The sequence below is a fragment of the Pezoporus wallicus genome, unplaced genomic scaffold, assembly GCF_028554395.1.
Source record: "Pezoporus wallicus isolate ANWC-B61680 ecotype Strahan unplaced genomic scaffold, APGP_CSIRO_Pwel_v1 contig_5787, whole genome shotgun sequence".
NCBI lineage: Eukaryota > Metazoa > Chordata > Aves > Psittaciformes > Psittacidae > Pezoporus > Pezoporus wallicus.
Window position 1 is genome coordinate 1,787,672 of NW_026637253.1, and position 288,358 is coordinate 2,076,029.

The window sequence follows — 288,358 nt, forward strand, 5'->3', positions numbered from 1 at the left end:
CAACTATTATATGCCAAGTGCAATGGCCACTAACTGAATAAGGCAGATAAAGTGTATTTAGAATTACCTATCCAAACATGTACTTTAGAAAGGCATACGTAAGTTTCACAATTAGGAGATTAAAATGTTAAGCCTAGAGAGAAATAAACCATTTTCTTGAGATCTCTGGTACCTGGTTTTGTCTTAGTTCAATCACACCAGAGAGCTGGGTCAGGTTTGAGCTTTGTTTAGAAATTTGCCTGATAATTAAATGCAAAGGCTGTTAAATATATATACCACCATTTTTCCACTGTGCAAGCATAAATTATTTCCTGTAATAAATTTCACTGTACATGTTACTAGGCTGTATATAGATCAGAAATGGATATTTATAATTAGCCTGTATTTGTCTTCACCTCTAGCTTTGTTTCCAAGGGTTGCTATGGATAACTGTTCTTCCACCTCCCATGTTCCCATTTTGCAGGTCTTGTGAGTCTCACAAGGATGGATCCTCTCTTCCATAGCATTCAATAGTTATAAAATGACCCAGTGAAGCAACCTAGGTGAGAATATGGGCAACACTGCAGTAAGTAGTACATCTTCTTGCCATTAAACCTTAACAAAAGCATACTGCAGCCTTTCTGTGCCTTCCTAGGGCAGCTGCCTCAAGCAGTGTGGGCAAACTGAAAGATATGCTAACAAGAGAAACATTTTCAGGAGTTTGCTTCTTCTCTAAACTCCTATTTCCTGGGAATGTTAAAATTTATACTAAGAATTATGCCCAATAGTTACGAATGACAAAAACATCCACTGTCATTTACAGTAAGCCAAGGTACCATATCCCATTTCCTTCAAAGGATGCTGCTCCAGGAATCCATTTATGGATTGATTTACTTCCACGCGTATCTGGGAATGGTAAGAACTGCAATGAAATACGTGCTAGAAAGTATTTCTGCCTAGCAAGCAAGACTGCTTTCAGCTCAGCACTTCATGCTTTGAGAAACTGTTTTCTCAAAGAGAGAGCGACGACCCCGCGCCGGGGCGGATGGAAAGCCGCAGATCCAGGCCGTGGCTGGAGCCGCAGTGGCAGCCTGGAGCCGCTACCCAAGCCAGAGGAAAACGAGAGAAGGGAGAGGAGCGCTGCTCCCAGCCGGAAGCCCTGGCCCGGCAGGGCTCCCAGTCCTCGTCTCTCTGCGCATCTACCCTCGTCCCCTTGTCCGCCCGCATCCCTGTGTTCTGCTGCACCCTCCTGTCCTCCCGCATCCTTCTGCACGTCTCCCCCCGTGACCCTTGTACCCCGCATCCCTGTGCACACCTCCCCTGTTCCCCCGCCCACGGACGCTCGCAGCTTCTGCTCCGTATTGCCCCACTCCGAAGACCCGCTCCGACCCCGCTCCCCGCAGCGCTGCGCGGTTCCGCCTGTCCCCCCGCGCTGCCAGCGCGGAGAAGGGCGGCACAGAGCAGTGACGTCAGAGTGGAGGTTGGGTTGGGGGGGTGTAGGGGACAGCGATGCCGTTGCTATGACGTCATCATGCTGCCGTCCCCACGCGGGACGGGCGCCAGGAGCCGCGGGTGCCACCGCCCGCCCGGAGCCGGAGCCACCCCCGGCGCGGCGCAGCGCAGCGCAGGACCGGGCGGGGCGGGGCGGGGCGGGTCCGGCGCAGAGCCGTGGCCGGGTGCGCTGGGCCCGGGCAGCCGCGGTGGCAGCAGCTCTGTCGGCGGCGTGATGCGGATGGCGGTCGGTGCGGCAGCGGGCGATGGGGCAGCGCAGAGCCCCGGCCCTGCCGCCGTGTCGCTGGGCTTGAGCGTGGCCGTGGTCTCCAGCCTGGTGAATGGCTCCACCTTCGTCCTGCAGAAGAAGGGGATCGTGCGGGCCCGAGGGAGAGGTAGGGGTCCGGCGCTGCGGTGGCGGCTCCACAGCCTCCCTCTGCACCGGAGCATCGTCCCCCGCACCTCCCCGGAGGCCGCTCCAGCCCCTGGCACCCTGCGCAGCCCCCGCGGAAGGGCCGCGGCTGCCCCTCGCTGCGGCGCGGCCGACCCGGGCGAGGAAGGGTTATGGGGGTCGGACGATGCGGGGTGAGGCGCTCCCGGGTCGCGGCGGGCCCCTGCAGCAGGGGGCACCGTCCAGGCGCTGGACCAGGGGAGCCGGCCTCAGTTGGTCACCTTAAGCGTGTTTGGCATCAGAGGTCGGTGACTGGAGCGCGGTCGGCGTGAGGGATGTGATGATAAATTACGGAGGGGGCGGCAGGTGGAGGGCGGTGAGGGTGTATTAACGTGGACAGCAGCAACAGCTTCCCGATGAATGTATGGCCAGCTGACTGGTCTTCATCACGCCGTAACACAACAGCGGGGCTCGTGTGTATGCGTGTGTGTCCATACACAGGTTTCTCTTGCGGCATTTTCAGGTACTTGTGGGACTTTTCTACCCATTTCTCTGGCTGAGCTAGTTTCTTGCTATGAGCAGCACCAGCACGGCTTGTCAGTTGTTTATTCTAGCTCTTCCACACGGACACACACATGGCAAGTTACATCAGTCATGTGGCGGTTTCTTTTTGTAGAGAAGAAAGGCACAGCAATAACACGAAATCAGTTCTTTGTTTTATTTTTCATGCAGAAATCCCATAAGTCATTACTGTTTCCCAAGACAAACATATTCAGGAACTTACTGTGCTGCCTAGACAGTATAGCCAAAATGAAGCTGTAAATTCACTGACTGTAAAGATCATCTGGTTTTTATTCTGAAATTTGAGCTTCTCCAAAGCATGTAACTTCTGAACAGCCCTTGCCAGTTGCATCTTGATGCTTTGAATATGGAAAAATGCAATGTATTTATTTGTTCTTAGTGTCATGCATTTATGTGAGGGGAGCACTCTAAACACAGGTTGCATGAGGCCTTTTAATTGTATTTATATGGTTAATAACCATTTGATTTGTAGGTGGTGTCTGTGCGTGTGAGCACATGCCCATAGGTTCTAGGAACTCTTCCTTATGAAAAATCCTTTTTAGTGACCAGGACATGCTACGTATTTTCTCTGTATATGTTTGTATGTAAATACACACAGATACGCGATTCTATGCATGTCTTTGAGGTGGTTACTGTTAGAGCAGCAGTGCATTTCCAGTGCCCACTGCATCCAGCCTGTAGAGCAAGCTTGCACCTATATTACTACCAGCTGTCAGCCTGAGCTAACAAGTTTGTCTTTCCTGCAGTGACCTTACAGTAAAGGGCCTCAGCCAAAGTACTGTTGTGGGAGCACAGTCTTTCCCTCTGAGATGTCTGTAATCTAATTTTATTGTCCACAGAGAGATCACATTTGCATCATAAATACAAATATTGTTTTGTAAGGTAAGCAATGAGAAGCCTCGAGAGAAAGGAACTGCTTTCCATCCCAGGGCAGTTGGAGGAAGTTTCCATTTTGCAGTGTAGTTGGGTCTAATCATTCCTGAAGAGCTTTCAGTACAGCACTGGGTTAAGTGAGTGATGGGCATGTGCCTGCCTGCCTTCTCAGTGCTGGTAGCTCTAAAACATCCTGTTTTGAACATATTACTGATGTTTATTTGTGTATCTTGCTGAGCAATCTGTAGTATTTCCTATGGCTGTGCTCAGTGTGGAGACGTCCAATACCCCAGGTTTCTCTCTCTTTAATGTTGTGAATTAGTGAGGTCCTGCCTCGAATCTGATGGCCAAAGGTGTAAGCCCAAGGTAGTGTCAGATGATGTCTTCTTTTTCCATTGCCTTCAGTAGGTGTTGCATAATTTACAAGGAGGCAAGGAGTCTTTTCTGTCTTCTCTATTGAATCAATGTAGTACCAATGCGATTAGTAATCCTGGCTCAGTTAGCAACAGCAGTGGGTGACAAATGTTTTGCAAAGTTACCTTACTTGAGTCAATATTTTCTATAATTTGTGCCCCCAACAATGTTTTTATTTTATATACAGTAACAAAAGTCTAAAAAATTATTACGCCCACTCTAAAGCTGGCCATCTTCATTAGTCACTTTCCATCTCATTTAAATTATATAGTGTGATTTCCAAGCGCTTAATATTTTATACATCTCCAGGGTTATGGATTCCTGTGTTTTTCTTTTGTTTTTCGGGATTTCGGAGTATTGTTCCAGCAGCTCTTGAGAGAACATCTTCACAGATAAATGCAGAGCTGAATTGCTAGAAAGAGGAGCAGAACACGAGAGCATAGCATGATGCCAGGGTGGCACCCGGCAGAGCCCAGGCTTTAGTTTCGTAAGCGGTCATTAGCCTTGATGTTCTACAGAAGCAGAACATACAAAACGCTGGGCATCGGCTCCCCTGGTGCATCCCAAGTCAGAAGCCTATAATCTGACAGTGAAAATAATCATTCTTGATCTTGGGAGGCACTCGGGGATGATCCAGAGTTTTTACTCCTCTCTTTGAAATGGGTAGTATGTCAGGAATTCAGAGGCTTCAGTCATAGCACTTTGTAATCCTCAAATGCAGGAGGATCAGTACTGCCAAACCTCTGTACCAAAGCAATTTGTCTGCTACAGTTTCTTCCATATAATTTTATTGAGATTAAATTAGTGAACTAATTGATCCAAATCATGTTTTGTTTCATAGGTTTCCTGTTCTCCTAATATCGGTTCTAATCTGTACGCTTAAATGTCATCCTCAGAAGTATCTGTTGGCATTTTGCTCTTGTATGTAACACCGTGTTTACCACCACATAGGTACTTCTAGAACTTCTGACTAATATATTGCCTTGGGAAAATCTAACTCTGACGCTTAGACCAAAGCCAAGCACACTCTCTTTATTTACTCACACTCAGTTGCGTTGAAGAATGGGGTTAAGATGAAGGTCATTAATAGCTGAGACTGTTGAAGTTATTCTGTTTTGTAGTTCCAATATTGCAAATTCATATTTTCCTAATATATCTTCCTGTACTTCCTCTTCCAGGTACTTCGTACTTAACAGATATAGTATGGTGGTCTGGCACTATTGCAAGTAAGTATTTTTAAAGGTTTAATTTTTATTGACACAAGTTACACTTAGATGGTGAAACAAGACATCAGGAAATCTGGGTTCTCATCTTGAATCTCATGCTCATTTGTCACAAAATTTCTTTCAGAAATACCCCACCTTTAGTAAACTCTCACTCTGGCTACTGTGACAGTCTTTGAGAAGGCAAAGAGCTGGGACAAACCTGAGTCAGACAGCTTTCCCCATTTCTGAACTGTTTGGTACTTGCAGCCCTTGGCAGCCACACTGCTCTGACTCTGATTTCCCCTACGGTTTGTGTCTCTTGATTGAGCTGGTCTTCTGAGTTTCTAATAAAAGTCAAAGCTGAATAAGAGAATGTCACTCTGCACAAAAGGGCTCGTTGAGCATATGTTATTTTTTAGATCAGAAAGCACTTTGCCAGCCTTGATTAATTAAAAAATAAAGTCTTTTTGATTTCTAGTTCAACAGATACAGTTTCAGTTTTGCTTTTAATCCACAAGATTAATGCGAAGCCTTGTGTGGTGCTGATATGAGATCAGTGTAATTTTACTCTTATCTTTGGAAACTCAGCTCACACTAAGTTCACTCTCTAATGTGAACCCTGAGCATAGGGAGCAGCTAGCTTTCTCATCTTGCAGTTCAGCCCTACTTCTACCCATGAGCTTAAAATCATACTCCAGTTTTAGACTCCAATCCAGCCTTTTGTGAATTATTTGGAAATGTTCTGATGCTGTTTCTGAGAAGTGTATGAGTCCAGTTGTGCCCCTGATTTTGTGGCAGCAAGGGAAATCTCTGTTTTTATTATCTTCAAGCAATGCAAAAGGAAAGGAAGCAGACTGGTATGTTGAAGGACAAAGTTCATAGCAAGTGTAGAAGCCAGCAGAGCTTCAGAGGAAAATCCTCAGCTAATTTAACCTGAGTTTAAGTAGTTCTTCCAGCTTCCTCCTCTGCCAGGATTACTACTACTGCAAATAGGAGCAATAAATCTGTGCATTAATCATAGAATCGTTAGGGCTGGAAAGGACCTTAAGATCATCACGTGCCAACCCCCCTGCCGTGGGCAGGGACACCTTATGCTAAATCATATCACCCAAGGCCTCCTCCAACCTGGCCTTGAACACCGCCAGGGATGGAGCATTCACAACCTCCCTGGGCAACCCATTCCAGTGTTTCACCACCCTCACAGGAAAGAATTTCCTTCTTATATCCAATCTAAACTTCCTCTGTTTAAGTTTCAACCCGTTACCCCTTGTCCTGTCACTACAGTCCCTAATGAAGAGTCCCTCCCCAGCATCCCTATAGGCCCCCTTCAGATACTGGAAGGTTGCTATGAGGTCTCCATGCAGCCTTCTCTTCTCCAGGCTGAACAGCCCCAACTTCCTCAGCCTGTCTTCATACAGGCGATGCTCCAGTCCCCTGATCATCTTCGTGGCCCTTCTCTGGGCTTGTTCCAACAGTTCCATGTCCTTTTTATGTTGAGGACACCAGAACTGCACACAATACTCCAAGTGAGGTCTCAGGAGAGCAGAGTAGAGGGGCAGGATCACCTCCTTCGACCTGCTGGTCATGTTCCTTTTGATGCAGCCATCACTGCTGTTTATCTTGTGAGGCTCCCATCTTGAATCTCTGAGCAGAAGGAGTTAAAAAAAGAGAGGTTTTATTACAGGAGTTTATCTTGGTGAATCAGAGAAAACGATTTCATGCTTAAAAGAGCTGACTGAATTGCATGAAGGCAAACAGCTCAAGGGAATGGTATCAGTTGGCTTTTGTCCAGTAGCCAGGTGCAGGTATTTCAAAACAAAGCCTCAGTAAGTTTACAAAGGAATCAAGGGAAGAATTGCTTAAGGATAGTATATAGGTTCAGAATTGCAACAGAGTCATGAACAGCAACAGCAAGGGCCAGGTAGACATCTCTGGGATGCAGAGAAAGGCAGTGCCCAGGGAATTAGCAATATCCCCAGTTATCTGGGTAAAATTGTAACAGCTGACATGGTTTTCTCTGGCAGGGAATTTGGAGTCTGGATGACTAACAAAACCCACATAAACTCTACCAACTTGTTTTCACAATATTTGTTCCGATGGTGACCAAGCATTTCTGTGTTGGCATGCTGACTCAGCATAACACTGCCTAGCCATTTTGGGGCCTTGGGATCCACTGGATTACTGAAGACTGCAAAGGAAAGGCTACAGATTCTGCTAGGGATTTTTTCTTATGCTATAGTCAAAAGAGTGATTGCAGCATGTGCACAGGTATTTCAGTGAGCATTAAACTAATTAATTGGCTAATTAATTAGTTTCAGTGCAGTTTTGATGGCAGTTTAGATGTGACTGACTTTTATAGTGGCTACATCTATGCTAGTGTTTTATTGCAGATGGGGAATAAATTTTCCAAGCAAATCTCCTGTTTATCTCCACAGGCTGGGCTTTATTTCATGTTGTAGAGCAGTGTTGGAGCTCCTGAACTTGACTTTAAGATGAAACTGGGCTGAACATGCCTAATGCACACCAGCTGCAAACAGATTTTCAGCCTATGGGAGCAGGCAGAAGTTAGTCTGAAATAAAGCTCCTGACATGTGTAGAGCAGACATCTGCTCCTGGTCGTCTATTCCTGTCTTCTTGCTGATGTAGATGTGTCAGTGTGCATCAAGTTTTGTGTTGCAATAGCTTCAGGAATATTGGTACTCCTTTATCAGGTTTAAAGTTTGGTGTGTCTTCAAGAACTGAAGCCATGCCTTGACTTACAGCACTGATGTATCTGGAGAGGAATTTCTATCCAGAGGGGACTGTATAGGTTGGCAGCAAAGGTCTCAACATCGGGTAGATGGTAACAGTTACTGAGAATCTTTCTTCTTTTTTTAATTGGTTTTAATTAGCCCCAGTCTGTGACGTGTAATGGTGAGAGACAGTTAGTATTAATCCATGGTGATACTGAAAACCTCTGGTAAGATCAGTTGCCTTACAATACATGCAGATTGAAGCTTTAGAGACCTCAGTGTTGGTGCTATCTGTTAAGGTTCTTCCAACAGAAAGTTAAGGCACTGGACCTCCAAAACCAAAAAGCAACTTTTTGTCAGAGTCACTTGGAAGTATATATAATCTGCAGAAACATGGTGTGCCAGCTATGCCCTGTCCTCTGTGCAAGATCTGGCCCAGTTCCTTTAGATGCCTTGAAGATAATGCCAGAGTTGCCACATATGTCTGCAGAAAACCAAGCCGGAGGCTGACAGCTGAGTTACTCTGTTCCCAAGGGCAGGAAGACCATGACTGACTCTCTGCTCTAGAAATGCTGCTCATTAACCTCTCTGGCTCAGTCCTGCCTGTAGAGACAGCCTCAGAGAATTGAATTAGTGTAATTTTGCCACACTCTGCAGTTTTGTAAGTTTGTTTGTCTCCTTTGTTTCCTGTAGGTTACACAGGTCTTCAGCACTACTGATAATGTGAGCTAATTTGGTAAATTAATTAATGCTTGCACAGTGCTTCCAAGGTGTAGAGACAGGATGATGGTAACAACATTTGATAGTCGAGGGCAATGCCAGCCTGAGCATAAAGACAGCTTGGCTTCTTGAAATATTTTTAAATGCTGTTAATGGCTCTTGCTATCAACTGGGAATTTGAGCGGTGCAATTTGTGTTGAATCTCAAGGGTCTTGCCAGTTACCACAGACCCTGTAACTATGTGAGCATCGTGTTGATCTATCATAAACTTGCCAGCACTTGCAAAACCATCCAGCTTTTCTCTTTCAGCTGAGAACTCGAACGCATGAGTTGTTTATCACAGCCGTGATGTGCAATAGTGAGGTACATCTTGGAATTTGCTTTCATTGGGAGAAAGAATATAATAAGATTGTGAGGCTGTTACTGTGACTTGTCAGGGATCTGTTCTTTTTACATTGGTCAGGAATTACTTTTGATGTTATATAGCGTTGTGAAAATGTAATATGGTCTATTGTGTATTGAAGAGCCCTTGTGCCTGTGCTTAGTATTTCATTAGTGTATTCCTTTCCTCAGTATTCTCCTTATTTCCCATCCAAAAGGTAACACTGCTGTTAGGGACTATAACCAAGTGCATTCGTGTTACATATATGCATGTTCCGAAGATGAAATCATGGGTTATATATACTTTTAGTCCTCCTTATTTAAGTAGTTGAGTGTAATATTGAGATATTTGAATGTAATGCATTGTTGTTTCTTATACTCAACTAAGAAAAGCTGCAAATGAGATTATTTACTGTGCTCTCTTGGATCTTCTTGTGTGGCAAATATAAACCCTATATTAAAAAATAATTGAAAAATACAGAAAAATTCCATCCGTTTTGTTCAAGTTCAACATTATCAGAGCTAAGCAAATCTGTAACATCTGGTTTCCAGTTAGGTCATCTTTCCCAAACAGCATTGGGTAAGTTTTCATTGCTCCTTTTTACAAAGGGATTTAAAACTTACTTCTGGTTCCGTTCACAGTGGCTCTTGGTCAAATAGGGAATTTCTTGGCTTACACCGCAGTCCCAACTGTGCTAGTGACGCCCTTGGGAGCTCTTGGTGTTCCATTTGGGTAAGAGTTTGCTTTTCTTGCTCTTAATCTGAATGCTGTTACTACTTTATGAAATGTCAGATAGACTCAGTGGTCACTGGAGGTCCACTGACATGTAAGGCTTATGACTGTTAGTGGTGTTTTATAATGTAACCTATTCCCATTTTCCTAAGCAAAGTGGTGGAGGTCAGGGGTAGAGGGAAGGCAGTGGTGAAGAAGGGTTCTTGAGTATCTTCTGCTTTAACAATCACTATGATCTGGAACAGATAAATGTGTTTTTTTTTCCCCTCCTCCCTTCACTATGTTATTCTGGACTTTTCTGCCTTTTCTCTTATTCACAGTTCCCTTACTATGTAGATCTTTCCTTTTGTCCCACATTCTTTCTCTCCCCTGCTATCCACAGCCCACATGTGTTTATTGATGTTGATTGTCATTTAATTGGATTTGGCCTCTTTCCCTAAGCAAGGGAGTCCCTTGCATACACATGCCCCCAGCTTCTTGAATGTTATGTTCATGGGGGAGGGTGGGGAACAAAAAAGGCAGTGAGTTTAAGGAGTTTAATATGCAGCTAAATGTTTTGTGAATAGCTAAACTACAGCTGTGAAACTGCTCCAGTGAAAAAGTACAATTCTTTGAAAACAAAGCTGTGTGTTGCCTCCAGATTTTTCTTTTGCCTTCTGAATTGTATATCTGACTGCACTGGTCATCTGCTTCAGAGCGTAGAAGTAGATGACCAGTGTAGTAGTAGAGTGTATTGCTTTGTACAGGCTTCATGGTTGTCTTTAGTTTTATACACTATGAAGCATGCTGATGTTGCTTTACTTGCCATCTGTTATTTTATCCTATGTCACATAATTTTGTGTATTTTGGTCAGCCACATGTCTGAGCTGAGCCCTGTGATCTTTGTAACCAAGTCACTTTTATCTCCTGACTATATAGCATCTATAAAACGGGGCTTCGTGACAGCTCACCAAATTGTTAATGAGTAGATACCAGCCTTGGGTGACAAATCTACGGTTTGCAGGTTTCTTTGGAGGGGGTCATGTGGTGGTGGTTTTTGAGGTGTTGGGGTTTTTGTGGTTTTGTTTGGGTTGTTTTTTGTTTTGGATATATTGGGATTTGGGGGAAGAGAGGAGGGAGTGTTGTTTTGGGTTTTTTTTTCCCTGAGATGTTGTTTTGGTTTTTTTTCTTCCTGAGATGAGACATCAAGGATAAGTAATACTGTAACTGGATAAATCTTTCTTAAGATAAGCCAAATTAATTTTGAGGATGTGTCAGTATTTGGTCAAAGGTCCACCAACATTTGAGACTATTTGATACTATTCCTTTAAGAGGGAAATTCATGTGGCACATACTGTTACAGCATTATTAACAGGATGTAGTCAAACTTTTAATTTTCTTCCTCTTTGTGAAAGGTCTATTTTAGCTTCTTACTTACTGAAAGAAAAACTGAACATTCTTGGCAAGCTGGGATGTTTGCTGAGCTGCGCTGGGTCTGTTGTTCTCATCATCCATTCCCCAAAGTCTGAGAGTGTAACGACTCAGGCTGAGCTTGAAGAGAAGCTTACAAATCCAGGTACTTTATTCTTTTATTAACTCATAATGGTTTTGTAAGACTGGTCAGGAGCATGCAGGAGGAAGAGATTTACCACTTCTTCCAGATAGGAAAACTGACTTGAAGAAACCATGACATGTCAGAGGCAACCCAGTACAGCTTTTGTATAGGAAAACTATGCCTTGCTGTACTTGAAACTCTTCAGATTTATTGATACATGTGTACAGAAAGGAAAATGTGGGTACTTTTGAAAGCAGAATCCCACACAGCAAGCTCAGAAAAACAGGCATTTCAACTGGTAATTTTCTAAAATTATGAAAAAGTGTATCTTGCTATTTAGAGATGAAAGGTATAATTCTAGGATCTTAAGTTGCTTTATACAAAATAAAAAATACTGATAGTCTTTTGTTCTTTAATTCTGCATGGGTTTGCTGGTTTGCTTTTTTTTTTTCTTATTAAAAGTTTATATTAGATGCCAGTTATGTGCCAAGCAGATTTCTTTGCACAATGAAGGTGTGTAGAAATAGGCCGTTGAGAAATATGCTGAAATGCCTGTTCTGTCTCACAGAGAATGTGAAGTCCCAGTAGCTGCTGGAGCACACATACTAATGCCAGACCCACTTTTATTTTTCTTGCATAAGAGCTAAACTGACAGCTATTGTTATTTCCTTTAATTGCTTTAGGTGAGAGAAACTCGAGCCTAATAACATTAGGTATCCAAAAAATTTGCAAAGAAAGAAAAGAAAACAAATACCCTGGTCTAAATTTTCCATTTCAGTCTGACCAAAATGAATTGGAAATAATTTCTTTAAAACTGTAAAGCATTAAATGATTCTCACCACTCTAATCTGTGAACTGGTGCTATAATGTAAATGATATGGCATCCTGGTTCTTCCAACTGTACCTACGCAACTTGTTCACCTTAATGGGATCCAACTCTATGGTTAAGCTCTTTGCTGCATCCACACACCATGCTTTACTGAACTGATTATGAATGAGGTGTTATCACTTCCGTATGTCGTAGAAGGCTTTAAGGAGGATAGTCTGGGTGGAAGACAGAATAAAATAAAAAAAGCTGTCTTAAATCCAGCTGAGATGTGCAACACTGTGTATTTTACTACATATTTATTTGTTTTACCTGAAGAACATGACAACATCAGTTGCAGACACCCCCAAAATCTCTAAAAGCTCAGTGATTTATTTGGATCTATATTCAATAGCGTATATCTGATTTGCCTGCTAAAATCTTTAAAACATCAAGAGGTTGTACCTCACTATTATTTTCTTTCTGTTTTCCAGTTTTCGTGGGTTATCTCTGCGTAGTGCTGCTAATGCTTCTCCTGCTGATCTTCTGGATAGCTCCAGCTCATGGACCTACTAATATCATGGTTTACATCAGTATTTGCTCTCTGTTGGGCAGTTTTACTGTTCCCAGCACAAAAGGCATTGGGCTGGCTGCTCAAGATATCTTTCACAATAACCCCTCAAGTCAAAGGGCTCTGTACCTCTGTCTGGTACTTCTGGCAGTATTAGGATGTAGCATTATCATTCAGTTCAGATACATCAATAAGGCACTGGAATGTTTTGACTCCTCTGTGTTTGGTGCCATCTACTACGTTGTGTTTACCAGCCTAGTCCTGCTGGCTTCAGCCATCCTTTTTAGGGAATGGAGTAATGTAGGAGTGGTAGATTTCTTGGGAATGGCTTGTGGATTCACCACAGTGTCTATTGGAATTGTTCTTATACAAGTCTTCAAGGAATTCAACTTCAATATTGGAGATTTAAATAAACCTAACATGAAGACAGATTAAAACATTTTTTGAGGGGAAACTGGATGGCTCAGGGAAAGATGCAGAGCCTTTCATTTCTAGGTCACTGATTCAAATGTGATTCAGGTTGGTAGCTATCCTCTGACAAATTTGGTGGCCTATGTGAAATGAATGGGAGGCCTCCATCCAGTTTCAAAGGAACAGTTGTCCATGTACCCTAGTCAACACAATAAATGACCTTAATTGGAACCATTGATTGAGTCAGCATAGAGACTGATGTATTTCCTTACTGTAAAAGGTAATGCATCAGAAAAGATCTGGTGATATTCTGACAGACCTGTGTGTGAAAGCTTGTGTTGTGGCTTCTGAGGTACTGTTTCTGTGGGCAGAGAACATCAGTTTCTAATGCACTCAATCTGACACCTTTCATGAGTGGTGTATACATTAAAATATGGGGGAAAGGGAAGAAGGGAGTACAACAACTTCTTAGTCTCAATATAGCAATGTGTCCACTGTCAAGGCTGTGGATTCTGAGACAAATGTTGGTTGAACCAGGGACTGCAGATGTGTCCTTCTTAGTGACTGTCTTCACAACTTGGTCTGCCAGGCAGCGAAAACACTCGGGAGTTTTAAATTGAATTCTTATACAGAGCAGTGGACCCTTAAAAATGTTTCACTAATTACTTATCATCTGATGGTAGTGTCCAGGTATACATTTTTCTTTGTAACTTATGTGCGTTAAGACATACCACATTCATCTGAGAGTTTTTAATTGGGAGCCAACAGAAAGACTGTGAAGGATGTGGAAATGATGCACAGATTCATTGCCTATATGGTGGCTTATTCGTAAACAGCTCAGAACTGTTTCAGTGCCTTTGTAATCCAAAACTACTGCGTAAATGTGAATGTATTTGTTTCAGATGGCCTATGCTAGTTTAATAATTCAGTTCTACTGTCTATAATATTGGACTGTATTTAAATTCTAAACACATAAAGCACCCAGAAGAAGCCACACATTTTCGGAACAATTTACCAACCTGAACTAAAACCCTCAGATGCCTTGACAGCTTCTGAAAAACCCATAGTCCTAATGGGAAGAGGTAATCTACAAGCAGACTGCTTAAAGCAATCTAGCATACCTTTATTTTAGTTAAATGACTAAATACAGGAAACGGTTTTGTGAAGCAACTAATATGCAGGGACCACAAAAAAAAAAGAAATATGAGATGAGCATGAGATTTCTCATAGCTCAAAAAAGATGCTCGGAACCTTTCTTTAATGTGGGAAAAGGGCGTTAAAGTCTGAAAAGGCATAGGCATTCTGAGAGCTGAGTTTCAGATAACCAACAGGGAAATCCAGTAATCAGATCCAGTAATTCAGACCTGTGTGAACAGTTCAGCTCTAATATTTTGACAAGTAGCACAGAGACCTTAAGCTCTGAACTGTTCAGATTAAACCATTTAGAGAATATTGATATGCCAAAGAAAATAAAAGTAGTTAATCTTCATGTTCTACTTATATTTGGTAGTTAAAACATCACAAGTCAAAAACTTGTGAGGAAAGCTTGAAAAGTAATGAATGTTGTTTTCCATTTAATTACAACAATGGATGGGTACAATGGAACTCAACATCTGTAGTTCAGAATGTTCTTGAAACAAGCAACAAAAAAAAACCCCAACACGTTTACAAGACAGTATTTGAAAAAGCCCATGACACTTTATCAAGGAATGATGAATGTAGCTTTGCAGATGGCTGATGGGAACGTGGAGGTTGATTGATGGGGAGTTGCACTGCTCACTCTCAGGATGTCTTTTTGACCTGAATTAATGTCAAAACTCAGCCTCTGTTTTATTTTAAAAGGAATGGTATAAGCTCTTCTAATGGCAGCAATAATCATGAACAGTGACTCCTAAACATCTGGTATTCCAAAGGGACTCCTCTGAGGGAGTAGGAGCCCCACTGTTACTTGGAAGCTTGTTTTATAACTCCAGATTGCAGGGGAATGACTCTGAGTTAGCAGAAACCTATGTTGTTATAGGTCAGCACTGAAGCCGGGTATCTTGGTGAAATAAAGTAGCTCTAGCAGAGAAAGGGCCAGCTTCATGGATTTTCAGACCTTGTGTGTGGTTTCTAGAAAGTTTGAGAATTGTAGATGAGGGGAACTGGGACTATGAAAGCTGGATAAAAGTAACCTCTGTCAAGTTATTGGTTGGAGAATGGTATCTTGGTTCTCAGCAGGCAGTTAGGTTTTGTCATACTGATTCCCTTTTTTTTCTGATTGAAACTGGAATTGCATATAGGTTGTGAGACCTGTAGTGACCTACTTTTTAAAACAATGTTAGCCATTTTCTGAAGCAATCAAGTTGTCTTTTCAAAATTCAGATTCAGAGTTCGTGAGTTGCCCGTTGGTTTTGTACTAGCCTTTAATCTCGGAAGACATCCGTGAAAATCTTTAGGTCAGAATGGAAATGATTGTGGTTGCATCTTAATCCTCCTTTGGCCATACTTGTTTGTCTTTTTTTGTTTTAAAATTCCTTCTTATTTATTTAGAAAGTGCCTATCCTAGTATGTTAGGTGCATATGCAAATTATTAGTAATATTGAATCCAAAATAACTTGACTGCCCTGTTTAAACCTCACCATTTTCTGCACCACACACAAGTTTACTTGATAAGCACTCACTATGCAGAGTAAGAATAAAGTAGTAGTAGCCGTGTTCTGTGGTCCTCTGACCATCCTTACAGCTGGTAAACGCCTGCATAAGTTTTTCTCCCTGGCTGCTCCTCATCTTTGATGAGCTTTCTAGAAATGTCTAGTTAACTTTGTTTAAAACAGAGATGTCAAAAGCCAGCACATAAGGTGAAAGAAATTCTTGTGGCCTTGTGCATCATTCATATCTGTAGCCTTTTACATCATGAATGCAAAAAACCGAAACCTTTGTTTTTGCTACTTTGTTCAGTTTGTAGCAGTGTTCTTTTGAGTTCTGCTGTACTGCATCTGGTTAAGTTTTAACTTAGAAATGTATTACCACTTTCCATTGTCACTGTCGGCATGATTCTTCCCTCCTCCATTCGTGCCCTCCTCATTCTGATGTCCTACCTTTTTGAGTACGGTTGATTTTCTGATTTAAAAAGAGGCACTGTTGAAGTTGAACTTTATCTGTTTCCTTCTTTTTTTTTTTTCTCTACCCTTTGACAAGTAAGTACTTTGCATAAGACAGATACGAGTTCATCATCTCAGGGAGCAAATGTGCATAGTTGTCTCCTGAGCTTTGGTGTCCCTCATGGGTCTACCCCTTTCACGTTCTCTTTGCATTACATCTGTCAATAGCTATGAGCCAGATACTTCAGTTTTGATTTCAAAGTAGAAGTGGGAGAGGCTATGCATACAAAAAGTGGACTCATCACAGTGGTGGGATGCATCTGAATTAAGATCAAATCCATATGAAAGGCGTTCCACTCTGTATGTCTGGCTTCTGTTATACCAGTCAAACATATTTACTTGGTATTCACTTGAAGATAGCTCTTTGATCATTATCCCTTCAGTGTATGGAGGATTTACATGTGTCAGTCACAGTCTTTATTAGGTGTCAAACACAAAAGTCCCTCAAATGTTCAGTAGGAGAATAGAAACCTTTTTGATACAACCAAGAAAAAAAAAAAAAGAAAAAAAAAAAACGATTTGTTACACCTTAAATACCTATGTAAAGAAGAAAAATCTCGAAACAATTTATCTGCTGTACTGACTTTCCAGGACTATGTGTCTGTAAATAGAGCCTACTTATTAGTGAGCTGCAACTAACATTAATAAGAACCTGTCATATCACAGCTTGACAAGTGAGGCTTCCTGTTAATGATCTTGGTTTATATTGAACACACGTATTTTTCTGAAGTAACTAGCACTGAATATTGAAAACACTGGATTAATTTGTTGAAACACTAGAAACTGAGGTTTAGGTTTCCTTTTCATTTAAAAAAATAGAGGGCTTGTATTTAAGAAAGATTTGCAGTTAATAAATATGGGGTGCTCAAATGGGCAGTTATTTGCATGTTGTACCCCTCTAATCTTCCTGTTTCATAAATATAAACCATCAAAAATTCTACAGATCTTCCTCAGTTGTCTTGAGATGGTGTAACTGCTAAACTTTTACTGTTAAATCAAATGTTCATCTATTACCTGTTATCTTTTCTTTACAGAGATTAGTCTTAGTAATAACTCCTTGGTGCTACTAAATATGCACTTAAGTGATGCAGAATTTTAGTGTGTACTATGTTAGGCACCAATTATGTCAACAGTTACTACTACTGGTGCCCAAGTATTTCAGACAACAGTGTTGAAATGTTACAGATTAAGAAATCCTTTTTGAAACCTGCAAATAAGTTTGGGGGTTTTATCTTTCTGTTGCTGTGTTGGGTGTTGTCCCCCCCCCCCCCCCCCCCCCCCCCCCCCTTGCCCCTGACAGTTGCTCTCCAGAGTGGAAAATATTACACAAAAGGGGTATTTTCCTTTTTAAACTGTGGAACTTTCTCTCCCTCCTGCCCCTCCTCCCATTTCTTTTTTTTTTTTTTTTTTTTCCCCCGGAATGTAAAAATAGTTCTAATGGGATATGGGGAAAAGGTGGTTGGCAACAGACATACAGTGTCAGGTTTGGTTGCTTCAATGCTATTGCAATATAGTTACTATGGATTACATAAAAATGGTTTATTTTATTAGCTTCCAAATAATGTAGATATAGATTTGTTAATGGCTTACAAGTCAAGCTTACTTTCTTTGCTTTTTAAAAAATAGTTATAGGCATGTTGTATTTGCCTTGTGTAAATTATAAAAGGCTATTTATTAAGTTTTCTGATAACTAATCTATTTATTAACCTGTACTGTTTTAAAATAAACAATTTATTTCTAGCTCAATGCTTGTTTTGTGACTCCTCTTTATCACAATGGGGGGCAGGGGGGAGATCAGTTTCCCACGCACCTAGCTGCTGTACAGCCTAACCTCAAATCATTAGCCTGAAATATTGCTATTGCCCTTTCATAAAATTGCAGCCTTGTTTTTATGTGGTGGTAGATTCTTTCATGGGTACAGATAAATTACCACATGAAGGGCTCAACTGTTGCATAGTGGTGTCTGCCAGCAAGCTGTAGTCTTAATGTCTTCAATGTACTGACATTTACTCACAGGTCAAATGAATGCTTCTCTGGAATTAACATTTGTTGGGGCCCAAGTCACTTCAAACTGTGTCCTAAGGGTTATCACATGCTCTGCTCCTGCACTGATGGACATTGGCTTCTTACTCGAGTTTTCATTTGAAGATCTACTACTCTGCAGTTGAGTGTGCATTGGGTGGCAACAGCTGTAAGGAAGTCTGTGTCACCAGTTTAACTTACTGTCACAAGAGCTTCCTGCAGAAAGAATCACTTGGAAAATTACAGTGACTGCCCATTTAATCCTTCATCTGAAATTCCTAGCTTCTCGTATCAGGTACTGGCAAATGCATGACTTTCAGGCACTGGAGGTTTTTGTTTGGTTTTTGTAATGGTGGGATTTATGATTAAGAACTGTTTCAGTCTTTGTGCTTGAGTTTTAGGGGATGCATCAGTATGGTCAAAAATTGAAAGTTATTTTTAAAGGAAATTAGCTCCTCTCCAATATAAAATGTTGTATGCAGTGGACAAGATTGGTGTGGATTCCTTATTGGGTATGGCATTGCAATTTCATTTTCAAAGGTGTTGATACAACACAACATACAAAGATAGACCAGAAAACTAGAGAGGCTTTTCTTTTCACATGCAGCATCTCTGATTTTTAAGTAAACAGGGTAAGGAATTGTACTTTGAGAACATGTTTTTAGCAGGAAAATTAAACTTTTCCCTTCTTGTGCATCTCTGGAACTAGGCCTCTAAGGAACATCATGGTAAAGGCAAGTACGTCATTTACACCACTGTTTTTATTGAAAGTCTGGGATATAACCAACCCTGATCATGTGTATCTCACCAATACAATTCATATGGGAAGAGTGTTAAAAACCAAAATCAGGTAGTGCTGAAAGAAAGAAGAAAAAAAAAAAGGTCCTATTGATTTTTCCGAGGTTTGTGCTAAAATCTTAAGTCTGAAGCAGAGTCCCTTAAGTTCCTTGTCTGTGGCAGTGCAACCATTGTACGAACAGACTCACAAACATGGCTTCTTTGTTCTGCTCAACTCTCTTTTGTGAAATGCAAGAGGGACAAGGCCACCAGAAATCCTGTTCCAGCTATCCCATTCCCTTATCAGTTTTCTGCAAGGTACAGACCTCACTGAATTCACCACCCTGGAAGGATACTTTAAAACTCTGCCAGCTGGTACCATTCTGCTCGGGGACCATGTACCTGGGAGCACCTCTGGACAGCTGCTACATGGTAGCTTTCATTACAACCCTTTCACTTGTGTGTACACAGTTGGAAATTACAAGAGTCAGTCACTATGCAGCACAAGCTAGGCTACCTGCTAACCTGGTAATGTTTCCTGAGGTTGTATGAGTGGTATTTTTGCTCTTTGTCCTTTTAAACCGCATGAGATATTTATGCATGTAGTGGATATTAAGTCCTGAAAAACCCTGTCCACAGCCTAGCAGAAGTGCCTAGAGCAGCCTATCTCTCTTGTGAAAACCATTGAGCACAAAGATGGCTTGTGCTGCTGAGTTACCCTACAAGAATGGATTGGGTTAGGTTAGGGAGGTTACCACTGTTCTGATATTTGGAATTCTTTCCAGATACTCAGCAAACATGCCTGAAATACCATGCTGTTGTAAATTACTCGGAGATATTCAAGTATTTTCTGTTACTGAGCACAACCCCTGGCTTCGAAGTAAAGATTTAATCATTCATGCTGAATTGAGAACACTTTAAAAAATTCTTGCTTTGTGTGAACAAATGACAGTGTGTTAAATGGAACTAACAGAAGAAACATGAAGAGGGTTAACAGAGAGAATGACTTAAGTCCCACAGTGAGTCTGTAATACTTAAAGGAGTCCAGCCAATATTCTCATTAATTTATTCCCTTTATTATTGTTTCAGTTTGTCTGAGAGGTGGCTTTTGGGGAAGGAGAAGACTGAGTTCACTTGCCTCAGATACTGTTACAGTTTAACTAGGGAATATGTACGTGTATATGTTTCCAACATTCGGCACGATCACAGGCACATTAACTTCTTTAGCTCCTTTAAACTGTCCTAGATATCGGTACTTAGATGCTCCTGTTTATACTGTTCAAGGTGGTACAGTTGTTCATTATTTTTTAATCCATTTGAGGAACCCTTTCACCTGCTGTTCAACTTTGTCACAGCTTTGATGTTTTGTAAAACACAGAAGAGCCAGCCTTCTAATATAATTATGTAGGTAATAACTGCATGTTGCTACATAATTATGTAGGTAATAATTGCATATTGCTTGTGGTACTTAATGGTTTTTATCTATTAAAAATACATTTTTTTACACATGCATATATATAAAAAACCCCAAACTTCACAAGTGCAAAGTTCACATCATGAACGCTAGCTAGACTAGTTTTAAACAAGGGAATGGAACGTTGCCTTAGAGAATAACACAGGCCTAAAATCATGGAGTCACAGAACGATTTGGGTTGGAAGGAACCTTAAAGATCATCTCGTTCCAACCCCCTGCCATGGACAGAGACACCATGCACTAGACCAGGTTGCTCCAAGCTCCGTTCAACCTGGCTTTGAACACTGCCAGGAATGGGACAGCCACAGCTTCTCTGGGCAACTTGCTCAGTGCCTCACCACCTGTACAGTGAAGAACTTCTTCCTTATATCTGATCTAAATCTCCCTTCTGTCAGTTTAAAGTCATTCCCCTATGTCCTGTCCATCTCCAGCATTCTCATAGACCCCCTGTAGGTACTAGAAGGCAGCATGCTAGGTCTCCCTGGAGCCTCTCTTCTCCAGGCTGAGCAAGCCCAACTTGTCTTCAAGTTGGCTTGTCAACAAGCCTCTCCTGTCTTCATAGGAGAGACTCTCCAGCTCCCAGAGCATTGTCACGGCCCTCCTCCAGACTTGCTCCAACAGGTTTGCCCATGTCCTTCTTGTGTCATGGCCCTCAGAGCTGAACACAATTGCTCTCCGTGGTGTGGAAATTTTATTTTTGTGACAGCGTGAGGCACCGTTTTTAATGAGAAGAAACACAGTGGGTAATGTGATGAGGAACAGCTTTGTTACGGGTATCCTGTGACAGAAAGCCAAGACTGCTTCTCCCATTTTATTTCCAAGTTCGGCAAAACTGTACCAGCTGCTTGTGCAGACTGCACTGTACATGCATATCCTGAGGCAAGAAGGATGAAGGAGCAGGAACTGTTGTCACTAAGGGATGTGGCAAAACAGTCTCAGCCTACTGGAGAAAGCGGAGTTGCACCTTCTGCGTGGAGCTACCACATGTATTTTGGCAGTGCTGGTTACCTAGACCTCACCTTACAAGGCAGCTGCATAAAGCCCCCTTAACTAGTTTTGTAGAAACTCAAGAGCCCTCGGAGTCTGAAGCTTGTGATGATTGTTCAAGGGCTCTTTGCTATAAACTGACGAGAAGTATTTGCCTAAGTATCAATTCTATCAGTGTGAGATTGAAGCGGGTTTGGTTGTAGAGCATGCAGCGAGAGCTTGGGGGCTGACTTATTAAGTAAGATTAATAGCCCATGCTGTTTACCCAACCCCGTAAAATGCCTTTTATTGTGTATGGTTTGTAAGTGTAAGTACTCCTTTTCTGCCGGAGTGTAAAAGCTGGGTAACGCGGGCTTTGCCTGTGGCAAGACGCGGGAACGCACTAGGCACGGCCCCAGGCGAGCGGCGTCGCTGCGCGGGTCTGCCCGCCCCCCGTTACAGGGCAGCGCAGCAGCCGAGGCTGGGCCCGGCAGAGCCCGTCCCAGGACGGCTTCCGCCCCGCCGGCCCGCGCCACCCCCGGCAGCCGCCGCTAACGGGAGAAACTGCAGGGTCCAGTCGGGCCGCTGAGGGGCGCCCCAGGGAAAGGAAAGGGAGGGGCCAGGGGAAGAAGCACATGATCCGAGCGGAGCGGGGCGGGGCGTCCGTCCCGGCCGCGGCCCTTCCGGCGGGCGCTGCCGGAACCAGGGAAGGCCGTGCCCGGGACACCGTCTGCCCTCGCCTCTCGCCGCCGCTGCCCGCCCCGCCGCCGGTCCCCCTCCCTCCCCTCATGGCGGTGGAGCGCGCGGGAACCAGCCCCTCCCACCGCCCGCTCCGGCCTCCCCCTGCCCCATCTCCTCCTCTTTGTTCGTGCGCGGCGGCGGCCGCGGTGTCCCTCTCGGTGGGGATGTGAGGGACGGCGACCGCAGGTAACCGGGAAGAAACGCGCGGATCCGCTGCGGGGAGGGCGCCCGGCTGATTGCGGCCTGGCTGAGGGGTGATGGCGGTCCCGGCCGGCCCCTCGGAGGGCGGGGAGCGGAGGGAAGGCGGTGGCTGGGAACGTTTGGGGCGTCGGGGGCGGGCGGTGCCTGCGACCCACCCGGCCGGAGTGAAGGCCCCGCCGCCGGGCCCCGGCTCAGCCCCGCCGCCCAGCGCACCGGCTGTTCCGGCAGCTGCCTGCCTTGTTGATGCCTCCTCAGGAGCGCGGGTACCCGGCTGCCTGCCTTCCCGGCCCCCTCCCCTGAGCGCGGCGTCCTGGGTGTTCGGCGCTTTGGGTGAGGAGCGAGCGGGCAGGGGCCCGCCGTGCCGCCGCCGTGTGGATGGCGGTGGCTGTGTGGCTGTCGCGGCGCTGGGCCTAGGGAGACCTTCGCCGGGCTGGTTCCTTCGTAGAGGGGTACTTGCTGAGGTTTGGGCTCAGAAGGCCATGATCAAAACCCCCAAATCTGGATGTTTGTTAGGTTCTCTTGGTGGACAGAGTCGGCAAGTTACAGTATGCCAGTCTTCCAGAGCTGCGGTACTTAATGGAGTGTGTGCATTGCTCATCAGGGAGCTAAACCAGTTTTGTCTTCGGTTTGGTTCAGGATTGAGTTTAGCTGAGGTTGAGGGTTGTGCAGCTTGGTTTCAGATCGACTTCAGCAGAATCTTAAGAGCCCTGGCAGTGCTTTGGTCTGAGGTGGGAAACAAAGTAATTTTAGTTTTGTGTTGTAGTTCAAAGCAATTTGTATTCATTTGTACACTGTGGAGATACAGGCTGGGTCTGACTCTTCAGTCTGTGATTATTTTTTTTCCTCTGATCTTTTTCAGCCAGTCAGTTTCCTCTATTTTCCAGCAACTTCTTTAAGTAACATGATTTTTAATTGAAACTTAATAAATATAAGTCATCATAGCTCTTAATGATTGCTTTTGATGTGCCTCATTGTATACAGCTAGGGTTTTTTCTCCCTGAAAGGTAACAAAGAGCATTGATAGGAAATTATTGCATAAGCTTTTTAGAATTCAGTTTCACATCAGTTCTGCTTTTGTTAAAGTTATTAATTCTCAGGATAAAATCCCAGCAAACAGAGAGGAGGTTGTAACAGATGATCAGTCATGTCAGAGGAGTAACAGTAATGTCCTGAATTTGAAACTACCCCTCTTAAATACAGAAGGTAGAACAGTGAACCTGAGCTCATGACTCATCCTACTGAGAGTGGAACCTGTGTAGTAGGTACAACAAAGTTGAAGCAAGTCCTATCATCATCTTTTGGCAGACTTCTAGGAAATCCGGTCAATATAGTATCATCTACAAAGCACTGTCTGTAGCAGGCGTTCAGTTAATGAATGGCAGTCTGGTTTAGTGAAGGTAGTTTTTAGTTGTATATGAAAATGCTTTGATTGAAGGTCATTCTTTTTGTCAAAGAGAATAATTACAAATAGCAAATACAAAGAATAAGATGTATGAACATTTTTGGTGTGACGTTTTTCTTGCTTTCTCCCAGTTTCTGGAAATGGAACATTAGTTGCTTTTGCTTTATTAATAGAAATTCAGTATAAAGGATCTTTCCCCACAGTTCAACTAAAACTTTTAAAATGGGTAACTTAACAACTGTTAACTGTTTTGCTTTCTGAATACTTGTCCTAGTGTCTCTAACGTTGTATTTTACATATGCATAGATATATATAACGTCTTTATAAATAATCTTTTATCCTGCCTATGTAATATGTAAATAATTATAAACTTGCACACTCATTTAACTTTGACAAAGCTGCAAAACTGTATCTGTATTGGAGCAGTTTTACAGTGCAAAATTGGAGGCATTCTTTCCTAAATAATGTATATAGAATCTTTGGGTACTATATGTGTGCATCTTGGCCTTTTAAAGAGGCACGTGACTATGTTTTGAACCATCAGCTCGTTTATCTTAATGCTGTGTTATATCTGTCCTTTCAACATTCTCTCTATATGTATGTTTAAAAGGTGTGCTCATGAGTGGACAAAACATAACAGAGGAAGACTTGGATTAATGAGTTAGGTATATTTTGGGGATTTCAGTAATTTTAATGAGAATATGTTTGTGCTCATACTGCCCATCAACCCAGAGTTCTGTGTATAAACATCCTCTGAGAACTCACCATACGAAAGCAAATAATTAAACCTTTATGTTAATTCTTGTAATAAAAGTGCCTTAGAACTTAAGTTACAAGATGAAACTGACTAGGATGGTATTTCAGTTCACCTTCAGCATGTACCTTCTGAAGAGTAGCTTAGATGGCAAGTTATTTTCTTTGATTAGTGATGGTAGAAGCAAAGGGATGGAATAAGTGTAATGCTTCAGGTGAGACATACCTAAGAAGGGTCAAATTTAGAATCACACTACTTTGTTATTCAAGTAAAATTCTGTCCTTTTTTTTAAGTGTATATGAGACAATATACAGTCTTGTGTGTCGTGCATGAAAATGAAATTAACTTGAAATGATGGACATAAGGGTTTTTTTTTAAGCTGAATCCTTCAAATGCCGATTAGTGTTATTTTTTAACTTATATTTTAGAAACCTGACTTCGAAATATTTAAGAAGTGAATGCCTCTTGATTTTCGAACAAAATTGGTATGTATAATGAGCCTTTGAGAAGCTCATCACTGAACGTTTGTTTTTTTGTTGTAGTGTTCCTGTTCCCTCTGGTTTTATGCCTGTGGAAAGGAAGAAAGGAACATATAATAGTTAATGTGACATACAGCAGTCAGTGTGTATTTGTTAAAAGCAACTTGGTGGTTCAGCCCTTTTTTTTTCCATGAATAGCTAGGAGGGCATTAAATAGGTGCTTTATTTCAATGATAGAAACATAAAACTTCTCATGGAGCTCTTGTAAATAAACAGAATTGGAGATAAAGTACTACAGAGCATTACAAAACATGTTTAACCTGGCTGTACCTGGAGTAACTATTACTGATGTTTTGTCAAAACAGACCTTTGTTGAAAAGTCCTTCCATGTGAGTCATGTTGGAATCTTGTGCTGTTTAACATTAGTGATCTGGCTGAAAGGACAAAGAAACAATTAATGGCATTGAGCAGAAAAGGGTTGACAGTGTTGTAAACTCAGGTGCGTATTTTCAGGAAACATTTCTGACCAAAAGTGGTGCTTTTTAGATGAGGAAATGAAAGCTGTTATGTCCAGGCAGGAATAGTTTTCTATCTATATACAGTTTAGAGAACAGTAGTTTTGTAGACAAGAATTTAGAGCTTATACTAATAGAGAAGTTGAAGAAGAGTCAACAATAGATGACTGCTGAGGAAGGGATAAGAAAACCACCTGTTTTCAGTTGTATGAGAAGTAGTATAGTCTTCCATGGTATTGCAGAAGGAACAACTCAGCTAAAATATGTGTGCAGCTTTGGGAGTTGCTCTTCATAACAAAAATTAAAAAGTGGGCTATTGGGAAAGGACCCAGGTGGCACAGCAGGAAGTGGCAAGCACCTGACTTGCACAGCAGTGCAAGTAATGTTAAGGTGCAGTACAAAGATAAAGAGATTAGTATCTTTCCAAGTCTAGGGTGGACAAACATAATGGTGTTTGGTAGTCTAAGTTCTAGATGAACATCATTAGGCATTTAGAGCTCCTAACAGCAGCAAAGCATGGCTGTGTGTTTGTGAAGTTTCCTTTGTAAGTATTTCCTAAGAGGAGCTTGGTGAATTATCTGTACTGAGGAGAAGCAGCAGTGAATGATGCTGTACATAACAAAGGGTTGAAGTAAATGGCCTGTTGAGGTCCTTTTAGCTTAATGACATTATCCTGTCACAAGAAGATCAGGTTTTAGACAAGGAAGTTTTGTGAATTCTTGCATGTAAATAATTTAGCATATGGTTATATTACTTCTAGGAGAAAAGACTGTCTACTGAACTCTTGAGGGGTGGTGGCCAAGTAGGCAAAGTTGCACCAATCCACCATGTTTACTTTACCAACTGTTGCTTCCGTACAATGTACAGCTTGTGGAAGTGATACTAATTTTCTTTGGCTGGGAAGTCCCTCATATTTACTTATGCTTTTAAATATAAAATATTTCATCTTGTGACACCACTTCTAGTGTTTCTGAATATTTAGAGAGCTTACTTGTTACAATAAATACGTAACATTTTCTGAGCACTGTGTGTGTACTGCTTTTCGGAGAAAAGAGCTTTTGAGCAAAGAGACAAAAACACATGATCTTGTGTTTTCGACCAGAGAGTCTGCATCTTGTCAGGATTCCTGACACTTCTCAGTTAACACCTTAAAAATGAGCAAACTTTTTGGCTAATCTGGACTTGCTTATGCCTGACATGGGTTTTGGTGGTTTTTTTTTTCAGAAAGCTTTTTCTCCACCTCTCCCTGTCTAATTACCTTCAAACTCGGTATACATTCCCTGTGTTGTCTGTCCCCGCAGTGTTGCGCACTAAGAGTTATGGCTCATGATACTGGAAGATACACAGGTAGTTCATAAATAGGTGGTTATTTGAGGCAGTGTAAATGTTGCAGCTCCTGTGGATAGGAAAGTTGCATCCTCTCATTACATCTCTGCAATCAGAACAGCAAACTAGTATTCCTCCATGAAACTGCTAGTCTTGGGTGGATGGAATATTCTCTGTGTTAAAATCAGCTGTGATTTTGATTAAAGAACCTTTGTAGAACCATACCAAATAGAACTAAACCACTGCCAGCTTTGTTTAACTCCTGCTTTTTTCTGGCTTCTCACCTGCTTACAACTTAGCAGTGGCACTGGCTGCTGGAGTGGAACAGTTTTGAGACATCCTGAAGGTGAAACATAACAATAGTATTTATTCCAGAAACTGCTCATTTCATGGCATTTTTGTTTTTCTAAAGGTAATTTTTCTTGATGATATTTATGACGATGCATTAGTTCTTCTTCTTGTACTAAGTCTTGTGGTTAGAATTAAACTACTGATTTCTTGAATTGTAAAACTTCCTGTGTGTGCTATTAGTTTGACTTTGCAGCTGTACATATGAATTCTACACATGCAAATTACATCTGCGTTGTATGCAAAGTGAGCCAGATCTCTTCAGAGAAAAGTTGGGTTCACCATGACGGCGTGGCACAAATGGTCAGAAAATAGAGACATCTGTACAAACCTTAGATGGAAGTATAGCAGTCCAGCCCAAGCAGAAATGGGACTAGCCATGTCTGTGAGGACGCATAAACTTAGCAAGAGGAGCTGGCAGTAATTTATGTGAAGAAGTGTTTAAGATTTGAGTTTTTACAAGATTAACAACATGGTTGACAGGGAATTAAAATCTTTTTAATGTATTTGGGATTTGGGGGAGTGCAGAGCTACCAGTTTTGGAAGTGTAGCATCCTTACAAAATTTTTAAGTCTAAATTGAGAAAATTACCTGTTAGCTCACAAGTTTCCCTCATTCTTCTGCAGTCATCTTCCTCTGATACAAAGAAAAGCAGCCTGTGCTTCTCCCTTGTCTCTGAAACGAAGGGGGTGGAAGATACAGGGTGGAACTAACTGGTGCTTTTTACCTCTGTCAGAAATGTTTTTGTGTAGATGAAGCTATGCAAGTCAGGGAGAAGAAAAAAAGTTGTTTCAGCAGTATGGTGAGTTCTCTCTTAGTAAAAAGCTACCAATAAAAATACTCCCAATAGTAATATACTGGTATATTATTCTAGTCATACAACTAGAGTAGCAACTGTTGAAAACACTGGTAGAGGAGAAAAGCTTAGCAAAAGAAGCTCTCCCCCAGGTGATGATACATACCAGTATAACATTTTACATGAGCTGGAACTAGAACTCTCATAGCTTGATGACCTGAACAGTGTGAGTTATGACTGCTAGAACAGATGGTAGAGGGAACAGTCACAAAAGTCTGTTGATGTCTTTTCCTCACATTAAAAAAAAAAAAAAAAAGCTTTTATTCTTCAGGGGACTGAAAGTCTTGCTTTGACTTCAAAACCGGAGAAATATTTGATTCAGTTAGTGAGCTGGCTTGTTCTGGTCTGTCTCCCACACTAATGTTTTGTCTTTTTGGGGTTTGTTTGATAGGTGACTTTGTATCATGCAAGAATCTACTTAAGTTTATTTTTCAGAGTTGCTAGAAAATGAAAGCAAACTCTTGCAGTTCAACTACTTTTTTTTTTTTTCCTACGAAGTAAGATACTAAAAACTACTATGCAAGGATTTGAGGGAGGAGGACTTGAGAATTTTGAACCTTGGATCTTGCAGCATTTGGAACAGTGCTATGTTGAGTGCTTATTAAATGGGACTATTTTCCTCAACTTTTTCACAGACTAGCTGGATACACGTAAGAGGATCTATCTCTACTTTTAATATTAATCTACCTGTAGTTATCTGCTAGGTTTCTTCTAGGGGTGTAGCAAATCAATCAAAGCTGGAAGCAAGGAAGTACAGGAAAAGGTGGTATTGGAAGAAAATAGATTTTGAATAAGCAGGTGCAGGAGTCAGAACTGTGAACTGGTATGAGACCGAAATCTGATTTTATCTAGTCCTGGTCTCCCAGTGGGTGGGTCCACCTCTGCCTGGGCATGAAAGAGGATGCTTGATATTGCAGTACCTTGACACCAGCATTGTACTCCCTCTTAGGGAAGTGGCTGCTGTTATCTCACTGTTGAAGTTGTGGAATTCAGATTGCAATAACCACTACATGGAAACATTTTATTCCATCCTCTCCTTTCCTTCCTTTTAAATTACAAGCTTGTTAGTGCAGCTTACATCATATGCCATGCTGCTGAATGCCTGGAAAATAATTGCTTAAGGAACCGAATGCTGGTCTTGGCACATCCGAGATTGGTGTTCCCAGGAAATACATTTTTTTTTTAATCTATAGGTTGGGTTTGTTTCCTTAGAACAGTTCCCTACACTGTCATAATTATTAGTTGTCAGGAAATCAAAGACTGAACAGAGTTTTAATTTTCCTTAATACTCTTGAAAGTTTAATCGCCTTGAATGGACTTTGAGCTTTTTTTTTTTCCCCCAGTTTAAAAATTATTTCTAGAGATACCTTAAATTCAAAATCTTGAGTGTTAAAGGGAGTCTAGAATAGCCTCATTGCAGAATGTAACAGAAGAGATGCACTGAAATAAATTTTCTTATTAAGCTGGAAATTGAGCATGTAAAATCCTGATTTCTAGTCTAAAAAATTAGTACCTTCTGGCAAGGTGGTGTTGAAGGTCTTCCCTCCCTTAGTTTGGAGTCATAGCAGGTGAGGTAAGAGTCTTTCAGCTGTAAACTCCCAATTGTTACTGTAGCTAAACTGAAAAGATGCTTCATATAAGTATGGGAAACTAAAATAAATCAACAAAGAGATGCCTTATTTCTTTCCCAGATTTCCCTGGTTGTTAGAGAGTAAGTGCATGTGCACACATCTCAAGCTTGTTTGTGTTATGGCAGTTACTGCATGACTAAACACTCACTGTAATTTACTCTTTAATGTTTTCTAGTGAGTTTGTATGGAAGAAATGCTGTGGCTGTTCTCAAGCTCTCTTACAAACTGATTTCAGTGTAAGTAACTTTGATCGGTATCATCAGTTACATGGTGTGCTGGACATAGATTCTGAGTACTTAATGAAAATAAATATAGATTCATAGATCTGGGTACTTTATGGAAATAAAAATAAATCGCACATCTTTCGGTTTTTCTTAATGTTTCTCAAAGAACTTTTATTTATTTGGGTTTCAGTTTTTATGTTCCAGATCAGAAACCCTTCCTTCTGTGTGTTGAGACTTGTTAGTCACTCTTCCATGGTTCAAGCTTACACATGCTTCAAAGATTGCCTTTTTGTGTGTTTTTTTTTTTAAGCACTCATAGCAGAGGCTATTCACAGGAGAACTAGTCAAATGAGCTGTTGAGGATTTTCCTATAGGGTATGTATTTCTATCAGGTTAATTCTGATGTGTTTATTTTGCTCAGGTTTCAGTGTTGCATCTTCGTGTGTTGAGTAAGAGAAATTCTACTGTTCCTTGATCAATGTGACAGTCTGTAGTAGTTTACGAGATGAGCCAAACTCGTGGGAAATATGACTTCTGTATTGGTCTGGTGTTGGCTATGAGTTCCAGCATTTTCATTGGAGGAAGTTTCATCCTAAAAAAGAAAGGCCTTCTCCGGTTAGCTAAGAAAGGCTCCATGAGAGCAGGTAAAATATGTGTTTAAGTTTTGCTGTTTAACAGAAGATTACTAAACTTATGATCTTGTTTTGACTTTGTTACATGTATATGAAACCTAAAACAGAGAGCTGATCTGGTTTTACCTCTGGTGTCAGACACACCTGTGTGCTAGATATTATTTAATGTGCAGGTAATGCCCTCTAGGGACACTTGTTGAAGGATTCCTTTGCCACGTCATTTACGTCTAAATTGTACTTGCAAATTGAACTTGGAAGCAGCACTTTTAACTACATCTATGCTCCTGAATGAGTGAATTTAGGAGAATGTTAGTGGCCTTTGAGTGTCAGGAGAAACAACAAAACAACAAAACTGAAAATAGCATGTAATAGTCATGTGTAACAGATAGCATCCCTCAAGGGTTCATACTGGAAGCAATATGATTATCTTCGTCAGTGACATAGAGTGGGATTGGATGCACTCTGAGCGAGTTTGTGGATAGAACCAAGCTGTGTGGTGCAGTTGATCACTGGAGGGAAGGAGTGCCATCCAGAGGGGCCTTGATAGGCTTCAGGAGTTGTCCCACACAAACATCATGAAATACAGGAAGGCCAAGAGTAAATAAAGTCTTGCAGTTGGGTTGGGGCAATCTCCAGGATCAGTACAGGCTGGGGGATGAAGAGACTGAGAATACCCCTGGGGAGAAGGACTTGGGAGTACTGGTGGATGAAAAATTTGACATGACCTGGCAATGTGCACTCACAGCCCAGAAATCCAACCATATCCTGGGCTGCATCAAAAGAATCTCCCTCTACTCTGCTCTAGTGAGACCCCACCAGTAACGGTAGTACTGTGTTTAGCTCTGGGGCCCCCAACGTAAGAAGGAAGTGGGCCTGTTGGAGGGAGTCCAGAGGAAGGCCTGAAAGAGTTGTGATTGTTCAGTCTGTAGAAGAGAAGGCCCCGGGGGGACGTTATTGTGGTCTTTCAATGCAAAAAAGGGGCTTAAAAGAAAGATGCAGGGTTGGTTGGTTTGTTTGTTTGTTGTTTTTTTTTTTACCAGGGAGGGTCTGTAGTGACAGGACAGGAGACAATGGTTTTAAACTGAAAGATGTGGTTGGGGTATGTAATTGATGCTCCCTGGTTCAGAATGGGGAAATGTGACTGTATTTCACATGTTTGTACCTGTAGTCAACCACATAAACCACACATCATTTCCCCAAGGTAGTGGTCTGGTAAGAGGCACATGGCTTTCATGATGTTAAAAGAACTGTTTCATGAGTTAAAAGAACTGTTTTCCAGGGTCATTCAGATATGGTCATCAGTGCAGTTTCTAATACAAAAGGAATAAAATAACTGGGTTTCAAAGTATTTTGTAGGAGGCACATTCCCTTCAGAAATTGAAGATACTTTATTTTCAACCCCTGTAATTATAAAGCCTAAGTATCAAAAGGGTGCCCATGGGTTTTAAGGGACTGGGCTGCAAGCATGTTATGGCTGTGTTATCGGTGATGGGGCTTACTGTTTGTTTATGCATGTTTCTAATGGAGTAACAAACATTCTTTCAATTTTAGGTCAAGGTGGTCATGCGTACCTTAAGGAGTGGCTGTGGTGGGCTGGACTTCTTTCAAGTAAATATCAAAATATAATCCATATTATATTATAATCTACTTATAATCTAAGTAAATAACTATACCACAGATGGCAGCAGTGGTTACAAAAGTGAGATGGGGATTCTACAATGTACGGTAAAGCTAACTGGTGATTTGATGGGTGCAGCTCTTATGATCTTAATACAACTTCCATAACAACAGAAGTTCCGTCATTAACACAACTGCCCTCTTTGGATAATGGAACTAGGGAGGCATTTGGTCTTCCTGTATCTCTTCGCTAGCATATGCATCCTGGTTTTTGCCTTACTAGAGAAGTGCCTACATGCACAGGATTCTTTAGAGGGAAGCATATTTTGGGATGATGTCAATTTTCTGAGCTTTTATTTTTTTTGTTGCTTTAACTCTCAATTTACCAGCTGTGTTCAAGTAACTGTGACTTAGTATATTCATTGCCCTGGATCTTGTTATTGCAGGTGTCTCCATGTAGCAGTTCATCAGTCAAGTAGGCAGGCTAGGGAGCTACAATGTAGACATCAAAATAAAACACCTTCTGATTTGGCTGAATTAATCGTAATACCTGTTGTAGTCCCCCAGCTTTCTTTTTCTTTTAAATCAATAGCAGGGGTTGAGGGGTGTGTTCTGCTAGCACTGTAGACCGAACTCCATAATGAGAGTTTTCCAGTGTTGCCTTACTGCATACTTGTGAATACAGGAACACTTGCTGTGATTCACAGATGTGTTGTGTAAGACAGGCTAACACCTTTTTTTGATTGTCATTATTATCACTCTGCAGTGGGAGCTGGCGAAGTAGCCAACTTTGCTGCCTATGCTTTCGCACCAGCTACATTAGTGACTCCTTTAGGAGCTCTCAGTGTTCTTGTAAGGTAAGAAACCCAAACAGAAAGCAGTGTATTTCAGAGAGAGAAGTAAAATATTTATTACTATGATACTGAAATGCAATGTGTTTTGTTCTTAACAATAACGAGTGCTTAAAAACAGCAGGAGTGACTACGTTCCTCCAAATGGGAAAAGACTATGCTGTAAAAAGGTTCTAGTAATGCATCTGTGCCTCAGTCTGTGAAAAGTTATCATTTGCATTTCAAATCCGTGTTGTTTACAACAGAATAGTATTTTAATTCCTAATTAAGATTTTTGTCTTTAAAAAATTATTGTTACAAGTGCTTGCATACAGAGCTTTTAGTAGGCAGCATAAAAAATGGGGTTATGGGGAGAGATGCCAAATATTGATGGGTAGTTCTGTCCATAGCAAGTAGGCTAGGATAGGATCCTAGGATAGGAAATCAACTGTGTATATTCTTAAGCTGCACGTTGTATATGCAAGTGACTTGTACAGTCAAAGCAACCTCTTAAGTTGATGAGCAAATCAATATTACTAATTTCCTGTTTGCTGGTGCATTTCATTTTCTTCTTAGTGCCATTCTGTCATCCTTCTTTTTAAATGAAAAACTTAATCTACATGGAAAAATAGGGTGTTTGCTAAGTATACTGGGTTCAACTGTGATGGTAATTCACGCTCCACAAGAAGAGGAAGTAGAAACCTTAAATGAAATGTCCCACAAACTAGGTGATCCAGGTAAGAGATGCTGGCTCGGTGTGCACGCAGCCAATTATTTCTTTATTACAGCTTCATTACTGTTGCTTTCATGTTCCAGGAAGATAGCTTAGGTCTGCTTCACGTTGTTCAAATGAAGTAGGGATTTGAATTCTGTGGCATAATTCCATAGGGAGTTTTGCATGATGCCAGGGAAGTTGCCTGGCCTTGAACAGAATGTCTTGATGTGAACCAGAGAGATGACAGTTTAAACAAATGCAGTAGCACAGTTGGATAAACACAACTTCTGTACATTTTGATTGAAGTGTGTCAGTCTCCAAGACCAAATTTGAGCTACCCTTAAAATGAAAAAAGGAGGTGCTGTGGTGTCTACTGAGAAGTGTAATCCTGGAGACTATCTCCTATGCTTACATGAAATACGTAAGATGTAAGAAAATACACATCTGTGAAATACTGTATATGCAAACATGATTCCCACGTTAAACACGAGGGAATAACCAACACAGAGATTTAAAAGCTGATCTTAAGGAATGACCTGATTAATGGAAAGCTGCCAATGAACATAGCAGGCTGCCAAAATGTGCGTCCCTACAACGCATTCATACACCAGCCTGTATCCAGTGGCATCTACTCCTTGGTGAGGCTGTGTGTAAGGCAATTCAGCAGTCTAATCCTGTTGTCATCTTGCTGATAGACTGCTAAAGGTAATAGAACATGCCTGAGTTTCAGTCTTGTTTTTGCTAGCTCACTCTAGATTGTTTTAACTTCAATGTTGGAAGAGTAATGAGAACCATCCTGAACTCTTCAGTTTAAGCTGAGCTGTTTGCATTGTTAATGAGTGTTTTCTTGGTATCTATCTCTAAGGTGCTTTTGATAGTGTACATAAATAATGATTTATTTCCCCCCCCCACCCCAGGTTTTGTGGTCTTCGCAACCGTTGTTGTCATTGTGTCTTTAATTCTAATATTTGTGGTGGGACCTCGCCATGGACAGACCAACATTCTCGTGTACATAACAATTTGCTCTGTAATTGGAGCATTATCAGTCTCCTGTGTAAAAGGTTTGGGCATCACTATAAAGGAACTCTTTGCAGGAAAACCAGTGCTGAACCATCCCCTGTCTTGGATGCTGCTGCTAAGCCTTATTGTCTGTGTGAGCACGCAGATCAACTATTTAAACAGGGCTCTGGATATATTCAACACTTCAATAGTGACTCCAATATATTATGTAATCTTTACAACATCTGTTTTAACTTGTTCTGCCATCCTTTTCAAGGAATGGCAACACATGGCGGCTGATGACATTATTGGCACCTTCAGTGGCTTCCTGACTATTATTGTGGGGATCTTTTTATTGCATGCCTTCAAAGATGTGAATTTCACCCTGGCAAATCTGCCCGTCTCTTTGCGGAAAGATGACAGAGCAGCAAATGGTACTTTGCCGAGCACGTATGACTGCTTTAATCATGATGAAGAAAGTTTGGCCTGTCTAGGTGAAATGCAGTCCACTGAGAGCCTCTCAGCCAGGAGAAATGGAAGTCTGTCAGCCTTCTGAAAATAGCTACATATTACTTAAGAAAAGAACAGTTCTGTAACTCTGGAATATTTTTTCTGCTGTGAAACATCTGAGCTTGTCTGGAAAATCATGTACTTTTTAACAGTATGTGTATGTAGACAATCGTTAATTTTAAGTTTGATTAGTTTGGATAAAGAACACTGAAGGGGGTTTTATTTGCCTTATTTTTACTTTAAAAAAAAAATACTAAAATGACCTCAGACCACAGTTGGGTTTGTTGCTTAAGTTATGTGTAAATACTTTCATTCTTCTGTTCTAAGATGTATTGCACTAATGACAGTTTTATCAAAAATAAATTGCTTTATTTCTGCATTGGTGGTAAAAAGAGTGTGGTGACCCTGGATCCTTTGTACTTGTGCCCTGACTGAATACTGACTCCTAACACACAAGAGCTGCAGTAACTACTCTTGTCCCAGTTGGAGAAGAGGAAAGGAAAAACTACAACCAAGCAAGAATAATAATTTGAAAATACTGCTTCACTCCAGCTGGATTTACATCTTACTAAAGCGCACTTTGCACCTGACCAAATCAGAAACTGGCTCCTGGCAGCAACAAGAAGGCAGGAGCTTCTGCTTTGCTTAGATGGGCGAGGCTAAGGTTGCTCCTGACAGTTTATCTCCTCCACCCCCCTGCAACAACAAAAAAAAAGCTACCCCCTCTTCTGTAAAAGAGGTCTGCTTGTCACAAGATCAGAGTCAATTGTGTTGGAATGGACTGTGGAGATCATGTAGTTCCAATGTGCCTGCCACGAGCAGAGACACCTTCCACTAGACTGGGTTGCTCTGCTCCAAGCCCCATCCACCTTGGCCTTGAACACTGCCAGGGGTGTGGGGTAGCCACAGCTTCTTTAGACAAATGCTTTTAGTGTTTCACCATCTTCATAGTGAAGAACTTACATATAATCTGAATCTCCTTTCTCTCAGCTCAAAGCCATTTGCACTTGTCCTATCACTACATGCTGTTGTAAAAAGTCCCTCTCCCGCTTTCTTGTAAGCCTAAATTAGGTACTGGAAGTCTACTAGAGGGTTGCTCCAGAGCCCTCTTCAAGCTGAACAAGCCCAACTCTTCTCTCACTGTCTGCTGTACTATGTAGCAATGGCTGCATAGAGCTGCTCTGTCACTCTGATGTAATAGATTGAACTCGAAGTGCAGTTTTGTTTGCACAGTTACTGGCTGTGACATGTAAGTTTTTAAAAAAGGTCCAAGAATTGGAGCATAATGTCCTTGCTTTAAAAAGGGGTGCGGCAGGTGGGTGGTAATTTAGGTTTGCAAAGGCAGAGAATAAAAATTGGTGATACAGTTTTTACAAGAACATTTCTACCATAGAAGTAATTTGGAACAGACCTAACAAGTTACTGCTGTAAGTTGTCAGTTTAAGTGCTTACCTTTTAAGAGTATAATTAAGATTATTACCACGGCAAAAAAACAGCTCCCACTGTGAAGCAAACTGTGCCATAGTCCCTTGGTACATGTCGTATGTTCAGGAGGGATGAAGGTGTCAAACAAAGAAAAAGGTTCTATTACATTCAGGTTGAAGAAGGGGCTTTTGAACTTTTACCTGATTTTAAGGAACATCACAGATGCTTACACAAAGCACAGTGATGGGGAAAAAGTCAAATGGCCAAGGAGTCAGTGAACTTTGGGCTGCCGCTTCTGATACCAAAGCACCAGCCTGGTCAAAGAGCAGGCTGCAATTTCATACAGTGGAGTCTGTCACTTTACATTGTAAGAGGCGCTTTGGCCTCCAGCCCCACTCTTGATAAGAAATAATTGACAATTAAAAACTGTACCTTTGGGGCACATTGCTGCATTCTTCATTTTAGTAGAACAAGAAGTTTTACCAGGTGAAGAGGGTTTAACTCCATCAAAGTCTAATAATCCTGTTGGAAAAAAAGAGTAACCTACCTTTGAAAAATGGGAAACAAACCTCTCATAGGGCTAATATCTGAATTCTCTTAATACTAACAGGAAAAAAGTAATCATAAAACTATTAGCATTCATACATACGTTAAGATGTTAAAGGCCAATTCTCTTACTGCTGAAAGTGAACTGGTAAGCATTAGAACATGCTGTACTCACATTATGATTAGTTATTTGCAACTAGTTTTTAAACAAAAAGTCTGGCTTGATTAACTATTTCTGCACCACAGTGACATGCCAAAGCCTCAGGTGTGTGAGACACCCATAAGCCAACGATGATATCAGCAAATTCAGAAAGTTGCTCATTGCCTTCGAGGCCTGAAGCATGTGGCTGACTACAAGTCTTCTAAGAACTACAAAAAATGTTTCTTGAAGACAGCTGGCTGTTAAGCATCTTGTAAAAGGAATCCTGCAACAAGCCATTGTAACAAAGCACGAGCATTTCCTACTTCTGTCTCCCCTCCACAGGGCAGCCATGTGTGCACTAACCACAGCAAAGCCCACTCCAGAACAGCAGCTCTCAAGCATCAACATCTAGGTAAACCTGTGGTAGCAGAAGCTTGCTTTCGGATTGCTTGGCAAACCCGTGTCCTCTGTTTGCTGAGGAATTTCAGTTTCTTTCTTTCCTCAAAATCCCATTCCCTGCCACTGCAGTAACTGCATGTTCCTCATCTCCCATGTACGCTGTTACAGATGTGTTTCCACGCATTACTGGACTTCAGTCTGTTGCAGTCAAACGTGAAAAGAGCTAAGCAGAAGAAAAGAGGTGCTGTAACCTAACTTTGAGCTAATAAGAATGAGAAAAATGGGTTCTCAAAGGGATGCATTCTTGGTTTAACACTCAAGGTTAGAAACAAATAACAGCTCCAGAAATCCATCTCCTGCATAAAACTTATAATTACCTGTCTCTGCCTGTTCCAGCCATCTTAACTCACATCTGCTTTGGGTTGACCCTAACAGCTGACCGAAAGGCTCCTGTGCTAGGACCCAGCAGTAAGCAAGCAGGCTTCTGGCTGAAGAGGTTGTTTTAAAAGCCAACTTTTACAGCTGAAAATTTTTACAAACAGTTTCACTGATGTGATGTTTGCATAATATAGAAAGTGTAATTAAACAAACACTTCCTATAAGTAAATCATGATTAACATCCTTAGAGCTTATGTGCTGGGATAGGTTACACCTGCTCACTGTAGCTATGATTCTTGTAAACAAGAATTACTCACCACTTGTAAATATGTGTTTTGGTACACAGGTACCTATCACCAACCAAAATATAAACTGAGTTTGAAGTCCTCCATTAAGAAAAATCAAACAGTCGCCATTCTAACCAATCCAAAGACTGCCTGTTAAAAAGATCAGAATACTATCAGTCAGTTAAATAACTGTGAAACAATCCCTTAGTTAGCCTTCATTCCCAGCATGACTGATGTTGGGGAACAGCTTTGCAAAGAGGAAAAATAATCAACTGACAACAAAAATTATTCACAAAGCACCAGCGGAGTTTGTCCGTTTTATCTTTTTAATAAAGGCTAATTAAGCAAGTAAAGCTCCAATACAAACAATTAGGAATTGATTTCTAAAGATTTTTTTCTACAGAACCCAGTTTCTTATCCTCCATAGCTATTGTTTTGATACCTTCAGGGGAAAACGATGCCAATCCAGCCTAAAATGGCCACCTCGGTACAGGAATGCAAAGAGATTGCAAAAATCTTTTAGTCACAGGTTTTTAATCAAAGTGTATAAAATTTTAGTCTAGAAAAATAAGTATGGATTGTATACAGTTACTGTGCTTGGAGACTGGAGGGGAGAGTGCACCACTCAAATGGCACAGGAGTACTGAAAAATGCAGGCAAGAGATTTCCTTAGAACTCTTGGTGTGGGTTTTGTTTGTTGCTTTTTTTCCTCAGACTTTCAGCTTAAAGAGGTGCAAAAAAGTGTCATTAGGTGGGAAATCTAGTTGCTGGCAAGGGACTGATGAATAGGTGGCTGGAAGCAGCGCACGTGTTCCACAGGTGTGCTCTCTCCATCACCGGACTTCAAATATTTGTCCAAAATAGCAATTATTTCATCATTTAGAATCTGGAACTTGCGAATTCTCTCAACCATTTTCTTCAAAGGCTGTAAGAAAACAGACACATGGGAATTAGCTTGGGAGATACAATGCCTTAGCCACAAAAGCAGCAAGTACTGTTACCTCACCTCTCAACAATGTTCTGAAAGTCTTCATTCCACTGCTAATCCAGTGAAAAATCAAGGTGTGTTTTTGGTTTTGGCAGAGCTGCTTTTTGTACAAAAAAAGGGCAATTTACAGCAGCCTTGCTGTAATCTAAATGCATGAGTTTGAGATGTAAAGCAGTAGGAAAATCCCACGTGTTCAGAATATCAGAATTCTCACCAACCAGTGATGCCCTAATCTTCTGTTCCTAAAAATCCCAGTGCCCTCATTGTCAGCATTTCATTCTAAAAAGTGATTGCTACATTCTACTGGGATCTACATTGTATCCCAGTACAAACACCTCAGATTAATTGCTGTCTTTATCACTACAGCCAACATAAAACAGACATTTTCAACTCACCACATTCTTTATAACCTCATCTTTGCCATCATGCTTTTGGACTTTCAACAGGTGGTAGCAGAAATCCAGCACATCAAAGCGACGCTGCTGTCCCAGAAGCACAATGATCATACAGCCAGCCCAATGCAAGCCATCTCCAAAGCACTGCCTGGAACAGGAAACACCATGTAAACCATGTTTCACCTACACCTTCAGAAACATATCGTAGAATCACAGAATGATTAGGATTCAAGGCCAGGTTGGACAGGGCTTTGAGCAACCAGGTCTAGTGGAAGGTGTCCCTGCCCATGGCAGTGGGATTGGAACTAGATCTTTAAGGTCCCTTCCAAGCCTAACCATTGTGGGGTTCTGTGATTCTATATAAGCTCAGTGTCCATAGTTGTATGACTACTATTGAAAGACACGTGCTAGGGCCTGTTTGCCATAAGACCATTCATTACACACTGGCAATACTTAAACAGAGGGTTATTTTCATTGAAGACACAATAATATCTGTGTTTACGGGTGCTTAGGAGCCACTCATAAGCCCCAGTGATGGCAGCACTTTCCCTTACTTCCGCACTAAGCTCTTGCAGACAGACAAACGGCTTCATTCTAGGCTCCCTAGCCAGTTCCAGGGAGGACAAGCAAAGCACTGTTGCCCACAGGTGAAGTGCTGGCAGCTGATGGTACGTACTCCACAGTGAACTCATGTGTTCCCACGGGGATGCAGTAGACGAACTGCATGGCGCTCCAGAGGCGATGGAATTCCACACACTCATCCACATGCATCACCCCATTGCTGGGCAGGGGCCCACGCCAGATGGGATCATCCAGGAAGGAGCGGATCCTCGTGAGGATAACCTCAAACATGGACAGGCCGCAGCAGAGGCGTTCTTTCGTCAGCAAGTCCCCTTCCCTTGCGATTGCTATTTGCTAAGGTGGAGAGAAAGAGAGTGCAAAATCCTGGTAAAAGCCACCTGACCACAAGACTATACTTAAAAGGCTTTGCAAGCAGACAGGATTTAAAGTGAGTAACACTAACTGCAATAATCCTGATCCTGGAGACTAGTCCCAGGGAAGTTTAAAGAATTCTTTGCCTGAGAGGAGACAGAAAGCAAAACCAAAGAGCTGAGTGCTCTGCTGTTAGTGTGCACAGTAGCTCCTGCCTGTGCTCTCCTGCTCATCATGATTGCTGCTATTACAGATGGAAAAGCTCTTAAAAGAGCACTAATAGGCTCAGACAAAATCCACAGGAGGCAATGCCAGTGAGGGCTTGTCCCATCTTGTCCTGCTGCAGTGAGAGCTCTCACCTATTACAGCAGCACCTACTGAACTGCAGCACCTATGATGACAAAAGCAGCCTGAAACTCTGTTTCTACTGTTCACATCTCAATGGCTTGTAAACTGCTACAGTTAGCAGGGAATTAATGTACCCCCCACGCCAAGAGAAAGGAAAATAGTGCTGAAGCTGCAAAGGCCATTCAAGAATGTTCTCTTTGGTGACTGTTTCCAGGAGAGCTCAACTCAAATGGCAGCTCATTTTCCAAGAGTTTCTAATCATCTGGCTGCAAGAGGAATAAACTGGTTTAAAGATACACGCACACACGCACAAGAAAACTGGTTGCTTCTGGTGGAATTTGCACCAGGACCTCCCAGGCTGGCCCTTACACAGAGCAGGGTATCAAGCAGTAACACACATACAAATAAGCATTTTTCCCAAAACTTGTCACTTCCACCCCAGTGTGAAATGTTTTAAACTTCCAAGCTTCAACAACTTCACCAAATCCATGGTTCTAAAAAATAATCCCATTGTGTGAACAAGCTGGATGTGCAGGTCGAAGTCGACATGTGAAGGGACAGGGTGTCTAGTGCTCAGAAATGTCTTGAATTGCTTTTGACGCAAATAAGAGATTACCTGGGGTGTGCCTAGTCTTTCAATGAGAGGAACCAAATGCAGTGGAGCGTATTTTGATTCCAGTCTCTTCATTTTAGCATCAAGTCTTTCACCCTCTGAAAAATAAAATAAATGGAGAATGCACTGATAAATTCCAATTAAGCAAGAAAATTCTTATTTTGATGCAGTCTTTATTCAGTGCAGAAGAAAGCTGGGTATGTTATTTTTACAGGTAATTTCAGTTCTAAAAAGCTGGTTAATCTTCAATGTGCTTTTAGAAAAATAGTTCTTTATACTTCAGAAAGTTGCATTGTATGTGCAAACAGAAGGAAGGATTAACTAAATTCAAGAAAGAATATAAGGCTCTATCATGCTGCTGCTGCTAATATATTTGACTCCCACTCATACTAATCCAACTAAATTGTCCTTATCACACATAAAATGCTTTATGACTCTAGAAGGTGGGGTACAACAAGGGTGGAATCTTGTGTATAGCAAGGCTTACAAAAAAGCACTTAGCATCCCCTTATCGCTGACAAGTAGGAAATATTCTCTGGCAAATGTGAAAATACTATTTACAATGGCCTGGTTCATTTTATGCAGAGATGCAAATAGCTATGGTGAGCCTGGAAATATTCTCAAAGATTTTTAGCTGACGGGATTTCTCCGAGTAGAACTAATCAGCTGCTGCAGTAGCGGGAAATGGAGAGGAAAGGAGACAGAGCTCACTTTCTGATGATGAAGGATGAGGAAAAGAGGTACTAAAGGAATGCAAACATTCACTACTGCATGTCCTGTTTAGTAAAAATGCATGTGAAAAGTCTACTGGAACCAGGGAGCACCTGTATTTATTTACTTACTTGCTGACAGACTTCCTATACCCTGTATGATCAAGCCATAGTCCTACAGAAGGGTGATATCACCCTGGGTATCCATCCCACTTCTCCCTGTTATAGCATTCCTCCTCTTGTAATTTGCACTGAGACTTGCTAAGAGGCAGGTATTTTTCAGCCAGGCAAACAGGCCTGAATGTGTTTCCTCTGTTGTGCAATTAACAGTGCTGTTGTGGAAGATGGCTGTGGACACTCACAGAAACCATAGTGGGCAAGAAAAGTGGAAAGCATTACCCAAGGAAGGTGTTTTCACTTAGCCAATACCTTTGACATGAACTCTGGGCAGTATATTTTGGAATGGCGCTGCGTGCAATAGGTCACACACTTCCTCTAGAGACTGGAACAAAAAAAGAAACGAGAGGCATTTAGGACCAAAGAATCCCCAAACCACACCAGATTCCCTGAATGGGCTTCCAAAACATACTGACACCACCAAAGGAACACCAGAGGGCAGCCAGCCTCCATCACCATCGTACAGAGCTGCGCCAGTCCTGGCTTTCCTCACAGGATCACTCCCAAAGACAATTCGATTTCACCTGGTTGCCCTGGATTCCCAAACAGACTCCAGCAGCTCACCTCCCACCCTCAGCTGGCAGTTTGTAAAGGACAGGGTATTTATTAAAAAGACTAAAGCAGAATGAGTAATTTTGGTGTGAAAGCAGCAGACGGCTCCTGCGCAGACTAGCTGAGAGGAGAAGGAGATGACTCACTGCTTGGTTATTTTTACCAGTGCTATTCCCACAACCTGTTATCATGGTGGGAGCATCTCCGCACCAGGCGGGCTGAGACACACACAGCAGCAGTGAACCACCTCTCACGGAAGTATTGTACATAGAGCTTTAGGCATGGGGAAAGGGAGACAGATGTCCCCTGGTTCTTGGCTGTTGTATGTATGTGCAGAGAAAATGCAGAGATGACCAGAAGCATGTGCATGACTTTGCTGAGCCCCTCTCCTCATTTTTGGAGCCAAGGTCCTGCTCATTTGTAATCCCTCAGTGCTAGTATTGCAAGAAATGTTCATAAGCTATAACCCTGGCAAGGCCAGGCTACCAGAGCTCATGTGCCTTTCCCACGTCTAAATCCTTGATATCAACACCATGGAAATGGATGTGCAAGGCAGTCAAGACCCACCCACTCCAGACCTACATTGTGCACTGGAGTAAAGTCTACTTTAATTATGATGGATGACCACAGTGGAAAAATACTTAAACACATGACAGGACATTGAGGCACCACTGAAGGCAAAAACAAGAGGAGGGGCAGCAAAAGTATCACCAAGGCGGCCTTCCCAAAGAAGGTACCTCCAGTGCTGGTGTCACTTTGGTACACCCTCAGGCAATCCTTCTAGGAGGTAGCGAGGGCCTTTACCTGCCTGTCCTTTCACCACTTACCCTCTTAGCCTGAATCCAAAGTAATCCATTTTCTCATTTAGTTTCAGCTATTCTGTAACTGACTATGGGTTTGGTGCTTCTCACCCAGCCCTCCAATTACTGTCCACCATAAGGGAGGAGTCCTCTTAACACCATGATCAGGACTCTGAGGAACAGCATGTCTCCATTACCTTATCTAACATCAACAGCTTTAGTACACCCTGAAGAAGGAGTCTTACATGAGGGTTTATTTCTGTACAACGACAGGCCCCCAGCCAGCTTGCTTAGGAAATGACGTAGCTGGTTTGCAGTCAGCAAAGATCTCCACATGATGGGCAGCCGAGCCTCAGCAGCTCTGTGTGCTTGAACTGCGTGGGCAGAGCATCCCGTATGCACAGACAGGGAAAAGACTCCCCACCCAATTCTCAAAGGCAAAACATGGGTAAAGGAAAGGAAGCCCCATCTTTCCCTCTGTAAGCACCCAAAAGCATGAAGACAAAGAAATTAAACATCTGGCCATTTTGTTTGAAGAGATAGTAATAATGTGGAAGAAGAATGGGAAAACTAGAGGTAGGAATAAAGAGCAGTTGTAGCACCATGTCCTCAGCAGCAGGCAGCTTTGCATGCTGTAAGGTAGAGTCTGGGCATATAGGAAGATACTGGGCACGTTTCACAACTTTGTACAAACTAGGACAGATTAATGTCTGGCAGAGCCACTGTCACCCATCCAAGCATCAAGAAGGATGTCCACGTTAACTTTTTGATGTTGGCAGATGACAACAGGAATAACAAGCATACAACAATGCAACTCATTGACATAAAGAGAGTAGTCACCCTGTGACTGACTGCAGGAATGCTATATGTGATCATAACTTACAATGAAGGTCTTAACATAGAAACGTAAAATAGTTATGGCTGGAAAGGACCTTAACACAATCTAGCTTCAACCCACCTGCTGTGGGGAGGGACACCTTGCACTAAACCATGTCACCCAAGGCTCCATCCAGCCTGGCCTTGAACACTGCCAGGGAGGGAGCATTCACAACTTCCCCAGGCAACCCATTCCAGTGCCTCACCACCCTCACAGTAAACAACTTCTTCCTTATATATAACCTAAATTTCCCCTGTTTAAGTTTAAACCCATTCCCCCTTGTCCTGTTGCTACAGTCCGTAATGAAGAGTCCCTCTCCAGCATCCTTGTAGGCCCCCTTCAGATACTGGAAGGCTGCTATGAGGTCTCCATGCAGCCTTCCAGGCTGAACAGCCCCAGCTTTCTCAGCCTGTCTTCATACAGGAGGGGCTCCAGTCCCCTGATCATCCTCGTGGCCCTCCTCTGGACTTGTTCCAACAGATCCATGTCCTTTTTATGTTGAGGACACCAGAACTGCACACAATGCTCCACGTGAGGTCTCACAAGAGCAGAGTAGAGGGGCAGGATCACCTCCTTCCACCTGCTGGTCACATTCCTTTTGATGCAGCCCAGGATACGGTTGGCTTTCTGAGCTGCAAGTGCACACTGAAGCAGGCTCATGTTAAGTTTCTCATCGACCAACACCCCCAAGTCCTTCTCCGCAGGGCTGCTCTGAATCTCTTCTCCGCCCAACCTGTAGCTGTGCCTGGGATTGCTCCGACTGACCTGTAGGACCTTGCACTTGGCATGGTTAAACTTCATGAGGTTGGCATCAGCCCACCTCACAAGTGTGTCAAGGTCCCTCTGGATGGCATTCCTTCCCTCCAGCGTATCAACCGAATCACACAGCTTAATGTCATTGGCAAACTTGCTGAGGATGCACTCAATCCACTGTCCATGTCAGTGACAAAGATGTTGAACAAGACCGGTCCCAACACCGATCCCTGAGGGACACCACTCATTACTGGTCTCCAGCCGGACATTGAGCCATTGACCACAACTCTTTGCGTGCAGCCATCCAGCCAATTCTTTATCTGCCGAGTGGTCCACCCATCAAATTGAGGTGTCTCCACTTTAGAGACAAGGATGTCATGTGGGACAGTGTCGAACGCTTTGCACAAGTCCAGGTAGATGATATCAACTGCTCTACCCCTGTCCATCTGTTCTGTAGCCCCATCATAGAAGGCCACCAAATTGGTCAGGCAGGATTTCCCCTTAGTGAAGCCATGATGGCTGTCACCAAGCACCTTGTTGAATTTCATGTGCCTTAGCATGCTTTCCAGGAGAATCTGCTCCAAGATCTTGCCAGGAACAGTGGTGAGACTGACTGGTCTGTAGTTCCCTGGGTCATCCACATTCCCCTTCTTGAAAATGGGGGTTATATTTCCCTTTTTCCAGCCATCGGGAACTTCACCTGACTGCCATGATTTCTCAAATATGATGGCCAGTGGCTTTGCAACTTCATTTGCCAGCTCCTTCAGGACCCGCGGGTGGATCTCATCAGGTCCCATGGACTTGTGCAGATTCAGGTTCTTAAGATGGTCGTGAACCAGATCCTCTCTTACAGTGGGCGCAAGGTCTTCATTCTCACAGTCCCTGCATCTGCCTTCCAAGACTTGGGTGGTGTGGTCAGAGCCTTTGGCAGTGAAGACCGAGGCAAAGAAGTCATTCAGAACCTCAGCCTTCTCCAAATCCAGGGTAGCCAGCTCTCCCAACAGCTTCCGGAGGGCCCACATAATCCCTAGTCTGTCTTCTGCTTGCTACATACCTATGGAAGCCCTTCCTGTTATCTTTCACATCCCTAGCCAGATTTAATTCTAACTGGGCTTAGCTTTCCTAACCTGGTCCCTAGCTTCCCGGACAACATCCCTGTATTCTTCCCAGGCCACCTGTCCTTGCTTCCACCTTTTATAAGCCTCTTTTTTCATTTGAATTTTCCTCAGCAGCTCCTTATCCACCCAAGGAGGTCTCCTGGCCCTCCTGCTGCACTTCCTTCTAGTTGGGATGCAACACTCCTGAGCTTGTAGCAGGTGATCCTTGAATATCAACCAACAGTCTTGGGCCCCCCTGCCCTCTAGGACTACATCCCATGGAACCTTAGTAAGCAGGTTCCTGAAGAGGCCAAAGTCTGCTCTTTTGAAGTCCAGGGCAGTGAGCTTGCTGCACGCTCTTCTCACTGTCCTGAGGATCTCGAACTCGACCATCTCGTGATTGCTGCATCCAAGGCTGCGCTGGAGTATCACATTTCCAACCAGGCCCTCCCACTTGGTGAGCATGAGGTCAAGCAGGGCACCTCCCCTTGTCGGCTCCTCTGTTACTTACAAGAGGAAGTTGTCTTCCACACAGTCGAGGAACCTCCTCAATTGTTTGTGCTGGGGCGTACTGTCCCATCCCTCCAACAGTTACCAGGGTGGTTAAGTCCCCTGTGAGGACAAGGGCCTGCAAGCGTGAGGCTGCTCCTGTCTATAGAACACTCACCCACAGAGTCTTCCTGATCAGGCAGTTTGTAACAGATCCCCACAGTAATGTCTCCCATCACTGTTCTCCCTTTGACCCTGATCCACAACCTCTCTGTCGATTGATCACCTTGATGGCTTTTTTTGTTACTAGCTCCCAGCTTCCTGGATTACTGCCCTCCTCCTTTTCTGTATGCGCTATGATGGACGCTCTTGACCCCTGCACAGTTCGGGCCTGGATCAAGCAGCCCAGCTCCCACTCCGCTTCCCTGACACCTTTCAGCTACTGACAGCATCCCGCAGCTCAGCCCCTGCTGCCGCAGGACCTCCACCAGGGAGCACCGAGTGCAGCCCTGCCCATTGCGCACCCTCCCCTCACCAGAGCAGTGCAGGCACTCTCTACACCCCGAGCTCTGCACTGCAGCCTCCCCTCTCATCGGCTCTGTCTGGTGCCGACGCTGCCACCTCCGGGGCAGCCAGAGCAGAGCTCCCGGACCGGGCCTCCGCCCTGAGGCGAGCGCTCCCCATCCCGCCCAACTCCCGCGCCACGCGCTGCTCCCGCGCTCCCTTGGGGGGAGGGAGGGGGGGGTCCGCCCCTGGCTCCGCCCCCTGGGAGTCTCTGCTCGCCTCAGAGGAGCTGCCGGCTCCTGGGCAAGGCCTGGCGGGGGTTTGAGGCTCCCTCGGTGGCTCTCGCCGCTTCGGGACGCAGGGTTTCCCTGCCCGCCGGGGTTGAAGACCCCTCTCTGGAGATACCCACCTCGGGAAACGACCCTCAGGTACCATACAAGAGGCAATGTCTCTCACCCAGCAGAGTCAGGCATCACTGCTGTCTCGCAGACACGAAAGCCCCTGCATTTCTCACTGTGAGAGATCAGGGAACTTTTTCTACCCATCTGCCCAGTCAGCAATACAAACTTGCAGATTTCAGTCTTGTTATTTATGATGTTAATAACAAAAATCTGAGAGTACATTTTGAGAGACAGGTTTTAAATCAGCACAGCAGGCACCTACCAGGCTCTGTTCAATGAGGAGACAAAACAGGACAGCATTTCCCACTTCCCGCAAATTCTGGAAGCAGACAGTCTTCAGTTCTGCATATTCAACGATGTCCTTCAACTGATGGTGAAAAAACTCCAAGATACCTGAAATCAAAAGACAAGCAAAAGAATTCCATCTCAGGAGCCAACATAAAATCTACTGACGATCACACAGGCATGCCTGTTACCGAGGGAAGGCAGACAAAAGATTCTAGCCATGCAGCTCAGAGTCATACGAATCAGGACTAGTTTTTTTGTCTACCTCCAAAGCACTCCAATTTTCTAAACAATTTGCCTATTCGAAGGTTGCACTGAACATGCATACATATACTGTATACATATACTGCATCAGAGCCCAACTAACCGACAGTGTGGGTTTAGAGTTCTCTCTCCATGTATCGATACATGAGATTTCTTTATCTCCAGGCATGCAGCCTAGAGGAAACTGAAAGGAGCAGTATTTAAATGCATTAAAAATCAGAGGTCACGAAGTGTTAAAGTCAGCAGTGTGCTTACTAAGTGGATAAATCATGCAAAATGGAGTGCCTGGCTTCTCACTCCTGGAAAAGGAAGCCACTATGAGACGTAGATTGCAGGAGCAGGAAGAGAGACTAGGGCTCTTGTCTGCTATTACTCCTGTGCCAGCCTCTGTACCCCAACATGCTGCACCACCCAACATGTTAAAGTTACAGCTGTTATTTACAAGGATGACAGAGCCAGGAAGGAGCAGAGCACTGAAGATACAGGGAACAGGGGTGGTGTCAGGCTATGACTCCGACAGTGCCACAAATGGCCAGAGGTGATCTGCAGCCTCACAAAACTGTTAAATACAGATATCACAATTCCAGCTCTGCTGGCAAGGGTATATAGATCCTGCTGACAAGCACAGCCGGAACACTGTTCCTGTCAAAGTTTTACCAAAAGCTGTTAAAAAACTGCTAAAATTATGATTTTCAAAACCACATAATTTACATAAACATGTCTTTTTCAAACTTCTCCCAAACAACGGTGGCATGTAACATGTTGGTGGATTTCCAGCTCCTTTACCCAGCCCCAGAAAGACTGTTCAGTCCCTTGGTAAGAGACAAGCTCAGGAAACCCTAGGCTTGGCAGCTGCTATGAAGACCTGATCTGGTTAGCACTGCAGAAATTAAAGCAATGTGCAGGTCAGGTGAGGAAGAGCAGAGAACTACAGTAGGTCAGACAGCTCTCTGGATTCCTGCAAGTTATTTTTTATCAGCATTTTTCCAGCTGGCTGCACAAGCCTGGCCCGTTTAATAAGCCACCCAAAGCCTTGACTGATGTCAGAAGAAAACACATCATGCAAAGCTTTTGAATTGCGTGCTACATAGGGCAGCTCATTTCCACTACACTGAATTAAGTCAGATGGTTAAATCTCCACCCAACAACATCTAAAGCAATTAGAGGAGACAACAAAAGAGAGCACAGATGCCCCTCCCCACCTTCCCATTTGTTCCTTGGGTGCAACTGGTGAATACTTCCCATGCAGGAGATTAGACTTCGGTATTTAGCCAGCAAGGCAACAGCTGAGAGGGGAGTGCACAAACATAAAATACAGCCTGGAGCATATAAATTCCAAGGAAATCCCTCAGATTCAGCAGAGGAACTTGAAAACTTACAGGAAAGGAGGGAACTGCGTAGCTAACCCACACATTTCTACAGAAAGCTTCACATCATTAAAATTAGTAACACAAAACAACAGTAAAGTGCATGGTGAGGGGGTGCAGGGCTGGCTCTGTTACATCTCAATGAACTGCTGGTCAATAGAAAATTTACAGTCAATGAGTGTTTCCACATGCATTCAGTGGAGAGAAATTTCAGACCTAACTTTAGTAGTTTAGCAACTCAATAAGAAAACAGAACTGACAAACCGATGAAGAAAGGTCAGGTGTAGTTAGTGCTTGCTGAGCTTGATTTATTCAAAGGAAACACATTTAAATCTAACTAAAATGCAAACAAGTCATGCCAGCACATCACCAACTCCCTACATAATGCAAAAGCTCTGGAAAACACTGTTGGCGCCCATCCAATGCTGTATTACAAAGGCCAATTGCAATTCTCAATTGCAATTGCAAGGTATTTGAGCAGCAGTGAGCGCTAGTGCTTGTCGTTTGAACACACCTGCCCACTGTGGCAATGGGATGCTGCAGTGCTAAATACTGGGACTCATATTTTAAAGATGAGGTTGAAAAGGCAGATTGATATGGCAGAAATTTTTTCACAAATATTGATGCTAGGAAAAAAAAGAAGTGAAGTGAGGGAATTGAAGCAAGCTTTACCGCAAACCTACATGTTTTACTTACACGCCCTAGTATTTCCTTTGTGTTTTTCTCTGCTAATGAAAGGGCTTCCAAGCCTAGCAGGAAAGGTCTTCTAAGGATCAAATGCTAAAAGTCAAGTCAAACACTTTCCTCATACCAAGATCTTCTGGAAACAAAAGTCCATTGTGTTATCCTTGACTTAGGTCTGTGCCATAGAGTATATCAAACTAGAGTATCTATCAGTGCTTCTGTTCTTAGTATCCATGGTGTGTACATGAAGACTGATGATGAACCAACAGAAGGGCCAGAACACTCCCCATAAGACAGAGAGGAACTGTACACTTCTCCACGCAGTCACATGGAGAGAAAGCACACTCAGAGCAAGTAGGATATTGGCAGTAAGGACAGACATGGAGATCTTTTTCCCTTTAGCTTTTATGGTGAGCGGGGAGCAACTTGGTGAGAAATAGAAGCTGAGCAGAGCAGCAAGAATTATTTTGCTACTGCAACATGGAAACAAGTATCAGTCATGACAGGGATGGAAAATGGGGGGCGGAGGGAGGTGGTGGTGGTGGTGTGGGGTGTGTCAAACTCCCTTCAAACTTGTGGATTTTATGGGGAATTTGAGAAAACAGATTGATGTCTGGAAAGATGACAAAATTTTATCCATGTTACATGGGCAGTGAAATCCTGAGAATAACCCATGCCATCTACAGCAAATATAAAGGAGCAGGATGGCACAGAGAGAAACCAGGAGCAACACAGAGGACTGTGTCCAACAGTATGAAACTCATACTGAAGGTGCAACTGAAGCCAAAGCAAGACAATAAGTCCACCCAAAAGCAGCAGGATAACCAAAGTCTAAGAGCCTTGAGGTTCATACCATAAAACTTACATACTGCCTTTTACAGCCACTCCAGGTGACTGAATTCCTCTCAGAGTCCTTAACAAAAATTCTTATTTCTTCACCCAAAGCCCCAGTCTCCATATACAAATATATAAATACACACACCCACACTTGTGCATCCATCAACAAAATTGTCACTATTTTGAAAATCTGACACCCAGTATTTAGCATGCAGTTGTTCCACTTGACCTTAGACAAACGGCTCAATTTACTGGCAAAACAGATGGAAGTCTACAGAGCAACACAGGCTATTTCTGATGAACAGAAATTACACCAAAAGCATGATCTGCTCCCCAATGGAGTCCTGTGGCAGAAATACATCTTCATGTTTTCATCAATATATGAACAATGTCATTCCTGATTGCACTTCCAAAATAACAACAATTTTTATGAAAGACTACCCATGCATACTGAAGCCCTGGAAAAAGAACAAGTGTCTTAGGAAGGTTAATTTTACTGGATGCAAACTTCTTCCTTCCCCTAATTTTATTTGTGGGTATAATCCATAAGTTAATAAATTAGTTCTATATACATAGCATTTTGCAATGCAAATGATCAAGGTTTTTTACTCCTCTGCAAGAAAGCAAATTTAATCAAACCCTTCTATTCCTGCAGATGGGATGACATTAGATGTCATAATAATCGATCCTATAATACCGGTTTCTGATTTACACAGATCTGATTTACACTGATTTACAACAGAAGCAAAGGCTGCTGATACAAGATAGACCCAGTAAAGCATAGATTAGTAAAGGATTAGTTTCCATCTTTGCTTCCAAAATCCTATCTCAACAGCACTCAAACAGCAGTGCCAAGTTTCAGCTGTGCAGTCTGTACACTAATGAATCCAGGAAGTCAGACCAAGTTAACACATGCAATGCAAAGCTGCTTGGATTTCTTCACTTTGGTCACCTTTCATTTTTCTATAAAACAACCTCAAGTCACACCTACAACTCCAATCAAGCACATTCCAAAGCTTGTAGCAATTCTGGTACCTAAAAGATCAGGACAAAAAAAAGCTATTTATTCTAGAACTGAATTGCTGACTAATAGCAAACAGAATCTTGAAGAGAATTCTTGGTCTTTTAACCCTAACAATTTTGGTTTATTTTCTGCAGAGTACCGACTTGACTACTGTCAAGTATAATCTGCTTAGCTGCAATACCAAACCTGGGTACTATAATGATCTTTAGTTTATGTTCACTTTCATACAGACCTTCAGATGCCAGCTACAAATACTTCTTTGGCTCTCCAATGGACAGGTTCCAGAAAATAGCTTTCGCGTTCTTCCCTACGAGGACTCAAGCCATCGTGCCCCCACCAAGAAATTAACTTATTCTCCTACTCATCCAAATTTGATCAAAACCCTGGGATAACAGGAAGCATTACTAGCTCTTCCTGTAAAACTATGATGATTCCCCTGCAGCTTCTAGCTACTACCACCCTCCAAGATGCTTCCCAGCCCAGGCTAGCTCCAGTTCCTATTAGGCTCTGGCCTGAAATACTGCAGAAAAAGGAGGGTGAAAGACTGTTTTTTGCCAGGTTACCATGCTGAAGCAGCTCAAATGTTCAACAGCAACACAATCAGCCCACAGAGAGATAGGAACACAGCAGCCGACAGCATGAGGCACTGGGAGGCTTCCCCAGACTGCTGTGAGAAGACATGGGATTTGAAGAGATCATGGCCTGGTGTAATAAGTGTTTTGCCCTGCACCAGCTTTTGGTGTTTTGTTTCTTTTTTTTTTTAATATATATACTTTAATTTTTTTTTTTTTTTTTAGGAAGAATCATGGGAATGCTATACTTAAGAAAAATACACAATAAGGCTACTTTCTCACCAAGTTTGTATCTTACTAATAAGCTCATTGATTTTTCTCCAAAACTTTCTTTTGGAGGCTTGATACAGCACTTGATATAGTGACAAAAGTCTAAGCTTCATCTCATAACAGAGCTGACAAACTACTTTTCTCATTCTGTCCAACACTTCTGAGTGGCAGGACATGAAATACTTATTTACCCAACGCAGGAATGTCATATTCAAATACTTGAGCAGTAGCAGAAGAAAATGTTACCTACAAGATGAAATTTCAAGTTTAAGCTCTTAGAGGCCAATATTCCTTTAAAAGGTCCCTTTAAGAATCCTATGCTTAATGTATTTTTAGACAAATATTTTTATGACTACCAGATGAGCAAGTTCCCCACTGCTTTAGACTGTTCCTATGGAAACAAACCCATTGGCAAGCAGGAGTCCTGAACAACTCTGATGCCACTGTCTGTACCCTGCTCCTTTTAGTTGGAATAAATCACCGTTTAGAAATCCACAAGTCTAGAGGACTGATTGTGTAGGGCTTAAGGAATTGCAATCAAAAGAGTCCAAACAAAGCTCTCCAAATGAAAAGTCTGAAGCGTATGAAGTAGCTAGAGGCTTACTTAGTGAGCATACTTTAATTGCTTTGCACGTGGAGATGGACTCAGGAAACTAATTCTGAATTGATAAATACATGTTACGTCAAGACAGATGAGAATCTACACATTTAGTCTGTAGATTGAAATCACAGTTTTGCTCTGTATGTGTAGGTAGTGCCAGTCCAGGAAGTGTGATTAAATGATTTGTTATGAAAGAATAGAAGCATAGCACTCAGACTTGCTACTACAACTACTAACTTCTGCAGGAAGCTTTAGGAGGCAGAGGAGAGAACAGACAACAGTTGACATGTATTAGTTTGCATTTTCTGTGGTGAACCAAGTAAACAAGGTGTAGCAAGGACTGCTAAAGAGGAGAATTTAATGTGGAAAGAAGAGGGCAGTGATTCAAATCAAGCATGTCTTGAGCCTGCCCTTCCGCAATCTGACAGTTCCTCTCAAGATGCCAGATGAGGGCTAAAATCTACAGCACGTCCCTATCGCAGAAAACATTTTCCATTGCCAGTCAGAGCTGCTCCAAGGACAGACAGCTCCATGATGAGGAGGCATCAGAGAGCAAAACACGATTCTTCAGTGATATGAGAGGGATGGACACGCCCTGAGCTTCCACATGCCCCTTCTGTCTAGTGTCTTTGAAAGGAAAGGGAGAGGTGGTAAAGGCTATCTTTGCTATTTCTAGGAAGAGACTCTGGGAAGTATCCACTGTTAGAAATAGTTAAGAACAGGAAAAATACACATCAGAACAAAACCTGTCGGGAACAGGGGCAGTGAAGGAGAAGAGGAGCAGGTGGAGTTTTGAGATATAGTCCGATTCTAGTTGCTATGATCTTCCATCATATAGCCAAGAGTTACTCTGATCTCTCGGTATAGTAGACCTCTAAACTGTGGGAGTAAACATGAGGTCAAAGCAGTTCGCGATCTCTACAAAATAGGAAAGTGGTAAAGAATTTCAAAATGTTTTAATTGATTCTGTGAAGGTCACCATTGCACAAGTGAAGTTTTGCCTTTCCTATAGGATGGATTGCCTTGTAACCTCAAAAGAAAGTTTCAGCATAAGTCCCTGGACATCTCCTGCCAAATATTTTTTCCTTAAAGGTGAGGATTTCTGGCAAGAGACTATGAGCTTCCCAGTGTCACCTGTAGCATCAAGACCCTGGTGATGCATAATCTATATTTGAGAACACCTACTGCTTTTGTGGTCAGACCTTAGGGAGTGGCTAAAAACCTCAGATAGAGTATTTTTATACTGCTAAGTACAGTGATTCATCCATTTCTATGCTCCAGGGAAAAAAACAGGAAGGAAACACTTAGTAAGTCCTTGATGTCGTTTAATATTGGTAATGAGCGTCAAGCAAGCTGTGGGAAGAGAAAAAAAAAACCAACCTCATTCCAGTTGGAGTGGCATTTAATAAACCTAAGCAACTCTGGAAAAATAAAGATATACTCAGGAGGTGGGTGGCACATGGAGGGATTAATTTGTGTTAATTAGAAGTTGTGGAGGAGGAATATTTTGAAGGGGGGAAGCAGTTTCAGAAATTCGGTGAACAATGTGATAAATACTAATTAGCCAATTATTTCTGCGTAGTGGCAAGCAGCTGTCAAAGTGATTTCTTCTTCTGCAACTGTCACACCTCCTGTTAAGTGGCTAAGATGCACCCCACACAAGCCTCAGACATGACTATTCTGGCAGGACCAGTTTGCCTCTCAGCAGTATCACTCCTTTTATGTTACATTTGATAAGGGCAAAAGAAGAGGGAACAGTGGCTTTTCCAGAGAAGCAGGGTTATCTAAATAAGACATCTAAACAGACAAGCGTGAGAGGCTAACTTGCAGAGGTAAAAGCCCAGCATGCTTATGAGAAAGACCAGAAGTAGAAATGATTGTGAACCCCACAGCTCAAGATCAATTATGTTGTGAGGCTATTGATACACAGATTGTCCTCCTCTTGCTCCAAGCGGAGAAGTCTTTTGAAGTACCTTCAAAAAGCATTCACTGATTCTTCTATGGAAAAGAACCCAAACCAAACAACAACAATAAAAAACCCCAACAAACCCAGACTGAGTTCTGGTTATCAGGAGAGAGAGAGAGGGAAAGACAGAGGTACACATGATCCAGAAGACAGTGATTAGTATCATCTTATTAAGGCTGCTATGGTAACACCAAACATGAACTAACCTGGAGAACCATACTCATGTCTTGGTAACCTACAGATCTTAGGCATCACTTCCATTAGGGTCTTGACATACTGAAGAATCGTCCCTTGTAACTAAGAGAAAACAGATGTGTGTAAACACGTCACTGTTACTGAACTAAGACACTTTGCAACAATTTGCATTCAAACTACACATGAATTGAGCAAGCTCTAAAAATCTTGCATTTAATTCTGTCAGTCATTAATTGTTTTGTCAAATGAATACAGTTGCACTTCCCTTCACATGGCATTAGCCACCTTTTGCTACAGGAAGAGCGACACAAGAGCTAAGGTTACGAAGGTAAAAAAAGAGGAAATCATGTTTTCTCTTGCAGATTGTGGCTATTATCTAAACAACTTTTAGAGTTTGGGTTAAAAAGTTGCATTTGAACCCTTTTGACAGCAATAAGAGAAAACCCCTTAGCATTAAGTGTGTCTGTAACAGCTCAAACTGACTATTCCAGACATACCAGTTAAGACACAGTCCCAGCCTACAATCAGGCTGCTGTCCTCCCATTAGACACCTATTTCACATCTGTCTCTCTACATCTGAGCATCTGAACAGGCATCATCAGGATACCTACCCCCAGGCCTTTTAACCTCCTTTATAAATGCCAAGCATTCACTGCTTCCTTTAATGAACTGAGAAAATTTACCACACACACCCCCCAACAAACCATTAAAAATATCCGTGTTTTCCTGTTTCTTTGAAGATTAAACCACATTAAACCACATCACCCCTTCAAGCAGGCTCCCTCTTTTCTAGAACATCAAAAACATTGTGGGAATTACTGTAAACAAACTGCCAAATGTGTCAAGTGTGTGAAGTAAGATTATGAATACCACAGCTATCCCCTGGTACAGCTGGATTATTTTGACAGCATGCTCCTTACAGACAACAGGGACAGGGAGGAAAAAACAATTTATCTGGCTTAAACTTTACTGCAATGCATTATGACTAGATACACAGATACTAATAATATAGTGAACCAGCAGGCTCTCAACCCTCTCGTTACAGAAAAGGCCCCTTCCAGTGGAAGATACCCAGGCTGTATGGATAACTTCTTCAACATCTGGTCTCAGCACTCTTCTAAATAGTTTTGATGCTATCCATTGCTAGGTTCAGCACAGAGATTAAACCTTCCATGTTATTACGGTGTTATCTGTCAACAATGTTATAATGAAAGCCCTGAAGTTAGGTAACATAGAAAGCACGCTCCAGCTGTTCTCAAAAAATATTGCAAAAGTGAATTTACAGTACAATCTTTTAAGTTGAAATCAACTAATTTGAAACACTCATGCTTTTCCAGAGTTTACCCAGGACTTAACAGCATCGATCTCCAAAAATTAAATCCACCTTCAATAAAGAATCCAAGGTTTTCAAAACACTGCTCCGGACACTGAGGCGCATCTTCTATTGCTCTCAAGAAATTGAGTAGTCTCAAACACAGCTTATATTGAACTTCAACAGAAGTAACATTTTAATTACTCTTACCAGAAGTCTTACTTTAACTTTGTTTTTCTTGAGACATTTCCTGTCAGAAACCGTTTTGAATAGCAGAAAATGAAAGACAATTAGCATACCAGGCTCTTGACAACTTTCAGCAACTCCTCCATCACCACAGCAATACCCTGATAACCAAGAAGCCTACAGATGACTTTAAAGTGAGGGGGACCAACAAAATTCCTGTAGTTGCTGTAGATGCTGGAATATGCCAGATTCAATGCCTGAAACAAGAGAACAGATATGATTAATGGCAATTTTGGCTCACTGCATCTCTATAATAATCTCATTTAACGAGCATTTTAAAAGCATATTAAAAATAAAATAATAACTTTGTATCTTTCTTTCTCCAGGAAGTAAAACACAAAACTTCCCTTTTGTAAGGCAGGAATGCTAACCAAAATCCCTGTATTAGCAAGAAAAATTTGTAAACACTTTTTTTTTCCACCAGGCATCTTCCACTTACCATTTATGAAGCCATGCACATTTCCTTTTTCGTGTTTTTCTGTTTACACAGGTATAAAAAGATGAGTAGTCAATGCCAATGTTGAGATCCCTGAATTTAAAGCACAGCTTCTATACCTGCTATTCCTGTATCATCCATTTAATGTACAAAACATCTTGAAAGAAGTTACTTCAATTTTCAGTTTATAATAGGTATTGTAAGTCTTTAAGGACTCAACTACAAAAAAAAAGGGCCTTCTGCAGTTATTGTTCTCTGCAGCTAATTAATAAGGATCTCTCTTTTTCAAATCCCTTAACTGTACAGAAGATCAAAGCAAATCTAAGTCTGTGATGTAATCTCGTGGAAATTCTTCCAGAGATGTATATATAGGACCAGGTGTTTTGCTATATTAATGACTGTTTCTTCAAAGTGGATCCAACCATACAGACTGATGCTGTGTGGAGATTTAGTAACTGTTTGCTGAAGACACAGATCAAACAGGAGTTAGCTAACTTAACATCCTCCATTTCTGTAAGTGGGCTGTTCTTCTAATATCCTGAAATTCAAACAGGAATCTTGTCAACCTTTCTCGCAGAAGGCCCTGTTATGTTTTCTTTTCTGCAGTTTACATTCTCTGTAATACATGCATGAAAGACAGCATAGTGTTCGACTTGCAACTCCACACACATCAGCAGTAACAGAAAAATTTCTTTCACCAGTATCCAGGAAGAACACTGACCCTCCCTTCAGTGCAGGTCCTGCCTCAATTATCTGTGCAATTCAATACCAGATACTGTAATACATGGCATTGCACAAAGAAACTACTAGGAATTCAAGTCGTGAAACCACCAAGCTCTTGGGGGATTTTAGTCTCATAAAAGGACTTACAAATAATTTTTAGAAGAGATCAGAATAGAAGATAAACATTTTTATTTATGTTGTAAATTCCTATTTAAGCACCAGTTTATATAAACACTAGTTTCCAACATGTTTTGAATGGTGGGTTCTAGACTGATATGTAGCAAATTCAAATTTGGCAACAGGCTAACACTTCTTGGCCATCTTTTGTGAATGGCTGACATGTACTTCACAAACCCTCATGTGTCAGAAATTGTTGCACTATGAAAGAAACAGATGAAAGCACAGACTCAGAAGAGACCACTTAGGTCACAAGAAGAGAGAACAATAGATCCAAACCCAACTTTCTGAATCAAGCAACTCCTGACCTCAGTGAGAAACTTTGCATGAGTTATTAAAACACTCACCCATAGAAAATTATGTAAATTTTATCAAGCTTCAACAAACACACAAAGTTATAACCAGCAATTTATTTCCACAATTTCAGAATGTTGCCAGTACCAAAATTTACTTCTGAGAGGTTTAGTTAATCCTTACATGTACCTGAACTTCTGCCTCTATCTGTGTGACAAACCAATAGAGGAAGACAGCCTAACCTACAGAAGGTGGGTTTTGGGTTTTTTTTTTCCTTATCTTGAGGGTCCTAGTGAACAAGAAGCTGACCACAAGCCAGCAGTATATCTCCAAGACAAAGGTGGCCAACAGCCAGTGGGGCTGCATGAGGCAGAGCACTGCCAATGGGAGATGATCCACCCCTAGACTCAGCATGGGTTAGATATACCTGGAGTGCTGGGTCCAGTGGTGGGCTCCCCAGTACAGGAGGGACACGGAGAGATGTATGGAAGAGTCCAGCTGTGGACCTTGAAAATAATTAAGGGATCGGAGCATCTTTCCTATGAGGAAAGGCTGAGGCAGCTGGGACTGTTCATCCTGGAGAAGAGAAGGCCCAGAAGGATCACATACACAGGTAACTAATGAGGGGACTAAAGATGATGGAGCCAACTCTGCTCAGTGATGCCCAGTGACAGGACAAGTGGGATAATGGGCACAAACATGAAATTCCACTTAAACAGCAGAAGAAAAACTTCACTATTGTGAGGGCAGTCGAACAGAAAGGCTGTCTTCAGAGACGTTTGAGACCTGACCAGACATGTCTGTGAGCAACCTGCTGCAGGTTCCCTCTGCCCTAGAGGGACCCCAAGCCTCAGCCATCTGCTAGTCCAGGAAGCTCTGTTCTAATGACCGCAGGCTTGTGTTGATTTTGCGAAGGAGGGCTGTTTCCAAATATTCAACCATCTTTTTTTGTGAAAGCAAACTAAAATAGGCACTTGGCTAGTTATTAGACTCCTAATACACGACACAGTCCTGCTATTAGATTGGAGCTGGCTAAACTCCAAACATACCCTACCGGGTGGGCAGCCTAAAGTTCTATCCCTCTAGTACAATGTGTGTGTTTCCATAGATCTCTCTGCATGCAGAAAAGGGATCTAGGGCACTGATGGGGTACAGAACTGGTAAACCCTTAAAAAAAAATACATGTAGATGAATATCCCAATACACTAAGCATTTTTATATATATATATGTATATTACTTATTATATATATTAATATATATGCTAATATATTAGTATATATATATATATACACTAATAGAATATATATTAGTATATATACACTAAGCAACTATACAATTGTCCCCAAAAGGTAAGACTTCATCTTTTACTTTTGATGTTTCCAATCATTTAGGTCTCCACAATAAATATGTATGAACTATCTGTTTCAGCTATAGTGCAAGGGGAATTTTACTTCAGTAGGCTAAAGCATTTTACTGCCATGAGGTTAAGGGGAGGGAACTCCTCTTCATGCAGCAGAAATTCATCATAGAAAAGCAATCCCTGAAAACATTATTTCAGTATTTAGAAACTCACTAATACATAACAATAAGCCAGCCAATCTAAAACTACATCTTTTGTTAATGTAACCCTCATGGGGTAGTACCTAAAATGGACCACCTGTTAAGACTGGATTAGCAGAGCTTTATAAACTGTGGCAAGGGATTTAGAAAACACCATCAGACGCCATCACCACTTTCCCCCCTGATGCACAAAAGCAGAAAAAGCTTAGGGAAGAAGCCACTAGCAAAGGGGTGGGGGTGGAGAGAGAGGGAAGGAAAGAGGGAGTTCATTATTTTGTAAGCTATGCTTGCTCCCTCCCCTACTTAAATTTAAGGAGGAAAAAAAAAAAAGGAGAGTTGCTAGCTGCTGATGTCATCAAAGTGCTAACATTAATCACTCACAGCATCACTGGTACACGCACGAGAGGGATATAACAGGGATGTTCAGGCAGTACACTGTCCAAAGGGAGGCAAGGAAGAGAGTGGAGAAAAGACATTTTTTCTCCTGTACATTCTTTGAAAAGCAAAGCAACAGCATCTTTAGACAAGATGTTCTCTTGCATGAATTTAAGTGGAAGAGACAAAGAATCCATGCCACCAGCAGCATCAGAGAAAAAAACTGAAAGCACCAAGCAATGAGAATTCAAGTCCAGAGAATCTGAGGGGAAGAATAAGCAAACTGGCAAGCAGAGATCAGGCAGGAAATAACTCATGTGAAAAGGGAGGCAGAAAACTTAGCGTTTATGTCATTTTCACAGCAGCGTCACCGTATGAAAATTCTGTTCTGAAATTTCTGTCAGGAAGTGGCGGTAAGTACTGACTTTATAATCTATAAACCATCAAATAGGTTTTCCAACCATTTACATGTCAGTAATTATGTGTCTTTAATAACTGTTGTTTCATGGCAATAGAAATGTATTGTTATTATTTAAATAAAATCCAGCCATCCTACTTGGAAAATGCCATGAGGATAAACTATTGTTTGTAGACTGTATTAGGAAGTGTTCTATAAAAAACAAATTACAATTTTAAGTAACTAGGATCTACTGGCTAAAGAGGAGACAACTGAGCAAATAAAAGCTCTGATCTTACTAATGTGTCCCATTTTAATGTCTGGAAAAACTGTTAGATGCAAAAATGTGTCTAATAAGTTTATTTGATAGCAAACTCAGTTCCTTTATATTGTTGCTGTATCAAAAAGGGTGCACTTACCACACAATTAGAACGGCAGCATTACCTAGATCAGTCATATCTAAGGTTTCACATTGTATTGAAAATAAACACATCTTTTTCTTCCCACTTCCCAGTAAACATAATCCAAACACCTCAAGCAACAATTTTCATACAGTCACAGAATTATTACAATTAATATAACTATCAATATCCCACTAAAATAATATATATATTTGCCAGCCTCCTATCTAGAATAAAATACAATAAAAGTATTAGAGAATATTTTCAGAATATATTAGGAGCAAATCTGACAAGGTGTCTTCACCAGGAGAATTTTCAATAGTCAGTTGTTATTTAATCAGGAGACTAAACATTTTAAACCTAATCATAAAAAATAATAATTTCATTTTTATGATGAAGTCATAAACAATGAAATACAGTGTTAATTACATGGGGATTTATCTTCATTGAAAAAGTAAGAAACTTTCATGGTGGAAAATACTCACATCAGTGTCACTAGAAACTGGCTATTAAACTAAGAGAAACAAACTAAATTGCTGAGGGAGGCTCTTCTTCAAAAGTTACCCACAACAACAATAAAAGCAAAAAAACCTTGCCAAACAAATGCAAACACGCACTGGCTGTTATGATATATTCCTTAATAGATGTGTTTGGAAAATTGCAGTAGGTGTTTTCTTTTTACTATTTACAGTGGTAACAAACTGAAAATCTCAAAACACTGGCAGTTTTTCTGATTTTAATTTTATCATGAGGAGTATAGTTCAGGGCAGACAGACTATGGAATTACATACAATCACTTGAACAGAAATGAGTCTCAGTCATTCTTTTAAAAATCCACTATTCATCCAAAAGATATGCTATAGTGAAAACTGTTTTTCATTAACTAAGCTTAGCTTTCTTCAAAGAGGATGACTAGCATCAAGACTAAATGTTGTAATACTGATGCTATCATATCACAGCCACTGCTCTGTCAGTGGGTACAGATGTGCTAACTCACAGGCAAAAAACCAGAGAGTATTGGTGAATAAGAAACTAATGCAAACAATACTGGAGACAAAATAATGTGATGATGTTTCCACATGTTGTTTTGTTTTCCAATTGATTGAGACTGGCAAAAATGAAGACTTATGGATGGTAGAGGAATTTATCACTCAATATCCATTCCTGCCACCCCTCTCTTGCCACTTAACATTAGAAAATTCACTGCTCACAAAAGCAAGCTTTGAGATTATGTATAACACCTAGTTAGTAAAATAAAATGCAAGATACTCAGACTAGAGAGAAAAACAACTGCTGCATTAATTTTTGAGTCATCTTAAAAAAAAAAAAAACAAACAACTGAAAAGAAGTGGTTCCCCAATTGCAAATTCTGCCAAACACACTGTGTCTCATGGAGACAAGATACAACCAGTCACCTGTACAGGCAGCAGCTCTGGTTGAATTTCTATAAGCATATGTTTATCCTTTCACTCAGGAAAGAAATGCACAGTTTTAAATACTCCAAACTTTATGAACTTCCAGTTGTCACTTTTACATAGCAGTACCAAGAGCAGTTTCCTTATAAACTCCTTTCCTCAATTACAGAGCACTACAATTACAATCCACACAGCATCCCCAGTGCTGCAGCTTCTACGTTACCTCCCTGTAAAACGAACATCTTCCCTTCCCAAAGCAAGATCGGCATCGGGAGAGAAGAAAACACCTGAGAAGCATCCTGATGGGAATAACCGTCCAAAACATCACAGGAAACACAGCAATGGTAATTTGGCCAAAAATGGCCAGCTGTGCCGACAGCTTTTACAGCATCATGTACCACCCTAACTGGAACAGCATGCTATCCAGTTACTCGAGAAAGAACTTTCAGAAGGAAGAGAGGGTGCCCACCAGCCGTTCCTCCTTTGTTGTTGAAAACCTAACTCCGCTAACAACGTACATTGTGTGCGTGACCTGCCAGTCTGCAAACCCCTCCAGTGACCAGTGCAGAGTTTTTAACACACTGGAACGAGACCCAGCATCTGCTAGCAACACCAAGAAAGAGCTGGCACTGGGCATCTGGCTCACCAGCAGCATTCTGCTCCTCATCATTGCTGCAGTCCTCCTGTATGGCTGCCTGCACCTTGTGTGCCGCAGGAGACGTGAGCACTTGCAAGGGCCGAATGGGACCTCCAAGCAAGACCACGGGAAAGTGTGGACCAAAAGCGCAGCATACGCCTTGGAGGAGCTCAGCAGGCAGAGCCAACTGATGCAGGACACTGAGGAAAAGCATCCAAGTGACATCCAGCTAGCCACAATCATAGAGAATCCTTCAGTGTGCAAGGAGCCTGCCATGCCGACTTCCAAAAGCCAGGAACAAGTGCCAATGACTGGACAGTGCTCTGCTATAAATTAGAAACCTTTTGTCAGGGAGGAGATTTTTGCTGCCTTGACATCCCAACTGCTTCAAACTCATCATGTGCATTGTCAGCGTTCATAATGGGCAGCTCCAACTGCTCACTGCAGTACTCCTGGCTGTACCTCTGGTGTCACATCTATTTCCAACAGCCTATACACAGCCAGGTACTCAGAGACAGAGGTTCAGATGCCCAAGAAGTGAGAACTTCAGCCACACTCTTATTTAAAAATGAAGCATGTAGCAAGTAATTGATTTACATTTCAAGGGTTTGGGTTTTTTTTGGCTGCTTTCGTTAGTCTAAAACTGCAAATAAATATGAGAATTAATCAAAAGTGACCAAGAGACTTTTTTGGTTTTTACTAGCATAAACAAAACTGAGTAGAAGTTTTCAGATGGCAACCCAGAGTGCTACATTATGGGTAACTGGAATGTACGATCGAAGTGCAGTGGTTTTCCAGAGTGAATTCTACTCCCACAATCCTGACTGCTTCTCAAACTACACACTACAAACTACCACACTCAGACAACGCACTTTGCTGACCATGGTGTTCTCCATAGCTCCCATGTGAATGAGGTCAGTCTCAGGACGTAAGCCAAACTCACCTGGATTTCTGTCTGAAAATTCCCTTTGGCCTAAAAACATGTGCAAGATAACAACTCTGTAAGGACACTTCCAATGAAACTAAGGTAATATTCTGGGTTATTGTATTTTGCACTCTTCTGCACCCACCACGAGCTACCTTCTGCTTCACGGGCAAGTAACTCCCTGTAGAGAAAATGGAGTTCAGAGAACCGAAGTCCTGGCCCTTCCTTCCCTCTTTCCCTTTCAGTTTTAATGATAAAAATCATTCACCAGCTACAAATTTCTGTCCAACCACTCAGTACGTTGTGTAATGAAGGTAGCAAGGAAGTAAAAACTTGCCAAAACACATTTTAATATTATAACAAGAAAATCTGATGTTCATTTCACTCTCCCTTGAGCTTCACAGCAAAGTACCAAGAAAGGCCCTTTGAACAGAAATCTGTTCACCCTCACAACATGACAAGTCTTACCTGGCTTACACGTATAAGTCACCCTGTTTTAAATCTCTTAAGTGCATTTGTGTTGCATAAAACCGTAATAAATCTTAAGTATTGCTGTATAGTATGGTATGTCTACAAAACAAAGGTACACTGTGACTGCAGCCATTATAAACTGCTATTGACATGAACATACACATAAAGTCAGCTCTTGCTGACACAGCCTGGTTGTACCAGTGAAGGCCGCAGAACTGCTGGCTGGGCAGCTGCCATCCTGTCCCACTGCACCCTGGAAGCCAAGGGGTTGTATGCTTTTGGCAGGAGAGCACCAGCCAAATATTTCATACCAAGCAGTGGGTCTTTTCAGCTACTGTATTTTGACAGTATTTCCCACAACTTGCGAAAGACATCAACTCTCATATTGCTAGGAAGACATGAGCTGGCATAAGTTTGATGTATTTTCATACCTATCCTAGTAGGAAAGAAGCAGAGACACAGAAACCCGTGCTGAATGGGGGCGAGTATTACTTTTAGAAAACACTTCAAAAGGCATCTTCATTGTGTTAAGTTAGCAACAACATGTTCTCCACAGCCTATACCCTGTTTCCTCCAGCTGACACGCTTTTCTTTGTCTTACACCTCAGTCTTAAATAAACTGTGCAGATGACAACAGTTTACTGCTGTTCCAAATGAAGGTGTTTTATGAAACAAACACTGAAGAACACTTCTGAGCATAAAGCCAACACTACAGGTTTACTGCCAAAGAGGGGCGGCAGACAGAAAAAAATGCTTTAAAACGATCTTGTAATTAAATTAACGGTTAACACTTCTCTCATCAAAGAGAGAAAAGATGATTTTAGTGTTATAGGGATGGAGCCAAGAGACACATTCTCATCTCTGCCAACATCTTGGGTCCTTGAAATCCTGTTCACTTCTCTACATTTCTCTTTGTTTAGACAGGTTTTAAGGCAGTCTAATACATATATTTACATGCATTTATATGTTATAATACTTGTATATACCATACTGAGAACAAGGAGCAGTTCAGTCTTAAAGCAACTCTGAGGCAATTCACCTAACAAATTTTGATATTTATACACAAAAACCTATATACAAAAAGACACATATATATATCTATATATCTATATATCTATATATATATCTATCTCACATTGAGAAGGCAAGGAGCTACCCTGGAAGTGCCCCAGGAATGGGATTTACTTCATCTAAATATAAGCCATTTCACCCGTGGAGTTTGCTGCGCATTTCTTAGATAAACATTTATATTATCTCACTATGGACCGTCTCACACCCACTGCAAATGGGCAATGCATAAGCAGTGTCATCTGACTTCTGCACTGGTTTTGATGAATTCATGTCATCACACACTCAAAGCTACATGATTCTTTGTCTCTTGCTCAGAAAGTTTTATTACAAATTCATTCAGGTTCATTCTGGCAACTCTGCGTTTCTGTAGTTCACTGTCCAGTTTTAACAGTGATCTAGTAAGGGGCAAGCATTCTATGTGATTACTAAACCCATAATAAGATGCAACATAGTGCAAACTGATGTTAATTTGTGCACCAGCAGTAGATAAAAATCATTATATTCACACTGAGAAGTATTTTCCAAAGGGGTCTTTGTTCACTAAAAAAATGAGTTAGCATCCACAAAATGCAGAAGATAAACAAACATGAAAATCCTTGGAAAAAGTTGTATAAGCCAGAAAGGAAGCTCTTAAATTCTGGTCTACACAGCCTCTATAAAACCAGGTACTTTATTAACATGCAAAGTTAGTTTCAAGTCCCTAGATGAGGCTCTTAGATTATTATTTTATGCATCCAGCCAATGTTACCAAATTTCAATCTGCTAACATTCATTTCATTAATCCTACACACACTTCACCTGAGTAAAGGTATTTTAATGATCATGCCCTATAAGCTTTTAAAATACTCCAACCCACTTGAAAGGCTGATGAGCTTTTGCAGGTCAGCTCCTTCCTGACAGCTCTGCTCCCAAGTCAGCCAGGAGAAGTGAGTTGTATCTGTGGGTTTCTGTTTTGCTAATTGGATGAAGATACTACTCAGAAAACTCTAGATGCAACAGAGAATGTGGACATAACTGTATATGCCAAGCATATACCACATATAGACCAGTTGCTTTGATCCTTTTAGAAATATCTGTGAATACGTGAACACTTTGAAATAAAAACTAAAAATTTCTTTAATTTCTCTCAAGCAAGCACATTGCTTCTTCAAAGCTTCTGCACGAAAGGTAGTCATTACAGTCCAATATGTGCATGTTTGAGTGTACATACGCACAAGTAACTACAGTACTTTTTTCTTAACCTAAATAAACATCATGTATTGTTAAAAAAACCCAACCAAACAACCCAAAACAACCACTCCCACCCCACCAACCCCAAACAAAAAAAAAAAAAAAAAAAAAACACACAAAAAAAACCCCAACAATACCAACCAACAAAGTCCAATGAGAAAAATAAAAAGTTATACTCCTTGGATATGTGATCAATATAAAGGACTAACCTCGATAACTTGAGTAGTTCAAGAAAACTCAAAAATACAGTAAAATTAAAAATACATATAACCGTTAAAGGACCCAAACAAGGATGTGACAAGACTGGCTATATAGTATATAGAATAATATCATACAGTTATATCACACACTAGAATGTGTAGCCTCTATCACATAAGAATTACTGTTGCTCGCTATATACAACAGAAATATCCTCCTAAAATTCCATTCAGATATCCTCAATTCCAGAACACTTTAGATTCAAAAATAAAAATATACTCTTGTAAAAATTTAAAGCTACAGAGAGACAGGAATATTTGATAGTATGGGCATATCTAGTAGGAAATTTGCTCCAGAAATGCATCTCAGAGCCCCCTCGATTGCTTCTGCTCATACAGAAAAACAATCAGATTTCTGAGTATACCTCAGAATAAAGATTACTAAACTCATTTTAATAATGTAACCTGACTGATAACTGGGTTCCCCAGGTAATCCTCTTTCATTCACCCCACTGTATCATCACTTAGATAAATTAAGTTAGCTATCTCTGCTAAATTCAGTGGGTTTTTTGCTCTTTACAGTGCATCTGGTGAAATCCTAAAATAGTAAGGAACACTGTAACTCCAATGTAAGAAAATCCCACTTCCCTATAATTTACTGTTCCCTGTTGGAGGATAATTGTAGAAAACACTGTTCACACTACCAGACAATCAGCTGTTACGTTCCACATTAAAGATGTGAATCCTTATTCACCTTCCACCATTTTAAAAGCACGAAAGTTTTACAAATGCACCAGATACATTAGGATTGAAATTTGTAACTTCTGAGCTATCTCTTCAGCTCTCGAAAACTAGCTTGCTGGGCAAATCACTTCACAGAGATTACAGAGTATAACTAGGATATGATGTGCAGAATGTAACAGTAACACAAGGACTAATTATGCTCATGTTTAAGTAGAAGCTAGATAATGAAAGTAGTCAGATGAGAAAACAACACAGTACATATATAAATTACAAAGATAATTGAGTACATAATTATATAATGCTTTTTTTTTAGTCAACAACCCTCTAATTTGATCCTTATGCTTTTATTCATCTTTCCCATACTTTTATTTTGCCACACTGATACTCAAGAAAACAATGCAAAATTAAGAGTGACATCTTGTTAAATATTCCCAAATGACTTGCTGAAGACACTGCTGCTGGTTTTTACTGCTGTTGGAAGAAGCTCAATATTTCTGACTGGATAGTAAAAATGCAGATATATGTGCTATGCCTTTAGCTGTCATTAAGATTCGGGTAATAATTCTGAAGCATAAAAAAATAAATCTGCAGTGATAAGGGAGAATAAATCTATCCGTCCAACATACAACACTGCACGCGTGAACATACCATTGGTCCTGTGAATACGGGCTAACTTTCCTCCCTTGGGTAACTGTATGAAAGCCCACGACTGTTCTCTTGGGCTAAGTACTCTCTCTCAACTTGTTACCCATATAAGCTCCTTTCCAACCTCAGCACTGGACACTGCCTTAAGGCACAGAGTACATGACAGCATGTCATGTACACTTCCATTGAAATCTTGCATAAACATTCCAGGCACTCCTAATCTACAAAGAAAGAAAGATGATACTAACAGAGGAGATGAGATGGCCAGAAGGCCAAGTTCATCACAACAACTTCGAGGTTCTTGGGTTGAAGATGCCAAAGAAATGCTACTTTTCTCTTTCCTTTTTTTTTTTTTAAATTTATTTAATAATTTAAGCAGTTTGATATCTGCTAGTTTAAGATGGTCAAAATCTATGATTCCTTCTAAGTCAGATAACATCTGAAGAAGTTTTCCATATATTTTCCCTTTTCTCCTGCCATCACATTTTCTTCACTGTAACAAGGGAGCAGCTGCACTCAAGATGGGCTCTTGCTCTCACTTCACCAGATGACTAACTAATCTTTTCTTGAAGTCTCCTTTGCCACTATAAGCCACCGTGCAATGCAAGGTGTCAGACAGCTGTGTCAGATAAGACTAACCATCAGACTAATCACTTGCACTTTGGCTGAAACATATGGTGAGCTCCACATAAAGTCTGAAAAAAGCTTGTATGTTGAAATTGAAATACTCACAATTGTATTTGAGTCCATTTTTAATAACTTTCCATAAAGTATCTTTAAACATTAGCAAACTGTAAATATAAAGGGAATTAAATCCAACCTTTGATCCATAGAGATACTGCGGCTGTGCATTAGGCTGTTTATCTCTCTGAAACTCCTGAGAAAATGGTAGCACGGTCCGAACAAATCTGTAAAAACAAAGTAAAGAATTCATTAATTATACTTGGGTTAGTAGGTGTGTGCCTAACACACCTTACCCTGTATAATATTGCTTTTATTTACATATAAAATCAAAGCCAGATCAGTAGCCTTTCAGCCCAAGCTGAAACTGGGGAAGCACATGTTCTACATTGCCCAAAACCCTAGACACAAATCATAATGCAGTTCTCCATCACTTACTGGGACCCTGTTCTTCCAACAGTGTGCAGGGTCCCAAAATATTTCTCACTTCTACTCTAGCCCAGCCCAGCCAAAAAGAGAAGCAACTAACAAGGTAGCAATAGCCTCTCTTAGAGAGTAAGGAAGTTCCTTCCAAACTTTTGCTTCCAAAATTAAGTCACTGGGAATAAAGTACACCTTCAAAGAAGAGCATGGAGTTTCTATTTAATGTTTTGGAGCTTTCCTCTCCTCCTCAACCCCTTCCCCAAGAAACTACAGCAGGAGAAAAACTTTAGGTTAATAACTTTTTAAAAATTCAGGGAGAAGGGTACAATCCTTGCAGCAAAATTAACACTTCAGAAGTTTGATCATACTTTAGCGTGAGCATGTACAAATACAAATCATGGTTAACTTTACCCTTCTATCTTAAGAGGATGACAAGAGAACGACAAAGATATGAAGCACTGCAAAAGAGAGGATCAAATAGCCTATTCCAAGCTGAGGGCCCCAGGGTCTGAAGAACGGTGCTTGGGCAGAACTCTCTGGGCAAGAGTCCTCTCAAGAACAAGCCGCGCAGGCTGACTCCCCTGATGTTGCCTGTCAACTGTGTAGTGCGCATTTTCCAGCACTGCAGTTTTAGTGCAGAAAGAAGTTAACATCTACTACAATTCCAATTCTGCTTAAATTCACTAAACAGGAAAACTATTGGCGTATGTGTTTATGGGTTGGATAGCTATTTGTGTTTTAACTAGATAAAAAAGATTTCATGGTAAGTGGTGAAAGCTGTATATACACAGGGAAGAGGAAAACCAGCTATTTAAGAAGTGTACACCAAATGTCCGTATCAGGTCAGGCTCTTCTGAGTGATACCAGAGTAAAATAAATGCATCTGGAAAAAGGTTTCAGAGAAGGAAGCTTGCAGTACATTGTAATATCATAAGATACAATTATACCTTGACCTATTTTTGTTTAAAATATATCTGAATTTAATTAGCAAATTAAATTATTAATATTTTTTCTAAGAAGAGCATGGAAATTACATTTTTAGTACATCCATTTTCTAGCTGAAAACAAAACTAGCCATGGTAATAAAAACTGTTTCATCCAAGCATGTATAAATTGCACCATGTTGCTTACAATTATTTCAACATTGTTTTATTTCTGAATAATCTGAATGATTCTTGTGAGAATCTGTAATCTTAGGACAAGGTTTTCTGTACTTTTTTAACCTGCTGAAATATAGGTATACCTACAGTTTCAGCTACTTGCTCATATATATTTTAGCCCTGACTTTCCAACAGTACTTGTCTTGCTGAAGTCTAGAAAGTGCTTGCTTTTAGAGCTTTAAGGAAAAAAAAGATAATTTATGCATATTATTTTTAATACTATATATATATAATTCAAATCCCCCGACACATATCCACAGTTACCAAGTTTTCCCCCTTCTCTCTCACTTACACAGCAAGTGAACATTTCCTCTTGAGATTACTTAAATCTGCTCTCTGCACAGATACTTCATTAATGAGTTTGAGAGATGCTGTAAACATTTGATGGAATTCAGACTAATCTGCAACATATGACAATCCCAAAGATTACTCTATTTCCCCTTCTCTCTTTCCAAATCCTTTTTTTTTTTTTCAACTGACATCAATCTTCAAACCCTAAGATAACCTCTAAAATGAAAGAGATCAAAAGAGATACCATGTCATTTGAGATAAAGCTGGGTTTCAGCGTGCAGATGTGCTGGGCAGGAGCTGATTTGTTGTCACTAAATTAAAACCCTTACAAGGAAAAGAATGTTTCAGAATACAAATGTGGGTGTATCCCATGACTTTGGAAGCTGCAAGTATAATTCATAGTCTTTCCAAAACAGTATTAGGAATATATTTGAATTACGACGTCATTAGTGGCCAGGAGCAAACGAGTCAGACTACATTTGAATTGAGAAGAAATCACAGCCTCAGAAGTTAAACACTGGAGAAATACTTCTGAGACACAGTTCCCGGGTTTCACTAGCTCCGTACAAGCACAAGTAACTCCTGTGTGTTCTCCAGTGCTCCTCTACATTATAGGGGTTCCTCCATCTCTAATGTTTCAGAGTAGAAGCAAAACAGTCTTAAAGCTTTCTTAAAGACCTGAAGCAAGCATCTGTTTTATACTTTCTTGGTTGAAAGATGTCGAGAGAAGAGGTTCTTTGGTGAAAGATGCCGAGAGAAGAAAGAGGTTAAGAAAAGGAAGTAGGAGCAAGATATACTGTCACTTCTTATCTTATGAAGGGGCTATGGCTGAGATTGAGGATATAACAGGCTAATGAGAGTGTATTGTTCTAGGAGGTATGTCTAATCCAAATATATAATTCCGACAAATATTAGAGAATTCTTCTATCAAAGCTAAGGGCTATAGAGAAATCTTTACAGTTCAGCATCATCTGCTATTCTTCAAAGTTTTTCAGTGTGTGCGATTTCTTTTTGACATCGTGCTGGCTGGCTTCCTCCTGCTCCTCCTCCAAGAAACAGAAACATCTCTTTGAAGGACTGAAGCTCTTTGAATATAAATGATAAAGCTAGGCAGACTTTCACTTTCCCTCTGATGGAAACCTGCTGGATGCAGGTTTTGGCATACTCCAAGATAATCGGTGCTTTTCATTTTTAAATCAGTGTTGATGATCTCCCAGCAATTTATCCAATTTAATCAACGCAGGTTGTAAGCAGTCAAAGTAGATTAAACAGATGAAAAGCTTGCTGGCTTACCAGAGCTTTGCAGCTGTGATTGCTAAAGGACAACATGTGCCCTGAAGTGTTTCAGGGGTCCAATAATTTTATATTAGTGTTTCTGATACCTACGCCAAGGAGTTCATGGTTAGCACTTTACAAACGAACCTAAATGATACTATGATTCTAATTACCATAATCGGCTTAAGAAAATGAGGAGAAATCTGAAAGAGACCACTTCAGTCAATGAGCCTGCTGACTGCTACTGCAGCCACCTGATCAGAAAGACAATCTCATTCATAAACTTGCTGAGCTTCATCTCAGATGTAAAAAGACATCACAATCCTCCCTCCTGGCTCATACAGAAGCATGAGAAGTATGTCCCCTTCTGCACTTCCTTGTCTAGTTAGCATGCACAATTTTAACTTCCAGCCATCTCAAATTAGTTTGTCACATCTACCAGATCTAAAGGCAGCCATAAACCTCCTCTCTTAGTGAATGCTAGATCTAACTTGCCCTTCTTGAGCAAGAGAGAGAACAGGAAGCTACAAAATGAAGTGTGAGGAAACAAGCAGAAAACAGCATAAAAGAGTAACAGATACTTGCCACTCTATTGCTATCACCTTTCCTTTTGGCAGAAAGACCTTTTTGTTTGGTGATGGTTTTTGGGGGTATTTTTTTAGGTGGGGGAAGGTGGTTGACTACAGTCACCCCTACTTTGCATTAGCCTATATGCCTAGACCATTTGGCAATTTGTAGCAGAAAGTAAGTAGCTTTCACTGCCAGGGCTGCTTTTCAGGTTTGCTCCAGGAGTGGCTGAAAGGGCTGAAAATATTTCTGAACCGTGACTCTCAGAGTATATGTAAGACAAGAAGACACAGATGTTCTCTTGTGAAAACTAGTCTCAAAAGCACTATGAGAGAGACAGAGAGCTTGCAAAGAAAGGGAGAGACGCAGGCAGACAGGAAGACTGAAAAATAAAAAGCTGGTGGTTTTGTTCATTCCATGAAAAATCTGTATCCTCAGAAGACATATGTCATACTGCATTCGAAAGAGTGCTATACATGTGAATTTTTAGCAAAGAATACAGATCTGGATAATGTATTGAGGGGAGATGCCAATGACACCAAGCTGTGTGGTGCGGCTGACATGCTGGAGGGAAGTGATGCCATCCAGAGGGACCTTGACAGGCCCTTTAGAGGTGGGTGAGTGCAAACCCAGCGAAGTTCAACAAGGCCAACTGCAAGGCTCTGCACCTGGATTGGGGCAATCCCAAGCACAAATACAGGCTGGGCAGAGAACTGTACTGAAAGCAGCCCTGAGGAGAAGGACTTGGGAGTGTTGGTTGATGAAAAGCTCAACATGACCCAGCAATGTGTGCTTGTAGCCCAGAAAGCCAACCGTATCCTGGGCTGCCTCAAAAGGAGCATGGCCAGAGGAGAGCCATGAAGATGGTCAGAGGGCTGGAGCACCTCATTTTCTTTACTAATTCTAAACTGGTCTTCTCCTCCCATAATAGCATGCATTGTGTTGAGGACTAACAGAGGAGCAAGCATGAGACAGCCTAGACATTTATTTGGATTGAGGATTTTCTATGTTTTCTTGACACAAATGATAAAAGCTTTCAGGAAACAGTAGTCAGACTTAACTCCACCTCATAGAATCATAGAATTGTTTGGGTTGGAAGGGACCTTAAGCTCATACAGTTCCAACCCCCTACCATGGACAGGGACACCTTCCACTAGACCAAATTGCTCAAAGCCTCAAGTCATGAATCTCAAAACCTAACACAGCTTTAAAAAAAGGACTGGACAAAACAAGGGGGAGAAACAAATAACCTGTAAGGGGCCAGAAATGCACTAACCATCCACTATTTTTGTTCTGTTGAATGTTCAGGAAACACCTGATCATTGCTAGAGGCCAGCGTGTCTTCTGGGAAGAAAAAAATCACCACAACTCTCTCTTGTTTTCATACTCGGCCTTTGCATGGCCGCTGCCAGTGTCAGGACACCGGACTAGGAAGTGCTTTGACCTCACCTGCAGTTCTTATGCTCACGCCATTATCCAAAAGTTTGTTCTCTCTCTTTTGTGATTGACAAGAGGTGGACGAAAAGCACCCTTGGATTTCACTGCCAATGCCCATCTGCAGACATCCCCTCACTCATCTCCCCAAACTGTTGCACCCAAGTCTGGACCCAGCTGTGCTGCTGCACAGCACTAATGAGAATGAATTTCAGAAAGCGGACAACTGCAATTACTAAATTGCTAAATCTTTTAATACCAGCATCACTTTTTAATCTCAATACATTATCAGATATAAAAAAAACACTCCTAAGTCCCAAATAACCAAACATGCAATGTGTTTCAACACTTCTGCATAAATAGCCTTGGAACCAAACCTGCAGGGTTCCTAAACACTTGAACTCTTCTACAAATATTTGAAATTATCATGTTCAAGCTTGGGAAAAGAGAGTCAAAAAGGGACTAGATACAAGTTAATCTGACCAAAACACTAACTTTAAAGGAAACATCCTTAAACCTAGGCTGTGGTCAAATTAATGAAGGACAAGAGAGAGGTATTCCATGTGTCCTGGGATCAACCAACCCTTGGGTTGTCCTCCAACCCTTCACCACCTTCTGTTTTTCATCATGCTTATTTCTCTTTCTTCCAGCCTTTCATTGTTACTTTTCTTCCTTTGGTTACATGTAGCTTTTATGCAAGATATTACCTATCAAGAGTCAGGAATTGAACTAGCAGCTCTCACAGAGCTCCTCGCTATGTACACGCAAACAGCAAGGCAGCAACCGACATAATGAATGTGCTTAAGAACTATAAAAGGGCTAGAAACTCCCTGTTCCCTTTCCCTTCTCAATGGGCACCGTAGAGCATGTACAATGCACATTAATTCCACACTGCTGTTTTTGACTGAAACCAAAGCAATTCTGTGATGAAACTGGACACATGGCATGCATACTGCCTAAGGTCAGTCTCCTTTTACGGTCTCTTTAATTAATTATCCTGAATTAATTACCAAATAAACTTGAGGATCAGCCTAACTCCATTTGTGTGTATAATTTTTAAGCAGCCAAGCAACAGTCCTACAGGATCCTGCTGGTGTGCTTTGGAGTTCTGTGCTTCCTTACCAAGCACAGTGGTCTGCAGTATGTCAGTCCTTACAGCCAGTATGAGCACAGACTGAACTGTTATAGGAGATATTGAATGTCCTTCATTAAGGTTGAACTGTAAAGGATTAGCATTTCATCAATATTTTTTTCTAATATTATATTTATATGACTCTTGGTACCTCACGCTGAATATCCCAGTGTTGATCTCCAGATATATCAAGTGCACAGCAGCTTCCTCAGAAATACATTCAACTTTCCTGTGCAAACAGATTCATGTAACAGAAGTTTCTTGGATAAAACTTAACCAGAAAAAGGACTCCGCCCCTCCCCCCCCCTTTTTTTTTTTCTATGCAGACAGAATCTTGGATCTAAAATACAACATAACCATCACAGAACATGTCAGACAGGGGAAGCTCTCCAAGAAGACAGTGAAAGATGAGAACAGGCTTCTTCCTCTTCCTACAGCTCAATATTCAGTATCACTTTACTGTCACTTCACAGTGCTTTAACCAAAACTTAACTAAAGGCTAAAAGCAACACAAATCCTAAAAACAGCACAGAAGCAGGAAGCCCAGAAATGCAAAGTCTCAAGCACTGTGCTTTCCACTCATTCAAACTTCAGATCCCACCTGCCTCTTTCTACTTCTATTACTCATTCTCCTTAAAGGCTTTAACTGTAGTTGCAGTGAGCACTGAACTCTTCCCTTCTCCAGCAGACAACACTTTCCTTCACATTAATGCAGAATCAAGAATATGAATTTATTTCCATTGTCTCACAGTTGTGGATCCTGTTTACCAAAATACCTTCCCAGTGCGCACTTTGCAGTATTTTTGGACACACTCGATTTTTCAGCATCAAAGCTAACTCATTACAATGCCACAATTTGGATGCTGTGGTTACGTTTGACTTCTTTTGTGGACAAATAACAGGCTTTCATACATTTGACACTACTCAGTAAAATGACTCATGCAGCTTTATTTCAAGTATAGCATTAGATGCAGAAAATATACTAAATGAAAGAAGATGGACTTGTTAGCATCTGCTAGGAAAGAAGTTGCAGGAGGGTGGTAGAGGAACTGCTGCAGACAAAAGGCTGCCATGCCAACCTGTTAGTGGATCCGTTGTAGCAGTAGTTTGGAAGGAAATCATAATTGAGTTCCCAAAAGACATGAAGAGTGATTCTTCCATAAGGGGCTGACACATTATGATTGGCTTCTCTGAACATGGCATCAAAGCTGTCCAAGGTCATATATCTGCTCAGAAGCTTGTGAGTCATTTTGTTTATCTCTATCAAACCATCCAGCTCCTACAAGAAAACAAGAGGAAAGAGAGTCAGCAGTGCATTTAATAAAGTGTAGAAACTCAATACAGTACGTAAATAACCTTGACTAAATAGAAGAGTAGAAATAAGTCAAAATAAAAACTGACTCTCCCCTCAGTCTGTCACTTTGATAAAAGCTGGAAAGAAGCAGTGCTCTTGGGATAATTTCATAACTATCTCCCACCAAACCCCTCTGAGACCTTAAGTGTATTCACTAAAATCGGTCCACACTGCAGGTGGGTGTCAAACACAGATCTGTGCCAACTCCAATTCCTCTGAGCAGAACCCCAACATTCAAAATAGAGTCAGACATAGGCCAAGAAGTATCTTCTGCATTGCCTACTTTACAAAACATTGCAACATCACTTCTGCAACTGGTTAACTAATTTTTATAGTACTGGTAGAAATAACACCACATTGACCGTAAATCAATCTCATGGTTTACTCTAGTGAAGAATGTACTAAGATGCAATGAAAGACCAGATCAGATATTTGCAAATGTTGTGAAGGTATCCACAAAATCACTAGCTTCAGACTACACAGCTACGTATAAGCACTGCTTTTCATAATGTTTCATGTCTTCTTGGCAAGAAACTCCTAGTACAGTTTCTGGCAGTTAAAATTTTAAATAAAATAAGTCCATCTCTGACATCAGACACTGAAAACACCTAACACATAAAAAAAAAATAAAAAAAAAGTCCAAGCACTGCTTTCAAAGACTGTTGTTCAATGACTTAGTGAAGAAATGCCCAGTGACTCTGGTTAGCTGTGCATCAAACTACTGGCCATCTTCCTGTACAGTGCTGTCATATTTAACTACTGCACGTTTCAAAGGATTTTCAAATCTGTAAATAATAGTTACTTTAAAGAGAAAGAAAAAGAACCATTATGATTGTTTTTATAGTATCCAATGTGAGGGAAAAAGATAGTTCAGTCTTTTAACTACCTTTATTGAATTTACCTAGCTTGGAAATAGCAGAAATTACTGATTAGTTAAACTCTTAGCATCAGTTTCTCACTCAGGAAACTAAACAGATTTCAGCAAAATTATTTTGCATTAGAGAAAAAGGAGGGGAAGATATAAAAGAAGCACAATGGAGGGACACTTAGCCTGCCACTTTCTAACAAAAGAAAGAGTGAGAACCTGTGACCCAAGAAACACATCACCAACAATTCCGTTCACCTAGCTCCTAAGAAAAGCCTGCACATAACAATGAAAGACTGCTTCTCAATAATCCAAGGGTTATAACACCGGGCACTGGAAAATTAAGAGTCTCAGTATTTGATTTATCTTCAGTAAAGACTGAAATTAAATCAAGGTAGCTAACTGCATGACAAAAATCTCACTCTTAAAAAACATATTACAGAAAGATGAATGCTAAACTTTCCTGCATAACTATATTTTTCATTCCAGCAGATCAGAACATGTCTAATATTTTTCTTGTTCACTGCGTATTTACTTCTCTGGAAATAATTTTTTTTTTTTAACATTTTAATCAGGAAACAAAACCAAAAAGACACCTCAATATCGCACAGATGCTCTTCTTCCACAGGCACAAGCCAGATCTTGTTCTTCCACAAAAACCCTACTTTTGTCATGCTACAAACCCAAGTTGTCTGCTTGGTACATAAACTCATTTTGATTTTACCACGCACAAGGCCGTTTTGTTTTGGCCTCCGATTTATCTATAAGCATGGACAGAAGTGGGCATTTACAAAAATTTAAATCACAAGAGTGCTCATTTTCCTTGTTTTCTCATGGCTCCTAGTATATAATAGTGTAATAATCCCCCTGTACTCAGCGCTGGTGAGGCTGCAGCTCAAATCCTGTGTTCAGTTCTGGGCCCCTCACTACAACAAAGACATTGAGGTGCTGGAGCTGGTCCAGAGAAGGGCAACAAAGCTGGTGAAGGGCCTAGAGCATAAGTCTTCTGAGGAGCTGCTGAGGGAACCGAGGTTATTTAGTCTGAAGAGAAGGGTCAGGGGGGACTTTATCACCCTGTACAACTACCTGAAAGGAGGATGGAGAGCGGAGGTGGCTGATCTCCCAAGTAACAAGCAATACAAGAGGCAATGGCCTCAAGCTGTACCAGAGGAGATTTACACTGGATACCAGGAAAAAATTTCTCCACTGAAATGGTGGTCAGGCATTGGAACAGGCTGCCCAGGGCATTGACGGAATCACTGTCCCTGGAAGGTACCGTGTAGATGAGTACCTTAGTGACATGGTTTAGTGGTGGGCTTAGCAGTGCTGGGGTAAAGGTTGGACTTGATGATCTTAAAGGTCCTTTCCAACCTGGCTGATTCTGTGATTTTATGCCTTCCTTACAGGTGATTTTACACCTCACTCCCAAGGCCCTTGGTTGCAGCAGGTTCTGGTTTTGTTTAGTTTATTTTTCTAGGCAAGGAAACAAGATTCTCATTCTCAACATAACTGGGATTTGCACAGTCCCATCCGCGGGTCCTGAAGGAGCTGGCAAATGAAGTTGCGAAGCCAGTGGCCATCATATTTGAGAAATCATGGCAGTCAGGTGAAGTTCCCGATGACTGGAAAAAGGGAAATATAACCCCCATTTTCAAAAAGAGGAATGTGGATAAGCCAGGGAACTACAGACCAGTCAGTCTCACCACTGTTCCTGGCAAGATCTTGGAGCAGATTCTCCTGGAAAGCATGCTAAGGCACATGAAAAACAACAAGGTGCTTGGTGACAGCCAGCATGGCTTCACTAAGGGGAAATCCTGCCTGACCAATTTGGTGGCCTTCTATGATGGGGCTACAGAACTGATGGACAGGGGTAGAGCAGTTGATGTCATCTACCTGGACTTGTGTAAAGCATTCGGCACTGTCCCACACGACATCCTTGTCTCTAAATTAGAGAGACATCAATTTGATAGATGCACCACTCGGTGGATAAAGAACTGGCTGGATGGCTGCACGCAAAGAGTTGTGGTCAATGGCTCAATGTCCAGCTGGAGACCAATAACGAGTGGTGTCCCTCAGGGATCGGTGTTGGGACCGGTCTTGTTCAACATCTTTGTCGCTGACACGGACAGTGGGATTGAGTGCACCCTCAACAATTTTGCCAATGACACCAAGCTGGGTAGTTCAGTTGATATGCTGGAGGGAAGGAATGCCATCCAGAGGGATCCTGACACACTTGTGAGGTGGGCTGAGGCCAACCTCATGAAGTTTAACCATGCCAAGTGCAAGGTCCTACACCTTGGTCGGAGCAATCCCAGGCACAGCTACAGGCTGGGCAGAGAAGAGATTCAGAGCAGCCCTGCGGAGAAGGACTTGGGGGTGTTGGTCGATGAGAAAATGAACATGAGCCAGCTTCAGTGTGCGCTTGCAGCCCAGAAAGCCAACCGTATCCTGGGCTGCATCAAAAGGAGCGTGACCAGCAGGTCGAAGGAGGTGATCCTGCCCCTCTACTCTGCTCTTGTGAGACCTCACGTGGAGCATTGTGTGCAGTTCTGGTGTCCTCAACATAGGAAGGACATGGATCTGTTGGAACAAGTCCAGAGAAGGGCCACGAAGATGATCAGGGGATTGGAGCACCTCCCGTATGAAGACAGGCTGAGGAAGTTGGGGCTGTTCAGCCTGGAGAAGAGAAGGCTGCATGGAGACCTCATAGCAGCCTTCCAGTATCTGAAGGAGGCCTATAGGGATGCTGGAGAGGGACTCTTCATTAGGGACCGTAGTGATAGGACAAGGGGTAACGGGTTAACACTTAAACAGGGGAAGTTTAGGTTGGATATAAGAAGGAAATTCTTTCCTGTTAGGGTGGTGAGGCACTGGAATGGGTTGCCCAGGGAGGTTGTGAATGCTCCATCCCTGGCAGTGTTCAAGGCCAGGTTGGACGAGGCCTTGGGTGATATGATTTAGCGTAAGGTGTCCTTGCCCATGGCAGGGGGGTTGGAACTAGATGATCTTAAGGTCCTTTCCAACCCAAATTGTTCTATGATTCTATGATTCTATGTATGGCAGCATACTCCAGAGAACTGCATCAAGTCAGGCCAAAGCACTGTTTGAATGGAGATGGAGATTAAGGCACGGGGAGAAAAAAAGTCATAGCACATAAGAATCAATAAAGTCCGTAATATACTACAATGGCAACAGAGAATTTTCCAGTATAATTTATGATGTAGCTGGAGGTGACTAAAAGAATGCTTTCTGCAAGACTAAGCTGTTTGCCTAGTAAGAGGTTTTGTCAATTTAGACTTAGTAAACTAGACAAGATAGCCAAATAAAAAAAGGCTAGATGCCTATCATTCTCAATGCAATAAATAAAAATTTAAAATTAAACCAAAACAAAACTAGCATATAGATCCCAAATGCAGAGTCAGTGCTCTGGCAAAACTGCAACAAAACACTCACCACAATGGAAGTCAAATCCTCACTTTCAAATCGTCCAATTGCTAATTCCATTGACCTGTACATGGCTGCTGAAATTCGCTGTGTGATCAGTCGGTTCAGGTCTATCGACCTACCAAGAAGCTAAAGAAAAATATGCTATGAAGTTCTAGACTGACAGTTAAATTATGAGACAAGCTGTACAAGGACTATGAGACTCCACAGATTAACAGACTCTCACATGGTGAACTTGCATTCCAAACACACAGAAAGAAAGCAGATGGACAAATGTTATAAATTCATGAACAAATGAGGTACTAAAATTTACATCCCAATTCTCACAAAAAAAAAAGCAAAATCACATGTTGCATTTACGTCTAAGTATTTATACCAGCATTTTATGCTTCCATGACATTATGCTGACAACATATTGAAAACTGCTGAAAGTCATTACTAGGAAGACAACGCTACCACAGATGACATTTCTATTTGGCTTGTGTTTGCTTAACTGCAACAGACATTGGCATTAAACATGATTTTTTTTTTTTTCTTAATTTACTCCTTCATATGACAAAAAAGCTGATCTCAAATGTCAGTTACACCACTTGGATGATGGAACATAAAGCGCAGAAAGAGTTTTATATACCTACATAAATCCCCTACATCAAATCAACAACAATTGGAAAATTGCCAAGCAACTCAAATACAGAGTAGGAGTTAACTCACTTGGACATGTCTCTGTTTCAACAGTGTCTCATAACGGTTGGACTGCAGCAACTGAATGGTTGCTCCCTGATTCTTGCATTCTGAACGTAACCGTTTATCCAGAAGCAGGCTATTAAGACAGGAAGAAAATGCTTAAAGTATATTAGACAGAAAAGCAAGAGCAGAAATCCATAAATAAATGTTCTCACTATTGAAATAGCTACCTGCCAGCCATTGCCTTGTAGTACGCAAATATTTGGTCTGCCAGCTTGTAGACAAATTGGTCAAAACATAGGTTTACCTTGGGGGGGAAAAAAGGTGTGTTTAGACATACCTGAAATTGAAAGAGGGTTGCTTCTCCAAGACCTCCCACTGTTTATCAAACATAATTAAGAAACGTAACACATTCAAACTTCCCGGTATAAGACAACATGACATTCATTTTTCAGCATTAATGTGATGTATTTTGCACAGGTCTACAGGTTTCCTCACAACATATCACCCAACCCGTTAACCATCTTCTGGTCTTTAGTCTCAGTTTGTTTATTATCTCCAGCTGTTCCAATTTTCTTATAACAGCCTTGTCTTTTAGCATCATTTTCACATTCAGGTACAGACCACTTTTCTCCCATAGGTAAGATTACTTTACCTCTGCTTCAATCTCATCGTAGAGGAACTGCTTCTTAAATTTAGTAAGAGCATAATGAGCACTGTCATTATAAAGATCCAAAGAATACAGAACATACCTGAATGAAAAAAAAAAAGTTAGAGTTACATGTCTACAGAAACTATGATGGTGCAGTCAGGGTAATCCAGTCAATACTGCAACCTACATGTTCATTTTCTACTTTATTATTCAAAAGTATCACAATTTCTCCTTTAAGAAAGCTTTTGTTACTTCAAGAAATTTTATAGGTAGTTTGCAGTCTGAAACTTGATTTCTAGCTTTCCATTAAAATGAAACTATGCTTCTACCACTATGCATTAAATTTGACGTCTTTGAGGAGTAAGTAAGGAGAACTCGGGGAACAACTTATTTGGCTGGTGCAATAATATTTATATGAAAGGCTTTGTATTTCAATTATTCACTTCAAAAAGAAAACTTTAAGAATCTGAAAACTGGCAAATATAAGGAAAATTTTATAAATGTTTAGAACACTTTCTCAGTGACTGCTTAGTAAAACCAATCAAAGCAGTAACATTATAAGTGGCAATAATTAAGAATAATCATTCAGTGGAGGAGCACAATTAAGTCTTACTCCATCATTGATGCCTCTTTGGTCTCCAAAATATGGTCCGTCAGAATCCAAGGCATGGACATCTCAATGGGAAACTGGATTCTTCTGCCCATGGTCAGCTCTAAGAAGAATTCCCTGAACCACAGCTGGGACAGATCACAGCATTGCTGCAGGGTTTCTTTTAGAATAAATAAGGAAGAATTACACTTCCAGAAATACATCAGGAACAATACAATTGTGATTCTGATGATGCAATGTGAAACAAAAAAAGCAGGTGTGAGTCACTAGAGCTATACATAGGCCAAATACATAAACCAAATTCAAAACGTAAAGCCCATCGCTTTTCCACAGAGTTCCGAAATCCCCATTGGCACCCATAGTGGTGCCTTGTTACACAAAATAGTGTGGAAGTGGATTAGACTACCAGTTAAACAGAAAAACTATGAACACCAGTAAAGGGGGATTTCTAGTTCACTTTCTCAGCCGGGGGCTGAGAAAGCTGTACACTGAAATTTGGGAAACAGCAGGCAAAGGAGACAAAATTGTACCAGATCCACCAGTACCACCTGTCCCTCTGGAGGACTGAATCACCCCACATGTTCCTGTTGATTAGATGGGCAGGAAATGACAGACACATGAAGGAGGGATTAAAACAAAAAGTTTCTAAGGACACTGCGAAGGGCATGGAGGTGTGCTTCTACCTCTCTAGAAAACACCCAGCACAAGCCTTCTTTTGCAGAAAGCTTGAGAACCAAAATGGGAATGAACTTTTTACTTTAAGATCTGCTGAAGACCTTTTTATAACGCTGTTCCCCGTAACATTATGATTGACATTAAGGCACTCCCCCTTCTCTGAGGGTAAAGGAGTCCAGTAGCAAAACAAAAATGAAAGACAACACAGCATGGTGATGACAAAGACTAGATACGTTCAATGTCAGTAAGTGAATTCTTTAGGACAGCATGTTTCCGATTACAATTAACTGAATAGTAAGAGTAGTGAAATGACATCAAATTTACCACAACAGAGAATTTGTTTCCTCTGTACTTAAAACAAATAACTAAAAAATGAAAAATAAAAAAAAAAACATACCACAAAACCTATTTCCTTTTTAAAATTTCAGTGTGTATAGTCTTATCTGTCCCTTGTATAGAAATACATACATAAAAAAATAGAAAAGGGAGGTAACAATATGAAATTTGACACATTATAAACATATGTATAACAGTCAAAACAAAAAGCCCACCACAATACTGAATATCAGGTCTCAGAAAAAGTTTGGACAGACCAAGGCTTTTGATAAATAAACCCAAGGTAAGTTGACTTAGGCAATCGGAAACATTTTCCAGGTCGTGTTAGAGGTGTTAGGACATGCTAAGCTGGACACCGATCATCTACATATCTTACCACTGAAATTTATCAAATGAGTGTAGAAGAAAGACTCGCGATGGAATTTTTCTATGTCCAATATGGTGGGCCCCTCAAGGCTACTTCTCAAGGTTTTCTTGGAACCACTTTTGTCAGCAATGAGGGACTCTAACATAGTTCTCACCATGTAAAGCTGTATCATTAAAGGAAACAATTATGGTGGAAAGGGGGGAAAAAAGGAAAATACACATGGTACATTAGTTGAGCAACACTGAGAATTACTGTCAGTAAGCGACTGCTCCACTTCAAATTGAAAACTGGCACTGTGTGTGTAAAAGCCTTTCAGGCAAGAGGAACAGATGCCACGCTAGCCTATGCACCAGCACAAATGCCTACCCATGGCAAGGGGACCTCCACTGACACTTAGCAGCAGACCATTTGCAGTGGAACAGTTCACATCAGCACGAAAAGTAAAAGTAATAAGTAATGTCTTACCACCAAAGTTTAAAAGAGGCGGATAGATGTAGGACTGCCTCAGAAACTTGTGTGTCACATGCAATAGCTTTTCCAATCCCAGAGACTTGAGCTGCTTCAACAGCTCAGCAGAGTTTAAGGACTCTGTCATAGTGCGAACCATGTAGAGCTAAAAACCAACAGACAGGGGCAGGCAGGGGAGAGAGAATCCGTTAATAAAAACACACGGGTAAATAAGGAAGGGGAAACAGAAACAGAGGAAACGTGTTAGTTTGTTAAAAATGAAAAGCAGCGTAGCAAGCATACAGAGGAGGACATGTAGAAAGGCTTTTTCATTCAGAATTATCACTGCAATGCGATGCTCCCTTAAGCAAAGGGAAAAGTCCCCATTCATTTCAGAGGAGGCTCACAGAGCCTTTAGCTTCTCAAATGATTTTGCAAAGATTTCTAAGTATTACAAATTCATACACAGCCATTTTAGAAGTGCATGGAACTGAGAAAAACCTATCTAAAAATCAATCAACTTCACCTCCCTTCCTCCTGTCAGCTGAGACAGACAAGTGTGCCAGCCCAAGAGCAGAAAAAGCAGACAGAACCATGTACTCTAAGCAGCCTGTTGCAGCCAGTGAACAGAGCCTTTAAACATACCAAGCACAGGAGAAGCACACTGGTAGTGATATTTTTTTTTCCCAGAGAACTGGAAATTAAATAATTTTTTCTCCAATTCCCAAAACAAAACCTTCATTAAACACATCTTACCACAATTTAAGCAACTTTTTATTACCGAAGACTATTATCCATAAATGTTCTCTTCCCCATGGATTTATAGGTATTAGAAGATTGTCTTTACAAACCACAGCTGCCTTCAATTTTTCACCTAAAGTGCTCAGTACCTCATTTTCCCAGATGAGTTATGAATACCAGACCATACATTGTCCAAACAAATCCACAAAGAAAATAAAAAAAAGAGAATTATATGGAGGTAACAAGAACGGGCATCTAGGTATGGGATTTCAATGACTACCACAGAAAACACATCTGAAATACCTCCTGTTTTACTGGCAGCAGACAATTAAATAGATTTTAGGGTGCAGTTTTATCATTTATTACTGAATAGGAAAAGGGATCTTGTCAGAAGTCAAAGAGTCTCCCATATTTTACAGGCAATATTTACATTTTAAATGTATTTTAAAACTACATTGACATCTACTGAATAATGGGATTTAACAAAAAAAAATTTACCAGCCATACCAGAGATGGAAGTCAGTCAAGAATTAATTAAAATAGTTCAAAACCATTATTTAAAAAAAAAAACAAACACAATCATTATAAGCTCAACAAGAAAATACTTCTTCACTGGAAGTCAAAGAGACTGAACATTTGGAAAAATGATGCATCAGAGAGTGACAGCAACCCAGACAGAGGATTTTGGTTAAGTGTACGTAATTTTGTAAATACAAATCTAATCAGAGTAGATTTTTAGCATTAATAATAATAATAACTTATTTTTTTAAATAGTTCAGGCCAGAGAGAAAACATTTCATGCAATAATTGTTGACAGATGTCACAACCACCAGACAGAAAAATACCTGAGTGCTGGAGGGTCCTACTGCACGCCTTGGGACTTTGATGTCAAAGCCACTTTTGGGGTCCTTCTCTCCCCTTAGAGCTGGGTCATTGAACGGTTCGTGACCCGCTTCCCAGTCACAGACTGTCTTTCTTATGGCCTGCAAAACACTGGACACAATTCACACTACTTCAGACCGATACGCATCCAAGTGCACTGCTGAGAACATTTTACTTCTTTTAAGCCCTCTTCCACAAGCATAGAAACTTTGCAACAGCATTTGGGAGCTCGGGGTAACTCAGAGCAACCACAAATGACTTTGCCAACTACTTCAAGAATGCTACGTCCAGGAAACAATTGCCCCACTCTGTTTATCAAAAAGGACAGTCCAAAGTCCTTCTCCTCTGTCAGAAGAAAGCTCATCTCTTAGACTGGTTCATCAGAGAGGAAAGTCGCTTGTCAAGAATTCACCTCTGGGCACCTTAGCAAGCACATCAAGCCATTTTGTTCTTGTTCTTCGGATTATTCCATCAAACCAAAGCAGATTATTCCATCAAACCAAAGCATATTATTAACTAAAGAGACAATCTGGCTCAAATGAAAAGCAGCAGTAGAATTCCTGTTTCCAGCAGAAATCCAGAATTCAGCTGGACTTCATGTGAACAGCTTCATACTTCTAAACTGGACTCCAGGTATTTGTCAGAAACCTAACCAGCCACATCCTGTGGCATGCTGAATGATGAAGCAAATGTCTCTTCCCAGATCTGAGCATGTGTGAGAGTAATACTTCCCTATTTCATGAACATCCCTGGGACAAAAGGACTCTCCCTGCAAACTTGATAATTCGGAGTAATTTGTTTATTTTTAGCTTATAAGGATATTTTTGTGGCAGTCAGAGCATTTAGCAATAGCCTGATTAGCCAGACTTTCACCTCTAAGAGCTCTGCAATGAAACATGAGAGTAAACAAATGGTAAGCAAGTCAAGATTAAAAGCAAACAATAAGGGACAAAAAAGTAAGGTCAGGAAATGCCACCAATCAGCGTTGGCAGATGGAGAACAGTTGGAAGAGAAGTGCAACGCTAATAAGCCAAAACCAGCAGAAGCTGAGAAAGAGGGCAGGATGCTAAGAGGGCAGAGACAAGACTATGAGGTGGAACGTAAACTTGAAACACAAGGAGAGGAAACACTGGAATCATAAGGAAGATGCACAGTAACGCTTTTATTTAAAATAATAACACTAATCTTGCTTTCAATATTATAGTATTCGTCTTTCCTTAAAATAAGCTACAAGGAAGACAAGACTTCCTTCACTAGTCCTAGCATAGCCATGTTGGCAACTATTCATTTTTTCCTTCAGACTTCAACTTCCAATACACATTCAACCAAGCTAACTTTGAATACCAGACAGACTACTAAGGGAGTACAGACTTAAAGAGGCAACATTGAACAAACATGCAGTTCTGTAACAAATTTAGTAAGACCTGGGGGAAATAATATAGGAAAAGACGAAAACAAGAATGTTACCTCTGAATGACATTTTTCTTCTTTTTAATGGCTTGTCTTAGTGGCTCTCTAAGTGTGACCTGGGCAAAGTCCTGAAGAGCTGCATAAATGGTATGGCGAATGGCATGATTGAAAACACTTTCCATCCTTCCCATCAGCACCTGAAGCCCTTTGATCATGGCTATCACCTGGAAAAAAAAAGAAAAAAGTTTATTTTTCTTATTTTGTTTGTATAATTGTTCAAAAAGACCTTTTTTTTACTTACAGAAAATGAGAAAAGAGGAATTAACAAGTTCCAAAAGATAAAGAATAATTTTCCTGTGCTCCTCCTACATACTGAATGGAGGAAAACATGGTCCTTCAGAGTCGACACAGGGCATGCTGTCTTCTTGCACTGAACATAGAAACTTAAAGAGAATGTTGTCCTTTATACAGAATTAACCTTTGGAAAAACCCTGTGAAAAAAGATTTCTCTTACCTCAACCAAAGCAAACTTCTCCTCGCTAGTATAATTGTATCTTGTTGCTCTTTCATACTCTTCCGCGTTGTCAGGACAATCTTTATTAGAATATTTGTCAGTTGGGTGTACCAGCTTCCACGAATACTGCAATTCACAGAGCAGAAGAGGGAGAAAAAAAGAGGGGGAAAGGAAAAAAGGACTGAGAAACAGCAAATGTAGCTGGACACAAATAACAAGCTTTAAGAAGTTATCTCCAGTGCATTCAAGAATATCTGAAAAATAAGAGTTGGTACTTTCCTCAAAACCTGCATGAATTCTGAAACTACCGTCCAGTGGAAATGCCAAACAATAATTTGCCTGACAAATTTTCTTGAAAGCCAGCAATCCTCTATTGGTTCAAAAAAATGCAATTCACATTCAGCAAGTAATGCACTTCAGGGTATTTTTGATTGAGCAAATGCTAGCATAGGCAAGTTTCTTCTCCACTTTAAGCAGGAGAAACAGAGGTGGCCTCCGTGCATTACAAAAAAGTCCATTCCCACAAAAGATTGCTTCCAGCTTGGCCAAATATTCACATTTAGAATGTTGTTGAAGACAACCGGAAAACCACACATTTCCACAGGTTTTTGACCTTTATGGTTTTGGGGCTTTTTAATGTTTACTAGGCTTAAACAGCTGTATCATCTGTGACAATCTCATCTGCACAGCATGCATTTCTCTTGAACACTGCCTATTCAGTCACTGCAAACACAGCTCAAAATGTTCCTGAGAAGTGTCAGACTGTTCCAATATCCATCAGGGTTCATTTAGTGAAAAATCCTAGTCACATTCAAATGTTATTTTCTCACATTTCAAGTTCAGCAAATAGTAAGGCCTGGTTGGTATCATCTTTGTGTATGTTTTAGATTACAGAGCAGTGTAAATTTGCCTACTATAATAGATTCCTATTTGCACCAATTTTACGATGGCAAAGAAAAGCATCACATCCTGTAACCTAAGTGCTACAGAGAGGACACTGGGGAAATTATTAAACAAATATTAATTTGGGGAGAGCACTGAGTTGACAGGATTAACTTGGACATCAAATGAAAGCCGAAACTTTTTATGTGAACATGATGCATGTAACAAGGTTCACAGACACCAAGTAAATGCAGAAGACAGGTAAATAAGTAGGATACTCCAGATCAGAATAAATTCTCAGGAGGAGGACAGGGAGGAGGTGAACATGAATTTACATGAAAAGTACTTAAGGGAATTCATACAAATAAAAAAGACAAAGAAGAGCTGTGATAATAGGCAAAGAAAACAACCCTGCTGTGGTTCCAGTTTGTTCTGGAACTGTGTGGATAAAAATGGAGCTAAGAATGAGAGATTTTCAACAGAATTATAATAGGAAGATTGGCACTGTGAAGGGACAGCCTGAATGCAGCAATTTGCAATGACAGGAATGAAGAGAGCAAGTCTGGGAGTTGTAGAGGACAGAAATAGATGGCAACAACCTCTCTTTAAGAAGCAGAAAAGCAGAAGATGATTTTCACCATAAAATACACTGTTGACTTAAATCAGAATAGAATAATACAGGGAAAAGCATGGCTCATCTACCAGCTTTTTAAAAGTCAATTAAAAGTACAGAAGAGAAAAAAATCTGAAGAAGAGAGAAAAATCTCTATCTGTGCCCATTGTAAACACACTGCATTCATGAAGGGAGCTTGATGCTCCCTCATACATCAGAGGCAGAGGAGGAGCAAGTCTGGCTTCCCTCACACAATATGTCATCTGTTTCAACCCTTCCTAAAACACGATTTGGTGCAGGCAAGACAAACAGCTTTTATCTAAGTTGTCTGCAGCATAAAAAGGACTCCAGCATCCTCCTCTTCAATTTCTGCCTTAAGCAGTTTCCTATACAGTCTCTTTTCTAAGTGGCACCTGTTTTTTAAATAAATTATTAAAATATAGAGAAAGAACTCTGCAGGCTCTTTATTTCCTCTCCCTCATCTCCTCTCAAATTTTCAAATGCAATATTACTCCTAGGACCTGAGAACTTCTTGGGACTTTCTCTAAGAATGTAATTTGAGCAGGAGGAAAAAGGAAGTGAATGAAGAAGGGAACTGAGGGAAGAAAACACAACATGCATTTTTCATTCCATTAAAGCAAAGCCTGTCCAACCTCATTAAGCCACCTCTTCTTCATCTTATTTTATTTCCCAGATAACATACCACTTCCATGACATGTGCACTCCACTGAGAAAGAAGCTGCAGACCTTGGAGAGAGAGATCAAAAAGCTTCCGATACTCTGCATCTGTTTTTTGAGCTTCCTGTCGACCAGACCCAGTCACCACCTAGGATATTATTAAACAACAGAAAAAAACAAACCCACATCAGAACATGCTGTATCCAGCAGCATGATTTCATGAGCATGATCCAGAGCCAAATTTCTACATAGATTTCTTTTAAGCATTAAAACAGCACCACATACCAACACCTGCATCAATATTAGCTTTTTCTTCTAGAGACTACATAGTTGAACACCATAGATTTTGGTCAAAAGATGGAAACCACTGGTATGCCTACTCACCAAAATATTGTTGCAGATGAATTCAAGATATCAATTACATATATGTTCTAGATATGCATGTTTTTAATATATATATACATATGTGTGTTTACATGGGGTTTTTTTTTGTTTGTTTGTTTGTGGTTTTTTTTACTAATCTCTTAACTTTTAGCTTCCTTTAAACTGTTAAACCACCCATTTGGAGTAAGGGCTACACAACCTATTCCAAAAGTGACATCCCAAAAGTTCTAGGGTATATATCCTAAATATATGTATATATATATATATACACACACAGAGAGAGAGAGAGAGGCAGAATAATACTGCGGTGTGCATGATATGTCATCATTATATTACATTTAAATAGTACAAATACCATTCAGAGAATGGGTATTATCCCTGCTGACAACTTTTCTTGATTCAGGTGATCATGCTTTGTCATTTACCTATCCCCAGGTTCACCTGCTCTCCAGATACTTAACAATAACTGTTAATCAGTGATGTGAAATTTGCACATATAGCTGTAAGCCCACACACCTCACTGTTGCTGTAACGAGCCAGTTCAGATATGAAACGCATATGGTCTTCTCTGATTTGGATCATCTGCTCACATATATTGTATTGGGGACTGCTGCTGGAAGATGTACATGTCCATCTGTTTCAGAAGACAAAAAACCCCACCTAAATCAGCTTTAGGCAATAAACAGTACAATTGACGCTGCAAAGAAAGATCCACAATACATGGCTTTCTCGGGTATTTTTAGTCTTTCTCCTGTTTGAGGCCTTTTCTCTCTTCAAACCTCTACCTCTGGCCCTGCACAATCCGTAAGTGATAGACCGCCCTTCTGAGTTCAAACAGTACTTTTTCCAAGTCTTAGAAAAAAAAAACAAACTTTTTTTTTCTGTTTGAGTTTGTTGTTTGGTTTGTCTGGGTTTTTTTAAAGGTTGCTGTTATGAAATAACAAACCAGCAGCCCTCTTCAGGAACACTTAGGGACAGGACCAAAAAGGACTGAAAAGCAGGGCAGAAGTATAGGGATAGGCTGTAAGATACATCTATCTACCTTTAGACTGCTTTTTGTTATTCTTGTTTAACTGTGAAAAGCCTAAAGTATGCTCCCAACTATAAAAGAGGCATTATTAAATACTTTCAACACGTTACCAAGAGGGACACAAAAGACATGCTACCAGGAATGTCAGGTTAAGTAGCCTATTTTTAGTAGCTCAGTAGGCCCACTGCTGTTCATTTTCTCTTAGCAATTACATGCAGGTTATGTGGTTTTTCTGCAGGAATTAAAATGCAAAGCGTTACATTCTAAATTCACGTAACTGCATAGAGGGAAGGTTGTGGAGGAGCATGGAAATGTTCACTAAACCAAAGCAATAACCATAAACCATGGAACCATTTACGTAACAACTGGCTGCTTTTGCCAGCCATTTTGCTGTTCAGCACACCTTGCTGAAATAAAGGAGGGAAGACAAGCTAAGTTGCTGCTCCATATACAATTTATACATGCCTATTTACCCATGCACTACTACTGCTCACCTTGCTTAGTAAAATCCTTCATTTCTTTTAAAGAAAGTTTCATATTTAAAGGAAAAAAATAAAAGGGAAATTAGTGTAAGATAAATTTCATTTCCTCCAACCTAGGTGATTAGAAATGTCACAGATACAAGAATGAGTTCAGAAGCATAGAAAGATCTTTAAATGACCTATTTCTTTCATTGTATCTATTACATGAATTACATTACTAGTGAAATAGCCACACCAAAAAGTAGACCGAGGTGAAAATCCTATTAATTATAGAGATCCGCAGACTAATTATGAAAATACACTCCAAAGATCTGACTCTTCCCAGCCCAGATGCTCCCTGCTTTGTTTCCTTCTCCCTCTTACCTGGATTTATTTTCCTCATAATGGGCACTGGTCTTAATGTATCTGGCAAGTTCAATCTGCATGTCACCAAACAGTGGGACAACCTGCAACTGCTGTACACATGGAATAAAGTGGATTAGATAAATTATTAAACATAAATCTTAGTGAAAGGGACTTTGAGCAACCTGGTCTAGTGGAAGGTGTCCCTGCCCAGGACAGGAGTGTTAGAACTAGTTGATCTTTAAGGTCCCTTCCAACTCAAACCACTCTATGATTCTAGGATTATTTACCCATATTATAGTCCAAAGTGATCTTTATTCTATTTAATTATGTTTAAAATGCAAGCAGAATTAACTTAAAAATCACATATTAAAATCACATCTCAACCAACCTTAAAGAACTTGTCTATCTTGGCTAAATTTATCCTTTTCTTTGCATCCAGCTTATAGATGTTGCTGACACTTCCATCCATCAGGTACAATCCAAAGCCCATAACCTGAAACAGAAAAGAAATCAAACCTCTCTGCAAAGGGATCTTAGAAGTAAAACCTGCTGCAGTAAGACCGCTCTTCATATCATTATAAAAAACAGTAATATTTTAAAAAAGAGGTTTTAAAACCAACCCTCCTTCAAATAGAATATATTTTCAAATACATACTTTTCTGCAGTATTCTTTTATTATATGCATGTTAGTAGTTTTTATTTTAACATTAGCCTGCTCAGTTATCTTTAAAAAGTGTTACTTGTTTGTATAAAGGTTTAGCATGCAAAAAACTCTCACTGAATCTAGAGTATGGCTATTTTTAGACAGGTGGTGTTTTTTTTGTTAATTAACATTTTATTAAAATCCTGTATGTGCAAACTGATCTGTAACAGAAGGTCAGATCTAACATCTCTGAGCAACTGCTTTTTATGGCTTTCAGTGCATCTCTGAATTATAAGCATAAGAGTTCAGAAGCATAAAAAAATCTAATTACATTTTGGTCAAGTTATTCATTAACAGATAGTTATAATTCAGTATTTACAATAGCAGGAGCTGAGCATTAGTGACTTAATGCGTTTTAAGCATGCGTTTACCAAACAAAAGGCCTAAGTATGAAAAACACATTGGGCATCCCTGCAGCAGAACACAAATGTTCTAGTGTTTGTGTATGGTTTCAGGATGCTTCTATTTGGTCCTAATTAACAGAGCTCAGAAGTTAAACATGAGGCAAATATTCAGTTCTTACTCTATACCTTTTCTTCCACTTCAAGACATACAGTTGATATCAACCACTCTTCATACTGCCCAGCACCCTCTAATTACGTGCACATATTCCAGCTAACTAAACTTACCTGCTTAGTAATCCTAGTTTTAAACTAGTAGTTCTCTGAAATATTTGGTACAAAGCCTCATGCAAGCTTGCCACACACCTAAAAATAAAGCACATCCTTTCTGCTGTCATTATACTTCCTAGAAACACAGTTCAGTACTTCAAACATTTGTGTCCTGTCCCAACCATACTTTTTCAATTTTGTACCCAAAAGAAACCTACTTTCAAGAGCATATGTTTCTCACTGGGTGTTAGATACATTTTGTTTTCGTAGTAGTCCACACACAAATTCACAATATCTGCAAGCAACTCTTCATAGCCAACAATCACCTCCAACTGCTGCTGTAAAGACTGGAAAAAACAAAGAAAAAGATATTGGTCAACTAGTGATAGCCCCTGGAGAACAACAGTTATTACCAAACTGGAAGTGTTTCATTTTAATAGTTTTGTAAAGCTTTAGGTACTTTGCAAAAAGACAATTAAAGCTTACTTGTGTTATCTTGTTGTGGTTGGCAAGAAACATGGAGAGGTTCTGGGATTCTTGAATGGACTGAGGATCTGCCATTTTCCGGAGGAACTGAGCAGCTCTTCAAAAACAGAAAACAAAACAGTGTTTCCCTTTTGCAGGACTACTTCTAAGCAAATCCATTCCCTTTGAATAGAAACACACCCATCTCCAAATCTGCCAGGGGAACTGTAAGTTGTAAGCACATCTTTAAGTGCTAGTACAACGGCATATCATTTGCTGCTCATGCAGGATTGTCAACCTCAAGTGCATCTCTCGCCTCCAAACTCCTGAACCAAGCAGAAAGAGAATGGGCAGAAGCATGCCTTCAAAGAAATAGAAAGGCACACCAAGTAATTTTAGAGGTCTCCAGACACAACATCAACTATAAAAAGGCAACTACTGGTAGATATAGAAATTAAATCTCAAGTAAGTGGAAGCAGCATAGATTGGCTAGTCATTGCCTGAATGGTTTTCTTTATGAAAGACTATGAGGAAGGTGATCCAGTAGTACTGATAGGCAGAGAAGCCATGTAAATGCATTTTCACCAGGGTTTTTTTGGAGCACAAGGAATCAGGTGAAGACTGGAACAGGCTGCGCAGAGAATTTGTGGATGCTCCACCCCTGGCAGTGCTCAGGGCCAGGTCTGACGGGGCCCTGAACAACCTGGTCTAGTGGAAGGTGTCCCTGCCTGTGGCAGGAAGGTTGGAACAAGATGATCTGTAAGATCCTTTTCAACACAAACCATTCTATGATGCTTAAGCTAGTATAGAGACTGTCTTCCCCTGATCATCATGTTTGAACAAATATACCTGATGCCATCTGACAGCTCTAGCAGAAAACTTGGCCACTGATAGACCACCCTTCTCCCCTCCCTGCTACAACCTGAGGTCACAACAACCTTGAACAGCAAAGCTGAAATGTCTTAAGAACAAGTGTAACAACTCTCAGCTACAAATGTCAAAAGTGGATGCCAAAACCAGAACAGAACAAACAGAAGAGGAGCAGCACAAGCCACCAGCAAACCAGTTTCCCCTCAAACTTAAAAAAAAAAGTTTTACTGAGCAAAGTATATTCAATACATTTAGCATACACCAAGACAGAAGTATTTGACAGCTTGGCATTAAAAGGCAGAAGAACTTTGCTGCTGGAAGAGCATAAAGAAAACAGATTTACTCATCGTCCTACCTGCAGTCAGCACATCCCCAGTTTCAAGGTAATCCGTCCCACACGAGGACCACTTTAGAAGAGAAAGCCGTCAGAAAAAGAGCAACTGCTGCCATCTCGTGGGAGGCCTGTATGCTGGCAGCAGAAACCCAGGTCCTGTTCTCCTTGCCACTTACCGTTTGTAGGCTGAATGGTCGTTCTTCACGCTGCACTTCATATTTTTCAACTCATCCAATACTGCGAACATGTTGATGAATTTGCCCAGCGTGATCAAATATGCTTCAGACACAAAGTCCTTCCTCCTCTCCGCGTGGCACAAGCGTCTCACCTCCCCACAAAATCGTTCAATTGCATTTCTCTAATTGAGGGGGGGAGAGAATATGACAGGAAGCAGGGAGAAAAAGCCATGAAATTTCCAGGAAAAAAATTTCATCACACAACAGGAGCTAGTCCAGTGAAAAGCACCACTGAGGCAGAAAAATGTTTAAAGTACGCAGGGTGTTCTGGTTTCGACTAGCAAGGCACAAGCACAAGCTTGTCATAGAATCTCAGAACAGTTTGGGTTGGAAAGGACCTAAAAGATCATCCAGTTCCAGACCCCCACCGTGGTCAGGGACACATTCCACTAGACCAGGTTGCTTAAAGTCCCATTCAATCTGGCATTGAACACTGCCAGGAATGAAGCCTACAACTTCCTTGGGCAGCCTGTTCCAGTGCCTCACCACTCACAGTAAAGAATTTCTTCCTAATATCTAACCTAAATCTCCCCTGTTTAAGTATGCAGCCCTTACCCCTTGTCCTCTGTGGGGCTGAATACTTGTTGTAAGCTCCAAGTATCAGCAGTGATTTTTGCCACAGAGCCTACCTAGCACAAAAGTCAAGCTACTTCTTTGCAGAAAGTCAAGCTACTTCTTTGCAGACTAAAGTCATGAAAGTTTAAAATCCCTTTGAAACAAGTGATTTCATGCTCTTTAGTGAGGAAGTGTGCATGCATCAAAAGGCAGATTATAGGTATGTTCCCTTAAAATAAAAAAATCCAAATTCCACAGCACACTAACATGCCAACTCTCAGTGTACATCCTGGCACGTGTTTATATGAGGGCTTATTTCCAAGCACTCATCAGGGCCATTTGAGATGGAGATTACAAGTATGAAAAAGACAGCAACCTCTAATGTAAAAAGGAATCTGTTCTGACATTAAAGCACTATTCTCCTTGAATGAAAGGAGACTGTTTGTACTCAGTAAGATCTGCCAGCTGGGGAAGATGACAGGAAATACCACATTTCATTCAGTGTCCGCTTCCTGTGGGCTCCAGAGCTTGCAGGCTCTAGATGCTCCAGTTCCCTCCGAGTAATGCCTGGAAACATTCTCAGTCCATTGAATGAAATGGCAAGCTGCCAGCACGGAGGATAAAGCAAGACAGACTGCTATTCTCCAGTGACCGTGTAGGTCAAGTGGCTGGCAGGTCACAACAACTGGGTTGGCCTGCCTCGGTTAGGAATTTCCATAGCAAAGTTGCACCTGCTGCTCTGGAGTCCAGAATAGCGGATCCCTCACTCCCCACCAAATGGTTTCTGTGCCAAGATGCTTTTATGTATACATGTGAAAAGTATTATATTTCCATTTCCTTTCTTTCTAAAGTGCCACATCTCTGTCCTCATGTGCTACATAGGGACCATATGCAATTACTTTTGGTTTTATGTGAAATGGAGATTGTCTGAAGATCTTAAGATAGGCATTAGAAATTCTGCCCTTATGTCAGACAATACAGGTTTTTTTTTCAAAGCATAATGACAGTTCAGTACTCAAGCACACATCAGGCATACAAAAAATAGGAATAGATGAAGTATACAAAACAGGAATATAAAATCACAAGCCTACTGACAAACTTTGTTTACATGCCTTTTACCTGAAAATACATAAAATTCATCAGTTTTGTGACTTCTGGCTCCAGAACTTCCACAGTTTTCTCATAAATTTCTACTCTGTTAGGCTGCTCATTGCACTTGACCTGAGGATAATTAAAAAGATCATTACACTTGGAAATGTCCCTCATAAAGCCTCAGAAACTGAGATCCTGAGGAAATGCATTATCACCCTAATAAAGACAAACTCAAGGCATAAATTTCTGGGTTTGGCCATTTTATGCTAGCCTTCTAAACTTTACGTAAAAAAAACCCACCAAAATCTGAGGGTTTTTTTAATTGCCTCATAGCAAATAATTTAGTTGTCAAACACCTGTGTATGGTTAGGACAATCTTCTTCCCACATTAAACCACTTGCTCAAAATCATGTACTAAACCAGGACCAGAACTAGAAATTAAAACAGATTACCTGACTCCCACTCTAAATCTTTAAACCACAGGATAAGCCTTCTTTGCATTTCAGTACAAAAATAATTGCATTACAAGCTCCTTATAACGCAGGCAGGTGTCAACTCACGGTTATAATTTTGTTCAGTTGTCTGATGCACCTTAACATTCTTCCCACCCCACGCTTGTACAACCATTCCCAAACACTTTATGTTGACTTGACACCTATTCACAGGGGCTTATTTTTGAATGCAGATAAAGAAAACACTAGGTAGCTCTGATATTTAGAAAATGACTACATAGAATGTCTAGAAACTTAAATGTTTAACCTGAATGTTAATTGTTACAAGCTACGCTACTTGTTAAGGCTGTTCTGAATTTAAGTGTTAAGCTTGGGAATGGTAAGGGTCCATTCTCTTGAATGAAATTTTGACCTCAAACAAAGTTGACAATCAAAGGTTTTCCATCTAGAGGGCATTACCCCAATACTACTCTTGAACCAATCAGCAGGTCTGACACAAAACCCCTGAGGTATTGCTATAGACACCCTGTCAGAAAAAAGTAAAACTAGTCCAGCTGGTCCCCGAGTGCTAAAAGACACTCTTCTATGGCAGACCCAGGTTAACAATTCAGGTGCCAAAGTAGATCACATTTCAGAGATCATTGACAAAGCTCCATCTGTGCAACTCCACACCAAGACAGGAGTTCATGTGTTGCATGACAGCTTAACCTTCATCCTTTACCTGAGGAATGGCTCTTGAGCAGCTTCTCCATGTGTATAACATGACTGCATATTCCTGACCCTCTTCTAGCATTTCATTCTGTAAGACACTCAATGTAATTAGGCATTGTAATAAAAAAGGATTAAACACACTTGTTTTCCATCATTCCAAACCCTTGTCAAGACAAACCTGTTTCTCTTATCAGTGTATCTACAAACACATATATATTGCAACTGAAAGCAACACTGTATGTAAAATATTACCATAATTTATAGGCTTAGCTTGCATATTACATGTATCAGAGCTGAGTAGCTACTGATGTCCATCTCGGCTATAATCCCATGGCCAAAAAAATTTCCATTAATTCCCAGTCATATATTTTAGCACCCAACCTAATTCTGAGAGAGTTCACATGACCATCTTCCTACCACTTAAGCCAACAGATACCTGTCAGATCACTAATCAACAACTGCAGCAATTACGCTTACCTAACGACAAAAATTACCATCTCCCCAGATCAGATTGGTTTTTTGTGTTGTTTTTTCTTCCCCAAACTAAAGAAACTGTGATCTATAAATATAAATAAAAATACTAATCTGAGGGGGCAGGGTGCTGGGGTGGTGTTTGTTTTTCTTTTTAAACTCAGGCACTGCAGGTAGAATGGTAAAGGATGAAAGAGTCAGCACATATCAAAGGATATTGAAGAGCAATATCCTTTTTTAAATGTCAAAGGAGAGGTCCAACAATATTCAAACAATCAAAACAGGTTAAGGAGTCACCAGATAATTTTAAAAGTAGACTGGTGTAAATTCACATAATTTTCAGTTGCATGTAATCAGGTGCTTAATCTGCCTATTTCACCATCTGTGAACTGGCCTCTAGGGATCACAAGACATATTAGTCCTCATTTATAAGAATGCCATGAAATGACAAATTTACTTTGTCTCCCAAAACAGCTACACCATTAGCAGAGACAGAGTTACCAGCACGAAGTCTTATCTTCCACAGTGGAACTGTTAAAAACTGCAGGATACGTTATACAAAAGCATGCCAATAAACCATTAACATACACACTCCTTAGTGAGAAAGCCAACAAAAACCCTTCAATGCTACTGAACTGGCAGAGAAGTAGTGTAAATTCTGGAGGATGGAAAGTAATTTTTCACTCAAGTTACAGCAGCTAGCTGTCAGTACAACCAACACCTCACAATACTGGAAAAATGCACAATAAAATCAGAAAACTCCTGAGCAACACTGGTTGACCAAGAAGAAAGACAACCTTAAAATTACCAAGAAGTAGATGTGTGAAAAAACAAGTGTCACACACCTTTTCATCTTACTGCCTCCTGGAAGTGCTGTAGGTAACCCGGTTTCTGGTTTTCTGCGGCCACAATTCTTACAATGAGCTGCATGAAGACTTGTTCCTTCCCTTTTATTTCAAGTAATACAAACGTATATCTGAACATCCACTTACCATACTAGAATGGACTGTAGCTTGCTCAATGTATCTTGCAATGCCAGTGACAAATGCATTTCTGTCTTCAAAATTAGTGTTAAAGTTTGGCTGCAAAGAAAGCAAGATACAGAATTAAATCTTTGGTAGGGAAAAGAATTTCTATATAGATTGCAAATACAAACACGCTCTGGGGTTTGTGTTTCCTTTTTGGGGTTTTTTTTTGAAAAGCACATATTCTTTTTCTTAACAGCAATGGGAAATGGAAAAACTCTTTTTTCTACAATGACAACATACCTGGTAAAGCAGAGATGATGGTGGGGGTTCAATACACGGTTGCTGATCTGGCAATGGTAATTCTTCCAAGAGGTCCACATTGGACAAGGCATCCTCCAGTGTTACTTGAGCAGTCATTTTGCCCCTGGTTAAAAAAAAAATACATACATATATATAGATATGTATATGCACACACATATAACATGTATATGTTTGCTACATACACAGAAAACAAATGAGTAATATGAAAAGCAAGGAGCTATTAATGTTGAGGAAATGTGAAGTTTCCCTTCAACCATAATGGGAGGGAAACAAACTGACACAGTTTTCTTATATGAGTTTTAAAAAATACTTCAAGGACTAACATCCTCCCTCCTTACTATTACAAGTTGAGAAATGTTTCTCTTCCTCCATGCTGCACACCAGAAATACATTAAAAACAGAGGAAAGGATGACCTCTAATGCTCAGTTTTCAGCCAATGTGTATTCAAAACTATGCACAGATACTACTACCAGGAGACCTGGCTGTCAAAAGGTGTCAGCAGTCTCCAGTGTTTTGTGTCCTAGGACATCCAGATCTGCTTTGGGTGCCAGAGAGGCCCCAAAACTCTGAGAGTCATGGCAATCTCCATAAACCTCCCAACTGCTGCCACTGCATGGGGTTTTGAACCAAGAAGACCAAGAAGAAGAAATTCTAGGAAGAAAGGGTCTTGGTCATCCACTTCTGTATAATGATCTACCCACCCTCCTCGGTGGAGTACAAAATTCCTCATTTTTAAGGCAATACTTCTAATCAAGCCATCTCATTTTTTATATGAGGCTTTGCAAGTTATTCTCTGCAGAGAGAATAACCATTCACCTACTGTGCATGGAGCTGCTGAGCACTGCCCTCCGCTCTAACCAGGAGGGCAGGAACACCGAACACCTGCACCCCAGAGCAGCAGGGCCCTGCCAGCCCCACATGCAGGGGGAATGAGCAGATCTCACCCCAGCTTTGCCACAAAGCTCACTGAGAGAGGGCCAGGACAGGCTGGCTATCCCAGCACTCGCTGCACTTGTAGTGGCTTGGCAGGAAAACCTCCTTACTTTCTCTTACCTAATTATGGTTTCCTGGGGGAAGCCCCACAGATACAGCAGCTTTCCTCCAAAGAAGGGCTCAGCTGACAAAAAAACAAGCAAAACCCAGAGCAAAGGGAAAGAAGCAACCAGAAGTGCTTACTTCTCTACCTTCAGAGACCAACCATGCATCCTAAGCCATTGCCCAAAGCTAACATGCCATGTACAGAGAAAGCTCGCCAGCAGCTTTAAGCAGCCACCACTGCAAAGGTCCAGGGGCCTTTTGATTCTTAAGACCCCAGCCCAATGCTTGCTTCAAGCTCAAGCATGTGAGGTTTTGTTAAAATAAACAAACAAATGTTCACATTGTGCATTTTGTGATCCCTGCCCAAAAAGGGGGAAGGACGGGACTGACAGGAGTGCTGGCTGGCAGAGCTGTGCTGGGACACTTGCCCAACACCTGCCTACGCCCAGCTCAAGCTCTGTCACAAGAACCACAGTTACTCTCAAATTAGAGACCAGTAAAACCCACAGCGTCATCCCTTCGATAAATAAACAAATGCCAAAAAACCTCCACATCTGGGCAAAAGTCCTGCGAGAAGGTCAGACTCTGAACAGTTTTACCTTAGAGGAAACAGAATAGAGTTGTCAAGAAGTCAGAGTATTTCACATAAACAATATTTGGTTTTGGTCTGAGTACCTATAGATCAAGCTTCAGCTAAAAAAAGAAAACAACACTTTACATAGGTTAGTTTAACTGAGAGGCTTTTCCTCCTCTTCACCTCTCTTATCAAAGCAGAATCAGCTGTATCAGCAGCCGCTCTGGGATGTGCCAGTGGTGGGACCATTAGGCTCATAGCCCTGCCTCCCTCTGCACCGCAGGACAGCACTACAGAGGGGCACTACAAAAAGCTTATCCATCCACGCTTCAAAAACTATAGCAACTTAGTACCTGTTTGCGCTGTTCCAGAAAGCACACCTGCACACTTCTGGCCTCAGTATTTACAATTGCACAAGAGTAATCCTCCAGCATCAGCATCCTATGTTCAGACTATTGGACTATGTGTGGATTTCTTTTTATACACTTGGAAAATAATTTAAAAATAGAAACCAAAGCATAAGCAAAACCAAAATTTCATTTCACTTACACTGCCACCTATTTAGCAGCACAAGCCTGGGAAACCCCTGTTACTTGGCCAGAGGCACAAGCTGAGCCATAAAAGGTTCCTGCTGCCCTCTGGGTTGTGAAAAGAAATACAGGAAGGTGTGTTTTTCCCAGCTCTTCAGCATAATTTCCTAAAGACAGATCAGCATTTTTCCAACCAGGAAAACATAAGCAATCGGGCACAGACTTACAAAAGCCTTCTTGTTTTAAGATCACTCGCTGACAGCTCCACTTTGTAATTTTGCCAAAGGTATCCCATGTGCCTGATGTTTCTTTGGCCAAGTTCAATGCCCCTGCTCTCCAGCTTTTTTACTCTGGTACCTAGCAAGACGTGAAAGAGGAAACAGCTCCTTCCTGCCCAGATTTGACACATTTGCAAACGTTGCAAAGCCATGATTCACACTTCCTCTCTGCCCCCCAAGAGGTGAGCACCAGAGGTTTGACAATGGCAGCGGCAGGGAGGCAGCTGGAGCTTGGGTACCCTCACACCATGTTAGCCAGGATACCACATCATAGAATCATAGAATAGTTAGGGTTGAAAAGGACCTTAAGATCATCTAGTTCCAACCTGCCTGCCATGAGCAGGAACACTTCACACTAAACCATGTCACCCAAGGCTCTGCCCAACCTGGCCTTGAACACCGCCATGGATGAAGCATTTACAACTTCCCTGGGAAACCCATTCCAGTGCCTCACCAACCTAACAGCTCAGTTAGATGCTGTATTAATTTTACTGATTCTGGTCTACATTATTATTTTTAATTTACTACATCACACAGCCAGGTGACACCACCACACAGTTCATGCTCCATCCCTGCCTGATGTGCAACCCCTGGGGCCAGGACTAGAAATACTTCCTTGAAGTTTATTCTTTTTCTTCAATTCTGATTGGGATGAGCACTGGGAGGGCCTGACTTGGTCAGAAGAGTTGACCTGTGCTGTGGAGAAGCTCACTGAGCTACCTCCATCGCATTCTGTCCACATGAAAAAACAAACCAAAAAAGGCACCAAATCTTAAAGCTCCCCTCAGCATTGTTTACATTTTGATTTCAATCAGAGCTGGATTATTATTGAAATCTATTCAGGCAAAAGATTTACCAATCTTTTTTAAATGTCATGGCTCTGTACTGCTGTTCCCAGCCACGCAAGCCCTGCTCACAACAAATACCCCACTTTAGTATTTAAAAGGAGATGACTCTCAGTCCTAGCAAGCACATCATTTCCATATCTCCATCCTTACAGAACAATGTCAAACTCTTTGTAAAAGATCTATGCTCTTAATTCCAAGCATGTCAGAAAACACGCAGCATGCACTTCTATGCCCCTTGAGGCTTCAGACTACTTGAAAAAAATATCACCAGGAGCAATTATGGGGAAAAGTCTTTTAGACAAAAGAAACAGAGAAAAAAAGGCCAAAATGAAAAAAAAAAGACTAAATAAATGAATAAGCAAACAAGCAAGGTAAGGACTGAGAAAGCAGAGAGTAGAGAAAAGAGCAAAAGTTCATTAACTTCAGAATCAGTGTGAGAGGACTGCAGTATTCAGCTCTCAAGCTCAAAGGTAAAAAAAAAAAAAAAATCCCCAAATTCTAGGGAGTTAAGTAGTTATGGAAAAAACTTCAAGCTTTTCAGATTTCTTCCAGTGACAGGATTAAGCAGGTCAGATTATTTACTGAAGAGAAGATCAAAAGAGAACTCAGGAAGTCAGTCTATAAATAGCTAAAACAGGAAAATGATGCTTGATGAGAGGAGATAATCCTTATACATATTGAGCAGTGGTGCACACAACCCAACAGATGTAACTTGTAGCAAGCAACCAAGTTAAATAAAAACGAGTAAAGCAACTTAAATAACTTTAGGCTTCTTGAGACCTTGTTGTAAATGCTGAAATTGCCACACAGTTCCTCTTTAGCCTCTGCCACAAAAATTTGGCCAAGACTTGCCCAGAAACAGCCTCTAATGACCTTAAGAATCTATCCAGCTAAGCTTCAAAAAGACATTGATTCCCAACATTAAAAATTCAACCTCAGATAACTAGGTTTGATGATATCTACTTACAGATGAAAAATAAAGCCTTTCACCACAAAAATTATCAGATGAAATTCTATGGTTGTGTTGACAAGATCAGGAGATGCTGAGGATGGTATCATGTTATCACAAAATATTAAAAAAAACAGCAAAACAACCAAAACCAAAAGGTATATTGAATATCCTGAAAATACACAGGGAAAGAATGGGAAGTAACTCCTCTGAGAGGTACAAGAACATAGGCTGTTCAAACTACTTGCAAATTGGCATTATCCCTGAACTAAGACTGTCAAGTAACAATTCCTACAGAACACAGATAAACAGCACAATTCAGTCTTTTGGAAGAAAACAAAAACAAAAAAAAAGAAAGCAAAAGTAGATAGTATCAAGCTACAGCAAAAACAACTTTTCTCCAGAAGACACTGATTTAGACTACTACCCAGCAAGCAGACATACACTTTATAGCAATTGCTGCTCTCCTTTTTGGAAAAAAGGAGTAACAATGTTAAATGTCCCTCAGATAAACTAAAATAATTAAAATCTAAATCCTATAGCTGATAGACACTTTTTCCTCTGCATCACTCAAAGATTTGACACTTAAGCACTCTCAGCTTGAAATCCGTAAGGATTTATCCTCACACAACCATTAAAGAGGTAATCCAGCAGTCTTCCTCCTTGGAACATGGAGTGTTGCAGCAGGTAATCATCTGGACACAGTGACAATTTCATAGAATCATAGAATGGTTTAGGCTGGAAGGAACCTTAAAGATTATCTAGTGCCAACCACCATTTCCAGGTGGGTTTTTTGCTCTCAGCTCCTTACAGCACACTTACTGCTGCATACTGGCAAGATCAGGCAATGGACACAACCAGGTCTATTGCTACCAATGCTCATCCGACAGAATCAGTCGTTAGGGTTGGAAGGCACCTCTGGAGATCATTTGGTCCAACCCCCCTGGCCAAGGCAGGGCCACCTGCAGCAGGTTACACAGGAATGCATCCAGGAAGGTTATGAATGTCTCCAGAGGGAGACTCCATGAACCCCTTGGGCAGCCTGCTCCACTGCTCTGCCACCCTCAACATAAAGAAGTTCTGCCTCATGTTGAGGTGAAACTTCTTGTGCTTTAGTTTAGGGCCACTGCTTCTCCTCATTGCTTTGTTGGGCATCACTGAAGGGAGTCTGGCACCATTCTTCTGGCACCCACCCTTGAGATGTTTACATGCATTAATGAGATCCCCTCACAGTCTTCTCTACACAGGCCCAGCTCCTGCAACCTCTTCTCGTAAGAGAGATGCTCCAGACCCCTGACATCCTTATGGCCTTCCACTGGACCCTCTCATCAGATGTTCATGGACAGCAATTACCTTTTACCATTAATGGCCAACAAAAACAAAACAAACAAAAAACAAACATGAAAGAGACAATGATGTAAACAAATGCACTTTCTTCAGCTTAACTTCAGCTTAATTACCAGAACGTCCCCCACAGCCTGAGAATAAAACAAGCGTCTTTGTTCAGCTAAGTTTAGTTGGGTCCTCAAGCTACCCTGGCACAAAGCACTGCAGCCAGCTAGCAGTGGTAAATTAAAAAGCAATGGATGAAATAACTTCTCCACTCATTCCTTCCACTTTCCAGGTGGACTCTGAAAATGAGTGCTGAAAAATTAAGCACATCTCATCTACTCCTGGACGAGCTGCTTAGACTGTCCCCATGGTAGCAACAGCAAAGCAAGCCTCTCCTGAGGCTCTATCCTCTTCAAAGCAGCCCACCTGCCACTGTTTTCTCTTTTGACAGACCCTCTTCCCTCACTGCTCCAAATATACACACCACCATCTCTGGCACACTTAGCCTGGCAGGCAGGAAGAGCTGAATGGGAAAAAGTTGAGCCATGCTGAATCTCAGGATGAGAAGAGTCAAAGAAGCAGCAGCTTTGACTAACCTCCCGCTGTGATTAGTGGAAAAGTAACAGGGCACACAGGGAAACACAAAACTGCAAGTGCTTTTCAGGGAACAAAGCATAAAACCAAGTCCCCATTCAGAGGTAGAGGGTTGAGCATTGAAATGATCATAAACTCTTCAGAAAGTCACAGAACAATTTGGGTTGGAAAGGACCTTAAAGCTCATCCAGTTCCAACCCCCTGCCATGGGCAGGGACACCTTCCACTAGACCAGGTTGCTCCATGCCCCATCCAGCCTGGCCTTAAACACTGCCAGGGATGGGGCAGCCACAGGTTCTCACCTATGCCAGTGCCTCACCACCCTCACAGGGAAGAACTTCTTCCCTATATCTCATCTAAGTCTATCCTCTTTTCATTTAAAGCCACAGGGACTTACTTACTTCACCATTCTTAAACACCAGTATCTTAAATACACATCTCAAAAAAAAAACCAAAATTAAGAAATTCTCCAAAGTTTATGTTTTCAGTCATTTAACCAAGAAAACTTCAGGTTTAAAAGGAGCATAAATCCATTCAAAATGCAGATAGTTACACTTCAAACAGCCTGAAACAGTTGAGCTAAAACATATCCTATGGCCACTGTAACTGCAGGGCAAGTTCCCACTGCTCAAGAGGAGATGAGAGGGTGGGGCCCTCCAGTCACAAAAGGCTTCATCAACAGTTCTGGGCTGCAGCTGCCAGCCAGGGCCTGCACACTTTGAGCTGGGATCAGCAAAGCTTGACCGGCTCAAGCATGGTTTCCCTCTTTTGCCGCTGTTGAAGTTACCACAGCATGTTCAGCAATGTGCTAGTGCAATTGCATAAGTGCAAGAAGAAATGCTGCAGCACATCCCACCTCCTGCTCCACAGAATGGGCCATGGTTGCACCCAGTACAATGTAAACTCTTCAAACTAGCATAGATCCAACCAATAAGCCACATGCAAATATCAGCATGAGAATACAGACCAAGAAAGAAGAGGCGTTGGCAGATGTTCAGGGAATTGGTTTTGGTAAGGCCGTGCTCTATGTAACCCAAAAAAAATCTCAAACACTGAAATTTGTAAATAGAAAAAATTATTTCATACCCCAAAAAATTGCAGAACAATCATGCCAAAAAGTGAGACAATGAAGGTGGAGTTTAAACAACCAACAAAAATTGCTGGATTACAGAAACCTTAGAATATTTTATGACTTTGCAGCTGAGAACGCTGTTTCATTTGGCTGAAAACAAGTGTTGGGAAGGGATGCTCCCTGCCTTCTTGCAGTCCACTGAACACACATTTTGCTTTTAATTAGATGCATGTGATCTCCAAGTGCTTGTACATGTTCCCAAGCTCAAAATAAGACGAAGAGGAAGTATGTCTGTACTTTAAACAGCACTTTCTTTGACGCTGACTCTCTTCTTTCCTAAGTCTGCAAAAGCATCTTTGAGTCTTGAATTAAGAGAAAATCTCAAGCCTGGCATGGATACTGAAGACTACAACTGCCATGAAACCCATTAATTGAAATATATATCCACATGAGTTGTTTTGTCTTTTAAAAACAGGCATAGATAGATAGATAGATAAGACAGATAAAGTAAAGCTTGCCCTACTTTACAGAACACAATACCATGATGAAAAGCAGGAAAATTCCATGCACAACATTTAAAGAGGGAAAGCAAAGGCTTATCCGGGACAAAGGCATTATGCAGTTCATGCACAGGACAGAAATTAAGACAAATTTAAGAAGGTGATTGAATAGCCTGCTCAACTGAGGTCTATGGGACCAATCTCAGTGAACTCCATGGGAAGTAATGACAACATTCCCACAGGAACAGTCTTGGTCTGCACAGCAGCAGCAGTTTTATCCCTATAGCAACACAACATTTTCAGGTTTCTTCTGTTCCATTGCATCATTCTTCTATGTTACTGGCCTGCAGAAAATCAATTAAATCATTTTCCTATGAAGAAAATTTGATTCAATATTCTGTGAAATGCTCCTACTCATGAAGTAAGGAAGTTTGTCTCTTAAACCATGAAACAAAACGCCCTTGTGAAGAGAAAAGCTAACAAAAGGAACACATTTTCTCTTCCAAGATCAGCACAATGATTACTTATCATATTCACTTTTCTTTCAAACCTCCAAGATATATCTCTCAAAAATTCCCTTTTAGTTCTATTTTAATTAAATATCAAAAGCCTCAGCTGTTCAACTGCATACCTAGCAATGCAGACTAGCAGAAAACATTTAACAGGCTGATAACTGAAGTGTTTTAGAGAACAGCAACGCAGTAGATCTCCTCGTTTGAATGCTCTTTTTCTGTTCTCTGGACGGCACAATCCCCCTTTTTGCCAAGGGGATCAGAGCAAGATGTTCCTTTCGGGACTGAAGCTCCTCTGCGTTCCTAAGCAACAGATTTGCATAAGCTGAAGGAGCACAGAAAAATGCTTTTCACATCATTTACTGGCCTGCCTGATTAAAGTAAAAGGCAGAAGAAAGCAAACAGCAGCTGATGGTCCTTTGTGCAACAGATCTGACACATTGTTAAGCCTGCAAAAATACATCTGCGATTGGAAGAAAAAAAAAGGCTCAATAAGCGCAAAAGAGAAAACAAAAATTCAGGCTCTGAATTATCCTGTGCCAGCACCATAGCAAGTCCCAGGAGAATGGCCACATGATGGAAACAGCTGATTTAGTATTAGACTCCTATGGAGCCATGTGGTTCACATCATTAACTGCTTTGCTCTGCCACTGGAGAGGTACATGGTGGGAAGCAAGCTTCCAAGAGCAGACACAGATTTGGGGAAAGGTAAGGCTAAAGCACAGAAAATCTTTTTTTTTTTTTTTTTGGGGGGGGTGGGGGTTATTATTATTTTTTTATTTTTTTAGAAAATCTCAGCTTTCCAAACTAAAAGCTCTTTGTGTCAAGTCAGAGTGAATTTTTCACATGACAAGCAATCTCAATCTCTTTACACAAGCAAAATCTGTGCTACCCACCTACACTTCCAGTACTTAAAAGGGACCTACAAGAAACCTGGAAGAAGGACTTTCTACAAGGTCATGCAGTAACAGGACAAGAGGCAATGGCTTTAAACTGACAGAGGCCAGATTTACATTAGATATAACAAAGAAATTCTTTACTGTGAGGGTGGTGAGACACTGGCACAGGTTGCCCAGAGAAGCTGTAGCCGCCCCATCCCTGGCAGTGTTCAAGGCCGGGTTGGATGGCTTAGAGCAACCTGGTCTAGTGCATGGTGTTCCTACCCATGGCAGGGGTGTTAGAACTAGATGATCTTTAAGGTCTCTTCCAACATAAAGCATTCTGTAATTCTGTGTATCTTTGACTGTGCAAACAAGCTTCAAGTGCTCAGATACACCAGTCTTATCACCTCAAAAAACAAACTCTACAGTATCAGATACAGCAGTAAGCAACTACCAATGCAACCTAAAAGCCAGGCTTTCCTGACTCAGCACTGTTCCTCTCTCCCCACCACAAAATAATCAGGCTCAGGAGGACACCATGGCTAACAATGCTGTCATGTAGCTGAAACAGCTCACTGACACACTGACCACCAGCACTCATGACAATCGGTCATGCTCATCAAGTAACTATGGGTGTTCCCTTCCAGTGTCCTGGATGCATTCAAGCACATTTCCAATGACAGGAAGACCTAACACTATACTATCATCACAAGTTACGAAAGGGGACGCTCGGGCTCCTCAGATGAAGCCTACACAGAGACTAGTGAGCTACAGCAGGACAGAACCACCTTCCTTGATGGCTGCCACCAGGTGCAAGTCTACTAACTGCTACCTTTTAAAGTATCAGTAAGAGAACTCTCCCACAACTGCAGAACGCTGTGTAACCCTAGCACTCCCGTATTTTAGTGCAAGGCTGAGCTCACTCTATTCTTGCTGGCAAGTTAGCACAAGAGTGGCTTTATCTTTTCCTGCCTGCCAGCAGCAGCCCATGGATGAGCACATACTAAATCTATAGCAGCAGCAGCTAACAGTGAATGGAATGATGCAGCAAGTAATGACCACATATTTCAATAGGCAGCCTGGTTAGTACTATGCATCTCCAGTATCATTCCAAATCTTGAAGTTTTAGAGGAGATGCAAGTTCCTGATGATAAAACATAAGATCAAATGGTATCCCGACGCAGAAATCTCACATGGATTGCAATGTACACACTTCAAAAAAATGGGAAAAAAATTCTGCTCATCCCCACTTGTTTTATTAGAGAATCCACTACGATGACATGGGAAAAGCCTAACCCTGTAAAGTTTGCTCCAAAGGCATCCCATGTATGTGAACAAGGAGGAAGGGCCTGTCTCTGCAGCATGCACCCCGCTCTGCAATGGCAGTTGTGCTACAGGAACTCACAGAGGGGTTTTGCTTGGTTTGTTATATCTGCGTACCTAAGCCTGAAGCCCAAGATATAAGTCACCAACACAAAATATTGGGGCTAGATGGCTGAGGAGGTTTGTGTTAATTTACTAATTAATTCTTTACAGAGCTGAGTTAGTTCTGAGTCAACATGGACACAAATGTATTAATCCTAAACTTCTGTACATACTAAAAACCCTTCTGCAATATCTGGCTTCTCTTCAGGCTGGAATGAAGTTAAAGATTGAACTGTTGTCTCATTCTAGGTTTGGTGTGCTGAGATCTATTTTGCTACACTTACTTGCCTCATCCCTTTAATACTCCCTGATACTACATCTTTGAGTTGCACCAACTGCAACTAACATTTTGTTTGTCCTTCAGTTTTCAGTTCTTTCTTCTTATTGCTTCTTGACTAACTCCCTCCCTTTCTCTTTTTCACACTCTTTTCCTTTCATACAGTTCACTCCTCCCCTCCCCTGTTTAATCTTCTTGTTTCCCTGCTTTGGTCATTTTGCTGTTCTGCTGCTATTACCTCCTACAGCTGTCCTCAATATGCATTTCTTCTATACCTCTGTTTCTAAGTCTTCCTGCTGCTGCATGGTTGTGTAAGGAAGCAATGCTGCATGGCACTGCTTTGGGCAAGACCACATCTTGGCATGGAAGCTAAGCACTGAAGCACAGGAATTCTGGCATGTTCAGCAGTTGTGAAAAGCGCTCTCATTTCTTAGCAAAGATAAGATTCCCAGTGTAAGAATTCTGTAAAGGATGACAAAAACAGCAAGAGCAATAACTACCCCAGAAAGGAGGAAGCATATGCCCATGGAGTTAGCCTGGCATTACTCAGATACAGCACCTTTCATCCTGCAGAAAGGATACTGTCACAGACTGCTCATGCCTATTCAACATGGGTTTGGTCAATTGTCCTTTGCATTTGGTGTGGAGGGACTGCTAGCACCTTAAGCAAAATGGGCATACCTGTGTGCATATGCTGAAAGAAGTGGTTGGTAATGGGCTCAGCACCAGTCTTTCATGACAGGTAATGGAGATGAGACACAAAGATTAAAAGACAAGAGTCTGGAAACTTTAGATATAAATCCAAGCAACAACACAGCCACTCAGACAAACTGTTTATTAAAGCATCAGAGTTCTTGAACGGTACTTTCATTTCACAGAACTAGTAGAAGGTGTCCCTATCCATGGCAGAGTGGCTGGAACAAGATGATCCTTAATGTCCCTTATAACCCAAACCACTCTGTGATTCTGTGAAACTAAGAAATTAAGAATAAAACCTTATTTTCTCAGGGGAGGGGAGGACAGCACTCTTTTCCGGAACCCACTTCCAGGCATGGTTTCGTCAGGGTCGGACTGAGGAAAACCACTTCTCTGTGGAACACACCTAGCAGAGCCCCTGCCTGCACAGAGGCCATCAGCCACAGCACCACTGGGGGCAGCCCCCTCAGTCTCCTTTGGCAGAGCCTCTGCATTATCCATCCCACTATGTCTAAAGCATACATAGCCAGATAATATGACAGGCATTAATTTTATCCAGCAGGTTTATTCAGTGCAAACCCACAGCTAAAGCTCCGACTTCAGCACTGATTCTAACTTTAAAAAGTGAACAAATACTTCAATAAAAATTACTATAATAGAGGCCGTCTGCTGTCATTCTCACCGCTTCCCTCTACCTGTAAGTACTTAGGAAGTCAACAATGCAACACTGCTTTCATTTAAGCAAAAAAAATTACACTGCTTTACCTGAAAAAGAAGTTGGAAGATATTTTAGGCAAATTTGTACTATTCATGCTTAAAAGTATTTATTTCATATCTGAAGCAAAAGAATAATGTAAAATTCTGCCAAATTACAGTGGGGGGGGGGGGGGGGAGGGAACAAAAACAAAACAAAAACCCAAGAAAAAACCAAACAGGCTTCTAGCGCTATTAAAAAGAAAAAAAAAATAATAAATAAATAAAGAAGTACCCTATGTGCTTTTCAGGGAAGAGGAGGAGAATCAGACAAGAAGCAAGTTATAATAGTTCCTTTAAAAAAATAAGGAAATATTACAGGACAGGGTGAAGGAGAAAATGGAAATACGCAAATAGCTTTTAGTTTCTCAAGCTTTCTTCCCCCTCTAAGAGAGCTCATCATCTGTAACTAACGTTTTACACTTTCATTTTTATACAAAACATGAAAATATGCAGTTTCAGTGAAAATTCGTCAAAAGCTTTACTTCCCATATCACCAGATCAGCATCCACATCTATCTTGAGCAATATGTCATGACGGTACACCTAAATTTTACATTCAGAATGCATAATTCAGTGTATTCTCATTGATTTAATATGCCAGTGAACCCACTTGAAATAATTAGAGCTACACTGAAAGAAGACTATAAATCAAGTTCACATCTACAGTATTTTTCTTTTCTGCGAACAGGCTGTCCATGTCCCTATCAGAAGTGTTTTAAAGTGGCATACAGCACTACCATATTTTTAGCTAAACCCTAGAAACAAGCTGCTTGTATACCTACACTGCATAAAGGAGGCATTTCCAAAAGCTCCTCATACCATTTACATAGCTGGAATCACTACTTAGCACATCTACTCTCAAGACTCATGTCCTAACATAAAACCACAGCACTGGTTTTGAAATCCAAGTACATATTTCTAAAACCAAAAGCATCATTTAACTTTTTTCTTTTACTTAACACTGTATTGATTCATAAGATCATTGCTGAGGCTCAACCCTGCAGTCTACAGTCTCCCTTAAGTGTAAATCTATGTGCTGCCTGAATTCTCGAGATGCCTTTCAGTGGAGGGTGGGCAGGAGGAATGCCATTTTTTGCTCCAAAGTAGCAATTCTTCACTTTAAAAATCGGCTCGGTCATTCTAGTACCACCTGACCAATATTCCTGAAAAACCTCCCTGCAGAAACCAGCCCTCTGAGAGGGCTGCCAAGAGACGCCCCATTAAACTGAGAAAATCTCCCACTGTCTGGCCTGAGCATGGAGAAATCATGCAATCGTTTTCCATGAGTAACATGTCTGTAAGCCAGGAGTGCTTTGAATGGAACAGCAACAGAAGATAAGATGTGGGGAAGGGATATGGCAGCAGGGCACAAGTGCTGCTCCTAGCTATCCCTGGGAACAGGGACCACTGTCTCCCACATGGGAAGGCTTGAAGAGCTGGGATCCCTTCGAGCACCCCCAGCCAGATCTGCTCTCAACTCTGCTGCCACAACCTTATATCACCTCTTCCACAATGGGCTCTCTCTAGAAATACTACATATCTGTAAATTCACTTGCGGTCCTGCTGACAGTCAGCCTGCGGGGAGGGGGAGCTCTGCTGAGGTGGCAAATGCCCGACAGTTATTTGTGCTTATTACCTTTACCACAGCCCTACTTTTTATGGCTAGAAGTCCAAGACTGCCACTTTTCCCAGAAAAACGCTGCACTGTCTGAAGACAGGATTTTCTCTACACATTTAGGAATGCACATATATTTACAGACATAAGAGACAGAGAGCCAACAGTACACACTGACACAGAGGAACATCTTTTAAGTCCTATGAAGAAAATAAGCTTCAGATTTTTTCACTGGTATGTTTGAGAGATAAGGAGATCCCAGAAGATGAGTTACAACAGTTTTGGTGCTAAGAGACAGACAGACTATCTGCTATTTTGCACCCTCCTATAGCAAGTCTCATCAATGCATTATACATTAATTTTACCACTAGAAAGGCAAGTGGTATGGATTAATGGAATCAATACACACTCTCAGTTACCAGTACTACACAGCATAGCATATCCCTGAGCACTACACACCTCAGTACCTATGGGCAGATGTAAAGAATCCAAGGGCAAAGTAAGGAAGAAGCCTAGACTGATGTCTGTGGTTTAAAACATAGGTACCATTACTAAGTTCTCAGTAAGTTTTTGTCAGTATACAGTCATATTTCACAATGTTGAAATGTCCTTCTTTCATGTTAACTGTGTCAGATCTGCTCACACGCACCACCAAAAAGGACAAGCATAGGTGGTTTTCATTTGTTATGTATTCAAGTAACAATGTAGACAGAAATACCAAAATGCCCTGCAAGAATAAGACCTGTCAGAGGCCACTTGTAACAAAGTATATTTTCTAAATATCAATAGTTTCCAAATCTGTTATAGCTACTACTCCCTCTGTGTGTGTGATCTGACTGAGAGCATGTCCAAATGGCAGCTCAGGACCATTTAATCATACTGCCATGTGCATGAGTGGATGGATGCATCCACTTCACTGGGGCTGTGTCAAGCTCCTGCAGCATCCCTAGGTAAACAAACAATTCGGAACAAGAATAATTGCTTTTTAAGTTGGGGCTTGCCATAGTAACTACAGCCATCTGAAAACATATAAGCAATAAAAATACAGAAACTGCTTCAGAAGAAGCAAAACCAGTCATACAACTGACTTCAGACTGACTATGGTGTAACACGCTGCCCGACGTAAAAATTTACTTTACTTGTTGGTACAGCAAAGGAACCGCATGAAGAACTTGCCCTGAGAACACAGAGAAACGACTGTAAAATGAAACAGTCTTGATGCACACATAAATACCTGCTAAAATTCACTGTATTCTGTATAGCATTGTAAGCTATTCCAGCAGCTTTCAGACCAACGGAAGAATAAAACCAAAGCCAGGAAAAAGGAGCTTTGTGGGTCTTTTTTTGTTTCATCTTTTTGTTCTAACTTCCCAGCTCAAATCCAACTACCCTGAAGCTTCCACATCAGCCTGAATATCTTGGAAATCTCTGAGAAACAAAACAAGAAGTAACAATCAGATGATTCTAAAAGAGGTATGACAAGATTGCGAAACCTACCCTCAGGAACAAGCCACGTCCCACAGAAGAGTAAATAAAGCACTAACTAAAACTTGAGGAGTATATCAGACAGACATACTCATTTATAACTTCTAACATAAAACACACAGCTGGAACAGCTGTCTGTTAATTATTTAATTACACCATAAAACCTCTGTAATGGCTCAAGGGAATTTGTGGGTTGATCCTACTTCAGGAAAACTGAAAAAAAAACCAAGAATTTTGTCCGTGTATGCTCTGGGCATTACAGGTACACCACTAAAGGATTAGCAGCTTTTTAAGTCACATATTCAGAAGCTCAGAACTGAAAAGTCTGGACTGATTGTGAAACACTCCCTCTCTTATAAGGCAAATTTTTTATTATTTTAAAAGGACTCATGAAATCAGCTCCACTTAGGTTTAAATATAGTGATATCTACTAAGTGAGAAGTTTTTAATTAACACATTTCAAACACCACTTCACTGTCCTCATCAAGACTCTCAACAGGAACTGACCAAACCCAAGGTCTGTGAACAAAACACACAGTCTTACTCATCTTCAGCAGGGCAGTTTGGGGAAGGGAAGTGGGTTGCTCTCCTAAGATTCTGAGAGGTTTATTCCCAAAATAAATACATCAGGTGTTTCAATCTGAAACCCACAAAGTACAACTGAGATATTCCATTAAAAAACAAACAAAAAAAGCACAAACCACCAGACAAAAAAACCCAAACCCCAAGCAAACCAAGCTGCTGCAGAGAACAGACTACTGACTACATTTCTTAGAGGACAAGCCAAGCAAGTTTTGACAATACCAAAACTAAGCCTTTCCTGCTGCACTCTGCTGCTGTACAGGCTGCTTCCAAATTCCTCCTCCGTCCTGGCAGCTACAAAGTCAACTGGCTGCCTACACTAGCCAGACTTCACAGACCAGTTGTCTGGGAATGCTTAAAGAGCCTTTTACATTATTAGATCAGAAGAAACTCTGTGTTTACAAACGCAAGAGTTTTTAAAAGGTTTAAGTAGGGCTTAAATAAAGCCAAGAGCTAGAACTCTGAAAGACTAGCAACGCATTTTCTGGCACATAGCTCAGAGATCTTCAGTCTGAGCATAAAACAGTTTGTATAAATACAATTAATATAAACGTAATGCAGAGATCACACAACTGCACTACAACTTTATTAGAAGTTCAACTTTGAAAAACACGCTAACCAGCAACACTGCATGTGTACGTGTTCAGCAAGTTTATTATAAAAGTTATGGTAAATACGTAACTGCAATGCAATAAGGACCTGAGTCACTCATTAGCCTAAGCTTTCAATTTCCCCCAGTTTACTGAAAAGCGTGGTATGACCTTCTAATTAAGAAGTTCCTCCAGACAGCTTTCCTCCCCCTCCAACACGCACTCTCCAGCCACCACTTCAGGCAGACTGGCTACACCCCACAAAGACAACTTCCTCCGCACCGCCTCCCTGGCACAACCAACTATTTACATGTCTAAATGCTACTCAAACTTGTCATCCAACGGCGCAGGAACAAAAACCAAGGCAATGAGAGCCTACTGAAAGGCAGGGTTACTGTTGAACCACAGGAATACTCACAGCGATTAAGTGCATGTTTACCTTCACCTCCTTGCTAGTCAGAGACAGGTAGGAGACGGACGGGATATCGCCGCCCATCTGGAGAGTTTTGCGCTTACACTGGCACTCTCCCTACCGCATTAGTTAGTTTAACTGGGTAACCACTCAGCTTCCTCAAGAGGAAGTTACTTTATGTAACTATGTATCCTTAGACACTAGATCATCTCATTCATCTAAAGGACGGCATGGACTTGCATAAGGCTTCTTACTTTCATTTTTTTCCCGTCTAATCCACTCCGGGACAGCCTAGGAAGCAGAACTTCAACCACCCCTGGCTACCGACACAAGAGCTGCGCACGACAGAGAACAAGTCAGACCCCACACCCATTAAAAACACACTAAAACTGGCTTTTACCTACCTACCCCTGAGGCGTCACCCACTGCTGGGGCCCGCCTGAAGGAACAGCCATTTGCCTGTTGCCCACCCCCCGGCCCTTCCCTCCGCCAGCCACACCAGCGCCTCCGAAGCGAGGCCCGGCTCCGCCTGAGCGCTGGGGACCAGCGCCAGCAGCAGAGCGAAGGGGATAAATAAAACCCAAAGTAGTGCACGGGGATCGCGGTCACCAGCGAGAGGAGCGCGGGACTGCTCAGCACCTCGCATAAAGCGCCTACAAACGGGGGGGGAACTCGCACCCGAGCGGCCCCGACCAGCGGGCAGGCCGCTCCCGGCCCGGGTTAGCGCTGCTCACCCGCTCGCCGCCGGCTTCTGGGAACGGCGCTATCCGGCGGCGCGACGGGCCCGTCCGCCCGCCCGGGGGCTCCGGTCCGCCCGGCCGCCACCGAGAGTCGCGCTGGCCCCGGCGGCTCCGCTCCTGGGCCGCGCCTGGCGGGGAGTTTCCTGTCTGAGTCACTTCAACCGGGAGCTGCGCAGGGAAACACCCTTCCTGCCGCTCCAGCTCCGCCTCATCCCAAACCTGCCGCCCCTTCCCACCCCGCCGGGCTCCGGCTCCTCCTTCTCCTCCTTCTTCCGCGGGGCGCCGGGAGCAGCCTCTGGGTTTCCAAGGGAAGCGACCTTTCCTGCGCTGTACGCACAGAGGAAGCTGTAAGTAAGAAGACGAATCTATGCATCAGGCGGCCGTGCCCCGTCGCACTGTTATTCAAACCAGAGGGCGGCCTGGCACCACGGCGAGGGCCCCGCAGGAAAGCCAGCGGCACGGGGCCACCGTCTGCTTTTCACCTCAGTGTTTTCCACTTGACAGTTCTGGCAGAATGGCGAGGGGGAGAACTCGGAAGGAGGACCCAGCCTTAAGGAATGAAGAGTATCCAGTAGGAAACCCTTTTAAATGTCCCCTAGAGGGTGCTCATGCCTGTCTTCTTTATAACGAAATGCCACTGTTCATTGAAACTAAAAGTAGAAGCAACGCAAGAATGGCTATTTTCCATTGCCTGTTGCCAACCTCCTACCGTTTTTTTTGATAAAACACAACAAATACATATACAGTTGCTCATTTTAAACTTTGCTTACCTTTTCCACGTAATAGCTTCCCGTTTCAAGCTGCTTTTCACAGAATGGATTAGGCTGGAAGGGACCCTAAAGATCATTCAGTTCCAACTCCCTTTCACTAGACCAGGTTGCTCAAAGCCCAGTCCAACCTAGCCTTGAACACTGCCAGGGATGGGGCAATCACAATTTCTCTGGGCAACCTGTGCCTGTGCCTCACCACCCTCACGTGAAGGATTTCTTTCTTCCTTATATCTAATCTAAATCTCCCCTCTTTCAGTTTAAAGCCATTTCCCCTTACCCTACTGCACCACAAAATGAAATTGACAGCCTTTTTTTCACTAAAGTTTGTCAAGGTTGTTCCTTCCATCCACGATGTCAGTGGCAGACAGAATCCACAAACCTACTACACATAGGGGTGAGGGGCAGTTGAGAGCATGAGAACTTCTTCCAAACCGCTTTTCCTCAAAGCCTATTTGCTTGTATTGGACTGCTTTAAGTACCATCCAAAACTGCATTTACTCTTGAAAATCTTCTCTAAGCATCAGCAAATTACACAGTACTGCTATAGCAAGCAACTTCAGGTCTCCGTCTTTAACAACTGTTAGTGGAACACTGCTACGAATGATTTTTGTGCTGAGGAGTAGTCCTTTAATTCGTATGTTGTTTGGTTTGTTGGTTTTTTCTCCAAACAAGTTTCCAGTGTATTAGGTTTCCTTAAATAGCATCTACCAGAAAGTCTTTGGAAAGCAGGGATAATTTGCTAAACCCCCTAATTCTCTTTATTTCAGGTACTCTCTAATCCAATTATTCCACCCATTCCATATCACCAAGGACTCCCGCAGCTTGCAAAGAAGTTCTGTGTCATTGCAAAATGTTACTGTTACCATTTCACCATATCATAGACACATCTTCGCAGTCCTATTTTCCCCAGTGCCACAATACAGCGATTTTTAGGATGTGGCTACTTATCCTTCTCTGTATACATTCATAAGCATTTTGAGTGCACAGACAAAATGAACAAATTTCACCCTTCACAGCTCCTTACACATTTATCACCAAACCCAGCTCAGCCAAAACTATAAAACATAAAAGCTGGATGCTTTGGTTTCTAAAGTAAAACGACAACTGATATTTTCCAGTGCAATCCTCCCTAAGCCCTTTTCCACAAACCATGCCATCTGAGCAATAGCTGCTGATCCTAAGGACAGGCCCTGCAATGCTCCTTCCGAAGGAACCTTTTGTGCAGGTGAAGGAGCTACTTCCCCAGGGCTGGAGCAATATGCTCTTCATCAGCATTCCTGCACTCAAGGTTATAGCTACCCATAAGGTCAGATAAAAAATACTGATGATGATGTGCAGTTAGTCAAGGTTTGTGTTGCTTTTCTATTACTTGATACTAGAATTGGAGGACAACCACATTTTACCATCTGGATGTCTATGTTCTCATGTAACATGGCGCTTATCAGAACCATTTTAAAAGCGCCCCCTTCACATCACTCCAGCTGCCTGATTTAATTCCTGCAGTGCCTTCACGGCTCCCTGCTCTTCCCACTTTTGCGTAATTTAAGCACTGCAATGACAGTGCTTGATTAAAGGTGTTCAGGGGGTGTCCATGACCTGCTTCACTCCATACTGTATCCATCCTTCTTAGTTACTCCAGCCACACTGAAAGCAGGCCTTCTGGGCCTAGCTAAAATATACATGTATTCCTAATTGAGCTGTTAAACGATCTCCCATCACTAACTGGAAGTTAGATGTGTTTTTTATGAGGCCAAGGGCTACATTTGGGATTTCAAATAGCCCTTTCTTGGGTGGTATTTATTTAAACCTGGTATTTAACCCATGCCTGTCAACAACCTTTAGCGAGATCCAGAACACTAAGGTATCATGCTCCTAGCAATTTATGTACCCTACACCTAAAGCAGACGAACATCAGATAGTATGGCAGTAAAAAACTAAATGGAATTGTCTGAAGGCTAGATAAAGCCTTTGTTCAAGGCACCATGCTAGCCACAGACATCCACATGACAATTTCCTGAAGTACACCTATTTTCATTTTACTTCTTATATTTCCTTGGACTTTATAGTATTTATCCAAAGTCAGGAGCCCACAGGAATCCACATAAGAATTTCATTCCACAGCAGCCTGAGAGCTTCACCAGGAATCTTGTGGTGCTGCCTCAAGGTGTCTGCTATGTATAAGAAGCTGATGTACTCTGATTTTGCAACCACAGTCTACCCACCAACTCCCTGACAGACATGAACAAGCCTTAAATCCCTTGATTCTATTATAAAGCACATTCATTTTGCTCATGCAGGACACTAGAGCATGTACATTAGGCAATTCATCCCATCCACTCTCTACCCCAGCCCTGGTCTCTATCACTGGTAACTCTGTAAGCTATCCAGTCCCTAAGACCTGTGATCCTTCCCAGCAATAAACACACAGGGCAGCACAAGCCACTGTACAACACAATCAATACAAACTATATCAGTAAGGAAGAATTTTTCTGCAAGTGTGCAAGAGTATAGGAAAAAAGCTGGAAAATTGTAAATCTCTACGGTTAGTAAGATAAAAAGCACATCAGAGGGAATTTATTTTTATATATGTTTTTAATCAGCCTCCTGCAATTTAGAGATGCTATCTTTAATCCATGCTACCATGGAAACCACACAATCAAGAACTGGTTGCTAAACTTTTGGGCATCAATAGCTTGATACAACCAGAGGTCCTCAAGGACCTAGTGGATAATTAGGCGTTATTAAAACTAAACAGCAAAGAAAGCCCTAGAGAATTTACTAAGTCTGTGGTAAAATGTGGTCTAGAAGCCAGAGAAAAGAAAAGGAGAAGGAAGAACAGCACTGAGCCAGATAGATAAGGGCTTCTATGCGGCAACTTTTATGAGAGAGTGCACCCAGAAATTAAAGATAAACAAAAGTGGGAATGAAGTACAGAGGAAACTGTGACAGCATCCAGTAATGCAGTGTGCTCTTCTCCAAAGAATTTTATACCCCTTCAGAAACTTAGACAGTTCAGTTTCCACAAGCTTTACTGGGTATTTTAATATGCTTTTCCTTAGCTAGACTTGACAACTTATAACAGAACTATGACAAAACCCCCTTAAATCTATACACGCATGCAGTAAGTTAGGCCTCATTCTTCTAACATCTTTGCAATTGCTTACTTGAAATTCCAGAAGTGCAAGTGAAGCATACTCAAATGCTAGGTCTCCTCTGTCAAAGAGGGAGAGTGTCCAAAACTTAAAATTCAAATTAATTCAGAGATAACTGATAAAAATTTGGAAACAGGGTCAAAAAACATCCAGAAGGAATGGACCCAGGACAAAATCCAAGTAACAACATTGCTGTAAAAAAAAAAAATTAAATCAATAAGAAAACATTACAAGAAAATTTGAGTAAATAAATAGCTAAAATACCCCAAACCTCACTAAAAGCCTTCTTCTTTTCCAAACAGGTAAATAGCCATTTTAACTACTGCCAGGGGAGTGATGAAAAAGTCTTGGTAGCATGCACACTGAAATGTACGGACTTGTTTTTCTGTGGTTCTAAAGAAAGAGAAAAGGATGCCATTAAGGAAGACTCATTCAAGGGAATTTGCCAGCTAAGTATTACTGACACGTGAAAAGCAAAGCATGAAGGATGTCTGTAATTAGAATCAGCCAACATTGCTACAGCTAGATATTCCTTTGTGCTCAGCAGAATGGAAGGTTAATTCCTAAGCAGGAAACCAAGTGGAACAGCAAAAGCTTTCACTTGCATGGGGTCTTTCGGATAAAATAAGTAAATTCTACAAAGGAATTTACTAGGAATAATTATTTCAACAACATGAAGGACTGAAGCTTTTTTTCTCCCATATCTAGTTAATATTATCCAAGGTAAGTCTACGAAAAGCAGTAATGTCACTGAAGATATCCACTTTATAGAGAGGAGAAATAAAGCAGTTACTAGTTAGATTTTTTTTTTAAAGTATAGAGTACAAGACATACATATACTCAAAAAGTAATGAAGTAGTGCATACAAGTGCTGGACTTCCTAGTACATGTATGCCCTTTAAAACTATTATTAATCTATTCAGTTTTACTGCGTGAGAAAGAAGCAGTTAGAAAACATGCACTTGTCTCTACATGCAATAAACAACAAATGGGAACCGGTCATGGTAAAGTACGAATTACTTCTGTCAACAGGTGTCCACCTACCGCAAAATACATCCACTTGGAAAAGTGTGTCATGTGGTAGCAGAGGGCAATACAAACAGTGTTCTCTAAAGCAAAACCTCAACTCAGACAAACACAGAAAAACATGCCATAAGGCAGCAGAAAGTTTCCCAGTGTTACATTTCAAAAGGAAATGCATTTTTTTTTTCCTGAAAACATTTTATGGCTATAAATTGGAAGACTCTCTTGAGATCTCCTATTTAAACAAGAATCCCAATATTCTTTTTCATTGAAAGCAATTATTAGTTCACAGATGAAGAAAAAACAGCTTTATAATGTGAGCCACAGAGTCTCACAGTTGGTAGTAATGTACTTCATTTACCTTGCAGAAACATCCCTCAAACTCTAGGTTAACAACTGGATTTCAGCAGAAACATACACAACAGTGAAATTCCAATTATTAAATCTTTTATTTATTCAACTAAACAAATAGATAAATGGCTATGATTGATTTTCTCTTCTGAAATGCAGGGGTACTGATGCCAGAATTACTGAGAAATGTTCACAGGGAGAAGACAGGGCAAGTCACCTTGCCCAGAATACGTTCCACATTTACTTCTCTAGAAATGTAACCTTCTGCATTACAGTCTACTGCTTTACAAGACATCAACTACTAGAAGTAATGTTTGTTTGCAAAATGTTTACAAGGAGGAGAACAGTCAAGTCATACCTGGCCACCTCTAAGACATCTCAACAATCCAACAGTTAAAACTAATGCATTACACACTGTGATCTTGATCCTACTTAAACTGACAAGAGTGACCGCTAAAATTAGTAAGCATTTGATCATTCAAAATAAAAATATTGGTATCTTACAGTCTCAAATAATCCATTTTGATAAGTTAATCTTGTATTTTTTACATCAGCTTATTGTAACAGTAATAACTGTTCCCAAAGAGTTCTTAAGAACCATTAAGCAAATAAGAATGCTTCTTAGCCCTTTTTTCAAAGGAAAAAAGGCCAAAAATGAGCCTTTTGAAGAGTAAGAATTGAGTCACACCATTCCACGCTGCCCTATGACCTATTCACAGTTGCAAAAGCAATGGAAAAGAGTAAATCAGCAATTATTTCTAATTCAACAAAAAATAAATCCTTTTTACAACATGAAATACATTTTCTGTATTTTAAATGAGATTGTTTACACAGGATGAATTTTACACTGTACATGGCTTTTGATGCTGAAACATATACGGAAAATACTGCCACAGCCAAAAGACTTTAAATACCTGTACATTATTTACATTTTCAACTATTTTACACAGCTCCAAACCCTCAGTGCCATTTGGCCATACACATTTCCAATTGGAATGTAAAATGATTACAGCTTTTTAACAGAAGAATGTCAACATAAATGCTGCTTTCAGTTCTTTATCAATTCAATGGACTCGGAAATTTGTTCCATGCCAGCCATCAGTGACAAAGCTAAAGATTCCACTGTGAACCAAACCATAAAAAAAAGTAGTTAATATTTGCATTACAACAGCCTGAAAATACTTATTGCAATATTTAATTCTGTAGTTTAAAAGGAAGATCCCAGTTTATTTTCTGAATTGTAACACTTCAGGATTTAAGACTGTATGAAATTTTATGAATCTCTGACATTTCAAACAACATTTCACCACTTTGATCATCAGTTATCCATTAGTTATTTTCAGCAGTAAGAACTGGTAAGAAATTAGCTCCTTTTTCTGAAATACTAACTGCTGAACACACACACAAAAAGAATAAACATTGTGAGGGGTTCCATGAAATAAGCCATTATCACAGAAGGTTCTTGCACACAAGCTCTTGTAGACTGAGTAGCAGTGATGTCAGATAATATTTACAATCACAGAATTATTTAGGTTGGAAAAGACCTTTAAGATCTCCAAGTCCAACCATCATCCTAGCACTGCCAAGTCCACCATGTCTCCAAGGGCCACATCTACGTGTGGTGTAGAAACCTGTTAAAATATGCATCTACATTCCAGCTAACCCCATTCAAGCCAAACTGGCACGGATTAGCTATTTAAGCTAGTATCAGGCGGCAAGTAGAAGCACAGACATGTCATCTTCTGCTTTTTCTGCTACAAAGGACATAACTTCCAACAGATGGACAGAGCCAAGAGCCTGGTACAGTTTGCAGCCGAGACACCATAATACTAAAATTCTATCTGTTCAAGATACTTCACAGCTAGCTGTCATCCAACAACAAAAAAAATGCTCTTTCATGCCCTACAGAACTAAACTTAATTCATTTGTTTCACTTGCTTGGCTCCATCAGCATCCCCTCATCAAGAGAGCTGGTAAACTGAAGACAGCTGCCATTAAAAAGCATGGCACAAATACTCAAAAAAAAAAAAGTTAACAAGTTAAGTAGTAAGGTTTCATGTCCTTTGGAATACCTCACAAAGTGAGATTCTTTAAGATGTACTGACAAACATTAAACCAGATTGAAATGTAAATACAGTCCTAGTAAAGTTTGTTTCCCACTAAGTGCAGGTACGTGAAAAGCTTCATGTACTTACAGTGAGGAAAAGAGCCTCGACAGACAGCTTTGTTGAGAACAGTTACAAGAAACATGTGACAGTTCTTAAAATCAGATTCCATCTTCTCTATGGATTCCATCCTACAAAACAGTTTAACAGATGAATGCTTAACAGACTAGCCACTGCACTACCTTTAAAATATGACCAAAACTCCACAGTAAATGACAAAAGTACTCTTTGTATAGCAATCTGGCTTAAACTTACCGTATTTCAGTTATGCCTGTGCATACTACTTCTAGAATCAAAGGCAATTTTGACAGGAGCATCTGAGCACTATCACAACAGCATTAATTTCCTCATCATGTCAAAAATCTCAGCAGTGACAAGGAAGAACTGTCTGGTGCTACCTGACAACTGTTACTCCTACCTAGTTTTGTATTTTAAGACATCAGTTCCTGGTCCTTATTGCTTTAGAACTCATTGGGGTAAACCTACACTGACAAATAAAACAGGGAAAACCACGCTGCTGTACTATCAGCTCTTGAATTCCACTCTGGACTGTGCCAGCCAGTACTCACCAGAGAAGGGAGAAGATGGAGTTCACAGTAAGTCATTCCTTCCTGCCACCCCCACCCCCCCCAAAAGGATATGAATGATACTACATCAGCTATGACTTTTTCCTGCCACATCCAAGAGTAGATAACTACATGTCCCAAGTTTCAATCTATCAACAGACTTCACAAATTATTTTCAACACTTTGAATCAGAAAAGCACTCCAAAAATAGCAACTTCCTAGTGACAAAAGACAGCAGGATCCAAGCTCTAGGTAGCATTTATGCCAAAGAGAATTAGTCCTGAAAAAAATGAATGTGAGCCAGTCCACACCAGCTTGCCACAGGACCATAGATCAACCCTTGAGTGTTAGACATAGCCTTGGAGAGTTGTCCACTACCATTCATTCTGCAAGCAGCAAGTTACAGAAGCTAAAGTATAAACTGGGAGAGGAGCGCCTGGAGAGCAGTCCTGCGGAAAGGAATCTGGGGGTGCTGGTCAGCAGCAGGCTCCATAGGAGTCAATGTGCCCTGGCAGCCAGGAGGGCAAACTGCACCCTAAGGTGCATCGAACACAGCATCACCAGCTGGTCAAATGAGGTGATTCTCCCGCTGTATTCAGCATTGGTGCAGCCTCACATTGAGCACTGTGTGCAGTTCTGGGCCCAACAACTGAAGGAGGTACTCAAATGTATTCACAGGAAGGCAACAAAGCTGGTGAAAGGGCATTTGAACTAATGGAATCAAACATTTTGCATTAAAATCTTGACTTCGAGGTCAATGGCAGAACTTTCATTGACTTCAACAGTTTCACCGTTTTTACCACAATTTTTTTTTTTTTTAACAAAGGCTTTATAATTTGGACAGTCCAGATTAGAAAAATAGGGAGGTTTAGAGATTAGATTTAAATGCAGGTGTTTTTCTTTAAAGGAAAACAAAATGTATTGCCTTCTAGAATGAAGGCCAAACAAAATAATTCCATTTTTCAGAAACCAATTAATGAATGTCATCATCTAGCTGCCTACAACTTTAAGTCAAGGAACATGATCACAAAACAAACCTATGAACCTCTCATTTTACCAGTATCAATAAATGCGAAGGAAAAGAAAACCCTCTTTGTTGCTATGCTCTACAATCTTTTCAAACACAAGTTATATATTGGCCACCTTTTTAAATAGAAAATACTGAATACACACAAATGCATTGAACTTGTTAAGTTCTATCTAAAATAAACTGCACTTTTGCTAAGAAATAGCAATTAGCCTTTTGTAGATACTTTTCCAACTGGAGTGTAAAATGATTATAGCTTTTTAAAGTTAAACACCGAGCAATGTCCTTTTATTTCACAAACATACACACAAAAAAACCCCAAAAACCTCAAAATCGAATTCTCAGCTGTGAAATGATGACCATGCAGAATTTTAGGTATGTATACTTACTTCCAAGCTCCCAAACCAGCCTGCCAACGGTCTGCAAACATCAGCACTAAATTTAACACTTTCATTATAGCTTCTTTCACAAAGCTCACCTAAAATAAGGATCAAAACAAAAGGAATAACAGTCAGAAATTAATTGCTAAGTACAACAATTTTCATTATTAAGCTACAGTGCAAAGGTATCCCATGCCATTTAATCTCAACTGTAAAAACAACCTCCAAAATACAACGTGATTTCTTCAAATCTGTGTTCTGCATTTGTTCTCTAATTCATTTCATGTCTGAGTACTTTAATGAGGACTACGCAGAGACAGCATGTGGGATAAAAGTCTACAATGCTATCCACGTACCTCTATTTCCTGCCACACCAGTGTGTATACTCCTCATTACATTACCAAGCCTCAGTTTGATCAAATCCTCCCATCTCTTTAAAACAAATAAGTCATGTAAAATCCAGTACAAAGAATTTAATTTTGTCTTCTCTCCTTGACAGAATTGAGCCGAGACTTGCAAGGAACACGGGATCTCAGTGTTGACACTGGAAGAGCTAGAGTTTCCTCAAGAGTAGCTGTATATTTCTTAGTATGTATGAATTGCAGAACAGGCAGCATAATTAGTGCTAAACTCAACGTATCAAATATGCCATTTGTTTTTTTTTACCCACCTTTTCTCTCAGTAGGCAGCGATCATGGATTGTAGATAGATATCTGTAATGTATCTTTATCAACTGATCTAAATCTTTGGCTTCTTCTACCTGATGCTGAAACTCCAAGCCTGTACTGTGAAGAATCTTAAAAAGAAGACCAGAGTTATTAAATTCCATGCTGCACACAAGTGCTTATGACTGTCTTCCAGCAGAGCCTAAAACTGCCTGATTCATTCATTCTTCTGTCTCATATTTTAGGCTCACTTCCCAAATTACCATCAACGACAACATATCATCAATAGTAAAACTTTGAGCTCTTCTTATGACTACACAATGGCATTCCTCACACAAATAGGAATACTGCCATTGCACAAGGGCAGACAGATTATCCCCAGGAGCTGATTTGGAGTGTACTGGTTTTATTAAAGGCAAACAAAAGGCAACTGTAGAGCAGGTATGAATCTACAGGCTTTGCCTTTATATTTGAGAAGTCATGTTTATGCTTTTGGGTCTGTGTACTAGAGATTTTTGAGAAGGATCTGTTTAACTAAAATGTCTGTGTAACACTTTCATAAGCATAATAGCTCTTAAGAGAGTAACAGCTTACAGAAACCTATAATAGCTCTTAAGAGAGTAACAGCTTACAGAAACCTATTTTTACATGACTATGCTTCAGTCATCTAGCACTGGAAGAAACAGTCAAAAAGAACTAAATATATCCAAAGATCAATCATGTGCATGTAGACCTTCTAAAACATTTTTAGGATTACTGGTTTAAAACTGCCAAGTTAAAACTGAAACATGTTCAACCTAAAATCATTTTGAAGAAAGGACATTAGAATAAGATTTATACAAATTCTTAATATAAATGGAATTGTGATATAAGACAAACCCTAGTCATGATGTAGTTGTGGAGGCTGTTAACAAAATGCATGAGTTTCACTCTTAAGAGGAACATGCGATGTATTTGTTGTTTTATATTTTCTGGTTGTGGTGAAAATAAAGGAAGCATTCCTTGTTGTAACGAAGTTCCTTCCTTAACCTGTGGATTTTCTGCAGCACAGACTAGTTCTAAAAAGAAGAGGCAAGAGGGTTAACCTGTAGTACTTATGCGTACAAACTGTAGCTAAAATGTTACTTAAAACTGATTTTTATTTCTTATTATTCTGCACACAACACTGATATAAGATTTTTCTTGTAATTCAGATGTGTTAGTATATAGCAACAATATGCTGAATAGTTTGACAGCATATGTACAATACAATTTGATAAATACTAGAACAGGAAATGCTATTTAAGAACTATTATGTGAAATGATAAAAAAAATCTAAATTAAAATAAATATATTTATTTTATATCTCTACAAAGGGGAAAAGACACAAAGGGCATACCCATAAAGCCATACCCATAAAGTTTACAGAAGAGAAAACTGTAATTTTAGGAAGATTACTAGTTAACCAATGTACAAAATAGAGACAGACCCCACTGACTTCCTAATTTATTTTTCTAGGACATGAAGTGTGTATCCATTTTATATGGGACAGGAAGAGTATAAACATTACCCTGGTGAAAGACACAAAGAGATCTCTTTCCATTACCCCCAAGTATCTAAATTGCAGCATAGAGGCTGTATTCCCAACTGTCCTGTCTTTTTCAATCTCAAATATAGTATTTGTTTTTCTTGTTTTAAAGGGAATGCATAAATAGCGCTGTCCCTGAGGCCAAAGAAAAGTGAAAAACAAGCCCTGCTTAATATATTATTTTCAATTTTCAAAGCTAATAGAGAGAAATATTTTACAGACTGCATCAAAATTCTAAGTAGTTTACTATTACTACTAGCAAATAGTAAATTTACTACTAGTAAATGATAAAATTAGTAAACTAGTTTTGTAAACTATTACTACTATTAAAAGTAGTACTATTACTACTCACTGCAGAAAGCAACAGACTATTTATGCTCTTAGACCACAGAACAAGTTCTTAGATTATCTTACATTGAAGAAGTTTCTTACCATCAAATCGTAAAACATCTAGACTATACTTGGCCCATTTTATTTGCAGTAAGAGCAGAAAAACTTGATTGTAAATTTTTTGGCACTCTAAGCTTATAACTATATCCACAGGCCAAGGAACCTAAGAGGAGGAGAGGATAATCAAAACAGAAAAGTAAATCACTTTAATGCAACATTCCAAATCTATTCTAGAATAAGAATTACAGTAATATTAACTCATTACCTTGTAACTCAATGTCAAACCATCTAAGGTGTGGACAGGGAGTTTCTTCTTTGCAGTATCAACACTTTCAAAGGATATAGATAACCTATGCAAGGAAAGGTGATTTAATTGGTGATAAACTGTTTTAAAATACTGGTTAGTTTCATTGATTTTTAATTTCTCATTCTAAATACCAACTGCCTGATTTAATCTGGGGGACCTGGGTAAAAGAGGTAACACTAGGTCAAAACTTCATTAAAACAGGGATTCTTTTAATGAGTATATGGCAATTCATTTTGTGCTATGCAATTTAAGTACATTAGTACAGGTAAGTGTGAAAGAAACAACTAAACTATATTTTGCTTTTTACCTTGCACTGTCCTCTGGATAGCGCTGCCCAACTGCTTCTTGAAGTTGCACATTTAAGAAAGCAACATTCTGCCAAGTTTCCTTTTCTCTGATTTTGTCAAAAATAGATGTATAGAAGTCATACATGGTATCTCCAGCTTCAAGTAAGAAAAAGTTTCTCATTGCCTGCAAATATTCCACAAGCCTAAACAGAAACAAATGTGTAACATTACCTCAGTCTTAATTATACAAGTGAAATCAAAACACAACTGTTAGAGAAACAAAAATCTTAAAAACTCTTCACTACAAGAACTCAGTACTGAACACACACTTAATAAAGTCCACAGGAAATCCTCTGCTTAACGCTCAGGTAGCTTTCACATGCATTCATATAACACAAAATAACCAAGCCATTTTTTTCCTGTAAGCAGGCTACGGAACAGCTTAGGGTTTGGAAATCCTGTCTGTCTCCCTAAAGAGAACTCAGAGAAGAGATGCAATTTCAGGGAGAGTTCTAAGTGACTTCAGTATGGAGCTCCAGAAAATCATGACACTGATTTTCCTTTTCTGATTACGTAGGAAATATAGTAGTGCTACTCCTCTCATAAGAACTGTGACTATAAAACCATTAACTATTTCAAACAGATTCCTAAAATTTCTTACAGTTTCAAATGATAACACTACTAAAAGTACTGTTTGAAACAATTCTGCCCTTGAACATCCACTGAAGCAAATTATAGCTTTGCTGTCAATTTAAGCTAGACCAAGTTTTCACCTAGGATTTTATCATGTTCGATCCACCTTTCCTCCTTAATGACTTTATTGTTTGTTATCAAATTGGAGTAGAAACACAACATAAAATGGCTGCTTTACTGTATGGTAGAGCACTGCTAATTAAAAAAAAAAACAGAGGAAAAAAAAAAAAACTTAGGGAAAACCAAATCTACTTTCTTACCTGTAATCCTTTTTTAAAGTTTGCATTAGATTACCACAGCACTCCAAGTATTGCTTGTCTATGTGTGGATAAAGGCAAGACCTCAGTGTCAGTTCAAAAGTCTGGCAGGTCACAGATTCTGAGGATCTATCCACACAAACATCTCCACCAGTAAACTTTTCATGAAAGTCACCCTGTTCCAAATACAATCTTCAAAACAAAACAAACTACTTAAGGAAGAAGGTTCATAATTCATACACTATATAAACAAAAAATGTCATATCTTCAAGGTTTTTAATCAAAATTGGATACTCTAAAATACATGGTGCAGAAGTAATAATAAAAGCTGTTTCGTAACTATAGTACATATCAAGCCTATTAAGTGATCCTTCATACTGGTTTTCGATAACCATTTATTAGGACACCAAAAAGGATGGCATACTAGAATCACTTAACTGCTCAAGGAATAATTCTGAAAAACAACATCAAGTTCGAACACTATACAGCTTAATGAACAAACCCATTAGCTCTAAAAACTATACTGTGCTTATACAGCAGCCAGGTGAACTTCCCAGGAAAGAAAAATAAGGAAACAAAGTAAAAATTTGAACAACCGAAAAGCCCAAATAAACAAACAAAAAACCACCACACAGGTCAAACTGGTTTGAGGCACCTTAAATATGGGAACCCTATATATTACCTGTGATATTACACTGTGAGAAGAGAGTATCTGCAGTCTGCACTTGGAAAGCTTAATTATATTGTCACAGAAATAGAATCATAGAATAGTTAGGGGTGGAAAGGACCTTAAGATCATCTAGTTCCAACCCCCCTGCTATGGGCAAGGACACCTCACACTAAACCATGTCACCCAAGGCTCTGTCCAAGCTGGCCTTGAACACCGCCAGGGATGGAGCATTCACAACTTCCCTGGGCAACCCATTCCAGTGCCTCACCAACCTTACAGTAAAGAACTTCTTCCTTATATCCAATCTAAACTTCCCCTGTTTAAGTTTAACCCATTACCCCTTTTCCTATCGCTACAGTCCCTAATGAACAGTCCCTCCCCAGCATCCTTATAAGCCCCCTTCAGATACTGGAAAGCTGCTATGAGGTTTCCAGGCAGCCTTCTCCAGGCTGAACAGCCCCAACTTTCTCAGCCTATCTTCATACAGGAGGTGCTCCAGTCCCCTGATCATCTTCGTGGCCCTCCTCTGGACTTGTTCCAACAGTTCCATGTCCTTTTTATGTTGAGGACACCAGAACTGCACACAATACACCAAGTGAGGTCTCACAAGAGCAGAGTAGAGTAGAAGCTACTTGTTGTCTGAATGTATTGTAAAAGGACGTCCAGCTCAGAGCAGCTCCTGCCTTGACAGACTGGATGAGTCAGACACTGACTTAATCCATCAATTTTGCCACATGGGATAGTCCCAACGAACAATAGAAGTAATAGAGTCTTATCTACTATTAATTATGATTTCTTAAAACAAACTCCTCCTAGGAATGAAATGAAAACATGTAAATCACCAACTAGTATTCAGAAAAAGATAAACAGCTATTTTCTTATTTGTAATCACAAAGTAAGATTTTCAGAATTCATATCTCCTCCTGATTTCCAAAACATTTAAAATCTCTATAGGAGACACATGAAGAATTTTTATGCAACTAATATGAATTTTGGAAGGCTTTTAAAGTTAAATTATATAAGCACATCAGAACAGAAGCTGCATTTGTCAAAGACTATCCTGGTGCTAATCAGACATCATGTACAAATTCCAAGCAATCACATTTAAACATTTAGATTTTACAACACTAATAAAACACTTACTTGCTAAAAGCCTGTTATGTTAAAGACTGCTCCCATTTCTACCCTAACAGATGTAAGCAGCAGATTCTTCACTGATTTTAATTGGTTTTCATCAACTAAGCACAAGGGTAGTATTTATTTAGCTTCTATCACTGGCTGTTGGTGCTCCTCTTTATTCTCTGCTTGCCTGTTTGCAGCAGCAGCAGCAATAAAAATTTAGTCTACCAAATGTCACCAGGCAGAACATTGCTCTCAACAACACAGCGGATGGATCAGTCATTTACCTGGCAAAATTAATAGCCAGCAGTGGGTCATGGACATCATCCAGTTCCAAGTGTCTTTCTGCTATAGACTGCATCTTTATCAGGCTCTGCTTTGTGGCCTGCTGTTCTGTAATAATATCTGGAACAGGCTCTTCCCCATGCCGCAGGCGAGACTGCACCGATTCCAAGAACAGTGTATACAAACTCTTTCGTTCAGCATCTAAACTGGGCAATGTGTTTAACTGTAAGATTTTGTTCTAAGAGAAAACATTATCCGAACTAAAAGAACAACTTTATAGTCCAACATTTACTTGCTACCTTTCAACATACTAAGTTTAGGCCACTATTCAGTGGCCTAAATATATATTTAAATTAGTATTGCTAAATACTAATATTTAAATTAGCATTTTAGCAATAATATTTAATACATAATCAAATAATCAATAATAAGCAATAATCAAATAATAAAGCAATAATAAGCAATAATCAAATACATATTCAAGTTAGTATTGCTAAAACAGGAGGACTAATCCAATGCCTAAGGTCAGGCAGATGTTCAAACTGGTTGCTGAATGGGTGTCTGAAACATGAAATATTTCTGAGACTGTTGGAGAACTTCCTCAGGTGAACAGCAGTTCATTCTTAGCACCTAAAACAACCCTTCAATATTCACTGGAACAGATAATACTCTCATAGCAAAAACAGGAATAAACCCACAGAGTCTCCAAAATAATTTAACTATCTCTGCCTTCTAAACATCAAGAAATGTCAAAATAATTATTTCCTTAAAAAAAAACAAACAAACCCAAACAGCATTGGGTAAACTGTTGTACTATTTTACAATCAAGACACATACCCCAAATATCCAAACAGCTTTCATTTGATTATTAGTAAGCTTTTTTTTCAAAAAAAAAAAAAGTTCCACATCCTATCTCAGAACTATTCAACCACTTAGTAATTAAAAACAACTGTTTATTAAAACAAAACAGCTTTAGAATTAGAACATAGAGGCTGTTTCCTTTGGTCTCATAAAACCCCAGTTTTGCAATCACATGTAAAGAAGCTTAAGAAAAATTTAAAGCAACAAAAAGCAAAGGGAATACTCAATCTTTATTCACTTTGCTCTTTTCACATGTTTGCAGTGGAAGAGTGTTTTCAATCAGACCTGAAGTTACCAGTCATGATGCTGATGTTCAGCCTGGAGCACTCTATTATTCTAGAACCATGCAAACATGAATACAAAAAATACACCCATACTGTTAGATACCCTCAGGCATTATAGTCCAAAACTGACACCTCACCTCTTGATGCTGCCTGCTGTGGAGAGCCATCTTTGCATTGAAGATTCTTCAACAGCTGCATGGACTTTCCAGCCATGATGATTTGCTTTAGCACAGGTTTCAGAAAAGAGACCATAGTGTGTTGCCTGCTTGAAGGGGCCTGATCACTACCAGAACTGGCACTGGCATTATCACTCATCTTCTCCTCATTCTCCGTCTTCTCTGACACACTATATAATGTGTAGGTAGCATACCAAAAATCCCTGTGATTAACTGGAACATTCTTGTTTCTGTGAAGAAATAAAAAGCTGATGAAGATTTCCCTTTTCAAAAGATAAGCATCTTCTAGTAATGAGGTTTCATCATCTTCACTCTATGCTTTGCCCTTCTCTTGGATTACCCACAAAGCACTTTTGAAACTGTATGGAGTAAGCTCATCCGTATCACAAACTATCCAGAGACCTCTAGAAAGGATGATAGCTTCAGCAGGGCAAAGAATCAGCTCACAGGAGATATAAAACCATATAACCAATAAAACCCCCAAAACAAAGTTTTGAGTAACTGTAATGAAATTTGGTGAGGAAGTTAACTATTCACAGTGGCATGCATCCTTAGTAACAAAAGTATTAGTGATTGACTTGCAGATTTATTTAAAACCTACAATGAAGCAAACACAACTGGGAAAGCTGAAAAATTCCAGAGTAGGTGAAACTACATTTGTAGTATGCTTTGATTTTTTTTTTGTGTTGCTTACATCAGATACACTGCTTGGTCTTTGAAGTCTCATGGAAAACAACCTAAATTAGATAATTAAAATAAAGCACAAATACAGATAAAAAAGTTGAAAGCTACCACTCCTGTTGGTAGCACTGAAAGCACAACTACAGAACCATGGAAAGAAAAGTCAGTATGACATGATAAGGATGTTAAAGATCTCAGCTACTAGGGATTTATTAGAGCAGCACTACAGCTGTTCTCCTACTTTATGCTTACCTGCTGTAAAAGACAGAGGTTCAATTAAGTTTGGCAGATAGGGGAAAATGGATTTGCAACTATGAGCCAAAATTCTATTTTCTAAACTTGCTTTCTACTTCGAGCTGTCAAAGGAGGGACCAGCAAAATGTAGCATTCAAACAGAAGAAAAATTAACAGCTAGGATGTTTATGACATGTGCAATGAGTATTTTAATTCTAAATAGCATCTGATTTATAACAACCATAGATTAGTATAAGTATTTTTTGCAAATGCCTTGGTTTTGAAAAGAGTTAATTGCTTTTAGAAAAGCTAACACACTCAGATGGAAAAAATAAAACAATTGATTTCTATTGCAGGACACTGTCTGGTAGGGCTCCAAACCTAATGCAATTTCCCTAATGGGAAATTTGAGACAAGTTATAAAAGTATGACTAAGAAATTAATTCTACTTAAGCAAAATAGTGTTGGAACCCACTTTTATTGTCACTCGTCATTTCCCAGGTTCTATCTTGTATTCATACTTGCACAGCATTATGTGCGCCCAGTACCAGCATCCCTACCTCTGAATGATAAATTCCTTTGCAGGATCAAACAAATTACCATGGACTATCCACTCATCCACAGTCTGTAAGTATGGCCTCACAGTTTCAACCCAGAGAGAGAACAGAAGGGATACCTGAATTTAAAGGAAAAATAAAATATAAAAAAAAATGGGAGGGGAGAGAAAAATGGCTGAACATTTTTATACTAAGCATTAGAAGCAATATGGCAAAGCCCAACCTCTTAAATATGTAAGTGTAGCTTTTAAGATATACATGACTACACATAACGATTTTTAAATATAAAATGTTAAACTAAAAATGACAGCTTTAGTACTTTTAATGTAAGCCCACATTGTGCTTGCTTCCCCTTGCTACTTTTGTCATCAGTTACACCCAAACAGCAGTTTTCATCTTTTTCACTCTAACATCTCTTGAACAGTAAGGTATAGTCATAAAATTTTCTGTGGTTTTATAACACAGAAAACAGGAAGACAAAAGGACATAATGACATCAACTATATTTTTAGTAGTATAATCAACAAGTTACTGTAAAAGCCCAAACCCCTGCATTTCAGCTTTAACTGAATTATGCAGCTGTAGAAATAGAATGAGGAAAAGCTGTTCCAAAACTCCCTCTTCCGTAACAGCTTCTTGGCCTCTGCCCACAGTTCCTCCCATCAGTCCTAAAAGTGCACTGTTGCTGATCTCATCATAAAGCAAATTTTGTCCAGATTGAGTGAACTCATGCGAGAAAACAGTAATGTACTATGGCTAGCAAATCTGTCCTCAATCCTCTGTAGACAAAGGCTGGTGTACTCCATCACCATAAAGACATTTAAGTTACTGAATTTTCCATTGTGTGATTCTACTAAGGAAGGAATTATCTTCTCTACCGTTTGCTCAGACGCTTCTCCAACGCTGTCATATTCAAGAATAGCTTTGTAGAGAGTATTAAGCAGATGAGATGCTCGTACAACATTTCTAGTGTCAGGTGGCACTTCTGCTACTCCTGTGCTGAAAACCTTGTGAAGTACTTTCAGCTGTGCCAGTCGGGGAGACAATTTATCTATTATTATTGAAAGTGTGACAGTTTTATCTGGAAAAAATAAACCAAACATGTATAAAAGTAACATCCATCACAAAAATTTTTTTCAATGTTATTAATGAGGTTTTAAAATACAGCATGGCATCTTTCACAGTTTCAAAATGTATCTGCATAATGATTTTCATGTTTCCCTCTTATAAAAATTTCCTGTGTGCCCCCTCTAGGAAAAATGCCCTTGCACTGTACCTTTGTTGATTATGCATTTTTCAATTTCAGTAAGTTCTTCTTTAAAGCTAATGAAATATTTATACAAGGCCCACATAAAAGCTTGGTAGGTTCTGAACGGGGCTTCGGTAGTTTTCTTTGGAGTAGAAACTGTTCCAGGCATTATGTTTTCTGGGCTGTGTCCCATCACTTCATCAATAAACTTTTGTAGTCTAAACACAACCTGACCGTATGCCGCTATCTGCTCCAGTACAGATCTCAGGCAATTCTAGAAAAGAAAAAACCCAACCTTTTTAAAACCATCTAACAAAAATTTGTTAAGAAAGCCTACAAATGAAATAATGAGGTATTTTTATGAATTAAAATATAATAAAATCCTGCCATCTCTACTCCTTCATCACACTCTCAGATATAGGAACAGTCCATCCAGTTTTATTTAGTCAGATCTTCTTAATTTAGCCAAAAAACAACTGTGGGAATGTGATTTTTCTGCAGGCAGTTTGATTTTTCCACAGGCAGTTTAATTTCCTATTACCCCCACAAATTACACCTTCCTAATGCCAGATATATTCAGCTGAGATTCAGAAACAACTTACATGGGTTAAATGAGTTACAGTAATATCATTCCGCACAGCCACTTTTCCATCATTCAGCTGAAATATAAAAAGCTTTTTGACTCCAGAAAGTAGCCTTGAAAAGAAATAACAAAATAATTAGCTTTCTTTGCCTAAAAGTTTCTTTTCTTCAAATAACAGAGGACCACAGATCAACTACAAAGCTATTGGTACTTTAAGTTGTTGCTAGAACAAGAACAATAAAACCCTGGCATCAGTTAAATATCTCCTAAAGTTCCTTTCCAGTTGAGATAATTTCCAGCTACAGGATGTCTCAAAACTGGACACTGTATGAAAAATCCATAGGGGCAGGGTAAGAACACACTGGTGCCCCTTAACAGTTAGACTTGAAGAATCAATGCGTACAAGTAATAGTAAGCTACTTTCTTCTTTAAGAACCTGAACGGTTAACACACATAAGCAGCACCTTTATTGTCAGCAATGGTGCAAGCTAAAAGCTCATTAATAATTCTTCCTTCAGACACAATATCAAAGATAAGTCTCATTTCCTTCAAAGAAACACTAGAAGCTAAAATACAAGCTTTGGGATGTTGCTCTTACCAAAGAGTTTCCCGTATAACCTGCGTTTCAGTGACTAGTGTTCTCTCGTCCGGCACATATAAAGGATTACTGGTGTACAAGTGGTGGTCCCTTAGAAAAAAAGAAATGAAAACAATTTTTATGGCTGAAATAACAGCTGACTCACCTCGAAATAAGAATGACACAATAAACTTAAGACTCCCGTTAAGTTCTCTTTAGTAGATTCAATGCTTATGGTGGAATTTTAAGTACATAAACAAAAGCAGCATTTGCTTTCGCATTGTTAAGCAAAATATTATGGAAAGCATTCAAATATCATTTAGTCATAGACAGCAAGACAAACAATTGACTAGCAAATACCAGAAGCACTGAATATGTGTTCGCTTGGGTTTTGCGGGTTTTGGTTGTGCTTGTTTGGGTTTTTTTAAATTCTTGATCCTTGATTATTTTATTATTTCTCATTCAACACTGAAAATTTATAGTTACTTTCTGTTAAAAACACTGAGTTAAAAAGCATGGGTATAAGAAAATTCACACTTTTGCCTAAAAGTTTACTTAATAAATGGAAACTTTCTCTTATGACCTCGTGCTACACAATTGTTTGTAAACCTTCCACAGTATTTTTCATATTTCAGTGAACTATAAACGATTATTCATGCATGTAGTATTGTGACTCACTACTGTTATCAGTTGTAAAATTTATGTTATCATGTTCAAAATTCAAAAATTCAAATTAAGTAATAGTGGTTATACATCATACATACATATATATACATATATAAATATACATCTGCTAACAACATTGAAAAAGCAATGCAAAAGCACTGATTTATGCTACTGATCCAATACTTACTGAAAATTTTGGTTCATAACTGGCTAGATAAATTTGCTTTAGTGTCAGTTGATTAACTCCTTGATTAAGAAATTCATTAAATTAATGAAGCAAAGACAAATCTACTGAGCTGCATTACTGCAGTACATATACATCAGAATTTGGGACAGAGGGAAAAATCCGGGGGGGGGGGGGGTGGGGAAGAGTGTTGTTGGTTTTGGTTTTGGTGTTTGGTTGTTTTAATTCTCAGTTTCTTTCCAAAACCACAGAAGATGACAATGATATAGTGCTTTATGTTCCTTCCCCACACAGAATGGACATTTAAGACTAACTTTGTAAGGAAGACCAGAAAAACAAACAAAAACTTAAAACTTTAGAGAACTCCTCCCATATATATTAGTCCTCAGAGACCTTTGTAGGGGTCAACCCAAACAAAACTCACAGTAAGATTTGCTTCTTTGAAAAGGAAAACCCTCTCTCTTATGTGACAAACTTCATAAAAACTAAATAAAAGAATCTCTTGATAGAAAAAACAGCTCATTTGTTCATCTCATTAATTCACACCCTTTTAATTCTGTTTGTAACAATATCTCTAATAATTATATTATCTTAATACTTCCACAGTAATGACATTTAATAAATCATAATTTAGTATTATATACCAGCAAGGAATATGTACGCAATCCTTTTTTCTTACCAGACTGCAGCTAGGTTGGAATGCAAGTGCAAACTATGTGAGAAACGAGGAGCTCTTCCTGTCCAGTACTGGGGAACAACATGCTGCTCCAGCCAGCTGCGGGCATCAGGCTCACCAACTGTGAACACACCTGACAGTCAGTGAGGTATTTTTATTTAGTCAGGAAATGCTTATAAACAGTTATAAAAGACAGGAGAAGGTTATTAATAAGCCTATCTGCTCAGCTGAAGAATCACAGATCTTTTCAGATATGTTACAATTTACAACTATTGAAACTGTTTAGTACATTACCTAAAAATGTTTATTTCATAAAGTGATTATCAAGAAAACTGTACCTAATTCCAGTTAGCTAGTTACTACTTATGCAACATGAATATTATATCTCCAATATTATATCTCCAAACTATAGTTTGGAGAAGAGGAGACTGAGGGGTGACCTTATAAGTGTCTATAAATATATAAAGGGGGAGTGTCACAAGGATGGAGCCAGGCTCTACTCAGTGGCAAACAATGATAGGACAAGGGGTAATGGGTACAAACTGGAACACAGGAGGTTCCACTTAAACTTGAGAAGAAACTTCTTCTCAGTGAGGGTGACAGAACACTGGAACAGGCTGCCCAGGGAGGTTGTGGAGTCTCCTTCCCTGGAGACATTCAAAACCCGCCTGGACACATTCCTGTGTAACATTATCTAGGTGTTCCTGCTCCGGCAGGGGGATTGGACTAGATGATCTTTCGAGGTCCCTTCCAATCTCTAGCATACTGTGATACTGTGTGATTATACAGTCATCTTATACAAGGCATCCTGTATCCTACAATAATCTGTGCAAAATTACTCCCTGAAGTTAATACTCCTTGAAGCTATTCAAGAGTAAGCCACTAGTGTGTTAATTGCATAATTTTATTTTTCTAAAACACTTCATACTCAGAACTGAGTCAACTGTTTCTGCTATCAACCACATTCTCTTTCAGCATTCTGATACTCGATAATAAAAATTTACATTATATCCATACAACTACATGCTACATTTATTGTACAAATTTTCATTTCTATATTGGAATACCCGTGTATCTTTCAACTGAAATAAGCAGAGTCTTCTCCATTAGCTACGATGGAAATCAGATCAAACCTTTCATATTGCTTCTTCACTGTTAAAAATAATTTTTAAAAAAGCAGTAGTGAACAGTAAGGTGCACCTTAACACTACAATTACAGGTCTAAACCACAATACTGAAGAATAATAAAGCTGCATTACTTGCTAAGTTTGAGTATGTATGACTATAACAGAAGAATTACAGCTTATTCTAACCTTTCCAGGAAACATTAGGTACTGTTTTCTTATTTGGGTCGTGGTCTTCTAAAGGTGTCCTGTCTACTTGAATACCCGAGTCCTCTCTGCTCAAAGGCTGAGTGTCTTCCTCCTCTTCACTTTCTCCAGACCAATCCTATTGAGTGCAATAAAAACGAGTACACTTCAGTACAACATAGCAGACAGGTCTATATTCACTTCCTATTCAAGCCAAACATAAACTATTCTCTTCTTTCTTCCACTATAAAGTAAATCCAGGACAGTAAGATTAACGTAACTGTCTACCAGAGATTTACATTATACAGATTTACATTATACATAACATTAATAATTGGACAAATGACACAACTGGAGAAAAATCACAGAACTACAGCAAATTCTGATTAGGAACAGGAAGGGTCAGCAGCAGAAGTCAGTTTAGTTGCAGGCCTAAGGCAAAACATGGTGAAAACCAAAAGCATTTGTATTACTGTTACTCTGCTTAGATCGGCATGTATTTCATGGTATTAAGTAAGACACAATATATTAGGGAATCCTAGGAGAACCAACATGCAGAGCATACAAACTAGGCCAACCCAACCAGGTCTCTAACACAGCTCCATTATGACGGAGTAACCATTCATACAGCTTGGGTATTTTACCTTAAGAAATTACTTACTGGTGTATCTATGCCTGGGCCAAAGTAAATTTCTTCTCCTTCTATCAGATACTTTCCCCAGTCAAATTCTTCTTCCTTTTCTGAGAGAAGTATAAATATAAAAATAGTAAGTATCACATCACTCTAACTTTTCCTCTAAAAATATTTCCAAAGTTAAAATTACATTGTTACTCTAAAACAAAAGACATTCCCTTCCTCTAAAGGTTACACCACTGTTCCTTTAACAAAGTTTCACGTTTTCAACATGACATAGAAATTGTGACATCACATATATTCCTTATTTATTAATTCTCAATTTTGTTGCTTATACACTCAAAATATGCAACACAGCATACCATCAGCACATTTATCTGTATTATGTTACACTACCCTATGCTTCAATCCTGGAAAAACATGCAAGAATGTAACACATCACTTATTGTGACTAGTCCCTTTAGCTCAGTGGAAACGTTCTGTATGTACAACTTACATACGCACAAGGATCCTGGACTGTAAACAACATAAAGCGAGAACTGTCTTACTCTCCGAAAAAGACACCATATATCCATGATGTGATGTATAATACTTTTAAAATAACAATCACACTTACAATATATTATATCTAAAACATGAAGCTTACTCAACTGTAATTAGTGCTGTTTGAGATAACCTCTTCATATTCACATTCCTGGAATGGGCTGAAAGTGCATTCAAAACACCGCCGAGGGAATGTGCAGAGATCATTCAAAAAGGAATCTTAAGATGCAAGATTTTCTTTAGGTTAGTCTGAAATAGTCTTCTTTCAGTCTGTGATACAACACTATAAACAAATGGGGGACGGCATCCACTCAAACTTAAGCACAAGCCTCATTTTTAGGCACTGAGCGCAACAGTCCTACTTTAGAAAGCAGGCAGCTGGGATCTCCCTCTGGAAACCTTCAAAGGTATCTCATTTTCCTTGCGTACATAGGGAACATAGGAATTTACATCACCAAAGCTGTTTCAACAGACCTCCTATTGAGGTGTAAGACAGAGACTGAGGATAGAAACCCGCTGTCTGTCTTTGAGCATGTAAGCACTGCAGAAAGGTGGAGAATGCTAGGAAGTGATAGCGGTGCATGTCAGAAAGAATTCCCAAGGTGGCTGGAAAACTTAATTAAATAATGCAACATAAATGGGGTAGGAAAGATTTGCAAGCTATTTTAAATGAATAAATCATAAAAATACAACCAATAAAGCACCCTGAAGAGACAATAAAATGGAGAGGAAAAATGTCCTCCTTGTCAGACTGCATTAGGGTTACATGTTTCATTAGCAATACAAAAATCTTGTAAACTTACCCACTTCTTTGACTTTTGGTTTTTCAACATAGGTGGTGTTGGATGGAGAATCAGACAAACACAACAGAAGAGACAGTATGGAATAGTGTGTATCTGTCTTTAAAACACATTACAAAAAAGCAAGTCAGTGGCCTAAAAGATGTGGGTTAGGAACAAACTCAGCCTATCATCTGCAGAAATACTCCCCATTTGTTTCCAATTCCCAGTCCTGAATTAGAGAACTAACAGCTGCAATAAGATATTGAAAGCCACCTTTTCTCTTTTTCCTACTAAACAGGCGACCAATATACTTCAAATGTAGCCACAGGAGAAGCTGCCTCTGACTGAGTTGATAGTCAGAGAATATGGAAAGAGATAACAGGAACCCTGAGGTACTGTGAAAGCACAAAATCACCCGAGGACGAAGGATAATGGACAGCTACATTAGCATGGATGAGGTGGAAGGACACAGGTAATGAGCCTGCAGGAAACCAAGTCTTTGGTTCCTTTATTCCTATTACTATTTCAAACAGAGGCTAGGAGGGAGTTGGCCAAACATTTTGATAAAATCACTACATTTTAATAGCATGCTCACATTATCTTCCATCATCTAAAAATCTACACAAAGCACTAAGAATGAACCTTTAACTCCAATATTGCACTAATGTGGTTGTGTAACAGAGATCTTCAATCAGGTTGGAATACTGTGCCAACACTGGTATACTGTAGGGATCTGTGTTATGGTCTATGCCTTAATATCTGTTTATAGCACAACCATTTCTTATTACAGGAAGTTTCTTCTTTGACCTGATTCTAACTTTCCGAAGTTCTTCAGAGGACCATTCCATACATAGGCACATGGAGACTCTGCTACCTAGATCCTATATATTTTGACACATACATAAACACACTTATAAAGCTGTTTTGGAATGCAATCCACATGGATTTTAAAGAAAAAGATAACTGAAATATCTCAAAGTAGCATCATACTCACCTAGTATATATAGAATATGATATGTTCCTAATAAACCTTACTGACTCTACCGGCGTTTATCAAAGAATACCAGTAGGTCATTGACAGAATCACATGCATGAGCTGGTATTTCATTTACCAACCATAAAACCAATAAATGTTTAGTCTTCCCAGTACCGTGCCACTGCTAAAAACTAAATGCGGTTTAATTGCCCAAATATGAGATATTATCTACCCCCAGCTGCATTTTCAAAAAGGGGGAAGAAAAGGCCACATGTAAGCATTAGTGCTTGCGTGGGCTTTTAGTTTGCTTTGCTTGGTTTTAATTTTGATTCTCAAAACAAGCACAACTAAAGGTACTTTTTCATCTACAGAGTACAGTGTCCTAACTTAAGACGTGTGTAAGCTATTGAGGGTTCTGGGGTTTTCCATACAAATTACATGGAACTTAGTCCAAAAGGTAAATGTCAGTTCAATGAGAAGTAAAACCAAACTACAACTCAGAACACACAGCCTTATGAAAGGAGCACCACCAAGCTCAAATTTCCCAATAGCATGAACTTTCAGTTTTCAAAGATCAAACTCATTATTATATAATAACTACCACACTGGAAAGTGTCTAAGTGAAACAACTTTTGCTGTATCCATCCAGTCCATATCCTAAACTGATTTGATACAAAATGTATCAAAGGTGGAAGATATACATAGTCTCAATTAAGAAGATACAGGGCAGGAGCACTGCATAGGGAAATACTAAAATCAAAACATACAGATGTATTACTTAAGGTGAAAAAATACAGGCAAAGAGTTAAGAATTGCTCAGTTTGCTGTTGTTTTACAACAAATGGGGATGTAGATTCATCCAGATTTGAGCTAAAACATTTGCACAAAGTTGACCATAAAACATTCACTCTATAGTGAGAAGAATCCTTTAAGTCATGAAACTGCATGTACTGAAACCCTGAAAAGACAACAGACACTTTCTAAAATAAACGGGGAAACTAAAGAATACAACTCTGAAAATCCATGACCTGGCCAGCAACTGCAAAAGTCTTTAAGTCACTTAAAGTAATCTGAAATTTCCAACACGAGAACTGAAATTCCCATCATCACCATGAACGCAAGAGTTATGGAAAAAAAGAACAAGGAAATTGCAACACACGTACCTTTGTTTCTTCAATACTTGGGAGTGGCAAGTTCAGAAATTTTTCTGTTAGTCGTTTCCAGCTTGCAGCTTTTCCAAGGTCAGAATGAACTACCAATTTTTCATGTATTCTAATAACAAAAATAGTATCAAAAATGCTTCAAAGAAGTTAACTAATGCATTATCAATCCACAAGCAAAAAACTTACCCTTCTATCGTCCTCTCCACTTTGTGACTGTTCACATCAAGAAAACGGTGAAATCTGCGTGAGAAACTTGTATCAGAATATGTTTAAAAAGGAAGTTTAAATAAGGAAGAAAATAAAGCTGATGTACATATATGAGGACAATATTATTAGTTTAATAATGCATGCTTAATTTAGCAACAGCATTGAGCACGACCAAAATTTATTTCAGGGTCGCTTAGTCCAAGGATTAACTACAACTGACCTTAAAGACGGAAAAATGGAATGCAAGTTACATTTAGCCAGCACTTTAAGGTAAATGAAAAATTATTATTATATCAGCAAACTAAGCAATTAAAGTACACTGTCAGTCAAGTCAAGCAAGGAGATCAAGAACCATGTTGTCAAAGGCGTCTGTGTTGAATACATTAAAATTATATGGGATTTGCATCACAAGCCCAGGCAAAACAAACACCCACATAGGAAGGTCTCTAAACCCAAATGAAGCTCCTTTACAAATAGTAAAGGAGGGTGACCTAAAAGAAAAGAGAGCTCAAAATAAAGCTTTATGAAAATAAAGATGTATCACCAAAGGCAGCATGTAGAAGGGACAAAATAAGAACTCATGAGATGTTAGAGGGACTTTTCAGAATAAATTAACATATAAGTATTCTTATAAGACTATTAGACTAAGGTTCTTCAGTTATATATACAGAAAAAAAACAGAAACAGGATGTGACAGCAGTAAGTCAAGGTCAAAATACTCTGTTTGTAGGGCCTCAAAGCCATCCTAATATTTTGCCTCAGCTTCCAGCAAAAAGTATACAGAATACAAGGGTAAAACTCTCCTGACCACAAACAGAAACGAAAACTGCAAGGTCTGAATCAGAGCTAAAAATAAAGCTAAACAGACTGAATTTGGAAGACTATACAAGATCACCTCAATGTCAAAGTAATGAACTTGAAAATGAAATTGTAAGGCAGGTAGCAAGGAATTTAAGTAAGTATCACTGGAAGATGAAAATATGCCCATATTAAAGAAAAAATTACTTTGTTAGCTACAGAGCCATTAGTCTGATTTAAGCTGTGTGTAAGGCTTTGGAATAAAAGCAAGATGAAATGTAATATTAAGTAGGTAGCTAACATTTAGTTTAAGACAATATAGCTTATCTCATTCATTGCAGCACACCAGCTTACATAGAAATCTGTAGTTCAAATGGAAAATGGTGATAAGTACAAGAACTGTAAAATTAGTAACAACACCCTGGGAAGACAATAAAAAAACAAACCAACAATGTGCACTGAAACAAAAAAAAAAAAAAAAAAAATCAAGCTGAAGGGAAGCTATTACAGATAGTAAGTAATAGCAAGTAAGTAATAGTCTATTACTTAAAGATGTAATTAATGGCTGTAGCACACACACACAGAAAAAAGTACCACTTTTTTTAGGCAAGTTGGGAACATTATGAATAAGAGGAGTAGTGTGCCGCATGCAAAGAAACAGATGAATCTGAGAACTACAGCACAGAAACACCATGAAATATAAGAATACAAACCACAGATTTCACAAACTTGAAACTAGAGAGTTTCTGATAAAATCTACGGTCTTTCAGTTTGGAAATATTCTATTAGTCAGTCTCAGGCTGATCTTTCAGGCACATCTCTTAGACAAAAATTCTTGCATAAAACCCTTCTTCCCAACCTTCGCTATCAGAACTGTTTGTTGCCAACTCTGCATCACCTTTTCTTTTTTCCTGCTATGTTTTTGTTTTGGGTTTTTTGGAGCAAACAAACACCACACACAAAAAGTCTCTAATCTAAAAGAGCACATACCTACACAAGCACCTGGGACACTGAAATAGAGGGCGAGATGTCACAACAGCAGATGGACCACAGGCCTCATTTACCTGCCCCAAGAAACCCTGCTACCATTACCAGTCTGCAGACCCAGAATAACAACTGCTACAAGCACCTATTTTGATGGAGCTACAAAATTAGTAAATGGTAAATGCAATCCTATAATGCACTTAAAAGTATTTCTGGTAAAGAACTCAGAGAGGCAGCAGTTACAAATGCCATATTCCTACATTCCCAATGGACTCAACTAGCCTCCTCAAAATTTAGCAGTGTCAAACTTGTTAAAACACCTACAGGTCAAACCCAGCTCTCCCACACCTCAGACTCACTTCTGCTGTTAACCACCGGCTATCTGGTTATTAAAATAGCCTTACTTGAGACTATTAGTAGTTAGGATTCACTGGCAATGCAATTATGCTATTGCTTACCCTCAAAAATGGATTTAAACAGCATTAAAAAAAATGCAGGTAGCATTGATTTTATGCAGATTAGGTAATTGCTGCACGAAGATAAGCAAGTACATAAGACTCCAAAGAAGCAGCAGTTAGGGATAGTATGGGAAACTGAAAATAGCTCATGTAAAAATTCTCAGTAGTCACTGAAACAATAACTGTGATAACTAAAGCAGTGTGCAGAACTAGACATTTTAGATAGCAGCGTAATATAGAATTAAAGGAATGTATTATCATACATTGCAGGTCAATAAAGACCATGCTTATGAGAAGCTCAAATAACATCTAAAACATTACCTTCTCCAGACTGATAACCTTTCTTATAAGCAGCATAATATTTTTTTTTTGCCAAAAGCTTTATAGCTATTTCATAGAACCATAGAATGTTTCGGGTTGGAAGGGACCTTAAAGATCATCCAGTTCCAATCCCCTGCCACAGGCTGGGACACCTTCCGCTAGACCAGGATGCTCAAAGCCCAGTCCAACCAACACATGCAGGGATGGGGCAGCCACAGCTTCTCTGGGCAACTTGTTCCAGTGTCTCACCACCCTCACAGTGAAGAACTTCTTCCTAATGTCTCTTACAGTGTAAAACCACTCCCCCTTGTCCTGTCACTACATGCCCTTGTACATGCTCCGCTAAGTCTCCCCAGAGCCTTCTCTTCTCCAGGCTGAACAAGACCAACTCTCTCAGCCTGTCTTCACAGGAGAGGTGCTGTATCTCTCTGATCATCTTCATGGCCCTCCTCTCTGCAACACGTCCATGTCCTTCTTACGTTGTGGGCCCCAGAGATGAACGCAGCATTAGTTAGAGTCCTCTTTATTTGCTCTTCATAAACTGATTATTTCTTTACTTCTCTCCAACAAACATTTTGGATGTCTAAATGAAGATGCTGAAAGGTACTTTCTTACGGATCAGGTGAAAAAACCCTAAAAGACCGAGATATAAACAGAATAACATCCATGGTCCTCTTACAGGGACTCGCAAACACCGCCCATTCTCACCCCAGACACCGTGCCCGGTGAGTACGACAGCCCATGGCCCTGCGCCACACCTCAGCAGCCACAGGGCCTCCCTTCTTTCCAGGCGAGTAGGTGACAGCGCTGCCGGGTCACACCACACCGCAGCGCCCCAGCACCTGCCCAGCGTCGGAGACCGAGCCCGCCAGGGGCTCATTCCATCAGCAGCGCCGATGGGCCCCGGCCGGGGCGCGGCGAAGTAGCCTGCTCTACTCGCCCGAGCGCTGATAGTAATGGGCACCGCGAGGCCGCCGCAGCAGCGGAGCTTCGCGCCGGGCTGGGGATGGCGGGCGCTGACCTGAAGTTGGACCAAGCGAAATTCAGCGCCGCCTGGAACCGATCGCTGCCTAGCTCCTCCTCAGGCAGGCCGGTCACACTGCGCACCAGCGCTCGGACGGCCCAGTCCTGCTCCTGCTCGAAGCGGCTGCGGTGGCCGGGAGAGACGAGTGGTACCGCCATGGCCACAGCACCGGAGAGAAAGGAGGGGCGACACCTCCGGGAGGCGCCACCGAACCACCCCTCAGCATCACCACCACCACATCGCGCGGGACTGCGCTGCTCGCGCGGTTTCACTGGGACTTCTCGCGAGAGCCTCTCTCCAACGGGATTTCGGGAGGGAGCGTGCGCATAAACTGAGAGGGGAGTGTGGTCGAGGGGCGTAGTAGTGTCGCTGGTAGCAGCTGTGGGCGTCTAACCCCATGTCTGGAATGGCTTTCTGGCACGGGAATGCCTCTTGTCAAAGGGAAACACCGCAGTAAGGCGTGAACACCCGGGATAAGTGAATTAGCTACCGGTAGGCATCCACCTAAGGGTCCGCTGCTGGCTGTCTCTGCGTGGCAGAGTCGGTTTGAGGAAGGCAAAATGCAGTACCTCTCTTGATAGGCGTATTTGGAGTCGGCTTTTTGCATAGGACATTCCATCACTCAGAGGGTTTCCCAAGGGCTCCGTGCTACACGTCACACCAGCTACTCTGTGACCCATTTCAATTGTACTTACTTGGAGCAGTACTTAAAGACTTTTTAAGTGTATGCTGAGACCACCCTGCACCAACAGGCCTGGCTCTCACCCTGCTCTACTGAGGCAGCTGTGTGTGTTCCTCCCTGACTAAACTGATTTTGTATGGCAGGATAAATCATAGTTAGTGGATATTTGTTGGAGAGAGTCCAGAGGAGGCCACAAAAATGAACAGAGGGCTGGAGCACCTCTCCTGTGAAGACAGGCTGAGAGAGTTGGTCTTGTTCAGCCTGGAGAAGAGAAGGCTCTCGGGAGACCTCACAGTAGTCTTCCAGCACCTAAAGAAATCTGGAGAAGGGCTTTTTACAATGGCATGTAGTGACAGGGCAAGAGGGAATGGCTTTGAACTGACAGAGGGTAAGTTCAGATTAGATATTAGGAAGAAATTCTTCACTGTGAGGGTGGTGAGGCACTGGCACAGGCTGCCTGGAGAAGCTGCTGCTGCCCCATCCCCAGCAGTATTCAAGGCCAGGTTGGATGGGGCTTTGAGCAACCTGGTCTAGTGGAAGGTGTCCCTGCTCATGACAGGGGGTTGGAATTGGATGATCTTTAAGGTCCCTTCCAACCCAAACTATTCCCCAATTCTGTGATATGATTCTACAACATTCGGTACACAGGACATAAGCATACATGCAAGACTGGAGTAAGAAACCAGTTTTGTCCTACTTCCATGTCAAACATTGGCTGATCATCAAAAAATGCTTTTGTACCTCTATATAGTTTTATAGGGCTGCAAAGATAACAGCCTGGCCATGATAATCCTTCTAGAAAGAAACCAACTAAATCTGTGGGAAATATTATTCACTAATACCTGTAATAGTCCCTGCTTTGATGCAGTTGTCCTGTCCTTCATTTTTGGGCTTTATCTTGCTTGATCTCATCAACAAATATTGGATTGTAATCCACCCTGCCAATGTTTTTGATTTATTTTGTCCATTAAAACATTTGTATTGGCAGAGCAGGAGTAGCTAATTGATCAGGAGGAGAGGTAGAAAGAAGTCCTCAGAAATGTTATTTTTAATTTAAAATATATTTAGTGTATGAACAGAATGTGAAGAATTATATAAAAATATAGTAGTGTAATTTAATAATCCTAAAAGTAATAAAATCACATTGAAATTCTACTAAGTTACAGTGTATTAAGAAACACTAGAACATTTTTACCTGGGTAGGCTAAATCTTACTTTAGGTTCTGGATGTAGATCTGCAAGGAAGTGATGGCTTCACTACACCAGCAGGCAGGATGCTCAGCATGAACATGAGCTCAGAAGGGCTCTGCTCCAGGGCTTTTCTTATAAAGCCTTAACTTATTAAACATTCAAAGGAAAAGTCTATAAAACTTTACTGGTGTTCATACATCTCTTCTGACACTGTAGATGTTTCCTACTTTAGATGAGCAACAGTCATTTCACTCCTTAGTTGATGTAGCCAAACAATGTTTTGAGCTATAATTTGTCCTAGGTTTTAACTAAAGGTGTACACAGTCAGTAGACCCTGCGAATAGTAATTGGAATACTGTGAATGGCATTTAAACAAAATCATAAGATCTTAAGGCTTCAAGTGTTCTTTATACAATGTAACTCTGGTTATTACTTAACTCCTATATATTTAAGCATACCTGTGCTATTTCTTCAGTTTTGCTCAGAGGGGAAGCTCCAGGCTTTGCAGCATGACAGGAGCACATGTGTGTCACCTGTGCCTTTGTGGTGTGAGGAGTGTGGCAGCCACCCATTTCAGCGCCCTGTCAGAAAAGGAAAGATAGATTTTTCACAGCGTGAAGCATTCCAGATCATAACAGCTGCCTTGTGACACACTGAGTACCATGAAACATGGGCTTTAATGACAGCACTGTCTGAAAGGTTTCCTGCATCCCAGCTGCCCCATGTAAGTCCATTTCCCCTCACACCACACCCTCAACTGTGCTGTTTGTAGAGGAGCAACACAGTGACCTGAATCAGGGAATGGATCCAGATTAAAAATAGTCTTGTTTCTGTTTTGCCAAGAGTTTTGACATGGATCAATTCACTGATCCATTTCTTTGGAGGTGTCAAGAAGTGAGGGAAGAATCACACACCCTAAAGCCCCCAGGCAATACAAATAGACCCTCCATTGCTAGCAAATCAGAAACCCGTGGCTGGTTTTCAAAACGATACATGGGCTGGGATAAATGTATAACATCTGTGCTGCCTCAGTCATAAAAGACTTTAATGCTACAAATGTTTGGGACTTTTTGGTCTTTCCCTCATCATAAGCTTCCTCATTTATATTTTCATTTTGCCAATTTACAGTAGCAAGGCTTGGTATTTGATTTCAGCTGGGGGAGACAGCACTGGGCAGGGAGAAGTCATGAAGCCCCTCTCTGAAAGTAATTTAAGCTATTTTTTAAAGTAACATTTAATGCTGGGAAGCTTAATAGTTTATATTCCTTGATTTTCATGTTGTAACTGTCACTTCCCACCCAGCTGTCCTTTCAGGTCACAGTGCTATGAACTAGATGTATTTCAGTTAAGATCTCCCTTGCTCATAGCATCAGGTCATATTTGGGAGATGTGTCCTTCTCTGTAATATCATATAAACACCTGTGTCCAGTTGCATATTGGATGCAAGTCTTTTGCTGAACTGTACATCTCTTAGGGAAGCTTCTCTGAGCAGGCAATCTCTCCCTTGCTTCTCAACTCCAAAGAGCCAATTTGTTAAGAAGGATTCTAAGGCAAGAGAAGGAATAAATGAGTTGAAACGTGTCAGGCTGCTGTAAACTGTTAGACAAGCCAGCTACGTGAGATTCACACTTAATGCATGAGACTAGTCAGGTCTCCCTTCGCTTTTATCAGTCACCTCTGGTACCTGCAAAGCAGGATAAATTCCACAGCATGAATGGACAGTATATTTAAAATACTGTGTTTAAAGAAGTACTGCAGATTTTAGGTTTTTGTCATTTTCAGTGTATCTATAGAAATAATTATTTAATAAGTAGCTGAAAGGGGGTTACAGAAAATTGTTATTTACCATAAATACATTGTCCATATGCTTCCCTTTACCACCAGCTTCAGCATGTATGAGACTAAAGTGAGTGCAGACTACCAGGAAAGAGTAAGACCTGCCTTTATGGTCATGCAAAAATCAATACAGATAGCTGAATACTGGAAAAGGCTATAAGCTCATGATTTACAGCAGAAATTACACAAAAATACCTCTGAAAAGCAACAGGAAGATGATGTACCTGATCTTTATCCTTAACAGGAAGAAGGTCATCTGATAACTTTCTACTACAACAGATTTTGATGTGCACCCTAACTTCTTACTCTCAGTTCTGCATTTGGCAAAGTTTCACAACTGAGTATAATGTAGGACACGTTTAAAAAACTGCTGAAACAGACTTTAAGTCTGCAATTGGTAGTGGTTTGTGCTTGCCTGTTAGTTGCAAGATCGATAAAGATTTGATGTAGTTCTAAAGGAAAAAGAGGATAGAAGAGTGCAGATAGAGAAATTGTAAGGATACCAAGCTGAATAACTGAAATTAAGAGAGCAGGATAGTAGGGGTGATTTGAGGAATTTGCTGTTGTATTAAAGTCCTGCTTAAAAATTAGGATTTAATATGCAGTTACATTTTCATTCAATGTTTCATTTTCATTCTGTTATCTATTGTAACAGAATGCATACTGCATAATGCATACAATTACACCATTATCATCAGCTTCAGCAAAGATCATTGCACAGTTCTGATGTACCTTATGCAGTGTTTTGACTAGAGTGTAGAATATTAGATATAATTCTGACTATGTGTAATCTCTTCTTACAGACCTTGGAGGACAGGCTTGGCCAGCAGTCACCCTTCAGGTAGGCATATTGCTGAAACCTTACAGAGCTGTTAAGTTTTCTTTATAAATCAACAAAAGAAAAACACAAATGTGTGACACAATGGATAAAGAAAGAGATAGAAAGTGGATATTGGGCTTACTGGAGAACGTAAGGGATGCAGCCATAACACAGAGAAAGATGGAAACAAAAGGAGTCTAGCAGGAGACTTCACACACACACCCCACCCCCACCCCCCCCCCCCCCCGCTTTAAAAAAAAAAACAAAGAAAAAGCAGGAGTTCACATAGTTTGGTACAAATTAAATAACACAAATAGAGAGTAACAGGCTATGAGGTTCAGCTTAGTTTTCTGTGATCCATCCCATCAGGGCAGTAATGGTACTGCTGTGATACCTTATGCTGTTTGACTTCATGGAAGACTCAGTCACAGAACATGGAAATCATGGTGTCCCAGGTCACTATCTCACTGTCAACAGCAAGTTGTTAGAATATTGTGTAGTGGGTAGGGAACTGCCTGACAGGCTGCACCCAGCGGGCGCTGGCAAATGGCTCCTTTTCCAACTGGTGACCTGTCACTAGTGGAGTCCCCCAGGGATCCATATTGGACCCAATATCTTCATAAATTATCTGGAAGTTGGGATCAAATGTACCATGACCAGTTTGCCAATGATACCAAACTGACTAGGGAAGTGGACACTTCGTAAGGGAGAGCCACACTGCAGGAAGACCTGGGTAGGCTGGAAGAGTGGGCTAACAAGAACCTTATGGAGTTTAACAAGCACAAGTATAAGGACTGGACCTGAGTAGACACAATCCAAGAGTGCAGCATAGGCTGGGATCTACTTGGCTGGGGAGCAGCTCTTTGGAAAGGGACCTGCGGGTCCTGGTGGACAACAAACTCCGTATGAGTGAACAGAATGCAGCCGTGGCAAAGAAATGCAATGTGGTGCTGGGTTACATCAACAAAGGCATTTCCAGCTGAAGTAAAGAGGTCATCAGGCCGCTCAACTCAGCTGTTGTCAGGCCACAGCTGGAACACTGTGTTCAGTTTTGGTGAAGAAGTTGTGTACAGGCTGGAGAGGGTCCAGAGATGGGCCACAAAGATGATCAAAGGATGGGGAGCCTGATGTATGAGGAAAGGCTGAGAGAACTGGTTGTGTTCAGCCCAGAGAAAAGAAGGCTCAGGGGAGACCTTATCACCATGTTCCAGTATTCAAAAGATACAGCTTACTCCTCTGGAAATGCCAATTGGAAAACTTCACAATGAGAACAATCAACCATTGGAATAATTCTGCCAGGGAAGTGGTAAATTGCCCTATACAGGACACTTTTAAGATTTGCCAGGACAGGGTGCTAGGATATCTAGTCGAGGTCATGTTTTGCCTAGAAAGGTTTGACTAGATGATCCCTGAGGTACTTTCCAACCTGATATTTTATGATTCTATGAATACTGAGGTATCTCAGTGTTACTCAATAGTAACTGTTCAACAGGTAGGCTGTAGCTTAGTGAAATTGGATCCATGGAAAGCTTTGCTGAAATAACGGTACTTTACTCTGGATTTTTTACTTGGATCTAATGCATTTTCTCTCAGTAATGTAACTCCAAAAGGTGAGTGGGGTTGCCCAGGCCCCCAGAGTTTCTTACCTGTTTGTGGATTAGGCTGAGGGATCGTTCTTTTAATCCTCTGTGGGAACTGGGCTTGACCTTCATTAGCAAGTTTTTCAGTTTGTGGAGCCTGCCATTTATATTCTGGTTCTACTTACTTCACTTTTCCCACCCATTAAAGCCTTCAAACTTTCTTAGACAGTTTCACCATATGTTGCTCTCTTTTTTTGGCTAAAAAAAGGTAGATGCTTTCTTCTTTTATTGTACCCTTTCCAACTAAAAATATTTTTCTTCTAGAACTGTCTTGATTTTTATTTTCAATGTAAATGCACTGGCTTAAGTTTCCATCCATGACAGATCCTTCTGGGATCTGTTTTGTTATTCTGTTCATATGTGCAGAAATGTTACAACTTGTGGAGGGATACGGTTGCTTGGTTTTGTCAGCTACACCAATGTGCAATCACTCTATTACAGAGAAAAAAGAATGTGATAACAGCTTCTTTCCTCATACAGAAAAAATTACCTATATCTGGGCATTCAAGACTATCTAAATCTTCTCAGATTTAAATACAAATGTCTCTTGTTTATGAAGGGATCTGGCCATATAAGCTTTCCTTATAAACCTCTTCAATCTTTTCAAAGGAAAGGTCTATAAAACTTCACTGGTGTTCGTACATCTCTTCTGACACTGTAGATGTTTCCTACTTTAGATGAGCAACAGTCATTTCACTCTTTAGCTGGGGTAACCAAACAATGTTTTGAGCTATAATTTGTCCTAGGTTTTAACTAAAGGTGTACACAGTCAGTAGACCCTGCAATTAGTAATTGGAATACTGTGAATGGCATTTAAACAAAATTATAAGATCTTAAGGCTTCAAGTGTTCTTTATACAATGTAACTCTGGTTATTACTTAACTCCTATATATTTAAGCATACCTGTGCTATTTCTTCAGTTGTGCTCAGAGGGGAAGCTCCAGGCTTTGCAGCATGACAGGAGCTTCAAAATCTCTTGATCACAGGATTTTTAAGGCATGTACTGGCCTGGTAGACAAGACGAGAGCATTGGATAGTGTCTGCATGGACTTCAGCAAGACTTTCAGTGCTGTCTCCCGTAAGATCCTCATAGAAAAGCTTTTCAAGTATGCTGTGGATGAGTAGACAGTGAGGTGGATTGAAAATTGTCTGAACTGCTAGGTTCAGAGGTTACTAGCTCCTGGATGTACTGGTAATCAGCAAGTCTGAAATCATTTCAGGTGCTGGAGTGAGCAATAGATTGTCTAATGGGCTCCCATTCCAAGCTGTGACAGCACTAGCTGTCACAGCATAAAGAGCATTTCTATTTGTTTATTTACTTATTTATTTAGGGCATAAATATTTATTTAAGGGCATTTATTTTTAATTCATCTGAGTAATGGAATTGCAGCATGTAGTAGGGGCTCCATTGGTGGTGATGGTATTTGAATCTGATTTCCAGGCATAGAATGGAAGACACAGTGTAAGAATGACAGTCAAGAATAAATGAAGTATGAGGAATTAATTTGGGCTTGTCCTTGAGCTGAAAATTTCTAATGAACATACAGCAAATGACATAATTGCTATATAGTAGGCTAAAATGTGGAAAAACTGGTAATTTAATATGATTACAATATGGATTAAACCAAGTTGAAATAATTGGAACCAATCTTCATTTTTCATTTGAGAGAATTGCAAGAAGTCTACAAGTTCCTTTATCTGAGCTGGCAGCAGAGATTAAGGTGTCCTTCTTACCCAAAGCACTGGTAATATCCCTGCCTAAAAGAAATAAAAATGACAGCTGCTCAGAAGTTTCTAAGGAGCAGTTCTTTCTAAGAACTGTTTTGATCCAGTGGCATCTGGAAGGATGAGAGATAGTCCAGATGGTGAAAGAGGTAGACAGACCTCAGGGCAGCCTAAACAAACATAGCAGTGTGATCGTGAGAAGAGACATTTGTAGGGTGTTTGGTGAGAAGGAGCTTGGTGATGAAAACTGCCAATTTGTCTGATTCTCTGTATGTTCAAAAAAGCAGAACTCTGTACATCCTTTTTAGTAGAGAACTGTGCTGGAGATTAAGATCCTTCATGAATTTTCCTTTTAAAATCAATCTGCACCAAATCCCACACTTGTATACTGCACAAACCTTTTGCATTAGTGGGGATGAAATTGATGTCTGCACGCAATTTAGTCCCACAACTTGTGCAGGTAGCACATCACTATAGAAAAACGATCATGACTGCAGTTTTACAGAAATTAATATTTGCTTTATGCCTTACGATATAGTTGGCTTACATGTCTTGCTAAGCTTAGCAAATGCATCCCTTTGGAGATGCTTAGAAAGCATAACTTACTTAAGTTATGAAGGTTTTACTAGCCCTTCTGTCCACGTGATTTGGGAACTAGTAATCATCCATGTTGTCAATTAACCCTACCCAGCACCTGTGCCCCTCACAGCTGCTCACTCACCTCCTGGTAGGATGAGGAGAGAATCAGAAGAGTAAAAGTAAAAAAACTCATGGGTTGAGATAAAGACAGTTGAACAGGTAAAGCAAAAGCCACACACACAAGCAAAGCAAAATAGGGAGTTCATTCAGCACTTGCCGTCTGCAGGCAGGTTATTCAGGCATACCCAGGACAGCAGGGCTTCATCACACACAATGGTTACCTGGGAAGATAAACACCATCACCCCAAACATCTGCCCCTTCCTCCTTCCCCCAGCTTTATACGCTGAACGTGACTCCATATGGTATGGAGTATCCCTTGGGTCAGTTGTGGTCAGCTGTCCTGGCTGTATCCTCTCCCAGCTCCTTTTGCACCCCCTAGCCTACTCACTGGTGGGGTGGGGTGAGGAGCAGAAAAGGCCTTGACTGTGTAAGCACTGCTCAGCAGTAACAAAAACATCCCTGTGTCATCAACACTGTTTTCAGCACAAATCCAGAACAGCTATGGAGAAAATGAACTCTATCCCAGACAAAAGCAGCATAATCCAGCTGATCTATGACTGAGCTACTACAAGTGTTTCAATTTGGGAAGTGGGGGAGTGGGGGACGAATGTTTATCCAGTTGTTTATATGATTTTCCATCACAGTTATGAGACTAACTAGAGTTTACCCACCATCACCTTTCCCAAAAGACACAGTCTAGGAGGGAGGATTTGGGAATGCATAATAATGGTTTTTAGCAGGTCATTCCCAAGTGATAAATCCCAAGTAGCTCTGTTGCTAGGGAGGACATAATATTTTCATCTTCACCCAACACTTCTATGCTCAGAGGATTTCCAATTGCATAAAACAAGTCTCAGTGCTGAAAGAAATCTGGGAGCCAAGCTGGCCTCAAAAAGAGATCAGCTTAATCTGAAGAATGCAATGGCCTTTTGCCAAAACACAGAAGAAAGCCAGGTCCTGAGAAGTCCTGTAGATCACATCAGTAATGAAAACTGAATTGAACAATGTGAGATTAATGAGGAAAACTGTAAAATGTCTGGTAAAATAGACTGCTTTTAATAGCCTTAAAATTACTCTTACCAGGTGGGCCAGTTCAAGCAAACAATACATCAGAACAGGAATCACTGCTGTCCACTTCCGGAACTTCTGTAACAGAAGCCTACCAGCACTGTCACAGTGCTGTTGGAAGCAGAGCAAGAATTGACTTAGGGAGAACCCCTCAGTAAAAAATCCACTAGAGTTTATTTCTAGATCAGAAATCCAAATATGCAGTATTGAAAAACCTATTTTAAAAACAGAAAAAGTGAAGGTTCCTGTTATAACTTGCAGCATGTATTCCTTGAGATCTTTAGGAATGACATCTAGTGCCTACATAGCAATTTCAATGCAGAATAACAAGGATGGTTAGTTTAAAACCTTGGGCACTTTTGAACTGATACTGAGTCTAATCAAAATGGTGAATGGTTAAGTCAGATTTTGCTGTGTCAATACACTGTTGGTTCACAGATCTCTATTTGCAGATAGACAAAATATCATGAAACTCTCCAGAGTATGTCTCAAAAAGACATTTCTGGAAAATCTAATAATTATAGGCAAATATACATGCCCTGTTGGCTGTTGAACATGGTCATGACACTAGCATGTAGCTAGAAGCTCATTTAAATGAGCCAACAGACACCTCTCCAGTAGTCCACCAGTAGAAGATAGAATCAATGTTTCAGCTATAACTGAAAAGCTGCTTCAACGTCAGAACAGCAGCTGTGAAGAGCAAAACATAAAAACGCAAGAGAGCTCCCTATGAAGTGGGGAGAATAACAGTGTTGTGGTTTAAACCAAACCAGACAACTCGTTCACTCACTTCCCCCCCCCCTCTTCTTGCCCTCCCCATACTCCCGGAGGGACAGAGAGGAGAGTCAAAAAGGAATGCAACTCCCATGGTTTGAGATAAGAACAGTTTAGTAACTAAGGTATAACACAAATCACTACTGCTACCACCAATAATAACAATGATAAAGGAAATAACAAGGGAACAGAATACAACACCTCAGCACCAGCCGACCAATAACTCGCCCCCCAGCCCAACCAAGCACCAACCCATACCTCCTCCAACCCCGCAGTCCCAGCCCTTCCGGGTAACTCTCAGTTACATCCCAGGCATGACGTGCTGTGGTATGGAATACCTCTTTGGTCAGTTTGGGTCAGGTGTCCTGTCTCTGCTTCCTCCCGGCTTCCCCTCCTCCCTGGCAGAGCATGAGGCTCACAAAGTCCTTGGCCAAACCAAAACATCACTATCATCTCTGTTCCCAGGCCAAAAATCAAAACACAGCACTGCACCAGCTACCAAGAGGGAGAAAAATGACTGCTACTGCTGAACCCAGGACAAACAGCAATAGCAAAACAACTTAACAGGAAGCAACAGAAAAGACCATAGCAAGCTTTATGAATGTAAAACAGGTAAAGAGACAAGCAGTCCCCAGAGAATATCCTGATCTCTTTGTAGAACAGCTAAGCAGGTCACCAGGAGTGACTGGAGGGTATATAGTCTTCTTGACACTTTCTGCTGGTCTTATGTAGAAGAGTGCTACAGGTGCAGAGACATATGGGCTGGTTTTATGCATGTCTTACTAGCTTGAGTACCGGACAGTATGAATGTAGAACACTGCTTTTGGGGTCAAAGTCTAGAAGCCTTGCAAACACTTTTCTCGTGACTCTGAACCCAAATGAGTATCCTCAATCTGTCAGGTTCAAATAGGTTTCTACACCTAGTTTACACAGATGTGTCTAGACCACACTCTAGCTTCAGTAAGGAACACAATGCTATAAGGAGCCCAGCAATGCAAAACTGAAGTGCTTCTTCATAGAGCTGGCACATATGATTCAGTGATGCTCTTCCACTTATGGACCATCTCCATATGTACTAGGGCAGTGAGCTCTGTATGGCAGCTTAGGTACTGGTAGGACTTAGTAGTTTGGACATCAGCCATACTCACACAGAGTGGCACCTGCTGCTGCTGACTTTTCCATATTTAGAGGTGTGATGCACATCACCCAAACTGCAGTATTATTTCTGCACAACTAGCCATGAAAAAGGTAACTATAGCGAGTAGCTGAATTCTTTGGATTATCTTAATTATTCCAAATGTCCTTATCTGTTAAAAATATTACTTGGTGCAAAATAATTTTTTTCTTCAATAACAGAAATCAAAGGGTACACCTGAATGCATAGGGAAGGATAACAGGAAGAACAGGAAGAAAATAGTTTTACTTATCTGCACAGGCAATGAGCAATTAATGTCTAAGCAACAAGCAACTATCAAAAATTAAGAATGCTCCAGAAATACATCCTTTCAGTGCAGACCTCATACTTTTTGGAGAGAGGACATGGAAAACTACTAGGGTGACTAATAAAAAGATTGATTTTTTTTTTCCTCCAATGTAAATGCTCCTAGGAAATCCTGAGAGAAGGATCTTCTTATAACATCAAGAATTCTAACTAGGACAAACCCACATCAGTATTAAGCACAGCAAGGTGATTGACAGACACATTTAGGACACCAGCATGACTTCCATAACAAGTGATAAGATGGATGCCATCTGGAAATCACACAAAAGGAGTTGGATGCAGATAAGCTTCTGTCAAAGTTGATCTCTGTATTTTTCTGTATTTTTTGTGCAAGTTCCTGAGTGTGGTTATTTTTATATAATAAAAATTCTCTTGCTTGTACACAGCCTTAGCATACTTATGGGTGAAGAAGTTCTGAGAGTTAAGGGCTTTGGATGAGTGAATGTTTAGTTTGGCAAGGTTTCAGGGAAAGGATATAAGCTGTCTGGCTTTGCCATCATTTGTCATGATGGATCCTAACAATTTTGAGCCCCTTTTCTGCTGCCATGAACAGCAGAAAAGCTGTAGAGGGTTGTGGGTTCCAGAGTATATTGCAGGTTGTTCTTACGATCAGGTGTACATTAGTAACTTGTACTCCTATAGGTCCCACAAGCCATACAAACACTTAACTTGTCTGAAGACAAGTAATTCCTGCCCTGCCTGTTCACTGTATGCTTGAACATCCTTCTGAAGCAGGAACACCTGCTTATTTTCATTGGACTTAGCTCTGCTTTATAATGCTGAGAAGAGACTCTGACCCTTTTAAGGAAGAGCACCTCACTTTTATCACTTCCAAGTTCTTAAAAGCCCCTTCAAACTTGTCATCTTTATCAGCAAAAAAGGGATCCTGCAAGATGCAATTGCGACAATCCCTGAGTTATCATAATTACTCTTTGTCTAAAGCTAGTAATAAACAATTTCATGTAGCACTGAAACAGATGTAAAAGAAATAGCTATTGAGGCCTGTGATACAGAAGATTTATATGCTTGGATTCTCATAAATTCAGCTTTTAATTAACCTCCCTGTCAAAAGGGAGGCATTTGCACAAGGTAAGTGAATTGTCTGTTGTTGATACTAACAGAGGTCAGGCCAGGTGGCCATCCTGGGCTCTCTAAAGTGCAGTGGCAGATCACAAACTAATGCTATCTGAGACGATGTTTCAGAAATTGGGGGAGTAATAAATTAATACCATGTTTAAAACTGAAGTGTCAGGACTTCTCCAAAAGTGGGTTTATATTCAGCTGAATCACCAGTGCACCAAGGAATTCATCAGAAGGTCTTTGCTGTAAACAGCAGGTTGTAGCTCAGGGGCTAGTGCCAGGACATACAGCTTGTCCAGGCAATCAGCTCCTGACTCCAGCCAGCTGCAGACATGTCCTGACAGCTCCTAGCTGAATAAAACATGGAGAGGACTTTGGGAATCGGTCCAAACACAGGTAGCAAATAAAGTTTGAGGTTGCTCTCTTTGGTTTTGTTTGTCTTCTGAATCTGCTTGCTAGTTTCTTAATTTATTTTACTTTTCATCTGGTCATCTGGGAAATGTCATTTGGATTGGAAAACATTTTCAGCATGAGCTGGCAATAGCTCAGATGGCCTAACTTCAGAGGAGAGCAATAAAACAAACTTCCACTAAATTGCACCTATGGTATTAAGCGGCATACGCTTCGAGTCTGCCCTGCTACCTTCTGTAAGAAAGTAATGTGAGGAGAAGCTGTGAAAGAAGTGGAAAAGTTGCCTTCTAAGCAAGTCAAAGTAGGAGAGAAGCCAGCCCAATCTAATACTGGCTAAATAAATCATGAAACCTATAAAAATAATAGTAATTTTTACAGAGAGGAAAGAGGTGAAAATTAAAAACTGTAACAAAGAGCAAAAAATTCAGTCAGCAATGCAGTGAAGTTGTTGACCAAGAAGCAGATGACAATAAACTGGGGCAGCTTCCAAAAATCATGAAACTAAGGTATGGAAGCTGAACACTGAGAAATAAGATAATCTGCTATCTAAGGGCAGATACAACTTTTTTAATGTTGCTGGAAACTTGAATAAGTTCTTATGAAGAAAGCTCAACTTCGTCACTTTAAATTTTAACCAAATGCTCAGATTGTATTCCTGTGTCCAAACATGAAGAAGTTAATACTAAAATAATAGAAGAAAAAAAAAAGAAAAACAAGGAGAGGCTGAGGAGTGCTTCACTTTACTGAAGGCAGGCCTCCAGAGCAAACCAGCAGTAGCAGTTTTGTACTGCACAGGCTGAGACATCTGTCTGTCATACTGAATCTGCTCTTCATATAGGCAGGGCTCAGAGGAAGTCTTCCTGGATGCAAAAAGAGGATCTTGCATCTTGAAGTCTAAGGGTATCAACGGAGTGGGGCACAGTCAAAACCACTGGAAACTTTCTCACATGCACAGGAAATGTACAGAAAGACATTTGCAAAAGAGAAAGCAGGTTCTCAGAGAAGACTGCCAGAAAGCAATTACTCGGTTAAGTGCACAAGCTATGTCTGAGGTGGGGGATATTGCTCAGCAAATACAGTTTTTTCAAGGAAATGCAAGTAGAAACAGATCGCTCTTATTTAAAGGGTGGTGAAAAGGAAGAAGCACTGGACTTTGCTCTTCATCTGGCAGAAAAAAGTGACTTGACTGGAAGAGGAAAGTGAATTACCGAAGATATGCATGAGTGTAAGTAGGAACAGAGATGCCTAAAATATGGTAGAATTCCATTTCCACTTTTCCTACCAAGAGATTTCTCAGACTGTGCTGTATTCATCCTGCTTGACCTGTATGGACAATACACAGAGGCCCTTTTGATTTCTGTAAGAACTCCTAGTAAGCAAACAGTGGATCTGAAGATGCATGGGAAAAGTCTGCCTTCATCACTTTGTTGGAATTTCAAAACATTTATAAAATGTGAAATAATTCAGACAGAACAATGCAGATTAGACCCAATCCTCATGGGTGAAATTTTCAAGTTCAGCAGCAAGCTGGAAGACCACAAAGTGTATAGAGCTGCGTTGGGAGACTTTAAAAGGCAAATACAAAAATGAGAGAGGAGGGTAAATTGGCTCAGATTCGACATCCCCAGTGCAGACATCTGCTTTGGTATTGGGATGTCTTTACAGTCAATGAAGAACAACAGATGTTTCTGGGCATGACTCATCCTGTTTGAAACCTGGTGTTTGTCCTAGATGAAACAACCGCACCTTGAAATTGCCAGTTTCTCTCCATTAACTGTAGAGGATGATCATCTCAGCTGTGAATGCTTCCACAATAGATGCAAGCTTTGACATGATAGTACATGCAGGGGCTCATTAAGAGATTATAGAAAAGCAAAGGAAAGTTCACTGAAGAATTGCTCTTATTGCAGATAGCCCTAATTTGTTAAGATATTCATCTCTGTGCCATTGGCCACTTTCAACAAGAGATAGACTGAAACTGTGGGTCTTAGGAAGTGAATAAACAGCTTTTTACATGATGAGAGCCAATTACTGGATAATCATTTTTTTATCCCTCTGTGACTGGACCAACAGATGCTGAACTGATGTCTGAGGTGCTGAAGAATATAAAGTGCATTGGGATTGAGGGAGTAAATGTGCAGCTGCCATAGGAAAAGGGTAAAATGGAGGCCGGCAGCCAAAATGGTGTGTTTCTGAGGAGACTCTGGTGGCCAGAGAAGCAACTAACTTGGAAGAGATCACCTTCTTTGCCTGAAAGTGTCATTCTGCCCCTAATTTCTGGAAATAGATCAACTCAGAGGAGTAAGTGCAGTCATCTCCAAGCTGTTCATGAGTCAGAGATTAAAGTGGGCAGATAGGATGTGAAGAAGTACGGAGGTGTGAGGAAAAGAAAGCGATCCTCTGCAACTGCTGTCAGATGCAGCATCTAACTGCCCATAGGCTCATTGCAGTACAGAGGGAATGGGATACCTTGTAATCATCATGGGGCTTGGTTTTCAGTATTCTTCAGGTTTGTGTTTTAATGCGGTTGGCTAGGCCCTTCAGGAACACCTTGACCTACAATGGCCATAATTCCCACCCCCAAAAAAATGTCTTAAAATGTCCTCCATACTTAAATGAAACATACATGAACTTACAAGAAAAAAAAAAACAGAAGTAACCTTTCTCATCTGTTCATAACACTACTAAGTACCAGCAAGTAGCTTGGACAGATGGACATCCATGGAAGCTGTCTTGGACTGATAGCTGCTCAGAAGAAGGAAGGAGTTTATATTGCTTTATATGACCTTTCCCTTTTCAACATTTTCAGCCTTGAGGATTTTATCACTAAACCCAAGGAAAATATTTAGGAGTACAGTGACAGTGAATAAAGAATTTGTTTCCCTAATTTCCCCACCCCACCACCAAACCCACCTACCGTACTGAAGAGCTATAGCCCTCTCTGGGCTGTGAGGTGTGGTATGCTTTCATCTCCACAACACAGTTTTCCCTCCGGTGGTTAGCATTCCTTTCCAATTTGTATGCCAGAAATGTACTATGTATGCCAAAACTATGCAAATACATTTTGTTAACCAAGCCACGAACATGGCTAAGAGGAAATTGAGGAGAGAAGAAGGAAAAACAAACCATCCAACTTCCTGGTGACTATTAAAAGTCTTACTCCGAAACAGGTAGAGAAAGAAAGATGGATGCATTAGGTTAGCATTGATAATTTTATATCCAATCTCTTTATTGCTTTCCTGATACATTCAGTTCACAAGGGATCTGATTCTCCACTTTGCTGTTCAGTTTTAAATCAGGTAATCATGGAAGGCAATACCTATATTTTTCACTGTGCTAAATGAAGCAAGCCAGCTTGTGTGGGGAGGGAGTAGATTATCTAACAGACCTGTTTACTTGAATATTTTAGGTTAGTCCCATTTAATTTCTTAATTCCTCACAAAAATATTTCCTTATGTTCCTAGCCAACAGAAATGTTCACAGCAGCCAACAGTCACTGCCCCAAAGGAGCAGACAGGCTTTGTTGCTTGTCAGCACTTCCAAGTCCCATGTGTGAGATGAGTTAAGGAACAGCAGCAGATGTCACAGCATGGCTGATGTGAATCAGGAGTAAGTCTCAGAAGCATGTTCTTCTGTGCACAGCATCAACAAGGATGTGGTGCAGATAACAATCACTTTAAAATACACTGTCCTGCACCTTGCAATGAATATCTGACCCTACCTTGAAGAAGCACAGCATCTCCAGTCCTGGCCAGTGAACCTTTTGGTGTTAGGTGCACTCATCTCTAAAATCGTTCACATACACAGAGAAAAAAGAAAAAAAAATAATCATGAAAGCCTTTGTTAGTGACAGCATTGCAGGAGGAGCTCACAGGCTTCCAGAAACTAAAAAAGAAAAAAATCTGAAATTATTAGAAGCCTCTTTTCAGCATGCTTTAGCAGTCTCTGTTATTTAGCTAGTTTTCCACCTTGTCCCAAAGCATACTTCCATGTTTGGTTGTTTCTCTTTCTTTGGGATTTGCTGTGACACTGTCAGCAATTATGTGCATTGTGGGTGCCAGACCACACTTAGGCATTCCCAGCATCCCAGCCCTTTCCAGCTCCTGAAAATGAGGCCCATCGCCTTCTCCCTGGGAATCGCTGCAAACTCTCTCCAGGGCTGGCAGGGCCACCAGCTTCCACCCTCTTAGCTGTCCTGGGGTTTATTACTCCACCCCTTCACCTCCAAACACGACTCCCACTTGTAATTTTTATTCTCTGCTTTCTGAGCTGGCTGAAGTTGCTTTAAGCTACTGACCCTCATCACTTCTTTTTAAACAAATAAAAAGCAAACAAACCAAACCAGAAAAGGCTGGTAAGTACTTTAAATGGAGTGCCCCCAAATTTGACCCTCAAGTGAATTCTGCAAAGGTTAGCCCGCATGACTGTCATAAATGCAGCTGCTGTCACAGGGACCTGGCAAGGCCAGCCCTGTGACCCATTTTAAGCACACAATCCCTGATTCATTGCAGAGATCTCGTTATGGGCATTCATTTTTCTGAAGATCTGCTGAGCAGTGGGTAACAGCATAGCTTCAAATTAAATCTGGTTCAATACAGAGAGCAAAATTAAATCATTCAATGTCTGGTCTGCCTTGAGCTGTACTTAAGCCCTGTCCGTGATTAACAGATTAGAATGCAAAAAAAAAGCAGCTTAATCTGTCTGTTGCAGAGATACTTTTATTCCCCTGTGCTACAAATTGTTTTATCTCTAGATACTACGAGTGAAGCTCTGCCTGTAGGTCTCAGCAGATGGCATGGCTAGAGGAGCACTGAATTTCCTGTTTATCCTTAAACCTGGATATTAATATTGTGTCCTTTTAATTACAGTGTTTTCATTTCTTGCAAAGAGCTACATATTTGTCCTTATTGTCAAAACCAACAGACAAACAAATACTGAGAGGATCAGACATGGGAAATGGCTGGTCCCAGGCATGCAGTAATGCAGTATAAAAGAAAAAGCAATGGCATCCACATAGCACAAATCCTGTTCTAATACCTTATCTGTAACAACACAGAGTCTGCTATGTGGCTGTCACTTGTCTTTGAATTAGCACTTTATATTAGCACATTTAAATCCTAAATGTTCCTCACACTGAACTTCTATTAATTAACAAAGCTGGCATTCCCAACCTTTATTTTCCTAAATGAAGCCTGGGTTTATTTTTTTATAAGGCTGCATAGCCGTATGGCTACACCACTGCACTTAAAATAAAAGTACTGTAGTAGATTAATGTAAGGCTCAATCCAACAGAATATAAACTGAGTTTTTCTGACACAGCAGGAGCATGTTTCACTTTCAGCAGAAACAGAGACCTGAGAGTGCTCAGCATTTTGCTGCATGAAGCCATTATGTACTTGCAATATTACATACACTGTGTATAGTACTGGTGACAAAGGGTATCAGGCACACATTGAGACCACACTCAGGTGCTGGGTATATCACTGCACCATCTTTGGCACCTAAATAACCAGAACATCCCTAGCATCCTTTGCATTTCGTAACTGAAACTCACTTAAATATAGGAGTGTATCAGAAGAACAATGAGACGCTGGCACAGTCATATATTTTTAAACATGCAAAAAAAAAATCACCCTCCTGTACAATGTGATGCTTTGCAGTCTGCAGATACCCTCCTTCATTTCCACCAGCTACTTCCACCAGATGTTTGTTGCCAAATTGGAAAGTTGCTGGCACAGGGGATTTTTCAAACTGAGCAGTGGGATTTTAATTAATTCTTTTAAAAGACCAACATAACATCCACAAACCCCTATGTGAGCTTAGGAGTTACCCAGCCAAGCCAAGCTTGCCTTGGGTACCAAATCCCAGTGACAACCAGCCTGCACAACTGTAAAAGTGGTGTGGACTAATGAGCACCACAGCAGGGTGGTCCATCACCCACAGCTGCAGAGGCACAGGCTTATGTGAGAGATAAAAAGCTGGCCTAGGAGTAGGTCATATATCAAATGGCTTCATTTTGGTAAGCTTTCCTGCAGTTTTCCTTTATCAACATTGCAGAAATGAGCCAGGTGATCCATGACCCAGTTTTATACAGGAAAGTTACCCACCCACTCTGTGACAGAGAGCAAGGATAGGCATCTGGTTTTAGGTAATACTAAGGAAAAGCAGAGATGACTAAATTAATAATTAATTCTTTTTGTAGTTTTCCAGTTAATTTCCAACGTTTGAGCAGCTGGCTTTTTTATGTTAGTTCTTCTCTAACAGTAATTTCTGCAGTGACTTCTGCTAAACCAAGGCAACATCTTTCTAAGACTGTTCAGTGGGATAAGGCAGTGTGGAGAACTTAAAAACCTATTTGTATGCATCATACTGTTTTTCTGGAGAAAGACAACAGAACAGCAGAGTCTGTAATGTGGAAAATGGTGAGCACTTTTTCAATTGCTAGCTTAAAAATAATTGCAATTTTAGTGACCTACTTCAAATTCAAGTGGCCATGAGCCTCATACCTGATTGATCTTTGCCCTTCCAGAGTCCCAAGGGCTGGGGAAATACTAGGTGATCCCCTGACTTTTCCCCACCTTTTAATTTTACTCATTTATTATTATTGCCAAAAGAACATCCATCCCTATGTTCTTTTCTTTTTTTTTTTTTAATGTTGTGACAAGGGCAGTGACAGCTTTGCACATGCCACGAGAGGCACATATCTATACACAGCCTAGCCAATGTCAGCAGCCAGACACAGCCAAAGAGGCTTGCAGTAATGCCACAAAATCTCAGCATCTTCTAGAGGTGTCAAATTTGCTGCAAATATGCAGATCAGCAAGCTTTCTGCGATTGGTCTGTATATGTCCAGCAAGCATTAGTCCAACTAGCCAATTTAAGTTTGTCTAGGCTGCCTGGGCAGACCATGGTGTGGGCCACCAGGAGTTCAAAGTACAGAGCTCAGAAAAGCTTCAGCAGCGCTGCAGCCGTAGCTGCATGGAGGGCCCGAATTGCAGAGTGATTTTTAGAGTTGAATTCTGCAGGGCTGGGGGAGGAGAAAAAGCTGTCAGCAAGGCCAATCATAGGAAAGTGTAGGTGAGAAAAAATTCCCCAAATTTAACAAGATCCTAAATATTTTCATAGAGTCTCTGAACTATTCTACCTAAAATAACCTAGAGATTTGAGATTGTCATGTGCTTTCGTTTAATTAAGAGTTGTTAAGAGTCTTACTGAAACTATTTTGCTAATGTTTGTATCTTAATGGCTCTGTAACAGTAATGTGAGAATAACAGGAATATTCCCGCCACCATAATAAAAACTAAAGGGAGCTGCAACTGGTTCTGACTTTCTGACTAAAAAAGGAATAGTTCTGCTTTGCTGCTCAGCTACATTTTCTATTTGTTCAGTAAAATTCTCCAGTCCTAGTCTAGACCTCTTGATCAAAAGAGTAAATTTTTAGAGTTTATATAAGGATATATAAACATTACATTTCCATGTAATCTTGGTATTAACAGAATGATTTTGATACTGAATTCACTGTACTGAGCAAAGCATAGTAAAAAAATCCCCAACAAACCAAACCAAACCAACAAATCAAAACCTGGCTTAATTTTAATGTAAGTTTTAATTGTTTATATTGCAACTCTTGGTATTATATAGTGTGGCTTTGGTGACAACTTTTCTCGATTTAATGTTACTGTATTTCAACCTCTAAATACAGCTTTCTACATCAGAGATACATAATAAGTCATATTTCTGTTGACAGGTAACACGGGTAACAGGAGTACCACTCCACCAAACTGAAATTATATCTGTTTCATGCTCATAAGCTTATGATTCCTATAGCCACTTCCAGAGTTGTCTTCTGAGGATGTTTCTTCTGCAGTGATCAGGCTGACACAGAAAGGGATAATGTGAAAAGCAGCATTAATATGAGCAGGAGAACTGCATGGTGCAGACAGGAAATACTGTTTTCTGGTTTTAAGTCATTTGTGCTAGTCTGTTAAAAAAAAGCTATGACTGAAAAAATGAATTTTTTGTATTCCTGAACTGCAAAATTACACATCTCAAAATAATAATAGAAAGACAGCAGTCCAGTTTCATAGGCAAATTAAAATAGGATTGAAATATCAACCATGTGCTATTCATTTGGTCTGTTTTTTTCCGAACTGAAATAGATCAATCTATTTTGAATTTTAAAATCCTTTCATACTGTTTTAGAAAGCTGCTGACAATCCTGTAAATACTGTTTAAGATGTTTGGTATTACAGTGGAAACCTGTGTATTTTTTCAGCTGAGAAGCTATCTACTTACCTGCTGATTGCTGATGAGGGTGAAGATGACTGATGAGCATCCATCATTTGAAAACTGACATTGAGACATGTCACTATAATCTATTAGATGTATCAAATTAATTTCATTTTCTTGACTATGGTCTCATTCAATAGCAGCAGAAGCCACAAAGCCATACAGTTAGGTGTTGACACCAATTTTACTTTCATCACGAGTCAGTTGGAGGCATCATTAATTAAGTCAGAAAAGAAGTTAAATGCTTTCTGCTTGAGTGTGTTATTGGGCAGAAGGAATTGCGATTGAGGCAGTAAAACTCTGTCCCGAAACATGTAGGGCTGGAACTCAGATCACAGGGAGCTCTTGTTTGGGCAAGGGAGGGAAGGAAGACAGGTCTCTTAACACAAACACAGATAATCTTAATTACTTTAATTGTTTTCACAGCAGCCCTTTAAAGAGAAACTCTTCTTTTATTTCTTTATTTTTTTTAGGACTCCACAGGATAAAGATAAATTAAGTGAGTAAATAGGCACGGGTCATCTTAGATACCAGACAAAACATTTAAGCAAGCTGATCTATTTGACTTCCTTGCAGAATAACTGCCAGGCTTCCCCATAAAAGGAGGGATGATAGTGAGCAATCCCCAAGCAACCCCTGAAGTCAGTAAAGCTGAACTACTGTGAAAAGTGGTAATTTACATTTCCCTACAAAACCTTTATGTTGGTACCTAAGGTGTGGTACATCAAAGCCCAAGATCCTATTGGGAGAAGACAGTTTATGCTGTAAATCATAAAAACATAAAAAACAAAAAGAAGTTTTATAGGAAGAGCAACAAAGAAAGCAGATCAAGAATGAGAGAACTGAGATTAAAGTTTCCTAAAGTATTAGGCATGGCTGAATTGGCTAATATCCTTGATGACTGTCAGTAAGTTGGGACACCAGGGATCAGATAGCTGGAGGAGGACCATGTACTCCTGACTGGGTCTGTGTATTCTGGAAGTGTCCCTCAGACAATGGCTCAAACCAGAGCCTCAAAGAAAGTCCCCAGTGCTCATTAAGTCTGCTGTAGCTGAGTTATTGAAGAAGTGAGGTGATACCACTGCTAAGGACCACCTTTATTTCAAGCCATTCAGTAGACTCTGAGATGTGTGAAACCTGTTTGGAAGACCAAGCAGATAAACCCCCAAACTGGCGAAATGTAAAGGGGGTTTTTCGCTACCTGGTTCTGCTCAGTTTAGAAGCAGACTCTTTGTGGCGGAGAAGTTACTTTACTCAGTTCCAATACTCAAGCGTCACCCTACCTGCCTTGCAATACAGCTGTACAAGCATCAAGGACACTCATGTTTGTGTTATGCTTACTTTGTGCATATACAGACAATACGTCAATAGTAGATTCTTTTAGCTATCATTAGTGAGTACAGGTGGGAGAGCCTGGTCCTTATAGCAGTGAGACAGCCCAGATGTAGGTGGGTGTCGAGCACATCCTTTGAACTCACTCTTGGCAGAAATGAAAGCCAAGAGTACAGAAGACTCTCAGTTACAAAGTGTTGGCCTGCTGTTGGCACCCAATGGCCCTGCCCAGCTCCGCCACTTGCTTGTGGCCCTGGGTGCCACCTAAGCCCAGCCCAGATCCATCAGTCAGGAAAGGTCCCAATCAGGTACCCTGCTTGAGGAAACTTATGTTCATCAGACCTCAGATGGCAGCAGCTGTGGTAACAATTTCAAATACTTAAAATATTAGAAAATGTAGTAAAATTTTCTGCCTGTTTTACCAGTAGTTGTGCAGTGTTTTCGAGGGGTGTTTCCTAACAGCATGTAGAAGGGGAAATCACACACACACAAAAATCCCAAACATTAAAACCACAAAGTATGGCGATTTGTCAAAGCAAGATGTAAAGTAGGGGCTTCCTTCCATTTCTTCCCAGTACCAAGACAAATGTGAACAGCTCTCTGTAGCTCCTGCCTGGGCAGGTTGGGTGACTGGGCCATCCAGGAGGAGGATAAACAAAAAAAGGGTTTAGGCTTTAGGCTTCACTGAGGACAATGAAGGAAGGACAAAGAAAAGCCAACTAATACCACCAAAATACAGCAAAGGAAACTACAGTAAAGTTTCCTGTAAGAAGAGCAAAGGTATAGGGAGTTCAAACACATGCTCCAACTTTGGCTGATGAACCTCATGGCCAGCAAGCTGGAACAGCCTGATATGACCTGTTCCACCAGTAATGCCTACATGCTCTTCTCCATACAGCCAAGTCAAGTAGCTAATAAATGATGCGGGAAGCCTGCCCAGACAGAGGATAATTCCAGGAGGTGGAGAGATAGGTTTTCCCAGAACATTTCTATAATCAGCCCAAAGGCTGTTTTTCTGTTGTTCAGCTAGAACATTAGTTATCTCCCATCTGTAAATCAGCCGCTATATCCTGTAATGACCTTTTACTGTGTGGTTTTCTTCTGTTCACCCACTTGTTTCATGAATTGGGTTTGTGGGTTTTCTCTTTATTTTTCTAATAGGTAATGTAAGAGTGAAACTCCTCTGAGAGCAGAAGAGTGGATGATTTCCATGCTAAAGCTTTGGTAAATTTTCTGAAACAATTTTCACAGTCGTATCAAACCTAAAATTGCATTAAATGGTCTAAAGCAGCAAAGAGCATGACAATTGATATTTGCATATCAAAACCTGCCAAGTATAAATTTAAGCAGTCCCCCCTTCACAATAAACTTGTGTAAGCATTGTGTTCTAATCACTTCTTTCTGCCAGGGCGCTGATAGCTAATGGCTCCTTTTGCTTCCTACTCTCACCTAAGCTTGGTCCTGACAATGAGAAGTGCAAGTAGCAGGCACCAGTTCTGGGGCTGCAGACAGCAGCAAATCTCTCTTACCTCTGACAACTACAAACTTGATAGAATGAGTAGGTGTAAAATACCCATGATAGCTGATGAGCACATCTGTGCAGTTGTCTGTTTGTTATAGGGATTCTCAGATATGCATGAGTCTGCACATATGTAAGCATGCATGGGGTCCTACAAGGAAATCTTCTGTTGTCCTCACACATAAAAAAACCCACTTATTTCTTCCAGTTTTTAATATAATAAACTATATGTAGTAAGAGTTTGTTTTAAACCTCAACCATGAAGATTTCCTTTTAAAACTACTGATATTTGGCAGTTTATGATCAGCTCAATTGGGCTCAGCATCAGCTGGACTCACAAAGACCTCTGTTTGGGAGCCACCAAGTGAAATGGTGGCACTGGAAACCTAAGCACAGTTGTCCTGCAGAGCCTGAGGAAGTGTGGTTAGCCAGTGTGCAAGTTCCTTGTTGATAAAGGTTATGATCAAACCAAAATAGTTTTCGTACTGTGTTTTATGCATACAGATGCATCAGTAAATAAACGTTGTGCTGCAGCTGCTTAGTTATGCTGTGATCCCTTTGGCCAGGTTTTATAAAGCTCACAGTGAAGACCCCGAAGCAAGAGACTGGCAGCATTTTTTAAATCTGTGGCACCTATTAGGAGGCTGAAGAAAAGAAACTGTGGGCTGCTGACTCCCATTCAAGTTGGGAAACCCCAATTAACATCATAACATACCCCGGGAAGACTTCCTCATTAATAACCAGTAATGACAACCAGGGAGCCAAACTGGTTCCTAGAGGTTCCAGGAACCCAGGAGTTTCCCAGAATCGCTACCCTTTTGCCCAGTAACATTTTCCTCATAAAAGTTAGATCAGTTGTCACAAGCACATACAAGAATAAATTTCACGTGAATTATACATTATGGCATTTGTCTTTCTCCCGTACAAGCACAGTAATGTCTCCTGGAAAGCATTTGCATCAGAAAGTCTGGATTAACAAAATGATCTTTGAAGACTTAATGGGACAAATTTATAAGATAGGTGCAGTGACTGAGCCCTCAGCATTTGCATTTGCACATGCCAATATGGATTTTTGAAATTAATAAAAAGGCAGATAGATTTTTGGTCCAAAAATGATTTCTGCGCATGAAAGTGCTGCAGCATGAAGGCACAGGAGAGCTGCAAGTATTTTGTTATGATGACTGTCACAGAGGGGGTTTTGGAGAAAAAATAATCCTCGTTTAAAAATAGGTCTCAAATTTTCTAGTTCATTTCTTCGCTTGACTGAGCTGTGAAAGATTTAGTTCCCTAATTATGCCAACACAAAGGCTTAACTTGTTGAGTTGTGAAAGCTTTCTGTTATTCTTAATCAGCATCTCTAATTCAGCAATAGTAAGTCTGTGACAAAGAAAGAAAATACAAAAGGGATCGTGATTTCTTCCATTAAAGCCAATTATTTCCCACGCATTTTAGTGTTGAGGCACTCTGTGCACTCGAAGCTTTGAGACCCCAAGCACATTACCATTGGAATCATTTTTCTTCAGCAGCTACTGTAAATTGCCAAGCAGTGGGAGGCTCAATGGAGGTGCTGGCTACTTGTGCAGCGTAAGCCTGTTTCTGGGCTGTGTCATGACTGTCTCACTGCTAATGGGATAACAGAGCACACTCTGCAGGGGAAATGCTTAAAGACTTCAGATTGGAGCCATACTTGGCATAATTTTGAAAGACTCAAGTTACATTAGCACTGAGTTGGATCATGGGATAGAGGTTTTCTTGTTTCATTGCAACTGATTTATCAAAATTTCCACTGTTATAAATAATAACAGATTTTTCCTTTTGAACTTCCTCTTGAACCTCAACAAATACATAATTTGCTTTGACCTGCCTTCCACCTCCTGCATTTTCTTGTTGCATTTCCTAGCAGCATTTTCTATCACCTTCAATGAGGGCATTATCTTCCTTTCTTGGAGGAAGTTAGAGGAGCTCACAAGATCAGATGACATAAAAGGAACCATGTTTTAAATTTAAACTGAAACAAACAAAAAACCTGCTTTCAATATTTTTTTTCCCCCATTTTTTCCACCCAGATATCACATTGTTGGAAAAGACACATCTTGGAAAACCACAGACAATCCCTACTCTAATACTTGCAGCACAGTATATTAGTAATAGCTTCATTTAAAAAAAAAAACCTCAGCAGTGGAAATGAAGTGTACCTGCTTCTCTCAGGCAGAGAAGAGCTCCTCTAGCTGGGTACCCATCAGGCTGCTGCAGCCAGTTCAGCAATGCAGGACCGTGTGAACAAACATCCCTTAGCCCAAAAGCAGGCTGTAGTGCTGGGCTTTGTCTGAGCACTTCCCCAGCTTGTGCTCTGTGCCTGGCTGTTATGTCAGGCAACGGAGAGCAGCAACTAACTATGCCAAACTTTACAACGTCACCAGTTCTTGGTTAGGAATAACTGGAGAAATTCAGGAGAAAGGAGAGACACACCCTCTCCCTTCTGACTCTACATGTGCTGTTGGTTCCTAAACTCAAACATCAGCTTCCATCAGTCTGGAGGGGCACTGAGGTGTCCCATGCCTTCCCGCTGCTCCCGCTTTTTTTGCAGAGAGCCATTGGGTGGCATTTGCATGGTGATTACTTGAGTGTAATAACCAAGACCTGAAGCTGTATATACCTGGCTTCTCTCAGATCAGCCCACAGAGAAACCTAGAGGTCTGGACTTGTGCCAATTTAACTAGCAGAAGTACACACACCAAGAGAGCTGCCAAAGTTACAGTTTTCCTGCCCCATTTCCTTGTCTTTCTTGCAGGTACGGGGGAATGACATCAAATGTATGTGCAGAAAGCTGAATTATCACCTTCTGCATGTGGCTTTGCATCTAAAGCCCCTTCCACACAGCTGCTCACCAGCCCCTGTGCTAGAAGCCTCCTCTCTTCTTGTCTGACTTCCCACTTTCTTCAGATCCTCTACATTTCCACTGAGTCTCCCAAAACTTCTGTGATATTTCTGACCTTTAGCAGGCACTCAGTCTCTGTTTCACTTCAGGGGGAACTCCACTGCGGAAACTCCCTTCTGTGCCATCCATCTCGCCTGGACCAGCTTCTCCATCCCACTATTCTCAACATGTCCCTTCTGGAATGTGAGCTACCAAGACTGGTTGCATATGTGAAACATGTGGCACTGCACATGTTGGAACATCTGATGACAAAGCAACTTCAAAAATAAAAATGTTGTCCTCATTTGTTGCCTTCTTGAAGCTTTTAATGCTGCCATTAACCATGGACTTCTTTTTGGCTGAAGCCCGTCAGTGACAGTATATGCAAACAGAGAGCACATTAACAGCCAGGATGTTTGAGGGCGGTGCTCCCTGTGCAAAGCATATTTAATTTTATCAACTCATCAAGCTATTTTTAATCACAAAATGCTCTTTGAAAGTGACAAGAGCATGTGAGAGCTGAAAGAGAGCTAGATACAGAGGCGACTAGGTCTCTTTTGAAAACTCTGCTGAGAAGATAAAAATGATTCTGAGGCAGAAATGCATTGTTCCAGCATTTACTATCTTTCTTGTCAGTAGAAGTACCATGGGAGACGGAAGAGCAAAAATTAAGTTAGAGATAATACACAGGAAGCCAATGTTATGTTAGATTAAAAACAGCCAGTACTTTCAATAACAAGCTTGGAAACTAGAAATGAAATACTGCTATACTAAACAATGCAGAACATGTTATGCCTATTTTCTTTTTTCCCCCTCCCTTTATAAAATAACATAAAGCTCAGAATTATTGCAAAGAAATAGCAGGAGCTAGATGCCAAGTGGGCAGGCTGCTTCGCAGATCAATGACAAAGAACCTGGCTGCCTCTCTTGGGTACTGAATTGTTCTGCTTTCAGAAGGAAATGCAGAAGATTACCTGTATGTGTAAATCATGTCTTTATGGTTGATAGAAAAAGCCTAATGAGGGAAAATCATCCCCCTAATTTGTGCTGAACAGAGAATAAATTAATGCAGAACTGAAAAGCAAGAAAAATCAAAGTCATTCTCTTCCCAGCTCCATTTGGACCAACAATCTGCTTGCCAATGCTCCAATTGGTCACTCCTTGTGACCCCTCAGGAAAGCTGGAGCTCACGGATTTTAAGCCCAGCTCAGGCACCTGCTGGGTGGCAGAATGAATACCGGCTTCGCGGGAATTTCCCCATGCCAAAAAAAGCCCTAACCCAAAACAAAAACAGTAAACACAGGCTAATCCTCTGTAAGTAGAGGAACCAATGTGAAGATGCGGAACAAAACACTGTAATTCTTTTTGGTTTGATAATCTTTTAACAACTGGCGTGGTTTTATATTAGTATAGATATGGCCTGTGGTAAAGTGATTTGGGACTTTCCCTTTTTCCAGACCACTTGCCGCAGAAGTTTGTAGTTTGAAAAAAAAAATCAGCATAACACATAGGTAGTTTTATTTCTATGGTTTCTTATTTGTCAGGCAAAATATCTTACTCTGTGAGATGTCTTTCTTTTCAAGACAGCTTCACTTTAGTTAGGCCATTTTAAGGCCTTAATTTTAGTTTTTAGATAAGTACATGTCATAGAAACAAACCAGCTTCTTTGTCAGCGATGATACTCATGCTACTGCCAACTGTTGTCTTACAAAGGGAAACCTTAGCAGCTCAGAATTTATCCATTCTCATCTGCATTTCTCAGGATCTCATCCTGGTAAATCTGCCAAAATTACTATTTTGCATGATACCAGAAGTCATTTGCACTGGGTATACCTCTCAAAATATATCATATCATATCATAAATATCATATCTCAAAATACTTGCTATCCATGTTCCTTGGACTGGGGAAGGTTTTCTGGCAAGACTGTGATCTGGTTTTGTCAAGTGTGGTTTTATTCTGTTGTCCTCCTTTGGTTGCTTGAGGGTCTGGATGAAATCCTGGACTATACAGAATCAGAGCTGAAATTCACACTGGTGTATCTCGCTGTTTAGAAAGCCCAAAGCCATTATGAATATAAGTAGTGAAATGTTATGCTGGGGCAGAATTTCCTTTCCAATGCCATCATTTCTACATTCTTCTGCTCAGGAGCCTGTAAGTCTTGTTTGGCACCATCTACCCACTCAGCACACCATAAACTACAGGAAGCCCAGTCTTTAACACTTACTTAACAGAGGCCAAGTAAAGTGTTAGCAGGCAGACTGCTGGCTCCCCACCTGGACAGAAGAGAAGCATGCTTTTCCCCTCTCATTGCTTTGTGCTCCTTGTATTTTGCCTGATTTGAAATCTGATTATTCTTTAACAGCTAGACATTCAGGCTATGTGCAGCAGCTGCACACTCCCTATCTATATATCTATACTATAGAAGGAGCATTTTTAGAACCTATGTAAACTAGTGGGTCATGTCTGTGCTCTGTTGTAAGTGATGTGGTTGACCAAGGTTGTATCCTGTGCCTTACCACAGGTGCACACATACTGCATAGACTCTTCTGGGAGTCAAAGCATCAAACACTGAGAGTGAGAATTGTGTTATCCTCACTGAATTCACTCTGCATGCCATCCTTAAATATTAGCAGTGTTTTAAAAAGGATGCCATCCAGTGCCTAAAGGTTAGGAGAGTCAGCAGCCCCTGCCACACCATCAGCAGGACAGGCACAGTGCTTTCCTGACAGGAACCTTAACTAGAAACATGGGATCATGGTCCATGTCTTCCTGTGAGCATCTTCCAAGGTCAGGCTGGGACTGGGCTGGAGATTTTAAGACTACACATTTGAATTGAAACACCTGACGCCAACCTCTTTTTGACTTTCCATACCACACGAGATTTATTTAGACTAATCTTAGATGTCTAAAAAATCTCGAAGTCTAAGCCTGAGCCGGTAATGTTATGCTCCTACTGTAGTTAATAACGGGTTATCAGAAGGCTGTCAAGCACCCAAGACAGGTTGAATGGGTGCCCATTTCTTCCTACCAGATGCAAAGGGTGCCAGCCCACGCAGACACAAAACTTTTAGATGTATAAACTGGAGCAGTGAGTCACGATGGAGATGTCTGTACCCCATCTGCACGCACACACAGACAAAAGCGTGGCTGAGAAATCTCGCAGCTCTCTACAGCGCCGAACTGCAGCATCTCTGAAACCCGCTGCAGATTTTAATAGCTGTTATCCGCCCTAAAAATACATTCGCACCTCGTTACCGTAGCGTGCTTTTTTCTCGGGAGACTGGTGGGTAACAGGACCTGTTATCCATCCTCTGGACACCCTCAGCTGCTCGGTGCCTGTCCCGGATAACAGCCCTTCTTAGCGGTGCGCCCGTTGTCGGGCGGAGGTGACTCCCGAGGTGCCGAGCCCGCCCCTCCGGCCCTGCCCGGGGGAGGAGGCAGAGAGGAAGGAAGGGAGGGAGGGAGGGAGGGAGAGAGGCTGAGCGAGGGCCGGCGTGGAGCCCCGCTCAGCGGCAGTAGCCCGCGCCCCGCCGCCAGCGGCGGCTCCTCAGGCGGCGGCGGGGGCAGGTGCGGACGCTTCCGCATCGCGCTGCGAAGAGGAGCAGCAGAAGGCGAAGGAAGAGGAGGTGGCGGCGAGGGCGGGCGTGCGGCGGGGCCAGCAGCCCCGAGCCTGTCCGGCGTGCCCGTGGGCGTGCTCCCCGGCGGGGCGGGCCGGGCCGCCGCCGCTAACTTTGCCTCTTCGCGAAGAGCCTTCCTCCGGCAGTCAGAGGGTCGTCGGAGCTCCGGCGGTCCGAAGCAGCCCCCCGCGATGAAGGGCCGCCGGCGGTGGCGGAGCGAGCACCGCCGTTTCGCCGCCGTGTTGGTGCTATACACGCTGGTGCTGCTCCTGTTGGTGCCCTACGCATTGGACTACGGGGCCCGGCGCGGGCGGACTGACGAGGAGCCGCTACTGCGGCGCTGCCCCAGCCTGGAAGAGGCGCTGAGCGAGTGGGGCTGGGAGCAGCAGCAGCCGCCGCTGGACGAGGAGGACGAGGAGGGGGACGAAGCGGCGGGTAACGGCAGCGCGGCGGGGAAGCGGCACATATACCTGCACGCCACTTGGCGCACGGGGTCTTCCTTCCTCGGGGAGCTCTTCAACCAGCACCCCGACGTCTTCTACCTCTACGAGCCCATGTGGCACCTGTGGCAGGCCCTGTACCCAGGGGACGCGCTGAGCCTGCAGGGCGCCCTCCGCGACATGCTACGCGCCCTCTTCCGATGCGACTTCTCCGTCCTGCACCTCTACGCCGCGCCGCCCGGCCCCCGCGACCCTCTGGCCCCCGCCCCGCCCGCCGCCGACAACCTCACCACTACCAGCATCTTCGGCTGGAGGACCAACAAGGTGATCTGCTCGCCGCCGCTCTGCTCCGGCGCTCCGCGGGCTCGCGGAGAGATCGGCCTCGTCGACGGCGCCGCCTGCGAGGAGACGTGCCCGCCGCGGGCGCTGCGGGAGCTGGAGGCCGAGTGCCGCAAGTACCCGGTGGTGGTCATTAAGGACGTACGGCTGCTGCAGCTGAGCGCCCTGCTGCCGCTGCTGCGGGAGCCCGGCCTCAACCTGCGCGTGGTGCAGCTCTTCCGCGACCCCCGCGCCGTCCACAACTCCCGCCTCAAGGCCCGGCAGGCGCTGCTGCGGGAGAGCATCCAGGTGCTGCGCAGCCGGCACCGCGCCGAGCCGCGGGGGACGCTCCGCCACCCCCAGCAGCAGCTGTCCGGCATGCTGGGCGGCGGGCGGGCGCCGCAGCACCGCGCCGAGTTCTTCCTTGGCGGCGCCCTGGAGGTGATCTGCCAGGCCTGGCTCCGCGACCTTCTCCTAGCCCGCCGCGCCCCGGCCTGGGTCCGCCGCCGCTACACGCAGCTACGCTACGAGGACCTGGTGCGGGAGCCCCGCGCCCAGCTGCGCCGCCTGCTCCGCTTCGCCGGGCTGTCCGTACCGCCCGCGCTGGAGGACTTCGTGCTCAACATGACCCGCGGCGCCGCCTACTCCTCAGACCGGCCCTTCCTCATCTCCGCCCGCGACGCGCGGGAGGCCATCCACGCCTGGCGGGAGCGTCTCAGCCGGCAGCAGGTGCGGCAGGTGGAGGCTGCCTGCGGCGAGGCCATGAGCCTCCTCGCCTATCCCCTCAGCGCCGGCGACGCCCGGTAGCGCCCGCGCCCGACGCCGGGTGATGGCCGGGCCGGGGGCCGCGACTGCGGCGGGTGGTCCCGCTGGCGGGTGGGCGCTGTGGGGCCGAGCTGGGCGCGGGGCGCCCATCTGGCACGGCGGCGGCCTGCGCTCGCCTCAGGGGCCGGGTGCTGCTCCCCTGGCAGGCGCAGACCAGCCTCGCCTCAGGAGCAGGCAGTGTTGCGGGGTTCAGGGCCCTGCTTCCCGCTGCTGGCTTCGGAGGGACTTCCTCGTGGGCCACTGCTGAGAGAGCATGGAGAATGTCGCATTTAAGGGAAAGGTTTGGTCAGAGGTGTCCTCTGGGCACAGCACCTCACCTGAAATGGTGACCACACACAAAGCACGAGTGCTCTTCAAGAAAACTGCATTGAAATTTAAAAATCCCCTGAATGAAGACCCTCAGCAAGGAACTAGAGGGCTTCAGAGGTGATGCTGTGGGAGCATCACCACTGACGAGCGCTGAAGCATGCTGGGCTCTCGTGTTGCTACTGAAACATGTACTGTGAAGTGTGAAACACTTGCGTGAAGTTGGCTGCAGAGGCCACTCGAGGCCCAGGCGGGCAGGAGGAGTGCGGGCCCCTGGGGAGGGCTTGTCTGTCCTGCTCCCGACCGACTGGGTAGCTCTGCTGGGATGGTTGCTGCCAGAACGGGTTGCTGATGATGGGGGGGGGGCACAGGCTGAGGGGAGGGAACCATGTTAAACCCCATCCATCATTCAGAGCAGCGGGGTAAGCATTAACCTGCTTATGTGCTTTGAAGATGTTTGTGGCAGAAGTTTCTGCTTTTTTAAAGAAATCTGTAATTCCTTTTAAAGTAGGAATTCTTTTTTAATATATTGATATATTCTGGTGGTGATACTCATGTGAGATACCTGTGACTATCATGTTTCTTATGGACACATTTAGGGGTGACTGTAACCGGAAGATGAACGCTCGATGTTTCCATTTGGTTTTCTCAGCCAGATGAAAGAATCACTTTTCTTCCTTTGCTTCAGGGCTGACACATTGTGCTGTGCGCAGGGTCCTCCTGGTCACGTCCCTTCTGAACAATAACATCCTTTCAGCTGGCAATCCTGGACAAAAGCAAATGTTTCCTAAGAGGCCAAGACAGATTAATCACAAAGTTCCCAAATAAAAGCTTGTATATAAAAAAAAAAAAAAAAAATAGAAAAGAACCTCCCCCCAACCTTAAGTTTTATTTGGGATTTTAAAAATACATTTTTCTGTAGATACCCTGCAATGTATGAGAATACATATCCTGTATGAGAAGGGTGTGCATGCATGTGTGTGTGTGTGTGTGTGTGTGTATATCTGTGAGTACCTCTTTTTTCTTTATTTTTTTAATTTGGAGATAGAAGGTTCAGTTGTAATTTAGAGATGCAGGGTTGTGATGTCTTGGCATCTGCTTTTGAGTCCATTACAGTCTGGCAGCATTTAAATGGCCCCACAAGAGTACACAAGGTTATAGGGGTATTTACACGCAGTCCTCAAATACAGACTGAGAACATGAACTTCAAACAGAATAATGTGTTATCAGGAAGAAAACAGTATTTATATAAAGTGCTGGAAATAACAGCCTTTCAAAGACATTACGTTATCACAGAGGAAACATTTGAATTGCATTGTAGGTGTTCATGCTCTGAATATTGTGCTCTAAAACCCATTAGTTTGTTAGGATGAACCTTCCGTTACTTTAGCACTTTTTCTTCCTTGACCCTCCCACCTGCAAGTACATTGGCACAAGAAGCAGGTTTCTTTCACCGTCTGATAGGGAAATGTAGCCGTAAAAATGCTTTTGAGTAAATCTACTCATTTCACAGTAGCCTGTTTCATACAATTCTGCATCCTTTGGTTTCTGCTTGAAGCAGAAATTACAGGGGCTCATTTTGTGTTGGAACAACCCTTGGTATGATCTAAGGGATGTTTTTGAACTCTCTCACAGGCACTGTGAGAGCAAAATTTGTCTCTGGATGTTCCGCTGGTATATATAAACCAGTATTTATATAGATGGACAATACTATATTAATGCCTAATTGATAACCTGTGTCAGGTAACCTGTTTTGGAAGGATTCTTCGGGAATACAGCCAGCTTGGCTTGTATTGACAGGCTTGGGAAGAAGGATTTTCTTGCAAGTCAAAAGATTATGTGGTACTTACTTTCTTCCATCATTTGGGAGATGAGAATACAATGTATCTTGTTGATTTCTTTTTAGCAAGTGGCAGTCACAGATTTGTACAGTGCAACTGTTACACATGCACTTCACCTCAACAGGGAATCAGGGAATCTCATCTCACTGTTTCAGGTGGTAAATGCTTTTCATAAGAAGTTTCTGGAATTCCACACTTAGTTTCACTTACACTGGTTTGTTGTGATGAATAAAGAAGTGTTGCCATCTAGCTTCACTTGATGCTGGTAGCTGGGGAGAAGACATTAACTGCAGATTACTGAGTCTTTTCTGAAGCAGTTTCCCTGCTTGAAATAGATGCATTTTCTGTATCAAGAATTATTTCTTTCCACAGAAGTTGTTCTCTACCACAATTGCTCTTCATTAGTGAATCATTCAATTTTTCTTTTCTCATCCTAGGCTGTTCTTTTTGGGTTTTTTTGTATGCTGTGAAAAGAGTTCTGGTGGGCAAAATGCACAAAATACAGCAAGTGCAGTTTGCATTCAGGGTGCTGAGTTCATTAGAATACTTCAGAACAATCCAGAGGGAATATCCAAAGCTAAAAAAAGGAGTGAGTAGCCCAGAGTGGGACCTTGGTGCAGGATATGCAAGAGCATGTAGGACTGGATGAACGGTTGCTTAAAAACCGATTCTGCAGTGAGTGTGTTTCAGTCACTAAAGGGCTTTCTAAGGAGGACAACTAGGGCTTCCCAACAAATGTATCCCGTTTTTCTCCTCAAGGTGTTTTGATAGTGCTGGAAAGCACTGTTCAGGATGCTTACAGCATATACTTACTGGCCTACAAAATTGTTCCTTGAAGGAAAAAAATAATGTAGTATCAAATGTCAGTGTCAGTACTTAGCTGAAAAGACAGAAACAGGTCTGACTAGGACGACCACCATGCAGTTTCATGGGCAAAGGTCCCTGGAAGTAAGCGCAGCTTGCTGAAAGCAGGACATCTGTGGTTAAACTGCATTTTGAGAGCAGCTGGACATTCATGGCTTCATCACCAGCTTTTTTACTGCTACTGGGCTCAACTGAGATTTTGAAGTAAAGCCCCAGTACTACTAAATTATGTAGAAAATGAACCTGTAACTGCATCTCTTAGAGCAGGGGATGGCATGTTAAGCAAGAGAATAATAAACACATTTTGTAGCCAAGCTGATCTTGGCAAGCTTAGAATCAGAGAGCAGGTATGAGCTGCGGGCTTTTAGTAGATCAGACGTTGTGCTACATAAAATGTAATGAATTAACAGCTAGTGGGGAACAAAACTGACAAATGCTCATAAGACTTAATTCTATCATCTGTTTTTAATAAACTTCTGGTCATCCTATGCCTGCCTTAAGGGAGGTAGAAACTTGAGTACTGTAATTGTTCATAAGAGGCTGTGATATTTCCACACTGGAATTAATTGCTTTCTCACAACATTATGTCTATATTTAAATAGCTGCTTTTGGGGAGACAACTGTAGTGACATACTTTTGAGAAATGCTGAAAGTCCAGGGTCAAGATATACTTATCCCCTGCCTTACTTTTTCTCTCTAGAGCATTACTGAGTCCTTGTAGATACCTGTGGCATGTACTTGCATACTTCAGGTACAATAGAAATAGTTGCAGTATCTAACAGGAGTGTTTAAACAGTCATGGAGTTAATTTCATAGAATCATAGAATGGGTTAGAAGGGACCTTAAAGATCATCCAGTTCCAAAGCCCCTGCCATGGGCCACCTTCCACTAGACCAGGTTGCTCAAAGCCCTGTCCAGCCTGGCCTTGAACACTGCCAGGGATGGGGCAGCCACAGCTTCTTTGGGCAACCTGTTCCAGTGTCTCACCACCTTCACAGTAAAGAACTTCTTCCTTGTAGCTAATCTAAATCTCCCCTCTGTCAGTTTAAAGTCATTCCCCCTTGTCTTTTCACTACAGGCCCTTGTGAAAAGTCCCTCTCCAAATTTCTTGTTGCATAGGTCATTTTAGCCCCCCCATCAGTCAGTGCATCATGAAAAGTCACGAGTTACTACATTAAGTTCTCAATATCACCACTTTCAGTAAGCCTGATGTTACAAAAACAGCACAGAATTTCAGGGTTTGTTACGATAATGCACTTCAACAACATTTCAGTGAAGAGCTGAGCTCCTGAAACACTAAGAGCCAACAAGGCTGATGGCATGTTGTCGTGGTTCTGTTCCTTTCTGTAACACAAAGAGCTACTGCTGTGACTCTGATGGTGTCTGGAGCATGGGGACAGTAAGAAGGTGCATGTCATCACTCCGGATCACTCTGCGACCCATGCAGCACTGGGACTACCTTACATGTTATTTTGCCATTCCTGTTTAATGTGACACCTACTGCCATGGAGAAGGATATGGGAAAAATGCATTTGTCAAAGCAAATCTTGCACTCATGGGAGTTTTCAGCACCTCACTGGCTATGCGTGTGTTTGTGTATGTGAGTGAGGTGCTGGGGGCAAGGTTGTCCTTCTTTTATCTGTGGTTTAAGGGGGTGAATGTTAAATCCAAATTCGTTGAAGTTACAGTGACTTGAGGCCTGTTGCTCACTGTTGGGGTGTACCTCTGGCAGTCTTGGCTCTGGACAGTGGGCTGGAAGCTTATTAACACTTTAGTCCTTAGAGTTTGTCAGGGTATCGAGTATCAGGAAATTCTTTCTTCCTTCTAGCACTGAGGCATTAAGCTCTGCTGTTGACCTGTGGTACCTGCAGCATCATTTCTTCGTGTTGGTAAATGGGAATCGTATCTTTCCCTGGTGCTTCCAGATTTGTTGCTGTGTTTCTAATTGTCCAATTTTGCCAAACTACAGCTGTACATAGGCTGAAACTTTTCATCTTGGGCTTAAGTTTGAAGTCTCTGTGGGGAACTTCAGTCCTAACAGTGCATGTGCTTTTGAACCCAGGGTTAGAATGTTGTGGCCTTTTGCCTATGTTCAGATTCTATGTTCAGATTCTCAGAGATGTTTCTTTGTAATCATTTGTTGCTTCAGTGCTTTGGGACAGGAACTCCAGTTCGGGTAACAGGAAATGACCTCTGTGTAGAGGATGCCCCTCGTGTTTTGTTTTTACCTCTGCCTTCTATTCTGATTTGGCCAAATATATTAATGTTTGTAAAACATGGATAGCATGTGCTCGGTAAAAGTGGTTTTGGTATGTGTGTGTGTATTTTATACCAAATAAAATCTGCATTGGTTTTATCTTCAGTGAGCATGCTCAAACCTCTTTCTTTCCCATAGAAAAGCTCAGGGTGGTACAAGACATCTGGCAGTGGGAAACAAAGCCGTGTAACTATGGCTGAGGCTGTGGTGCTGGGACTGAACAGGGAGGAGTCTGCTATTCCTGCACTCCCACCAATGCCTTCTGCTCTAGCCCCTCTTTCCCTGCTGCCGGTAGTCTAAGGAAGACTCCCAAATCCAGCATTTAGCTTTCCAGTGCTTAAATGTGGAAAGGACTATAGGTGAGAGGGAGAAGGCATCGATGACAGATGGGGAAAACACAAAGGAGCAAGGGAAAGGAATTATCTTGGAGTTGGACAGTGGGATTTGTTGGACAAAGAGCTTGGGTGTGAAGGATGAGGGACTGGGATCCGATAAGGAGGGGCAGCAGGAAGCTGTGACTGGTTTAACTGGAAAAGTCAGCCAGGGAGCATACAGGAAGAAAGGAAAGGACAAAGACAGAGTAAGCTGGGAGGAGAAGTAGGGACCAAAAGCTGGGCTGCAGCAAAGTGCTGGGAATTGCCGCATGAGCATTGTTTGGAGAAGATGGAGAGGGAGAGCTCAGGGAGATGCACAGCAAGGTAAGGTAAATTCCAAATCATAGAAGGAAAACTGGCAGCTCTTCAAAGTCAGGTCTTCCCACTTCTCTGTTCAAGCTCCTATGCAGACAGCTAGTGGTGGACCAGCCCCTCCAGTGGAATGCTGGTCCATGGGGCAACCGCGACTTGCCTTACACTCTCCCTTTCTCAGCCGGTACAAACACATTTCTCCTGCAAACCAGACTCCTCTCTTTCCCTCTGCATAAGCCATTCATTAACTGCCCCACAGCTCTCCTAGCAGCATCAGGGTGGGAAGTATGGGGAGAAGTCCTCTCCTGCAAAACCAAAATTGTAAAGCTTAAGCTTGTAAACGTAGTCTTCCCCTGCATCTCAGTACTGTCAGGCTCAGTTTATGAGTATATGGGATAATGTGAGAGCTGTCTCATCTGGCTGCCTTTGCCAGAAGTGCATTTGGGAGGGCCTTTGTGTCCCACCCTCAGTGGGCATCGTCACCAGCCGCCAGAGCAGAGGGCTCTGGAGGAGGTCCTTGTCCGTGTCCTTGGTTCAAGTGACGGGTGTTTGCACACTGGATTTGAAAGTCCCACTTGTAGCAGTGACTCACATGTGCATCACTGGCATCTATTGTTTTCGGTATGAGCTTTTCAAAAAATGCCAGGAAACCTCTTGTATGTGCGCACTTACAGAGACACTCAGTGTCTGTACTGCAAAGTCAAGCGCTGAAGGAAAACTGCTGCCTCCTCTTTTGTGCTTGTTAACAGTCATATATCACAGGTGGTTGGTTTTTCCTCCCCACAGCACGTGGTCAACGCACAAGGTTAGACCCATCTGGGGAAGGAATGGATTGTGCAATGCATCTGGCACTGTGAGCGTTGCTGGTCTGCAGCAGAAGTTAGGAAGCAGGCAGGAATCTGGTAGGAGAGTGAAGGAGGAGAAAGGATGGAGCAGTGCCTCATGGCTGAGGTATTCAGAAAGCTCTGAGAGGAACTGGACTCAGTCCCTGGCACCAGACTATCTGAGAAATGTTAGACAAATAAGTTAGCTTTTCTGAAGAGGCCAAGTCCATATCAGGCATTCAGACTCTTGAGTGACATGTTTGGTATGCTGAAGTTGGCTTTACAGCATTCGGGTGTGCCTGGTTGAGGACCTCGTGGGGTGACTCTGAACCCCTAGTTGGGAAAAGGGCACACGTACAGTGGCCTTAATGTGTTCTCTGTCTTAGCCACCCAAGTGCCTAGGGGATGTATTCCTATTTTTAATAGATACGAGAAATGTCAAGTGAAAGAACAGCCCTCTGTCTTGGACACGACTAAGCTGTGTGGTTTATTTAGCCTCAAAGTCAAGGTTGAAAGAGGACAGTGGTGTGCAGCAGTGTGGGAGAGAGGTAATCAAGCTATGAACAATACTGGCAGAAGAACAGATTTTTGTACATGAGCAATGAATCACTTCGGCCTGGAAGCTGGAAGAAGGTTTCTTTTTTAACCATGAGAACAGTGTGGCAGGAAGGGAGAGAAAAAAGACAACTCATTTTAAAAGGCAACTCCATTAATTTAGACATAGAAAGGAACTGATCTGGTAGACAACCACATTACAGCAAGATAGGAAGCTGTGTGGTCCAGGAGCCCTGTGATCCATGGAAATTTCTGTACAGAGTGCTGAAAAATCAGCTTTGATGTACAAAGAGACCTGAGCCCCGGTTTAGAAATGCTTTGTACAATCTGCTGACCTTCACAGAAATGTTGTAAAATAGTTTGTTCTGGAGTATGCTGCAAGAGGTTAATGCCTCATAACATTTCCTAAGAGGAAGCCTGGTGATTTTTTCTTTGCCAGTATTTGTATGAAATACATTAGAGCTGTACAATAAATCAAGAGGAGAACAAGGCCCACACCATTAACTCAGTAATCTTTGCTGCCTACTTTTTGTGAGAAGACAGGAGCTTGAGGGAAAAGGCAAAGCCACCACTGTGTGCTTGTGTGGCTGCTCACTTGCAATGGGTAGAACTCCCAGCTGTGCAGGCAAGCACAGGGTGTGGGGCTGTACAGCCCAAGCTCTACACTGGCTGCCAATGAGCCCTCTTTAATGCTTTGCCATAGATCTGAGAAATGATTCACCCCTTGTTTATTTATGCACACACATGAAACAGTGCTGGTTTCGGGTCTGCTCTGGATAGCATTCAAAGTACTGCTGAGACGGAAGTGCACTGTTAAAATAATGGAAAAGAGCTGTAGGACACCGGACACCTCTCTGATGGAAGTTCTGGAAGTCTTTCCTTGGCTTTTCACAAGGATCTCAGCTGCTGCTTGGGCAGGGGTGACTTGGGTGAATTGTCACATCACGCATCCCCCCCTTCTTTTTTATCTAAAACCAATTTAAGACCAATTAGTGATACCCACCTTTATCTCAAATGGATTTAAAGATTGATACCCACCTTTATCTCAAATGGATTTAAAGATGAGAGGATGGAACATTTGTCACCTGTCCCAAGCTGTTCTTAGAAGCATTAAGGATGAAGACTTCATATCCTCCAGTGGTCATTTACTCCATTACATCAGTACATTCACTGTTAAGAACTGCTCTCAATCATCTGTTTGAATCTTCCTTGATTCAGTTTAAGCCTGTCACTTCTCTGACTGGATGCAGAAAACAGCCTGCTACCATTTTTCTGTGCTAATTTGGTCTTATCATGAGCATGCAATTACAGGATTCCTTTTTACTCAACAAACCCCCCTGGCTTTCAAGCCTATTAGTTACCAATTCAGGTCTCAATTTTACAGTTCTTGTGTTGATAAACACTTTGGTTTGTTCATGCTTTCACACTGAACAACTTTCATATTTCATCTGACTCAATCCTGAGTTCTGCCTCAGTGCCACCAGACTAGATAACCAAATAGACCATAGAATCATAGAATAATATGGGTTGGAAGGGACCTTCAAAGGTCATCTAGTCCAGCCATTTATATAACCTCAATTTCTTGCATGAAGAGAGGTGCTTTTGCTTACCTGAAAATTGGTCTTGGCTGTTCACAAAGGCTTTTATGTCTAAGATGCAGAAATGGATAGAAATCAGGACCTAGCCTTGAGTTGCTTCTTTCTGATGGAGTGACTGCTGGTCATACTCTGCAGCAAATGAGGATTCACCCTAGCATGACTTCCATTTTGGAGCTTAAACTGTAAAGTGGAAACTGTATATTCCTATTGATTCTCTGTAAATTCTTAGTAAAATATGTATGTTAGGGTGGCTCTTCTGAGAACTTACTACAGCAGTTACATGCAGATGAGAGGTAGCTATGTGATACTTCTGAAACCTTGTTCCTTAACAGGAAAGGAAATAAAATCTTGAAAAGTAATATGGATTATGTGTGGCTGCTTTGACATCTCTGCACTGGAAAATGGGCATCCTGTTGCTTTTAGCTCTCTGCTGTAGGTTAACATGTTGCTTGTAAGCTGGCAATGCAAACCTTGAAGGTAACAGCTAGTCAGCACTTTAAAGACTTAATAAACTCGGCTTATTTCTAAACTGAGTGCTTGGAGATGCCAAAGTGTGTCCGGTCATGCCTCTGCCTACAGCTCCAGGGATTCCTGACAGGAGGAACTCTGGTTCTGAGCCACTGAGCTCCCCAGGGCTGCCCTGGAACACTCCTCAGCAAGTGGAGGCAAAGCATGAAGCCCCATTACTGGCTACAGAGCAGATGGGTGATGCCCCAGTCCTCATGGCAAAAATCCCACTCTCCCGAAGGGTTAGGCTGTGCCTTGATAAAGCTTACCTTCAAACCTTTACGATTGCATAGGAGCAGAAAGTGCAGGGGGAAGGGGGAGAGAAGCCTCTTGTGATCTGGGGCAGAACAGCGGGAATAATTGCAAGCTAGATGTTTAATTAATAAAACTTTTTCATCTTCTAACAATGCTTTGATCTGGGGAATGTGGCAGCAGTGTGGGGCCCTGCAGAATAATTCCCAAGACTCAATTCTGAGTGTCTGCAGGGCTTCACCACTGCTCTACTCATGAAACGTTCATTCCAATATTGAGTGGTTTAAAACCAGTAAATGTAAAAACTATCTAGGGAAGGTGATAGCTACTCCCTAAACTAAGCCAGCTGAAGCATCTAAGTGAGAGCAGTTATTTGAATACTTGTAATATCATAAATGCCATTAATACAGAGCAAAACAGTCATGTTTTTGAATGACTACCAAAAGGTAAAATCAGGTCAATTATTGTAACCAAATGCTTTCATAAATGCACAGTAGTGCTCTCCAAATAAAGTATGAACTTCCAGAAGGAAAAAATGAACATCCATCGCTGCGAATTTTGTTGGATAATGGACCAGATAATGGACCACCTTCCTTTTCAGAAGCTCTTTTTGTTTTTCTCTTCCTGCTGCCTCTGCTGCCTGCAACAGTAGCATCTGTACTGAGCATGCAGCCACTGATAGCTTCTAGTAACCAGAGGGAAGTTTTGCTTACATTTACCCATAGCATTGTAACAGTTAATTCCTTCCTAGTCAGAGAACTACAGAAGTTTGCTGATATTCCCTTCTCCGCCCTTTCTAAATGCCAATAGCCAATGAAAGTTGTGTCTTGTCCTGTGTATTTTTCCAGTAGGGTCTTACCAACATGCGTGTTAAGCCTGAAGAGACTTTCTCCCATGCATCATTAGACAAAACCACACCCGTGCACCCTGGGCTCTCCTTGCTTTCACTGCCTTAAACGGCTCAGCACTGCTGCTTCTCTGGGGGCTAAACCCAAACTCCTGCTGTTGGCTGAGAGCCTCAGTGTGCTGGTTTTGTCTGGGATAGAGTTCATTTTCTCCATAGTAGCTGTTCTGGGGCTATGTTCTGGACTTCCGCTGGAAACAGTGTGGATGACACAGGGATGTTTTTGTTACTGCTGAGCAGCACTTACACAGAGTCAAGGTGTTTTCTGCTCCTCACCCCACCCCAACAGTGGGCGGGCTGGGGGTGCACAACGAGCTGGAAGGGGGCACAGCCAGGACAGCTGACCCCAACTGATCCAAGGGACATCCAATACACACAAAGCTGGGGGAAGAAGGAGGAAGGCAGACGCACACACACACCTTCAGAGTCGTGGCATTTGTCTTCCCAAGTAACTGTTACACGTGATGGAGCCCAGCTGTCCTAGGGACGGCTGAACACCTGCCTGTCCGTGGGAAGCACTGAATGAACTCCTTGTTTTGCTTTGCTGGTGTGCACAGCTTTTGCTTTACCTGTTCACATACTGGTTTTCTCACTTTTCCGATTCTCTTCCCCATCCTGTCAGGAAGGAGTGAGTGAGCAGCTGGAGGTGCTTAGTTGCTGGCTGGGGTTAAACCACGATAGCAACACATAGACACATACAAGACCCAGCCAGATTGGTTTCTAAAGGTCAGGGTATTGGTGGGAGTGGGTGGCTGGAGCTCCACAGCCACATCCAACCCTCAGGAGCCTGGTCTGACTCCCAGGAAGAGAAGGGCTGCCTCCAGCACAGCCGAGTGCACCTGGAAAGCTCTGCTTCCTACCAAGTACAGCTTCTGTTTGCCATTTTAAAATCCACTGTTGCTACAAACTCACTGGTATAATAGGACAGAAATAATTTTCTGTACAGGATGACTAGTGTACGGTGAGAGGTAGGGATTGGCTACCTCATTGTAGCGTAAAGGCTGAGAGCACTGCTGGAAAGGTGAGGTTGGAAACTAGCTCCTAAGTTCAAAACCACACATGGTTTATGTAACTGCAAGTGCTTTGTAGAAAACACTTGTCTTGGAACACGGATTACTTTAGTAGGAACAGTTTTTAGTTTGCAGACCCACTACTGGTTAGGGAAAATAAGAGGTAACTGGATTTGCCTAGAGAATACTGAGCTTGGTCATATCGTAGGTGTGTTAATCTTGGAACAGAAGCTATGTTAGACTGATAAACACTTAAATATCCTTTACTGATTATATTTAAGAATACAGAGGATCTCTGGGGGGAAGAAGGGCAGTGTGCAGAACACCTGTAGCTCTTCAAACACAGTTTAATTCTGATCCCCATCTCCTATCGTTATTTGCACTCCTTTGCTTGATCCAGTTCAAATATTCAGCAACGTTAGCATACTGACAATTTACTGTGTCCCCTTAAAAGCTTGTTTTAGAAGGAAGCTCCTACATATTTGGTGAAAAGATACTGCCAAAGCAAAATAAAAATTGTTTATTTGGATTGGACAAAAAAATGTTGAAAACAAGTAGTTTTAAAAGCATAAATCTTGGGCTTCCTGAACAAAGGGGCTCTTTAGTTGTAGGCAGGACATAACTGATTTTCTTTGCTCTCACTTTTCCAAGATAGCAGTTTATTCTCGCTAAATAACAGTTCTGAACTTCATACCTTACCTGATTACAAGCTCTCAGTTCTTCCCACAGCTGCCAAAACCCACTTATTACCATGAAACCCAATAAAGCTTCTCCCTTCCAGGCTGCTACGAAGCTTCTCTTCTTGACCGCAACATGAACTCTGGGGCAGGGGGCAGCTTGTCCTCACTGACTGCAGAGGTACCTGCCTGGCCTCACCATCAAGCACGTGCTTGACCAGAATAGACACATACAGTCCAAATGCAGCAACTCTTAGCAACTGGTGACACTGCTTGGGGCTATTCATAAGGAAACAACACAACCAGAATAGCATGAGGCGGGTTTCATCTCCTTTGACTGGAACTGTAATATTTTATGCTCAGATTTGCTGACTGTGGATCTGTCTGCCATCAGACCTCCTTTGTGTGCGTGATCATTCATTCTTTCTAAGAATAGATTTAGAAGTTATAACTCCTCTCTATCACAACTATATTGATGTAATTCTGCACTTTATTTCTCCATGTAATAATGGGGTTTTTTTTCAGTTGTAGCTTGCAGTGCTTCCTAAAATAAAAGGATATTGGAGGAACTGCTGGATGCTCCCAGATGGGAATCATTAATCACATTTCAGGTAAGGGAACTCCAGATCAATTCTGTACTGTAAGAATAGGGATGAGTTGCTAACCTTGCCTTGAGGAGAGACCTGCCAGTATCAGCTCTTTTCACTTCTGAGTTGAAATATGGAGTTTATACGTATGCGTCAAGCATACAGTGTCAAAGCAGTAAGCTCTGCACTACTATTAATCAAATAAGAAGAAATGACATATTTCTGACTTGACTACAGATGAAAAATAAGATCATTTGTTCTAATGCAGCTAACGGTATAACTCAATACAAAACAATGAGCTCCACAAAAGCTACCACCTTGTACCTGCTACTTCCCAGTGACTCCATGGTCTACGTCAAGCAAGGGAGTACCAAGAAGAAGCCGAAAGATACTTTGTTGGCCTAGAAGGGTAACACCATCTCCATACCTAACCTGAAACTAGTTGACAGAGAAGGAACGCCAAACAGCACTAGCATTTCTTCTCTTGAGAAAGGGATGCATGGATGAAGGCTCAATCAGCATGCTCAAGAAAGCTGAAACTACTGCAATATCTTGTCCACAGGACTGTTTAGCTAAATATGTACACAGGTCAGCCAGTGGCAGAAAGCCCAGCAGGTGTTTATCCCCCCTCCTCCAGTACTGTACAACACAGGTCTTCCACAACATTTTGCTTTTTCTCTTCCCCCCGTTGTAGTTAAACAATATTCCCTTGACTTGACTTAACCTCATTCAGATACTGAGCTCCCACACCAGGGCTCAGGGCACCCACACACCATCCTTGCACGAAGTGCTGTAGACCAAAAATCCAAACCCTGGCACTGCAGAGAGTTGCTGTCCTCCTTAAATCATCACAGCTTGAACTGCAAATACTGGAAAGACTGTTGTTACTGTAGCTACTGTGAAGAGAATGTGTCAGGGGTACAATGTTACCTTCCAGTTTTACAAACCTCTGCTTACAGTAATTACTCCAGCATTGTTAGAGACATTTGGTGCAGTAACACCCAATTTCTTGCACACAGGAGACAAACACTACCTGTAGGAAGGATAGGAGTCAATATACATTTCAGTCCTCCACAACACAGCCCTAGGCCCACCCCCATCTTGAACCTAGCACACCACACAGGCTTTAGGTGCTTCAATAACGAGGGAATAGAAGCCACCAGAAGTTTTGGACAGACCACCATAGCAGTCTTAGGGCAGCATAGTATGCTTTGGATAACCAAGTGTGGGTTTATGTTTGAAGTAAACTTAAGGCTCCTCCTGCAACCTCACTCGTGTTCACATCTTAAATGATCAGAGAGTAAGAGCTGTGAGAATGGCAGACTGATGGAAAGCAGGATAAATGCTGCTTCTGATTTTGTGCTTTATGTACAGATCAGAACTAATAAACAGAAAACCTGCAGCACCCAGCCTGCACCAGCACCCTGCAAAGGAAAGGCGCAGCAGCCTGTCTCCGTTAAGGAAAGTTTAAAATCTGGGACATCCTTAGATGGCTCACATTCTCCCTTCTCCACCAAAACCAGCTATGGGTCATATCCCTTTCTTTACTTTTGACATCCCAAACTAAAAATCAGGCACACTTACCTCAAATGACCCCGTGTGCGGGAAGCTGTTATTTCACAATGCCTATTACTAATAGGCTGATATGATCCAAAGAACGTCTCCTGGTATTTTTGTGTGTCAACATCTAGACATTCAGCCAGGCAATTTAGGACTGAAATCAGTGATCAGACAGTGGATGGTAACCTCCTTGATTAAACTAAAATCTGGAAATCAAATTCATAAATATATTATACCATGGAACTGCATGACCTACTTCCCACTGCCTCTGAAATATCAGCTTCAGAGACTTTGCTAGTTATAAATCCAATCTATTTCTCATAGCCTGAAGTTAAAGTATTTTAACATAACAGCAAAACCCTTTTAAGTTGAGCATTCACTTTCTCTGAGGGAATGCAAATCTGGTGGGGTTTTTTTCCAAATAAAAGTGGGAAAAGTGACCTTTAATTGCAGTATTTCAAATTCTGCCATCTTATTAAGCACATTTACATAAGCCAGCAATGAGCATGGCTTTGACATTGTGCTTTGGCACAAATGTGAAGTGCAACTCTTCTGCCCCCACCTTTATAAATATGCATCAAGTGTGTTCATATGGGTTGCTTTCAAACTCCTAAAAGTTAAAAAACTGCAGGAAACTATGGGCATCGGAAAATTAAATGAAAAGCTTTATGTTAATAAAAGCTAGAACTAACCCAAACTTCTTTAATTTCCCCAGGACAAAGATTGCTGCTCATTTACATTCACCAGTATAAATCCTTTCTCTCTGTGTATTATTGTATGTGAACCTGGAGGGGCACTGGCTTTATCCACACCAGTATAAGCAGGAATTCAAAAAGCCAGGGTTTCTCTGTCTCCCTGCAGACACCTTTCTATACACTACCACATTCCCTGATGTAGACAGTGCAGGCAACCGGAAGTCCTTTATTCCAGCATAAGTTATTATAAGCTGTCTCTCCCCATTAAGCTTCAGTCCCCAGATAAAGCTTCAGACCCAAGGGTGTTTTGGAGGTCTGCAAGTCCGTGTGGGATAGTGCAAAAATGGAATGGATTATGATCAAGAAAGTAGCATAGGATAAAGACATAGTGGGTAAAGCATCCAAAGCAGATAGGTAATTTTATTACCCAAAAATCTGACCTGATTCTAGTATCTAATCACTTTCTCATTGCTGTTTTATTTTCGTAGCAAAAGCTTGTACGAATTGCAGGTATCAAATGAATATATGACATTTCACTTGAGTCTGCCACACAGGTTCCAATATGATTGGCCAAGCATTTACAACCTGTTTGTATGTGCACATGTTTTGTAAGGCACCTGCCTATTTACCAGAATAATTACCCCAGAACTGCTTTCAAAACGATTAACAGCTTTTTAGACTCAAGAAAACACAGCAGTGATGTGAGATTACTTTCAGAGAAAAACAGTCAAAGTTCCTTTCCTTGCTCTGGAGTAGAAGAAAGCCAGTGCTTCCATGTGCAAGCCTCTGATTTTGTGACCAATTAGGATGGGGTAGTTCAGTTACTTCTGCATTATTCCATTGGCTTTGGCTTGGGATCAGGTGGGCAGAAGCATACAAAACTCAGCATTTAGGACTGTAAAATTAAGAGCAGCAATTGTTTACAGTGCTGTTCCCACAGTAAAGCTGCCTGTTTAAGCCATTTCCTGGCTTTGTAATTCACTGTTTTCTCCACACTTTCCTTCTCTTTCAATTGGCCAGCTTATTTCTACTGGAAGTCACATTTTCAGAAGGGCACTCCCAAAAATCCCAGGCCAAGAAGTATCAGTGGTTTCTCAGGGCACAGTGTTAAACTCTCTCAAACATGGGAGGCGATAATCTCTTGCACTACAAATAAGGTCTGCATGGGCTGCTTCTCACAAAGAGCATTTGTCAATATAGGAACATCTGAAATTATTCTACATGTTTTTTTTCTCTTAAGAATGTGTTTTCAAGCTACGCAGCAGCTCTGTCCTGCTTTCTGTGACTGATTATGATGGAGACGGCACCTAGGCAGCTTGGGGCATTTACTGCCTGACTTCCTGCTGGATGGCCTGTGTCTCCTAGTCATAGTTTATCTTCCCTTGCCTCTAAGCTTCAGCAGGTCACAAGTTCAGTGTTTTGGAAAGGAGTACTCCCTGCTGATGCATCTGTAAGTTCTCTGGTTCCTCCCCAGAAGCGGTCCTCCCCCTGCATCTTAAAGAAAAGCACATGAAGTTGAGGCTTCTGAGTACCAGAATTCCATTCCCACACTTGTGCAAAAGCAGAGACCATGCCTGCCAAGGCTGAGGTCAAGCATGTTATTCCTGTGAGCGACTTCAAACAGAATTAAAAGAAACACTGAACCTTTCTTTGAAAGGCATGTGAAGCACATTAGTTTCTAGGGTTTTACTGCTCAGAATTAGATGCAAAGAAGCTCCTCTGACCAATACTGTCTGAAGAGAGACTGCAGTTCAAGTTAAACCGAAGCTATACAAGAAGGACCATGTTTTCCATGCCCATCTACAAATTGTTTCACAGATTATAACGAAAAAAATCACAGGATCAGGCCCTCCTAGTAATAGATAGCATGAGCAGCTTACAGTAAAGGTTGCTAGACTTCCTACTATGAGCTCTTTCCCTTCCCCTAGGAATAAAACATAGCAGCTGTCATTTAGTAGTAGACATAATTTTAACCTTTGCTACGTACTTGCTTCAGATCATCTCTTTGGAAGTTCAGCCAAAAAAGCTTAGATTTCTGTTTTCTCCTCCAGTTAAAATTTCTGCATTCCTTTCCCCAAAGGCAATTCCTTCAGTTAAAAAAGAAATAAAATAAAAATCAAATTCCTTTCATAGCCCCAAAAAAATTCATCCTTGGAACAGTGCTAGACTTGGTCAAGTACCAAGTATGTGATACTTCACCCTTGTTCAGTCTTTATCAGAAAAGGTAGGTTACACTGTACCCTTCCTCTGCATAGCAGACAGGTAACGTACAGTGAAACCACACTTGTCCTATCATTCCTCCTTTCAACTTGAGATCAGAGTATCAGCTATGCTGAAGCCAGTGTAAGCAGCACTTTGAACACCTCTCACAAAAAAGCACCCTGTGTTGTGCCTGTGTTTGAGTGAGGCTGCTCTTAGAAGTCACAGGATCTGCTCACAGCTACTCAGCTTTAACTGATAAAACTGCCTCTAGACCCAGGGAAGTGAAGAGAATTTGGTCTTTTGCACAAAAGTTGTGCAAATGGCTCAAAACATCATCACTTCTCAGGCACAGGCACCCCCAATTAACTACAAGGGAAGCACATAAATGCCAGTTTTTCAGGTATTTGTTGTGTTCCTCCAAATTCTGTAAATGAAACCCCAAACCCTGCCATCCCCTGTCCCCAGCATTACAGAGGAATATACAGAAAGGTTTAGAAAACTTTTTAGTCTGTTTAAATACGATGTTGGTGTAGTGCTTATGGACTTACTCGTGTTAAAAGCCACAGCAATGGGAATTCAAGCAACTGCACAACAGCCATGCCTAACTGCCAGCATGAGCTTCTATGAAGCACTGAAATAAGATTAGCGGCTTCATTTTTCCCTTCTCCAGATTCCTTGGCAAATTCAATGAAGATTTTCAGCAGTGAGCTGATGATGCATCAAGCAAAAAACTGTAAATTACTCAGCCCCAAGTGCAAGGGCAGCCACGTAAGCTGCAACATCCTCTGCTGGTATACGAATACTGTTTCCAGTGAAGACCATCATCTTGTAGGTTTTCTATTTCAGTTTGAAGAAGATACTGATACGTATTGATTGCTGTTCAGTACAATCTTAAGCTGTACTTTCTGTTCAAAATCTCACAAGTTTTATAAGAAAATACACATTTGCTGGTATGATTCAGTCAAGTTCTTGCAAGCTCAGGATCTTACTGAATCATAGAATGATAGAACAGTTAAGGTTGGAAAGGACCTTAAGATCATCTAGTTCCACCCCCCCTGCCATGGGCAGGGACACCTCACACTAAACCATATCACCCAAGGCCTTGTCCAACCTGGCCTTGAACACCACCAGGGATGGAGCATTCACAACTTCCCTGGGCAACTCATTCCAGTGCCTCACCACCCTTAAAGAACTTCTTCTTTATATCCAATCTAAACTTCATCTGTTTAAGTTTTAACCCATTACCCCTTACCCTATCACTACAGTCCCTGATGAATAGTCCCTCCCCAGCATCCTTGTAGGCCCCCTTCAGATACTGGAAGGCTGCTATGAGGTCTCCATGCAGCCTTCTCTTCTCCAGGCTGAACAGCCCCAACTTTCTCAGCCTGTCTTCATACGGGAGGTGCTCCAGTCCCCTGATCATCCTCGTGGCCCTTCTCTGGACTTGCTCCAACAGCTCCATGTCCTTTTTATGTTGAGGACTCCAGAACTGCACACAATGCTCCACGTGAGGTCTCACAAGAGCAGAGTAGAGGGGCAGGATCACCTCCTTGGACCCACTGGTTATGCTCCTTTTGATGCAGCCCAGGATACGGTTGGCTTTCTGGGCTGCAAGCACACACTGAAGCCAGCTCATGTTCATTTTCTCATCAACCAACACCCCAAAGTCCTTCTCTGCAGGGCTGCTTTGAATCCCTTCCCTGCCCAACCTGTAGCTGTGCCTGGGATTGCTCTGATCCAGGTGCAGGACCTTGCACTTGGCATGGTTAAACTTCATAAGGCTGGCATCAGCCCAGCTCACAAGCGTGTCGAGGTCCCTCTGGAAAAGGAATTGAAAGTATTAAACTATTCTTTCAAAAGGATACACACGAGAAAAAGGGATCTGTTGGAGAGTTGGTGAAATACACAGTATTTCAGGACAAGGAGGGCTTTTTTTTGTTGGTTTTCTTCCCCCCCCTCCCCCCCCCCACTTTTCAGTAAAGGAGTCCCTTGTGAATTTGGTACAGGGACTGGTGTAAGAAGAGGCTACATGTTTTAGCTTACCTTTTGTCAGCAGTGAAATACAATTTTGGAAAGACTTAAGATGAAAATAGGTAAAAATCAAGGAATAAAATTAATTCTTCCAATATAGGAACAAAAATGAAGCTTATTGATATGGGCCTCTCCTTACTGTATTAGATAAGCATTTTAAGTAGTTTTTGAATGTGAAGTTAGACTATGATATTCCTCACCTCTCACCAATCATCTGTATTTTGGCTGCTCTTTCACAACCACATTTTGGGCTTACTGGTGAACTTCATTCAATTCTATATTTTTCCTGTGAGAATTAAAAACACAGACAAAGAAGCACCTGCAATGGGATGGTTTATTAATACTTTCAAGAGATTCCATCTTCCTGAGCAAGCTAAGAAACATAGCTTGTACTTCCAGAAACAGTACCTGATCTTTCCTCTAAAGAACAGATCTCTCTCTGCATAAGATTCTCTTTCCAGCTGAAGTGTTTTGGAAAGCTTCAGCTTCAAGCTGCATGTAAAGATTTGCCTCACTGTATTAAACCCATTTATTTTGAGTACGTTTCATTATCTCAACCCAAAATTTGGTTCATATGACCGCTAATAACACTAATTGTTGTAGAAATCTCAAGTTTCCACTCAGTACTGACAGCATGGGTCCCAAAGTGTTGTCCAAAATAAATGTAATGGTTTCTGTAATTTAGTAGGAAACTACCTTTTCTACTGCCAGAGCACTTAAAACAAAAAAAGAGAAAACAAGCCATGTAAACAGTACAAATAGCATGGATCATTGCTATCTGCTTTGTCTTCCTTGAAAGCAGAGGAGAACAGAAAAGGAGTTGTTCTGATTGGAGGTCTTCAATCAGGGTTTGTTACTCTTCATCATTTAAGAACATAGATGACTGCATTGGTCTTCCAGTTTTTCCACGAAGACTTCTGGTTTCCTTGTCTCTCTTAATCATATCAGACAGTCACTACAGATCAATGCCCTTTACAAATTTACCTTGGAAGGACAGACAAGGAGGTAGGTCACTCAGAGAACACAGCTGAAAGAAAGCAGACTAGAAAAGATGACTGCAAAGTTTCTCTGCAGCAGTAAGTTCTCGTACCGAAGTTAGCCCATTAAGTTTAATAGTTAAGTAAAAACAGCGGGTACTTATTCACACACAGTTTTGGGAGGAACAACTGAAATGCCAGCAAGAAAACCACACTTTTTAGATAAACTGATACTACATCACGTTAGTGGGCAACAGAACTCTTTAAAAAAATAAACCTTTTGACACACGAGAATGAAATCACATTTTAGCATGCTTTAAACAGCTGAACTGCTCTTCAAAGCATGAATTTTCAGCTACTGGCAAAGACAATGATATCTCCTCATTTGGAAATTAAAAAGCATTTAGCCATAAGTTAAAGCTAGCCTACATGTAAGTGGGCTAAATACTAGGCAAAGATTTTTCCCTTTTCACATTTAAGATAGTACAGTTCATCACTTTCATAGCTTATATGTTGTTGTGCAATGCCCCACAGAAGTTTTACATCTACTCTGCGAAAGAGAACAAGAGTAAACATCTTTCTTTTAGGACAGTCACAAATGGTAAAGCCAGTGGTATTTGCTTGTCCATTTAATTAGGTGTTTGCTGTTTATCACACACAAGAACTGTAAGCAGAGTCCATGGATTCTTCTGAGCAATGAAACCTCATGGTTCCATGCAAGTTCAATACTGTCTTTCTCTCTCATTCCCCCCCCGCCCCTTCATTTGCTGTTTTCCCCAGCCCAGGATATGTTTCCAACTATTTTCACCTGATTTTAAGAGCTTTAAGGGAGAGAAGGTATTACCTCATTACTTCTACTCAAGAAAGCCTGGCTCCAGGCTTGTGCCAGTTCAGGTACATCTTAGACCACAGGAAGCTGGATGTTTTTTTTTTGAGGCACTAGAAGTTCGGCTAATAGTAATAGTCAAGTCGCCTAAAGCTAAAGGGACAAGTAGCTCTCGTTGCCTTCCTATTTAAACACCTGGCCAGTTAATAAATCTTCTTTTCCCTGAAATGCATTAAGTACAGCTTGCAGTAACAGATTCCCCACACAGTCTGGCATTCATGCACTTGTAGTCCTAATGTATACTGTCCTGTCTTACTCCATAGTTTCCTCAGTGAGAGAAGTTAACAGTGGATCTCTCCACACTCAGATACACACACATCTTTTTTCACTGCATAATTACCAGGTTTATATTTCTTCTTCCACATTCTCAAGCTAAGCCAAGACAAGCTCAGTTCTGTGACAATGTCTTCATGTACCTCTCTTCAGAGAGAGCTGCTGCAGCTGAACAAGACAATTGCAGCATGCTAATTATACATGGATTCAATATGTGGTTGAAAAGAGAATGACCAGTTTTCTCATTCGTCCTTTTTCAGACATTTAGAAAATCCCACCGTCAGCATCTTGAGTAAAAAATAGGTGACATCTTCAGACCCTAGTAAAACCACTTACGTGTGTTGACATGTTTAAACATCCCCACCTCAAGTAACACAGTGGCCTGCAGTCTTCCTTGATCCATCCACAGAGCAAGAGTTATTTTTACTGAGTCAGTAATCATGCATTGTCTTCCAGAGGAAATACTAGCCGGGTACCCCTGCTTGTAACTTCATGATCTGCTGCTCCCACATCACGTTCCAGTGCTTCCTCTGAACTGCTTTTTGTTCTCCTGTCATCAAGGCTAGTGGTAGCTGTATGGGGGCCAGAAGAACCGTTTGCAGTTATTGTTGTATCACCATATGTCACAGTAAGGTCACCATCATTCAGAATAAAATCAGAATCCTCTTCTCTAAGCTGTTCTTGATTCTGGGGGAAAAAGAAAAAAAATAAAGAAAAACCTTTGCACAGCACAAATCTAGTATTTGTCAAGAAGGTAACTGAACAGAAGAGCTCACCTATGTGTTAACACAGAAGCGGCAGTAAGCTGTGCAGATCCACTTTGAGAAATGTTAAAAATAGCTTTGATCCTGGCGTTTGTAAATCAGCTTACTGCTCCCTATATAACTACTGCTGTTGTGGAGCAATGAGGGGGAGCTGAATCCAAGAACTAGATTATAAAACAGGTAACTGGGGATTTAATAGCACTGGAAGTTTACCAGAAGTACAGGAAAGATGAGCAATATACTCTGTTTTTTGCCGGACAATTTAGAAGGCAGTACAGGAAAAAGACTGGAGACTACACATAATTAAGTCACTCCAGATTCAGAGTTGCATCTGTTACTAATGAATTTGGCTAATTAGCAAAAGACTTGTGTAAACTAGTAAGAACTCATTAAGCCCAAATTCTTTATATTCAAGTTTTCCTGGACAAATTTTTGTTATAGATCGACTCTTATAAAACTATCGCCTTCATCTTACCTGGTACTAAATAGAGAATTATTTGACCTAGTCCTTAGGAACACACCTGAGCTATACAAGTAGAAACACTGATATAAGAAAGTGATTGCTTCTTAGTTTTGTAACTAGTTCTCATGTTTTCTTTTCAAAATCAGTTAAGAAAGTGGCTCACAAAACCCTGTGAATCTATTTTGGCAGAGACAGGATGAAATACATGATCAGAGACTAGAAATTGCTGGAGTAGTAATTTCTCTACAACAGCAAGCACCTGTACTATGTTTCACTCTTGTTTAACATGGTAGTGGTGAAAGGTAAACCAGCAGAATTAGTGAGAAAAATGGGGCTTCCTCATATTTGAAGAAAATTCTATCAGCTATCAATTTGCTTTCCTGCATCTGAAAACAATTATTTCCTCATGCAAACAGCTCCATACTGCTTAGCAAGAATGAAATAAGTGTGAATTGCTGTTCTCCTTGGTAGGCTGGACACTGATCAGGTTTTGTTCTCAAAGTACATCATCCACTTCCACTTTGGCAAAGGAAGGAGGACACGGGCTACACGAGGTAGGAAGCCTGTGATCAGCCTGACCAGAAAGCCCTACCTGCACTGCAGAACAGGAGGCACTTGAGATTGAAAATGCTGATTAACCCGTCCACAATGAAAAATATGGTTCAATAAAGCTACCTAGGAAAGCTTCCTGTCATTATTTCAGAATGATAATTGGCCAAAATAAGGCAGCAGAATCCTCTGGATGATGCAGACTGTTTAACTAATGAGGACTGGAAGAGGTGTCAAGAGATTATCAAAACCAGTGACAGAAATAGCGCACTTCAGTGTCAGGTGCAAGACAAGCCCTACTTAAAATGAATGCTAACTCCTCACAACCTTTGTGGCATCCAAATTTGTCTCACCTATTAGAGACAGGGTTACTGTGATAGAGAATACAGTTCTCAAAGAGCAAACAGTTCTGGACACTTGGTTTCTTTGACTGCAAAGAAAACAGTGGACTACTGTCACTGTTTTAAGAAAGGCAGGCAGAAATTAAAGAGTTCAACTCTAGTTGGCAGAATTAACCTTTACAAGGTTTCCTCTGAAAAAAAAAAGTGTAAGCCTGAGGGACAAGACCGGGATGATTAGAAAAGGTACACAAAATCAACTATTTAAGAAAATCTGGTGTCCCTATACATCCTGTTTTTGAAGAAGAGACAAAGATGAAAAGCAGAAAGATTAGTTAGAATGGTTTGTGACAGCTGACTGGCTATGTTTTAAGAAGTCAAAGAAACTCATCAGCTCTATCACAAGTTGCCTTTCATGGTGTTTGCCCTTGAAGAAGCACCAAGGAGGAGAAGGCAGGGCTAATGGCACACCGGGAGGTTTTGCAATACCAGGGCCACATGTGCAGCGTCTGCAGCAAGGTCCCAAAGCATCTTCTGTCTCCTCAATACTATTTAACAGGGAATCCTTACAGCTACCTGTCAGATAAGCAACTGGTAAGAACAGACACTACACTTGAGCTTCTCCAAAAGGCTGAAAAGTCAAGTACTGAGTGGGCCACAGGCTTTATACTACACGGTAAGTCCTAACTCAGTCTTTGCTGGTTTGTCCCAGGCTGTGCTTGCATGTATGTAAACATGATCAGTTCCAGAGAAAACACTGAACTTTCTTTCAGTGTACTGAACAAACTTGCCTTCTATGAGCCAGATTCCACTTATTATTTAATTTCTGAAAAGCACTGCAGGTAGCAGGCAATTTCTTTCATGTGTTTCCCCAGAGAACATCCATGAACAATCCCATGTAGCATACAGATTTGCTATGTTTGCAAGCAAAGAGGATGGGTGAATAAACCTACTGTGCTTCATGCAGCATGAACAATTCAAGAAAAGCAGGAAATGTATCCAAGTAGATCCCTAGAGACTTGAAATTCTTCCAAGAATAACCCTAAACTGGCCTCTGCAGTCCCTACAGTTCTATAGGAACAGCTTCAATTCACTCAAAAAACATAGGTCTGAATTTCACTACTTAAAACTAACAAACTAGAACGGCTGGGTAGCTAAATCCAAAATCATACAAAAAATTGAATTTTGCTTTGATGTGCTGACCATAACCCTGAGGGCCCTCAGAGAACTCTGTCCCATTTGTGGTGAAATCTGCCCATGCTCTTAAGAAAGCATGCTGGAGACATTCAAACAGCTAAAGCTTAGAGTTACTGCTTACAAAGCCGGTCTTTATTGCCTCCCAGTGCATGCGCTTCTTTTTGCATTGCCAAGTACACCAGCACACACAAAGTGCTGGTAATCATCACGGACACTGCTGGTGCTGAATACAACATAGGCGACGTGGATGACAAAACTTGCATCAGAAGTTACTTATCTTCTGCTTCCAAAACAAAAGTGTCATGTAGCAGGCATGCAAAGTACATCACAACTTCAATCTCTCTGTTGAGAGTTTCTCTATTTCTCAGCTGACTTTAAATTCATCAAGGAAACTAAATAACTTTTTTCTGTGAAGCTAGAGCTACCAAGAAAGGGAAGGGGGGAGGCACAGGTGAAGCGTTTTCTTACCAGTTCTGAGAATTACCTCCTCCAAGACTTATACAAAGTACAAATGAAGTTCCTTTACTGGGTTTGCACATTTAGAAAAATAATTGAATTCCCTCTGCTTTCATACCAAGCTGTCACACTTTGTATGGTGCAAGAAATAGACTTAAAGAATGGGTGGGAGAGTGCATAGGACAAAAAAAATACGCCCCTGAACAAACAAAATAACCCCCAGGAATTCTTAATCATCAGGAAGAGGAGATGAAAACACAGATGGTTCTTCCAAATGGGATAAACAGGTGATGAAATAGAATTACTAAAGTTTTAAAGGACATGTCAATAGGACAGAAAAAAAGTAACTTTCATCATTTTGGGATGAATTGGAAAGCCCTGCCATATGGACAGAGAACTATAGAGTGGTTTGGTTTGGAAAGGACTTTAAAGAGCACCACCTAGTTCCACCCTCTGTCATGGGCAGGGACATACACTGAAGATAGCACCAGGAGAGAAATATAGGAGTGAGTTTTTGACAATTACAATTTTAAACACTAACTACAGCAACTTTTCATGCTTTTAAATTCCAACTTGGATTCTGTTTGGGTGGGAAGCATTTGACAGTGAGCCTAGCGACACAGTCTTAAAGCAGTAGGAGAACATCAGCAAGGAATAGTAACTGCAGCTTTGGAAAAAATCCACTGTACCTCACCCACTGCATGCTGACTCAAACTTACATGTATGCCATGCAAATTCAGGCTTAGAGGACACGATCTCTTACTTAGGAATAGGTTGTAGATGGATTATGTAACAAGATAACCCACCCTTTGGCATCTTATTAAAAAGAAGTACTCCCTGTCATGGAAGTGAAAATGAATTCTAAGTAAGGTTGTAATAAAGCCAGGGAGGGAACGAATGTTGAAAACAATACACAAGTATACGGTCTGTATAGCCACATACGTGCATGCATTCTTCTCTGCACAGATGTCGTAACTGCTCAGACATGCACCTGAGTGAGATCTAGAATTTATTACTTCTTTTTGAAACACATTTTCCACATATTTTAAGTTCTCTTGAGTATTTAAAGACTTTTTTGCTTGTTTAATTCGAAGTCTTCAATTCTCTCAGATGTACCATTGAATTTTCTTTGAAACACTTCACAAAAGCACAACTATGCCAAGCAGCTTTTGTCCCCTCAAAGATATGGCACTCTCAGTTGCTTTACCTGCACCTAATGGGAAGGCAGAAAGATTCCACAGCTTTTTAGCTGGTAATAAAATGGTATAGGCAAGTGCTACAGCAAATCCTGGCATGCAGAGTAACGAAAAGCAATAAAGCAACTACAAAGTCTGCAAATCTTGAGAAGAAAATAGAAATAAAAATCTCAAAATTATATTCTTCCCTAAGACTAAAGCAGCAATGCAATGAAATAGGAACAAGAAGACAGTGCAAAGTTCCACGTCATTCATACACCTTATACAAAGCACGCAGCCTTATAAGCATTTTTAATGATGCATTTAGCATCCCAACTGTGCATGCGTTGTGTGTGTCAGAACAAATCCAATTAAAGAATAAGTTGACACATACAGTGGTAGCTTAGAATCAGCAGTAAAGATGGGGGGGGGGGGGGGAAGCCCAAACATTAAAGAAAATGAAGCCAAAGCATGCATGTTTATGTTTATTCTGGTTACTAGATAACTAATCTTATAAGATCAGAGATAGACACACGGGCAACACACAAGTAGGCTAATTGGTCTGATGGATGCATTCCAACCTAGATCTGTTGCAAGATCTTTAGTGGCACTGCAAAGATGGGAACAAGGCCAATTTCTTGCATTACCAATAGCTCCAAATAGGCAGCAGGTATTTCACACTTTGAAATTTTACTATCAGCTGAAAGCAAGATGCTAATAACACCAGAAAGATGAGCAGGGGCAGTATTTCAAATCTGGAATTGGAATTCATAACTCTCTAGGAAAAGATGAATAGAAAACTGGTCCAAGACTACTTGAACATGGCAGAGATGTTACCATTCCAAAGAACCTGTAAATTTGAGTGATCGCACATAGTGCAATGGTTTTATTTATAGGCAGCTTATACAGAGTTGTACATTTCAGAAGCCCTGCAGGGATAGGAATGGCATGTATCAGGATCCTGCAAGAGTAATAGGAGAATGAAGCATCAATTATTACAAGACATGGCTGTAAAGACAGTATAGTGGCCTGCTACACTGAGATAAGTAACTGATGAAAGGTTTCTGAAACACAGTTTCAAATTTCACAGTGGAAACAATGAAAGGAAGCTCCACCAGATTTTTTTCTGGCACGGGTAAATGGCCTGTCTTCTCTGAAGGAGACCTCAATGCAACCTCAGCAGTAACAGGAAGAGAATCTTATCCAAAAGTGTTGAGAAGGGACTGAATATTTTGCAGTGATTCACAGAACTGGTTTATTGACTAGGCTTGTGATTTTCCAATATACTTTAATGTCTTTTGGGTTTTTTTTAAGGTAGTATTTGAACAATAAAGATCATCTCTTATTTCTACGAATGGAAGCTGCTGCCTCAAGGTAGAGTATCTTAAACCTTATCTACCAGTACTTTCTTGTAGAGTGTCTTTCTCACCAACCTTTTGCCTGAAATAATAGTAATTAAAAAATGCTTTCCTGAAGTTAAACAAAAAAAAAAAAAACAAAACCCAGAAGTACTGAGTTGGTCTACTTACATCATAAACCTGGGGACTCGTCAGACATCGGGCGACCAGACCACACCAGCTGGGTAGAGTTGTGGTTAATGGCGGGCCACTGTGAGTGAGAATTGGCTTTAAATAACTGAAGTAGTTAAGGAAAACACATCAGTGCTCGAAAACCACTATTGAAAATAAAAAGACAATTGTACATCAGTGTGGTTCTGCCTTTGATCTATGTGCAGTTCAACAATTGCATGTAAAACACCCATTGAAAAAAATCTGCGTTTGTAGACAAATAAATGAAGGGACCTCAAGAAACAAATGAGGGGACCTCAAGAAACATTTTCCTTTATACTTTCCTTTATACTTCCCTTCATATTTTCCTTTATACTTTCAAAGGCAGTTTCCTTACTCTTACATTCCCTGCAAGGAAAACGACCCAACTCCCTTCTTACAAGTTTCAAGCAGTTGCAAGGGTTCAGCTTTTTGGATCTCTGGAGCCAAAAGGAGCAAGCAGAGGTACAAGTGCTTTAGTGCTAATAGGTCCAAAGGTATTTCTGCTGTGAAGATGGGAGCATGGTGTTGAGGTGAACTAGAGGTAACAAGGTGACACACATGTGTGGCGCAACACAGGGAAATAAAGAAATACTATCAAAGCAATGCAGCCACTTGAGCTACTAGCTGGTCACCAAACCACAGAGATGCAACCAGAGATCTTACTCTGGTAAGGCTCAAAGATATCTCTGTGGTGCACATATTCATACCACGCAGAGCCCTAAAAAGGGAAAACTCCATGGAAAGAATCACATAACACAGGGTAGAAGAAAAGCAGCAATGCTACCTAGATTACATTGAGGGGGCAGCAGGGAGGGAAAGGAAGGTGTCTTTACACCTCTTTTCACACGTCTGCCTCCAGGTAAATCCTCATGTGCTCACACTAGTACTCCAGATGGACAATCTGCCTGGGGAAATGCTCTGGAGTCAAAAAAGGTGTCCCTGCTGGTCTTCACTGGCACAAGAACAGAGCTCAGGAGGAGAGCGCTAATACTTCCAAATGTTGTTTGAAATCAGGACCACAGGGGTTTGGGTTGGTGTGGGGTTTCTTTGTTATTTTTTCAGTTGTTCTGATTATTTTAAATGTAAATATATATTGCAGGTCATTTCTTTCTCTCTGGGCTTGGAGTTCTAAGAATCAAGTCCACTTGTGAATACAACAGCTTCCCTGATCCTCTCACAGATGAAGCTGCTTAGGGGAAAGGAGGAGTTTAAAAGGCAGCTCTTTTTACAGAGATATATCCCTTCCTTTTAGCAGAGCCTAGCATAGCATGTTTACTTGAGCATATAGCAGCATGATTATGCTGCTGCAGGGTTATGTGTCCTCCTTTCCTCCTCCAGTAACAGTGTGGCTACACCCAGTCCTGGAAAGAAATAAGCTTTTTGCCCTTACACTAACCTACCAGCCTCCACACTGCCTTGCGGCAGACCGGCATGCAGCAACTTGGTCATAATAAAACAAACCAGTAGAAGACATCTGGTACTTCATCAAAGTTGCAGTTTTCTTCCTGTTTAACAATTGTGGGTGAATGCTGGGAATAACCCATGACAATAAATGAACTCTGTGTTCCACAGGAATGAAGTTCCCAGTTATCCATCTGGACAGAGCTCTGCAGGCAATAGCCAGTGTTGGAGTGCACTGCCAAGTGCAACTTACTTATATCTTTTTCATGTTAACTTCCCTTGCAGAGAGTGAATTTTGAGGCAATCTGCTTTTCTACCCACAAACCAAGGGAATGCATCAGCAAAAAATATTTTACCTGTGGGTATAGAGGTGGCAATTCTAAAGATCATCCCTTCCATGCAATTTAAGCCCACCCAGCTGATGCTTACCCAAATGCCTCTTTTCACTAGTAGGAGCAAGCTTTTACCTCTAAGGTACAGTAAGACAGTTCTGCCTCTGGATGCCAGTTTCCTTGGCACAAACTTCACAGAAACCTTGCCTAAAGAGTGCTAGTCACCACTGAAAAGCAAATGCACTATCAGCACCCTTTAAGTTTCCATGAAACAGCTAATTAAGCTGTAATTTTCACCTTGTACTTCCCCCTCCCCTTGCTGCAGCTGTGCTAGTGTCAGCTGAGGGAAGTCAGCATTGCCAACTACTCCTTTTATTCATTGGGCACATCCCTTTTGTAATGGCAGGGGAAGAGGATAGCTCTGCTTCCTTCTTAAAAAGACAAAAAAGCAGCAGTCAGTCAGAGCCAGATCCTTCTGTGATTTTACCACAGAGCTCTTCTTTTTGACTTCCTGTTTGACAGGGTCAACAAAAATTGACCTCAATACGCTTTGACACCACCACTCAACTCAAAGGGTTAACCTGGAATTACGAACATTTATGGATATTTAAGCTAGCACATACACTCCCTTCTGGGCTTTGGTCCAATACTACTGCATCTGAAAGCATCAGTCACAAACACATTTTATCCTGAACTGGCAACCGCTATTAGGATCCAAATGCTTTCAACACTATACCTGGGTTTCCGTGAGTGGGAAATCTTGGTGCACAAGGCATGGAAGGAAACTACTGTCCTCCAACAGGCCAGCAATCTCTTATCAAGCAATGACAAAGACCACAGTGAAAAGACTTACTTCTCAGATGCAAGCTGCAACAAGATTAAGGCTCTGTCACAGATATTTACATATATTTAACTGCCCCAGAAATTACTAGGAATCAATAACTTAAACTCTTTTGAAGTTCTGGGTATAAGTGACCTGCCACAGCCACAAGATTATCTTTGCTATGTTCTACTGAGTGTAAGCTGTTAAGGAGGGGCACCTATATGATGTACTGATTAAGAATATGCTAAGTAGAGTAATAAAACCCACAAGCAGGGAAGACAGGACAGCTACACAAAAATTGTTCAGAAGCATCAGAAAGCATTTACCGGTTTCAGAAAGGTTTACAATACTATATACACACACAAGGATACTCTGCTAACACCCATAGGAAGTTCCAGATATACTAAAGGGAATAAGCTGGATCATACGCAGATTTTTAGTTTCAGAACTTCCTGTATCAGCAATGAGTTTCCCCATTGCAAAAGCAGATGGCCCTTCAGAGCAATGAATTGGGGCTTAGACATGTACAGTGAACTGGAAAACTAGTTAGTGCTAGGAGCATCGGTGAAGACGAAAACAGATTAATGGAATGAATCAGAAATGGTTGATTGGCTGTGTTACTGTTTAGGATGGAACGTCAGGTCCTAGAACTGACTGGCTTCTGTCCTCCAGCAAGTATGACCATACATACATACATACATACATTAGAGAAAGGAAAGGTCCAACTTCTGAGTCAGTGAGTTCAAGCTCCAGTTCTGTGCCTTGAACCTGTCAAATACTTGATCTTTCATCAGCTTGACTATCTCAAGTGCTTAAGGCTACATATGGGTACATGGAAAAGGAAAAAGTGAGCATTTCATGCCTTGAAGGTAAGCTGTGTTTTCAAAAGGATACTTATGGTCAAAGCTATACCATAGCCTGAATAGCCAAGCACTTTCCTGCTTTGTCCTGTTCCTTCTTTCAGAATCTGGGCCATCCTATAAATAAGATAAAAATACATTCAATTGTGTAGGAAAAAAAAATAATAACAACCAAATCACACATTCCAATCATTCACATTATTGTCCAAAAAGGCCAAATTACTTCAATACTGTACTTGGACTGCAGACAGCACTCTTTATTGCCCTCCAGTTATCTTAGCGAGCCCTACACCACCAAGTTCCCTCGAGTCTAAAAGCTTATTGTACAGTTAATGCAGTAATGGATATAGGAATAAGTCCAAGACTGACAAATATAGGAATAAGTTCAAGACTGACAAATAAGCTTCACTGATGTCTCATCCCTGTCTCCCTCCCCAGATAAATGAACTGGAATAATCCAGACTGATCCCTAACCATTGCTTGGTTGGCTTCCTTAAATCCAAGTCTATTTGATGTTCTTTCCTTAAGCCTATTACTTCCTTGGAAGAGCAAGGGAATTTACCATACCTGAAACTCTAACATGATGATATCACACCTGAGAAACATGCTTCACAGGGAATCCATATAAAACCACAAGTGTTGAAGGTCATGAAAATTTCCTAAGTGCTAGATCAATTTCAGAAGGGCCAACAATGTCAAATATAACCCCTTTTATTTGATGTGCTGCAAGTCGTTGCACCAGCTGGTCTGCAGCTACATTTGGTTTTACTTTTGTTACTGTTTTGCTTTTTGCATGTTGGCTTTGGGGGGGGTGGGGGGTGGGGGGGTGGGCTTTGTTTGTTTGTTTTTTTTTGTTGTGGGTTTGTTTGCTCCCCCCCCCCCTTTTTTTTTGGCCAAAAGCCAAAGTTAAACACAGGAAAACAGATGAAGTGAGAATGCCTTGCATGAGCCCTCTGCCAAGCTATTGAAAACAAGACAGGATTGCTCTGGGTACTTCTGATCTGCAAAAAATCCACAATCCACCAAGAGTTTAACTTTAGTATGGTTTCACTCCCTCCACATCCCAAATGATATATTTTCTTTAACTGCAACATGCTGCTAATCTTGGCTTGGTGAAAGAAAGAGGAATCCAAAGGGAACTGACTAATGGACTCCATTAGGAATGCAAAGCACAGCTAAAAAAGGAAACAAATGGGTAAGTGCTTTATGTTTACATGGGGAAAAAGTAACAAGATATTTCCATCCAGACACTGAATAGAACAGAATACCCATGTTCTGTTTCCTGTAAAGCAATTCCTCAAATACTGACAAGCTACAGCCTGAACTGGCCAAAGCCATCTTACCACAATACCACTTCCTAACCTTGAATTGATGTAGTAACTGTGGTCTTCACCATAAAAGGTGTTTTGAGGCCTGGCCTTCTGATTGCTTTCAGATAGATGTAAAACGAAGGTCACCCTTCTTAGTACCCAAACCCACTATTTCAGAATCTATTTTGTGTACTGGTCACAGGCTTCTACAAAGAACACGGAGATACCCAATGCAGTTTCTGCAACGAAAGAGATGTTTCCTGAGCAACTAGTTCTTATCTGTGCAGCCTGTGGCCAAACAAAAAAATAGGGCAAGACAGGAGAAACAACTGATAAGAAAGCTGATCCCAGATACAGCAAATGTTCCATCCATGTATCTGTGACCAGCCTGAACACCAGCATCATACAGCCTGAAGTTTACATAGTCCAGTTCACATGCTTGCACCCTAAGCAACCTCTGCATCCAAAGTAATCTATCTTTGCTGTCATCCGACTTCCTCTAGCAGGCTCCTGTATAAGCAACCAGTTGTGCTGCAGAACAATTACTATCAAACAGTACTCTGGGAGCATGTAAACTAAACATCTGGACAGAGGAAATGTTGGGTGGTTGTTGTGTTGTTTGGGGTTGGCTCTTTTTTCCCAAACCTTTCACTCTTCCTGCGAATTCACTCAGTTTCTAGACAAGGAAAACTGAAATTTCTGCTATGAACAACATTCTCTTGATAGTCTTGTTTGCCAATAGCATATTGCAGGGAAAAAAGAGCCAGCTTCTGGGTTGTTACTGATGCATAGAAAGCTGCACTAAAGATTCACAGCAACAGTTTGCTGAATATAAATGACAATTTTCCAGTGTTCCTTTTGCCTCATACAGGCAGTAGGTAGTACAGGTAAGATCCAGCCATCTTGTGGTACAGTATGCAAGAGCTGATACTGGATTAGCAAACTTAATCTTTGATTCTAAGCAAGTCCAAGGGCCAAAGTCTGGTATCAGTCATTGGGCAGAAGCCAAGAGGATTATGTCTGGGTCAGTCTTGGAAAGAACTGTTTATGCTGTAGCATGTTAAAAGCAAGCATCTTGGGTGGCTGGGGAAGAGGAAAGCACATTGTCAAATAGACTGTATTAGCAGATTTTGGAAGGTTTTGGATGCCTTATACGTAGACATATACACAAAAATCTGAACACTGTAGCATTACACCCAAAACCACAGAATGTTTTTTGATGGGCATTACATGAATAGTATCAAGTAAAATGCATTACTGACTTGCCAGCTAGGAGAGAAAGATTCTATCCATGCACATAGCTTCTGCAGTTCTTTATCATCTTAGATATACAATAAGATCAGCCTAATAGAGAAGTTATGCAATTACTTACTCCTTGTAAGACTTGAAAGCTGTCATTAGTAGGTGGAGGATCCTGATCTGGGTCAACCCCAACCCTACAGAAACATTAGGAAAACAAAGCAAGTGGTGTTACTGAGGGTTGGAAATGCTAGAAGTTTGGCAGAACACATTTTAAAAGCACTTTAAGCACCCAGCAAAGCTGCATTCAGAGAGGTTATAAGAATAGTTTGAGAAGAGCTGTCCATTATTCCCCTGCAGTTACATAGCTGTACACAAGATGCTTTTTCACTCAAGCAGCAGCTACCTGTAGATAACAGCTTTAACTTCATCTTGGCATCAACTTGAACAGCTTACCTTTGTTGCCAATTCTTTTAGGATGGTGGCAAATACTATTTCTGACTTAAAAGATGAATTTTGGATCACATCCTTTTCAGTGGAAAAAACTCCTCATGTCCAGCAGTAAGAAACTAGAGACTATGAAAGAGCCCAGCCTAAATACTTGACACAGCAAATTACTTAGCTGCCAGATAGGCCTGAGAATAGCTCAAATATACAACTAAAAGAAGCCACACACACACAGTTTTAATGCACTGTATGAAACAAAAAAAATACTTTATAAAGACTCATAATCCTAATTTGCTGCAAGTTTCAGTCACCTAACGTAACACAGCCACAGTGGATTAACAAGAGGTTTGTCTACTCCAGACTCCTAGCTGAGTGACAGAGGGTCTGTTTAATAAAATGGTGCATGATGATACAATATGTTCATAAGAAGCCATCTACTTGCTTTTGTATAGTTAGTGAGCACCCTATTACATCCTTTCATACAGCACTTCTATCCAAGATGGGTATTTAATCCTTGTAATTATGCTCAGGTTTTTCTGGTCTGTTTTGGGCTATTTAAGATTATTCTTGTCTAGTTTTAAATCCTGCTTATGCCTTGATTTCTGTGCTGTTTTGTAGAACCTAGACCACCAACCTCAAACATTGGGTAAGACTGTCATTCTCAAATATGTTGTGTTTCAGTCCTACCACGTTGCATAACAAGTGTAGGAAAATATAGGCAATTAGAAAACATATTATCTGAAATGGCCAGCTTCTTCATTTCCCCTCTCTTGGAAGGGACTGAGCTGGGTGAGTGTAATCTCTCTGTTACTTAGACTTTGTGTCAGCTATTTCTAGCCACAGTGTTTACGCAACATCCCTGAGGATCACCAGAAACCAAAAGAACCTTGCTGGTAAGACCAGCTAATTTATGTGTCCCAGGGACATGCATCTGAGTAAACCAAGCAGTAATTCAGACACTATTTAACTTCAGGCACAGAAGATCGAATGGATTAAACTAAAAGGGAACACCTTCAAACAAATTCGAGGGCACCACTTTCTATTAGAATAATGGAACATAGGCACAGAACTAAGGTTTTAAGTCATCCTTTATGAACTCAACAGCCAATCCAAGGCTGCACATGACTTAAAGTAGTTCAGGGAAAATCCAGAAAGCCACTCTAAGACAGCCTGTAGCAGCCTCATATAAAAGAATCTTCTTGCCTGGATTTTAACCCGAGTTTCTTTTCTTTCATCATCACTTCCTTTTTTTCACATACAGAGTTATCTTAACCTTTAGGCATATTTGTCCTGGGAATTCATTGGCACTGACCAGCCTCATAACTAAAAGCTTTACCTTTTTAAGGGAACACTGGAGAGACAGAGATTGGGTACTGGGTTGTTACACATGCCAAAATGAAACGCCACACAAAAGAGCTCTGAAAGGTTACAAGGGCTTAAATGTTACAGGTTAGGCTACCACTAAGCCATGAAGACATGATAAGAAGGGTCTTCTGCAGACAAACTAGTTACCTAGTGAAGCCTCATACCAAAAGCTGATAAGCAACATCAGGAAACCCACTCAGTATGGCAATATGTACAAGATAGTTCATTCCTTTATAAATATACATAAAAGAAATATTTGTGTTTTTTCAAACTCCAGATATACACTGGGGAGGTTCAACGCACTATGCGAGCAACCACATTCATGTTAGCTGCACAGCTGGCGATATGAATGAATGGGGAGTTCAAGAAGCTTGTTCCAGAAGACGAACATAGCTTGCATTCCTGAAATAGTTTTAACTCACTGGCCTACCCTTTCACTTCACAGTACACAAGAAAACCAAACAATTCAGAATGTCCCAGCTTTTACTTGACTTACAGGGTCGTACATTTGTTTGAGGGATTTTAACTGCCCTTAGACAGGCGAAGGGAGCTTAAGGGAGGACCAAAACAGGATGACCATTCTGCTCAATTAAAAGTCACAGTACATCTCAGGCCAGGTGTTCGGGTTTATTGTCATGCTGAAGAGGAAAAAAGAGCTTTTCTATATTAAAATGGTTCAAATTTTAGGAAAAATTCTTACTACAGACAGCATCTTCATTTCTACTCCCCCCATTCTGAAAGCCCATTGCAGCAGTTGTGTGTGCATTCCTTTAGGGTGTACAGTAACAATTCAAATAAATAACTCTTAAAAAGCAGATGTCAGATGAAGAATATGAACAGTCTTTCAGCTGTAACAATGCATAATATTCCAAACCTGGTGAAAACCCCACCTATTTCCCTCACTGACATTGATTCAGTATTTGACAGATACCTTAATACTTCAGGGCAGACAGTTTGTAGTACATAAATTTTAGGCATCTTTACTTCTGCCTTGGGAAGTGTACTGGAAATTGTAGACAAGAGTATGCTACAGTAAAAATTGTTCCAATTTTAGCATACCTCTTCACTCCTCCCTAGTAAGTTTGCTTAGGTTTTTAAGTCATAAAAGACTTTTCAGACTGAGAGCTCTGTAACAGCAAAAGGACTACCATTGAGCCCAATACTAAAGCACTATGTTTCTGCTCTTAGCTGATTTCCTAACCTCCTTCTGGTCCTTATTCTACAACTTATGCTACAACTCCAGCATCACATATAGGAAAGCAGTTACTTAGATTTGATCCCTCTAGTGCTAAACCTATGTATAATTCAGTAATTTAAACAGTGTGGTAGAAAACGGTTGACACACGAGGTGCAGAATATGTGGAATGTAAAGTGGAAACTAAATGTATGGAAAGGAATGGCAAAAAAAAAAATGGAGATAGAACTACATCAAGTACTCCACTATGTCATTTTTAAATGGTGGAACTATTTCTTCTGACACTTCAAAAACCTTTCCAATGCCCTGCAACACATAGATGACAAGTTACCAAAATACCAGGCTTTATTGCGTTCTGGCATATGTAATCGTTGTGGCAGCAGCCAAGAATGACTGCAACAGATAATAGTTCTCAGATTCTCTGTACAAACAAGCATACTAAGTCTCTGGCAAGTTTAGTAGTTTGCTGGGAACCTTCAATCATGACAGGAAACGTACTATTGCCTCATCCCAAAAAGTTTTCTTTGCATAAATATTCTGTAGATGTGTGTATATATATACATATATATATACACACACACACAATACACATGCCCTATATATCCCAGTTAAAGATTTATCTTCTTGTTGATTCTCTTTCTATGTATCAGTTATAAAAACCATCAACTGGAAAAGACTAGGATTCTGGTTTGTTTCCGCTCTTACTAGCAACTTCCTGTGAAGCAATGTGATAACCCTCAGTTTTTAAAATACACCCCCAAAAAGGCTGAGCTAAATCTTCTGTGAAGTCCCTTCCAACCTGAGCAGTTGTATAAGGTAACTCCAAAGAATGCTTAAGAATACCTGTGTTATAAAGGTTCACAGGGTAGCATCTGTGATTCTTCAGCTTTTAATTCTTCGCAGGTCAGAGATGCTAGCTTTGCTTCATTAATTACCCATACACAGAGTTAAAAGATGTGGTGTTTTGTGGATTTTTTTTTTAGGCTAAAGACATGATGTGTGATCCACACTCTCCCAGCTCAGAAGAAGAAAACAGGCTCAGAAATGAGGAACGTCTATGGCATTCTGCATAAAAGGAGAAGCAGTAGAAGCATGCCATAGTATGAAAAAAGAATACACACTTCAGTGTTATAAAGATGAAGAAAGCCAAGCACGAGGTTAATTTGGTATCAAGGAAAGCACAGTGTCACCTGAAGTACAGCCAGCGGCTTTCACTCATCTCTTCCACCGATGGAACGTGGTCACCAACTCTGGTACAGTACAAGAATGCAGTGTGAGTAACAAAATGTTCATGAGATGGTAGCTTTACAGAGCTCCCTAGCAAAACAAAGCAAACCAACAACAAAAAACCCTAACCGAAACAAAAAAGAACAAAGCATACAAGACTGAGAACGGCAGAACAATGACAAAGTGACCAAAATAATAAAAATTAATAACAGCAGCTCTTTATGATTGAGATGTCCAGTAAGACTCTTTGTTCGTTCAGATTCAGGCTGGCAAAACACCTCTATTCATGACAGGCTACCTCCACCAGAAAATTAGATTCGATAGCTCTATAGACAGAGCTGATCTAAGCCAATTCCTACCACTTCGGACCTGCATGTAGTCTAAAAGAGAAAAACTTATTGGAGAAAATAACCACAGGAAGCTATGAGTACATGAAAAAGGATGCCAATAACCATCAACAACTGCCTAGTTTCAGAGCAGTCCAAAACAACTGGTAATAGGTACTAAATCACTCGGGTTTTTTTTATAAACTGTTTAATAACTGGCTAACAATCTTTGGCAACATTGATCTTCAGTCATAGCAGAATGTGTTTTTACTTTGCATTGCCTTTTTCAGTTGTACTTAAACACCCATGAAAGAATGTTTGGTTTCTAATATTTTCCACATGAATTCTTTAGCAGCTTGTGGGGGATTTTTTTCCCTTATTTTTCCATGAAGGCATACTACATGAACTATATACTGCTTGTGTGAAATAAAAGCCCAGATGATCAGAAATCCACAGAGGCCTTGCTTTTACAAAGAGCAAGTGTACACACCTGATTGCAAGCTGACATCTCAATGAACCAAATATTTAAGGCCATAACTCGTGCTATGAAGAGCATGCACTCTTCTAATCCTTGAAGGCTGAGCCAAAGACTTTAGATGGATTTGTTTTGGATTCCTAGTTCAATAGCTGTTCTCCCATGCAAACATACACTCCAGGTCAGAACACTTTGTTCTGAAAGGGCAAAACTGAGACACCTCTGCATGTGCACCAAAACCTAAAATTTAAAACTGCCCAACAAGTTCCCCTCAGCAACTTCTCTCTCGTTGCTGTGCCTTTGCCAAGTCAGAACACTGAAGGTTTCCCAGATGTCTATAATGAGAGCAGCATTTTTGGAAAATTTTAGCTATTTTGGAAGATTTCAACAGTTTCCTAGAGGCTGCCTGAGGAAGAAGAGAATTCCCACCAGCATGATACAGAAATAAATAAAAACTAAAGCCCAGTCACTAAAACAACCCTGGAATTAGGAAATGTTGTTTCAGGTTGGTTTTACCTAACAAGGTTGGGTTTCTTACCTAACAAAGGTAAGGACTCCTGAAACTGCCTGCTAAGGCTTGCCAAAGCTTGGCAGTTAAACCCGTATCACCCATGTGCTCCTAGATCTATCTCAGCCCAGCTCCTACAGGGTATGGGCCTTCCCCACACATTTTCTCCCCGGTGTGAACTGTTATGGTTTAGAGCACAGAATTTATTTTAGAGATAAGGAAGCATCTCCCGTGCTTAATTCCAGATATCCAAAACATGAGGCAATCTCTTTCCTACCAAAGGAAAGACCCACATGGGTGAGGCTGGAGGTTCAGAGGCTGCATTGCACCTCCAGCAAGAGAGATTCAAGACTGACGATGAGACACACTAGAGACTGGGAAAGAATGAGGAAGATGGGAGAAAATAGGCAGGGAAAGACAACTGGACGAAACAGTGCAGAAAATGATACTGTGAAAGGAAAAAAACCACAACAAGGCAAGGAACAGAACTGTCTGTGTATCTGCCCTTCAAGGGCAGCAGAAAGCAGCTAAAATAAAGCAGTGAAGGATCTAAGTTGTAGAGTAATGGAAACAGGCTGCAAAACAGAAAGATGTAACCTCTTATCAGACATCCCCCATTCCAGTCTGAAATGTAACACAAAGCTGGATCCCAACATCAGTACTCGCCTCCTGCCATTGCAGCACACTGAGGCATGGTATTTAAGAAACGCACACTTTACTGTTGGATCACCCTGGGTAAGATAATGGAGTATAACCTGAGATTGCCACCAAGCTGCCAGTTTTACCACCATCCCAGATAACTGGGTAGTTAACATAGCAGTTATGTGAGAGTCAGTGTTTCCAGATTTCTTTTTCAGCTTGTCCATTTAAAGGAAAAAATAAAATACAAATCACTAAATAGAAAGCTCTTAGAAACCGACATAAGGTAGTAAATATCTAAGTTGACATTTTCTGTGCAACCTTTAGCTTTTGTGGTAGAAGGATACTTAAAATATTTTAAATTGAAAGATATAGTGCTTTAAGATTTAGTAAAAGGTCACTAAATATAACTGAAATTACTTCATTAAAAGAAGCATGAGCTTCCTCATTTGAAGCAGATTGTGGAGGAGAGGAAGGCATTAATCTACGTGTTACTTCATTCAACATAAGAAGAACCAGGTCAATAACCTCTAATGAAAAATGGAAAAAACCATTGTTTTGCAATACAAATGACAGGAGTTCCCTTTTTTCCTGTAACAGATAAATGAAATGATAAGTCAGCTACTTTTCTGAAAAGAGGAACTTTGCTAGTGGTTTTGATTTACAGAGCTCTTGAGTTTTCTGAGACTGTTAAAACTTCAGGCAGGAAATTATTTATTTCTTTCTTTCTTCCTTTTAGCCTCAGAAGGATGAGACTATATTTTTAATATCCAAGTCTTCCTTTAGTTTCTAAGAAAAAAAAATCTACTCCTAGAGAAGTCTGTTTACTATTCACATGCTTGGATACATCCCACTGATAGACAGCCAAGAAATTCAAAACACATGACATCAGGGCTTTAACTCCAGTTTCTGGTGTTAATTTTTAATTTGCTCAGCATCAAGTGGCAGAAGCCAAAAGCACTTAAAGATCCCATTATTTTTTATTCATTAAAGATCCCATTATTTTTTATTCAGATTTTGCAGTCATGACCTCACTTTCCCAAATAGTCAAGCAGCAAACTGAAGTTAAGCCTCTGCTACAAACCATGGGTTCTCTGCTTAGCTCTACATTTAAGCCTAGTTAATGGACCCTGGTACACTGGTGACATACCCTATCTGGAAAGATTCCTGCTCTTCTGATTACGTGAGACATTCAGAACAAAGCAAGGGAAGCAGAGGGCATTTTTGCTTGTTTTCCTTCTTACACTGCTTTTTACTTTACCACAACTTAATTTTCATGTTAGCCTCTTGCAATCTAACATAATGGCAAGTGCTAAGGCTCAGAAATTATCCCATGCCACCCCAGAGACAGGGGCCTCAGACCTGTGTCAGCACTATACCCTGTGCTGCAAGGGAGGCATCTCATCTTCATCTCCTGCTGCCTACCACTTCCACTGAGTAGAGAGGGATAGAAAAAGAGAGAAGCAGCACATTTGTAAAATTCAGCTGGAAACTAACGTGTTCTTTTCTTAAACCTGTAGGTCAGACAGGACTGCTCGCTTTCCAGCAGAAAGGGCTCTATTACAGAGAGTACTTCATCAGCAACAAGTTTCTAATTCTCGATCAGCTGCACACGGCTGCCACCTTCTGGCACAAATCTAATTTCACGTGGTCTCAGAAATTGCAGTCTCCTTCCTTAACAGAGCAGCGCTTATCAAGGCAGCTGTAGACATACCCATGCAGTTCTCCAAAATACTTCTTACATAGAGTTCCCTTGTTTACGTGATATCCTTCCCATAATAAGGAAGGTACCAATTTATTTTGTCAACCATGTCAAACAAACGACAGTTAAAATTACTGTTTACTAGCAAGGGTGGGTAAATCTCCCAGAAAGCTACAGCTAAACACTCAACTGCCTTTTGACAGCTACTTGCCTAGGAATGGCATCACAGCCTTTCCAGCTGTTCTGCCTTGTTGGCCACGTTAGTGATTTTTGCAAGCACAGCCTACCCAAAGGGCAGACCTGGAATGGATATGGTGTTAGCCCTTTCTCACTTCAGGAGCAACTCATCAGCCAGGCTCATGGAGTCTTATTACTGAATCAGATTAGTCCTGCTAAAGAAGTGTATATTCTTGGATGCTTCTACAAACTGCTTCCTAGACTCAACGGTGAGGGAATGGGGTAACCTGCTGCCTCAGAACTGGTTTAGAGTTAACCAGGAGCTGGGCCACATACTAGAATTTAGTCCTGTCCTACCACTGATGGCTGGAGGAGCCCGGTGACAGAAGTAATGGTTGACTGCACGCAGAAGCTGCCTTCTGATACAGGTAGGCCAAACATAATTATTCACTTAGCTGGTCAGCAACACATCCCATCTGTTACTGGATGATGAGGTTTGAAGGAAATATCCAACAATGTTCCCTAACAAAAGAGGTGCAGACATCAGGGCAGAAGGCTCAGGATGTCATCACCTATGATGACAGCTGTTAAGAGTCAGTTTTATTGACCTCGTTGCATCAAGGTCACTTTGGAAGAGGCTTTGGAATCCACTCAAATGGAGATCAGAAAAGGGATATCCACACACTGACCGTTGCAGGGGCTGCAGGCAGCTCTTGGCTGACTGTTCAACTACTGCAAGCCGACTGCAAGCAGTGTTCTTACCTGTGTACTGCTGTCCAGAGCTCATCTTCTGCTCCCTTGTACCCTACCCCATGCCTCGGACAGTCTGTGCATGCTGCCAGTTATGCAGACTGTGCCTGTCCTGCTTGCAGAGGTTTATTAGTACATTTGTTCATTATATACCCCCACTGTACAGAAATCTCCTCCTGTTGTCAGAGATGTCAAACAGAAAGCTGCACATGGCACCTATGCCAGGTACTTTTAGTCATTGCACAGCTCTCGCATGTAACAGGAACACAAACCAGTGAAGGCTGGACTTCAAAATATCATTAGGATGTGGTATTTCACAGTCATTAATGATACAACTGCACTGGAACTGGTTTTGTTGTTGACCTCACACCATGTGTTGTATTACCTGTTGTTAGCAACATGACCTTCAGAGAGCCTTACTACACAGAAGTGATGCTTCTTTCTGGTGTGCTAGCCAAACATCTGGAACTTGCATTTAAGAACAGTTTTAAAAGACAGAAATGGATTCATTTAGCACCAAAAAAGAAAACTGTGATTTCCTAATGTTTGCCGTTAGTCAGAGCTGAGATACTCTAAATCACTGCTGTAATGTCTGTCTCCAACTGGAAGCATGCTACCTTCAATAAGGAGTTCACATGCATTTCTGAAAGTACTACCCATTTTTTTCTTTTTGCCAACCTAGAAACAATCTGCCACCTATTGCCACAAGGAGTTCACTTCAGTTTTCCAAAAACAGCATTAGTCTTCAAGAATAATCATTTCTTCCAAAGACTGACACTGATTTTATCTAAAAATTGCTTTTTCTTATCCTATCACAAGACAATGGGATACAAATTCTGGTTAGCACAATTAGAAAGCAAGACAAAGTAAGCTTTCAAATGCCAAAGAGCACAAATAATTTACCTATGAAAAACACACTGAAGGGTTTTTACAATGTGTATGGTTTTGATTCTACTCTATTCACCTTTATCCCCCACAACTGCTAAAACTTTCACAGAATGGTAACATAGGTGATCTTTAACAACGGCTGATTCATGATTCTAACATCTTCTGTTGATAAGTATCCTCAAACATGAATGTACTTGCAGCCTGAGTGTACTAAGTATTGGTCAGGATTTACAGACCAATGTCTATAACCTCACTATATACCATTTTCACAGGTATCACCAAAGCAGGAGGAAACACGGCTATAAAACTAGCAGGATCCCACTTATCCCAGTTGTTTAGATAACATCACATTTGTTTGGATAGATGTTTGAAGTGCATTCAGTTTAGCACCATCCACTAAAGACTCCATTTAAATTAAAAGTAATGGGGCCATTACCAAAAGTCAAAAGACAGGGAAAAGTCTTAGAACACTTAGAAGTTTACATAGAACTAGACAGATTAATTCTTTCTTTCCAGTTTAGGGGCTTCCGTATCAGGCAACACTATTCCATATACTACTGGGCTGACAAGGACCTAGGTACTTGCTTGCAGAGCATAAGAGATCTTTTGGCTGAGTCCCAACAGCATCAATACATTTTCTTCACCAGCCTGCACTAGCACCTTCCTCTATAAAACATGATGTTCTAAACACCTAGAACAGCTCTAGCAAGCTTCAAACAAGTTCTGTAGAGCTATGCTAAATTAGCACAGTTGCCACCTGAAAAGTGAAGTTTCCCCGGCGTAGCTGCACTGACCTGATGTTCAGCCATGAAAGCATGGGAGTTGTACCTCCACCAACAATCCACACAGTGAAAAAGACGATGAGGAGAGTTGTTGAGAACATCATTTGATGTGAGTAGGTAGCAGTATCTCGTATGGCCAAAGCAAATGCCATGGCTCCCCTGAGACCTATGCAAAAGAATGAAATAGCAGGGCTTCAGTAGTGCAACCACACCTATTCATAACAGTGCATCTTTCCTTGCTCCTTCCCTGCCACACAGGCACAAAGTGATGGGCAGAAAACACTGGGCTCTGGCAAATTTTAATTCCCACGGTTTCCCTGATAAATCATGCGCTGTGATAATCTAGAACATGATTTTCCCTGGTAGTTTTCTGTAATTTACAGAATTCACAAGTGCTAAGAAAAGCTGTAAATATTTCCAGAAACAGGACAGAAATGCAGAAACAAGCAAATTGAGGACAAAAGGAAAATATATTACGGAAATCAAGCAGCTCCCTGAATCCAAATGAATATGCACACTTTTCCAGATTCCATAAATGAAGCATGAGTTCTTGATATGAGGTTATCAGCTGGAAAAATAGCTCAATTAATAACATGTTCAGATGCAGACTATATTCCTCTTCCTTCCTCCCAGCCCAATTATGCAACTCCGCTAGCTATCTGTGTGACAGAAATTGTAAGGCAGTCTAAGTTCCTATACCTTGCTTTTTCCAACTATGTCTTAGAGCGCACCCAAAAAGACGCCTGATTTTCTCAGCAGATGCTTGTTTCTGCACAATGTGTACAACACCTCAGATAGAAATAACCTTCTGGAAGAGATACATCCCAGTTCCCCCATTCCCTCCAGATGTACTTCAAAATGAAAAATACTCTGTTCCCAACATGAGGTGACTGCTTTCTGCCAGCACCTGGCATTTTGACATGTCACTCTTTCCAGACATGACACACTTTCTGTAAAGGTTGAAAGATACCTGATGACATGCTGCAACAACCTTTCAGTCTCTATTCAGGAGTAGAATGAATGTGGATTATAAAAGCAGAAGGTAGTACCATAAATGAGTTAAAAGTAAGACTTTTTACTTTACCAAACTTTTTTGGTTTTACCTGAAAACATCATCATGTGCTGAAAGTTCCAGCTGATCTTATGCCTTCTGCCCAGATTCAACAAGAAGGAGAGAGGGTAGATGTGTGCAGCTCTGCCAAAAAAGATTGCAATCTGTTCACAGCTGAGGGTTAAGGATTTCACTTTCCTGAGGGATGCACTCTTGGGTACCTGGCTCTAACATAAAGCTTCTGTTTTAGTGAAAGGTTTACTTCATAATATCAAAGGTTCTTGTTATCTCTATCTATATAAACCAGACTTTCACCAGTTATGTGCACACATAACTCATGGCACGGAAAGCAAATTTTAACATAACCAAGTTTGTTTCTGCACAGTGAGATTATACTTAATATCAACATTAACAGTTCTAGAAAGGAAGAATTTCCTTTAAAAATAAAATAAAATAAAAATAATCACACTTTAAACAGCTATCACCACCACCATTTGATTATGTGTTTCAGGCCCACAGAAATGCAGGCCTATGTACAGAAGAAAAACCAGTGTAAGACCAGAAAGTGACAACTCCATTATGGCTCCTTCAGAGACAAAAGCTCCTACTGAGTTGCAAGCACTTGAAAATACAGAATTACTAAGATGATAAATCCAAAACCCGCTTATTAGTACTAGAATTAAGTTTAAAAGAGTATTGCAGAAATTCATGGTGGTAAGCTCCTTCACATCCTTACTGTGGTGTAAAACATCCAGTGGTTCCAATGGAGAAGCAGAAAGTTGAATACACCCCCAACTGTCTAAGGAGCACTTTGAAACAAACTAGAGTGATGTGCTGAAATCCCATAAAACATCAACACACTAGCCAGCCAAACACTGATCATTTGCTGCTGGGATAACAGAATTAGAAGAATGAAACAACTTTCTCATGGAAAAGAGAGGAAACCATGCATGAGCTCTAGACATCACTGTACTGTTGCCATAACAAAAGCAAATTAACACTACTTGTCTGCGGGAAGTTGTGTGTCCAGGAAAATAAGATTTTTATTATTACTTTGTAAAAAAGCTTCATGCAATTATCCCATACAACTTTCATAGCAATCCTTTTGCAGGCTGCAGAAATAAGACATCAGAAGCCATCATGACCAATGCATGTAGGAACAACAGCTAGCATTCTGTCAATGACATTAAGGCTTTAGCTGTACCTTTGCAGTCAAGCTTTTGTGTTTCGACAGCTAATGATGCCTCCACATTTCACACCCACAAGGTGTGAACTCATCAGGGACAGCAGTTGTTGAGGCAAAAAATTCGTGCTAGTATAGCTGACCTGCTCACAAAGGTAGAAAAACACTCAAGAGGCAACAGAGATTGAGTGGGGTGGTAGAAAAAGATGTGGAAAATGTAATAAAAGATAGGTGGGTAGGAAGAAAAAGGAACAAAATAAATACTGATATCAAAACCAAAACAGATAGCATAACCTAAGAGAGGATGGAAGGCCACAGCAAAGACAGAAAATTGCAATGGTTAATATACCAGATGAAACTATTCTGCTCATATATATCCAGTGGCTGCAGGGCTCTGGAGCACTTTTTAGGTCAGAAGAACAGACATGAGGAGTCACAGGAGAACATTTATTAATGTTGCAGAAAAAAAAGTGGCCAAAGAAAAATAAAGACAAATTGGATAAATCCATAGAAACAGTAGAAAGATATGAGAAAATGGTAGAAAGGAGAGAGAAGTAGTACATTCCACGTTAGGCCATCTTTATATGTCCTTCCACTAAGTTTTATCTCTGCAACAGGCATAGAGAAACCAAAACTGGAAGACTAGCTCCCATTACTTCATGCACACTTTTAATTGCTCTGAAATTTCAAGCAGCCAGAAATACAGTGAAAAAAGAGTTACATAAGCCGTTTCTACAGGAGCAGCATGCAGAGAGCAATCTAGTGATTCCTAGCTTACATGAGTGTGGCTACTACAAAAGCGTTCAGTTCCAGGAAATAAGACCCATGTACCAGTCAGCAAGGGACAAGGGGAACTGCATACCAGCTCCAACACCAGCCCTTTCAGCACTGTGTACCCTTCGTGTCACCATCTGTACCACAGCTCAGTTCCTTCCCCCTCCCACCACCTGAGATCCTGACCTATACATTTAGGGCATTGCTGAAGTGTTCACCCACGATCCTCTTTACTCATTTGAGGCTTGCTTGCTTTCTTCAAGGGACCATTAGAAGTGAAGAAATAAATGAATCCTTTTCTAGGCCTTCAAATTCTGAATACAAAAGCAACACAAGCACTGCTAGCTGTCAACAGGCAAGTCATACAATAAGGCATTTGATTTATCTATTGAAATTATGCAACTTCTAGCACTTGCTCAGGTAACAGCCAACAACTGTGTGGCACAGAGGCTTTGATGTAAGGAGTAACCACAGATTGTTCTCACAATTATTGTGCCTGCAAGACATCGGGAAAACTCAGGTCAGCCACCACCCTCTATGTGGTAATGCCAGCAGACACCATAAGTATTCAGGTATATAAGATAATAGAGAAACTTCACACAAAGTGAAAAAGGATACAAAAGCTCCAATGATGAAAACTGGACTGAATATGTGTTTCTGGAAAGTGAACAGTGCCAAACCCATATAAGAAAATATGAAGTTCTCAGCCAGGAAGTGCAATACCTCAAAGAGCTAGGATCAAAACAGTCACATGTTAGAGGCCAAGCAATAAAGATGCTTTTCAGAAACAAGAGTATGTGGACTACTACAGCAATACACTGTACAAAAGATGACAGTCTTGCCTGCTTAGTGCGACTTCTTGATTCAGCTGACAAGTTATTGTATGTATAATGTGCCTGGGTAATTCCACAGAAGAGGACAGCCACCACACCTGTGAACAGAATCACATGCAAAAAATCAGCCTGTTATTCTGTGAGCTCAACACATTTTCCCTTGCCAAATTCTATTAAATTTATACATAATCCTCAACCTTGAGATTTTTATGAACCTTATTTTCAAGTGAGTTAGATTGCAGGTTGGGGAGGTGGTATTTGAACCAAACCATTGTTCTTAAAAGCCTTTGGTACACAGTGATCTGCACCCTCAATGGCATTGTACAGAAAAAGGCATTAAATACCAACACCATGTTTCTCTTAGAAAAGCTTACATAACAAAGTGGAAAAACGGCTGCTAAGATGGACAGGACTACTGTCTCCATATGTTTGAATCCCAACAACTCACCAGTAAACCCACAAGCTTCTGCAAGCAAGAAGGTGCTCCAGGACATCAAGAAGAAGAGAGCCGTTTCCAGCAGGGGGAAGCAGTGCAACTTGGTAAACTTCGTCACGTTAAGTCATTTGTTAAGGGGCAAAAGAGAAATTCTTTGGCTTCTCTGTACCCAGTATTTATGGAAAACACCTAGGTGCTAACAATGAACACCCCTTGGAAAATAAAACATTTTAAGTGCTGAAAAACAAATTCCATCACATCAAGGCAAAACTGCAGAATCAAGGTCCCCCTTTGGCAACAGTCAATTTTTGCTGCGTATCAGTGGCAGAACTGTGGCTCCACCTTGTTGAGGTAGTATCTTACTCTATGCCACTTTTCCCTGCAAAGTGCCAGCAGGGAAGGTATATATACCTGGAATTCCTTTTAAACTGTCGTCTTGCATTTTGTTTGGGGATTTTTGTTGTTGTTTAGGATTTCGCATACCCCCATAGGATCCCTCCTACTTTTAAATAAAGCATAAAATACATTCAGAAGAATGTAATTCACGGTAGTTCTTGACTACAGCAGCTCCAAGAGATGAAGTAGATTTATCAGAATTTTTCTGCTCAGATTTGCTGACAAAACTTCTTCAGCGAGTGTGGCTTCCTCTGTTCTTTTGGAGGCAAAACAGAAATCCTGCCTACAATAGAATATATTTTCTCTCCTTGTGTTGATATGTTTTAAAGTAAAAGCCAACTCAATCAGAGCAATTCAGTTTTTCAGTAGGAAGAACAAACAAGTCCATCTTCCAGGGGAGAGCAAACCTTGAGAAATGTCAGACACACTGAATTAACAGTTCCTACAGCTACTGAAGAATTACAACAGATTTCAGTAGTTTAAAATATAACTCTTCACATACTACAGAAGTTGTTCACATATTCATAGAAGTTTGGGTTGTTTTTTTTCCTCATTGCTGCTTTGGCACCAGGTGAACACTGAACAGCTCAGTGTAGCTGAGGTGCAGACAGCTATGCGCAACTCTAGTAGAAGACACAGGAAGGAACCATGTGCTAGCAGAGGTAGTATAGAGATTCTTGGTCTTTCTGAAAGCTGACAACTAGCATGATGTCCTCTGAAATCCAAGTGTGAGAACAGCAAGGCAAGCACACTTGAAACAGTAAGGTGGTAGCACCCTCCCCTGCTCTTATGAAGGCAACCAGTACCTCAACGGACACATCAAGACTGCACGGTCATCCACCATTGCTCCCCATGAGTAACACAGCTGCATCCTGGGCTTTCTAAAGCAACACACACCAGCTAATGGCAGCACTGCTGCTTGAGGAGTCATGGCTGTTACAGGATAGGGATCTAAAAGCAATGAGCAGCACCGGTTTTCACAGGAAATTCACAGGCCCTGGGAGGCCTGGGGCTCACAACACCCTCAACTGCCTCTTGCAAGCAGCAGTCAAGTACCCCAGGAGCCTCTGTGGGAACAGTCTCCTGTGGGCTTTATCACAGAATATCACATCATCCACAACAAGCCACAAGTGATTAACACCAGAGGCAAGCAGCTGGCAGTGTTTCAATGGAAGCCTAGTTAGGATGAAGCAATCCTGAGGCGAGTCACTCGCTCCCCACCCACATCTACTTCTTGTTGGCATTCTCTGCTAACTTGAAGGAGGTCAAGAGCTCTGAAACACAAACTCCAGCCACACCTTCAGCTGTGACCTTGCTTTGTCAGAAGGTTGTCCTCAAAACAAAAGCCCAAATCATCATCAAAAAAATATTATTCCCCATGACAGTTGACTTTACACCAAATATAAACCTCAACATTTTTAAGCAGCTGTTAATTCTCCACAGTCACTTCCCCACATAAACCATCTCTCTAAAACTGTTAAGGATGTACTGTTACACTCCACTGAATTTCTCCCAATCAATCCTCCAAGATCATGCTTCTGGAGCAGCAACATCCACCATAGCAAACATAGAAACCATCTCACAGAGCACTCAGATAATCCCACCACAAGCTCATCCCAGTAGCTGGCTTCAAAGGCACTCATGGTTGCTTCAAAAACTGGATAGCACAGTCAGAGAGGAAGAGGTTGAACCTTGTTCCCCCGAAGTTAGGCAAGGGCCCTTATCAGAGCCAATTCCTCATGTTCAATCTTTTCTGGCAGCTCTGAAAATAAAATTCTTTATTCCCCTTGCTGTTATTATAAGTAACCATACCAAAACATTTCATTAAATCTGAAATGAAAGCTTGCGCTCATTATTTTGGAGGAAGATGAAGGTGAGAAAAAGAAAAAAAAAAAATTCTTTCATAAAATTGAACAAATTAAAGCATAAATTCAAATTAAATTATTGTTTCTGTTTTCTTAACTATGTATTCCTACACAAAGGCCTAGACATGGCCTTCTGCTTCACTTCATTTCAAACCAGGCAGATTCTGCAATTTACAAAGAAAATACAAAGTGGTACAATACTTAACTGCTATAAAAACAACCACAGATAGTGAGGTTAAGACAGATTGCCGAAAGCCAGAACAAGTCCTTGTATATTATCTGCATCATACTTGGAAACTAAGTATTCTGTCTGTTTTCAAAGGGCAATGCATGTTTGCATGAAATCCCTCAGAGAGGTGCTTCACAGATACTGGAATAACAGTCTGTTTCATTCATGACTTAAGGGCTCTAATCAGCTACAAAGCGTAAAATGCAAATTTACAGTTTGCAGCCACATTCTTGCATGACATTCAGTGTTTTTCCAAAAGAAAATAAAGTTGTATAATAGAGCAACCCAACTAAAACAACAGAAACACACATACAAACCACTACAGAGGCTGTCTTCTGAACAGCCTCTCCCCTCCCAGCCTCATACCACCTCCTGAGCACAAACATCAGAAACAGCAAGAACCAGCTGCTGCCTAAGAGCCATGATTTTACAAAATGGATCTGAATGGTCACATTGATTGTGGATCAGTGCAGCTGGAAGACCAAATACTAAAGCATCAAAGGCACATCTTCCCCCTTACACCTCAAGGGTTTCCATCTTGCAGAAATATCAGACAAATCTGCACAGTGTGTATATAACAGGATACAGTTAAGACATTATTTCTTATGTTGAAGAGTCACAGGTTCATGATTATTGTATAAAACAGCACATTATGCCCCTTTAGGTCAATGTTCAGAAGTCTAGGCAGATCAAAGCAATCTCAGATAGGCACAAACATGGTTATGCTAGCCAGTCTGAAAGCAAAGAACTTTCTTTCTCCTGAAGAGGCATCATGATTTCTGGATCAGGTCAGGCTCAACACCTACTGCCTGAGCATAAAAAAAAAAAAACAACACAAGACTGCTTGCTGAGTACCCCAGAGCTCTAATCAAATAGCAGCAGTAAGCTTCAAGAGAACAGGACAGATCATGCAAAGCACTTCACATTATGATGTTAACTCTGGTAGAGATACAATCTTATCCAAGACAGATAACATCAGATTACCAGCAGAAAGTTTAAATGCAGGAATTGGAGAACCTATGGGGTCAGAAATACCTATTAATGACTTTGCTGAAGACAAAATCACATAGCAGTTATCATAGGAGATGTCTTTCAAGAGTAATAATCAAGACTATTCTTCTAATTTCATAAAAAGAAACTGAACATTAGGATACATTACGGCCTCCCCTGCGCTTCTAGCATGCAGCGCTATTGTGTGTGCTGTTCTACTTCAAGTGCAGCTACTGTTATACTGGTAAAAGTTGATTTCTGTGGGTACCTAAAATGCCTTTCTATAGACAAAGGTCACATGACTACTGATCATACCTTCATACTCATTAAAACAAGGTAGCATCAATTTTGGTATAGGTGGAAACAGAAGAACCTTGTTAATACCTGAATGTGGCATCTAGTCTGGAAGAGCTATACGTGAAAAAGGATATCAGAGCTGTCACAACTCCTGTCACTGCTCCCATCATGAAAGAACCACTGAATATTCCCAGAAAAACACCAACAGACTTGAAAAATGCTGCTGCATCAAAAGCATGGGTATTTTCTCCTGTTGGCTGGTATGCAACTATGGATCTGGAAGGACAGTAACACAATGAGAAGTTAGAAAAGCAATCGGAAAACTGTATATCAAGTAAAGTTTTGGGTCAACAGCTGGCTGAAGATGAGCCAGCAGTGGCCCAGATGGCCAAGAAGGCCAACAGCATCCTGACCTGTAACAGAAATAGCATGGCCAGCAGCAATAGGGAAGTGATCATCCTGTACTCAGCACTGGTGTGGCTGCACCTCAGATAGAGTGTTCAGTTCTGGGCCCCTCACTACAAGAGAGATACTGAGGTGCTGGAGCAGGTCCAGAGAAGAGCAACGAAGCTGGTGAAGGGTCTGGAGCACAAGTGTGATGAGGAGCAGCTGCGGGAACTGGGGTGTTTAGTCTGGAGAAGGCTCAGGGAGGACCTCATTGCTCCCTACAACTACTTGAAAGCAGTTTGCAGTGAGGTGGGAGTTGGTCTCTTCTCCCACATAACAAGCAATAGAATAAGAGGTAGCATCCTCAAGGTGTGCCAGGGAGGTTTGGATTGGATATTAAGAAAGATTTCTTCACAAAAATGGCTGTCAAGCATTGGAACAGGCTGCCCGGGGAAGTGGTGGAGTCACCATCCCTGAAGATGTTTAAAAGATGTTTAGATGTGGCACTTAGGGACATGGTTTAGCAGTGGACTTGACAGTACAAGGTTCTTGGCAGTACTGAGTTAGTGGTTGGACTTGATCTTAAAGGTCTTTCCAACATAAATGATTCTATGATTCTGTAATAACAACACCTGAGCAACAGAAGAGACAATCCCGTACTGAGGGCAAATATGCCATGTACATATGCATGAGGGATCTTGGCAAACATTTGCAACGTTATTAGCTCAGCTCAAGACAACCCACTTATATTTAAAATAACATTTCTCAAAAAAAGCATTTATTTTAAACAAATACAGAAAACAAGTAATTTCAGAGTAGAAATTCAGGTAGTAACTTACGAAGATAATACAATGGCAACAGCATCATTCAACACGCTCTCTCCAAACAGAAGGGCATAGAGATCAACATCAGCATGCAGCTCATTAAATATTGCTAGCACCGTAACTATGGAAAGAAAAGAAAAAAAAACACACTGGCTGACTTCAGGAACAATTGCATGAGCTGATAGGGCTGACTCTAGTTTGCCTAAAGCAACAAACCCTAGAAATTTAAGTACAGGATCAAAATTCAACTGGGAAGCAGACTAGTCACGTTTATCTATAGGTAAGTAATTCCATCATCAGTTTTAGGACAGCTCCATTAGGAGGTGGTTCTGTTATCCTCCCATCTGCACTGTATCTGTAAGAAAGCCTCCATGATCAAGAGGAATGCGGCAGAAAAAGCACCAAAGCCCTGATGCTATTTTTCATTATTCTTTTTTTAGAAGATGTTCTGTGAAAGATTATCAACAAAACATAGCGCAGCTCTTACTGCTTTTAAAGGCTGTATGGATTGTTGACACAGCTTTAGTATTTCAGCCATTGTAAGAGTGCTAATAATCCTATTTCCCTAAGCACACTCTGTGTTACAGGAGTGTGCACTTGCACATCATTTGAAAAGGGCAAAACTGTTAAATATTCATAAAAATCCTTTCAAGACACTTCAGACTGAGATGAAAGACCACGATCTGGAAGATGCTTCTGCATACGAGCTTCAAAAATCACCTGGTGATTATTTGCATAAATTGTGTGCAATGACCAGCTGTTCAGAGCTCAGCTCAGTTGCAGGAGCTACTTCCCATTTTCACACAAATCACCACTGAGTACCTCAAATAATCTGTTTTAAACATCAAGCTTCATATTTCCCCACTCCCTACCCCAGCCCCCGACACACACCAGCTCTCCAGACTGTTCTGTCAAGCAGAGACACCTGTGTGAGCCTGCTGGACTTTGAAGGTTGACTAGCAAAAGCTCTAATTATTCTGCCACAAGAACATTCTTCTGCTTAAACTTGTAATACATGAAGTTCATTTGGAGGAGGAAAAACATAAGCACGTCACACCTAAAGAGCCTTAAAGCCCTAAATATTGCTCTTAAACTATCCAGTGTTCCAAGCAATGCAGCTAAAGGAAGAAGTCCTTCTATCCAGACAATGTAATAGATTCATCTATTTGCAGTCCAACTTGATGCACACTAAACATAAAACCTACTGGGGAAAAAAAATGAAGATATTTGAACAGTAAAGTTACATTTTTCTCCAAACATACTATCATGTCATACTGGTCTAGCTCCAAACCAAGACAGAACAGCTTTCACAACACTCAGAATTTGCATACGTTTCTGAGAAAAGGATCAGAGATACTAGCATAACGTAACTGAAAATCATCTGCTGTTAATATCTTTGTGCCATGCAGCTAAATCATAGCAATGGGATTATTTTGGATGGTTGTTAAAAAAATGTTCAGCAAGCTACCTGGATCAGTGGCAGATATTATCGCTCCAAAGAGGAGGCAGTCTGTGTAATAGAATTTATCAGAGAGCTGACCCACCAACTTCATTAGTTTCACAACCCCATACATGAGATTCCTGAAGAGAAAGAGGATAAAACAGTCCAAGTCAAACAACTTGGTGCATTTCAGACAGGCAAAAGAAAAGCACAAGCAACAGTCCTTCAGGCAGGCTTGGTTATGCTACAGCTCTGTGGGATACTGCCACAGTGTAACACTAAGCTCTCAAAATTAGTTTTCCTCTTTTACCTAGGAAAGGAGTGAAGTGATACATGAACTGGAAGTTATAAGTTACAGCCAGCAAAAAAGCATGAAATCTGTTCACACAGCTGATACACAGAATTTATAGGTTCTTTTTTCCCACCAAAGGGAACATTTCCCTACTCAAAACTGCTTCTCCCAATGCAGCACACAGGCCAAAGACTGAGCTAAGAATAGCCTTCAAAATATTTCTCTACTGAAATTCTCTGAGACAAACCAATGTCACCTATGCAATTCAGGATTTCTGTGTTTCAGAATATTCATACACCAGACACAGTAATATTAGCAGCATAGGAGATTGTATGCAAGTAAACCAACATGACAAGCTATGAAACTATATGTGTGTGCACAGATACACGTAAGATTATATATACACACACAAGTACATAGAGAGAGAGCATGTGCATGCATGTGGGCACTGAAAGGACATCTCAAGGTTTGATAGCTAAAATTCTATTACACGTAATGTCCACAATTCAAGTTAAAGTCAACTTCAATAAGAGTATAACAAGATGGGTTTGTTTGGGTTTTTTGTACGGGACAGTTACATCAGAAACCCGATGCTGCTCTTGAGTTCAGTGAACTTGTCAAGCGATTCGAAATTGACAATATTTTGCCAACATTATAAACTTGTCAATTTCAAGAGATAGTACCATTTAGAAGTGGGATGAGTCTCAGCAAAAGTTGCATTTGCATTTTATATGGAGGATGCACAAATAAAACCCTCAAGCAAATTACAAAATTGATGCAATCTGGCAATCTCAACAAACACTTTATCAACTTGAACATTAGTATAGAATGGAACTGATATCATGAAGTTTACTTACCCAATAATAAAACAAGAGACTGCTGTTCCTAAAAAGGCGTAAGCCAAGATAGACCCCAAATTCCTGAAAAAGTGTCTCTGCACAGGAAAAAGAGGTTTATAATCTTATTTAGAAGAAGTTTTATCACCTGTTGAAAACATAAGCACACTATTACATGCATTAATACACAGAAACTCTCTTCCGTTTCGGAGAAATGCTCCAATTACTGCAATGTAAATTCTGTTCAAATTCAATAAACTGAATACATCGAATCTGAACTATTAAATCCTACATGTAGCTTATAGACAGGAAATTTTCCACACAGATGTTTTCATAAAAGATGTAAGAATTAACTGCAAAGCTGGAAACCAGCACCAATTCATGGTATCTTCGATTAAAAGCAGAATCTGGACCCTTCTGCCATTCAGGGTCTGACATATCCACACTGGCACTCAGGTTTGGGTCCAATTCTCAGCATAATTTACTGCATTTTGGATATTTGAGAAGGACCAAAACAATTCATAGCAGGACATCTTTTACTTTAAATGAAACTCTTAACCTCTGGCAAAGTTCAAAGGAAAACAAATCTGCAAGATTAAATAGTTTAATGTGTTTATAGTAAAAATTACATTTATTTTCTCTTAAAACAATATGACCTAACCATCTATGGGGGAAATGAAATTTTTCTTATTGCCATAAAAAAAAAATGCTTGAAATGGAGACTGCGCTCCTGAACAAATCATCAGTCTCACATAAAAAAAGGGATATTCTCCTCAGAAATGGTTACACTTACTTTCTTCAGGCTGTAACCGGCATGAAAAATAATAGGAGGCAACAGAATGTTGAAAAAAACTTCTGGGTCAAATGTTACCTAAAAAAATAAAATACGAAACTTCAGTTAGAAAGAGATATACACAAGTTGTTAAGTCTTTTTCCTCTCTCATGTTCTGACAACTACTATTTTTGGTTATTGAAATAGCTAAGCTGGCCCTCGAAAATACCAGCCAGCTCTATTCATATGCAGCAGCAAAAAGCTGCAGCTCTTCTTGGTAAACAGCATCAAGAAAAGACAGGCGTTACACATCCAACACTAATGATTACCTTGCAGCAGTCCCAAACACAGTTCCCTAAGTTAAAAAAATTCTAACAGAAATGTTGCTAAAAATCTTTTACTGTGGCACATGTTATCCATACATATGCAGATGAAATGCTATTTTAGCTTTGGCTTCTTGCAAATCTAGCTACTGCACAATTATTGCAGACCAATCAAATCAGGTACAAGACTGGTTTTCAGGAATTAGAATCATATGTCCCTTTCATGTATTTCAGTAGAAGCTTCAGATATTCATGATAATTATGCACGACAACCCTTTTACAAGGGCATGTAGTGATAGACAAGGGCAAATGGCTTTAAACTGGAAGAAGGCAGATTTAAATTAGATATTAGGAATAATTTAATCTCAGCTAGCTTTTGATATCTATAGCAGACAGGTACATACAAACAGACACCTAAGCTCTCTTCATAGCAGAAAGTATTTTTAGGTTACAAACCTTAAAGTCTCAATTCTATACGTCAAAGTCTAGCTTTGGTATACACAAAAGGTGGTTAATTCCTGACACTGAGGAGAATAAGAAGCCAAAGAGCAGATCTGAGTAACAGCTGACTGATTAATTTCACTTTCAGTACTAGGCTATCTCATTTGGTGGATTATGGGGATGTAAGCAGTAACTATTTCCTGACAATAAAGAGATTTAAAACGCAGAGAAAAAGCACTAATCATCACGTTTCACTTAGAAATTATCATGTTCCTTATATGGTATTATACAAGGCAGCATCAGGGGTTTTTTTGTTCGATTGGTCTTCCCAAACTCTACAGATGTTAGAGACACACTTTAAGTCTTCAGAAAGCCACCAAAGGCTTTGGGAAAGCACTACATACATGCAACAGAGCACAGTTTCACCAGCATAATATAATACAGAAGGTGTTTTTGAATTAGGCATTGAAGTGTTGTTACTATAAGGAATAGTAACAGCAAGTATCTATTACAGCAAATATCTATCTATAGGAAGCATAGATAAAGGAGAAACAGCCAAGCACAAGAAAGGTCTATCCTCACCTTCCGCAGCATGTCATTTTGCTCCACATTGTGGATCTTCCCAGGGCTTATTTCCCCTTTGAGAGTATACTCAAAGAACTTCCCGCTGACGTTGACCAGCAGTGTTGTAAATGGCCTGTCCTCCTGTGAGCAGCTGAACGGCTTATCGTGGCCACTGGTAGAGGGAGTCCCATATCGCAAGATCACCCCAACTATGAGTCCTGGAAGAGATTTAAGAAATCCATGAGACTGATTTGCTACTCCTGTACCTAACTTTCTAGTTTCAAATGACGTCCATGGTATAATGCATGAACATCACAAGCATATGCATACCATAAACATTTTGCAGTGAATTGTTACTATCAGTTTCCTACAGAGGAAAAGGCTCACTGAGCACATCAAAGCTACCAATGAAGTTATAAAATCTGGTTATCTGCCTGAAATGACAAAAACATTTCATTTCTTGCTTTGTCTTCCTCATTCTCAAACCCATAATATGTAAACCCTGAGTTACACAAGAGGCTAAACAGTAGGACACGCTGCACTTGCCTAAAGACAGAAAGGAGTAGATAAACCACTGCCAGCAAATAATGACTGCTGAAAACACATGGCCGTAACAGAGCTGAAACAGTGATGTTTGCCACAATGATTTACAGCTGCAGCAAGGATGCAACTTTTTTGCCTGGCAAATCTAAAAAGCAAACAATGCTTGTTGCACAATCTCCTGCATATTCTGCAAACTTGGCAACTAAAATCTGGATACCATGCACAAAGAAGCCAGCTATGTCTTTTGCAAGCATTTTCCACATTTCACAAAACCAAAAATAAAGATAAAAATGAGTAATGACAAGAGACCTAAGATTCAAGAATATAAGAAGAATTATTCAGCCAGCCTAGATAAAATCCAAACAGAAAACACTATCAATAAGGGATGCATCAAACACAATGCCAAAAAATAATTTACAATGTAATTGAAGTGCCATGCCAGGAGGCTGGAGAAGCATAAGGTTCTAACTCAGCACCATTCCTTTTAAAATGTACTAAGAACAAGACTCTAGTTCTGTGGTGAGTATGTATAAGAACAAAGTGGTTTTGGTCTGCTAAGTAAACAATTCAATACCCACTTAAAGGTTCCCCTGTTGCCTTAGGGTGATCTGGGATTTAATCCTTGTTCCAGACAACTGCAAGATGAAGATGAATGTTTGACAAGTCAGTAGTCAATGCTAGGTTTGCTCATGACCCTCACTCTGTATCCATAGACCTGTTTTCCCAGATGGAAAATGAAGCTGACAGGTAATAACCAGAGAATAGATGAGGTATAAGAAAAAAAAAAATCCTACCACACATCACAAAAAAACAAAAGCCAAATACCAAAACCCCCAGACAGCCTTATCGTCATGGCATAGTGCAAAAAGTCACCAAACTATGCCCCCAAAAAAGCCAACCAAGAGAACACACCTCATTCTCTTCAAGTTCACAGTGGGAAAATAGTTTTAATGCATGAGATGGCAGTAGCTGTGACACAAGTGGACAGCTCACCTCTGGCCCTCTTTTTCTACTATCAAGAGAACACAGATGCAACAAGATCATTAAAAAATTAGCTAGAAGATTAGGATCTGTTTTATTTATAAGTACATACTCAACGAAAACATAGGGGAAGAACCTCTCCCCCAGCAAGATAAATCAACTTGCTGAAGTTTCAAATGCTGTTTAAATACAGAGGTTTATACAGGCTTGCTCCTAACAACCCCGGGGCCTTTCACAGCTACACACGATGGGTGCAGCAGAAATGCAGCTCTGCACAGTGACGGGTTACGGCCAGTCACGTTCAAGCCACTTGCACTACCAGTTACAGCTACAGATATCCTCATCAACCCAGCCAGGCAAGTAGCCAAAGCTTCCTGCTGTTCTCACCCCCTCACCCCTAAGAAGAGCTAGCTGTACAGACTACATCAGGAAGATTGACTGTGTTATAAACAGATCTAACCAGCATCAGCAAAAAATCCTATAGTAAATCAGAAGCCAGAATGAAAACTGTAGGGAAGAGCTTACACATAGTAGTGGCATAAAGCCAAATCTATACTGGTGCTAAGCTGAGAATAGAGAGGGGGACACTGACAGACATCTTTTAGGCTCAGAGATTGTCCTTAGTGAATTCATTGCAAAAGCAGATGGAAATCCCCCATTATTATTGCATTAGGAAGAGGCACTGGAGAGCAGGATGCAATTGCATTATACAACTGGATATAATCCATTCACTACATTTTCTCTGCATAATAAAATATACCAGTTATTTTAAAACTGGTTTTGAAGATATACCGATTATATCTACTACTGATACTTAGTGCTTGAATTGAAACATCCTTTAACCCTCAGTATCCCATGGCCCAGCTAGCACAGCTACAGGGAAATACTGTGTTTTCATACACCTGCTGCTAAAATACCAAACTGGACAACCTTTGCAAGAAGCACCATGCAGTTATGAACATCTGATCTCTGCTGCCAGGCTGTTGTTTTGCAGCAAGATGCAGCTGGGACCAGGGTGAACAGTGTTGAGGCAAGAGGCCAGCAGAAAGACTCAGGTGGCTAAAGCTACCCATGGCTCAGTCATTAAAGGAAATAAGTACTAAAGTAGAAGGGGTCCAAAGAGGCTACACAAAGTCCATGGCCAGCTTCCTTAGAACAAACATTAAGCACCCAATAGTTCAAAAGATGAGTTAGAAGGAGGGAAGGTTTCTGACCTTATAAAGGTACAAGGATACTGCTATATTTATCATAGTCCCAAAATAACAAGTTTTGAACATTAAAGTGAAATGCATCAGCTGGACACATTTGACAGACATGACACGGCTTTCCTTTTATTTGTTAAATGTAAAAACCAGTACATTTTTAAAGCAACACTGCAGCAAACCGTTGACTGGCCTGTCAAGCTGGGCAGCACTGTTCAGCAACAAGAACCTGCCTCATCTTGCCACACAGCCTGTCTCCCTTTAGCCCAGCTCATGCAGAGGCAGAGTAGCACATTTTGGATACTTGGACACCAGCTTCTTTGTGGTGCAGGCAATTGTGAGTAAAATACCTGCTTGCTATTGGAAAAACAGAAAGAATACGTAAAAAGGATTTCTTACATTCAAAAGCCTAGAATTTTCCTCCTTACTCCCAAACTAAACTTTCTACCAGCTTGAATACAAGAAAACAAACAACAAAAAAAAGAAAAACCAAAACCCAAACAAAACCAAACTACAACACACCAAAGATGAAGAAAAGCTTGGTAAGAAAGATGTAAGTATTTTCAAGGCAAAAGATTACTACTACTAATACACAGTATTTGTCACACAGATTGTTTTAATAAAGGCTGTTTGTGTGCATTGAGATACCACAGCTGGAAAATGTTACTATAAATAGCCTGAAACACCAACAAAGAAAGTATTTTTCCTAATGCAGGGTCAAGCTGTGAACCTCACAGTCCACACCTTCAAATTTGACAGTGACTTATGAGGAAGTTTAAACATGTCTTAAAAAGTAATTCAAGTGTTGTTTCTGATCCAGAACCAAGCTGGCAATGCTGCACATAAAAAAGAAATAAAAAGTAAATGAGATCAAGTGTTCCATATCATCTCCAGAAATGCTAGAACCTACTCTCTATGCCATTTGCTTGCCATTCACCTGTACTATTCTGTATAGGAGTGTAGATGAGTATCGCTATACAACCCCTTGAAGAAGGATTGAGCAAGTGGCTGCAGAGCTCCAGACACCCATTAGCATCTCACATTCGGCATCACTAATCTATTAGCTACTTTATCAACGGCACAACGCTGCCAGCATGGCATTTATCAGCCTGTCACAGTGCTGCAGAAGATGCAAGACTTGAAAAATAGGAAGCCTATTTTGAAACTAATCCTCATCTTTGGCAGTTTATGTTCAGCAGTGTAAATGCAAGACACGTCTTCACTGCCGTGAAGAAAAATGGGCATTTCTCAACTGGGAATGGAGGCAGTTGATGCCAATCTTGAAGTCTGGAGGAAATTTTGGGGATATCCAAAACCTGAAATGCTGAATAACAGATTCAAGGTCATGCTTTGTCATTGCCTTAGGGCTATTTTGGATAAGGAAGCTAAAAGACAGTAAACAAGCTGGTAATTCTTCCTCATAGGCAAACGTACATTATGCTATCAAGGGCATCTTAGTAATATGCAATTTATTCACTTTTTAAATAAGCCAAGCTAAGCATAGTTTTGAATTTAAATGAACAGATTACTCAAAAAAGTTACTGGGACACTGTGCAGAAGCAAGTGTCAAATCAACTTTCTGGCTCTGTGCTGCCAGGCATGTGTGCACTGTGCACACCCTTGCCTCCTCACAAGACATGGGTTCCAGAAAACCCACAAGCACGTCCATGATGGTCAAAAATGCCTTCTGACTAACCGTTGCTATGTTTTTTCCTAGGGGAACTAATTCTTTTTCAGGTCGTGTCATGTTAGTATGATCTACATACTCGTGCATAGTGAAGTGGTCAAAAAAAATTTTGAACTATGTAAGCAGCTAGGTACATTTTATTTTGTAATACACATTTTTTTACTGATGATGGGGATAAAGAACAGGTTTAAGGTAGAAAAAAGTAATTTAAAAATACAACTACAGAGAGATTTAAACAGAAGAATGCTTTGGAACTTCAATCGTTAGTTTCTGAAGAAATTAGTTTCACATATAGCTTCATATTTGCACAGGAGAATTCTATCTCCAGGGAAAAATTAGGTTGTTCTGAATGATTTAAAGGGATGAATAGATACTCTGAGGAAGATAACAATCACAGAAACATGATCATAAAGGTGTGGTAAATGGTAACCATGAAGAAAAATTGCTCCCTGTATCCTCCCCTAGATTCTAAAAGTCAAGAAAAGACACAGTTAAAAAAAGCCAAAAAATACCCTACAACAAACCACAACCCCCACTATATATTGAACAACCTAAGCTGAAGGCTCAGCCTTGGAAGAAACTGCTGTCCTGCACTAAGAGCATGTGGTGTGTGGTCCAAGCACAGGCTTGTGAATCAAGGCTCCTGACCCAGTTCCCAATTTCAGTAGTGACTCAGTGGAAAAGGTTAGACAAGCTATAGAACTCAATTTAAAGGGACACCTGAAACTTAGAAATACCTGTGCCTTTTGTTGCAAAAGGCACAAGTATTTGTCAGAGAGTATAAATACAACCAGAATCTGCAATTAATCACTACTCAAATGTTTTTAAGTTCTTTTACCATATAACCATTGTTTCATGCAACACAGATTTAACAAGTTATTTGCTGTTAAGTATTTTATAAGTAACATTTACAAAGTTTCTTTATACTTTCAAAAATGTAAGTATTTCTCCTTAGCTATAAACCACAAAGCAGTTAAGGCAATACACATACTAACTCCACACATGTTCCTAGAGGTGTGAGCAGCAATGGGCAACCACAAAGTCTTCCGCCTCACTGTGGCTCCCTTTCCCTGGAGCACAGCTGAAGCATTTCTTTCGACACGGATTTCTAAGCCAAATGAGGAAAACCCCCAAACACTAAGATTCTTTCCCCCAGGTACACTGGTGACCCCACTGGCAGGCACCAGAGAAGAAAACAGCAGGAGCAGCAGCCACTCTATGGCATATAACAGAAAACTTCCTGTCTATTTAATAGTTGTGTTTTGTTACTGCTTTTCTCTTATTGCATATGCATGCTCAGAACACTCTGCATATCTCAAACAGGGGGGCCACAAGCTCCTCAGAGTCCAAAAAGAGTAACACCAAGCTGCTTGTTACAAAAAGCTTTACAGTAATATCACCTGCCTCAGACACTAGCAAGAAATGAAGCCTCACAGTTTAAAAGAAAAAAGCCCAGACAATAATTATTCCCCACACCACCCCCCCCCAACCCGTGTTGCAATGCTTCAGCAGAAGGGTTATTAATCTGTCATTGTAAGGAGTGAGGCTTCAATCTGCAACACAATTGAAACTTATTAAGGAGCAGCAATCTCTTTGCTGACACTGTCATTTAATTTGAAGGTTTGACATAAGGAGAGGATGAAGGGCAAAGGGGCAGGAAACACATCTATCTCAGCACAGCTTTGGGTTCAAAGACCCCACAATAGCTACAAGGAGAGCTGTTAACTATAGATAAGCCTGTTGCCTTGCTATGAGGAGCTCTGCACCCCAGCCTCAGGCCTTCACTCATTTGAAGGATATTCAAAGCGACAGATGTGTGTAGAGGCCTTTGTACTAAAAATCATTTCTGGGAGTTTCTGATTAGGACAGAGGATGAAAGTCTTAGGAAGAGAAGAACAGAAAGAACTTTGAGTGAGATGAATAAACTACACCTGCACTGGAAAGATTTTCAGTTGTCTCAAGGAGAACTTTCCAGTATTTTTATCTTCCCAAAGGTCTTTTTGCACCAAGCCCTATTTATTTACTAACAACACAACCTTCTACCTAGAGGACAGACAAAGCTTTCAAATTGACTGAATTTTCAAGGAAATATTTTTTGCTGAGGCAGGACCCATACTCTGTAGCTATGGGCAGATGACCAGCCAGCACTTGTAAACAAGATGGTTTGCGGCTACAGTGAAATGCACCAACCCAAAAGACAGACATAGTGGCAAGGTGACAGCACTGGATTTTCGTGATCATTATGTCTGAGCATAGAAACCTTGTCATTGCAACATCCAAACACACAGTCTGGACACAAGATCAACCTTATCCTGTAGGGGCAACCTACAGCTTACAGTTGTTTCCCAAAGCAGAGGTGAGAAGCCAGAGGTTTTCTCTCTTTTGCCTTTCTGGGGGACTCCTATGAGCATGGACACTTTGGTGGCCATAGCCTTTCCACAAACACTATTTTCAGTCCTACTGGATTTGGAGCTGTTTAACCCAGTGTCCCAGCTGCTCTGACATCCATCCCTCTTTTACATGTTAGGAACCAAAAAAAGCCAGGAAATACTCCTCTAGGATCTTATGGACAGCTGAACAAAAAATCAAAGAAATCAATTATTGCTTGCTTTCCTATACAAAGTAAAATTTAAGCAGCTGGTTTAGTACTAACTGCAGAAGCCAGGCAAATGACTGCTGCCACAGCCTGGGGCGCATGAGCAGTTTTATAACACTTCTGTCTTCCTAACTGATTCCCATGAGCTAGAGAAGAAAGATTGTACTTTAAGCTGCAACAAGAAAAATCAGCCAAAGCCCAGCCCAGCTCACAAGCAGCACATTGTCCTGAGGTCCCACAGCTGCATTTCACAACCTCCTACAACAGCCTGTTAACACCCTCCTCCTTCTACACTCCTAAACTGATACGAGCTATACCTTACTCCAGCCAAACTCACCCTACAGTTCCTAGTCACTAGGATACTTGCTCTGTTCCCACTACAGACTGATGCCTCCTTGCCTGCTCCTGACATATCTCAGGTGCTGCTCTGGCCTGAGCAATCACCCCTTCTAGCCTTTTTAGCATCAGTGGTGTCAGCATGGTGCCTGAGCAATCATATCCTGTTCGGCTCTCCTCTGCACCCCACTGCAACTCTAACCCCAGCATGTCTCACTAGTGGAACAGATGTGGTTGGGAACCTATGATTTCATGTCCCCTCCTGTTCCAAAGGTGCCAGCTGAGCACTAGTAAGATCTGATTAATTAGAGATAGAACAGCCAATTCCCACTATGTGGAATAAACTGACCCTGACATCCAGGGCAGCTACTGACACTACAGGGGTTTGGTGCAAGGCCCTTAGCAAGACAGAGAAAGGTAAGGAGTAAAACCTCCTTCTAAAGGCTGATCTCACATAAGAACCACTGTGCACTCCATGAATTTAGTATTATCCTAGCTCTAAATATACTTATTTACATTGTCTTTTGGCCATTCATTCCTCTACCCTGCATATTCTCTCAAAAAAGTAGAAAGGAGAACAAACATAAGAGATTGTTAGATTGAACCAGCAGGTTTTCCTACACAAACTGTTTCAATGCAACAACTCCCAGCCGCACACTGAAATTTTGGGTTTGGACTTACGCAAAATAGTCACTATAAAGCAAGTCTTGCAACCCCAAGGTAGGAGGGTACCCTTTCAGGAAGGTACCAATCCAAAAGAAAGGTCTTTATTTCACTGGCTTCACACCACTGCACTTTCAGAGCTACTCCAGACAAGCAAAATCAAGATATCCTTCAAACTTCCTTAAGCCATTTCTCATGACATTATTTTTATCAATACAAGGGGTTAACTATGTCTAACAGTTAGAAATTACTTAAGTCAACTTGCTTTTAAAAGAATTAAGTGTGCATGGTATGTATAAAAACCTGTGAACTTACACATTTTCTATCAGAAGCATGAACAATTCTCACTTCCCGTAAAACTAGAAGGCAGGGAATGATGGACTCACACCCACACATGTGAGACAGCACAGAGTTAAGCAGGCCATGAAACCAAGCACTGCTGCTCACCATGCGTATTTCTTTACCATTTTTGCAGCTTTGTAGCCTTTTCTCTTTACTTTTCTATTTAGATGTTTTAAGTGAAATACAGCATCAGCTAATTCTGGCTTCACTTTCACTTCTTCAAAGATACTCTGGTTTTAGTCTAAGAAAATGCCTAACAGAATAATTATAGTACCAGTGATAACAATGTGAAACACAACAACAAGCAATACAATATAACACAATACATTTTGTCCAGCTTACAACTGCCATCACAAAACACAGAAGTACCCCACTTAATGGCAATGTGGCGGTTAGGGCTCTGGTAGCAGATAAATAGTTTAAACTAATACAAAACCACCCAAAACACTGGTTTGTGTACATAACAAGTTAATCTACCCTGCACTTATGTGCTGAGACAATGTGTCAACATTGCTCAGCAGGACAGAGCTATACTTGGAGAACAGACATGTCTTTACAAAAAGTTTTTTATTTTTAAAAATTACATACTAGTGCTATTGCTTTTGGACAATATGGTTAAGAGATAGATGACTACCTAGACATTTGGTAAAGCACCACTTGAAACCTCCAAGGACTTCAAGACTTGTTGCCATATGAATCTGCAGATTAAATAGCAGTGTATGGGCACTTATTAATACCCTCACAGCACAGAAAGCTGGAGTGGTAGGTAACACACAAAGACTGCAGATTTACTTCAGTGGAGGCTAAGTATCTAAGACAACTCACAGGAAGCTTCTATTTTGCCTACACCAAGCTTAGTTTTGTTATCACCACCCTGTATATCCTGACATTTAAGGAAGTCACTAGGATAAGTAAATGGCTTTTTCCCAGAGCCAGCAGGAAACACAGCTGTCATCTTGTCCCTTTCCAAGCAGCCAAGCTAAGAAGAGAAACCAGTTAGAGCCTGTGCTTGCCTGCTTCTCCCATTACTGTTCCAAATCAAAAGATAGGTAACTTTTCCATTGCCTGATCAAGAGGACTGTGTGGATGAAGCACTCTATTGACAGGAGCAGCCTCAAAGCTGCAGGCCCCTGTCCTCATGGGAGACTTCAACCACCCTGATATCTGTTGGAGGGACGGTACGGCCCAGCACAAGCAATCCAGGAGGTTCCTCGATTGTGTGGAAGACAACTTCCTTCTACAAGTAACAGAGAAACCAACAAGGAAAGGTGCCATGCTTGACCCTGTGCTCATCAACAGGGAAGGGCTGGTTGCAAATGTGACGCTCCAGGGCAGCCTTGGTTGCAGCAATCATGAGATGGTTGAATTTGAGATCCTCAGGACAGTGAGAAGAACGTGCAGCAAGCTCACTGCCCTGGACTTCAAAAGAGCAGACTTTGGCCTCTTCAGAAACCTGCTTAGGAAGGTTCCATGGGATATAGCCCTAGAGGGCAGGAGGGCCCAAGACTCTTGGTTGATATCCAAGGATCACCTGCTACAAGCTCAGGAGTGTTGCATCCCAACTAGAAGGAAGTGCAGCAGGAGGGCCAGGAGACCTCCTTGGATGGATAAGGCGCTCCTGAGGAAAATTCTGATGAAAAAAGAGGCTTATAATAAGTGGAAGCAAGGACAGGCGGCATGGGAAGAGTACAGGGATGTTCTCCGGGAAGCTAGGGACCAGGTTAGGAAAGCTAAGGTCCTGTTAGAATTAAACTTGGCTAGGGATGCAAAAGATAACAGGAGCGGATTCTGTAATTACATTGTAAATAAAAGAGAGAATAGGGATTATGTGGGCCCTCTCCAGAAGCTGTCAGGGAACTGGCTACCCTGGGTTTGGAGCAGGCTGAGGTTCTCAACGACTTCCTTGCCTCAGTCCTAATTGGCAAATGCTCTGACCACATCACCCAAGTCTTGGAAGGCAGACACAGGGACTGTGAGAATGAAGACCTTGCGCCCACTGTAGGAGAGGATCTGGTTCGAGACCATCTTAAAATCTGAACGTGCACAGGTCCATAGAACCTGATGAGATCCATCCTTGGGTCCTGAAGAAGCTGGCAAATGAAGTTGCTAAGCCACTGTCCATCATATTTGAAAAATCACGGCAGTCAGGTGAAGTTCCCAACAACTGGAAAAAGGGAAATATAACCCCCATTTTCAAGAAGGGGAAAATGGATGACCTGAGGAATTACAGACCAGTCAGTCTCACCTCTGTGCCTGGCAAAATCTTGGAGCAGATTCTCCTGGAAGGCATGCTAAGGCACATGAAAATCAACAAGGTGCTCGGTGACAGCCAGCATGGCTTCACTAAGGGGAAATCCTGCCTGACCAATTTGGTGGCCTTCTATGATGGGGCTACAGAACTGATGGACAGGGGTAGAGCAGTTGATGTCATCTACCTGGACCTGTGCAAAGCGTTCGACACTGTCCCACACAACATCCTCGTCTCTAAATTGGAGAGACATCAATTTGATGGATGGACCACTCGGTGGATAAAGAAGTGGCTGGATGGCCGCACACAAAGAGCTGTGGTCAATGGCTCAATGTCCGGCTGGAGACCAGTAACGAGTGGTGTCCCTCAGGGATCAGTGTTGGGACCGGTCTCGTTCAACATCTTTGTTGGTGACATGGACAGTGGGATTGAGTGCGCCCTCAGCAAGTTTGCCAATGACACCAAGCTGTGTGGTTCGGTTGATACCCTGGAGGGAAGGAATGCCATCCAGAGGGACCTTGACACGCTTGTGAGGTGGGCTGATGCCAACCTCATGAGGTTTAACGATGCCAAGTGCAAGGTCCTACACCTGGCTTGGGGCAATCCCAGGCATAGCTAAAGGTTGGGCTGAGAAGAGATTCAGAGACCTCTAGAGACATATTAGAACAAAAATGCGATGCTCTTACAGGGCATTTACAATTTCCATAGATAACAAAAAAGAAAAACTTTTACTCAAGCCTCCAGGGGAAAAAGGAAAGAAAAAAAAAAGGAAAAAAGAAAAATTTGGGCTTTTTTCTCTTTTCCTTTCAATGTCAGCTGAAAGTCACTTGCTAAAACCACTTTTAAGACCTATAAAAAGCCACTTCCATGGGTTTAAAAATGGAAAAGTTTTTTGGAAGAGTTCTAGAGAACTCCCAAACCACATAATTTAGAACAGTAACTTTCAACTTCAGCCACACAGCTTCTTACACAAAAATAATTCAAAGTACTCTTGTGCTTATCATGAATTTTCATGGTGAAATATGCCAACATAATGACAAATACTTTCTTTAATTTGTGCATGACTTCCTACTGACCAAGGGTTTGCAGAAAGAAAGAAGTCAGATTTTTTGCTTGGGCTGCCCAAAACTCAAACAAGGCAGCTGTTTCAACCTAGCAAATTTGGGGTGCAAGGTGCAGAGGATGAACACTTTCTGCTGTCACAAATAAGTCCCACTGGTGGAAACCTGCAGAGAGTTAACAATCCTGAAAATTGGCTCCTGTGTATCCAAAGACAAAACCAGGGTTCAAATCAGAAGTTTGGAATTAAAAGAGCCCTTACATTCACAGATGCTGCATAAACCAATTTACTCAGACTGTATTTCCCTAGATTCCCCATGGCTTTTGAAGGAGACAAAAAAAAGTTTGCCTTCATGGAACAGCACCATCTGCTCTTTTCTAGCACATAAGCAGACCTTTATTCACAGCTTTGGTTGTTGCCACTGCATCAACAGATGTGGAGTGCATCTCTCATGCATCTCCTGCATCTTCAAGACCAGCTCCTGCTGGAAAAGCCTAGGTCCTGCCAAGACACTTGGCATCAAGTGGACAACCAGAACATGCAGGTTGTAGCACTTGCTGGACAAGCAGCCTCTGCCAACTCACTTTACCTTTAAATACCCTGCGAGAAAGGCAACCTGAAACTTGCAATAGTTCCATTGATCAAGAGCAAAACCAAGGTCTTGCTCTGCTATACAAAGTATTTTATTTTTTTTTCCTGCAAACGGCTTAGAATTTTAAAATAAAAAGAGTATGGAGCCATAAAACTGATGAGTATTGCTTTACCCTTCAGACACGGTGTTGCAAGTACACCTCTGAGTTGAAAGAACCAGTGAGAAGTCCAGCACAGGCACAAGATGGCTTTTAGAAGATGTATTCTCACTCCAGAGATTGCAGAATGTCAGGCTTTTTACATATTAAGGGCAAACTGCAGAAATGTCAGCAAGACTCAAGACTTCACAGTCCAACATGCACAGATAGAGTGGTCTTTGTACTTTCCTCAACTTACATTGCTGCAGATGTTGCAAAAGGGGTACTTGTGTGAAAGTAACTTGAGTTTTGCAGTAAGAAATATTTTCTGTCAGAACAATAACATTTCACAGTTCCAGTTCCCAAAGAAATGTCTGACAAAAGCAAGGCAAGTTCTGTCAAATAAAAATTGTACAAGTTACTTTGCTAGACTTAAATTTTATCCTCATAAATGCCTCTGCTTTAAATATATTTGCTGTAAAATATTAACTAAAGACCTCCATAAAAGATTTTAAAAGGGGATTCAAAAAAGAAAGTCAAGACTTCTGAAAGACAAGGAAGTAACAAGAGTAAGAAAAGACTGCACTGTACTGTTAAATCAATCACTTACTAAACACAAAAAATACAAATTAGCTTATAAGTATCTTCAAAGAGGCTTCCATCACAGTTCTGCAATTGGTTATGAAAGACTAGAAACAGTTCTGGGTATTTACCTAGACTTCCACATTTACCATAATCAGAACAGTACAAGCTCAAGGGACGCCAGAAAACTCACAGATGCTGCAACAAGGAGGGCACTATAACATAGGTTCAGGGAGGGAGAAGGAAGGAGGCTGCAGAAGCAAAGACAAAAACACTCACCAAGAAGCAAAATACAAAGAAGCTGTAACCAAAACTGCATGGACCTGCATCCCCCGACTTGTTTCTTCCCTTCCCTTCTGCTACCATTACCTTATTTTTACTCCAATAGCACATTTTTGTGCAGAACACAATTTTCTAAAGCAAACCAAAGTTCCCACTCTGTACCTACAGCACAACCAGCTTAATCTCAGATTGCTTTAGAAAATTGCTCTCCATTCCCAGAAATTAGCAGGCAGAACATGAGAACATTGCATACATGTCTTGGATTTATTAAGATCGGACTTATTACAACTCGTAGAAGGCTGCTGTGCACTAGGACCATGTCCTGTTTGTTAAAATTTGGAAAGGGTATCAGCAGGGTGGGTCTCTTCTAAGGGTGAGAAAGCCTTAAAGCAAAGCCATGCTATCTACAGAGTTACATTTCAAGCTTGAGTCTGTTAAGAGCTTCTGGGTCATGCAAACAACCACAAGCCACTACTTACAATGGGATACAACTTGGTATTCTTGAAGTTAGTATTTAGAGGTCTGCAAGAATAGTGGGCTTTCCAAGCTTCAGTGATACATAAGAGCATATCTGGGAGCATAAAGAGAAGGAAGTCCCCATTGCAGGCATAAAAAGGGGGACAGCTAGAAGACATTCAGTAATGTTTTTGATCTTGTTCCTTGCCACTCCTTACCTGCAAGATGTAGTCACAGCACTCGCCTACAAACACATCACAGGATTTAACAATTGTGAGAACCTTTAGACCATAGCACACACACAGTCACACACACAGAGTATGCTAGAGATTGGAAGGGACCTCAAAAGATCATCTAGTCCAATCCCCCTGCTGGAGAAGGAACACCTAGATAATGTCACACAGGAATGTGTCCAGGCAAGTTTTGAATGTCTCCAGGGAAGGAGACTCCACAACCTCCCTGGGCAGCCTGTTCCAGTGTTCTGTCACCCTCACTGAGAAGAAGTTTCTTCTCAAGTTTAAGTGGAACCTCTTGTGTTCCAGTTTGTACCCATTACCCCTTGTCCTATCATTGTTTGCCACTGAGTAGAGCCTGGCTCCATCCTCGTGACACTCCCCCTTTATATATTTATATACACTAATAAGGTCACCCCTCAGTCTCCTCTTCTCCAAACTATAGAGACCCAGCTCCCTCAGGCTTTCCTCATAAGGGAGATGCTCCACTCCCTTAATCATCTTCGTTGCCCTGTGCTGGACTCTCTCCAGCAGCTCCCTGTCCTTCTTGAACTGAGGGGCCCAGACCTGGACACAATATTCCAGGTGCAGTCTCACCAGGGCAGAGTAGAGGGGAAGGAGGACCTCTCTCGACCTACTAACCACCCCCCTTCTAATACACCCCAGGATGCCATTGGCCTTCTTGGCCACAAGGGCACAGTGTTGGCTCATGGTCATCCTGTCGTCCACTAGGACCCCCAGGTCCCTCTCCCCTACACTGCTCTCTAACAGGTCGTTCTGCAACCTATACTGGAACCTGGGGTCGTTCCTGCCCAGATGCAGGACTCTACACTTTCCCTTGTTATATTTCATCAAGTTATTCCCTGCCCAACTCTCCAGCCTGTCCAGGTCTCGCTGGATGGCAGCACAGCCTTCTGGCGTGTCAGCCACTCCTCCCAGCTTAGTGTCATCAGCAAACTTGCTGACAGTACACTCAATTCCCTCATCTAAATCGTTGATGAATATATTAAATAATACTGGTCCCAGTACTGACCCTTGAGGCACTCCACTAGTTACAGGCCTCCAACTAGACTCAGCCCCATAGACTACAACTCTCTGGCTTCTCTCCTTCAGCCAGTTCACAGTCCACCTCACTACCTGATCATCCAGACCGCACTTCCTCAGTTTAGCTGTGAGGATGCTGTGGGAGACTGTGTCATATTCCCAAAGAACAGGAGACAAAAGAAAACTTTACAGAGCCATGCTACATGATAACAGCTCCATGCACCACATACAAGCACTGTTCTAGAAGCTAAGTACAAATACAGGCCAGTTCCTTCAGTGAGACCTATCAAAATTATCAAACAGGAACATAATAAAAATAATCTGTGACATGGTGTCATGGTTTAAACACAGCCAGCAACTCAGAGCCACTCACTCATATCCCTTCCCGTGCTTGGGCAGGATGGAGAGGATCAAAAGAGTGTAAAATCTGTGGGCTGAGAACAGTTTAATAACTAAAAGTATAAGTAATAAAATAAAGTGGTAAGAGAAAGAATGCCAACAATAACAATGATAATAATAGGAAACAATAAGAGAAGAAATGAAAGCTCAGAAAACACAAGTGATGTACAATACCATTGCTCACCAGCCATTGACCTGAGCAGCAATCAGTCCCTTCTGGATAACTCCCCCCATTTTCTATACTGGGCATGACATACTGTGGTATGGAATACCCCATTGGCTAGTTTAGGTCAGGTGTCCTGTCTCTGCTTCCTCCAGACTTCCTGTGTCCCTCCTCACTGGCAGAGCATGAGACTGAAAAGTCCTTGATCAGGGTAAGTGCTACTGAGCAATAACTAAAACATCAGTGTGTTATCAGCATTGTTCTCAGACTGAAGCCGAAACAGGGCCCTGCACCAGCTACTAGGAAGGAGAAAAAAAAACAAAACCTGTTACAGCTGAAAGCAGGACATATAGGAATGCAAATCCAGCCTGACAGATAACAGCTGGGCTGCTGATGCCTACAGAAGTGCAAGTACTCAATTAATAATGTCCATCAGCAATAATCACAGATGTCCTGATGTCAGGAAGTGCAGTCACACTAATTCCCATTAAATCAGGGAACACACATGCATTAGCAGAGAGTTGCAAAAGAGCACATTGCTGTGACGTCAAGTCTACTACTAGCAAAGATTCTAAAGATGGCAACTGAGCACAAAATTTCACTGATCTGCTGAAAATACCTCAATATTCAAAATGTGCCTACATGGTTTATATAGCACTATGTCTTCAAGGGAAGAATCTCTTGCCCCTTGCTTCCCTCCCTCTAAATATATATATCTCAAATAGCTACTATTCTAGCTACTATTTTCAAGTTCTTAATTTGCTATTCAAACCCTCTTTATGCAAGACTTGTCATTAGTAATGAACTGTCACTACCAAAACATGTTCAGGAAAGGTTATCTCTAACTGTAGATGTCTTCAAAAAGCACAACTAACATCTGCCATGGGTTTGAAAGTTCCCCGGGTTTGCTTGTTGACTCAATCAAAATAGATTCCATAGCAAAAACTCAAATGCAAGGAAACCATCTTCAGATCAGAATGTTAATACTGTGTGCAATAAATAGCACTTACATAAGTGTCACAGTTTTTACACAGTATTAACTGTACAATTACTTATTAAACTTTTACACAGTATAGCAGTGTTTTATTTGGTTTGTGCAGTTGCTAGACCACCTGGTATTGATGGAATCAGAAGCCCAAGTCAGTCACAAGAGAGATGTCTGTTCTGATCTTCACAGACAATGACAGGCACGTTAGTTACCCATACCGTGCAAAATGTTTTACCAAACAATTTCATCCCAATTCTTTATTTTAAATGACATTGAACTAGCTTTCTAATGTTTTATCTGTTTAAAGTGCTGTTCATAGTTGAACCAGATTGTTCTAACAAGAGCAAACTGATAACATGATGTGTTATTTACTTGCTCTGGTATTGGAGCATAGCAAAATGTTGTATGCTACGTAAGATAACAGCAGCTGCCCAGTGACCACTTACTCCCGATTAACACCGTATTCAGAAGAGACTTGCATCTCGTGCTTTATCAGAACACCACGGAAAACACTTGCATTTACTACCACCCACCACAACAGGGGTGAAGTGGAATCCGAAGGCTTGTAACTCTCGGCCACAGTACTATTTATATTTGTGAACACAAAGAACATTTCAGACTCCAAAATCAACTCTGATCTTCAGCCAGTACAGCATGGTCTTCCTTCTTCAGTGCTCCTGGCAGAACACCACACAGCACCCAACTCAGAATTACAAGTACTTTTGTAGTGAGACTTGTCTGATAAGATAAGTGCAGCTAGCAGTGGAAAGTAGAATTACAAACTAGAGTTACAAGCTTTTAGTGAGAAATACATAAATTAAGAAGAGAGATACATTAATAGATCACATACTGTCTTGAAATACACTGTGTCTGAGTATTCGACTGCACTTTTAATAAAACTAGTACGTTACCCAAAGCTAACATTTTTTGCCAGGCCAAATACTTCACAATATACTGACAACTGAACAAATGCCTGAACAATCTGTCCATTCATGACCACTGGAGTTCATCATTCCTACTTATACTTCATCCTTTGCAGATGCAGTAATCCTTATGAATGCAGGCTTTCTTTGGGTTGTAAAGAGCAGCAGTAGAGCCATAATGAAAATCCATCCAAAGAAAATCCAAGCTTTCAGAGCATGCACTGAAGATTTGCTGCTGTGTACAATGGTTAGCTATTAAACGTACACAGTCTTCAAAACAGGAAAATGGTGGAAACTGAGTCAAAAAGGGATTATGAAGTACTACATTCAGATGTCGTATTTCAAAAGCTGCAAAGTGCCTCTGTATAAATAAAGTTGCTTTGCAGCAACCTCCCTCCCAAACGCACAGAGAGACTACCTTTTCTCACTCCTTTGTGTCTAGGGATAATGCAAAGAAAGAAGTAATGACAAAAATAAAACCAGGTTACAGGTATGCTGAAATCCTGTTGCAGGCACTGTGAAGCATTCTGCTGCTTCTGTGCAAAAAGTGTGTTAACGTCAGCTCCTGACAGTGACACGTTCTGAAGCTACAGCAATTAAAGTAGTTCTTAAGAAAAATTACTGCTGCGATGCCTATTCATGCCAAGGACCTAGAGAGAATAACTGCTCCAGTGAGCCTTCCCTCAGCAGCAGGCAAACCAGCTGCGCCGTGCTTTTGCTAGAACCTAATGTGAATAAAAAATTGCCTCCCAATTTTAAGTGTATTACACAATAGGTGCTGCAACCCAGAAAATACACATTCATTGCAATTTATTTGTTTTTTGCAAAGCTTTTAGCTAGCTGCATCGATTTAAGCAAGAGGACTTGCTATGAAATATGAGCAGGTTAAGCAACAATAAATGGAAGATTGCTGTTAAGAGCTCAATGCCAGGCTGAATGGGACTTTGAGCAACGTGGTCTAGGGGAAGGTGTCCCTGTCCATGACAAGGGGTTGGAACTGGAGGAGCTTTAAGGTCCCTTCCTACCCTAACCATTCTGCGATTCTATTAAGACCAAATTGGTTAACTGCTCATTACAGTTAAGTGCTACCTAGCAATTATACTCCTAGGCGCACAGGATCAATTTTGGGATTGGAGCTAATTATCATAAGGAAGCAAGTAGACTATTTAGCCTACCATATTCTTCTGGCATAAATAACTATAATATTTCAGAAGGAACAGCAGAACTTGAGTACAGCATTATCATTGTTACCATAACATTTCAGGTTGTGAGATCCAGATGGATGCAGGAAAAAAAATGCCATCTTCTGGACTGTTAAACTAACAAAGCATAAACAAAAGGTGTGCCCAGTTACTCATGCTAAATGCTGACAGACTGAACTGCCAGATCAGTGGGAAAACACTCATCAGTCTGCCATCAGCCACGTTTCAGACCACAAGCATCACAATAAAAGTATCTGGCAGATAATATCATTAAATGTATAAAATCTACATGTTCAGAAACCAACACGACTGGGCACTACTAGAAGATTTGCTTTGAGGACTGGGTCCAGCTTCGGTTACTTTCTAAGCAAAAGATCATCTTTTCCAGCAGCCTAAGTGGAAGATAATACATCATTAAGTTCAACTGAAAGTTAACAAGGTGTGTCTACAATTCTACCGTCACACAATTCTACTGTAACTAAAAATCTTGTACCAAATCAAACAGAAATGAAGGATTGAATGGATCTGATGAGATGACTAATGCACACAGTGCCTGATACCATGGCATTCATGGCAAACACCAAAAGCCCCACAAAAAGCCCCTCCCCCCGTTAACTATTTTACTAAAAGCCCCATTTAAAAAAAAAAAAAAAAAAAAAAAAAAAAAAAATCAGCTCTCCCTATAACTGTTGGCTAGGAAAAAAGGCACAAGAAGTCACTCACACACCGCCATGCCAGGTTAAGACTTGGCAATGTGGAAAATGTACTCAGCACTCACACTTTTTTGTAAGGGACACAGCAGCCTGCCTGCTTTGTACAGCTGCTACTAAAGCAAAAATCACAGGCATGTTACAGGCACAGCTAAGATATGCAAAGTCAGATCATGTTTAATTGGGGTCCTATATGATCATTACAAGAGCAAAGTGCATGCACAGCATTGGCCTCTTCAGAGCAGAGGGTTTTGCTTTATCCTGAACAGAACAGACAATGCTGGTAGATACCACTGAGCAAGCACAGACTCACAGTTCATGATCCAAGTTCAGCAGCAAGTCTCCAAAGCATCCTTGAACAAACTTCTCTTGTGACCCACAGACTACACAGAAGGTCTGCCAGATAACACAGGAATATAGCTATGAAAAGCCTAGACCAGAAATCCTAGTTTTTAAGTAACTGTTTTGTCACCCCCAAAAAAGAATTCATATTCCCCCAGAATAATTCTGTCTTCCCAATAGTCAGTCTCTCAGCCCATTTCAATAAGCCCGACTTGAACCTGCTGCCTTCTTCTTGGCTACATCTCTCTCTGCAGATACAATTCAGCCAAGCATTTCTCCTTGGGGTATCTGTTGCCCAGCAATTTTTTTCTGCAACTTCTTCAGTACTGTCTGATCTCCTGCTCACTGAAGCCTACAACAAAGCTGCTTGGTCCTCAAGCACATCAAAACTTAGGTCATAGATAAATTTTCCTGGTCAATACAGCCACTTGTCTAGCCAAATGTGTTCTGCAAATGTAACAACTCAGTGCTAACCCCAAGTCCGTAGATTCTGGTCAGTTCAAGTTACAGCATGAAAGTGAGCTTTTCTTCCAGACATTTTAAGAATAGGATACCGGTTTCAGTTTAATTTTCCTCAACTTTGAAGCCCAGCATTACAGAAGAAGCTTCTGGCAAACAGCTGCTAACAGGAATGAGTAAGGTCTTCCCAGTCCTTTTTAGCAGCCCCAGAATGCCCTCATGGTCACACCAGCCCACTGCCTCTGAACCACAAAAAACTCCTCCCTGCTCAGGAGCTTCCCATAAATCTGTATTTGTCAACAAGCTGCTAAGGCAAATACAATGCAAAAGTAAATCACCTATAGTAAGAACTGTCAAATTGAGGAGCATACCTAATGATTACCCAAAGTGCACCAGATTGCGTTGATCATATATTTGTTTCAATATATGATTCATAGACTTTTTATGTTCTCCAAACAATATACACTCACTTTATGTTTCAGGAAATTTAGAAACAGGGTGCCTAAGTTTCTTTACTTGACAAGGGTTTTTTTTTTATGACATTAGAAAAAAAAATATTATCTCCACATGTAAAATGGTATCTTTTCCATACTAAGGGAACCGCATAGAAATACTGGTTCTAGTCAAGTGAAGCATTAGAAAACTGTCTCTATGCTCAGAGAATATTACACAAGAACAGGCTATTCTGGAAAGTGAGAAATTCAGTTCTGAGGCATGCATGTTGTTTGTGGGTGCACACATGTGGGTCAGAAATGTGACCAGCTCAAGGATCTGAGTCTGGAAAACACCATGCAGACATTGCTTAATTTGGATTCCAGCGCTTTGCCATGTTACAAAAGCTGCCATCTTTTGTTCTTAAGCATTACCCTTTTCTGCAATTTAGGGTTCTGAAGATGTCATAAAATTAGATTCACTAAAAGACTATTTTTACAATCTCATTATAATTTAGTGTTACAAATTAACTCAAATTCCCTCACTTGCCATTCCAAGAAAATTCTATAATATAACCTGGTAGTAAATGATCAGTGATCCAAGTTTTTTTCTTATAGCTGAGCAGTCTGAACTTTGCCAATGAGTCAAACTTTAAGCCTTCTTTGAAAGTCCAAGGGCTAAGAAGTAGGTCTTGCTTTTGACACAGACTATTAGCAAATTAAACAATGTTAGTTTAATTCTCGTTATAATTAGATATTTCTAGAGACAGTGGCAACTTTACCTTTCACTTCACACAACCACTGATTCACATAGCATTAATTAAAAATTCTAAAACAACACACACAGAACCAGGAGGACAGCTGAGAACACCGCAACAGAGCAAGACACATCAAGGGGAAAAAACTACTTATAATACAAACAGTAAAAGTTTAATCTGAACACTGCAATGCAGGCCTGAAGTGGAGATGTGTAGAGAGATAGGAACCAGCCTTAGTGATGGAGAAGACTGTGGCAGCAGGAGGAAGTTAAAAACAACAAGTTATTTCAGCTGTTCTGAGCTTGAGTCTATTACCGCATAATCTAAAGAGGCAGGGAAGTGAGCAAAGAGACTTGTAACTAGATGATCTTTAAAAGTCCCTTCCAACCCAAACCATTCTCTGGTATGACTTTGGCCAGTGAGAGTAGCAAACCAATGCTTCTGAGGTGGCTTTCTGTTTGTCTGTTTTTGTTTTTAAGAACATAACTATAAATTTAAGCAGTACCTTAAAGACTGAAGTCCTGATGGAAGGGTCTTAGCTTCAACAAGCTAAGAAGAAAGTGTTCATAAACATGAGGTAGATTGTGCTTACACACCATGCCTCCACCTTCCAGTCTTTAGGAGAAGGGCTCTGTCATAGGTATATGCAACATGTAATGCAAAGTTTACCCCCCCCACGCAATGAAATCAGGTATTTTTGTCTGAAGTGCAGATGGCACGAAATGTTTTGCATTTTGGAAGAGATCCCAAAACCATTGGGGTAAAAAACTGAAAGTGTTGAAATAAATACTCTCAAACATTTGCCAGCAAGAGCAATAAACTGTTTTTTACGGTCCCCTGAGGGGAAGTGGAACATAGTCAAGTGCTAGATATCACTAAGATGTCTATGTTGACATTTCTCTGTTTCATGAAGGCACATGTAAAAACTGAGTATGCTGGAATTACATTTAGTTACTGCAGCTTAACAAAGCAGGTCACCATTAGGAAATCGCTCACTAGCTCTTCAGTCATGCAGTGCTGAGTAAAAGATTAATTTTATGTCTATGAATCTCTGTAAAAGATCATTAGGAACATGGTCACCCACTGGATTTTTTTGGAAGCCCGGGAAGTCTGTGTGTGTTCGAGGAGGCTTCTTCTCTTCAAGAGAGAAATTTGGGCATAGCAAACTCCCTGAGACCTCAGTAAGTCAGAATTTCAGAGAAAAATTTAAACCTGGTACAGAAACACAGTCTTTCTATTCAAGCTCCTGAAGTGCGAAGAACATGTCTGGGGCCGAGCAGGTAAATACATTGCTCTAACACATGTGAATATGGTTGAAAATCTGAAAAATACAGATAAAAATCAACTTCATAAACAAAATATTTGCTAAGTTAGATAATATTGCCATGCAGAGATGAAAAGCAATAACAGTTAGGCTGAAATGTTGTATTGAAACGCAGTTGCCCATATGAAAGTCTATTCCAGCATTAAGGCTACCTCACTCATACCATCATGCCTTCCAGACACTGAGAATGATTCACTGTAAGCAGTGTCTGCTGGGAATAGTCTCCCTGCAAGACACTAGTACTGCAGATAAGTATGACGAAACCGTACCTTTTATGCTGTGCAGCTGTCAGAACTGCCAAAGTATAAAGCTTCAAGACAAGCTAAACAAGCAGAACTGACCATTTCAATTCTGTGAGACAGGAAAAGATGCTAGGGCCAGCCTTAATAGACATGTCCACAGAAGGTTACATACACTTACCCTCCTCTGCAATTAATAATCAACATTACATAATATTAAACTAGAATATCAAAGATAATCCATGAGGAACAATCAGATGGCACTTCCACAGCAGGAATAAGCAGTTACACAACTTTACTTCCTCCATGGTTATTCCTGTATTTTCCAGCCATTGCAGAACTGCACTGTAGTCAGCAATGCCAACTCCACAGACTGCTTCTTGTCTCCTGTGAATGCCCCTTCCACCTCAGGTGGCATATCCCTCCTAACTAGCCAAGAAGTGATCTGTTTGCCAAACTCCTCTATTGAGTCCAATTTCCAAAGGCTATTTAGAAAAAGACAATTACACAGCAAAGCTAAAAGCCAGCTGGAATAAGTTAGTATTACAAGCCAAAAATAACAAGTTTAAATATAGGATTTACTAGCAAACATAAATATAGCATGAACTGTATTCTCTCTCTCTCAATCACATTAGGTCATCAGCTTCATTGCTCATACAGAGACAAGCACAGTATCAATTAGGTAGAACCTAGCTAGTTCTTTGATGACTGCTGTCACACAAAAAAACAACCCAGATCATTTTTAAACATGCCCAGATGAAGCCTCTGCTTCTCCAAATGTCTGTTTTTTAATAAATACTTCAGAGTATAAAAGTAACTTGTAATTCACCTACAAAAAACAGCCAAAGACTGCAAATAATGGTGCTGGGTGTACAGGGAATGTAAATACATTATCTTCAGCCTCAGCAGAGTTTTGGACGGGGCAAGTGTCCAACTCCGTAGCAGGTGACTTGTACCTTCATCCAAGGCTGTAAAGCAAGTTCTCCAGCTGCAGGAGAGGGTGGATTCTGGGGCTGACCACTAACAGTTCGCTAAAAAGACAATTTAAGGAAGAACAGTCAAGCTATCTCATGGATAAGGAGGTTGCCCCCAAGAGAAAGGCCATTACATAATCAGTAAGCACAATGAAGACTAACATGTAGGAAAGAGCAAATGGGAAGGAAAGTGAAGCAGTAAAACAACAGAAGAGAGGTATATGACAATTCAAATGCAGATTCCCCTTCTCTACTGGAGGACTTGATATCAAGTGCTAAGAAGAGGTGGGGTAAAAAAGAAACTAATTTCTCAGAATTAGTGTGGAAGCAGTATCCACTCTAATGGATTCAAAGAGTACAAATCAAAAGCTAGTCATATCCTTCTGATGAGACACTTGATATTTTCAAATTATCATCAGTTATGACATGTTTGTATTAGTGTATCATATTAGTTCCCGATGACTGGAAAAAGGGAAATATAACCCCCATTTTCAAGAAGGGGAAAATGGATGACCTGAGGAATTATAGACCAGTCTCACCTGACAGTCTCACCTCTGTGCCTGGCAAAATCTTGGAGCAGATTCTCCTGGAAGGCATGCTAAGGCACATGAAAATCAACAAGGTGCTCGGTGACAGCCAGCATGGCTTCACTAAGGGGAAATCCTGCCTGACCAATTTGGTGGCCTTCTATGATGGGGCTACAGAACTGATGGACAGGGGTAGAGCAGTTGATGTCATCTACCTGGACCTGTGCAAAGCGTTCGACACTGTCCCACACGACATCCTTGTCTCTAAATTGGAGAGACATCAATTTGATGGACGGACCACTGGGTGGATAAAGAACTGGCTGGATGGCCGCACACAAAGAGTTGTGGTCAATGGCTCAATGTCCGGCTGGAGACCAGCAACGAGTGGTGTCCCTCAGGGATCGGTGTCGGGACCGGTCTTGTTCAACATCTTTGTTGGTGACATGGACAGTGGGATTGAGTGCGCCCTCAGCAAGTTTGCCGATGACACCAAGCTGTGTGGTTTGGTTGATATGCTGGAGGGAAGGAATGCCATCCAGAGGGACCTTGACACACTTGTGAGGTGGGCTGATGCCAACCTCATGAGGTTTAACCATGCCAAGTGCAAGGTCCTACACCTGGGTTGGGGCAATCCCAGGCACAGCTACAGGTTGGGCGGAGAAGAGATTCAGAGCAGCCCTGCGGAGAAGGACTTGGGGGTGTTGGTTGATGAGAAAATGAACATGAGCCGGCTTCAGTGTGCACTTGCAGCCCAGAAAGCCAACTGTACCCTGGGCTGCATCAAAAGGAGCGTGACCAGCAGGTGGAAGGAGGTGATCCTGCCCCTCTACTCTGCTCTCCTGAGACCTCACTTGGAGTATTGTGTGCAGTTCTGGTGTCCTCAACATAAAAAGGACATGGAACTGTTGGAACAAGTCCAGAGGAGGGCCGAGAGGATGATCAGGGGACTGGAGCACCTCCCGTATGAAGATAAGCTGAGAAAGTTGGGCTGCTCAGCCTGGAGAAGAGAAGGCTGCGTGGAGACCTCATAGCAGCCTTCCAGTATATGACAGGGGCTATAGGCATGCTGGGGAGGGACTCTTTATCAGGGACTGTAGTGATAGGACAAGCGGTAATTGGCTAAAACTTAAACAGATGAAGTTTAGATTGCATATAAGGAAGAAGTTTTTTATTGTACGGGCGGTGAGGCACTGGAACGGGTTGCCCAGGGAAGTTGTGAATGCTCCATCCCTGGTGGTGTTCAAGGCCAGGTTGGACGGAGCCTTGGGTGACATGATTTAGGGTTAGGTGTCCCTGCCAATGGCAGGGGGGTTGGAACTAGGTGATCTTAACGTCCTTTCCAACCCTAACGATTCTATGATTATCCACCCCCCTACTGATCTAGAAATCAGAAATCTGAAGCAGGAACCACAGGCCAGGCATCGTTTAAAAACAAAAATCCCTGTGAGCTGTGCAGTGTTACAGGATACCTCCTGCAGCCCGGATGTATGTCTCTTGGCCTTTAACAGGTCAGAAGTAAAAATAGTTTGCAATCCCTCTTTAGCCCTTTAACAGGCTCTGTATATCATGGATGCTCTTTCCTTGCCCACATGCTGACTGCTGGGAGTCTGGCACTGAGCTGCTGAACTGTCCCCATTTGTTCAGGAAACAGCCTCAGTATTTAACGCAAAGCTGTTGTTTCCACTCTGAAAGCCAGAAATACCAGCTTGTAGACTTTTTTTTTTTACTTCAACAGAGTCCTTATTTATGACTCAGGATTAATGCTTTATCTCCATTTAATGCTGAACATAGCCCTTCTCCGCCACACTAAGTGGTGTCTATATTGAAACGATGTGATACAAGCAATTATATTTTTTTAGAAGGGCATTCATCTTGAAGGAGTTTTTACTAGTGTTGTAAAAAACCCCACAGTTGTTCTCAGCAGATCAGATAATTTCTGTGTCTACCAGAGATGGGCAATTTAGCTCAAATGCACTGCTTTTTTTTTTCTCTCCCTATTAAAAAGCACTTCAGCCTTCAATTAACTGAGTATGAAGGGAGCGAAAAGAAATGGTACAAAACTAACTCTTTCTTTTTCTTCTTCCCTCCCCCCCGCCATGTCCTGAAATCAGACAATTCACTTTAAAGGTACCTTGAAAGTTACGGTGGAAGAAGCTGGTGTTTTTGGTTTGTGTTGTCGTTTCTTTGACTGGGGAGAAATAGTTGAAGGCTCCCTTTCAATTAGAGTAGAGGAGGTGAACTGCTCTTAGCCAGGGAGGTACATGGTTTCTGTGCTTTCTTCCTGGCTTCAGTATTTCATTTTCAAAGGCTGAGTTTAAACTCTGCATTTCTCTTGATACAGCTATATGTGTGAGTGATGCACGGAGAAAGATCCCACTGCTACCTGATAGGTCTGTCCTAGCAAATCTCTTGTAGGTGCAGCACTGCTGACAGGAGGTGTCTGCATGCCTGGCTGCATCCTACCCTGGATGGCCCAGCCATGGGGTAGCTCTGCTGCTGCTGGTGGTCCTGACCATAACACTGTGTTTGTGAGCTTGTAGGTCTGCTGCAGCTGGCGCTACTTCTCCATAGCTGTTCTCTTCTCTGCTTGTAGGGTTTGTTTTTTTCTCAAAATATCCCTGCCCTGTTGAAATACATCTGTAGCAAATGGTATTAAAGGCAGCTGGAGGCCACTGAAATACCTGGTGCAAACCTTAAGTGCACATCATGAGTGTGTAACTTTTCTGCTGTTACCTTGTATAAGCTCCTTGGAGGGGCCAGTTTGAACAACAGGTTGTGGGTCTGATGGACACCTTGGTGCGCTGGCTTTGTGGAAGTGTTTAAATGAAGTGGTATGCTTATTCTGAATGCCATGCCCCTCCATAGGGGTCTTTGTTTCCCACTTAGGCTTAAAGGAAGCTAATTAGTACTGAGGAGATATTTTAAATAGGCGCTCTTGTTCTTGTTCTTGACTTGTTCTCCTGCTCTTTCATTATGAAGTCGGGGACTACTTTTAACAAAAAAAAAAGGTGGAAATGAAGGATAAATGTGTTCTAAAATGCCATTAACTTGTTTGTGCATAAGATGACAATCTTCAATGTGCTGGCTGTGTGTGGATGTGTGGTGTGTGCACCTGCAACTCTTGCCATCAATAGCTAGCTGAAGAGAAAGCTTCTTATGTAGCTTGGTGTCCCCGACAGATGAGACTCTTCCCTGTGTCAGCTCTGCAGCAGGGCATGTATTGGTGCCAGCATGCTGGGTTATTGCTTCTGAGGCTCAAATGCTACCCCCTTAATTCAAGAATCAGATTAAACATGAAAACTGCTGTTAAACTTTGAGATAGCTTTGAATCATAGGATCATAGAATAGTTAGGCTTGTAAAGTACCTTAAGATCAACTAGTTCCAACCCCCCTGCCATGGGCAGGAACACCTCACACTAAACCATGTCACCCAAGGGCCTGTCCAACCTGGTCTTGAACACTGCTGGGGTGGAGCATTCACAACTTCCCTGGGCCACCCATTCCAGTGCCTCACCACCCTCACAGGAAAGAACTTCTTCCTTATATCTAACCTAAACTTCCCCTGTTTAAGTTAGAACCCGTTACCCCTTGTCCTATCACTACAGTCCCTGATGAATAGTCCCTCCCCAGCACCCTTATAGCCCCCCTTCAGATACTGGAAAGCTGCTATGAGGTCTCCACGCAGCCTTACCTTCTCCAGGCTGAACAGCCCCAACTTTATCAGCCTGTCTTCATGCAGGAGGTGCTCCAGTCCCCTAATCATCCTCGTGGCCCTCCTCTGGACTTGTTCCAACAGTTCCATGTCCTTTTTACGTTGAGGACCACCAGAACTGCACACAATACTCCAAGTGAGGTCTCACAAGAGCAGAGTAGAGGGGCAGGATCACCTCCTTTGACCTGGTCACGCTCCTTTTGATGAAGCCCAGGGTACGGTTGGCTTTCTGGGCTGCAAGAACCTTATAATACCACTTCTACCTAATGAAGAGAATGGTTAGGGTTCAGATAGCAGGGGATGGGGGTGGAAATATCTCCCTACCAGAAGGAAGAGACAGGTTTCACCCAGCTCTTCAAGATGTTGCCTTAAACAAATCCACAGAGTAGTGTGGTAAAGGGAAGACTATTTTCCTGAGGAAAAATGGGAAAAAAAGGCCACTATGCACCAACAAAGCCAAGTTCGTGAGGACAGAGGACAAAGAAGAACGTAGCTAGCTGAGCCATGACGCTTTTCTGTCACAGGGAATGTAACCTTCCTATCACTGCTTCCAGAGCTGTGTGTGCTGTGGAAAACCATCCCAGTTTGGAGGCAAGGCCAGTCCCCTGAGAAGGGAGAGTTGGGCCACACCAAGCCAAAAACAAGGCTTACACCTATCTCCAGTCGTGCCGGGAGAACACACAACAGAAGTCTAGAGTTTCAGCTCTGTTAGTGAGCCCACGCAGTGATTTAGAAAGGTGTTTCACAGGTTTCACTTCTTCACCTAAATGCTTCCCAGAAGCGGCTGTACAGATGAAGCAGAGGTACTTCCTGCTGTGCACGTAATTGCTTTGAGTGAAGGTGATTTCAGTGTTAAAATGCTCTAGTCTTTCTATAGCACAGGAATTGAGAAAGGTCTATAAAAGACACACCGCAAGAGAAGGCACAGCCAGAATCACTCCAGTCCACCACAGCTTTTTTAATTAAATATTGGAAAGAACAATATCTGAATTGCTCATTTCGTTTTGCATAAGGTATAAGCCAATGCAGGATTGTGAAATCCAGAGATAAAATTACACACCAGTTGCTACATATATTTTCATTACCATAGCCAAGGAAGCACTCCCTACTACCCTTCTGTGATCATCTATAAAACAAAGGCCTAAGTAACCAAGCAGAAAGGAGACGGCTAAAAATCTAGACCCGATTTGTCCCATCCACCTCCTCCCAAAACTACACAGAGCCCCAGTTGATACAATAGAGCAACACTGACATGGGGACACCTTCAGCACCTGACAAGCAGCTTTGGGTATCCTGTAGGGCTTGGCAGCTTTTATACACTCCCTCACCATCCTCTTGTCAGTTTTCTCACCTGCAGCAAGAGCAGAAGCTACTATAATAGCTACAGACACTACATCTACAGGGGAGCTCAGTCCTTGGGCTGTTTCAGGAAGATTCATTGGAAGACCTGTTTAGAGATATATTTCTATTGCAAGGGAGCAAAGACAAATTGGAAAAGATGCAAAACAATCTTCAGAAGTGAACTAAGGAAAGCTTCATGCACCTACAGATCCTAGACAAGAGCAACGCTAACCTGTCATACACTGCAGGACCACCTTAGTGTCTAAAAACAAGCTTGCCCACCACACATCAGGTTACTTACCCACAGTTCACCACACCCCAACCAACACAGCCCATCACTGAGCACACATGCAGGACAGCAAGGCAGGCAGATGTGAGCTCTGCAATATTACAGAACTGGCATCTGTTAGTGATAACTTTCTAATTCAGATGAGAATTACAGTACATGCAAAGGAATCCCTTCCCCTTAAGCCTCATCCTGGTTTCTACAATCACATGGTGTTGTAGAACAGCGCCAGCTTTAACAGCCACTTGTGTCATATAGAGGAAATCCAGGCTTGCCGTTTCTCTCTTCTTTAGATCATGCTGGTAATCAGAAGGATATTCTGGTGCTAATTTCATAGAACATTTCATGAAGCTGAATTTAACAAACAAAAATGAACTAATTTAACTTATTGCTATTAAAACCTCTGTCCTACCTCAAAGAACCCAACATGACCACATATCGCCCCCCCCAAAAAAAAAAAATCAAAACACCAAAACAAAGCAACAACAACAACAACAAAAAACCACCAAAAAACACATACAACCAAAAACCCCCACAAAATCACTGCTCTGTGCTCTGAGGACTACAGCTGAATCATACAGCTGAATTATTACACTTCAAAGACATTTCAGAAATATTAGCGATTTTTAACTATTCAACTATCCCACCTGAAGAATAAATCTGACAACAGATTAACAGGTTAACAACAGATACACAGCACTTCTGCTAAAATATCTCACAAGATAAAATAAGCTCCATCCGGGTACAGACCACAAAGCAAGCTTACAGATGAGATTTGCAATACAGTTAAAACGTCCTGAGCAGCCAACAAACTGCGCAAGACTCATGTGAAAGTCCGTGAAAGAATATCCAGGAAGAACAAGCAGGTTGCCAGAGAAAGTGAGATGTTCTCAAAACTAGGTGTTGAGAGTTATGCTTCTAAATCTGTTATTAGAAGGCTTGTGTGAAAGTAGCTTATTAAATACCAACATTGCCATTATTTTGATGGCTGTGGGAGACGTGTCAGGTCATTTCTAGCATGTGTAGAGACTAAAATTGTAACAGACAGTGCGGCAGCCACATGAGCTAAAAATAGGCCTTTTCTGTATCTACTCTGTGGATACAGAAACTTAGACTGATACTGAGTATTTCAGAACAAAAAAGATGTTTTCATCCTCAGCCTTTACCTCATCTCTCATTTGTGATCCACAAAAGGTAATAGAAGTTTTACATGCCTTTTCATATATTTTCCCCCTCCACACTGAAGTCCAATTTTGCTTTTACTTTTACCTGCAGCATTAGCACATGTGGCTTCCAGAACAACACCACAGTTGAGAAGGTACCTGGTAGGACTGACATCCAAATTACTGCTTTTGAAAGGGGCAAACTAATTGCCTAATGGGAGTGATATCTCTGGATCTGTTGGCACACATCTACTTATCCAGATAGCTGTTTCTTAAAGAGAGGGTGCTGGGAGCCCGCCATCACTTCCCATCTATAAGCTCTTCCTAGAGTTCTTGAGGTGCACAGTCCACGTCCTCTGGTGCCCTACCAGATGAGGATGCTCCTAAGAGAGTGAAGAAACCTGCTAAACACAGAGCCGCTGTTCACCTCTGTTGAACGTCTTCAGGTAAAACATGGCTCACGATGCTTTATCCTTGGGACTCAGACCAGCACAAAGGCAAGGAGCATCATGATCCCTATCACAGGCTGGAATACATGTATCAGCAAAGTCTCAATTCCTTAATTGCTCTGTTATGGGATGGTTGTTTGCGTTTTTTTAATTGCTCCATAATGACTTACATTAGTAACACTGCTGCTGGAGCACCTGCACAGCATTTGCAAGTATTTAACTTTCATAAAAGCAGCCCCCTTGTTACAGTTTCAAGACCAGATTCAATCGTATTTAGCACTTTATAAGCCAAGTACATCTTATGAAATGACCTGTGGGTGATCATAGCGCAGTGCTATGGTGCATATTTATTTTCAAATCTGTACTGCACCCGAACCTGCAGCTTCTGCCAGAAGGTATTTTAAGACATTCAAAAAAAGTTAGGGTCGTTCCACTTTCACATACACAACTGTCAGATCTATCATGCGCAGCTGAAGTTTTCATATTGCTTCAGCACAAACAAGATTAAGTTGCACATCACAAAAAAAAAAAAAAAGGGGGGGGGGGGGGCGAGGAAGGAGGAGAGGAAACAAGGCTGCAAGTCAATAAACACCCATATAAGCTCTGTGTTAGTTCACATCTCAACAGACATTTCCAGAGAAAGATATTTTACACATCAGAATAACATAGACAGACAAGCAGCAACTGTCTGTTGGAGAACAGTGACAACACAGGAAATAAGAAACAGGGAAAGACTACATAATGATTTTAATGACACTTTAATCTTCAATCAAAGCAGCTAGCACAATGAAGTTGTATACAACACAGCAAATTTGGATTCTGGTTAAAGCCTGGCTTCTGGAAGCAGCTTCTCTGCTCACTGTTTCAAGCCAGTGTTGTGCTACCTGATGCCTACTCTAGTCTCGTTGAAAGAGGTCTCGTTGCACATTAAATTAATCATGGCTAGATGAAAAGAAACCCAACTCCATCACCTCTTCTTAAAGAGCAAAAGGAACTAGCAACCATCAAGACCTGCAGCTGTAACTAGCTCAAGTCAAACGTGCATTTCATCCAATACCATCATACAAACATTCATCACTTTGAGACCAACAGTTTTTGAGGGGTTTTAGGTGCAACAAGCCAGCTTTTTCCAGGTCATGGTCTCCATAATAAAAATTAATCAGCACTGAAGTGTTGACTTACTTCTGTAAATGAAGGCCACTTATTTGGGTAGCATTGGAAACCACTGTGATAGAAACACTTCAATTTTTCTGTTAAAAAGTTGAATGCAAGTGGTACAAGTGCTGTAGTCTTGACCATAAAATCATATGAAAATTACCTAGTGTGACGAATTTGGAGCCTGCACCACTAACATATTATTAAATACATCCTTAAGAGAGCACCTAGACACCCAGAACTGATTTGGGTGTTTGGTTTTTTTTCGGGTTTTTTTGAGTGTGTTCTTTTTTTGTTTGTTTGTTTGGGGGTTATTTGTTGGTTGTTTTTTTGTTTGCTTGTTTGGTGTGTATGTTTTTATGACCACACCAACTCTGGTTGAAATACTGCCTAATGATTTTGTGCTTAAGTCAGACTGATCAAATACATGCCTCTTAAATGCATACATAGTTGAAAACACACACACACACAAAAAAACCACAACATGCAGTTTTCAGATACCAAGTTATCAGCAAAATAGAAACCCATCTCAGTTTTGCCACTGTCCTTTAAGTGACAAGGAAGAAGAGAAGCTCTTATTTGAAGAATGAAACCTGGTTATCAGAAGCATAACAGACAGTTATTATGACACTTGCAATGTCCTTTTCTTTGCTCTAAAAGAAGTCTGCAAAATGTTTAAGTGAAGCAGGGCCTCAGCAGAGCTTTACTGGCAAGAAGGTTAACTGTGTTAGAAAGGAACTGAACTCACTAAACATGTTTCTTTAGATGTTTACCACAACACAGCAAGAGTCTCTTTGGGAGAGAGAAGATCATGTATCTTGGTAGACTAGAGGGACTCATTTAGAAGATGAGTGTATTGAGGAATAATATATAAAAAGAAAATGATTCAGGCAAGGGTACACCAAGAATATGCAATGGTTAGAGCCAATCCTTTTTTCAGCAGTGTTGCCTATGGGCAGAAATGGCTACTGCATAGCACCTTTCCTAATACACCATTTCAGCACTTGAATGTTAAATTGGGAATCTAGCATTCATTTCATGGATCAGGAACTGGATATTAGAGTAAACTAATTTGAGTTTCACAAGAGGTAAAAGTTCTCCAGTTGAACAGCTTCTTATTTCGCACACAGCTCATCAAAGCACATACCCAAATGCCCTGAGTGCCCTGGTACTTGTATTGCATACATTAGCACTCCCACATACACAGGATTTCCACCATAAACTAAACCACCTAATGGTCATAGAACAGAGGCGAACTTTCTGAGGGTGACAACACCAGCGTAGTATCTAAACAACATCTTCAATACAACCTTACCCCATCTCTTCCTGTCAGCACACATACAGTTAACCTACTGCCTCCTGAGCACTACTCAGCAGCTAAGCAGTACCATGCTAGTGTAGAACTAATTGTTAATTTGCCAGTTTTTAGCAACAAGCATATGTGAAAGACACAGCAATGCAGCAAAGAGATCAGTGACTAAGAGCAAACTGGGATGGTTTAAGAGAAGCATCAGCAGAGGAAAATTCCACTGCTTTGCAAGCAATCATATAGCTCTCAAGATCAGTAGTACTCATCAGGGAGGAAATAGTTCTCTTTTCCCCTCCCCTCGAGTGCTGAATTTCTCATCTGTGGTTACCCTCAATATGTTTATCCCGACCAGCACCGGGTAGGTGTTCCACACCATTCATCAGGAACCGACTCGGCTCATAAAGAAGAAATGCCCTCGGTACTACGGTAATAGCCAATCACCAACAGACAAATCATTTTTTAAACGGATGGCTGCTCTTCATCGCAACAGTCTATGCTGCGTAGCAAACTGCACACAGAATACAACTGCGCGCGTTCGCAGCGGAGCGAGTCCTCCGCAGCACCAGCCGAGGCTCACCTGCGGTCCTCTGCGCCAGCCACCAATAGCACCGGCGCACAGCCCCGCTCCTCCAAACCATCATCCCCATAACCGCTTCTGATGAGAAATTTACTTTCCCTTTACACACAGAGGCAGCTGGAGAGGACAAACTCGATTCAGTACAGTCCTTACTCCACCAGGCGGGCTTAGGACGAGCTGCGGGCGCTGTCTAGGGTGTCTGGTACCACTGCGGTCAGTGGGTTCCCAGCAAACTCAGGTCACCGGTAACAGCGGCATGACAGCAGTCAAGAGCAAACCCCACAACAACGAAGTTTAAACACGCTCTTTTCACACAGGAAAGGCTCCAGGGGGGTGACGGGATCCGGGAGCTGATGGGCTGTGCCCCCCCCTCCGGGCGCGGCCTACCCCTGCGCTGCCGCCCGCCAGCCGCGATGGGGGCGCGAGGCCAAAGCCCTCCCGCCCCTTGACTCGGTTCTGCGAGAGCGCAGCCGAGCACAGGGCCCCGCCGCCGGCGCCCCTGCCGGAGGTGACACCGGCCCCCAGGGAGCCGGCTGCCCGGGGGAAGGGGAGGAGAAGAACGGGGCTGAGGCGAGGGCAGCACTGGCCGAGGCGCGGCGGGACTCACCGTAGATCATAGCCAGGCCGGTCTCATGGAGGAAGCGGACGCGGCGGTGCTTGAAAAGCCAGATGGTAAGGATGGTGAGAGTGAGGAGCAGGATGAAGGTGAGCAGGCTCACACTGTCCTGCCGGTGGCTCTCCTCCGCCTCCTTCTCGGTGGCGAGCTCCTCCATGGCGCTGCTGCTCCGCTCCGCCGCCCGCAGCCCACCGGCTGCTAACAGAACAAGCAAGAGCATTGGCAGCTGGCGGCGCAGGGGCACAGCCATGGCTGCAGGCTGCTGCGGCTCCCCGCTCCCCACCCGCCGCGGCGGCCGGCGGGCACTGCCCACTGCCCGGCCGGCGGCGGAGGGAGGAAAGAAGGGAGAGGCGCCAGCACGCAAGATCCCGCCTGCCACCGCCTCCCCTGGCCCCTTAAAGGCGCAGCCCCAGCAGCAGTGGCCGCGGCCAGGGATTACGGGCTCATGTGCCGTAAAGACGTGGTGTTCTCCCTGTTCTGGGCTCGGCCTCGTGGAAGTGAAGCGGCGGGAGGTCCCGGGGTGGGTGAGAACGGCCCTGTCCAACCCCACCCCGGAGCTGGTTTCGTTTCGGGAATCTCAGGTGCTCATCCCGGTCTCCTCATATCCTACAGCAAACCGGTGCGCAGCGGCTGCACAGGTGCGGTGTTGGATGGAAATCATCACCCTGGAGCCCGCCTTGCCCGGGTCCGAGTTGGGCCGGGAGCTGCGGGTCTCCGTGAGGCCTGAGAGAGGATAAACGCAGGCACCGGTCGCTCCGGGTCTCTACGAATTGGTAGACGTTCTCCACAGGGAGCGAGAATGTACTCATTAGAATCACCAGAGCGCTTTCCCACCTAGGCTTTTTTTTTCTCCTTCTTCCCGGCATTTTTCATTCTAAATGTATTTGATATTAAAAAAGCCCAAAACACGTGTTTTACAATCATCTCGGGTTGGGGAGGGAAAGAAAAGTCACTTTCTGTTTCTTGCAAACAAGCAAAAATCGGAACTTCCTTCTTTAGTTTTTTTCTTTACTGAATGGAACATTTTCATTATTTTATTTTTACCAGTAATACCAGGGAATTCTGAGTAATGAAAGTGTTTGGTTCTTAAGAAATGCTTTAAAACTCGTGTTTATGCGGTTTTTATCAGCAGCAGCAGGAGTGTGCTTTGCCTTTGCTTGCCAGAGGAATCTCCTCCCAGTTCCCAGCAGTGGCATGAGCAGCGCTGACCTTCCTGCTTCTGTGACATTTCTCCCAGAACTGTTATTTTCAGTCGCAACTTCCAACATTTACTTTACCCATTTTTCTGCATAAGAAGAAGGCAGAACATGTTTGGACACGTGTTTAATTAGTTATATGACAGATGCTGTCTCCTTTAGTGCTGTCCTCTTTCTTAACGTTGCTGCCTGGCTGTTTCTGAAGGTATTTATTGGGGTTGTCTAGTTACAAGAGTATCTCTTCGAGACGTTCTCTTCTGCTACTGGATCTGGAATTGTCTCTTGTCACACATAGTTTTGTTTAGGAGACTCCTTTTTAGAAACATTTCAAGATGACAGCTATGTAAATCCACATTTTTATTTATATGCAGACCTTTTAAACATGGTATTTATGCAAACTCCTCAACAACCCTCAAAATCTGCTATAATTGTCTGCAATTACCTTTAAACGTTTGATAGTGCAGGGCTGAAAGTTTACATTGATAGTGCCGTCATTTGTAAACCTCTTAGAGATGAAAAGCAGTAATTTGCCCTGAAGACCTAGCTCTTAAATCTATGTGAACCATTAAAAATTCCTGCCTCAAGACTGCCTTATGTTTACTCTCACATTCAAAATTAACATTTATAGTATAATGAGAGCATTATACCACCAAATCTTTATGGTATATCTTCAGGATATACAACCTACATACAATATAATGCATATCTTTAGGATATAAAACCTACAGGCCTCACAGCAGACTACAGGTATGCAGTGCACTGCTAAGTACGTGTAATGCTGATAAAGTTGTAAAATAAAAAGCAGCTTGGCAGTAACAGGCTCTTTACTGTTTTTATTGCATGCTGCATAGTGCTGGGTAAAATCACTAAGGGTATGGTGGCTCTTTTTAGAAAGACAATTTCCATGTGTATTGTAATTTCATCTACCTCTCAGCTGAGCCCCAGTCAAGGTCTTAAGTTACTTTCTGCAAAGTCTTCCACCAGTAACTTCTGGTTTAGCTTGCAACATTCTCACAGTTCACTGTGCTGTGCCTGTTCCTCTCCAGCAACAGTGAGAAAAATCCAGGCAATTCTTTCAATAGTTAAGCATAATAATCCAGTTTTAATTATTTTTATTTTGTTAGTTTTATTTTTTCTTGCTGATCTGTATCATTTGTGGAGGAAAGCATTCATCTATAGTTTCACGCGTCAGTGCTACCATCAGGTTTTAAAACTCTTCATTCACACTTTCTGGTGTTTTCACTGCTGCCTTGCCCTTGTAGTCTGCACAGGCATCACCTTGTCCTAGGAACACTTGCACTGAAATCAATACTTCAGTAGGTACCATCTCAAAATCTTATTCCTGAATTAAAAAAAAAATACTAAAAAAAAAAAATCTTTTCTCCATTGTTGTGCACAAAATTGGGCACAACTTATCCTTACTTTGGACTATGTGGATGTAACTAAAATACATACACAAACTGGTGATGGGAGTATAATCATTTCTGTCCAGCTAGGGCAGTGATGCTCAACTGTTCTGTCTAATGTGTTGTTGCCAGGGAATTTGGTATGCACAGTGTGTTTGTTCTATACAGGCAAAATTTTGCTGCCTCTTTACATTCATGGATCAGTATCATGTTGTATTGATAGTTAACTCATTTAAGCAGGATCACCTAGAGCATGTGATATCAAATAAGAAAAAGCTAACAATTCGAGCTTGTCTCTACATCACAAGGCTGCATCCTTGTAAGCGAGCTGTGTTCGCAGAGCCCAGTTCCTTACAGCAGTGTAGATAGCAGATCGCTGTGGCATTTTCAGTCCATTAGAAACATCAGTGATTTCACCTCCAGGGGTAGCTCCGTTACTGTAATAGCCCTGCTGTTATTCTGTGCTCTGATCTTTTTCTCCCAGCCTCCACCTGCTTTCCCAAGCTGTTCTGCACTAAACCTTCTTCATGTTCTCTACAGGTGGAACCCGGATGTTACCTTTGCCTAGCAGCCACCACATATGTTGCAGAAGTCAGCCTGGCTGCTGAGCAAAACTATTGTTTTGTTCTATTCCTGCTTTCCTCCCATTTGCTATTTTTCATCTGGTCCCAGGCAGCCGTCTTTGAACCGCTCACTGTTTGAAAGGGCACACTTGACACGGAAACAGTGAGGTGTGCTCAAGAAGATGGAAAGCAATGTCCAAGTGGGATCACAACAGACCTATCAAAGGCTTAAAACTAAAGCTATGAGATGGCACTGAAACAGAGCAAAGGACAGAAGTTAGCCATTCAACAGAGTTCAGCCATACCTGGAGGGATGCAGGAGGATTTTGGTATTAAATGCTAATAAACGTGCATTTGCATAGAGTTGATAGTTGACTCACATGATTGACTCACACTAGTCTGATCAACACACCACAGAGAAAGATATGGATCAGCCCACCCCATTCCTTTTGCCTACCAGCCTTCTCTTATTAAAAAGTTAATCCTGCCAGAACCACCATCAGATAGTCTGCTCAGCATTTTTATAATTTCCTTTGTTATGGAAGCCATCGTTATCATGAACTGAGACATACCTGAGGTTTATTCTTGTTCCCAGAGCTGACTAATATCATGTCAGGCAAATGCAAGGTCCTATTTTCAAGCCCTGTTCTGCCTCTGAGCTATTGGCAGTAGCGCTGTCCATGCCTTGTCAGTAACACTGAAGAGCTTGCCCTCAATCAAGACCTTTTCTGTATCACACATCTCTGTTGAGACTGGCCCTTTGTGCTGATGCAAGCAACAGTTTTGAGATTTTCATTGATCTAACATGCCATTGTAGGACTGGTTCTGATAGGGAAAGACCTCACAGCTGCTTGTGCTTATAACAGACTTGAAAACCAAACAAATCCCTATCTCAATATGTGGCATGTTTATGCAGCTTCCCTTACATGCTCAAATGTTCTAGCACATTAATCTGGAATGCAGTAGTAAGTTGATTAGCAGACAGGTCAACCTTGAATAGCAGCTAGCATGTCAGCTGCTCTCCTTACCATCTCCCTCTTTCTCTTTCCTTCCCTTTTAAGCCAAAGTGTCCCATCACTGTGCTTTAAAATGGCAACCCATTTTGAACTGCTAGCCAGCTTCCAGCAATAGTGGGATCATCTTGTAGGCTACTCTCCCATGTTCATGTAAGATAGCCCTACACCCTGGGATCCCGCAAAATACGCCCTGTTGCAGATGTGAGTTTAAAGACAACTAAGTCTTCTGCAGTAAAATTATGAAGGACATGTAATATTTTTACTGTAAAAACAAATCTGCTTGAATCTCCAGCTTGTTGGAAGTGCCAGCAATTGTGACATATTTCTCTGTTAGTACCAGTTCTGCAGAGGTGTTATATATCCAAGAAAATCTCAGAGCTTCCATTTTCCATCAGTGCAAATGCAGAAACCAACAGTAGCCTTTCTCCTAAACATGAGTCTAGCTAGAGTAAAAGTAAAAGCTGCTCTGTGCTATTTGCAAGGTGCAAAAGTCACTTGCTGCACAGCCACATCTTACAGCTTTTATGTCATGGTAAACTTTCAAAGTGTCTGAGAGGGATATGACTAGAAACGTTATCTACGGAAGGGTGCTCTGCCGTCTCCCTCATACCCAAACATACTGCTTTCCCTTTCTAGCTGTATGTGATATCAGGAAGTGACATTCTGCAAGGGACAAAGCAGGTTTTCTCTTATTCCTCAGAAGGTGGCTGTTCATTACTCTTTGCAGGTGCAAATTGTGGTTATGAATTTCAATGTTATGATTGCTCAAAGAAGCAGCTAAGTGATCGCTGTTCTCATTACTCATCACTCCCCACCACATTTGCCATGAATTTTTAAACAAGTGAATATCTGAGTGCTGCTGCTCCACTTGTGCCAGAAGAATCTGAAAAGTTCTGAGCAAGTGAGCCTCAGTTGAAGCACTTGAATTATCCTGCACAAGATAAATCTTGTCTAGCCCTATGAGGAGTATGTGAACATCATCTGAAACTGCAGTCATGCACACAGGTGCTCTCTCATGGTCAGCTGTCAGGTGGCCACTACCAGAAAGAGTGCCTATGGAAGGTTTCTTTGAATGTAGTTCTAAAGTACAACGAGGAAAGATTGGGAAAAATGTGGGTACAGTGTTGTGGCATCGAATTTCTTATAAATTATTTCTATTCTATATTTTCGCAATTATTCCAAATCTTTTGACAAAGCTCTCCTGGAAAAGCCTGCAGATCTCTTCTTGATAGAGTAACAGAAAGTCAAAATGATGTTTGATGGAATCTTGATTACACTCAATATGCTATTTCTGTAGGCATTGCATAGCCTAGAAAGTGAATCGTTACAAGTAAAGTTATGCCAAGTGTCTTGGCTTTATCTGAATTAGGTAGCCCAGAGGCATGGCTAGGTATATGAAAGAAAAAGGTTAAATCTATCTTGATAGTGTCTAGAAGTACTTATTTTTGCTCTTGTTCTGGGGGGGTTGGGGGGGGGGGGGGGGGTGGTGGAAATCAGGAAACTATTTTCTTCTACAGGAAAACGAATCCCTTCTACAAATATTAGATCTGAAAACATACACAGAGAAGGACACTTGGATGATAAATGGCTCCCATCATGCTGAACACTGCTCCGTAGCTTTGAAAGAAGCTTAGTGGTTTATCAAGAAGATGTAACTTGCCTGCCATATTTCCATAGACACTTCTTATGCTGAAAGAGCTGAATTATTACCAATATATTAACAAAGTCAATTTGTATAATCTAAGCAATCTCCTGCATAGATAATAAATAATTTATGAAGAGAGTGACAATAAGAGTTAACTGGCCAGTAACCATAGGATGGATGAGGTTGGAAGGGACCTCTGGGGGTCATATGGTCCAATTCCCCTTCTCAAGCAGGGCCACCTAGACCCATCTGCCAAGGACCATGTGTAAATAGCTTTTAAACATCTCCAGCAATGGAGACTCCACAGTCTCCATTGGGCAGCCTGTGCCAGTGCTCAGTCATCCTCACAGTGAAAAAGGTTTCCTGGTGTTCAAAAGGAACCTCCTGTGTTTCAGTTTTTGCCCTTTGCCTCTGGTCCTACCACAGGGCATTACCGAAAAGAGGCTGGCTTTGTCTTCTTTAGACCTTCCCTTCACGTATTTATATACAATGATGAGATTATCAGTGTATGATAAAATGAGATTAAATTATCAATGATGAGATTATGAATGTAATATCTAGTTCAGTAACAATACTTATCTCCAGAGTTTTCCAGACTGGCAAAAGTCTAGGAGAATGGTCCATCAGAAGGATGTGAACAATGTAATTGTAAATTCTTATTACTGTGGAAACTAAATAACTGATAGACTGTTACTGCTGTCATTTTGCAGGATCTGCCAAATTGTGTAGGAAATTTGGAGACATGTTTTTCAAAAGGCTACACAAGCTGCCAGTTCCCCACAACCTGGGAGAACCCTAATCAGGGAGGCAGAAGGGGCTGCCTAGAGAATCAGACAACAGTGCAGAATAAAGCAGGTGATGTCAGTGCTGGGAGTTGGTTGGGTTTTTAATAAGAATAAGCAAACTCAGGCTGGTGAGGGCAGTGTGGTTGGATAAGCTCTAGCTGCTGATGGACCCTGGCTAATACCAGTAGCACGCTCTAAGGGAAAACATGCTGGGTCCAACAGTTGAGCCCACTCACAACAGATCTGCATCTCATGGAAAAATTATGATAGTAGGACTGAGCAAGTTGTGACAGGATGTGAAGTCTGACAGGCCCCTAAAAGCGTGCCTATTCCAGGTGGAGATGAATGTGGGTGGTACAGATAAGGGTGTTACTGGCCAAAGGCAAAGAGGAGAAAGACACCAAAAGGCTTGTAATCAAAAGATAGAGAGCACTTGTCAGCTGCTTCAAGATACAATCAATATTATCTCAAACTGTACCTCCAAGATAGGAAAAGTCCAAGGCAGATACATTAGTGGAATCAGCATCATGGTAGTCAGGTCGAACACAATCCACCACTCGTAGTATTGTCTTTCACTGTTTGTTCCTTATTTTAGTGGATAAGATAGTTCATTTTATAAAGCAGGCTTTTCATGCTAACATTATTTGCATATTTCCAATTCCTCATCCTTCCCCACTTGTGTACTATTCAAGATAAATCCCAAGCTCGGGCAACAGAATAGATGGGGCAATTTATTGTGGCGTAGTTATCTACACGTGTACAAAGTGGGGACATCTAGAGGCCAAAACAGCGTCTGGAACTGCAGTCAGTACAAATTTATCCACTATTTGTGGAGTATTAGAGCATTTTTCAAAAGCAGCTTAGATAATAAGTACATTGCATGACCTCTAGTGGTATGAAGCCCAAGGCACTGTCAAAGTCACTCATACCAGTCTGATATGATTGGGAAAATGCCAAGGTTAAAGAGGAACCATCACACATGTGCTAGTTCTATGCTGCTGTACCCCACCTTACTGCCAGTGTTACTGCAGCCCAAATTTTGTCCCACTGCCACGATAAGATTGAGAAAAGTTTTTAATTCAGTAGGAATACCAAAGAGGAGAGCAAATGTGTTGCAGTGATGTTTTCATTGACAACTGATCACACATGGTCATTAATCTTTCCTGCTATCGTGGTTTAATCTATCATAAAAGTGGTAAAAGTGGGTAAAAATGAGAAAACTCGTGTTGAGATAAAGACAGTTTAAGAGGTAAAGCAAAAGCCATGCACACATGCAAGACATAACAAGAAATTCATTCACTGATCCTTATGGGCAGACAGGTGTTTAGTTGTCCCCAGGAAACCAGGGGGCTTCATCACACATGTTACTTGGGAAGAAAAACACCATCATTCCAATTGTTCCCCCTTCCTTCTTCTTCCTCCAGTTTTATGTGCTGAGCATCACGTCATGCAATATCCCTTGGGTCAATTGGGGTCAGCTGTCCCAGCTGCGCCTCCTTCCAAATCCTTGTGCACCCTCAGCCTACTCGCTGGTGGTGTGAGGAGCAGAAAGGGCCTTGACTCTGTGTAAGAACTGCTCAGCAGTAATGGAAACATCCCTGTGTCCTCAACACTGTTTCCAGCAAAAATCCAAATTATAGCCCTATACCATGAAGGAAATGAACACTACCCCAGCCAAAACCAGCACATCTGCTATTGTCTTCATGTAGACAAATAAAAAACCCAGCAACATCAGTGCAAGAAGGGACAGCAGTGAGAACTGGGACATAAAATTGTCAGTCTTCTCTGAAGTGACTTAGAAAGTCAAAGAGGAGTTAAAATTTTCTTTCAATATCAGCAAAAGAATAATGTTCTCTTTCCCTGGGTTTGTGAGTCCTATTCCCTTGAAGAGGTGAAGCTGTCATTGCTGACAATCCCCTTAGAGGGTCCAAGTCCCAACAGCAGGAGAAGGAGGGTAGGAATGACCTGCTGCCTGGGACACTAACTCTGGTAGCACCAAGGCTTCCAGAAAGAAGTTACTGGCAGAGATGATGTGGAAATGGCAACAAAGAGGACAACAGAAAGCATTGAGCATGACTGTGTGATTAGGAAACCAGTCTTTCCCACAGGACTGGTAGGAGATGACCGGTGCTCTCATGGGGAGTTGCTGGTGCTGGCTCTTGGCAGGACAGCCAGCAGATTGCAGGACACCCTGAGACAGACAAGTTTCCCATCAGTGGAATGTCAGTTCCCTGCCACAACTGAGCAATATGCATAGACATTTTGACCAAGTGTAATTGCTCTTTTTTTTTTTTCCTATTTTTTTTTACATCTATTTGTATTATTTTTACATAATTGCTCATTATGTAAAATATGCTCATATTTTTGTTTTACCTGTTTGGTTTGGTTTCGCTCACAGTCTGGGGTTTGGGACGTTTCTTTAGTGCACTTCTTTTACGTTCATGACACCTGGCTGTATTTTTGATGTTTCCTAATTATTTTATTGTCATTTTCTGTTCTTTGTTCTTTAGTCCTTTGGTGTGTAAATAGCTGTGAAATAGAGAGAGGAGCTTCAAAGCCAATTATTTTAAAAGGAAATAATTTTAAACAAGAAATATAAAAAAATTGACCACAATCCATCTTAATCCATGAAATCAACATTGTGTTTGCCTTATCTTACAAATGTATTTAAATTGGAGCCTCTTTTTGTATGCCTGAATAAGATTTGTAATGGATTTCTTTCAGGATATGATCCAGGGTTATTTACTCAGTATATTTATCTAAATAAATACCTCACCTTCATAATTAACATGAATATAATTTAGCCAGTTGCTTGAAGCTGATTTGCTGTAACAGGCACCTCTTCAATGTGTGTGAGGTCATTTGGTTTAGTTGCTTTCCAGATGTAAGCCCTTTCTGGCATGGAGTATGGTTTCATTTCTGCAAAGCACCTATAACATGAAGAGAACTGCTGGAAATAATCAATGATAAACAGTTCTGCATGAAAAAGTGTGATTTACCTAAAACAGCTTTGGAAGGTCAGTTTTAAACAGCTGAAGTTTTGATGTCCGTCTATTGTGTTCACCATTCTTTGTTGACCTTATAGTTATCAGTGAAAAACAGACAGTTGAGATAGGTTGGGCAAGCTACTATTCAAAAGTGCTTATCTGAGATGAACTGCCATCCCAAAGCTTTTTTTTCCACTGCCTACAAAGAGATTGCTCTAGGTGACAAACTCAGGGTTACATATCTAACTACAACAGGGCTAAGGAAACTTACCCTCAGATCTAGTTTGTTTGATAGCAGTAGACCCTAGTGAGTGCTGTGAAATAAAAAAAAAAGGGACTTTTTGGTAGTTTGCCTGCGCTGAAGACATGCAGTCACTTACAAAAGTAGAGGAGAGAGACATTTTTCCTTTTCTGATTAAAACCAGAGACAATTAATAGACTGTTCTGCTGGGGGCACAGATCCTGCTGAATAGGTCTGACCAGAGTAAAGCTAGAGTCCCAAAGTGAGCCATCATTATGCATTTTGGGTACTTTTCATTTATTTGGCTTTGTCCTGTTACCTCTCTCACTGAAAAATTTTTACAGAGGTTACTGCAGTTTGAGTAACTCCTGAGTTCCTGGAAAGAGAGGGACTGAAATGCATCAAAACAGTACAGGGTTGAATGAGGAGAGACTTCATTTGCCTTAACTCAAAGACATTTCCCATTTTCGCATTGCTCACCAGCCAGCACTGCTCCAGATTCTCATGATGTGGCTGTGATTCCCTTCTTTTGACATATAAATCAAGATTGATTTGCCTAAACTGTATGTAGGCTGCATGGACTGTACTTACCCCTGTACATGATCATGGAATTCCTTTGAGATTTCAACTTACAATATTAAAATCTGTATTTCTATCTGTCTGGGCTCAGAGGAAGTTTTTTCCACATGTCAGATTTTCTAATTCATACTTCTTTCTGGTGAATTGGTCTGTTTTGCAAGAGAATATGTCTTTCATTCCACCCCATTTCCTTTCTGTCTGACCATCTTAATTGACTTCTAACCTGAGCATTTTTGCTCCTCCAGTACAAATTACATTATTTGAAAGCCAGTCTTAGTGCAATGAGTCTTCCTAACATGCAAGCAAGCTTTTGAGTTTAAACTCTCACGAATAATAATTACTTCTTTATTATTTTCTTTCCATCTGCTGTCTCTGCAGAATCCTTTGCTATTTTATGTTATCAACAGTTTAACTAATTGATTCCTCAGTCTTACAGTGACAGCAGTATTTTCAAAACCAGTGTCTAGAATGTTTATTGAACATTCTGCTGAAAGACAGGGAAGAAAAGGCAAAACAAACGGAATCCTGTTTGTTCGTTTTAACAGCAAGAGGTTTTTACAGTTAACACTGAATATTTAAAGGAGTAGTTTAGATATGATTCACTGGCTCATTAAGATGCTGATGACGTTTGATAAAAATCTTGACCTGTGTGGGGATTGTTCAGTTACAATGTAATTCCCTGAAGTTAATGTAGGCAGAATCCATCACTGCTGCAGCCCTTGATTCCACCAAGGACCAGGTAGGTAATGTCTCCTACATTTTTGTTGGAGATCCTGCTTTTCTCACTTTTTGCCAGTCTCCCTGGGAGCACTGTTCTCACCCACAAGGACAATGTGCATGGCAGGTTGACACTATAGATAAAGCCACCCCACAAAATCAATGTTAAGAGCTTGAAATTGAAAGAGGACTGTGCCACAATGTAAAATAAGACTTCAGATGATAGACAAATTCTGATGAATTGTGCGATAGCAAATTAACATGTTGCTACCTCCAGCTACCTGTTTGTGATGGTCTGCTGCAGCCGAATGAAGAGGACAGTGTCTACCCCAGGCCTCAGCAGTCCCTCTCCTATGCCACAGCAGCAGCTCAAACTAATGGTGAAAGAGGGTTGATACTATGTTAGACACTAAGCAAGGTAAAAAAACAAACAAAACCTTCTACAGTCAAAAAGTTATCTAGGCTCTAAAATTGGTAAGGGAATAAGAGAAAACAAACTTTACTCAGTGAGCTTTTCTCTTTTCCTGTGACAGAGCAAAACTTTCTAAGAGCCCACATTCGGAATAGTGCTCCACAGAGCACCCCAAG

General features: G+C 41.3%; 7 protein-coding genes, 1 long non-coding RNA gene and 1 other non-coding gene across 15 annotated transcripts; 5 read left to right on the forward strand and 4 right to left on the reverse strand.

Annotated features, from left to right (window-relative positions):
- The first annotated feature begins 1,499 nt into the window (after nucleotides 1–1,499).
- NIPA1 (NIPA magnesium transporter 1) lies at nucleotides 1,500–14,465 on the forward strand. Its single transcript, XM_057404483.1, is given in 6 exon segments — nucleotides 1,500–1,694; nucleotides 1,697–1,865; nucleotides 4,909–4,956; nucleotides 9,411–9,501; nucleotides 10,896–11,056; nucleotides 12,335–14,465. Coding segments are annotated over 6 exon segments (1,176 nt in total). The 3' UTR covers nucleotides 12,847–14,465.
- A 7,448-nt stretch (nucleotides 14,466–21,913) lies between these two features.
- On the forward strand, nucleotides 21,914–35,363 carry NIPA2 (NIPA magnesium transporter 2). The gene is made up of 7 exons (XM_057404489.1): nucleotides 21,914–22,131; nucleotides 29,633–29,693; nucleotides 30,103–30,325; nucleotides 31,865–31,921; nucleotides 32,697–32,787; nucleotides 33,337–33,497; nucleotides 34,393–35,363. The coding sequence occupies exons 3-7, from the start codon at nucleotides 30,187–30,189 to the stop codon at nucleotides 35,028–35,030; spliced, it is 1,086 nt and encodes a 361-aa protein (XP_057260472.1). The 5' UTR covers nucleotides 21,914–22,131; nucleotides 29,633–29,693; nucleotides 30,103–30,186; the 3' UTR covers nucleotides 35,031–35,363.
- Nucleotides 35,364–38,469: 3,106 nt separating this feature from the next.
- Nucleotides 38,470–119,157, reverse strand: CYFIP1 (cytoplasmic FMR1 interacting protein 1). 3 transcript variants are annotated; one of them, XM_057404485.1, is made up of 31 exons: nucleotides 118,948–119,157; nucleotides 101,247–101,370; nucleotides 100,971–101,060; nucleotides 99,518–99,595; nucleotides 98,372–98,473; nucleotides 96,638–96,819; nucleotides 95,279–95,375; nucleotides 95,011–95,139; nucleotides 93,867–93,971; nucleotides 93,497–93,588; nucleotides 92,138–92,255; nucleotides 91,263–91,385; nucleotides 89,065–89,190; nucleotides 88,608–88,774; nucleotides 87,104–87,251; nucleotides 85,080–85,233; nucleotides 83,696–83,852; nucleotides 83,086–83,182; nucleotides 82,661–82,737; nucleotides 82,458–82,566; nucleotides 81,756–81,875; nucleotides 77,163–77,362; nucleotides 69,941–70,028; nucleotides 57,475–57,618; nucleotides 55,875–55,965; nucleotides 48,061–48,191; nucleotides 42,578–42,650; nucleotides 41,442–41,536; nucleotides 40,221–40,459; nucleotides 39,545–39,692; nucleotides 38,470–39,086 (listed from the first exon to the last, which is right to left on the reverse strand). In XM_057404485.1, the coding sequence occupies exons 2-31, from the start codon at nucleotides 101,361–101,363 to the stop codon at nucleotides 38,922–38,924; spliced, it is 3,762 nt and encodes a 1,253-aa protein (XP_057260468.1). In that variant the 5' UTR covers nucleotides 101,364–101,370; nucleotides 118,948–119,157; the 3' UTR covers nucleotides 38,470–38,921. The 3 variants fall into 3 exon arrangements, with proteins under 3 accessions (XP_057260468.1, XP_057260467.1, XP_057260469.1); XM_057404484.1 differs by lacking the exons at nucleotides 85,080–85,233; nucleotides 118,948–119,157 and adding an exon at nucleotides 85,536–85,683; XM_057404486.1 differs by lacking the exons at nucleotides 87,104–87,251; nucleotides 88,608–88,774; nucleotides 89,065–89,190; ... (10 more) ...; nucleotides 101,247–101,370; nucleotides 118,948–119,157 and adding an exon at nucleotides 85,536–86,816.
- LOC130596648 (fibronectin type III domain-containing protein 9-like) lies at nucleotides 60,805–64,459 on the forward strand. 2 transcript variants are annotated; one of them, XM_057404492.1, is made up of 2 exons: nucleotides 60,805–61,400; nucleotides 63,458–64,459. In XM_057404492.1, the coding sequence occupies exon 2, from the start codon at nucleotides 63,503–63,505 to the stop codon at nucleotides 64,172–64,174; it is 672 nt and encodes a 223-aa protein (XP_057260475.1). In that variant the 5' UTR covers nucleotides 60,805–61,400; nucleotides 63,458–63,502; the 3' UTR covers nucleotides 64,175–64,459. The 2 variants fall into 2 exon arrangements, with proteins under 2 accessions (XP_057260475.1, XP_057260474.1); XM_057404491.1 differs by having other exon boundaries at nucleotides 60,812–61,400; nucleotides 63,370–64,459.
- A 2,649-nt stretch (nucleotides 119,158–121,806) lies between the features above and the next one.
- Nucleotides 121,807–150,720, reverse strand: TUBGCP5 (tubulin gamma complex associated protein 5). 4 transcript variants are annotated; one of them, XR_008971573.1, is made up of 25 exons: nucleotides 150,552–150,720; nucleotides 146,949–147,002; nucleotides 146,763–146,871; nucleotides 144,645–144,741; nucleotides 143,950–144,060; nucleotides 143,326–143,405; nucleotides 142,668–142,803; nucleotides 141,358–141,475; nucleotides 139,850–139,939; nucleotides 139,271–139,364; nucleotides 138,696–138,942; nucleotides 138,298–138,500; nucleotides 137,424–137,539; nucleotides 135,910–136,178; nucleotides 134,630–134,828; nucleotides 132,557–132,745; nucleotides 131,624–131,806; nucleotides 131,275–131,359; nucleotides 131,052–131,172; nucleotides 129,932–130,110; nucleotides 129,058–129,183; nucleotides 128,397–128,485; nucleotides 126,445–126,545; nucleotides 122,888–123,067; nucleotides 121,807–121,894 (listed from the first exon to the last, which is right to left on the reverse strand). XR_008971573.1 is itself a non-coding variant. In XM_057404487.1 (24 exons), the coding sequence occupies exons 1-24, from the start codon at nucleotides 150,710–150,712 to the stop codon at nucleotides 125,298–125,300; spliced, it is 3,231 nt and encodes a 1,076-aa protein (XP_057260470.1). In that variant the 5' UTR covers nucleotides 150,713–150,720; the 3' UTR covers nucleotides 124,329–125,297. The 4 variants fall into 4 exon arrangements, 2 of the variants coding, with proteins under 2 accessions (XP_057260470.1, XP_057260471.1); XR_008971574.1 differs by lacking the exon at nucleotides 143,950–144,060 and having other exon boundaries at nucleotides 121,808–121,894; XM_057404487.1 differs by lacking the exons at nucleotides 121,807–121,894; nucleotides 122,888–123,067 and adding an exon at nucleotides 124,329–125,371.
- Nucleotides 150,721–151,554: 834 nt separating this feature from the next.
- LOC130596649 (uncharacterized) lies at nucleotides 151,555–157,969 on the forward strand. The gene is made up of 3 exons (XR_008971575.1): nucleotides 151,555–153,151; nucleotides 155,067–155,104; nucleotides 157,710–157,969. It is a non-coding gene; the product is annotated as an uncharacterized LOC130596649 (long non-coding RNA).
- Nucleotides 157,970–181,498: 23,529 nt separating this feature from the next.
- CHST7 (carbohydrate sulfotransferase 7) lies at nucleotides 181,499–183,355 on the forward strand. Its single transcript, XM_057404493.1, has one exon. The coding sequence runs from the start codon at nucleotides 181,850–181,852 to the stop codon at nucleotides 183,221–183,223; it is 1,374 nt and encodes a 457-aa protein (XP_057260476.1). The 5' UTR covers nucleotides 181,499–181,849; the 3' UTR covers nucleotides 183,224–183,355.
- A 19,562-nt stretch (nucleotides 183,356–202,917) lies between these two features.
- SLC9A7 (solute carrier family 9 member A7) lies at nucleotides 202,918–277,093 on the reverse strand. The gene is made up of 17 exons (XM_057404494.1): nucleotides 276,627–277,093; nucleotides 241,624–241,823; nucleotides 240,299–240,376; nucleotides 239,527–239,603; nucleotides 238,405–238,517; nucleotides 236,952–237,057; nucleotides 235,865–236,001; nucleotides 231,961–232,071; nucleotides 231,522–231,610; nucleotides 231,298–231,411; nucleotides 228,775–228,886; nucleotides 227,684–227,837; nucleotides 221,388–221,447; nucleotides 217,324–217,387; nucleotides 214,676–214,758; nucleotides 211,205–211,310; nucleotides 202,918–205,420 (listed from the first exon to the last, which is right to left on the reverse strand). The coding sequence occupies exons 1-17, from the start codon at nucleotides 276,883–276,885 to the stop codon at nucleotides 205,172–205,174; spliced, it is 2,112 nt and encodes a 703-aa protein (XP_057260477.1). The 5' UTR covers nucleotides 276,886–277,093; the 3' UTR covers nucleotides 202,918–205,171.
- LOC130596661 (U2 spliceosomal RNA) lies at nucleotides 207,303–207,490 on the reverse strand. Its single transcript, XR_008971578.1, has one exon. It is a non-coding gene; the product is annotated as a U2 spliceosomal RNA (small nuclear RNA).
- Nucleotides 277,094–288,358: the final 11,265 nt, after the last annotated feature.

Excerpts from the sequence above, each read along its gene's own strand:
- LOC130596648 (XM_057404492.1), top strand. The coding sequence starts at position 63,503 with ATGGGAATAACCGTCCAAAACATCACAGGAAACACAGCAATGGTAATT.
- CHST7 (XM_057404493.1), top strand. The coding sequence starts at position 181,850 with ATGAAGGGCCGCCGGCGGTGGCGGAGCGAGCACCGCCGTTTCGCCGCC.
- SLC9A7 (XM_057404494.1), bottom strand. The coding sequence starts at position 276,885 with ATGGCTGTGCCCCTGCGCCGCCAGCTGCCAATGCTCTTGCTTGTTCTG. Across the intron at positions 239,604-240,298 it reads CCGGTTACAGCCTGAAGAAA|AGACACTTTTTCAGGAATTT; the intron begins GTAAGTGTAACC and ends TTTCCTGTGCAG. Across the intron at positions 211,311-214,675 it reads TGGTATAGCTTTGACCATAA|TTATTTAAAGCCAATTCTCA; the intron begins GTATCCTTTTGA and ends TAACTACTTCAG.
- NIPA2 (XM_057404489.1), top strand. The coding sequence starts at position 30,187 with ATGAGCCAAACTCGTGGGAAATATGACTTCTGTATTGGTCTGGTGTTG. Across the intron at positions 32,788-33,336 it reads GCTCTCAGTGTTCTTGTAAG|TGCCATTCTGTCATCCTTCT; the intron begins GTAAGAAACCCA and ends TTTTCTTCTTAG. Across the intron at positions 33,498-34,392 it reads CCACAAACTAGGTGATCCAG|GTTTTGTGGTCTTCGCAACC; the intron begins GTAAGAGATGCT and ends CCCCCACCCCAG.
- CYFIP1 (XM_057404485.1), bottom strand. The coding sequence starts at position 101,363 with ATGACTGCTCAAGTAACACTGGAGGATGCCTTGTCCAATGTGGACCTC. Across the intron at positions 101,061-101,246 it reads CATCATCTCTGCTTTACCAG|CCAAACTTTAACACTAATTT; the intron begins GTATGTTGTCAT and ends CTTTCTTTGCAG. Across the intron at positions 92,256-93,496 it reads TATGAGGAAAATAAATCCAG|ATGGACATGTACATCTTCCA; the intron begins GTAAGAGGGAGA and ends CTTCTGAAACAG.
- TUBGCP5 (XM_057404487.1), bottom strand. The coding sequence starts at position 150,712 with ATGGCGGTACCACTCGTCTCTCCCGGCCACCGCAGCCGCTTCGAGCAG. Across the intron at positions 144,061-144,644 it reads ACCAAAAGTCAAAGAAGTGG|ATTCCTTTTTGAATGATCTC; the intron begins GTAAGTTTACAA and ends TTGCATCTTAAG. Across the intron at positions 137,540-138,297 it reads GAGAAGCGTCTGAGCAAACG|GTATCCCTTCTGTTCTCTCT; the intron begins GTAGAGAAGATA and ends CTTTAAATTCAG.